The sequence below is a fragment of the Somniosus microcephalus genome, chromosome 10 (assembly GCF_052327205.1).
Source record: "Somniosus microcephalus isolate GS21.2 chromosome 10, FLI_Smic_1.0, whole genome shotgun sequence".
Lineage (NCBI taxonomy): Eukaryota > Metazoa > Chordata > Chondrichthyes > Squaliformes > Somniosidae > Somniosus > Somniosus microcephalus.
The window spans coordinates 166,190,881-166,479,238 of record NC_140996.1 but is presented as its reverse complement, the minus strand read 5'-3'; the positions used below and the strand labels follow the sequence as shown (position 1 = coordinate 166,479,238).

General features: G+C 46.3%; 3 protein-coding genes and 1 non-coding gene across 5 annotated transcripts in view; 2 read left to right on the top strand and 2 right to left on the bottom strand.

Moving 5' to 3' along the window:
* Positions 1-21,220: 21,220 nt before the first annotated feature.
* poglut3 (protein O-glucosyltransferase 3) lies at positions 21,221-52,049 on the top strand. The gene is made up of 8 exons (XM_085999102.1): positions 21,221-21,493; positions 22,019-22,216; positions 29,347-29,627; positions 29,733-29,943; positions 38,568-38,764; positions 44,545-44,739; positions 46,324-46,428; positions 50,122-52,049. Exons 1-8 carry the CDS (start codon positions 21,286-21,288, stop codon positions 50,245-50,247), a joined length of 1,521 nt encoding a protein of 506 aa, XP_085855228.1. The 5' UTR covers positions 21,221-21,285; the 3' UTR covers positions 50,248-52,049.
* A 12,772-nt stretch (positions 52,050-64,821) lies between these two features.
* Positions 64,822-219,754, top strand: c10h11orf65 (chromosome 10 C11orf65 homolog). Its single transcript, XM_085999101.1, has 11 exons — positions 64,822-64,971; positions 77,055-77,114; positions 77,712-77,860; positions 123,199-123,388; positions 134,591-134,683; positions 142,130-142,183; positions 158,651-158,863; positions 160,785-160,918; positions 188,118-188,288; positions 198,646-198,701; positions 218,745-219,754. The coding sequence occupies exons 3-11, from the start codon at positions 77,826-77,828 to the stop codon at positions 218,846-218,848; spliced, it is 1,050 nt and encodes a 349-aa protein (XP_085855227.1). The 5' UTR covers positions 64,822-64,971; positions 77,055-77,114; positions 77,712-77,825; the 3' UTR covers positions 218,849-219,754.
* Positions 219,755-238,124: 18,370 nt separating this feature from the next.
* Positions 238,125-238,196, bottom strand: trnac-gca (transfer RNA cysteine (anticodon GCA)). Its single transcript has one exon. It is a non-coding gene; the product is annotated as a tRNA-Cys (tRNA).
* Positions 238,197-257,876: 19,680 nt separating this feature from the next.
* atm (ATM serine/threonine kinase) overlaps positions 257,877-288,358 on the bottom strand; it is a 206,445-nt gene continuing 175,963 nt past the window's right edge. For both annotated transcript variants that reach the window (XM_085999094.1, XM_085999096.1), the window contains exons 56-63: positions 288,205-288,321; positions 286,179-286,328; positions 285,321-285,486; positions 284,024-284,110; positions 278,573-278,687; positions 274,783-274,846; positions 272,647-272,795; positions 257,877-259,245 (exon numbers count right to left, since the gene is read on the bottom strand). In XM_085999094.1, the coding sequence (XP_085855220.1) occupies positions 259,065-259,245; positions 272,647-272,795; positions 274,783-274,846; positions 278,573-278,687; positions 284,024-284,110; positions 285,321-285,486; positions 286,179-286,328; positions 288,205-288,321 (1,029 nt within the window). In that variant the 3' untranslated portion in view covers positions 257,877-259,064. The remainder of the gene's footprint in view (positions 259,246-272,646; positions 272,796-274,782; positions 274,847-278,572; positions 278,688-284,023; positions 284,111-285,320; positions 285,487-286,178; positions 286,329-288,204; positions 288,322-288,358) is intronic.

Here is a 288,358-nt window from a genome sequence, read left to right as displayed (position 1 = left end):
TAGCCTTAAGAAATATATTCAACTCCTTCTTGAATATATTTAATGAATTGGCCTCCACTGCCTTCTGTGGTAGAGAATTCCACAGGTTCACCACTCTCTGGGTAAAGAAATTCCTCCACATCTCTGTCCTAAATGGCTTACCCCTTATCCTTAGACTGTGACCCCTGGTTCTGGACTCCCTGGCCATCGGGAACATCCTTCCTGCATCCAGTCTGTCTAGTCCTGTTAGAATTTTATAAGTTTCAATGAGATCCCCTCTCATTCTTCTAAACTCCAGCGAGTATAAGCCCAATCGACCCAATCTCTCCTCATACGTCATTCCTGCCATCCCAGGTATCAGTCTGGTGAATCTTCGCTGCACTCCCTCCATGGCAAGAACATCCTTCCTCAGATAAGGCGACCAAAACTGCACACAATACTCAAGGTGTGGTCTCACCAAGGCCCTGTACAACTGCAGCAAGACAGCCTTGTTCTTGCACTCGAACCCTCTCACTACGAAGGCCAGCATACCATTTGCCTTCTTAACCGCCTGCTGCACCTGCATGCTTACCTTCAGCGACTGGTGCACAAGGATGCCCAGGTCTCGTTGCACTTCCCCTTCTCCCAATCTATTGCCGTTCAGATAATAATCTGCCTTCCTGTTTTTGCCACCAAAGTGGATAACCTCGCATTTATCCATATTATACTGCATCTGCCATGCTTCTGCCCCATCACCCAACCTGTCCAAATCATACTGGAGTTTCTTGGCATCCTCCTCACAGCACACATGCCCACCCAGCTTTGTGTCGTCTGCAAACTTGGAGATATTACATCTAGTTCCCTCGTCTAGATCATTTATATATATTGTGAATAGCTGGGGTCCTAGGACCGATCCCTGCGGTACCCCACTAGTCACTGCCTGCCACTCAGAAAAAGAGCCATTTATTCCAACTCTTTGCTTCCTGTCTGCCAACCAGTTCTTTATCCAAGTCAGTACCTTGCCCCCAATCCCATGTGCCTTAACTTTACACGCTAATCTCTTATGCGGGACCTTATCGAAAGCCTTCTGAAAATCTAAATACACCACATCCACTGGTTCTTCCTTATCTATTCTACCAGTTACATCCTCAAAAAATTCCAGTAGATTAGTCAAGCACGATTTACCTTTTGGAAATCCATGTTGGCTTTGTCCGATCTTGTCACTGTTTTCCAAGTGCTCTGCTATTACATCTTTTATAATGGACTCTAGCATTTTCCCCACTACCGATGTCAGGCTTACCGGTCTATAATGCCCCGTTTTCTCTCTACCACCTTTTTTGAATAGTGGGGTAACATTAGCTACCCTCCAATCCATGGGAACTGTTCCAGAGTCTATTGAGTTTTGGAAGATGACCAGCAATGCATCTACTATTTCTAGGGCCACTTCCTTAAGTACCCTGGGATGTAGATTATCAGGCCTTGGGGATTTATCGGTCTTCAATCCCATCAATTTCCCTAGCATCATTACCCTACAAATACTGATTTCTTTCAGTTCCTCCCTCTCATTAGACCCTATGTTCCCCGACATCTCTGGGAGGTTATTTGTGTCCTCCTTTGTGAAGACAGAACCAAAGTATGTATTTAATTGGTCTGCCATTTCTTTGTTCCCCATTATAAATTCCCCTGATTCTGACTGCAAGGGACCTACACTTGACTTCACCAATCTTTTTCTCTTCACATATCTATAAAAGCTTTTACAGTCAGTTTTTATGTCCCCTGAAAGCTTACTCTCATATTCTATTTTCCCCCTCTTAATTAATCCCTTAGTCCTCCTTTGCTGAATCTTAAACTGCTCCCAATCCTCAGGTTTACTGCTTTTTCTGGCCAATTTATATGTCTTTTCCTTGGATCTTATGCTATCCCTAATTTTCCTTGTTAGCCACGGTTGAGTCACTTTTTTTGTTTTATTTTTATGCCAAACAGGGATGAACAAATTCTGTAGTTCATCCATGCGATCTTTGAATGTTTGCCATTGCCTATCCACCGTCAACCCATTGGGTAACATTCCCCAATCAATCCTACCCAACTCACGCCTCATACCATCATAGTTTCCTTTATTTAAATTCAGGACCCTAGTCTCTGAGTCAACTACTTCACTCTCCATCTTAATGAAGAATTCTATCATATTATGATCGCTCTGAGCCATGGGGCCTCACACAAGATTGTTAATTAATCCTTTCTCATTACATAATACCCAGTCTAAGATGGCCTGAACTCTAGTTGGTTCCTCGACATATTGGTCCAGGAAACCATCTCGTATACACTCCAGGAATTCCTCCTGCACAGTATTGTTACTAATTTGGTTAGCCCAATCTATATGTAGATTAAAGTCACCCATGATAGCTGCTGTGCCCTTATTGCACGCGTCTCTAATTTCCCATTTAATGCCATCCCCAACCTCCGCATTACTGTTTGGAGGTCTGTATACTACTCCCACTAATGTTTTCTGCCCCTTGGTATTTCTCAGTTCTACCCATACAGATTCCACATCATCAGAGCGAATATCCTTCCTTTCAATTGTGTTAATCCCCTCTTTATCCAGCAATGCTACCCCACCTCCTTTTCCTTTTTGCCTATCTTTCCTGAATATTGAATACCCCTGGATGTTGAGTTCCCAGCCTTGGTCACCCTGGAGCCATGTTTCCGTAATCCCAATCATATCATATCCGTTTACCTCTATTTGCGCAGCTAATTCATCCACCTTATTACGAATGCTCCTCGCATTAAGACACAAGGCCTTCAGGCTTTTTTTTTAACACTCTTACACCTTTTAGAATTATTATTTACTGTGGCCATGTTTGAGTTAAACCCTTGATTTCTCTGACTGCCACCTTTGTTTTTCTCCTTCCTGTCTTTTGCTTCTATCCTTGTTTCCCTTTCCTCTGTCTCCCTGCTCAGGTTCCCAACCCCCTGCCATTTTAGTTTAAACCCTCCCCCAGAGCACTAGCAAACACTCCCCCTAGGACATCGGTCCCGGTCCTGCCCAGGTGCAAACCGTCCGGTTTGTACTTGTCCCACCTTCCCCAGAACCGGTTCCAATGTCCCAGGAATGTGAATCCCTCCCTTGCACCATTCCTCTAGCCACGTATTCATCTGAAATAGCGTTCTATTTCTACTCTGACTAGCACATGGCACTGGTAGAAATCCTGAAATTACTACCTTTGAGGTCCTATTTTTAAATTTACCCCCCAACTCCCTATATTCAGCTTTTAGGACCTCATCCCATTTTTTACCTATATCATTGGTACCTATATGCATCACGACAACTGGCTGTTCACCCTCCCCTTCCAAAATGTTCTGCAGCCGTTCTGAGACATCTTTGACCCTTGCACCAGGGAGGCAACATACCATCCTGGAGTCACGTTTGCGGCCGCAGAAACACCTATCTATTCCCCTTACAATAGAATCCCCTATTACTATATCTCTCCCACTCCTTTTCCTCCCGTCCTGTGCAGCAGAACCACCCATGGTGCCAGGAAGTTCACTGCTGCTGCCTTCCTCTGATAAGCCATCCTCCCCAACAATATCCAAAGTGGTATATCTGTTTGAGAGGGGGATGGTCACAGGGGACCCCTGCACTACTTGCCTGCGCCTACTACTCTGCCTGGTGGTCACCCATTTTCTTCCTGCCTGTGCAACCTTTATCTGTGGTGTGACCAACTCCCTAAACGTGTTATCCACGACGTCCTCAGCATCGCGAATGCTCCAGTATGTATCCACTCGCAGCTCCAGTGCCGCAATGCGGTCTGTTAGTAGCTGCAGCTGGATACACTTCCCAAACACATGGTCGTCAGGGACACAGGAAGTGTCCCCGATTTCCCACATAGCGCAGAAAGAGCATACCACGGGGCCGAGCTCTCCTGCCATGATTTACCCTTTAATTAATTCAAATTACATTAAATCAAATCAATCCCACCAATTACACTACAATTAAATGATATACTTAAGGGCCCTGGTTTACCAGCAGTCCCCGCTACACCACAGACACCCTATAAACTATAAACCACAAAATTTAAGTTTGGAAAAAAGGAGAAAGAAATACTCACCAACAAATCACTTACCTGTTTTCTGGTGACGTCACACTTCGATTACTTTTTACTTCTCTCTCTCCCTCCCTCTGAGCTCTGAGATTGGTAAACCTACCTGCGCCTCGTCTCTTTATATCATCGCTGCCGCCTCGCTCCACACAGGTCCGTCGCCGCCGCCACTGTGGGGCCTACCTGCGCCTCGCCGCCTCTTTATATTACCGCCGCCACCTCGCTCCACACAGGTCCACTGCCGCCCCCAAGAGACGTAAGTGTTTTTTATACTCCTTTAACCCAGGTCCTGCCGCTGGTCACCAAGAGATGTAAGCGTTTTTTTACACTCCTTTAACCCAGGTCCTGCCGCTGGTTGCCAAGAGATGTAAGCAGTTTTTGATCCTAGCCCAATTGCTAGACAGACGGTTCGAATCGCCCCCGCCTTATTAAAGTTCTATACCCGGGAATGATTATTCAGAGTGTAAATGAAATAAGTCACGGACAAGAATGCTTCAGTGAAAAATCAAACTTGTATTTATTTGGTCTAACATACACTGGCTAAAACATGCACTACTAAACGAAATCACTATCCCTGTGGAGAATAAAATCCAGATTACAATCAACATACATACAGTACAAAACTGGGGACTATAACAAGCAGTAATTCCCTTGTTGCTATGGTGGACTATAATTCCACCCCTATCAACGAATTACCCAGTTGCATAAACCCCTTCGTCTGGCTGAACCAAATGAAGCTCCCCCCTCGGAATAGCCCAAAAGCTTCACTTCTGAGGGACTATGCTTACCCCCACACGCGGTCAGTTTCGATCACTCTGCTCGTCGGCTTCTCTGGTACTTCTTGTTAGTTTGATCTTGTAGGAGCAGGGAGTGAGAGAGTGGTGGAAAAGAGTCTATCTTTATAGTAGTCCCTATCTTTTCCCACCAATCTTTAAAATCCATTTGCTTCTGAGCACTCCGGTGCTTAATTTGTGATGAGTCATCCTGGGACCCATGTGTATTGGATTAATGGCCCTAAGTCTGGGACATATCTTTCGGTCTTTGTGTTGGGAAAAAAAACTGGCTCTCTTCTGGCTGGCTGAGGCCAGTGGGTTAATTGTTCTGCTTCTCTTCTGAGGTGGAGGTGACAAACAGGACTGCCCTGGTAGACCCATCGTTTCAGCCTGTTCTTGCCCTACAGAACTTATCTCTTCCTATCTTGACTCTATCTTTTCTCCCCTTGTCCAGTCTCTTCCCACCTACATCCACGACTCTTCGGACGCCCTCCGCCACTTTAACAGTTTCCAGTTTCCTGGCCCCAACCGCTTCCTTTTCACCATGGACGTACAATCCCTCTACACCTCCATCCCCCACCCGGATGGCCTGAGGGCGCTCCGCTTCTTCCTTGAACAGAGGCCTGACCAGTCCCCATCCACCATGACCCTCCTCCGCCTGGCTGAACTTGTTCTCACATTGAACAACTTCTCCTTTAACTCCACTCATCTCCTCCAAATCAAAGGTGTTGCCATGGGTACCCGCATGGGTCCTCGCTATGCCTGCCTTTTCGTGGGCTATGTGGAACAATCTTTGTTCCAGTCCTACTCGGGTCCCCTCCCTCACCTCTTTTTCCGATACATTGATGACTGTATCGGTGCCGTTTCCTGCTCTCGCCCTGAACTTGACAATTTCATTCACTTTGCCTCCAATTTCCACCCTTCCCTCACCTTCACATGGTCCATCTCGGACTCTTCCCTTCCCTTCCTCGACTTCTCCGTCTCCATCTCTGGGGATAGGTTATCGACCAATATTTACTACAAGCCCACTGACTCCCACAGCTACCTGGACTACACTTCCTCCCACCCCGCTTCCTGTAAGGACTCTATTCCATTCTCCCAGTTTCTCCGCCTCCGCCGTATCTGCTCCGACGACGCCACCTTCCACACCAGTGCTTCAGACATGTCTTCCTTTTTCCGCAACCGAGGATTCCCCTCTACTGTGGTTGACACTGCCCTTGACCGTGTCAGTTCTATCTCCTGCACTTCTGCCCTCACCCCTGCCCCTCCCTCCCGGAACCACGATAGGGTTCCCCTTGTCCTCACCTTTCACCCCACCAGCCTCCACATTCAACGGATCATCCTCCGGCATTTCCGCTACCTCCAAAGTGATCCCACCACCAAACGTATCTTCCCCTCCCCTCCCCTTTCAGCATTCCGCAGGGACCGCTCCCTCCGAGACACCCTAGTCCACTCCTCTATCACCCCAAACAGCCCTTCCTCTTCGCCTGGCACCTTCCCGTGCAAGCGGAGGAGATGTAACACCTGCCCCTATACCTCCCCCCTTCCCACTGTCCAGGGCCCCAAACACCCCTTCTGTAGTGTATGTAACTGTTCTACCTTTAAGAGAACTATTGTATGTAACCGTCCACCTTTAAGAGAACTATTTTAGGTGTGGCACTACTTTATCCTGGCTGCTGTATACTGTAATACCGACGGTGACCACACCGGTATATAAGTGCTGTGGCAGAATTTATTGGGCAGATTCGCCCTGACCTTCGAATAGTAAAGTCCTGTTAAAGTTACTCTTGTAGTCTGTGTATTAATTCGCTATACAACCCACAGACTTTACAGTGGCGACGAGTTCGATCTTACCCTGCGGCAACAATACTTCTGAAGAAGTAAACGAGCGTCGAGAAGAGGCACCCGCCCTCGTCGTTTTGCTGACAGAAAACTCGAGTCTGCAGACGAAGAAAGGAGGAAGATTTCAAACACGAAGTCTTCCATCAGCAACAGGCACGGATTGTCCCTTCTGCCACGGTGGTGAGTGAGCCGATCAACACGAGAAGCAAGTCGGTCACGGTGACTGTGAGTAAAGGGAAAATAGAAACAAATAAACGGAGGATAAGGGCGGTGCACTCGACCACGGTCGAGGGGGAAAGGAGCCGGACAGAAGTCGGGCCCAGAGGCGCTGAGACTGGGGCAGCGTGGAGCAGAAGCCGCGGTACAAGCGGGCTGGGGAGCGTCGTGAGACGACTAGACCACGACGGCGAAAAAGGCCGGACAAATACCGCGACCACGAGGCGCTGAGACCGGGATCGTAAGGCGCGGGAAGATATAAACATAAATAAGCCACGGAGAACTCAGCCACAGCCGGGGAGGAAAGCACCGGACTGCGAGAAGCTGGGAGGCGCGATTGGGGTGAAAAAGGCCAGACAGTGACTGAGGCCACGAAGCGCTGCGACCGGATCGTAAGGCGCGGGAAGAGATAAAAATAAATAAACCACGGAGAACGCAGCCGCAGCCGGGGAGGAAGCACCGGACTGCGAGAGGCTGGGAGGAGCGATTGGGTGAAAAAGGTCGGACAGTGACCGAGGCCACGAAGCGCTGCGACCGGGATCGTAAGGCGCGGGAAGAGATCAAATAAATAAATCGCGGAGAACTCAGCCGCAGCCGGGGAGGGAAGCACCGGACTGCGAGAGGGCTGGGAGGCGCGATTGAGAGCCGCGCGAGCGGGAGAGACAGAGCCCGAGCGAGAGCCGCGCGAACGGGAGAGACAGAGCCCGAGAGAGAGCGAGCGAGAGCGGGAGAGACAGAGCCCGAGCGAGAGCCGCGCGAACGGGAGAGACAGAGCCCGCGAGAGAGCGAGCGAGAGCCGCGCAAGCGGGAGAGACAGAGCCCGAGGAAGACTGAGCGAGATCCAGCCCAGCGGCTGAAACTGTTCACCGTCAACGGGTTGTACCCAGCACCGGAGAGACAGAGCCCGAGCGAGGGAGACTGAGCGAGATCCAGCCAGCGGCTGAGACCGTTCGCCGTCAACGGGTTGTACCAGAGCCGGTTGCCCGGCCGAGAGAAGGGAACGCGCTGAAGCCGAAGAGCAGGCTGTGAACCCCGAAAGCCAGCGGCCGTCGCCCGAGGGAAAAGCTTACCCCTCCCGCCAGGGGAAGAAAAGCGGGAACCGCCATCTTGAAAGTGGGCGGGGAAAGATAAGCGCGGGAAACCGCGGGAAGCCGCCAGTAGGCGGAGAAAAAGACAGAAGCGGGAACCGCCATTTTGAAAGGGGCGGGGAAAGAAGATAAGCGCGGGGAAACCGCCATCTTGGAAAAAAAAAATTAAAATAAAAAAGAGTTAAAGAAATATTTCGTTGTTGTTTATCAGGGAGGTGAAGATGCCTAAGCGTGGTAACATCAACGATTTCGATTCCGAGGTAGAAGATTGGGCCACGTATGTAGAACGCATTGAGATATATTGTGAGGCCAATAAAATAGAGGATGATGATAAAGCTATAACCTTGCTAAACTCGATGGGGGCGAAGACATACGGGCTATTGAAGCATCTTCTAGCACCAGTTAAACCGGCGGATCAAACCTTCGATAATATTGTTGCTGTTCTGAAGGATCACTTGAACCCCACACCGCTGATGTTGGCGGAACGATTCAAATTTTATGCGAGAACGCAACGGAAAGAGGAAAGCAACGCGGAATACTTGGTCGAACTGCGTAGGCTAGCGAAATACTGCCAGTTTGGAGGAAATCTGACAGAGGCATTGCGAGACAAGTTCGTGTGCGGGTTGTCGAAGGAAGGAACGCAAAAGCGACTGCTCGAAGAGAACGACCTTACACTGGATAGGGCTGTCCTTATTGCAGCATCACACGAAGCCGCAGCAAAAGGAACTGCGGAAATGCAGCTGAAGGCAGCGGTCCTCAGTGTGGATCAAATTACTTCGGGTGCAACGAAATGTTATCGTTGTGGGAAGACAACACACGACCAGAACCAATGCTGGTTTAAAAACCAGGACTGTAGGAAATGTGGCAAACTCGGTCACATAGCCAAAGTATGCCGGTCAGGGAAGAAGACCAACAACCAAAAAAAAAAGCCATCACAGGAAAAGTACAACAAAGTACACAAGGTGGTTGAGAAGAGTTCCGATGAACAGAATTCGGATTCAGACCCAAGCGGCCAGGAACTGGGTAGTCTGAGAATTCATAATGTGAGTAAGGAAGCTGACCTACAAACTATCTGGGTCATGCTAAAAATAGCCGGAGTCCAAGTGAGAATGGAATTGGACACTGGATCAGCCCTATCAGTCATAAATCGAAGGGATTACAACCGGCTATTCTCACATATACCCTTGAGAGATACCAAGTTCGTATTGCAGACATACACGGGGCATAAAGTATACCCCATGGGAAAGATAAGAGTCAAGGTGAGAGACAGGGGCAAAGAACACCCCGGAATGGACTTATACGTACTACCTGAGGGAGGACCACCACTTCTAGGACGGGAGTGGATCAAGAAAATAGACATGGAATGGCACTACCTCAAAGCAATAACGAGTGAGGACTCAGGGCAGACAATCAGCTCAGACTCTGAAACGGATGACGATAAGACCAGCCCAAGCATGAAAGACAAGTCTAAAATGAACTTGCTGACTAAGGTTGGTAGAACGAATGTGGGCCTAAAGGCTTATGCTCCAGAGGAGAACAAAGTTTCAGAACAGAATTCCTCTGAACAACAACAACATAGCTTGACAGAGAATTCTGAGTCTGTTCAAGTTACAGACATATATATTACTGAGGAACATCGAGCTCGAACGCAAACTTATTTCAGATTACGACAGCAATTAGAACAATTGAATTGCCGTCTCGAGCAAGAGATGAAAGCAATGAAAAAGTTCTATGATACCGAATGGGAGAATCTGGAAAGACAACAGAAGCAGCTGGGGAAGAAAAGGGAGCAGGAGCACACAAACCGTCTGCACGAGGAGGCCAAACGAATCAAAGCTGATTCGGCTTCTGAAGGGGCGTGCTCCAATCCGGTGGAACAAGATGTGCCGCAACTGAAGGCGCTGGTTAGCAGGTTGCAGGCAGAAAAAGCTGAGTTGGTCGACATGACTTCCGAGCTCCTACTGAAGTTGGGTGCAGCATCACCGGACGATTCATTTGTGGAAATTCGAATGATGGGGGTTGCGGATGATGGCGAAGTAGAAGCAGCAAAGGAGCCCCAGGACAAGGTTCTAAACAGCCCTGCAGCTAATGGAAAAGGGATGAGGACAGAAGAGTTAACAGTCAGCCAACTCCTCCAGGGCAAGGTTATAAACAGCCCTGTAGTTAATGGAAAAGGGATGATGGCAGAAGAGTTAACAGTCAGCCAACTCATTCATATGCTGAGGGATAAAACTCTAAAATGGGAAAAACTTAAATACGAGCCTCAATCTTCAAAGGGAAGGGAGCTCTCAAAAGTCATTGGAAGAGCTGAGGTGGCAACCCAGACTGAGAAGTCTGCAGCAGAACAGCCCTTGGATGCCAAAAGTACACTGACGCATGGCAATGTAGAACAACAGAATACTGAAACAACTACTTCAGTAGAGGGATTGAATAGTCCGATCAATCAATCTCCGAATGAAGTTGAAGTATTGAAATCACAAATGAGGTCATTAGTAAAAGACTTGCAGGAAGCCCAGAAAAAGCGGGATTGAATCTGAACGCATGATGAAGTCTCTTCAGGACAGATGTCGGGATTTGGAACAAAAGTCGGCTAACGTCCAGCTGGGTAAGGAGGAAATAGAAGACCCTCTCGCGGGCCTAGCTCAGGACGACACCGAATATTACCATGATCTGTTGAGTGACACTGAATATTACGAGGACCTGGTCTGCCCAGCTTGTGCCGAGAACTCCCAAAGTGCCGAAATCAGGATGAATCACTTAAAGTCTAAGGAACATAGGGAGATGGTGGCGTTACAGCTGGCAGCTGACAATGGAGCCCCGAGAGTCTCCAAGAAGCTAAAAAGGAAAAGACGAAGCAGAAGATGATAACCATCTGAACCATTATTACCTCTACCCGATCACACACGTGGTCCCCCGAACGGAGCCAAATCAGTTGGAAAGTAGGAAAATTTCCCAAGGCAATCCAACTGTTTTTTGTTTGTTTTAAAAAGTCAGCAATGCTAGTTCAGAAGTGATGGAAGTAAAGCTGTTAAGTCTAGGGAAGGACTATGGGATGAGTCCCTCTAGCAAGGTGACCTGACTACACCACGGAGGCGTGGTCCGGACCGAGTCAAGAAGATCAGAGACTGAATCTGTGAACTGTTTCCCGCAGAGACTGAATCTGTGAACTGTTTCCGCAGAGACTACCTCGGTGAACTGTTGTAACATGAAGTTGGATATGTTATGATGTTATGTTAATGGGGAATAAGTATGTTGTAAGCTAAAAAGGGAGGATTGTAGTGTATGTAACTGTTCTACCTTTAAGAGAACTATTGTATGTAACCGTCCACCTTTAAGAGAACTATTTTAGGTGTGGCACTACTTTATCCTGGCTGCTGTATACTGTAATACCGACGGCGACCACACCGGTATATAAGTGCTGTGGCAGAATTTATTGGGCAGATTCGCCCTGACCTTCGAATAGTAAAGTCCTGTTAAAGTTACTCTTGTAGTCTGTGTATTAATTCGCTATACAACCCACAGACTTTACACCTTCCAGGTGAAACAGCGATTTACTTGTACTTCTCGCAATCTAGTATACTGTATTCGCTGCTCACGATGCGGTCTCCTCTACATTGGGGAGACCAAACGCAGATTGGGTGACCGCTTTGCGGAACACCTCCGTTCAGTCCGTAAGGGTGACCCCGAGCTTCCGGTCGCCTGTCATTTTAATTCACCGCTCCATTCCCACTCGGACCTCACCGTCCTTGGCCTCTTGTATTGTTCCACGGAAGCTCAACGTAAACTCGAGGAACAGCACCTCATCTTCCGATTAGGCAGTCTGCAGCCTTCCGGACTCAATATCGAGTTCAACAATTTCAGATCATAAGCTCGGCCCCCATTTCATTTTCTCTTGTAATTGTTCCACTCCTTTCCCCCCCCCCTTTCCTTTTGTTTCTCTCTCACACCTGGCAGCTATCTTTTGCCCTGCCAGTACACTTTACACCTAATCCCAGCCTACTACCATCTCGTCTAGCTTCTAATCTCTTTTACTTCTTTTGTTTCTTTTATTCTTTTGTCCGATCGCAGCCCTGCCTCCGATCTAGTTTCTTTTCTTTCCAGTTTTGAAGAAGGGTCCAACCCGAAACGTCAACTCAAATTTCTCTCCACGGATGTTGCCTGACCTGCTGAGTTTTTCCAGCATTTTCTGTTGTTATTTTGGAGGTGAGAAGTGCTTTGCATATTAGAGTGGTTTTTCTAATCAAGTTCAATGGCTCCCTTCCTTTTTCCAGGACTGTCGGACTAACCCATACATACTGGATGACTGACAGTCCTTTTGTCACAGCCAGCTGCCATGCGTTCTCTGGTGTTTTAACAAAACCAGTCTTTCACGTATCTGCACAGGGCGATCACATAACAGGGAAAATACCCTCAGAAAAAATCCCATATAGTCCACAAAAATATTCTTTTCTGGATGATACTGTGTATTGGTTGGTGTTTAGTTGTCTTTGTTTTTCTTTGAAGACTGTCATTATTGTTCTTTATTTTTTCTTATATTCCTATTGAACTACATCTACTTCAGATGTATATCATTCAAGGGATGTCACATAGTTACAAGGTTTCAGTGCCTGAACAAAAGTCTAAAGAGGGTATTGGAAACAGAAATACTAAGTGTAATATCACCTTGGGGACATTGTTCAAAGTATTGGTTTGTACTACAGAACAGCTTTTGACATTCAGGTGTGTGTATGAGAGAGAATGCAAGGAATAGGGAGGAAAGTTTGGCTGCTTTATAAGTGGAAAGTCTGGTTAGCTTAAATTATATGCAACTATTTTCCCTATCCTGAACAATTCATAATAGAATGACACTATTATTAATTTTGGGAGGGTATGGACAAATATTCAGGAGCGGACTCATCCTGCTTTAATCATATCTGTTATGGCAGTGGCATAGAGGCATTGATGGATGTGAAGAAATCCAATCAGATCAATCAATCTCCTGGCCGAAGAGGTCTGCATAGGGGCAAGCAAATACCCAAGGGAGAAAAATGGAAGTGAAGGTGGAAAGAAAACATATGAAACGTTCTTCATAAATTACTATTTGTTCTGAGCTCCCAAAGCATGATACCCACCAACATTCAGTCAAATAGCTGTTTTGCACTTGGCTAAAATAAGCTGGCAGAGCGATTCCGGAAAAAGTGTTAATAGTTGTAGAATGGGAGAGTTTGTGGTATTCTGTTTACAATATTTGTGGGATAAAAGAACACAGGGTAGAAATTGGTAATTGCCTCTTTTTGGGCTCATAAACATCATCGCCCTGTCAGCACGCACCCCAACCGGGAGGTTCAAGGCTACACCGAAATTGGTCCTCGGGCCATGTTTGCATAATTGGTGCGAGCTGCCAGAGTCTGTTGCACATCCTGGGCAACGAGCCAAAGGTAAGTAACCTGGGAGGGGTGGAACGGAAATGGGTGGGGGACTGATTGCATGTGCTGAGGGGTTAGGTTAGCAGTTCTCCTCCTCCCAGCTCCACAGGAATATATTTTTAAATTTAAAAAAATCTGACCTTTTAGTGGCGATTGCTGCTTAAGCTGCAGAGACTCCTTGAGAATCCCAAGCGCAGCAGGCTTGGCTCCTGCTCCGCTCAATCCAAACTAATTTCTGCAAGGGGCCTAAAACAGCCGCTAGGTCTCTCATTTACAAATGTAAGGGGCCTAAAGCCACCTGCGAAGACGCCTTTACTAATATGGCAGCACCCATAATCCAGGCGCAGATCGGGTGCAGGACGTTGTTCCCCAAATCGTCCTTTTTGCTCTGTTTTTGGCCTGGAAAACGGGCACCACTGTAAGCGGTTTTGATCCTAGCCCAATTGCTAGACGGATGGTTCGAATCACCCCCGCCTTACGAAAGTTCTATATCCGGGAATTATTATTCAAAGTGTAAATGGAATAAGTCACGGACAGGAATGCTTCGGTGAAAAATCGCATTATATTTATTTGGTCTAACATACACTGGCTAAAACGCACTACTAAACGAAATCACTGTCTCTGTGGAAAATAAGATCCAGGTTACAAACAACATACATACAGTACACAACTGGGGCCTATAACATGCAGTAATTCCCTTGTTGCTATGGTGGACTCTAACTCCACCCCTACCAACGAATTACCCAGTCGCATAAACCCCTTCGCCTGGCTAAACCAAATGAAGCTTCCACCCTCGGAATAGCCCAAAAACTTCACTTCTGAGAAAAACCCTGAGCCCTCACAACTCACCCAGCTCGCCTGGGATATCTGGTTACCAGCTTGGGACACTCGAGACAATGCTTACCACCACACACAGTCGGTCTTGATTGCTCCGCTCAGCTGTGGGAAGTCACTGCCCGGAGACCGTTCCCTGTGAGAGGTATGGGGTTCTCAGTCTCAGCGGCTTCTTCCTCTGGTACTTCTTCTTGTTAGGTCGATCTTGGTGGAGCGAGAGAGAGAGAGAGAGAGAATGGTGGAAAAGGATCTATCTTTACAGGAGTCTTGCTACCCCTATCTTTCCCGCCAATCTTTAAAATCCTTTTGTATCTCGGTGCTTAGTCAGTGATGGGTCATCATCAGACCCAGGAGTATTCCATGATTGGACTAACGGCCCTAAGTCTGGGACATATTTCGGTCTTTGTGTTGGGAAAAACTGGCTCCTCTTTGGCTGGCTAGGCTAGTGGGTTCATTGTTCTGCTTCTCTTCTGAGATGGAAGTGAGAAGTGCTTTTGCATATTAGAGTGGCTTTCTAATAGGTTCAAGTTCAACGGGTGCCTCAGGGTCCTCAGCCCCTTCATCAATGGCCCCCTTTCTTTTCCCAGGACTGTCGGGCGAACCCATACATTCTGGATGACTGACAGTTCTTTTGTCACAGTCAACTGCCATTCATTCTCTGGAGTTTTAACAAACCAGTTTTTCACATATTTGCACAGGGCGATCCCCTCACAGGGAAAATACCCTCAGAAAAAATCCCATAAAGTCCACAAAATATTCTCGACTGAGTCCATTCTTCAAACAGAGACTTTGCAATCTCTTCAACCACAAAGACCAGATTCTACCCCAATAACAATCAGTTTGCAAATGTTTTTATATCCCAGCATAATTTATAAGGTAGGACCGATCTATTCTCTCCTCAAATTTGTAACTACTGTGCATATTATTAGGAGAGTGATTGGAGGAACACCAAGTGTAATTGTGTTAAATCATAAAGTACATGATACGCTTATCAATTACTTCATAAAAGGTGATGAGTCGAAGAAGAGATGACGAGTCGAAAGAAGAGATGAATAAGGCTTTTATTAGCTAAGAAGAGACCATGCTTCTTCGTGAGTGACTGAACAAGTCTGAACGAAACCCACACAGTGGTGGGTGGAGTCAGCTGAGGCATGCCTCCATACACAGCGCCACCCAGAGGTGGCAATATACAATACAGTGGTTTACCACATTCACCCCTTGTTTAATGTGAAGTCCGGCGGGGTGAAGGGTACTACAAGTTAAGTCTATCAGGAGGCCTTGTCTGACGTCCTGATCGTCGTGGTGGCGGCGGTGGTGTTGCAGCATCCGACGTCGGGTCTGGTGTCTGGGTGGTTGGCGAAGATTCCTGGGGCTTTGGCATGCCGTCTGCAGGGGTTGGGTTGGGAGGGGTGGTGGGGGATAACAGTGGTAAGGGGGATAACGGTGGTAATTCAGGGGTACCCGAGGGTGCGAGATCTCGTATGGAGACCGTGTCCTCCCGCCCGTCTGGGTATGTCACCCAGGCATACTGGGGGTTGGCGTGTAGGAGGTGCACCCGCTCGACCAGGGGGTCCGTTTTATGCGTCCTCACGTGCCTCCGCAGTAGGACGGGCCCAGGAGAAGTCAACCATGCCGGTAGCGAGGTTCCCGATGTAGACTTCCGGGGGAAAACGAACATTTTCTCATGAGGGGTCGCATTAGTGGCAGTACAAAGCAGTGACCGAATGGAGTGGAGCGCTGCAGGGAGGACCTCCTGCCAGCGGGAGGTCGGAAGGCCCTTAGATTTTAGTGCTAAGAGGACTGCCTTCCAAACCGTCGCGTTCTCCCTTTCCACCTGGCCGTTCCCCCGGGGGTTGTAACTGGTGGTCCTGCTCGTGGCGATACCTCTTGTTAGCAGGTACTGCCGAAGTTCGTCGCTCATGAACGATGAGCCCCTGTCGCTATGTATATAGCTGGGGAACCCGAACAGAGCGAAGATGTCATTCAGACACTTGATGACCGTGGTACTGGTCATGTCTGGGCAAGGGATAGCAAAGGGGAAACGGGAGTACTCATCAACTATGTTGAGGAAGTACACATTGCGGTCAGCGGAGGGGAGGGGCCCTTTAAAATCGACGCTCAGGCGTTCGAAGGGGCGGGTGGCCTTGATCAGGCTTGCTCTGTCCGGCCTATAGAAGTGCGGTTTGCACTCGGCGCAGATTTGGCAGCTCTTGGTCATGGTCCTGACCTCCTCGATGGAGTAGGGCAGGTTACGGGATTTGATAAAATGGAAAAACCTGGTGACCCCCGGGTGGCAGAGGTCATTGTGGAGGGACTGCAGCCTATCACTCTGCGCGTTGGTGCATGTACCACGTGATAGGGCATCTGGGGGCTCATTGAGTTTCCCTGGCCGATACAAGATATCATAATTGTAGGTGGAGAGTTCGATTCTCCACCTCAAGATCTTGTCGTTCTTGATTTTACCCCTCTGCTTATTATTAAACATAAAAGCTACTGAACGCTGGTCAGTGAGCAGGGTAAATCGTTTCCCGGCCAGGTAATGCCTCCAGTGACGCACCGCTTCTACAATAGCCTGGGCCTCCTTTTCGACGGAGGAGTGTCTCGTCTCGGGGCCCTGGAGGGTCCTTGAGAAAAAGGCCACGGGTCTGCCCGCCTGGTTAAGGGTCGCGGCTAGGGCGAAGTCGGAGGCATCGCTCTCCACTTGGAAGGGGATGGACTCATCCACCGCGTGCATTGCGGCCTTCGCGATATCGTTCTTGATAAGAGTGAAGGCTGCACACGCCTCTGGTGTCAGGGGGAAGGAGGTGGCTTTGATGAGGGGCCTGGCTTTGTCTGCATAGAGGGGCACCCACTGGGCGTAGTAGGAGAAAAACCCCAGGCATCTCTTCAGTGCTTTTTGGCAGTGGGGAAGGGGTAGCTCCATTAGGGGGCGCATTCTGTCGGGGTCGGGCCCGATGACTCCGTTCTCCACCACGCAGCCGAGGATGGCCAGGCGCTTGGTGTGAAACATACATTTTTCCTTATTGTACGTTAGGTTCAGCCGTTGGGCCGTACGGAGGAAATTTGCTAGATTAACGTCGTGGTCCTGCTGGTCGTGGCCGCAGATGGTGACGTTATCCAAATAGGGGAAGGTTGCCCGCAGCGCGTTCTGGTCAACCATTCGGTCCATCTCCCTTTGGAAGACCGAAACCCCGTTGGTGACGCCGAAGGGGACCCTAAGGAAGTGGTAGAGGCGGCCGTTTGCCTCGAAGGCAGTATACTGGCGGTCCTCATGGCGGATGGGCAGCTGGTGGTACGCTGACTTAAGGTCGATGGTGGAGAATACTTTGTATTGCGCAATCTGATTGACCATATCAGATATGCGAGGGAGGGGGTACGCGTCCAGCTGGGTGTACCGGTTTATGGTTTGGCTGTAGTCGATTACCATGCGGCGTTTTGCAGTGGTTTTAACGACTACAACCTGGGCTCGCCAGGGGCTAGTGCTACCTTCGATAATGCCCTCCTTCAAGAGCCGCTCCACCTCAGAGCTGATAAAAGCTCTGTCCCCGGCACTGTACCGCCTGCTTTTGGTAGCGATGGGTTTACAGTCGCGGGTGAGGTTAGCGAACAGGGGAGGGGGGGGGACTTTTAATGTGGAAAGGCTGCAGGTGGTTTGCAGCGGGCGATTTAAAAGTTGTTGGTTGCAGACTGTGAGTGGGGGGAGGGGTCCACCGTATGCTAGTGTGACACTCTTAAGGTGGCACTGAAAATCCAACCCTAGCAGGACGGCAGCGCAAAGACGGGGCAGGACTAGCAGTTTAAATTTTTGATATTCAGTGCCCCCTACTGACAGGGTCACCACACAGTAGCCGCTGATGTCCATTGACTGGGACTTGGACGCCATAGAAATGCGATGGTGCGTTGGCAGAATCGTGAGGGAGTGGCTACGTACCGTGTCGGGGTGGACGAAACTCTCTGTGCTCCCGCTGTCGATCAGGCAACTGGTGGCGCGGCCGTTTACCGCGATATCCATCATGGAGCTGGATAGATGGTGAGGGTGGCCTTGATCCAGCGTCACGGAGACCAGTATGTGGCTTAGTGAGTCACTATAGTCATCCGCCGAGACGGTGGTCGGTTCCGGTGACGAAATGGCGGTTGAGTGCGTTGGATACGATGGCGGCGGATGCCATGCGGCCGGGGGTACACAAAATGGCGGATAAGATGGCTGCTCCCACGGCCCGCACGCTGCGCTGCTGGCTGGCTTCCCCTTGCAGGCGTTAGCGTAATGGCCTTTCTTCCCGCAGCCCGAGCAGGTAGCTGTCTTAGCTGGGCAGTGCGCTCTGGGATGTTTTAACTGGCCACAGAAATAGCATTTTTGGGCCTGGTTACTGGGCATCGAAGCAGTTCTTACCGGAGGCTGCTGTCTCGGTTGGGTCGCTGCAGCGGTTGGTGCCGGGGGCGGCGGTCCCGTGTCCCACGGTTTCGATTGCCATGTCTCGGCGCCGTTACGGGGGTATGCCTCGAGGTTTCGGTGGGCCTCCTCTAACGAGAGCGCAAGGGCAATGGCCGTCTTCAGGTCGGGTTCCTTGCTTTCTAGCAGTCTCTGCCGGGTGTGGTCTGACTGGAGGCCCCTGACGAAGGCATCACAGGCGAGTCCCTGCGCATGCTCCACAGCCGTTACCGCTTTACAATCGCAGTCTCTGCAGAGTGCCAGTAGCGCCCGTACAAATGCCCCTACCGATTCTCCCGGTTGCTGCCTGCGGGATCCCAAGAGGTGTCGGGCGTAAATTGTGTTCACTGGGCGCGTATATTGCCCTTTTAGTAGCTCGAGGGCCGCCACGTACGTATTAGAGTCCCGGATTAGCATATATACTTGATGGCTCACCTGGGCGGTCAAAATTTTCAGTTTGTGATCCTCCTCTGTAACCTGTGAGATTGCGAGGAAGGATTCAAAGCAGCTCAGCCAGTGTTCAAACTTGGCTGATGCACCCACATCTTGAGGGTCGAGGTCCAGGCGTGGTGGTCTGAGGGCTCTCAGCAATGTCTGCTGTATCCGTTGCTGTTGTTGCTCCTCAGGTGTCGCCATTTAACTTTTAGCTAATAAAATTGATACGCTTATCAATTACTTCATTGATACGCTTATCAATTACTTCATAAAAGGTGATGAGTCGAAGAAGAGATGATGAGTCGAAAGAAGAGATGAATAAGGCTTTTATTAGCTAAGAAGAGACCATGCTTCTTCGTGAGTGACTGAACAAGTCTGAACGAAACCCACACAGTGGTGGGTGGAGTCAGCTGAGGCATGCCTCCATACACAGCGCCACCCAGAGGTGGCAATATACAATACAGTGGTTTACCACATTCATAAAAGGTGATGAGTCGAAGAAGAGATGACGAGTCGAAAGAAGAGATGAATAAGGCTTTTATTAGCTAAGAAGAGACCATGCTTCTTCGTGAGTGACTGAACAAGTCTGAACGAAACCCACACAGTGGTGGGTGGAGTCAGCTGAGGCATGCCTCCATACACAGCGCCACCCAGAGGTGGCAATATACAATACAGTGGTTTACCACAGTACATTTACTGTATATTTTATGTATTGAATTGTATATTATATATGTACTGTATTACCAAGTCTGAGAATAAACTCCTGTCTTTAGATTACAACTTGGGGAAATTTACAGACTGAAAAAAAAATGCCTGTTAACTTCCTCTTCCGTTAGCCTGAAGACTTAACCAGAAAATCATTTTTGATTTCTAATGGAAGTGTGGTAAATGCCCTGCTCCTCGATTTAATACTATCAGTAGCTTTTTTTGTGGTATCTGTTGCAATTGACTTGAAGTAAATTTCTAAACAGCAAGTGTTAATTCTGAACAGGGTAGATCATTTTTTTCTCATTCAGTACAGTTTTGGAGCAGGTTATCCTGAGCTATCTCAGTAAGTTAGACTCCCTGAAAACTCTCCAATGCAGTGACAACACCCAATTAAAGTGACAGATTATTAGCTTTAGAATCACACTAACAGATATCTTATAAATTAATGTGTAAACTATACTCTATACTTCTTTACTATGGAATCGCTGACCTACATTGGCTCCCAGTACAGCAATGCTCGATCTTAAAATTCTCATCCTTGTTTACAAATCCCTCCATGGCCTCGCCCCTATCTCTATAACCTCCTCTAGCCCTACAACCTTCTGAGATCTCTGCACTCCTCCAATTCTGGCCTCTTGCGTATACCCGAATTCCACCATTGGCAGCCGTGCCTTCAGCTACCTGGGCTGTAAGCACTGGAATTCCCTCTGTAAGCCGCCTCTCCTCATATCTCTCCTCCTGTAAGACGCTCCTTAAAACATAACTCTTTGACTAAGTTTTTGGTCACCTGCCCTAATATGTCCTTACCTGTCTCGGTGTAAAATTTTGTTTGATTCTTTTAGTTAAAGGATGATTAAATCGTCAAACGGGAACACATAAACCATAAGTGCCCCATTTTTAGAGGGGCACAAACATAAGTTTCAAATTATGACAAAACTAACTTAAATAAAAACTTATAAAATTATAATTTTGTTCTCTTTATCCACAAAACACTCCAGTCCCTCTGGTGCCCAACAGTCGCAGAAAGTCTCAAGCGTACCGATCGACACCGTGTGCTCCATTCTCCAGGGCGCGGACATAGCAGCAGAACACTCTCCATGCCAGACCCCCAACGGAACAGGGTAGGGCTCCCGCGTGGGGACCCTCCAATGGGTCCCCCGCCTCTGCCAGACGGCAGGATGGAACACCCGGTCATGCCCAGATGGGACACTATAAATTCTGTTTGATAACGCTCCTATGAAGCGCCTTGGGACGTTTTTACTATGTTAAAGGTGCTATATAAATGCAAGTTGCTGGTGTTCGGTTCGGCTCCACCGGGGATCCGTTCCAGGTTTTGCTTTCATTCGGACGCGAGGACCTGGTTTCCCCGCAGCCATTGGGGTTTCCGCACTCCAATCATACGCGGCCAACGATCTTGAACAGCCCCGGGTGGGATTGAAGTTTTGGGCGGGGTGCTGTGGGCTGTAAATGCATTCGCTGTAAATTGAAGCACATAGAAAAATGCATCGGGCGCGGCTGCGTTTGTTCTGGGTGCTTTCAGTGTGGTTGGTTTTTATGGCTTCTGTTTGTAAAACAGGAGAAGAGGAAGTAAGTGCAGGAAAAAGTTTGGTGTGGGGGCCAGGTCTGAGGGCTGATGTTGTGCTGCCGGTTCGATATTTCTATATCCAGGCAGTTACCTCCACAGGAGAAAATGTTACATATTCTCCCGGTATGTAGATTGTTCCTTGTTATTGTTTGGGCATTTTGAACCATTTTGTTCACTTCCAGTTAACAACACGGTCATTAGTTTTGGATCTGCTGCTATGATGAACTTTTGTAACTTTATTGGTTGTAGCATTTCTATGCAGCCAGGTGCAGGTTAAGTTCATTAAAGTCCAGCACTACCGTCGTAATTGTTGAGCATTTCTGTCCGCATTGTTTTGCGTCTGCCCTATTGTACAAAAATAGAATAGATTCCCCACATCAAATTATAACGGAACCATGAGTATTAACAGACATCTGGGAGTGATTTAAAGATTGTAATCAAATTTCTGAGCTCACGTGTTTGTGTAAATTAAAAACCACTCTGGATGTGGATTTTCTGCTGAGACTTTCCTCTGGAGCAAACAGCCCCTCTTATAAAATGACAGGATTATAACTGTGTTCTTTGGATACTTTTTTTAAACATGTACATTTATATTGTATAGTAGGAGAAATGGAAAACTGAAGTCACTCATTTGCCCTTTTAATTCAGGAAGTAATACATTCCATGTGGCAATCAAAGTGCTATCCTCCAGAGAACATGTTCGCCGTTATGTACCTGCACCCTTGGATCGAAATGATGGAACGTTTCTTATGAGGTATCGAATGTATGGAACTGCCATTGAGGGGCTAAAGATTGAAGTATTTCATCAAGGTCAACATGTAGGCCAGTCTCCATATATTTTAAAAGGTAAATTCTGATAAGCCCTTGGATATAGGAGTTGTGGGAAATCAGTAGAGTGAGAAAATATCTTGGTGAGTAGAGGTTGACCTGAACTGGAGCTCGGCACTGAAATATAGTTGACTTGAAGCTACTTTGAGTATGATGATTGTTTTCAGTCCATGTAATATGGTAGGATAGTGGAACCACTGTAGAGTGGATTGCATGATGAGAGGGGGAGGGTACTGGAAACCACAGATGAGTTATTGAGCTTCAGAAGTAGTTGGAGACACTCTGCATAATAAAGGAGTTGTAGGGGTCCTGGAATGCACATTCTTGAGGTGGCTCTGGAGCAAGAGGCAGCTCCACAGAAATTATGGGTTTAACCTTAACTTAACCAGCATTAATGTCCTCTCAAGCTAAACTGACTGGGAGGAAGGGCTAAGAATAAGTATAGTGAAGGGTAAAACATTCCAAAGTAATAAGTTCATAGTGGGATATGGAAAGACTCTCAGAGGGCAGAAAAGAGAGGTTAAGGAAAGATACAATGAAGGAGAGAATAAACAACAACAAAAATGCATTGTTAGTGTTTATATACAAATGTGTAAAGCATTAGAAATAGTCATGGAGCTAGAGGCACTATTTAGAATGGAGGGGCATGACATTGCTTTGCAGAAATCTGCCTTCATCCAGGGTGAGATTTGGAACCAAATATTTTTGGCTATAAAATTTCATGGAATGAATAAGGATAAAAGGGAGGAGAAATGACTGTGTTACTTAAAAATGGGAATACAGCCAAAGAAAGGAATGTTTTTTTTTAATTGATGGTGCTCAGAAGGAGTCTGTCTGGGTAGAATTAATAAACAATAAAGGATGTGTTATCACATTGCAAGTTCATTATAGACTTCCAAATAGTGGGGGAGAAATGTATGATGAGAATTATAGGCAATTCTGAAAGGTTTACAGTAGTAATAATTAAAGTAATGGAAGATTTTAGCTATCCTAATGTAGATTGGGCTAAGGTAAATGATTGTGGTGAAAGTGGGGAGGGATTTTTAGACTGCATTCTGAAGTGTTTCTGTAATAATCAGTATATTTGTGTCCAAGGGAGGGATATAATGCTAGAGGTGGTCTTGGCAAGTAAGTAACCTGAAGGCAGGAGAACACTTGGGTAATAATAATATATAACATCTAACTTTTTCACATTTAAAATAGAGAAAGTTACTGAAACTTGAGTGGATGAATTACAGAAAATTATAGTTTGTATGTAGGGGACCTGAGGGAAGCTAGAGAAGAAACAGTAAAGACTCTGGCCATAATTTTCAAAAATTCTGTGGAAAGTAAAATTTTGCCAGTAGAGCAGGGAGTGCTCCTGGTGTCCTGGCCAATATTTATTCCTCAATCAGCATCAATAAAAAACGATTATCTGGTCATTTATCTTATTGGTCTTTGTAGGGCCTTGTATGCAAATTGGCTGCCATGCTTACCCACATTGCAACATTGACTACACTTCAAAAATATTGCATTGGTTGTGAAGCGCTTTGGGACATTTGAGGTCATGACAGGTGCTATACAAATGCTTTTCTTTTACTTACTCTTCTTCCCTTCCTTTCTTTTAGTTCTTTCCTTTATTTTCTTTCCTTTCCCTTCCTTCCTTCCATCCTTCCTTTTCCCTTCCTTTCCTGTCCTTCTCATTCCATTTTTTCCTTCCTTCCTTTCCTGTTCCTTAGTCAAACAGGTGGGTTTTAAGGAGAGGAAAGGGAGGTGGAGAAGCAGAGAAGAAATTCCAGAGCATGGGCCTCCAGGTGGCTGAAGGTATGGTCGTCAATGGTGGGGTGAAGGAAGAAAAGGATGCACAATGGGCCAGAGTCACAGGAAAAAGAGCTCTGGGGGTGGATGTTGCGCTGAAGGAGTTTTCAGAGATAGGGAGGGGTGAGACCATGAGGGGACTTAAACACAAGGATGAGAATTTTAAATTGGAGGCATTGGGAGAACCATTGGGAGAACCAGTGTAAGTCAGCAAGGGCAGCAATGATGGGCGAGTGGGACTTGGTATAGGATACAGGCAGCAGAGTTTGGATGAGCTTGTTTATGGAGTGTGGAGGGTGGGAGATCTTCCAGGAGAGCTTTGGAATCGTTGAGTTTGGAGGTGGCAAAGGCATGGATGAGATACAGTAGCAGATGGGCTGAGGTAGAGGTGGAGGCGGGTGATAGAGGTCTTTGTGGTGGAAAGGAGCTAGAGAGGATATGGGTTTGGAAGCTCAGCGCAGGGTTGAATAGGATGTTGAGGTTGAGGATGTCCTATTCAACCTGATGCATTAGCTTGTGAGGGGGATGAAATCTGTGGTATGGGTATGAATTTGTGGTGGTGGCTGAAGATGATGGCTTCGGTCTTCCCAAAGTTTAACCAGAGGAAACTGTGGCTCAATACTAGACGTAAGAACATAAGAGCAGGAATAGGCCACTTGGCCCCTCGAGCCTGCTCCGCCATTCAATAAGATCATGGCTGATCTTGGGCTCAAAGCCACTTCCCTGCCCGCTCCCCATAACCCTTCACTCCCTTATCTTGAAAAAATCTATCTCCATCTTAAATGTATTTAATGACGCAGCCTTCACAGCTCTCTGCGGCAGAGAATTCCACAGGTTTACGATCCTCAGAGAAGAAATTCCTCCTCATCTCAGTTCTAAAAGGGCGACCCTTTATTCTGAAACTATGCCCCTGAGTTCTAGATTTCCCCACGAGGGGAAACATCCTGTCTGCATCTACCTTGTCGAGCCCCCTCAGTATCTTTTATGTTTCAATAAGATCACCTCTCATTCTTCTAAATTCCAATTCTTCTAAATTCCAATGAGTATAGGCCCATAAGTAGTCTGACTGAATAGAGGCAGTGGAGAAGTAGAATTGGATGTTGTCAGTACACATGTCGAAGCTGACCCCTTGTCTTTGGGTGATGTCGCCGAGGTGCAGCATGTAGATGAGTGGGCCAATGATAAGATCTGTGGGTGTTTGTGGGGGTGGGGTGGGGGGGGCGGTGGGAAGAGAATACTTTGGCTATGATCAGATAAGTAAGTGTAGAACCAAGTGAGGGCAGTCCCGCTGAGCTGAGCAATGGAGGCGATACGTTGGAGAAGGATGATGTGGTTGACCGTATCAAAGGCTGCAGTGTGGTCGAGGAGAGAAAATACTCTATATAGTCACCTGGTCTGGATGGGATGCATCCTAGGTTACTGAAGGAAGTAAGGGTGGAGGTTCTGGCCACAATCTTCAAATTCTTCTTGGATATCGGGGTGGTGCCAAAGGTCTGGAGGATTGCAATTGTTACACCCCTGTTTAAAAAAGGGGAGTGGGATAAACCCGGCAACTACAGGCCAGTCAGCCTAACGTCAGTGGTATGGAACCTTTTAAAGACAATAATCCTGGACAAAATTAATTGGGATTTGGAAAAGTATGGGCTGATGAATGAAAATCAGCAACGATTTGTTAAGGGCAAATTGTGTTTGACTATCTTGATCGAGTTCTTTGAAGTAAAGGAGGGGATTGATGAGGGTAGTGTGGTTGATGTGTATATGGACTTTCAAAAGGCGTTTAACAAAGTACCACATAATAGACTTGTTAGCAAAATTAAAGTCGATGGGATTAATGGGACAGTGGCAGCATGGAAACAAAATTGGCTAAGGGACAGAAGGCAGAGTAGTGGTGAACAGTTGTTTTTCAGACTGGAGGGAGGTATACAGTGGTGTTCCCCAGGAGTCTGTGTTAGGACCACTGCTCTTTTTGATGTATGTTAATGACCTAGTCTTGGGTATACAAAGTCAAAGTTTGCAGATAACATGAAACTCGGAAATGTAGTAAACAGTGAGGATAGCAACAGACTTCAGGAGGACATATTGACTAGTGAACATAGAAGATGGGAGCGGGAGTAGGCCATTTAATGAGATCACGGCTGATCATTCAAATTCAGGACCCAGTCCCTGCTTTCTCCCCATATCCCTTGATCCCTTTAGCTTTAAGAAATATATTTAACTCCTTCTTGAATATATTTAATGAATTGGCCTCCACTGCCTTCTGTGGTAGAGAATTCCACAGGTTCACCACTCTCTGGGTGAAGAAATTCCTCCTCATCTCTGTCCTAAATGGCTTACCCCTTACCCTTAGACTGTGACCCCTGGTTCTAGACTCCCCGGCCATCGGGAACATCCTTCCTGCATCTAGTCTGTCTAGTCCTGTTAGAATTTTATAAGTTTCAATGTGATCCCCTCTCATTTTTCTAAACTCCAGCGAATATAAGCCCAATCTCTCCTTGTATGTCATTCCTGCCATCCCAGGTATCAGTCTGGTGAATCTTCGCTGCACTCCCTCTATGGCAAGAACATCCTTCCTCAGATAAGGCGACCAAAACTGCACACAATACTCAAGGTGTGGTCTCACCAAGGCCCTGTACAACTGCAGCAAGACATCCTTTCTCCTGTACTCGAATCCTCTCGCTATGAAGGCCAACATACCATTTGCCTTCTTAACCGCCTGCATGCTTACCTTCAGCGACTGGTGCACAATGACACCCAGGTCTCACTGCACTTCCCCTTCTCCCAATCTATTGCCGTTCAGATAATCTGCCTTCCTGTTTTTGCCACCGAAGTGGATAACCTCGCATTTATCCACATTATACTGCATCTGCCATGCATCTTCCCAATCACCCAACCTGTCCAAATCATACTGGAGTTTCTCTGCATCCTCCTCGCAGCACACACGCCCACCCAGCTTTGTCGTCTGCAAACTTGGAGATATTACATCTAGTTCCCTCGTCTAGATCATTAATATATATTGTGAATAGCTGGGGTCCTAGCACCAATCCCTGCGGTACCCCACTGGTCACTGCCTGCCACTCTGAAAAGGACCTGTTTATTCCAACTCTTTGCATCCTGTCTGCCAACCAGTTCTCTCTCCAAGTCAGTACCTTGCCCCCAATCCCATGTGCCTTAACTTTACACGCTAATCTCTTATGTGGGACCTTATCGAAAGCCTTCTGAAAGTCCAAATACACCACATCCACTGGTTCTCCCTTATCTATTCTACCAGTTACATCCTCAAAAAATTTCAGTAGATTAGTCAAGCGCGATTTACCTTTTTGTTAATCCATGTTGACTTTGTCCGATCCTGTCACTGTTTTCCAAGTGTTCTGCTATTGCATGAAATGGGCAGACACATGGCAAATGATATTTAACACAAATGTGTGAAGTGATGCGTTTTGGTTGGAAGAATGAGAATACTAAATTGTACAATTTTAAAGAGGGTGCAGGAAAAGAGATCTCTGGGTGTATGTACACAAATCTTTGAAGGTGGCAGGACAAGTTGAGATGGCTGTTTTATATATTTTTTTAAATCCTTGGCTTTATTAAGAGTAGTAGAATACAAAAGCAAGGAAGTTATGTTAAATCTTTATGAAACACTGGTTAGGTGTATTGTGTTCAATTCTGGGCACCAAACTTCAGGAAGGATGTCAAGACCTTGGAGAGGGTACAATAGAGATTTACTAGAATGGTATCAGGAATCAGGGACTTCAGTTATGTAGAGAAGCTGGGGCTGTTCTTGGAGTGGAGAAAGTTAAGAGATTTGATGGAGATGTTCAAAATCATGAAAGGTTTTGATAGAGTAAATAAGAAACTGTTTCCAGTGGCAGAAGGGTCAGTAATCAGAGGACACATTTAGTGATTGGCAAAAAAACCAGAAGTTGACATGAAGAAACTTTTTTTTAACGCAGCGAGTTGTCGTGATCTGGAATGCACTGCTTGACAGGGTGGTGGAGACAGATTCAATAGTAACATTCAAAAGGGAATTGGATAAATACTTGAAGGGAAAAAATTTACAGGGCTATGGGGAAAGAGCAGGGGAGTGGGACTATTTGGATAGCTCTACCAAAGAGGAGGCACAGACTATTCTATGGTTTCATTCGTGACTTTGATTAGGACCACTTCAGTGCTGTGGTTGGGGGGTGGAATCATAATGGAGAGATTCAAACATGGAGTTGTGGGAAAGATGGTCATGGATTTGGGAGGTGACAACGCCATCAAAGACTTTGGAGATAGGGCGGCAGTTTGCAAGGACCGAGTCAGGGTGGGATTTTTGAGGGGGGAATGACGGTGGTTTTGAAAGTGACTGGTTACCTATTCTCAGGTACTTTCACAGTCAGCTAGCATTCATCCAATTGTTGTTTGTGGGATCTTACGGTGTGCAAAATAATGCTACATTTGCCTACATAATGACTATGCTTCAAAGCAATTAATTGTATGTGAATTGAGTTGAGTTGTTTCTGAGGCACAAAGTTCCATATTAATAGAAGGTTTTTCTTCTGTTCCTGTTGCCTATTGAGCATCTCCCCAGAATACTCCCTCCCAAACAGGAACTGGTTACCTGCAGATTTTATTAGCTGATTGTTCTTTGCAGCCAAGTCTTTATTTACTCTATCCCAAGGATGCTGGTGTCTGGAGTTGAACATTTCAGATGCTGGCAGGGACTTCACGGGCTGAATGTCCTGTTTGTATGCTGTAACCATCTATGATACCTTGTCTTGCAGTACTGCCTCTGGGGGCTCGGAACAGGTGGTTTTACTCCCAGTCTCCAGGGACAAAGTGCCAGTGGCAAGAAATGTAAATGGATGGATGTTGAAACTACCGTGTTATAGCTTTTAGCCTGCTTTACTTTGCTTTTAACATTGCTGGTCTTCTCATTCCTTTCCCCAAATTCAGGGAAGTTCTGTGCCCAGAAATGTAAAGTTGCAGAGATGACTAGGTAATCTTCAGTGCTCTTTTAGTGCCGTGTTCCAGTATTGCTGTAGCTGGAACAGTCCTCTCGCCAACTAGCCTGGGGCAAGTTACTTTCCAGCTGTGGTAAGCTGAAAAACATTTGCAAATTGACAAGTTGCATTATCATTGATTGTTCTGACATAAAAAATACACACGTGTAAGAGTATTCTTTTCATAAAATGTAGTGAACAAGGTACCTTGCAAATCTATGAAAATAGTTTGTTTGAAATCTGCCACAGCATGACTTAATTTTGTGGTGGCTCTTTTTTTAAAAATCAAATTATTTTTGAGTTAATTGTTTGAGGCAATGTGTAATTGCATGTTACGGTAATATGTTGTGTTCCTGCTTCTGTCATCAGGACCAGTTTATCATGAATACTGTTACTGCCCAGAAGAGGAGCCCCAGACATGGAAAGATACTGTATCTTGTCCTGCAAAAGAGGAACAGATTTCTAGCGACTTCACTAATTTTTCCAGTATAGATCTCACACTCCTGCTAGAACAAGTACCAAACCGATTTGGTGATCGAGGAATTGTTCACTACACCATATTAAATAACCAGATTTATCGACGAACCATGGGGCGGTACACTGACTTCAAAATGTTTTCAGATGAAATGCTGCTTTCTTTAGCAAGAAAAGTATGTGTTAATAAAATTACAACCTGAAGAAAATGTTTTCTTTTGTATTTTATTCTGTTACAAAATGGGTCATTGTTCAGTTTGTTTTTTATTTACATTCTTTAGGTTCGTTTGCCCAATGTTGAATTCTATATAAATGTTGGAGATTGGCCACTGGAAACTCGTCAAATGAAGGATAACCCCTTGCCTATCATTTCTTGGTGTGGCTCTGAGGATACTGCAGATATTATCCTTCCAACATATGACATAACACGCTCTACATTAGAAACACTGCGTGGTGTAACAAATGACCTTCTTTCCATTCAAGGACAGACTGGTAGGTTGTTTGCTTATATTTCTGTTCACTGGTATACTTTTACATTAAGTTTCATGAGTGCAATAGAGCTGACCTCTACTGTTGCAGCAGTTTTTTATTTGAAAGTAAGTTACCCATACAGGAGATCATCCCCTTTGCCGAGCATTTATTTGTATGTAGCCTTCTCATTCTCCCATTCCCCTTTTCTTCATTTTTTTTGCACTTGTAAATTGGTCAGTTGTGCAGAGGCTGGAGACTTTCCATTATGCCAAATACAATTGAGGATTAATCAGAGAAATGTGGTCACCATCCTAGTTAGCTCCATCCCCTCTTCCTTGTACCTTAGCCTCAATTTCAGCAGAATTTACCACCCCATCGCCAACCTCTCAAACATGTTGTCACATCCCAAATCTGTGCCCAACTTTTCTGTAACTCCATGCTTGAACCTCTGCAATTGGGTTTCTGTCCCTGCCACGGCACTAAAATGGTCCTAATCAAAGTCACAAATTATATCCTATATGACTGTGACCATGGTGCACTATCCCTCCTCATCCTTCTCTACCTCGCTGCAGCCTTTCATGCAGTTGGCCGCAGCATCCTACTCCAACGCCTCCCTGTTGCTTAGCTGAGTGAGACTTCCTTCACCTAGTTCCACTCTTGCCTATCCGATCGCAGCCAGACAATCTCCTGCAATGTCTTCTCTTCGTGCCCCCACACTTACCTCGAGTCCTCCAAAGGACCCATCCTTGACCCCCCCCTCCTATTTCTCATCTATAAGCTGCCCCTCGGTGACATTATCCAAAGACATGACGTTGGGTTCCACATGAATGCTGATGACACCCTAACACCACCGCTCTAGACTGCTGCACTCTGTTGTTAGACTGCTTGTCCAAGATCTAGTCTTGGATGGGCTGCAGTTTCTTCCAGTTAAACATTAGGAAGACTGAAACCATTGTCTTTGGCCCCCACCACAAACTTTGTTCCCTGGTCACCGAATCCATTCCCTCACCTTGGCCACTGTCTTGGGCTGAACCAGACTCATTGCAACCTTGGCATCCTATTTGACACTGAGCTGAGCATCCAACCACATCCTCCATCACAAATATAGCCTACATCCACCTCCGCAGCATCACCCATCTCTGCAGCTGCCTCAGTTTATCTGCTGCTGAACCCTCATCCATGCTTTTGTTACCTGCAGATTCTACTATTCCAATGCTCTCCTGGCCGACCTCTCATCTTCCACCCTCCATAAACTTGAACTCATCCAAAACTCTGCCCGTATCCTAACCCACACCGGGTCCCGCTCACCCATCATCCCTGTGCTAGCTAGCCTACATTGGCTCCCGGTCCACCAATACCTTGATTTTAAAATTGTCATCCTCATGTTCAAATCCCTCCATGGTCTCCCCTCATCTCTTCCTATCTCTGCAACCATCTCCACCCCTACAATCCTTCAAGAACTTTGCCTTCCTCCAATTCAGGCCTGATGTGTACCCCTCACTCCCTTTGCCCCAACATTCGTGATTGCCTTCAGCCATTTAGGCCCTAAACTCTGGAATCCCTTCTCTAAACTTCTCTCCTTTTTAAGACCCTTCTTAATACTATCTCTTTGACCAAGCTTTTAGTCATTGACCTAATAGCTGCTCCTTTGCTTGGTGCCTATTAAAATCTAATTATGCTCCTGTGAAATGTCTGTTTTTCCCATGTTAGAGGTGCTATATAAATGCAAGTTGGTGTTGACTTTTGTCAAAAACAGTACTCCTTGTGTGCTTTTTGAATAAGGAATATAATCACTGGGTGCTGCTGTTCTCATTATCACTACAGTTCTTTGCATTATTTACTCATTACTATTAAAATTGGTAACCCACTGATCTGATTCTTGGTGCTTTTATACAAACTTTCAAATTCCAGGGTGTTCGAGTGAATTGTTGTATTGTCACTGTGTCATGCCTACCTTTTCCCCCCACCCTCAATGTCTTTGATCTTGATGCTATCGAGGAGAAGCACACAGTAGAGGTGGAGGGAGGTACATTTGGGAGTTCGGTTGTCCAAAGGTCACTTTTGCACACTTAGCTGTTTGTTAGAGCATTCTGGGATAGGCCAACTAGGTGTGAGTCACATAAGCCACATAAGTATCTGTGGTAAACCACTGTTATTGTTTTCATTGTTGTTCACTACTGTTATCGTTATTGCACATTGTTACCTCTTGCTACTCACTGTGTACCAATGCATGCCTCAGCTGGCTCCGCCTACATGACCTGGTATAAAGGTGGCTGCCCGGCAACCCACTTCCTTCTTGGAACCAGTCGTCCACGAGAGGCATGCTCTGTTCTTTAGTTAATAAAAACCTTTTCATTACTTTCCTAATTCATCGCCTTTTATGGAGTAATTGATAAGCGTATCAATTTTATTAATTAAAATGTCTGGAACTGAGCAGCAACAACAGCAGGCGTTGCTGCGAGCCCTCAGACCAGCATGCCTGGATCTCGACCCCCAAGCGGCGGGTTCATCTACCAATTTCGAACACTGGCTGAGCTGCTTTGAATCCTTCCTAGAAGCCTCCGCCGTGACATTGGAGGAGAACAAATTAAAAGTCCTGACAGCCCAGGTGAGCCCTCAAGTATATACACTCATCCGGGACGCTACTACGTACACGGCGGCTCTCGACCTACTAAAAGGGCAATACACGCGCCCAGTGAATACGATTTACGCCAGACACCTCCTGGGATCCCGCAGGCAGCAACCGGGGGAATCGGTAGAGGCATTTTTACGGGCGTTACAGATGCTCTGCAGGGACTGCGACTATAAGGCGGTAACAGCTGCAGCGCACGTGGAGGGACTTACCTGTGATGCCTTCGTTAAGGGCCTCCAGTCCGACTACTCCCAGCAGAGACTGCTCGAAAGCAAGGAGCTCGACCTGAAGACGGCCGTAGCCCTCGCGCTCTCACTAGATGCGGCCCACCGAAACCTCGAAGCATACGCACGTAACGGGGCCGCGCCATGGTCATCGCGACCTTGGGACATGGGACCGCCGCCCCCGGTACCAACTACTGCAGCGATGTCCCGAAAGCAACCGGGACCGCTGCCCCGGTACCAACTACTGCAACGATGTCCCGTAACCAGGCCCAAAAATGCTATTTCTGTGGCCCATTAAAACACCCCAAAGCGTGCTGCCCGGCGAAGACCGCTACCTGCTCTGGCTGCGGGAAGAAAGGCCATTACGCCAACGCCAGCAGCGCCGCGTGTGAACCGTGGGGGCAGCCATCTTCTCCGCCATTTTGTGCACCTCCGGCCGCGTGGGGATCGGAATCATGGCCGCCGCCATTTTGCCCGCCGCACTAAACCGCCAATTTGTCTCCGGACTCGACCACCGTCTCGTCGGACGACCATATCAGCTCACTCGGCCACACACTGGCCTCCGTTACGCTGGATCAAGCCCTCCCTCATCATCTGTCCAGGTCCATGATGGACATTACGGTAAACGGCCGCGCCACTACTTGCCTGTTTGACAGCGGGAGCACGGAGAGTTTTATTCACCCTGACACGGTGCGTAGCCACTCCCTCACGGTCCTGCCAACGCGCCATCGGATTTCTATGGCGTCCAAGTCCCATTCAACGGACGTCGGCGGCTATTGTGTGGTGACCCTTTCGGTTAGGGGCACTGAATATAAAAATTTTAAACTCCTTGTCCTGCCCCGTCTTTGCGCTGCCATTCTGCTAGGGTTGGATTTTCAGTGCCACCTCAAAAGTGTCACATTGGCATACGGTGGACCCCTTCCCCCACTCTCAGTCTGCAACCAACAGCTTTTAAATCGCCCGCCGTGCACCACTTGCAGCCTTTCCACACTCAAAGTCCCCGTCTCTTTTCCCCCCCCCCCCCCCTTGTTCGCTAACCTCACCCGCGACTGTAAACCCATCGCTACCAAGAGCAGGCGGTACAGCGCCGGGGACAGAGCTTTTATTAGCGCTGAGGTGGAGCGACTCCTGAAGGAGGGCATTATCGAAGGGAGCACCAGCCCATGGCGAGCCCAGGTTGTAGTCGTTAAGACCGCCGATAAACGCCGCCTGGTCATCGACTACAGCCAAACCATAAACCGGTACACCCAGCTGGACGCATACCCCCTTCCCCGCATATCTGATATGGTCAACCAGATCGCGCAATACAGGGTATTCTCCACCATTGACCTTAAGTCAGCATACCACCAACTCCCTATCCGCCATGAGGACCACCAGTATACTGCCTTCGAGGCAAACGGCCACCTCTACCACTTCCTTAGGGTCCCCTTCGGCGTCACCAACGGGGTTTCGGTCTTCCAAAGGGAGATGGACCGGATGGTTGACCAGAACGCGCTGCAGGCCACCTTTCCCTATCTGGATAACGTCACCATCTGCGGCCACGACCAGCAGGACCATGACGTTAATCTAGCGAAATTCCTCCGTACGGCCCAGCGGCTGAATCTAACATACAATAAAGAGAAATGTATGTTTCACACCACGCGCCTTGCCATCTTCGGCTGCGTAGTGGAGAACGGAGTCATCGGGCCCGACCCCGACAGAATGCGCCCCCTTATGGAGCTCCCCCTCCCCCACTGCCTAAAAGCACTGAAGAGATGCCTGGGGTTTTTCTCTTACTATGCTCAGTGGGTGCCCAACTATGCGGACAAAGCCAGACCCCTCATCAAGTCCACCTCCTTCCCCCTGACATCAGAGGCGGGTGCTGCCTTCACTCTTATCAAGAGTGATATTGCGAAGGCCACAATGCACGCAGTGGATGAGTCCATCCCTTTCCAAGTGGAGAGTGATGCATCCGACTTCGCCCTAGCTGCAACCCTTAACCAGGCGGTTAACCCTTAACCCTCCAGGGCCCCGAGATTCGACACTCCTCTGTCGAAAAGGAGGCCCAGGTTATTGTGGAAGCGGTGCGACACTGGAGGCATTACCTGGCCGGAAAACGATTTACCCTTCTCACTGACCAGCGTTCAGTTGCTTTTATGTTCAATAATAAGCAGAGGGGCAAAATCAAGAATGACAAGATCTTGAGGTGGAGAATTGAACTTTCCACCTACAATTACGATATCTTGTACCGGCCCGGGAAACTCAATGAGCCCCCAGATGCTCTATCACGAGGTACATGCGCCAACGCGCAAGTTGATAGACTGCGGACCCTCCACAATGACCTCTGCCACCCCGGGGTCACCAGATTCTGCCACTTCATTAAGTCCCGCAACCTGCCCATCTCCATCGAGGAGGTCAGAACTATGACCAGGAACTACCAAATCTGTGCCGAATGCAAACCGCATTTTTATAGGCCAGACAGAGCAAGCCTGATCAAGGCCACTCGCCCCTTCGAGCACTTGAGCATCGACTTTAAGGGGCCCCTCCCTTCTTCTGACCGCAACGTGTACTTCCGCAACATTGTCGATGAGTACTCCCGTTTCCTGTTTGCCATCCCTTGCCCAGACATGACCAGTACCACGGTCATCAAATGTCTGAATGACCTCTTCGCCTTGTTCGGGTTCCCCAGCTATATACATAGCGACCGGGGCTCATCTTTCATGAGCGACGAACTTCGTCAGTACCTGCTCGCGAGAGGTATTGCTACGAGCAGTACCACCAGCTACAACCCCCGGGGGAACGGCCAGGTGGAAAGAGAGAACGCGACGGTTTGGAAGGCCGTCCTCTTAGCCTTAAAATCTAAGGGCCTTCCGACCTCTCGCTGGCAGGAGGCCCTCCCTGCGGCGCTCCACTCCATCCGGTCACTACTTTGTACTGCCACTAATGCCACCCCTCATGAGCAAATGTTCGTTTTCCCCAGGAAGTCCACATCGGGAACCTCGCTACCGACATGGCTGACTTCTCCTGGGCCCATCCTACTGCGGAGGCACGTGAGGACCCATAAAACGGACCCTCTGGTCGAGAGGGTGAACCTCCTACACGCCAACCCCCAGTATGACTACGTGGCATACCCAGACGGGCGGGAGGACACGGTCTCCATACGAGACCTCGCACCCTCGGGCGCCCCTGAATCACCACCATTATTATCCACCACTTTTCTCCCAACCCAACCCCTGTAGACGGCATGCCGGAGCCCCAGGACCCTTCGTCGACCACTCAGACACCAGACTCGACGTTGGATACTGCAGCACCGCCGCCGCTGCTACGACGATCAGTACGGCATACAAGGCCTCCTGATAGACTTACCTACACGAACTTTTAGTACACTTCACCCCGCCGGACTCAATTTTAAACAAGGGGTGAATGTGGTAAACCACTGTTATTGTTTTCATTGTGCAATAACGATAACAGTAGTGAACAACATTGTTACCTCTTGCTACTCACTGTGTACCAATGCATGCCTCAGCTGGCTCCGCCTGCATGACCTGGTATAAAGGTGGCTGCCCGGCAACCCACTTCCTTCTTGGAACCAGTCGTCCACGAGAGGCATGCTCTGTTCTTTAGTTAATAAAAACCTTTTCATTACTTTCCTAATTCATCGCCTTTTATGGAGTAATTGATAAGCGTATCAGTATCATGTTCATTGTTCCTTCTAGATTGTTACATAAATTGTACCAAAAAAACTACACTTTGGCAGAATACTACTGCTAGAATAGTTCCTTGTTTGAACATCCTGTGCTGAGCAATTGTACGGTTGCAGGCATAAAAAGAGCCATTATATTTGTTCCTCCTCCCCTAACTATAAGCTATGTAAATTATAGCGAAGGGCATTATAATTACATTTCAGTTTGCTTGCTATTAATGGTTATTTGTAATCTAGCCATGATTTCCATAGTGAAGTTACCACCATGGAAATCCTGGCCAGCTAATTACAGAAGATATGTGGTCATTCTTTGTGTCTGCTCCAGAAGCTAATTGAACATTCCTGAATTAAGTAAAGAAAAAACTCTCTAAACTAGTTATTAATTCATATTTTTAATTTGTGATCCTGAATATTAAGTTTCTTTTAGATTTAAATGTATTTTAAATAAGTATATTTTGGCCTGGATTTTTGCAGTCAGCGGCAAACAAACGGCGCTTGCCAGTCATTAAACTTGCACTTGCCCACAGAATTTCCCTGGGCTTTTACACTCTGATTTGCAGTTATCAGACAGTCAAAGCAGCACGGTGCCCTCTACGGGGGATCTGGGACCTTTCTCCTTAACCAGTCAGATTGAAGAATCCTCACTGACAAACGCGGAGTCTAAACTAGGAAGTGTTAGTTAGAATATTTAATTCAATGTAAAATCATTTACAGAGAGCAAAATAAAGAGGGGTAAAGAAAGATGAGAGAGATGAGAGACAAAGTGTAAAAATGTTTGTTTTAATTTTTAAAAATCTCCAAAAATAACTAAAATCTGAAGGAATGAGACTCCACACTTTTAAAAGTAAATTTTCAGTGCCAGAGAGGTTGTTTGGCAGTAATTAATACTTACCTGCTGTTTAAAAATTCAATTACACTTGAATGGACAAACCCTAACTCTGGTGTGTTTAGTGGGTAAGTACTGCAACAACACACCCTTCATGTGTTTGAATGCCAAGTTTCTCGGCGCGATACTGTTAGAGCAAAGCTTTTGGAGGAGCAGGGCAACTCGGACGGCATCTTCCTGATTTAACTGGGCATGTGCGGACAGTGGAAGTTGCTGTCCAATTTGCTCCTTAATAACGGTAAGCATAATTAGCCTCACCGTTATTTCTACTGCAAAATCCAGGCCATAGTTTAAATTTAGGTGGAACAATTTCAACAATCCTTGATCCTAATGGATGTATAAGCCATGAAATTGCAGCCAAACCGTTTTTCAGCTGCCAGCTATATAATTTGTCAGTTAATTGTAGGTTGGTTATTAAGCTGCCTAATATAAGCATAAAACAAGATTTCCTGACCTTTTAATGTACAGGAAACTTTCTGGTATCCGGCATGGACGGGACCGACATGGTGCCGGTTCAGCCACAATTCCAGATAACCGAACGCTATAGTGAAAGATACGGACCTTAGAGCTCCGTATGAAGCAACAAACCCTGTTGCGCTGCAGAACAACGTCCACAAGTTGCAAGCGTCTCTGTAGCTTAGCAACAGCTGCAGCCAAACCCTTGCTTTCCTCAATTTGTTGCTGTGCAAGTAATAAAAGTTAGCTGAAACCGACTCCTGAATTTTGCCGGTTAACCGACATTTCCGGTTATTTAGGGGCCGGTTAATCGAAAGTTTCCTGTAATTCTAAGTGTACTTCGTATATTAAGATCTGTTCAGCTTCCTGAAAAGGCTTTGCGCTTTACGTAAATTGTGTAGATTTTATTCTTAACACCTTTTTAGACTTGGCTAATCTCATTTTCAAGCAATGCATTTCAATAAAAATGTGTTCATAAAAATACAACAGTTCCTCAGCTCTACCTTTTTAGAATTCTTTCTGAAAACTCCTCTACCTCTCTAGCTTTCCCCCACCAATCTTAAAAACTTTCTCAAAATGCATCTCTTCAAGCTTTTGGTCACCCCCCTGCTAATCCTTGCATTATGGAAATTATTTTATTGTAACATTTATTAGGATGTAGCTGACACTTTTATTACACATCCCGAGTTACCCTCCGAAGGCACCAAGTCACTAACAGTGTAATTCTAATAACTCAAATTGTTTTTTTTTCTTACAAAATACAAGGTCCTGCCTGGTGCAATAAAACGGAGCAGGCTTTTTGGAGAGGAAGGGACAGCCGAGAGGAGCGGCTAAAACTAGTGAGGATCTCCAGGAACAATCCTGAGCTGTTGGATGCTGGAATAACTGCCTATTTTTTCTTTCGTGAAGAAGAGAAAGTTCTTGGAAAAGCTCAACTGATCAGTTTCTTTGACTTCTTTAAGGTATGATTTGGTGGACAAATAATACAATTTTTTTTTAATTTTAATTTGCAAATTTAGTTGGAAAATGCAATGTTAGAATGCAAAATTGGAGTATCCACATACTATTCCATAGTGGTGGACACTGGTTCAATTTCCCTCATTCTGGCGAATTCCTGATCTCACTCGCATTGGTGTAGAGGGGTGTGGGGTGGAGGGATGGTCATTCATTGGCTTGTAGGCCTATTGGCACAGACCTGGTCACAGATGGTGGATGGACAAGGTGCTTAAAGAAAAATGTTAAACACTATGGCCTAGAAATTCAGTTGGGCGCGCCAGCCGTTAGCGCCTTAGGAGGAGTAGATCTCGAGCGCTAGGCGCTTAGCGCCCTGGCGCAGCGCGATCTGCGCCTCGCCCCAACTTCAGTACACATTTAGCGCCGGCGCAAAGTCTTAGCGCGCGCAGATCATGACGTCATTTACTAGTGCAACGCCCTTTGTGCGCCCCAAACCGGAACTTCACTCGCACCGGCCCATTGTGCGCCGGGCGGCCCTAACGACTGAAGTGGAACGGTACACAGCCGAGCCGGGCCGCGGGGAGCGCTAATTAAAGGGCACTTACCCTGCACTATAAAGGGCCGCCATTTTGCAGCATTCACTCTTGTGCAACGGTTTTTTGGACAGAGACCAAGGAGGAGAGCTTACTGGTTTGGACCAACACTAGGACAGGTATTTTTGGCTCAGGCCAGAGCTTAGCAATTATCTTTGCCTTCATTGAGAGCTCAGTGTTTGCCAGCATATAATGGGGGCTGCATTGGGTGGCAACGCTGACTTTCAGCCTTATGCCAGAAGGGCTTACAGACGCCGTGAGAGAGTGGCAGCCCTGGCTAGACGCAGAGGGGGCAGCAGGCGTCGCCAACTGAGGCCTTACCCACCCAGGGTATACCGCCAGCAGACCTCCTATCTGACCATGTCTGCCGCGATGTGTGTTAGGAGGCTGCGATTCAGAAGGGAGGTGGTTGCAGACATCTGCTGGCTGCTTCAGAGAGATCTGCAGCCACAGCTGATGCGCAGGACGTCTGTCGGTGGCAGTGAAGGTGACGGTGGCTCTCAACTTCTATGCCACCGGCTCCTTCCAATCCGCTACTGGGGACATCACTAACATCTCCCAGTTCGCCGTGCATTGCTGCATCCGCCAGGTGACCGAAGCCCTTTTCAGAAGGAGACATCAATTCATCTCCTTCCCCATGACCCTGGACAAGCAGCAGCAGCGTGCAGTGGGATTTGCAAGAATAGCGGGCTTCCCCATGGTGCAGGGCGCCATTGACTGCACGCATGTGGCTTTGCGGGCACCTCTTGAGCATGCCGAGGATTACCGCAACCGGAAGGGCTACCATTCCCTCAATGTACAGCTGGTGTGTGACCACAGGCAGCGCATCCTAGCTGTCAATGCCCGCTTTCCAGGCAGCAGCCACGATGTCTTTATCCTGCGACAGACAACTGTGGCTGACATGTTCCAGCTACAGCCTCCCCCAAGAGGATGGCTTATCGGGGACAAAGGCTATCCTTTGTGTACCTGGCTCATGACCCCGCTCCGCGCGCCCATGACCCCTGCTGAAGAGGCATACAACGAGAGCCATCAAGCGACTAGGAACATCATAGAACAAACAATCGGCGTCCTCAAGCAACGGTTCCGCTGTCTCGATCGCTCCGGGGGAGCCCTCCAGTATTCGCAGGATCGAGTCTCCCAATTCGTCGTCGTTTGCTGCATGCTGCACAACCTGGCTATCCGCAGGACTCCGGCACTGCCACCTCACGTTGGACCACCACCTCGAGGAGGAGCATGAGGAGGACGAGGAGTACCAGCCCAGGAGGGAGGCACAAGGTCCAAGGGCCGCCCGTCGGCGGCTTATTGAACGTCACTTCTAGGCCCCCTGTCAGGGAATGGCTTGTGCCAATGAAAGAACGTGATTGCAGCCGCTCCGCAAGCCCTCAGCCGGTTAAGGCAACAAACACCTCAAAGATCAAACATGGACAATGTTAATAAATAAAATGCTTTATTGTTCAAACTCAGGTCCCTTCCCACATGAAAACCAAAAACAGACGAAACCCCCCAAAAAACACTCAAACACATTACTCGCTCCCACAACCTGGAGAGGATTAACAAAATAGTGCAACTAAAATGTCCGTCATTCTCGGCCTTCGTAAAAAACAAACATCACATCATCGGCCTTCAAAAAACAAACATCCAATTCTCGGCCTCAAAAAAAACAAAACAAAAACAACAAAAAAACAAACAAACACAACTGGCCACACATTCGACTATTTGTCCCGCTAGGGCGATGCCTTGGCCATCTTTGTGTGGCCCCTGCCCGCCCTGCTGCTCCTCAAAGTAAGGCCATTGGCTGCTGCAAGGCTGGGGGCAGGCTCCTGAGGGGCACATGTCGTGACGGCAGATGCCCTTGGGGGTCGGCCTAGTCGAGGTCTGGCCGTCGAGTGGGCGGCTGTTGAATGCTGCAGCTGTGGCTGGCCAGCATCAGTCGCTGCAGCAGCTCCACTGGGGGAGTGGCAGTGGCGGCTGGAGGAATGGGGGCAAGCTGGCGGATGGCAGGCGCTCGCTGGTCGCCTGAGACACTGGCACTCGCCCGGGCCAGCACTGCAGCATGCGCACCAATCTGCTGAGAGACAGACCGCTGTGCTGCAGCGCGCCGGGTGCCCTGGCGATGCCTGGCTGACACAGCGAGTGTGGCAGCAGTGAGTGCCCGTGTTGACCTGTTCACTGACCGCATCAGAGCAGCCAGTGACTGGACGGCACCACTGATCACCTGGCCAGTCGCTGCCAGAGCTGCCCTGAATTCCGCCCGACTCGCTGCCTGATCTGCCCGGAATTCCGCCCGACTGGTGGCCTCTGAGGGCCCGAACTCGGTTACACTCCGAGAGAGGGACTCGATGGCCTCAGGCAACCGTGCCACTGCCGCCATGAGCTCCGTGTGCCGGCGCTCCGAGTCCGCGGACAAGTCCTCGAGGCGTTCCATCTCCTCAGCGAAGACCATCTCCGGACTGGAGGCCGGACTCTCCCTCTGGGGAGAAGGCCGCCGAGCTGGCTGACCCTTCCTGCGTTGCTGGACGCCGCTGGGCCCAGCAATTGGACTCCCCTCCGACGCATCCCCCCCTCTGGGGAGAAGGCCGCCGAGCTACCACCCCCCTCCCGCTCTCCTGTAGACGCGGAACGGCGCCTTCTTGCCATTGTCCGGGTACAAAACATGGCGCCTCTTCTCCACAGCACCAACCAGCACACTCAGATCACGCTCTGAGAAGCGCTGCGCACGTTCACGGGCCTTCTGCATGGCTTCAGGCGCTATTTGGGTCCAGCAGCAGTGTTCAGGCCTAGCTGGAGGGCTCCACTATCCAGGGCGTGGCAGCAGACACAGTCTTCCCCCTTAAGAGTTGGCCGGCGCCAGGGTGCCTGCTGTCAATCACGAGATGGCCGCACCTGCGCTGCGCCCGGCCTCGGCGCTATCGATCAGCACCTCCGGCTTAGCGCCCAAAGAGAGGCGTCCAGCACCAGTTTTAGCGCTCGAGTGAACTCTTAGGGCGAAGCTAATGAATATCGGAGAAGTGGCCTCGATTTGGCGGCGGGCGCAAACTTTAGCGGCCGCCCCACTTTACCGCCCCAAAAGTGGCTACAATGAATTTCTAGGCCTATATCTACTTTTGCAAATTGGTAGCCTAGCAATAAATGTTACTTTGAAGCTGTCAGGTGGATCATCTGAGGTTACAGTGTCTAGTCTTGCAGGGTTTTGAGTGGATATACTGTGCTGCTGAAGTATTCCATAGGGAGGGGGCCAGGCAAGAGAATTATGTTGCCTTGTATCTGCTATGTATATAATCTCTTCCCCCACCCCCCCCCCCCCCTGCCTCTCCACCACAAACAAATGTTGTATTTACTTTTCTACCTGAAAAAGACATTTAGAGTAAAGAGGCATTGGTAGCCTGCCAAAAGAACCAGAATCCACTGGATCCTAAATTCTTTAGCACCTGAAACCGGGCACAATTCCAGTGGCACACAGCGACTGTGCGCCAGAACAGAGGGGCCGAAGATCATTCAACATTTATCCTTGGGCCTTATCATAATTCAGTAAAGCTGCAGGGACCTAACCAATTTTGGCCGGCGCTGAGGCCCACAGGTAGGTCGGGGTGGATGAGGGCGGGCCAGTAGCTGTCCACAATTGTTTTGTGGAATCTGGAGGAGTGCTCCTTCTGACCACAAAAAGGGCATTTCAGGAAGTTTTGAAGCTGTTTGGATTTTTTTTTTTGAGCAACCTGCAGTGGTCCTTTTTAGGGGTCACTAGTTAGGCAGCGCAGGACCCGGAAATACTGGTCGGCAACTAATCTAAAAGATTTTGGGTATCTGGGTTAAAAATGGGCACAGGAGCCTCCATTTCAATATTGAGGCCCGCCTAAAAAAGACCCCAACCAGTATAGCATTGGCCTGAACGCTCATGCAGTTCATTCGCGAGTCTCTGGCTGCTAAATTGGTTATCATTGCGTCCATTTCACGCCTGGAAAACGGGTGCAACACTGTTGAAGTAGACCCTATTCTTATAAGAACCTAAAATAGGAGCAGGTGTACGCCATTCGGCCCCTCGAGCCTGCTCCACCATTCAAGAAGATCATGGCTAATCTGATCTTGGCCTCAACTCCACTTTCCTGCCTGTTCCCCATAACCCTTGACTCTCCTGTAGCTCAAATATCTGTCTATCTCCGCCTTGAATATATTCACTGACCCAGCTTCCACAGCTCTCTGGGGTAGAGAATTCCAAAGATTCACGACCCTCGGAGGAAAAAATCCTCCTCCTCCTCCTCCTCCGTCTTAAATGGGCGACCCCTTATCCTGAAACTGTGCCCCCTAGTTCTCGATTCCCCCACGAAGGGAAACATCCCCTCAGCATCTACCCTGCCGAGCCCCCTCAGAATCTTTTATGTTTCAATAAGATCACCTTTCATTCTTCTAAACTCCAGTGAGTGTTGGTCCAACCTGCTCAACCTTTCCTTATAAGACAACCCCTTCAACTCCGGAATCAACCTAGTGAATCTTGGCTGAACACCCGCCAATGCAAGTATATCCCTCCTTAAATAAGGTAACCAAAACTGTACACAGTGCTCCAGGTATGGTCTCACCAACACCCTGTACAGTTGTAGCAAGACTTCCCTACTTTTATACTCCTTCCCCCTTGCAATAAAGGCCAACATTCCATTTGCCTTCCTAATTACTTGCTGTACCTGCATGCTAACGTTTTGTGTTTCATGTACGAGGACACCCAGATCCTTCTGTACTGCAGCATTCTGTAGTCTCTCTATTTAAATAATATTTTGCTCTACCATATTTTAAACGTGAAGCACAATCTACCTTTGGGGTAAAGACAAACTCAGTAGCAACACCTACAGTTTGTATCTCTTGTATGTGTTAATTTGTTTCTGTAAATGGAGTTCAATCAATAATTAATTCATTTTCTTGCAAGTTCTGTAATAACAAATGGATTGTCACCAGTTTGTGAATCTAAACTTAAAGCTTCAACAATGAATAAACTTTAAATCAAAATGTTACATCAGACCAACTACTTTTTCATTATACTAAGTGACCTATAATTATTGAAATTGAGTTTCTAGTATTCCTTCAGAAATCCTCGTAGTTATTACTATTCAAAAAATTATTGTATTTTCAGAAGGAATTTTGTGGATGACAAGGTAGTGTGATTCATGTTTTTTTTATATTCATTGATGTGCTTCTGAATATTTTTCCAGTATAAATACCAAGTGAACGTGGATGGTACTGTGGCAGCTTATAGGTTCCCGTACCTTATGTTGGGTGACAGCCTTGTATTGAAGCAGGATTCTAAATACTATGAGCACTTCTACAGATCTCTGAAACCATGGAAACACTATATTCCATTTAAGAGAGATATGAGTGACCTTATTGAGAGGATTAAATGGGTTAAGGTAAGTAAGCGAGCTGCAATGTTAAATTTGAATGTATAGAATTTTCCCAAAGGCTCAATAGATAAATATGATGTCACTGAACCATACAAACCAGGAAGGCTTTGCTCAAATTCTGATTTATACTGAGTTAGTCTGTCTCTGTGTGGCAGTATGAGTGCTACAATAAACTTCAGCCTCATAGGCTGGGTAGAAAATAAATTGGCCACGACTTCTGTTCTGATTTCTACCCAGTGACCACTGCTGTAAATGCAAATGTGCATATATTGAGTACAACAAAATCCACTTTTGCTGTCATGTAGTTAGTTCATTGATACTCGCTTGGGTACCCCTAGAACCATACCACAGCCTGCATTGTCAACTTCAGGAAAGGAGAGGCTTGGGGAGAAAATGGAAGGGGAATCGAGACCAGTTGAAGTAACCCACTGCTGACTTGGATGTGATTGGCTAATTTAATCATAGTCGGGATCAAGCTTCAGTCTTCTGGTCATTTAAGACTCCATGCTATTTACCCACTGAGCCATGGGGAGGGGCTCCTGTCATTAATCTGAAGTTCACTTTACACCCTCACACTAATTATCACCACTTGCTGTTTAATTTCAGCATAACTGTGGAAAAAGGGAGGAAAAAAGGAACAAAAGTTAAATACTTTTATTGATGTGACCTAATGTAGTATGCAACAACACAAAACATATAAATATCAATCTGACAGTACATCTCCGAACTAGATATAACTAACATAACTGTGTGAAATATATTTTTAAAGCAAATTTACTCAAACTGTTAGCACTTACCTTTTGATGACTGTGTTTCAGGATTTGTTTTTGAATTCACTTATCAGGGAAAAGTGCCCAGATTTTATTTTATTAACTTTAGACCATTCGAAATACATTTCAAAAAAAATTCTTCATAGTGAACTTGTCCCTTTTTAAAGGCAAATTAATTAAATTTAACAAACTCACTGTTTTAGTATAAATCGTGTAATAACTGCTTAAATGCCTGTTAATACAATTGATCACTTCGATGCAGTGTTTCCTCTAGGCGTACATAGTTTTATTTATACCAGAAGCTGCAAGTTATCTACCCATAGGGCATTTGTTATGACAGCTATATCATTCTGTCCTTTTGGCTACACTTTAACTTATTACCTGATTAGGTTTACTTGCGAATTTTATACATCAAATTAACAGTAATCGGAGTGTACCACAAGAGAGTGAAGCAGATTGTCATTGAGGCAATTTCGTTTTCTATTGTGATGTACCTTGGCACATGTGATATATTAGTATGTAAAAGAAAATTTAACATTGCTAGTGGGATAGTTGAACATTTTCTTGTATACCTTTTAACACAAGAAATAAATTCTGAATGCAGTATAGTAGAAAAGTATATGGAATGCTTGTAACACAAAATATGAATACACAATAGGTTAAAAACCGTAGTCTTGGGTGGGGAGGGATCTAATCCCAGTCCAATGTATTCATCAAAGGGTGGTCCTTGTTTTATATTTGTAATAATACACTGCCTGATAGGAATGGAATGCTGTGTACATCTTGCTAAAATCTTTTTCATTTACATGGTCTTTTTTAGGATAATGATGCTGAAGCTCGGAAAATTGCCAGATCAGGACAAGCTCTTGCTAGAGAGCTCCTGCAGCCTTCAAGTCTTTACTGTTACTATTACATAGTCTTACAGGTTTGAGACTTAATTAGATCCCTTTATTAGATTGCATATTCCTGCAAGGCAGTTTTGAATGATCTAGGATGTGGTACTTTGATTCAACTGGATCAGTCGATGGTAACATTAACGGAGGAAACATTAGGGATAACTACTCATCTTGGATGAATCCTTGGTAATTTCTTTAAAAAGTCATTTTCATGTTTTTTAATAATTACAAACTTGGGGTTCCTAGATGGAACCTTGTACATCCATAATTTTGTTAGTAAAATAGTCGTGTGGATTTGTTGGGGGGAAAAATCAACAAAGGGAAAATCACTGGAATATGTCTGCTTCTCAGTGTTGTGTCTGTGATGTTTCTTGATTGCAAATTACAATTTGTTCCCTTCTCGGTCTCTGCACAAGAATTGAAGACCTAAGGGTCGTCTTTGAATTATAGTTATTGCTATGTCTTCATAATTTCCTAACTTTCTCATTTGGGTGTGTAGTGGTGAGGGGAGGATATCATCTTTGGAACTTGTGTGAAACTGCCCCACTACGGCATATCTTAATGTTGGATGGGCCCGGAAGCCAACACATGTCACTCTGCAGAGAAAGGGATGAAGATGTACTAACATGACCCACACTTGGATCATTTATACTCCGAGTGTCCAGGTGAAGCTTCTATCAAAGCCAAATAGTTTCCAAATTGGAAAATAGTCTATTATGTCAAATGTTTTTTTTGCCATAAAGGGGTATTGTTGCCAAAGGATGGTCAAATGCCTTGTATACTAGGACATTATTGAAGTACATTGTTGTACCAAATATGCCCTTGATGAAACTTGCATGTAAATAAAATAAAGATCATTCTCCTGGCTTGCACTTTCACAAAAGTGTGAATTGATGGAGGTAGGTTTGGTTGAAACATAGAAAAATAGGAGCAGGAGTAGGCCGTTTGAGCTTGCTCTGCCATTCAATATGATCATGGCTGATCCTCTATCTCAATACCATATTCCTGCTCTCTCCCCATACCCCTTGATGCCTTTTGTGTCTAGAAATCTATCTATCTCCTTCTTAAATATATTCAGTGACTTGGCCTCCACTGCCTTCTGTGGTAGAGAATTCCACAGGTTCACCACCCTTTGTGAAGAAATTTCTTCTCCTCCTCTCAGTCCTAAATATCCTACCCTGTATCCTGAGACTGTGACCCCTTGTTCTAGACCCCCCCCCCCCCCCCCAGCCAGGGGAAACATCCTCCCTGCATCCAGTCTGTCTAGCCCTGTCAGAATTTTATACATTTCAATGAGATCCCCTCTTATTCTTCTAAACTCTAGTGAGTACAAGCCTAGTCGACCCAATCTCTCCTAATACGATAGTCCTGCCTTCCCAGGAATCAGTCTGGTGAACCTTTGCTGCACTCCCTCTATGGCAAGTATATCCTTTCTTAGGTAAGGAGACCAAAACTGCACACAGTACTCCAGGTGTGGTCTCACTCAGGCCCTGTATAACTAGTAAAACATCCTTGCCCCAGTACTCAAATCCTCTTGCAATAAAGGCCAACATACCATTTGCCTTCCTAACTGCTTCTGCGCCTGCGTGTTTGTTTTCAGTGACTGGTGTACAAGGACACCCAGGTCCCTCTGTACATCAACATTTCCCAATCTATCACCATTTAAATAATACTCTGCCTTTCTGTTTTTCCTACTGAAGTGGATAACCCTTTCATAAATCCATGTTGACTTTGTCTAATCCCATTGATATTTTCTGAGTGTTCTGTTATCACATCCTTTATAACAGACTCTAGCATTTTCCCTACTACTGATGTTCGGCTAACCGGTCTGTAGGATATGGTGTGAATCGGCATTCCTTCTGACCAAAGATTTTTGTATTATGATCTCTGACAGAAGAGGATGAGATGTTTACATGCCATAAAAAGCCCTCAAGTTATCCATTCCTTCTACAGGAGTAGGGATATTTTTGGCTTTCAATTTGCTCCTGTTAATTCAGAGGTAATTTGGGGAGTGAACAATTTTGGAAGTGGGTTCTTCTGATTTTCCTTTTCTCTGTTCTCACTGATTGATGAGACAAAAAGGATGGACAAAACTGCTATCGTGCATAGACGTAAAAAGAAAAAGGAAAGACTTGTATTTATATAGCACCTTTCATGACCCAAAGTGCTTTACAGCCAACAAAGTACCTTTTTGAAGTGTAGTTACTGTTGTAATGTAGGAAAGCGGCAGCCAATTTGGGCACAGCAAGGTCCCACAAACATTAATGGGATAATGACCAAATAATCAGTTTGTGATGTTGATTGAGGGATAAATATTGGCCAGGTTAACTCCCCTGCTCTTTGAAATAGTGCCCTGGGATCATTTACATCCACCTGAGAGCAGACAAGGCCTCTGTTTAACATCTCATCTGAAAGTACAGCACTCTCAGTACTGCACTGGAGTGTCAGCCAAGTTTTTTGTGCTCAAGTTTCTGGAGTGGGTCCTTCTGAGTCAGAGGTGAGAGAGCTACCAACTGAACCACGGCTGACACAGTAAAGCAAAGGTCATTATACAAATTATTATAATGATACAGAAGTTATATTTGGTTTATATCTGAGTTTATGATCCAATCTTCCAAAGTCAATGGACAAAAAAAACAAAGACTGGAAATCTGAAACAAAAATAGACAATGCTGGTAACACTCAGCAGGTCAGGCAGCATCTATGTAGAGAACTGATATGCTAATGCTTCAGGTATGGATCCTTCATCAGAACTGGACGTTATTACAGAAACAGCACCAGCCTGCTGAATGTTTCCAGCATTTTCTATTTTGTTCCAATGTCGATGATGTTATTTATATTACAAAAGCTGAAGTGCTTTGGGTCTTGTTTTTTGAGGTCTATGAATCCTGTTCTAATGTTTCACATTTAGCAGAAAACAAAATGTTGTTCCTCCAGTAGTTATGAAATGGGCTATAAAGTTGCAAAGAAAAAGTCATTGTTAAATTACTAATGAAAAATGCATTTTTTATTTGCATGAACTGAAATTTTGGATCCTTAAGGTGTAACTAACGTTTCTGTGGTTCTTCGAGCTAATGGGAAGAGAGAGGGCAATGCACGTCCTCTAACTAGTATGATATGACACGGAATCAGTTATTTTCAATTGATCCTAGTAAGGTTGTTAACAAATGATTTCTAACACCCTCTTAATGATTCAAGTTTTTATTTTATGTTAGCATTAAGTAGAGAGTGGTTCCTTACCTTTGTCACTAAATACCCTTTTTAATGTGATTCTTTGTTCTTTACAGACTGCTAAACATTTAAACGCTTGTTTGAAAAAGTTGACTGATGTCATCGTCATCGATTCTGTTGTGCTACTCCCCAATGGTTTATCTGATGTACTGCAAAAACTGGATACAGTACATCAGATTGATCAAAGTCACAACACTATCCCTGCCCATCAAAAACTGCCATGTTATCAACAAAGGGATCAGAACTTACAATTTCCATCAAGTTTAGGGATTTTAACAGGATGTTATTTTTCAATTGTAATAAATCCCTCCATTTAGAGTAACACAACTTTGATCCTGATTTGGGACCCCTAAAATTATTTGCACTGTCTTGTCGCTGCCTGCCATGCTTCATTAGAAAGTAACTTCTTGATAGTACAATATTATAATTGCAACTGTTAAACTGGTAGCAACTCTTTTAATTCAAACTATTTTTCCTTTTTACTGTTTTAGGAGTATGCCAAACGGCAGACTACTAAGCCTGAAATTCGTGAGGGAATGGAGCATGTACTTCAGCCAACTGATCATGAATCTATCTGTAACTGCAAGAGAATGGCTAATATAAAGGAGGAACTTTAACTGTAATCAATATCATTGCTTCTGTTAATTTTGTATGCATTACTTGAAAAATCCCTCTTTCTTTCGGAGACCATTTCTGGAAAGGGCCTGGAGTAATGTACATTTAAACGTGAACTAAAATGTCACTTTCAGTAGCCATTATTCACCACACATTTTTTCTCTTAAACCCAATGCTGCTTTTGTGTATAATATGTTAATTCTACCCTTGTGGCTTCAAATTGACTAAATGAAATGTGAAATTAGAAGTTGAACTTGTAACAGGAGTAATGTGCTGAAGTTTGTAACTTAGAATTAGTTTGTAGTTACTTGAAAATAGTTCAAGCTGTAATTTGCAATTCAAAACACATTAAATGCACTTCATCTAGTTTTCAGTAAGCACGATGCACAGTGTTACATGTAGTCTGTCAGGGCCCGTCTGACTTGATCCTACAATCAGAATTAGTGTTTTTTATAATGGGGAAGTTTTCAAAACCAATTTAGTTCAGCACAGGCTCGCTGCATATATAGATATACTGGTTTCTTTAAGACTTGTTTTGTAAAATATAATTCTAATATACTTTCACCAGCTATGGTTTATATATTAAATAGTCGTACCAGTTGTGCTGAAACTTGCAAGAAATACCAAACTGTGTGTTTGTAAAGTAAGGTAAAGAGATTCGTAGTGTAAAAAGCTGCTTTGGGTATATAGCATGAGTTATGATCCAAAAGTTGCAGGTTCCAGTATTGGTTATATTTTCATCTCTGTTGCAATGTGGTTCGTTTTGTTTTTCAAGTGGAGAGATTCAATGCCAAACTGTTCACCTTTAGGGGAGGAAATAATTATGAATGATTTGTAAATCAGTTCAGACCAAAGTCTTATACTAGAAATTGGCAATCACATTGACTGCAGAAAATCTGACTTGACTATAAATGATTTGTGACAAACTGGTTCTGTCTTTATATAAGAGCTGTTGCTGGGATTAGTCTTGGGTCTGGATTCATTCAGAGACTGTGAAATCTGAACCCTCTGCTGCATCTAACTAGTTCTATTCACCACTTCTAGTCCTAACTATTTTTCTGATCTCCTTATCATGTACCCAAAATGTGGAGCGATAAATTATACATTGCTTCGATCTTTTATGGGCACACCATCTAATTTGTTCATGTACTCTATGTAAAAGAACAGTATAATTACAATTGGCAAACTGGCCACGAGCTAGCAACAAAATAGGGCAGCTCCATTCAGTCAAGTCCTGAATTAAGGTATTGAGTCTTTGAACTATCTACTAAGTCCTGTCCCTCACTGCAGAAATTCTGAATTCTGGTCATTAATGGGAAAGTAGATCACCTAATTCCTTGAAGCTGAACTGCATGCTTGTGCAATGCTCGAGACTGCACACGTCCCAGGCATAGTTCAATGCAGTTCCCTTTTCGCTGTCTACTTGCATTAGTGAGGACAAAACATTGTCAAGTATTGGAAGCTATAGTCTACAACTGGTCTGCATTGTTGACTATAATGTAGAAAATCAAAGATGAGCTTTACAAAACATGTACATTGCCTTAGGAAATCTTTACACTTATTTGATTAACAGTTAACACATTTAGTAATAAAGTTAGAAGTCTTTAAAGAGTATTTTGATTCATTCCACCAGTGTCAGTATGAACTTTCTGCCTTCAGAAACATATACTTATTTCCCTGCAAATTACTATTTATTACATTTTTTTTATACACTGCTTTTTTTGTAGTTGTGGTTTGTGCACTAATGTTTTATTAATGATGCTTGTAGAGTAAGTAATCTATAAATAAATTGTATTTTCATTAAGTGCGATAATTATTTATTTATCTTTTTGAGGCGATATTTTTCCTCAGTGTCCCAAGAAGTGCACAAACTGCAAAAGCCATGGGCAGGCAAATGGGAACACTGCAGTCAGGACTGCTTTAATGCAACTTGCATTTATATACTACCTTTTAACATAGCTAAACATACCAAGGCACTTCACAAAAGGAAATCGGCAGGCATCCGACACTGAGCAGGAATTAAGAGTTGGGGGAAGTGACTGAGGGCATGATCGAAGATATAGGTTTTGAGGAACATAAGAACATAACATAAGAAATAGGAGCAGGCCTTTCGGCCCCTCGGACCTGCTCCACCATTCAATAAGATCATGGCTGAATCTGATCTTGGGCTCAACACCACTATTTTGCCTGTTCCCCATAACCCTTGACGCCCTCTAGTTCAAAAATCTGTCAATCTCAGCCTTGAATATATTCAATGATTCCGTCTCCACAGCTCTTTGGGTAGAGAATTCCAAAGATTCACGACCCTCAGAAGAAATTCGTCCTCATCTCCGTCTTCAATGGGCGACCCCTTATTCTGAAACTATGCTCCCTAGTTCTAGATTCCCCAATGAGGGAAACATCCTCAGCATCTACTCTGTCAAGCCCCCTCAGAATCTTACGTTTCAATAAGATCACCTCTCGTTCTTCTAAACTCCAATGAGTATAGGCTCAACCTTTCCTCATAAGATAACCCCTTCATCTCAGGAATCAACTTAGTGAACCTTCTCTGAATTGCCTCCAATGCAAGTATATCCCTCCTTAAATAAGGAGACCAAAACTGTACGCAGTACTCTGGGTATGGTCTCACCAATGCCCTGTACTGTTGTAGCAAGACTTCCTTACTTCTATACTCCATCCCCCTTGCAATAAAGGCCAACATTCCATTTGCCTTCCTAATTACTTGCTGTACCTGCATGCTAACTTTTTGTGTTTCATGTACGAGGACGCCCAGATCCATACCGCATCATTCTGTAGTCTCCACTTAAATATTTTGCTTTTCTATTCTTACCAAAGTGGATAACCTCACACTTTCCCACATACTCCATCTGCCAAATTTTTGCCTGCTCACTTAACCTATCTATATCCCTTTGCAGACTCTGTCCTCACAACTTGCTTTCCCACCTATCTTTGTATCAGCAAATTTGGCTACAGTACACTCGGTCCCTTCATCCAAGTCATTAATATAGATTGTAAATAGTTAAGGCCCCAGCACTGATCCCTGTGGCACCCCACTAGTTAGTTTGCCAACCTGAAAATGACCCATTTATCCAGGCTCTCTGTTTTCTGTTAGCCAATCCTCTATCCAGTCTAATATATTACCCCAACACCATGAGCTCTTGTGCAGTAACCTTTTATGTGGCACATTATCGAATGCCTTTTGGAAATCCAAATAAACTACATCTACTGGTTCCGCTTTATCCACCCTGCTTGTTACATCCTCAAAGAACTCTAATAAATTTGTCAAACACTATTTCCCTTTCATACAAACAGAATCAACATGGTTTTATGATTTTCTAAATGTCCTGCTACTACGTCCTTAATAATGAATTCCAGCATTTTCCCAATGACAGATGTTAGGCTAACTGGCCGAAAGTTTCTCGCTTTCTGTCTCCCTCATTTCTTGAATAGGAGTGTTACATTTCCAGAATCTAGGGAATTTTGGAAGATTACAACCAATGCATCCACTATCTCTGTAGTCACTTCTTTTAAGACCCTAGGATGCAGGCCATCAGGTCCAGGAGACTTGGCAGCCTTTAGTCTCATTAGTTTGCCTAGTACTTTTTCTCTAAGTGATAGTGGTTGTTTTAAGTTCCTCCCTTTTGCCCCTTGATGTTCCACTATTATTGGGATGCTTTTAGTGTCTTCTACCGTGAAGACAGATACAAAATATTTGTTCAAAGTCTCTACCATTTCCTTGTTTTCCATTTATTAATACCCCAGTCTCATCCTCTAATGGACCAATGTTTACTTTAGCTACTCTCTTCCTTTTTATATACTTGTAGAAGCTCTTACTGTCTTTTTATATTTCTTGCTAGTTTACTCTCAATCTATTTTCTCCTTTATTTTTTTAGTCATCCTTTGCAAGTTTCTAAAAATTTCTCAATCTTCTGGCCTACCACTAATCTTTGCAACATTGTATGCCTTTTCTTTCAATTTGATACCCTCCTTAACTTCCTTAGTTAGCCACCGCTGGTTCATCTTTCTCGTAGTGTTTCTTTCTCACTGGAATATATCTTTGTTGAGAGTTATGAAATATCTCCTTAAAAGTCTGCCACTGCTTATCTACCATCTTGCCATTTAATCTATTTTCCCAGTCCACTTTAGCCAACTCTGTCTTCATACCTTGTAATTGCTTTTAATTAAGTTTAAGACACTAGTTTCAGACCCAAGTTGCTCACCCTCAAACTAAATGAAATTCTATCGTGTTATGATCACTCTTCTAGTAAAGGATCCTTTACTATGAGATCATTAATTAATCCTGTCTCATTACACATTACCAGATCTAAAATAGCCTGTTCCCTGGTTGGTTCCCCAAAGTATTGTTCTAAGAAACTGTCCTGAATACACTCTATGAACTCGTCCTCAAGGCTACCTTTGCCAATTTGATTTGTCCAATCTATATGAAGAATAAAATCGCCCACAATTATTGCAGTACCTTTCTTACAAGCCCCCATTATTTATTGATTTATATTCTGTCCTACAGTGTAGCTACTGTTAGGGGCCTATAGACTACTCCCACCAGTGACGACTTTCCCTTATTATTTCTTATCTCCACCCAAACTGATTCTACATCTTGATCTTCTGAGCCAACATAATTTCTCACTACTGTACTGATCTCATCCTTTATTAACAGAGCTACACCACCTCCTTTTCCTTTCTGCCTATCCTTCCAAAATGTCAAATAACCCTGAATATTCAGTTCCCAGCCTTGGTCACCTTGCAACCACATCTCTGTAATGGCTATCAGATCATACCCATTTATTTCTATTTGTGCCGTCAACCTTGTTACGAATGCTGCGTGCATTCAGATAAAGAGCCTTTAATTTTGTCTTTTTACCATTTTTCCCTACACCAACCCTATTTGCTGGTGCACTCTTATGTTTGTACGTTCTGTCCCTTCCTGTCACACTCTGGTTATCATTACCCCTATCGCTACCCTGCACTATTGCCTTGTCCTTTCTAACTTTCTAAGTTTCCCCTCACCGGAACCCTCCCCTCTTTTTCCACCCCCCCCCCCCCCCCCCCACTATTTAGTTTAAAGCCCTATCTACAGCCCTAGTTATTCGATTCGCCAGGACAATGGTCCCAGCACGGTTCAAGTGATGCCCGTCCCAACGGAACAGCTCTCTTTCCCCAGTACTGGTGCCAGTTCCCCATCAATCAAAACCCATTTTTCCCACACCAATCTTTGAGTTATGCATTCAACTCTCTGATCTTATTGACTCTATGCCAATTTGCTCATGGCTCAGGTAATAATCCAGAGATTATTACCTTTGTGGTTTTGCTTTTTAATTTAGCCCCTAGCTGCTCATACACCCTCAGCAGAACCTCTTTGCCCTACCTATGTCGTTGGTACCTACGTGGACCACACTGGATCCTTCCCCTCCCACTCCAAGTTCCTCTCCAGCCCCGAGGAGATGTCCTTAACCCCAGCTGCAGAGAACAGTACCTATCCCCCTAACTATACTGTCCCCTACCACTACGACTTTCCTTTTTACTCATCCAACTTGAATGGCCCCCTGTACCACAGTGCTGTGGTCAGTTTGCTCATTCTCCCTGCAGTCCCTGCTCTCGTCCACACAGGCTGCAAGAACCTCATACCTGTTGGACAAATGCAAGAGCTGAGACTCCTCCAATGCTACCTTCTGGCACTCCATACCTGCCTTGCTCGTATTCACACCCTCCTGTCCCTGACCGTGGACCAATTCTGAAGTATTTAACCTAAGGGTTGTGACTGCCTCCCGGAACAAAGTGTCCAGGTAACTTTCTCCCTCCCTGACATATCACAGTGTCCGAAGCTCAGATTCCAGCTCATCAACACTCAGCCGAAGTTCGTCGAGCTGCAGACACTTACTGCAGATGTGGCTGCTGTGGATCACACTGGGGTCCACAAGCTCCCACATGCTACAACTGCAACACATCACCTGCCCTGCTGTCTCTATTGTATTTTATTTAACTAATTAGATTTTCAAGTTTTGAGATACTCAATTGTCTATTAGTAGTTTTTAATCTAGGTAATAACCTTGTTTAAATTATTACATTTAGTTATATGCTTTAGGTCTTTACTGTAACTTAGCCCACAGTCCTAATTTAACACTAGTTTATATTTTTTATGTAGCAAGCAGCACCTCTTACCCTCACCTCACAAAATTCCCTCACTCACCAAATTCCCAAGTTTAGTAATCTGTAGAAGTAGTATTCCATAGAACTTGGACTCCGTGCGTTAGCAAAAGCCTCGTTTTGGCAGGCAGAGGAGAGATGTTGCAAAGTGAAGGTGTTTTGCAAGAGAATTCCAGAGTGCAGGGTTATGGTATCTGAAGCCAGGCAGGGGTATGGATTGGGTTTAAGGAGCAGTTCATCTGGTGAGTGACAAATGGGATGACTTTGATCTTGCTAATGTTAAAGCTGGAGAAAGTTATTTTTTTACTTGTGATTAAATGTCTAACAATCAGTAAAACAGCACAGTAACAGTCATGGAGTTGAGAGTAATGGCGGACAGGTAGAGCTGCATATCATCAGTCTACATATGGAAGCTACCATTGTGTTCATAAATAAAGTTACTGAGGGGCAGCACACAGATGAATAGGAGTGGGTCATGGATGCAGACTTGGCGCACGAGGTGATCTTATGCCGGAGGAGAAGCCATAGAAGATGATTTTCTGGCAATGTGGGGACAGGCAGAAGTAAAACCCATGATAGGATAGACCATAGAGGCAACATACTGAAAAGCAAGGAGGGATAACAACATAATGTCACTAACAGTGACTTTAGACCAGGGCAGTTTCAGTGCTATAATCAGCAGAAATCAAGCATAAAAGGATTGAATGGGGCATGGTCGGAGAGGTGTAAGAGACAGAGTATATGATGGTACTTAAGTTTTCTGATCTTATAAATTCCTATGTTATTTCTGTCCTCATTTTCTTTCTAATTGTTAAATAAAAATCACTCATGACAATTTTTTCAAGTTTACTATATTACTAGCAAATTTGTGGAGATACTTGAGGTGAATTGGAGGATATGCTGTTTTTTTAACAATAGGGATGCTATATTAAAGTGTTACAGGATGTAAGCATCACTTACAGGATGCAACTTACAGGAAGTAAATGTTATATGAATATTACATGTATTCTACAAGATGATCTTGTAGGAATTTCAAACACCATGCAGGAATTGTATGGTTAGGATTAAAGCTTTTAGCATGAATCTAGTGTGGCAGGCACAAATGCCTGAATGGCTGCCTTTTGTAGTGTAATTTCTGATAGCAATTTTTTTTTAACTTAATCGTGAGATATTGGCACTGCTGGTGAGGTTGGCATTTATTGCCTGTTCCTAGATGCCCTGCGAAGGTGGTACTGGGCTGCTGCCTTGAACTGCTGCAGTCAGTGTGGTGAAGTTGCTCCCACAATGCTGTTATTCTTTGAAGCAGTTTGATGCAAATGTGTGGCTTGCTAGGTCACACCATAGGACAGTTAAGAGTCAGACATGTTGGTGTGGGACTGGAGTCACATATAGGCCAGGCAAGGACGGCATGTTACCTTCCCTAAAGATCATTAATAAATCCGTTTTTTTTTAATGACAATCTGACTACATCATGGTCACTTTTACTAATACCAGCTGTTCATTTCCAGATGTTTTAAAACGTAGTTCAAATTCTCAAACTGCCATGATGGAATATGAACTCTCATTCTCTAGATTAATAGTCCAGTAATATATCTGCTTAAGTAACTGATAGTATTTATATGGATATATATTCAGCTAGATCAGAAATCAAAATATTTACTGAGATATTTAAAATGAGATTCCTAGACAATATTAACAACATTTGAAAGGCCTTGCAATTACCATTGGTCTATACCTATCCTCACAACCCTCAGTCCTATTCATTGCCAGATCCTCATTCAGTTCTTTTTAAAATATGCTAATTGAAATTACACTTACTGATTTTCCACATAGCCACTGTATGTGAAAAAATCCTTCTCGCTTAACATTTCTTGAAGCCTGTGAATTTATATTTGTTTGTGCTCATGGTCCAAATAAAATAATCTATATGTCTAAATTATCCATTTCTCAACTCTAAAATCCTGATCACATTTCTACTTTCTATGGTGAAAATTAAATCAGTTCTATAAGTCTCTTTTCCTAACTTAGCCCAGAAACCATCCTTATCACTTTTCTTTGAACTCTCTTTCATCAATGAAATGCCAGAAGTAGTTCACTCTGTCAGAGCAAACTTGTGCTGTGGAAGAAGCTATAATAGTATCATAGAGTTTTACAGCACAATGCAGGCCATTCAGCCCATTGCATTTCTGGCTCTCTGAAAGAGCTTCCCACTTATTGCCATTCCCCTGCCCTTTTTCCAACCCTTTCAAATGTTTTCTTTTTCAAATATTTATCCATTTCCCTTTTTAAAACAGTTATGAATTCTGCTTACACTGTTGTTTTTAGTAGGGCATTCCATGTCCCTCTTGTAGTGTTACAGATTTTTGTGATATAGTTTCCTGATTTTCATTCTAGTTTTTGGTTCAACTGTACACTCTAAACATCAGTGTTTTTAGATACAAACGTGACTAACATATTGGGCCAAATTTTACTGTAGCAGGGCATGTAACAGCGTCTGCCCTTAGTTAGTCTTGTCCTTGCACGTTTAGGTTTTTTTAAGGTTTTTGTGTGCCAAGTTGCTGCAAGTGCGAGCTGATAATGCTACAGAGAAGGAAACAGGACATCTGGGACCTGAGTGAACACAAACTGTCTATCTCTTTAACCAATCAGATAGAAGGATTGTGAAATCAACAGTTCAAGGACTGAGAAGGAAGCGTAGAGTAAAGTAGAGTGGGTGAATCCAATGTCAAATCAGGTACAAAAGAGAACTAGAGAGGGAAAGAAAGATTGGGTTGAGAGAGAGAAAAGAGATTAAGGAACCCTTAAAGTTTTTAAAAAATTATAATTTTGCATTAAACATCTCCAGCAATTAATGCCTGAAGGAATGAGGCTCAACACTTGTAATAGTTAATTTTCAGTGCCAGAGAGGTTGATTGGCAGTAATTAACATCACGTTGTTAAAAGAGTACTTGGACTTGAAATGATAAAGCTTAACTTTTTGTGGCGAGTTTAGTTCGTATCTACTGCACAAATACAGCAACATCATGGCATTCAATGCATTTCAATGGTGAGGCCGACAGCGAGATGCCATTTTTGTGAAGCTAACGGCAGAGCAGCACAACTTGGACAGCATCTTTTGGATTTCTCATTTAACCACGCTTCTGTCCCTTGCCTGAATTTGCTCATAAATAACAGTGAGCACCATTAACCTCACCTGTTATTTTGAGATCAAAATCTGGCACATTGTTTATCTGTTTATAAACCTTGGGAATGTTTGTTTTGCAATGTCAGATGGCAATACCATTTTAAAAACTACAGATCAAAACTGATTAGGCATGTTTTAGAGAATACAGACTGATTTATGTTAGCTACTGCCATTTCCCAGTGAGATAACAGCCTCAGTATATAGTTGCTACATTGCTTAAATTAAGAAAATCACGATGTGGTAGACTCTTACTTCTCCTAATCCCATAAAAAGCTGATGCAGCTAAAATGATTATATTTCTTTATCAGGCCTGCCAAGTGTTCCTCCTTCGGAACATGAGTAGACCATTCAGTTCACTGAACTTGCTTTACCGCTTGTGATGAAATATATGCCTTCATCAGCCCCTGTGTTTTACCTGCTTTGTATTGTGTGTACCGCCCCCTTTTTCCTATTGTGTGTATTGGCTACGCCCCTGTCTTTTGTCATATAAAGGTCTCAAGAGCTGTATGAGTCATTCTATCAGACGAACCCGATGTGGAAAGACCTGCAATGTTCTTAGTGATTAAAAGCCTTCAGTTGAATCCTTTAAACTCCTTGTCTTTGAGTTATTGATGGCACATCAATTTTAATCACTAAAACACCAAGATGGATCGACTCCTGAAACCAGAGCGCTTGGATCTGGACCCCCATGCCTCAGACACAGCCACACAGTTCGGACACTGGTTCCAATGCTTCGAATTTTTCATCGCAAACTCATCCACCGCCATAGCAGCCGCAACCGCCACCGGAGACGTGAAACTGGGAATCCTGCGAAACTGGGTGAGCCATCGGGTCTCCCCTCTCATCCAAGATGCCACCAGCTACGGGGATGCCTGCACCATTCTGAAGGCCCACTACGTGCGGCCAACAAACGAGGTGTACGCCAGGCATCTTCTGACTACTCGCACGCAGCGGCATGGTGAGTCACTAGAGGACTTCATGCTAAGCCTAAAAGTACTGGGCAGAGACTGTAACTGTAAGGCCGTGTCTGCCATCGTGTACACGGAGGAGCTGATCCGAGACTCCTTTATTGCGGGCCTCAGTTCAAATTACATTCGGCAGAAACTGTTTGAAAAGGAGGGACTGGACTTAAAACAGGCTATGGGCATAGCGCGATCGCTGGATATGGCCCAGAGGAACTCTGAATCCTGTTCCTCAGGCCACGCGGCCCACTCCGCCTCATGCGCGCCGTGGGGGCCGCCATCTTGGAAGCCATCTTCACCTCCCAGGTCTCAGGCCAGCCCAGCACCATCGGAGCCCCAGCCCCCACCCAGGAGCCCCACTACTGCCGCGATGCATCGGGGCCCGAAATGCTACTTCTGCGGCCAGGACAAACACTCCAGGCATCTGTGCCCAGCGAAGGGCACCACCTGTTTTAAATGTGGGAAGAAAGGACATTTCAGCAAAGTCTGCAGAGGGAACCCCGCCTCCAACTCCACCACCGCCGCGTGCGTGCCGTGGGGGCGGCCATCTTGGACGCCATCTTGTCCACCCTCATGGAGTCCACCATCTTGCCCCGACTACACGGACCTCCAGGACCCACTGGTGGCCTCGATCACAGTGGATCAATCCAGGCCGCATCCGTTGTCTAAATCGATGATGGACATAGAGGTAAACAGGAACAAGGTTAAATGCTTGATTGACTGCGGGAGCACCGAAAGCTTTATTCATCCTAGCCTGGTAAAATGACTTTCACTAACGATAGTCCCCACACAGGGCAAAATCGCCATGGCTGATAAGACTCATACCTCAAAAATTACAGGTTTCTGCGCGGTTATGTTGTCGGTAAAAGGCACTGATTACAGAGATTTTAAACTATTGATAATGCCAGATCTCTGTGTGAGCGTGATCTTGGGTCTGGACTTCCAGTGCCACCACCAAAGTATCACGCTTACCTACGGTGGGTCCCAGCCGCCCCTCACAGTGTGCGGTCTGGCTACCCTGAAGGTCAAGCCGCCCTCTCTGTTCGCCAACCTTGCAACCAACTGTCGACCCATAGTGACCAAGAGTAGGCGGTACAGCTGGGAGGATAGACGGTTCATTGCGTCGGAAGTAGAAAGACTCAAGCGGGAGGGTATCATCGAATGCAGTACCAGCCCGTGGCGCGCCCAGGTAGTAGTAGTTAAGGGTAGTGAAAAGAAGCGGATGGTGATAGATTATAGCCAGACGGTTAATCTATACACTCAGCTAGACGCCTACCCTCTGCCCCGCATAGCGGATATGGTTAACCAAATTGCGCAATACCGGGTGTTTTCCACCATCGACCTAAAATCGGCATACCACCAGCTCCCCATTAGGCCGGAGGACCGTCCATACACCGCCTTCGAGGCGAACGGACGCCTCTACCACTTCCTCAGAGTCCCCTTTGGGGTAATGAATGGGGTCTCGGTCTTCCAGCGGGAGATGGACCGCATGGTCGATGAGAACCAGTTAACAGCCACCTACCCATACCTAGACAACGTCACCATCTGCGGCCACGACCAGCAAGACCACGACTCGAACCTCGCGAGATTTCTGAAAACCGCCCTCAGACTCAATCTCACCTACAACGAGGATAAGTGTGTCTTTAGCACCACGCGCCTCTGTATCCTGGGCTGCGTGGTGGAAAACGGGGAAATCGGTCCGGACCCCGACCGATTGCGCCCCCTACGGGAGCTACCCCTACCAAACACTCCCAAGGCCCTTAAAAGGTGCCTGGGGTTCTTCTCCTATTACGCCCAATGGGTCCCCAATTATTCCGACATGGCCCGTCCCCTCCTGAAATCAACGTCCTTCCCGCTCACGGCCGAGGCCCACGCCACCTTCAACAGCATTAAACAAGACATTGAGAAGGCCGCGCTGCAGGCAGTGGACGAAAACATCCCTTTCCAGGTCGAAAGCGATGCGTCCAACTTCGCTTTAGCAGCCACCCTCAACCAGGATGAGCGGCCCATAGCCTTTTTCTCAAGAACCCTCCAAGGGCCCGAGATCAGGCACTCCTCGGTAGAGAAGGAGGCCCAGGCCATAGTGGAGGCAGTGCGGCACTGGAGGCACTACCTAGCCGGCAAACGCTTCACCCTGCTTACCGACCAGCGGTCGGTAGCCTTCATGTTTAACAGCAAACAGAGGGGGAAGATCAAGAACGACAAAATTCTCAGGTGGCGGATCGAACTCTCCACGTTTGAGTACGACATAATATATAGGCCCTCAACGAATCCCCCGACGCCCTATCACGAGGGATGTGTGCCAGCATCCAGGGGGACAGGCTACAGGGCCTCCACAATGGCCTCTGCCACCCGGGGGTCACCCGGCTATTTCACTTTATAAAATCCCGTAACCTCCCCTATTCCATCGAGGCGGTCCGGTCGATGACCAGGGACTGCCGCACCTGTGCGGAATGCAAGCCCCGTTTTTTCAGGCCCGACCGAGCCCACCTGATCAAAGCTACACGGCCATTCGAGCGCCTGAGCTTAGATTTCAAGGGACCACTCCCCTCCACCGACCGCAATGTGTACTTTCTCAACATTGTGGACGAGTACTCCCGCTTCCCATTCGCCTACCCCTGCCAGACATGACCAGTGCCACGGTCATCAAGTGCCTCGGCAACCTGTTTTGCACGTTCGGCATGCCTAACTACATCCACACTGACAGGGGGGCGTCGTTCATGAGCAACGAACTGCGCCAATACCTGCTGTCGAAGGGGATAGCCACGAGTCGGACCACTAGTTATAACCCCCGGGGTGATGGGCAAGTGGAGAGGGAGAATGCGACAGTGTGGAAGGCGGTCACCTTAGCACTAAGGTCTAAAGGCCTCCCCACCTCCCGCTGGCACGAGGTCCTCCCAGACGTACTCCACTCGATAAGGTCACTACTGTGTACTGCTACTAACGCCACTCCTCACGAGAAGATGTTTGTTTTTTCCCGCAAATCAACCTCCGGAGTGTCCCTACCCTCGTGGCTCTCCACCCCAGGGACAGTCCTATTACGGATGCATGTGAGGGGCCACAAAACGGATCCCCTCATGGAGGCAGTACACCTACTCCACGCAAACCCACAGTACGCGTACGTCAAGCATGCCGACGGGCGTGAGGACACCGTGTCCATAAAGGACCTCGCCTCGGCAGGAAGCGACGACGACCCATCACCACCACCCCCAGAAGAACCTCCACCATCCCCAGGCTCACCACCCCCAGAAGTACCTGCAACACCCCCAACACATGGGTATGCCCAGGAGGGCACCACGGACTCCCGGTCGGAACCCGAGGTACTGTTGCGACGTTCAGGAAGGACTATCACACCCCCGGACAGACTAAATCTGTAGAAGGGGTGAATGTGATGAAATATATGCCTTCATCAGCCCCTGTGTTTTACCTGCTTTGTATTGTGTGTACCGCCCCCTTTTTCCTATTGTGTGTATTGGCTACGCCCCTGTCTTTTGTCATATAAAGGTCTCAAGAGCTGTATGAGTCATTCTATCAGACGAACCCGATGTGGAAAGACCTGCAATGTTCTTAGTGATTAAAAGCCTTCAGTTGAATCCTTTAAACTCCTTGTCTTTGAGTTATTGATGGCACATCACCGCTATGATTGCCATAGCAGTTCTATCTCTTTCATTCAAATTTCCTGCCAGTTCTTAATATCCCTTAAAAGCACCACCCACTTGTCTGTATTCTTAAATGATGTGTATCGCTTAATTAAAATCCCTAATATAAAAATGTCACTTTTATATTCCCAGCACAAACTGCGATCACATATCGCAAAACTGCACAATCCCAAGAGGTTTCCTGCTATTAAGTCTGCGTTGGCAGTGCGGAAACGGAATTTTTACCCATGTATTTTAGACAAGGTTGAAATCTGTGCCACCTTGTGCACTTTAGGTTTCAACATTTGCCCCAAGTTAATAACTCTGGTGCATCAGGTTACTAATCTTGTAGTAAATTCATTGCTCGATTTAATATGTTAAATAGTAAAGTATAACACAAAGTGACATTTGCTGAGTTTTTCCAGCATTTTCTGTTGTTATTTCCAAGAAAAATCTGTTCGATTTGACATTTGCTTATTGTGGGTGAGTGCAGTTCATCCAATGCGACAGCAGACTGAGAAGGAACAATGATACCTGCGCACCACGTGGTACCTGAGCTCGCGCTGCCAACTCCCCGCAACGCTCGAAGACAAGGTTCGAGCAGTGACATCATTTCCGTTGTAACCATAGCGACGCGACGCTCGAGCTGAAAGAGGAAAAGAAGCCCCACCGTCACCTCGAACAGCTGATTATCCACAATGATGACAATTGCTTTAGGGCACTCTTTCCCATGTTCAAAGCTGGGAATGTGCTAAAGTCCTTCACGTCCATTTAATACAGGTACCGCATTGGATATGCCTTAATTGTAGATTGCATTCTCAACAGGGAGTATTTGCTGTAGACATTTTTTGTTGTAGTTAACTCTGTTTCTCTCTCCACAGATACTGCCTGACCTGCTGAGTATTTCCAGCATTTTCTGTTTTTATTTCAGATTTCCAGCACCCGCAGTATTTTGCTTTTGTACCAGAAAAAGGAAGTTGGAAATAACAACAGAAAACGCTGGAAAAACTCAGCAGGCCAGGCAACATCCGTGGAGAGAGATATAGAGTCAACGTTTCAGGTCGAAACCCTTTGTCAAGACTGAAAAAGCTCAGGAAATGAAACAGATTAAAAGGCCAGTTTGGGAGCTGGGAGAGAACAAAAGAGAAGTGAAGAGACATTAAGAGGTATTCAAAATGAGACGAGATGGTGATAGGACTAGTGGAGACAAAAGACGGCTCTAGATTAGGTGTGAAATGCGCTGGCAGAATGGGAGACAGAAAGGAAGTTGGGTGGTCAGCAGTTTGGTGGGAATAAGGTCGAGGGAGCAGGAGTGGGTCTCATGGACAAGATGAGCGCGGAGAGGTTATGAGGGGAGATCGGAGAGAAACTGGAGACAGATGTGAGTTCAGGGCTAGGGCAGGGGGGAACCTTAGAGGAAGTTTGGCCCGGTGGGCTAGGGGAAGGAAGGGATGTGGCAGAGACAGCTGAAAGGATGTTCTCAATCTTAGAGACAAAGAAAAATGGGTGTAGTATGTCAAGTTACATTATAAGTTGAAGTGGTTCTTTAGCAGTCTTGAGGGGTAAATTCATTTGCAACCATTTACAGGCACGAAGCAGGCGGCGGGCTGGAAGAGGCAGGCCCGAGGACCATCATAAATTGGTCCTCAGGCCGGCAAGCTGTGGGTGCCACAATGCAGCTCACTGGTTGCCACCTGATGCGTTTCGGCCGACTCAGATGTTATCCGTGGTACTTGGGTAAGTTCTTGGGTGGGGCGGGGAGGGGAGGTGATTGGCAGGGGGGCCCACAGTATTAATGTGGAGGCAAGAGCAGCACTTCTGGCTTCACAGTGAGGAAAGAATAAAGAACTTACCTGACAGTTTCTTCGGCAGCCTTGGGCTAAAAAACTAATCAGAGCTTGCACAGCGCAGATCAGCTGCTCACATGGAGATTGACTGCAGGCCGCTGCACTGCTAAATTCATCATTGTTGTGCCCATTTTACCTGCCAGAAGTGCTCTGAAAAAGGCAGTAGACCAACTCTGTTCTCAGGCTACCACACCTAAAGTATTAGCATCTTAATAACAAGGTATAAAATGACAGAACCCATTCCGCTCAACCAGCTAAACAAGTCACAAAAGATTCTGGAAGTTATTTATAAGAATTAGGGCACAGCTGGTTTGTGAGCACCAATTTTGCAAGACCAGTGGGGATGGCAAGAAGTGCCATGCAAAAAATGACGTGAAAGAGCTAGTAAAGGAATGGGAGTAAGGACTTCGAAAATGGGAATTTGGTGAGAGTGGGAATTCAGTGGTGAGTAGGTGATAGGCTGTGGGTAAATTGTACAAAAATTTTGCTTTTTATTAAACTGAAATGTAACCTTGGATTACTTCCCTAGCCATGCACTAGAATAGAAAAGGAGAGGGAGATTAGGGAAATCAACGCATGGCTAAAAGTGTGGTGTCAGGAAGAGGATTTCACTTTGTTAAGCATTGACATCGGTTCAGAGACCAATGGGGGCTATTCTGGAAGGATGTGCTACATCATTTACTAATCTCTTGTTAAAATGGTTAAATAGGGAATTCAGGAGGTAATTAAACTAAAAAGGAGGATGGCTGGGAAAATAAAATCAGGATCAGCTAATAGTCAGGGGAGAAATAGATCATATACATGCATAAAACAATTTAGCAAGAGGGATATGGAGTTAAGGAATAAAATTCCATATACTTGTCATAAATGGGGAAAAGACTGAAGTAAAGGTTGGAAACTGGGGGTGGGGGGGAGAAACGGGATAACTAGAAGCAATTATTTTACAGGAAGATCTAGACTATACCATTTACAGAAGCCTAGTTGCAAACTGGACAAGAATGGAAAGTAAACATATTGGGATATAATTATGTGAAGGGATAGAAAAGATAAAAAATGAAGCAGAGCGGCAATACTGGTAAAAGTGAGAATACATGCTGTAGAAAGAGTTCACAAAGACAAGAAAGGGGTGCACAAAGAATCAATATGGTTGGAGCTCAAAGATTTTAAAAAGGGGCCTGTTACATTCATAGGGGTGTATTTAAGACCTCCAAATTGTGGGAGCGAGTAGGAATAATAAAATTGTTTTTCTGGGAGAGTTCAATTATTCATGTTGATTGGAATGAGAGGGAGTAAAAGGAGACAAGGAAATGGAATTCCTAAAATGTGTACAGAACTCCTTCCTCAAGTAGTATGTTGGTAGGCCTACAGGGGCACTGTTCGATCTGGTTATGAGTAATGAAATAGATCAGGTAGATAAGATGAATGTAGGTGAGCACCTTGGGAGTAGTGACTACAGATTGACAACATTTAAGGTCCAAATAGAAAGGAAAAAATTCAGTATAAAAAGTAGCACACCCGATTGGATTAGGGCAGATTTTAAAAAGATAAGGAGCAAGCTAGCTGAGGTGGCAGGAGAAATTGGCACACAGAAATGTAAAGCAACAATGGGATGATTTTTTAAAATAAGAGATTGCAAAAATACAGATTAAGTGTATTCCGTTAAAAGAGAAGAAAACTACTATAGTTTTAGGACACCATGGATAAATAGAGGTTAAAAACCTATTGACATTGAAGAAGAGGGCCTATGAGCCTCAAAGATCTTTGACACAAAATGTGCCATCAATTCACCCCAGCACATGGACCTGCAGGCCAGATTTTCTGATGCATTCTGACCCCAGTGAGCCTCCGTGTCAGGAGGGGAGCTTCATAAAATTTATCCTGTGATGTCAATTTATCAAACATGATTTCTTTTGTGGAAGAAATATTTCCACAACCCTTATCGAAATTTAACAATATTATCTACTGGGGCAAGGCAAGCTTTTACATATTTTAGCAATAAGGCACACCCTTATTATTGTTACGTAATATTATCAAGCAAATTCACACCCAGTCGCATTAGAAAAAAGTTAACTCTATATCAACATTGTAGAGGTACCCGGCCTATTGCGAGTGTGGATTGGAAAATTGTAAGCAGCGTAACTGTGATTTCCAATCCATGTTCGCGGTGACCCAGATATCTCGCCATGGACAAGGACTTGTAAAATCTACATTCACGTGAACTTTTTCACAGGAATTTTCACTTGGATAACTTTGTCAGAATGGCAAAAAGGTGGTTGAACTGCTACATGGCACAGACTAGTCTATGTCAGCAGCTTGGATTGGGTCATGCCATGCCATGTGTCATGTCAAGTTTTGCAATAGATAGGACAAGGAAGGAGGTTCTGCTGAGGGAGTTTGAGCAGCTAGGGGCCAAATTAGGGTAATAATCTCTGGATTACTACCTGAGCCACGTGCAAATTTGGCTAGGGTAAATAAAACTAGAGAGTTAAATGCGTGGCTCAAAGCCTGGTGTGGGAGAAATGGGTTTTGCTTCCTGGGAAACTGGCATCAGTACTGGGACAGGAGAGAGCTGTTCCGTTGGGACGGACTTCACTTGGCCAGTGCTGGGACTAGAGTCCTGGCGAATTGAATAACTAGGGCTGTAGAGAAGGCTTTAAACTAATTAGTGGGGGGGAGGTTTTAAGAGAGCGAAAAATAAAAATGACAGCGGAGAAGGCAATAGAGCAAGGTAGCAGTGGGGGAATTAAAAACCAGAGCGTGTCAGGAAGGGACAGAATGTATAATGATAAAGGTAAAGTAGTAAAAGGGGTAAAAGCAGGAATAAATTGTCAGAAAACATATTTGAAAGTTCTTTATCTGAATGCACGCAGCATTCGTAACAAAATTGACGAGTTGACGGTACAAATAACTACACATGGGTATGATCTGGTGGCCATTACGGAAACATGGCTGCAGGATAATCATGACTGGGAACTAAACATACAAGGGTATTTGACAATTAGGAAGGACAGACAGGAAGGAAAGGGAGGTGGGGTTGCTATGTTAATCAAGGATGGAATCAGTGCAATAGTCAGAAATGATATTGTGTCAAAGGATCAGGATAATGAAATAGATTGGGTGGAGATAAGGAATAAGAAGGGGAAAAAGTCACTAGTGGGCGTAGTCTATAGGCCTCCTAACAGTTGCAACTCTGTTGGTCGGAGTATAAATCAGGAAATAGTTGGGGCTTGTAATAAGGGAACAGCTATAATCATGGGGGATTTTAACTTTCATATTGACTGGACTAATCAAATTGGGCATGGCAGCCTTGAGGAAGAGTTCATAGAGTGTATTAGGGACGGGTTCCTTGAGCAGTATGTAACTGAACCAACCAGGGGGCAGGCAGTCTTAGATCTGGTCCTGTGTAATGAAACAGGATTAATAAAAAATGTCCTAGTAAAGGATCCCCTTGGAATGAGTGACCATAATATGGTTGAATTCCAAATTCAGTTTGAGGGTGAGAGAGTTGGATCTCAAACCAGCATACTGAGCTTAAATAAAGGAGACTATGAAGGTATGAGAGTAGAATTGACTAAAGTGCACTGGGAAAACAGATTAAAGTGTAAGATGGTACAAGAGCACTGGTCTACATTCAAGGAGATATTTCACATCTTTCAAGATAAATATATTCCACTGAGGAAAAAGGGGAGTAAAAGAAAAGACAGCCATCCATGGCTTAGTAAAGTAATAAAGGATAGTATCCGACTGAAAACAAGGGCATATAAAGTAGCCAAATCTAGTGGGAGGATAGAAGATTGGGAAGCATTTAAAAGCCAGCAAACAATAACTAAAAGATTAATTAAGAAAGGGAAGATAGATTATGAAAGTAAACTAGCAAAAAATATAAAAACAGATAGCAAGAGTTTCTACAGCTATATAAAAAGAAAAAGGGTGGCTAAAGTGAACGTTGGTCCCTTAGAGGATGGGACCGGGAAACTAGTGGTGGGGAACATGGAGATGGCAAAGACGCTGAACAAATATTTTGTATCAGTCTTTACAGTAGAGGACACTAAAAATATCCCAACACTGGACAAACAGGGGGCAATGGGGGGGGGGGGGGGGAGGAGCTAAAGACGATTAAAATCACTAAGGAGATGGTACTCAGTAAAATAATGGGACTTAAGGCGGATAAATCCCCCAGACCTGATGGCCTACATCCTAGGGTCTTGAGAGAAGTGGCGGTAGGGATTGTGGATGCATTGGTGATTATTTTCCAGAACTCCCTGGACTCAGGAAAGGTCCCGGCAGATTGGAAAACTGCTAATGTAACACCCTTATTTAAGAAGGGAAGTAGACAAAAAGCTGGAAACTATAGACCAGTTAGCCTAACATCTGCGGTTGGCAAAATGTTGGAGACCATTATTAAGGAAACAGTAACAGAGCATTTGGATAAACATAATTTAATAGGACAGAGTCAGCATGGTTTTATGAAGGGGAAGTCATGTTTGACAAATTTGCTCGAATTCTTTGAGGATGTAACATACAGGGTGGATAACGGGGAACCAGTGGATGTAGTGTATTTGGACTTCCAAAAGACATTTGACAAGGTTCCACACAAAAGATTACTGATCAAGATAAGAAATCACGGGATTGGGGGTAATATACTGGCATGGGTGGAAGATTGGCTATCCAACAGAAAACAAAGAGCTGGGATAAATGGTTCATTCTCAGGCTGGCAATCAGTAACTAGTGGTGTTCCGCAGGGGTCAGTGCTGGGACCCCAACTCTTTACTGTTGTATCCGTGTGTTAATGGAGACACGGAATGCAGGAGTTGGTTTAACAGGTGTTTACTGAACAAAGTCTGGAGGTGAACTAAAAGATACAAGACGCTATACAGGCTAATATACCCGAGTGGTCACTACCGGTATTACAGTACACAGGGGCTCTTAAAGGTACATACACTACAATTCCTCCCCTTTTAGATAATTAGTACATAACATTTTAAGTAATCATTAATTAACATGTTTACAAGAACAATAATCTACACATTTGCTGCAGTTAATCAATTATAAGTCAGTCTCTCTGGAGGCTCCCTGACTCGGTCCGGATAACGCCTCGGTGGTGCAGTAGTTTTCGGTGGTGTAGTAGGTTCTTTTGGCAAGGTCGATTCGGCTTGAATGCCAGTGTCGGGTTCATCTGGTTCCAGTATCACCGGATCGGAGGTAGATACTATGGGTATCTCTGCTTCATCATTAGGCGTATAGAGTTGTGGTGTAGGTTGTCCCTTTTCGGATGATTCTATGATCTGGTCAGCATGGCGCCTTATTATGCTTTCACCAATGTCCACGGTATACATCAGCGGTCCTAGTCGTGTGCAAATAGTTCCAGGCTGCCATTTCTCGGTACGGTAGTCCCGGGCCAAAACTTGTTGACCTATCTGGAAGGTTCTAGTTGGCCTTTCATTCATGCCTTGAAATTGCCGGTTCTCTACGTCCCTTCTGATGTTTGGCTTGATCAAATCCAGCCGGCATCTTAGTCTTCTATTGAAAAACATCATGGCGGGAGTTTGGTTTGTAACCACATGTGTTGCATTCCTGTACGCAAACAAGAAGTTATCTACCTTATGTTGTAGATTTATGTCTTCATTACCCATGGCCTTTATGGCCTTCTTGAAGGTCTGGACAAACCTTTCAGCTAATCCATTGGTGGCGGGATGGTATGGGGCGGACATGTAGTGCTTAACCCCATTGTTTTTTAAGAACTTCCTGAATTCTTCGGACACAAATTGCGGTCCATTATCAGAACAGATCTGTTCAGGCAGCCCATTCCTGGCAAATATGGTCCTTAATACTGTGATGGTTTTTTCCGTGGTGGTGGAGGACATCTTTATTACCTCCGGCCACTTGGAGAGTGCATCAACCGCGATTAAGAACATTGAGTCCATAAATGGACCAGCAAAGTCGATATGTACCCTTTGCCAGGGAGATGAGGGCCACTCCCATGGATGTAGAGGGGCTTGTGGTGGGGCGTTTTGGACCTTCTGGCATCCTAGACAGCTAGTGATCATTTCTTCGATGTCTCCATCGATACCTGCCACCACACAAACGCTCTGGCTAGGTTCTTCATTTTCCCTCCACCCAGATGCCCCTCGTGAAGCTCCTTTAGCACTTTATCCTGGAGTTTGGGTGGAATCACCACTCTGGATCCACACATCAAGGTTCCTCGGCACACTGACAGCTGTTCTCTTCTTTGCGAGAATGCTGGCAACAGTGGTTCGCCATGTGCTGGCCATCCCTTCACCGTTAAATCGTAGACTCGTGAGAGAGTCGGATCATTTCTCGTTTCCTTTTCAATGGTAGAATTTGTTACTGGTAGACATTCCACTATGGTTGAGTGGAACATCTCCACTGGGTCCACTGTAGGTGCCTCTTCTACCATTGGCAATGGTAGGCGCGATAAACCGTCAGCATTCCCATGCTGTTTTGATCCTTTGTATTCTCTGTCATATTGGTGTGCCCCTAGGAAAAGGGACCACCTCTGTAGCCTTTGCGCTGTCATAATGGGAACGCCCTTTTTAGGGTTGAATATGGATACGAGGGGTTGATGGTCAGTCAACAAGGTAAATTTTTGTCCGTGTAGGTAATGGTTGACTTTCTTCACTCCCCACACCAGGCTGAGTGCTTCCCTGTCGATCTGGGCATAGTTACGCTCAGCTGAGTTCAATGAGCGTGACGCAAAAGCTATCGGCCGCTCCGAGCCATCAGGGAATCTATGCGATAATACCGCTCCTACGCCGTAAGGGGATGCATGGCACACCAGTCTGATTGGCAGTGATGGGTTGTAATGAGCCTATACTTTCTTGGACGTGATCAAGCCTTTGCATTTATGGAAGGCACGTTTACAGTCTTCGCTCCATTTCCAAATTACTCCCGTTTGTAGCAGCGCGTTAAGAGGGTGCAGAACAGTTGACAAGTTTGGTAAAAATTTATGATAGTAATTTATCAATCCCAGGAACGACCTTAATTGTGAGACATTTTCAGGTGCTGGGGCTTTTATGACCGCTTCAATTTTTTCAGGTGACTTATGCAACCCTTCTTCGTTAATTGTATGGCCACAATATGATATTTGTTTCTGGAAAAATTCGCACTTGGGGCGATTTGCTCGTAGGCCCCGTTCTCTCAGCCTAGTGAGCACCTGCTCCAAATTGGCAAGGTGCTCGTTGTCGTTTTCTCCTGTTACAAGGATGTCGTCTAGGTAGCATTGAGTCCCCGGAATCCCTTGCAGGACTTGCTCCATAGCTCTTTGCCAGATAGCTGGAGCTGATGCTACTCCGAAAACCAGTCGATTGTACTGGTACAGGCCTTTGTGTGTGTTTATCGTGAGATACTTTTTAGAGGCCTCCTCAACCTCCATCTGTAGATATGCCTGTGCCAAGTCAATTTTGGTGAAACGTTTCCCTCCGGATAGTGAGGCGAAAATATCTTCTATCCTTGGAAGAGGATACTGTATCGTGTGAAGGACCGGGTTTACAGTCACCTTGAAGTCCCCACAGATGCGAATTTTTCTCTGTTCTTCAGATTTATCATTATTCAACGTTTTCTTCATGATCGGGACGATGGGTGTTGCCCACTCGCTCCAATCTACCTTGGATAACACGCCTGCTTTTTCCAAATTCTCCAGCTCTGCCTCGACTGCTGGATGAATTGCGTATGGCACCGGCCTTGCCTTAAAAAACTTGGGAATTGCCGCATCTTCCACTTTTATTGAGGTGGTGACGCCTTTCAAGGTTCCTAGTTCCTGTTGAAACACTTCTTTGGCGTTAGCCAAGATGTCTTTTAATCGTTCAGGTATGACGTCATCATCATTTTTTTTTTTACTGGTCACCGTCAGTGCCTGAATGGAGTGCCAGTCTAAACGTATCTTCCTGATCCATTCACGTCCCAACAACGGTGGACCACCATCTTGCAGAACGTATAAATACAACTTCTGTATTTCCTTGCCGTTGTATACAACAGGCACCCTTATTTTCCCTCTGGGGTATACTTTCTGTCCCGTATATGTCTTCAAGATAATGGATGTGTCTTTCAAAGGTATATGCGGAAACAGCCGCTCGTAATCCCGTCGACTTATGATGGTCAGAGCTGATCCTGTATCTAGCTCCATTTTAACTGGGGACCCCGCTATCGTGAGGGTAACCCAAATGGTCTGGTAATCTTCTTTGGCAATTACATTATGTAATTTGAGACAGCTTAGTCTCTTGTTTCCGGAGTCGCTATCGCTCTTCTGGTCTTCAGAGCTACTGTCCGTCATCATTTGTACCTTTCTGTACTTTTCCTTATTGATTTTTTTTCTGTCAGTGGATTTTTTGTTTCCAGATCGGCATACACGTGCAATGTGTCCCATCTTTCCGCATTGCCTGCATGCTTTGTCCTTGAACCAGCAGTCCCTCTGGTCATGGGTGGATCTGCCGCAGCGATAACATCTCTCGAAACCCCGTGTCATTTCATGGGTGCCAAAGTCCTGTGGCTTTTGCTGTATCTCTGCAGCTCCTCTTGCTGCTGCTTCGTATGATACAGCCACACTGAAAGCCTTGTCCAGTGTCAAATCTTTCTCAGAAAGTAGCCTTTTCTGTGTTCCTTCACTTAGGAGACCGCAGACGAATTTGTCTCGTAGAGAATCTGCCAGTCCTGCCCCGAATTGGCAGTGCTTTGACAGCTTTCTTAATTCGGCGAGGTAATCAGCGTTACTTTCATTCTTGTGCTGATTCCTCCTGAAGAATTTGAATCGTTCCGCTATCAGCAGCGGTGTTGGGTTTAAGTGCTCCTGTAGGGTATCAACAATCTCCTTAAAATTCTTGTCCATCGGTTTGGCTGGAGTGATTAAGTTTCATAACAGCCCGTATGTCCTTGCGCCCATCAGATTTAGAAGTACCGATGCCTTTTTATCATCCTCTACTTCATTCGCTGTGCAATATACCTCCACTCTTTCCACATATGTGGTCCAATCCTCTATATCACTATTGAAAGCAGTTAATATTGCCAGTCTTAGGCATCCTGAAAATCAAAAATGGCGCCTCCCGCGCTTTCCTTTCTTCCCTGCCGAGAAAAAATGGCGCCTCCCGCGCTTTCCCACCGCTGCCGCTGCTGACAACGCTGTTCTCCGTGGTTTTTTTTTTACACAGATATTTTTAATAGTTGGAGACTCGTTCCCGCCGGACTCTCTGGGACTTTTCCCTCCCTCTGCTTGGTCCGAACGCCGACCTGCTTTGCAGTGCCGGCCGTCTCCCGAGTGCTCCACCCTCCGTCTCTGTTTGCCTCCGCCTTCCGACTCGCTGCTCGGCCCCGCTGCAGAGCCACCCGATCGAGCCCCAGCCCGCCGCCCAGGAAGGATTAGTGCAGTACCTGCCACCAGCCCGGCTAGCTGGTGAAACCACAGTTTTTTTTTCTTTTTTTTCTTCGACCTTCGTCTGAGGAATCGATCTCCTTGAGGTGCTGCCGAATTGCAGGTAAGTCCATTTCCAATTCGTCGCCACTGTTGTATCCGTGTGTTAATGGAGACACGGAATGCAGGAGTTGGTTTAACAGGTGTTTACTGAACAAAGTCTGGAGGTGAACTAAAAGATACAAGACGCTATACAGGCTTATATACCCGAGTGGTCACTACCGGTATTACAGTACACAGGGGCTCTTAAAGGTACATACACTACATTTACAATCTATATTAACGATTTGGAGGAAGGGACCGAGTGCAACATATCCAAGTTTGCCGACGATACAAAGATGGGAGGGAAAGCAATGAGTGAGGAGGACATAAAAAACCTGCAAAAGGACATAGACAGGCTAAGTGAGTGGGCAGAGATTTGGCAGATGCAATATAATGTTGGAAAGTGTGAGGTTATGCACTTTGGCAGAAAAAATCAAAGAGCAATTTATTATCTAAATGGAGAGAAACTGCAAAGTGCTACAGCACAAAGGGATCTGGGGGTCCTGGTGCATGAAACACAAAAAGTTAGTATGCAGGTGCAGCAGGTGATCAGGAAGGCCAATGGAATCTTGGCTTTTATTGCAAGGGGGATGGAGTATAAAAACAGGGAAGTCTTGCTGCAGTTATACAGGGTATTGGTGAGGCCACACCTGGAATACTGCATGCAGTTTTGGTTTCCATATTTAAGAAAAGATATACTTGCTCTCGAGGCGGTTCAGAGAAGGTTCACTCGGTTGATTCCGGAGATGAGGGGGTTGACGTATGAGGAAAGGTTGAGTAGGTTGGGACTCTACTCATTGGAGTTCAGAAGAATGAGAGGCGATCTTATCGAAACATATAAGATTGTGAGGGGGCTTGATTGGGTGGATGCGGGGAGGATGTTTCCACTGATGGGTGAGACTAGAACTAGGGGGCATAGTCTAAGAATAAGGGGCTGCCCTTTCAAAACTGAGATGAGGAGAAACTTCTTCACTCAGAGGGCAGTAAATCTATGGAATTTGCTACCCCAGAGAGCTGTGGAAGCTGCAACATTAAATAAATTTAAAATGGAGATAGACAGTTTCCTAGCAGATAAGGGAATTAGGGGTTACGGGGAGAGGGCAGGGAAGTGGACGTGAGTCTAGATTCGGATCAGCCATGATCCTATTGAATGGCGGAGCAGGCCCGAGGGGCCGTATGGCCTACTCCTGCTCCTACTTCTTATGTTCTTATGTCCTTCGTAATCTAACGCTTCTTCAAGGCACTACCTGAGTAGGCGGAGTATTTGAGGTCACCAACCCTATCCAAACTGGAAGAGGTAGTCCTGTTCAATCTGGCACTTGAGGCCTCTGTGACAGTAGTGCATCTATGCAGGAAGCACACATTGTCCTTTGGGCCTCTGTCTTGGGGGCCTCTGCAGCAGATGTTCCTGGAACTGCCACACTCTCTATAGTGCATTATAATGCAGTTATATGGTCCTCTAATGTGCTGTGCATGCTGCTGCCTGCTGCACCGTGTCTAATGCTACCCCCCCAATGCTTGATGTTCTGCAAACTTTACTGTTTTCCATGCAGGGCCTGTAAGCTGCAGATCCCCAGACTTGTCAGCAAGAGGTGATGTCACTTGACCCTCTGGTGAGCAACATCTTCCTCATCATGTGCTACCATCAGGTGCTTCTGTTTAATTGAGCAATGTGTCTCACCCAGTGCAGTCGTGTTTTATTAAAAAAAAGCCAGAGTTATGTCATAGATATGTTTAATGTGTATTTATGATAATACTAAATTACATTTGGATACAATCATTGACATGCTGTGTAATATATTTTAAAGAATTAACATATTTACATTTCTATTTCTCTATCACATCTTTGGGTGCACTGTCTGAGAGTTAGTAAAAATGTGTTTTGTCTCCGATATGACTGTTGCTGTATATTCTTTAAAGGTGGAAATCTCTAATACCTAAATCCACATTTATTCAACTAAGATATTTTCCATATATATCATGTATATTATATGAAGCTTACCAAACAGATCAGCAGCAGTTATATTTGGTCAAAACGTCCTTTGAAAATGTGGTAAAAACAACAAAAATTGATTAGGATTTGTATAAAATGTAATGATAATTATCAGCAGAAACAAACAAATGGAATTAAAAGCTCTTGAATAAATGTGTTGTCTTTAATTCCAAATAATGATAGACATTTTGCTACTATTGTATTTTTTAAATTGTAGGTGTGAGATACTGCAGTTCTTTAACCATACAGTGCATTCGTCAGACATCCAATATGGTAGCAGTTTTGGCGAATTAAATGATGTAATGACACCATCCTTGACAGTGAACAAGAAATGACTGAAGAAATAGCACAAACAAGCAAAGGCTGGTAAGAGACAGATTTGAAATTTTAGACATCTTGTTAGAATTTAACATTATACTGGCTCTGTTACATTTATGAATCTTTTATAACCCAGAAAAGGTTGTTGGGACCGCCTGGATTTTGAATATCTGACCTCTCATTAAAAAAAATTGTAAGTGCAATATAAACTGAACCAATCACACAACCTTGGGGAATGGGCCCATGTCTGGCAGATATATTTTAATAGAGATAAATGTAGTGCCATGCACTTGTGTAGGAGCAACTCCAAGCATGTGTACACCATTGTAGGATTGTATGCTCAGGGCTGCTGAATGGGAGAAGAATGCAGGGGTTATAATGCACGAGTCATTAAAGGTTCAGGATTAGTGAAGCTATTGTGAAAACAAATAGGGCATAAAAATGTATTGCCAGGGAAATTAAATATAAATGGAGAAATACTATCCTTTCTTTGTAGAAGGTCAGGCCACATCTAGAATACCATGTCCAGTTTTGGTCCCGCCACATGGAGGGGGAGATAGACGTCCTGGAATAGGTTCAGTGAAGGACAACCAGATTGATGCCTAGTTTAAGGACCCTCAGTTACTAGGACAGACTAAGAGACCTGTTTCTTTTTTACTTTGGAAAAGTGTAGACTTTGAGAAGATATGATTGAGGTCTTTAATATAATGAAATAATTAGATTCGGTCCAAGGATAGGCTTTTTGAGCTAGATAGGTTAGAGAGGGCCAGGGCCCACAAGTATAAATTACAAAGACATTAAGCTAGCTTTGAGACTTGGAGGCATTTCTGTTTCCAGAGCGTTACTGACCTCTGGAATAAGTTGCCAGCATATGCAGTGAGTGCGGATTCGCTGTAAACATCTCAAAGGGAACAGGACAAGTTCCTGAAAGTGACAAACTTATCTGTGTATGGAAGGTAGGTGAGTCATTGGGGATTGTGTCATTCAGTCACCATGGTCTCCTGGAGATAGCTTTTAGAGGTTGGAGAGGAATTTTTCAGAGTTTTCTCTAAATTGCCCTTACATTTTTTCCTTTGGTTGTTTGCCTCTCCCAGGAAGTTACATGGCTATGTGTGCAAGGGGGAGGGGCGGAATCCGGGTGATGATGTTCAGAGGTTACACTATACCAGGGTGGGACAGGCTTAATAAACCAGCTGGTCTTATCCTGTCCTTATTCATATGTTTCATATATATTTAAGGATGGAATTGTACCTCAGCACAAGCCACTACCTTTAGAAGAGGAAACATGATGGGTAATATATATTATCACAGTGACTGCTGCCAACGACCAGAAGCTGCGCAGAATAATATGTGGTGGTTTAAGTATGAATGTATAATAATGTAGTCATATTGCATGCCTATATCTATGGAGGTTTGGGTTGCTTTAATAATGTATAATAATAGCACGGGTTGGTTTAAGTATTAATGTATAATATTTTCGCAGGGGGAGGATTGCGGAGATTTATTTATACGGAGCACAAACTCCGTGTGAAGGGAAAGAAGAAAATTAATAGAAATTGGCGTTTACTGTGTTTTGCTGACGCAGATTTTCTTTTCCTGCTGCGGCTCTGTTCGGCAGTAGCGATCTCCTTTCACCACCCGCTCCCCTCCTTTCTCTCTGGAAGGGTTTTCTTTGTAACGGCGACAATATTTTCTTTCCAGTTAGCGAACAACCAAAAAAAACACACAAACTGCGCATGTGCAACTACTTCAACTTCGTGGCAGCAGTCGCTGCTTATTATAGTAAATGTAATTATGACATCATTACATTTCAACCAATGCTATCAGCCACGGTGACTCATACAGTTGTACAGGGGCAGTGATTTTTTGCAAACCACTGACCTTTTAAACAAGACTTTATTAGAAATTCTTTCTCATCTGACACTATTCGATCCTTTTGAAAGTGTGCATGCTGGAGATGTCAGGATATGATTTCCACAGCCAGGTAGCAAACTTTATGGAAGTACTTGAGCCCTGACTCAGTTATTTTTATCTCCTCTTTTGGGCAATGATGTAAAACATTTTGAAAAAGTTGGTTATAATGGGGCCTGAAATACATAATTGCTGTAATAAGTTGTATTTCTCATTTCCACAACATAGTTTGCTATTAATCTATAAATTACGATAAGGGAGAACATCTTCTCAATAATTTTCTCCTTGCCCATGCAGGAATCATACCCTGCATAACCCAAGACATTAGTTACTTTGTTGGGTCGTTTGTGGATAAATTTAGAGAGCAGAATGTCTGGCTTCTAAATTTCAGAAATGCAGTCCTGAAAATTTATCGCAGATGGAAAACATCTATTAATTACGCCATATAAAAGTTTGCTTTAGTAAATGCCTAATTTTTCCAGTGTCTTATCTATGTTTACAAGTACCACTAAGTAAAGGATAAAATCTGTTTCTACAGGAATAAGCAGCAAAAAATTACACTGCGCATGCTTGCTGCATGCCATTTTGGGGCTTTTTAGATCACGTAGTGCTTGAAAAACAGGCACTAGGTGGCCTAATTTAACCCCCGTTCTGTGGAATGCACTAGTGAGTGGATTTCTCTCTCACATGGCAGCTGTTGATGATTCTGCCATTGCCATTTACACCTCATCTAGACTCATCTTTTGTTTCTTGTCCCAGTACCATTTCTTTTTGCCTTTCACCTTTTGTCTTTTAATCTCTCCTGCCTTTCATCCTATCACAGACCTTCCCTTTTGTTCTCCCCCCCCCCCTCCCTTTCCCTGCCCCTACACTTGCTTAAAAATCTGTTACATCTCTACCTTCTTCCAGTTCTGACAAAGGGTCTCAGACCTGAAACGTTAACTCTGGTTTTTCTCGCTCCATGGATGCTGCCTGACCCACTCAGATTTACACAGTTTTCGGTCTTTACTTGCTATGGAACAAAGTAATGCTTATTTCTCTGTTAGAGCTACACCTGCTTTACAACTCCGAAACAAAAGAAAACAAAAAATTCCTGTCTGGTACACACCCAGTTACCACCACACCCAGTTACAGTAGATAATTACTTTGCTCAGGGAACATTAGTAAGGCTTTAATTCCAGCTGCCAAGACTAGTTTTTCTTGTTTCAGAAGGCTTTTTGGCACTTAACTTGATCTAGGCAAATGATGTATTTTCTTATTCGTCAACATAGACATCTAAAAACAATGGCCTAGAAATTCAGTAGTGTGCGCCAGCTGTTAGCACCTTAGGAGGAGTAGATCTCGAGCGCTAGGCGCTTAGCGGCCGGGCGCAGCACGATCTGCGCCTCGCCCCAACTTCAGTAGACATTTAGCGCCGGCGCAAAGTCTTTGCGCGCGCCCTGCTGCGCGCGCAGATTATGACGTCATTTCCTCGTGCAACGCCCTTTGTGCGCCCCAAACCGGAACTTCAGTCGCGCCGGCCCATTGTGCGCCGGGCGGCCCTAACGACTGTGGAGTGGAACGGTACACAGCCAAAGCGGGCCGCGGGGAGCGCAAATTAAAGGGCACTTACCCTGCACTATAAAGGGCTGCCATTTTGCAGCAATCACTCCTGTGCAACGGATTTTTTGAAAAAAACCAAGGAAGGGAGCTTACTGCTTTGGGCCAACACTAGGACAGGTATTTTTGGCTTCAGGCCAGAGCTTGGCAATTCGCCTTCACTGATATCTCATTGTTTGCCAGCATATTATGGGGGCTGCATGGGGTGCCAATGCTGAGTTTCAGGATTATGTCGGAAGGGCTCGCAGACGCTGGGTTAGAGGGGCAGCCCTGGCTAGACGCAGAGGGGACAACAGGCGTCGGCAACGTGGGCCTTACCCACTCAGGCAATACCGCCAGCAGGTCTCGTATCTCAACATGACTGGCGCGCGATGTGTTAGGAGGCTGCGATTCAGAAGGGAGGTGGTTGCAGAGATCTGCCATCTGCTTCACAGAGATCTGCGTCCACAGCTGAGTTGCAGGACGTCTCTGTCGGTGGAAGTGAAGGTGACGGTGGCTCTGAACTTCTATGCCACCGGCTCCTTCCAATCAGCTGCTGGGGACATTGCTAACATATCCCAGTTCGCCATCCATTGCTGCATCCACCAGGTCACCAATGCCCTTTTCAGAAGGAGACGCCAATTCATCTCCTTCCCCATGACCCTGGAGAGGCAGCAGCAGCGTGCAGTGGGATTTGCAAGAATCGCGGACTTCCCCATGGTGCAGGGCGCCATTGACTGCATGCATGTGGCTTTGCGGGCACCTGTGGACCATCCCGAGGATTACCGCAACCGGAAGGGCTACCATTCCCTCAACGTACAGCTGGTGTGTGACCACAGGCAGCGCATCCTAGCTGTCAATGCCCGCTTTCCAGGCAGCAGCCACGATGCCTTTATCCTGCGACAGACTACTGTGGCTGATATCTTCCAGGCACAGCCTCACCCAAGAGGATGGCTTATCGGGGACAAAGGCTATCCTTTGTGTACCTGGCTCATGACCCTGCTCCGCGCGCCCAGGACCCCTGCTGAAGAGGCATACAACGAGAGCCATCAAGCGACTAGGAACATCATAGAACAAACAATTGGCGTCCTCAAGCAACGGTTCCGCTGCCTGGATCGTTCCGGCGGATCGCTGCAGTATTCGCCGGAGCAAGTCTCCCAGTTCGTGGTCGTTTGCTGCATGCTGCACAACCTGGCTATCCGCAGGACTCAGGCACTGCCACCTCACGCTGGAGCACCACCTCAGGAGGAGGAGCAGGAGGAGCATGAGGAGGAGGAGGAGGAGGAGGAGTACCAGGCCAGGAGGGAGGCACAAGGTCCAAGGGCCGCCCGTCGGCGGCTTATTGAACGTCACTTCTAGGCCCCCTGTCAGAGCATGGCTTGTGCCAATGAAAGAACATGAATGCAGCCGCTCCGCAAGCCCTCAGCCGCTTAAGGCAACAAACACTTCAAAGATCAAACATGGACAATATGAATAAATAAAATGCTTTATTGAACAAACTCAGGGCCCTTCCCACATGAAACCCCAAAACAGACAAGACCCCCCAAAAAACAGTCACACACATGACTCACTCCCACAACCTGGGGAGGAATAACAAAACATTTGAACAAAAATGGCCTTCATCCTCGGCCTTAACAGAACAACCATCCCCAGAAACAAAACAACCATCCCCAGAAACAAGACAACCATCCCCAGAAACAAGACAACCATCCCAATATAAACAAATATTTGTCCACACCCTCTACTTTGTGGCCCGCGAGGGCGATTCCTTGTCCAGCCTTTGGCGGCCCCTGGCCGCCCTGCTGCTCCTCCTCAAACCGTGGCCAGTGGCTGCAGCAAGGCTGGGGGAAGGCTCCTGAGGGGCACATGTCGTCACGGCAGATGCCCTTGGGGGTCGGCCTAGACGAGGTCTGGGCCTCGAGGGGCCGGCTGGTGAATGCTGCAGCTGTGGCTGGCCAGCATCAGTCGGACCAGCATCTCGTGGCAGCTCCACTGGGGGAGTGACAGTGGCGGCTGGAGGAATGGGGGCAAGCTGGTCAAGTGACACACTGGCACTCGCCCGGGCCCGCACTGCAGCATGCGCTGCCATGTGCTGAACGACAGACCGCTGTGCTGCTACAGCGCGGCGGGTGTCCTGGCGATGCCTGGCTGACGCAGCGAGTGTGGCAGCAGTGAGTGCCCGTGCTGCCCTGGTCTGTGACCGCATCAGACCAGCCAGTGACTGCACGGCACCACTGATCAGCTGCCCACTCGCTGCCTGTGCTGCCACGAATTCGGCACGACTCGCGTCCTGTGCTGCCCCGAATAGCTCCAAACTCCTGGCCTGTGAGGCCCCGAACTCGGCCACACTATGAGCCAGGGACTCGATGGCCTCAGGCATCCATGCCACAACCTCCATGAGCTCGGTGTGCCGGCGCTCCGAGTCCACGGACATTTGATCGAGGAGGCGCAGCTCCTCGGAGTTGACCGTCGGCGGACTGGAGGCCGGATTCTCCCTCTGGGGAGAAGACCGCCGAGCTGGCCGACCCTTCCCGCGTTGCTGGATGCCACTGGGCCCAGCAACTACACCCCTCTGGGAAGAAGGCCGCTGAGCAACCGCACACCCCCTGCGTTGCTGCACGCCACTGGTCCCAGGAGCGACACTCCCCTCCGACACTTCCCCCATGCTCTCCTCCAGGGAAGACGTGTCCCCTACATTGGCATCCCCTGGCGCGGGTGAGGGTTCCCCTGATGGGCCGCCTTCCTCTTCCTCTTCCTCCTCCTCTTCCGAGAGGCTGTCAGTGGCAGCTTCAGGGACCTCCTCCTCACCATCTGAAAGCAGGAAGGGACAAGAGTAGCTTTAGATTGAGGAGAGGGCGTCAGCGAGGGCGGCATGAGTGGTGGCATTCAGCGCATTGGTCGGACAGTGGCAAAGGATGTAGATCTGATGCGCAAGCGGGACGAGAGAGGTCCAAAAGGTGATGTCCTTACCATTGGTGCCCAGAACAGGGTCGGCATCTCCACTGGCAACGGGGCCAATCACCCGGGCTCCCATGAGGCGACCCACGCGCTCTTCCAGGTCAGTGAGCTGCTGGATCTGGGGACCGCCTCCCCCGGTCTCAGCCCGGCTCTTCTGATTGTGGGCCAGCTTGGCCTGCAAGAGAAAGGACGGCCTCTAAGTACAGTGTGTAGCCCTCATCTGGTGTGCACTGCCTCCCATGGTCGAATAGCTTGGCCAGTGTGGAGCCCTGATCTGGTGTGCACTGCCTCCCATGGTTGAATAGCTTGGCCAGTGTGTCAAGTGCAGAATGTGCAATTGATGTTCATGCCAGTCCCATAGCTGCTGGATGAGGGCTGGCCATTAGGGCTTTCAGGTCCCTTTGCCCATAATGTGAGGTGCACATGCAAGGATGAGGAGGACACTGGAAAGGCTACTCACCCTGACAATCCTCGTGAGGTCATTGAACTTTTTTCTGCATTGGATACAGTTCCTGGGGACCTCGCTGTTGGTTGTTACCCTGATGGCGACCTCCCTCCAGGCTTTCCTGTAGACGCTGGTCGCAGGCTTCTTCCCACTGTCCGGGAACAGGTGTTTGCGTCTCCTCTCCAAAGCCCTAACCAGCACCCTCAAATCATGGCCAGTGAAGCGCTGCGCTCGTTCACGGGCCTTCTGCATCTTTCCCGGCGCTATTTCTGTTCAGCAGCAGTGTTTAGGCCTAGCTGGAGGGCTGCAATGTCCAGGGCGTGGCAGCAGACGAACTCGACCCTTCCCCCTTTAAGAGCTGGCCGGCGCCAGGGTGTCTACTGTCAATCAAGAAATGACCGCACCTGCGCTGCGCCCGGCCTCGGCAGTTTAGCTCAGCACCGCCGGCTTTGCGCCTAAAGATAGTTGTGGAACGCCAGTTTTAGCGCTCGAGCAAACTCTTAGGGCGAAGCTACTGAATATCGGCGAAGTGGCCTCGACTTTGCGCCGGGCGCAAACTTTAGCGGCCGCCCGACTTTTCCGCCCCAAAAGTGGCTATACTGAATTTCTAGGCCAATGTCTCTGTTTTATATCTCCTTTAGATTTCCAGTGCCACATACCATTCAGTGGCCATTCACGGTACCACAGAGTGGTAGGATGCAGTTTACATACAAAATTCCCCCACTTGTTGATCTCAGTCAAGCTACTGTGGTCAGTGAAGGCCAGGTGTAAGTAGAGTTAGAAAATGGAGCATCTCCTAATGGCCACTTCTCAGGATATCAACAAATGCATGCCCTCCAATGCCTGTCAGGGGCTGGCTGCTCATGCAGCAGCACAAGTGCAGCCTGCAGCAGGTCCATCTCAGGACTTGGCTGCTGTGAGATGAGGGCTGTGTCAGCACCAGGAGGCTCATATTGCAATGCAGCTGCCAGCCAGCTCATGCACACCTGCTACTGAGGTAGCACCTAAGAGAATCACAAAACTAAAAGAAGCACCATGGCACCAAAAACATATGAGTTCATATTAAAATGATGGTTGCACTAAAGTTGTTAACTAGTAGACATTGTTCTTAGAAAGATTTGGATGTTGCCTTCATGTGATGACACGAATGGGAACTTTGTAAGTTGTTGCACGCAGAGAAAGATCTGTCGATGATGATATATTTATGGAGGAATGCATAGGTCAGATATTGTAGTCAAGAGAAGGTGACCTGTTCAAGATTACCACTAATGTCTTGCAAACGGCAATAGATTGTCTTTCGTGTCCTCTTTAGGCTGCTGCTGCTCCTTTTGCTGATTCCCCTTGCGGCTTCAAGGCCTGATTCCTCGGGAGCCATTATGGTGCAGCTTATTTGTAAGGCAGGAGTTGTGCATCATGCAGTACATGACTAAGACCCTTCTGACCCTAGCGGGACTACATTTCTCAATGTTCGCAGATCAGGTGAGCCACCCAGAAATGTGCCTTTCTGGGTCAAAGCTTGCACTGCCTTAAAATGAAGGGGTTGCAACAAATTCTGGGAAGTGAGTATTTACTACATGATTCTGTGATGATGGTCGGAAAGAAGCTGCATATTGAGAGGGTGGAATCTTTTCCTGTTGATGTAATTCAGTGCAGTACTGAGGGCATACTGCATTGTCAGAGATGTCAAAAATGGCTTAGGAAAAACAGCCTGATTCACAGATCAGATGTTGGTAGTCATGCTACAACAAGTCCTGCAACAAAAATATCTTATTTGGAGGAGGGTCCACTGTGCAATAAACAGGAGCCGGTAATCTTCTCAGAGCTGCCCCTGCTCTGCCGCTATAACTTTGCCAAAAGTATGGCGGAAACTCAGATTACGCATGTAAACGGGGTTTTTGCCAGAATCTTGGTGAAATTACGACCATGCAGCAGTTCTGTAGAAATTCCCAGCCAGTGCCATTTTTGACCAGGCCTCCAGTACAGGTCAGGCATTCCACGTGCAATATGGGGTTTACCCTAATTTAAATAAAATGGGGCCTTAATGAGCCTTGTGCACAGTCCATGTACTGTAGGGTAACCATATTTTCAAAACTAAATCCAGAGACACACAGGCAATGTTCCCCCGTAATTTTTTGGGGGGAGTGTGGCCCCTTTAATGGGCTGCATGGCCCATTCAAAGTTCCGCACATGTGCAAAATTTAAATTTTCTAAAAGCTGGTCCCGGGCTGTGTGGGACTGGCAGACAGCTGTGCGGCTGCACAATTTAGATACAATGAATCATGAATCTTGCGTGTGTTCTGGCAATAGTGCTGTACCATCTACTTGTCCCCGAATACCCTAAATTTTAATTTCTCAATTTTAAATCTGTTCCCAACAGACTGAGATTTTCCATGAAACACCCTCTGTCTCAGAAGGTTTCAGATTGACAAACCACTTCCTGGTGGGACAATTTAGAACTTGCCTTCATTTATTCAATAAAAAACCACGATGCACCATACAGGTAAAAACTGGTAAAGTAAATCAAATCCACTCACCCACCAGCTCTCGCCACTCCTTTGGCTTCTCCCGCGCGTTTGAAGGTCCCACCCTCCAGCCAGTCACTTTTGGATGAAATACTGATCAGAGGACTCAATCCCCTACAGAGCTATAGATAGAGCCTTTTCTCAGCTGCATTGCATTGTGGGAAGACAGGGTCACCATTGACACCTCCATTCAATCCGCTCCAGGAATTCGTTCCTGAACTCAAACCGGCTGAGAATGAAACAAGTTTCTGTGCATTAGCATTGAAAAAAACAAAGGGCTAGAAGTTCATCAGTTGAGCGCCACTCCGTAGCACGATAAAATGGTGATAAAATGACAGCCACCGCTCTTTCGCCAGTTGGTGGCGGGTGTAGTGTATGTACCTTTAAGAGAGAACTACTTTTACAGCTCCTGTATACTGTAGTACCGGCAGTGACCACACCTGTATATAAGCCTTGAGCATGCCTCTGTACTGTTAGTCTTTAGACTACCCTCCTCCAGTTAACACCTGTTGATTGTTAATTTACAGCCTCCGTCTAGTTATTGGAAAACATCATACTTTAAGAATCACGGATTCAACAGTGGCGACGAGGTCGATTTGAATCTACCTGCAACTCTGCATTTCCTTTGAAGGATTCGCTCCGGGAGGACGGTGGAAGAAAGTCGAGGCCAGAAGCACGGGCGTCGACCACGAGCAACCGCCCAGTCATCCGGCAGAGAGTGAACATCGCAGGGGAGGCTGTTGAGAGCTGGGCTTGGTTCTCCAGCCACGACGATCCAGCAACAGACTGGCAACAGGTACAGCGCAGACCCTTCCCGGACAGCGGCGGCTGGAGCCGACCGACGGCACAGAAAAGGCCGAGCAGCGTTGACGGGATAAGAGAGAGGGTGAAGCGCACAGGGCGCAGCCGGGGGTTGAAAATCGAGCGGCGTCGACGGAAAACAAAAAGAGAGAGAAGGTAAAGCAGCAGCCGGGTTCAGGACCGAGCAGCGGCAACGAGAGAGGCGCACAGGAGAACGCGCAGAGCACAGCCAGGGCTCAAGGGCTGAACAGCGTCCACGGGGGGAAAGAAAGGAAGCGTGGGAGATGCCATTGAGCCACGGAGAAGAAGGGAGAGCGCGGGAGATGCCATTTTAGAAGCCGCAGCGGAGAAGAAGGGTGAGCGCGGGAAGAAAGGAAAGCGCGGGAGACGCCATTTTAGACAGTTTAATCACATCCAGGGATGCCGAAGAGTGGCAGTATCACTGCGTTTGACAATGAAGTCGAAGATTGGGCGACATATGTGGAACGCATTGAGGTGCACTGCAAGGCGGATGAAGTGCCAGATGCTAGGAAAGCACTGGTTTTGTTGAATTCCATGGGTGCAAAAACTTATGGCTTACTGCGAAACCTAATAACCCCAGAAAAGCCAGTGGATAAGAATTTTGAAAGCATAGTGGAAATCCTACAGGACCACTTAAACCCCACACCGCTGCTGATAGCAGAAAGATTTAAGTTCCACAAAAGGAACCAGCATAAAGACGAAAGTAATGCTGAGTACTTAACGGAACTGCGCAAGCTATCGAAATATTTTATTCGTCGATAATTGAACGATTGCCAGTAACTAACGCGGATATAGAGAAGGAGACCCGCAATGATCCGACACTGTCTCAGGTATATGATTTGACGGTGAAGGGATGGCCAACACATGGCGACTCACTGTTGCCAGCATTCTCATCCAGAAGAGAACAGCTGTCAGTATGCCAGGGGACCTTGATGTGTGGATCCCGAGTGGTAATTCCACCTAAGTTAAGGGAGAGAGTGCTCAATGAGCTTCACGAAGGCCATCTGGGAGGGGTGAAAATGAAAAGCCTTGCTAGGGCTTATGTGTGGTGGCCGGGGATCGATCAACAAATCGAGGACCTAACAAAGAGCTGCTCAGGATGCCAGAAGGTCCAAAATGCACCACCACATGCCCCTCTACACCCATGGGAGTGGCCCTCCTCTCCATGGCAACGGGTGCATATTGATTTTGCTGGTCCATTCATGGACTCAATGTTCTTAATAGCAGTGGATGCGCACTCAAAATGGCCTGAGGTGCTCAAAATGTCCTCAACCACTACAGAGAAAACGATTGCAGTCCTACGGACCATATTTGCCAGGAACAGCTTGCCAGAGCAGATTTGCTCTGATAACGGACCACAGTTTGTGTCCGAAGAGTTTCGGAAATTTATGAGAAGGAATGGGGTAAGGCATTACACATCCGCCCCGTATCATCCAGCCACAAATGGATTGGCTGAGAGGTTCGTACAAACCTTTAAAAAGGCGATAAGGGCCATGTGCGATGATGAAATTCCACTACAGCATAAGCTGGACAATTTCCTGTTAGCCTACAGAAATGCGACACATGCAGTTACCAACCAGACCCCGGCCATGATGTTCTTTAACCGAAGGTTGAGATCTCGTCTGGATTTGCTCAGACCAAATGTGCGAAGAAATGTTGAGGATAAGCAATTCCAGCACATCAATGAAAAGCCGACAAGGAGCTTCAATGTAGGACAACCAGTCTTGGCCCGCGACTACCGAACAGAGAAATGGCAACCCGGAACGGTATGCACACGGCAGGGGCCATTAATGTACACAGTGGATGTCGGGGAGAACATTGTGAGACGCCACGTAGACCAGATCCTAGCGTCACAGGAACGAGTCAACCTCATGTCTCGCGTACCTGGGGATGAACCTGACATACCGGTAGCATCTACCTCAGAAACAGTAGCAGCGGAACCTGATGAACTAACCGACGAAAGGGGGCCAGAATCGCCTCCGCACCAAGAACAAGAACCTCAGGAAAGGCGCTATCCAGAAAGGATCAGGAAGCCGCCCCAAAGATTGAACCTATAAATGGACTATTTCAGTTTAATGTGCATGTTAAAGTGTTAACTGTTATTTGAATGTTATGGGTACTGTTAATCTAAAAGGGGAGGAATTGTAGTGTATGTACCTTTAAGAGGAAACTACTTTTACAGCTCCTGTATACTGTAGTACCGGCAGTGACCACACCTGTATATAAGCCTTGAGCATGCCTCTGTACTGTTAGTCTTTAGACTACCCTCCTCCAGATACACTTCTGCTTAATATCATTTTAAAGTGGATACTTTATGGAACTCGCTACCACATGGAAATGTAAGACCTTATTGATCTCTCAGAGTTCTTGGACAAGACACCAATAGGCAGCAGCCAGTATGTTTGAGCAATAGATCAAGATTTATTAAGCTTACAGCATAATATACTTAACAACAGGCGATAGTTTAACGAGTAGCTCGCAGCCCTTGGTCTCTGGAGCCTCTCCGACACAGGTTACGTCATCTTCAGTCTGTTCCTTTGTTCTCGCAGTAGGTCTGTGTGAAGTTGTTTTTCGCGTATCAAGGGTTTAACCCATTTCTTATCAAAAGTTCGTTTGGCCAGTGTCCATATATGGTCTTTAACAAAATCACCTTTTTTAATTGGTTCTAATAGTCAAAATACCATTGTCACTCAGACTAAGGGTAGCATCCTGACTCCCCCTGGCTCAGTATTTTCCAACAACTCTACCCTGTTTCATCATTATGTTGTTTATAGTTCTTCACCTCATTGGAATTCATCTTCTCTCTTTCATTTCTAGCTTTCCTGGTACAAGCAGTGTTAAGTGAACTCGAATTAAGCTTAGCATTATAATATGTTATTTAACAATTTAACCATCACTTGCAGCTTTGGCTGTTTTTTATCAGAGCTTAGTCAAAACTGCTTCTGTCCTTGCGACTGCATTTTGAACAAGCCTCGATATTTCCATACCCACAGGGAATTATGGATAAGATTAGTTGGTCAATGGCTGCACTTAAATTTAAACATATATGATTCTCATCTACTAAAGACCTATAAATACCAGTCTTTCGTACAGAATGGTTGAGACGAATAGCACAGATGCATTTAAAGGGAAGCTAGATAAGTACATGAGGGAGAAAGAAATACAAGGATATGTTGATAGAATGAGATGAAGTAAATAGAGTGGGAGGAGGCTCATGTGGAGCATAAATACCAGCTGAGTGGCTTGTTTCTATGCTGTAACTTCTATAGAATTCTATGTAAAGTCTGTCTATAGAATGTCTTAAACAACCTTAAGAAGTTTGGGTAAAAAATAAATATGTACAAACAGCTTCTTGGCTTTACAAGCAAGCTATATATTTCATTTGTGATAAAGTTAAATGTACTTGCCTGCACACATCACCACAACAACAACAGCTTGCATTTATATAAGTGCTTTTAACGTAGTAAAACATCCCAGGGTGCTTCACAGGAGCATTATCAAACAAAATTTGACGCTGAGCCACATAGGAGATATTAGAGCAGATGTAGCTTTTAAGGAGTGTCTTCAAGGAGGATAGAGAGGTGCAGAGGTATAGGGAGGGAATCGCAGAGCTTAGGACCATGGTAGCTGAAAGCATGGCTGCCAATGGTGAAGCAGTTAAAATTGGGGATGCTCAAGAGGCCAGAATTGGAGGAGTGCAGATATCTTGGAGGGTTTTAGGGCTAGAGGAGATTAGAGATGGGGAGGGGTGAGGCCATGGAGGGCTTTGAAAACAAGGATGAGAATTTTGAAATTGAGGCGTTGCTTAACCAGGAAACAATGTAGGTCAGCGAGCACAGGGGTGATGGGTGAACAGGACTTGATGCGCGTTAGGATATGGGCAGGGTAGAACGTGGGAGGCCAGCCAGGAGTGCATTGGAATAGTCAAATGTAGCGATAACAAAGGCATGGATGAGGGTTTCAGCAGCAGATGAGCTAAGACAGGGCAGAGTTGGGCGATGTTATGGAGGTGGAAATAGGCAGTCTTAGTGGTGGCGCAGATATGTGGTCGGAAGCAGATCTTGGGGTCAAATATGACACCAATGGGCCCTTCGGAGGATGCCAAGAGAGGCACAGAGGGAAACTGTAGGATTATCTAAGAGGGAGTCAAGCCTGGGACGGCAGTAGGCGAGTAGAAAGGTCGAGGATTGCTGAAGGGTTGGTGTAGGGATTTGGGAGGGCAGAGTACCCGAGAGGGGAAAAATGAAAGGAGGCATGATGACAGGAGAGAGGGATCTAGGAGGAGTAAAGAGAAAAGAAGTAAAAAAGGGGGAGAAAAAAAGTGGAATTAGAAATGATGGGCTTGGGTCTGGAACGGCAGTCAAAATGCGCACACGAATAGACATGGAAAACTCAAGTTACATAGGCTTGGTTGCATAGCAATTATTAGGATACATATATCCTGGTAGTAAATGGGGAATAGAGAGGAGACAATAGGAGAGAGTCCAGAGTTAAAGTCAGAAGTCCCGTGGTGGGATAAGGTTGGCATAGGTAGGGCGGAGTCAACATGGAGCATCGACAAACTGTTGTCCAAGTTCGGAGACAGGTGTGGTAGGCGAGTGAAGTCCAGAAGCTATTTGAAGGGTAGTGTATCGGAGGATGCACTGATGGAGGCATTTCCGTGGGAATGAAGATCCAAGAGGTTTGCAGAATCAGTTGCGAGGCAGGAAAAGAAATGGTAGCGAAGTTGGAGGGCACCATAAGATCCAGAAACCTTGGAGAAATCACAATAGAAACATACGTTGGAACTGCACTTTCACCTGCTACTGTGACCCCACTCTGACCCAGTAGCTTTATTTTAATATTTTTTGTGGTAGGCTCCCAGGACTACTAATGCCCTCTGTTGAAAGTTCTCCTCTGGTAAGAGAGAAATTTAGCACTACTGCAATAATTAAGTGGCTGCAGCAACTTACAGGGCAAGCCAGTGATTATCTGGGTGCAAGAAATTTGAGTACTGTGAAGAAAGGAAGGGTGTCTGAGGATGCTGCATTAGGCACAGAGCCTCTGAATTTTCTGACTCCTCCATTGATTGAAATAAGGCAAAGCAGACACGCAGGCAATCTTTGACACAGAGGGAAGGAAGCCTACCAAAGGGATGCTACAGACCTATGAAAGGAGATGGCCTGTAGGGATAATTACAGTCCTAGCCCTTTTGGGCTACCCCAGATCAGGCGTATTCCCCAGACGTTCACCTTCAACTTAAGTTAGAGATAGCCAAATTCCTAAATGGGTCTAAAGGTTCAGGCTATCTCTCCCTAAAGGAACGGAACAACTGAAGATGTTACCGTCCTCCAGATAGCACTTTTAATAAGTTGAACTAGACTGTAACCTTCCGGATATTATAAGGGTCCGGAATACCCCCCAGAATTCTGCAACTCCTTACAAAAGAGTGTACAGAATTTGTGGGTTCGTGAGTTTATACAGAATTACGCTTTGAGACAATTCTAAAAATATATAGTTTTATTTGAGAGCCAACATTCAGTTAACATCTGTTGAATCAGTCGCAACATTAACAATTCAAAATACAATTAGCTTACATTTCTTATTTCTCAGAGATCCTTATTCTCAAATCTTTACTTCGTTACATTTCTTATTTCTTACTTATTTCTAAATCCAGAACATCCACCAAAAATCAATACCTTGATTTACCCGAGACTCAAAGTTAAAGACTTACAGAGATGCCTCTGGAAAGTTGAGAAATGCCCTGCCCATTCAGCATGTTCTGACATTCTGTTAAAAAAGGTCTTTTGGCTTTGGTTTCTTCTTTGATGTTCTCTGCTGATGTCAGCTAATTGTCTTTATTGATACCTCTTTCGAATGCTTTCTATGTTACTATCAATTCAACTATTGCATGCATAATTATTTCTCTACCTTTAGGTGTTCCAAAAACCATCATAAAAACAATGATAGCTATGGTTTTTGTTTGATGTCATTCTTATAAAATGCTTTCCATTCAATTCTTAATATTGGCTTTACTGGTTTTAACAGACACTGAGTCTCCATGGTGTCCACGTTTAACACAAAAACAATGTAATTGCTTGGTGCCTCTATTGAAGTTATATCTTCAAAGCCTTCTTGTTGGTATGGTTTTTACTATATCTAAATTAAAGACACTTTAACCAGGGTGGTTCATGCATTTCTAACTATCTCAATTGGTTGCATATTTAATCTTATGGTTCCTGTTTTCCAAGTTTAACATAAAACTATTTGACCAGCAGATGTTTCTTTTCTTGATGTCATCTTTCAAAGGCACATGCCTCTTTTAATGTTTGTATTTCTGTTTCAACGTGTTAGTTTGTAACACCTTAAACTGGGCATTCTCATTGTGTTCGTTGCAAACTGTAGACCTTTCAGAAGCACCAATGGTTTGCGTCAATCTTTCATTGTTTTAGTACATTTAACTAATTCCCATTTCAAAGCTTGTTTACAACTTTGTTATCAACTGATCTTTTCTCAGAAGCCTGTATTCTGTTTACAGCCTGTCTGTTGAGACTTGTGTCTTTTAAACCCAGTATGTCTTTTATTAATAATATTAGAAATCTGTTCATGGTATCGTGTATTTCTCGGAATCATGGCTATTCCTTCACAGGCCTTAGCTATGAGTGCCATCTCCAATAATCCCCACACAGTTTTTCAGTACCATCAGAAGTTCAATAGTCTCAACAGGTTAGTCAAGAGAAGGCAGTTATACCTTTTACACCTTGTTCCATTGCAATGTTAGAAGCATATTTTTCAATTCCATCCACCTTGTCCTCCCTGTGTTGAATGCCTCTACTACTTACCTGAAATGTCCACAAGGTACCACAAGATCCTTCACACCCTCTTCCCTCCCCTGCAAATGTTGCTTCATTCACACCTGAACCAAAGTCCTACTAATGGCATTCTCTGTGACCGTGATGTGTTATCCCTCCTCATCCTCCTCAACCTCTCTGCAGCCTTTGACACAGTTGATCAAAACATTCCCTTCTAATGCTTCTCCTCCATTTTCCAACTTGGTGAGACTGCCCTGGCTTGGCTCCACTCTTATTTATCTGATTGTAGCCACAACATCTCCAGCAATGGCTTCTCTTCCCACCCCCACACTGTCACATCAGCAGACCACAGGCTCCATCCTTGCCCCTCTCTTCTTCATCTACAGGATAGCCCTTGGTGACGGGATCTATAGATAAGGGGTAAGCTTCCACATGTATACTGATGACACGCAGCTTTACTTCTCCACCACAGCACTAAGCAGTGGAATAGCGCCAAGGTGAATCTGGCACCTCAGCTTCAGAGCTGCTAGCACCTCTTCATGCATGCTGCATTCATTCTCTTCCTATCAAGCACAAACCCAGTGGCATCCACGCAGAAGGAAGTAGTTATAAATCCTGAGTGGGGTGCATAGGTGATGCACTGCTAATGAGTGGGCAGGAGGAACTGGGGCTGGAAATTGAGGAGGCATGTTTTGCTGGCCAGAGAGTCGGGAGATGTCAGCCCTTAGCTGGCCCAAATCTCAGGAGCCCAAGATTTAAAAGAGAGATGTTTGCAAAGCATCAAACACATGTTACTGTACTGGGCACAGTGTTCCAGAATGTGCTACAGATGGTGGCACCATGATGGATGTGTTTACAGCCATGCAGTAAACACTGGAGCACACGACAGCTCCAGAACAATCTACAGCAAATGTCCCCCCCTCCTCCCCCCCCCCCAACAGAGGAACTAAGGACAATCGTAACTTCTGGCATTTGTGCAGCAACTGCTGCTACAGACAGCTGGATCATGAGGCTACACAGATACAGTAGTGGTTAGGTACAGTAGTGTTAGTCACTCCTGTAATCAGGCTGAGCATCTTCCATTTAGGAGTGTCCATACGGCCCAGTTACTAACTATGCAATAGTGTAAGCCAGTGCTGTAACATTAGTACGATAGCAAAATACTGCAGATGTTGGAAATCCGAAATAACAACAGAAAATGCTGGAAAAACTCAGCAGGTCAGGCAACATCCGTGGAGAGAAATTTGAGTTGACGTTTCGGGTTGAACCCTTCTTCAAAACTGGAAAGAAAAGAAACTAGATCGGAGGCAGGGCTGCGATCGGACAAAAGAATAAAAGAAACAAAAGAAGTAAAAGAGATTAGAAGCTAGACGAGATGGTAATAGGCTGGGATTAGGTGTAAAGTGTACTGGCAGGGCAAAAGATAGCTGCCAGGTGTGAGAGAGAAACAAAAGGAAAGGGGGGGGGGGGGGAAAGGAGTGGAACAATTACAAGAGAAAATGAAATGGGGGCCGAGCTTATGATCTGAAATTGTTGAACTCGATATTGAGTCCGGAAGGCTGCAGACTGCCTAATCGGAAGATGAGGTGCTGTTCCTCGAGTTTACGTTGAGCTTCCGTGGAACAATACAAGAGGCCAAGGACGGTGAGGTCCGAGTGGGAATGGAGCGGTGAATTAAAATGACAGGCGACCGGAAGCTCGGGGTCACCCTTACGGACTGAACAGAGGTGTTCCGCAAAGCGGCCACCCAATCTGCGTTTGGTCTCCCCAATGTAGAGGAGACCGCATCGTGAGCAGCGAATACAGTATACTAGATTGCGAGAAGTACAAATAAATCGCTGTTTCACCTGGAAGGGGTGTTTGGGGCCCTGGACAGTGGGAAGGGGGGAGGTATAGGGGCAGGTGTTACATCTCCTCCGCTTGCACGGGAAGGTGCCAGGCGAAGAGGAAGGGCTGTTTGGGGTGATAGAGGAGTGGACTAGGGTGTCTCGGAGGGAGCGGTCCCTGCGGAATGCTGAAAGGGGAGGGGAGGGGAAGACATTAGTACTGTAACATTAGTACTGCCTTGAGATCTGAACTGGACACAGTCTAAGGATAAAGGGTAGGCCATTTAAGACAGAAATGAGGAGGAATTTCTTCACCCAGAGAGTGGTGAACCTGTGGAACTCTCTACCACAGAAGGCGGTGGAGGCCAGTTCATTAAATATATTCAAGAAGGAGTTGGATATATTTCTTAAGGCTGAAGGGATCAATGGGTATGGGGAGAAAGCAGGGACCGGGTACTGAATTTGGATGATCAGCCATGATCGCATTGAATGGCGGAGCAGGCTCGAGGGGCCGAATGGCCTACTCCTGTTCCTATCTTCTATGTTTCTATGTTTCATTGATTTCTCGCATGGTTCAGTTTCTTCAAAAGAACACTGAGCAAATCCTTGGTAAGACAAGGTGAGATATCATTAATCTGCTTTGTTTCACAGAGAGTGAGCATATGGAGCAGATTCACTTAGTTCAAAGAGTATATCTTGTATTTATGTAATTATACAAAATAACAAACACACTACATTTCACCACATTAGTGGGTCATCTAGCTTAACTTAAGCAAAATAACACCTAACTATCGTCTTGCATTCTCCTTCTGAATCTGTCCGAAGCTTGCCCTCCCAGCTCTTTGTTTAAAACCTAACTGACTGCCTCTGTCTCTGTCAATGTTTTCTATCACCTTGTGTCCACAGAATGGATCAGAGACTTCCCAACACAACCAGTGGGAGGTATTTATTGATTGCTGAGTCAGGCTAGCAAATTGCTTGTTATTTATACTCTCTCTACATTCTTCTTCTTCTTCTTCTTAGGCAGTTCCTCGGAACTGAGGATGACTTGCTTCCACACTAAAAATGTGTTCTCAGGTGACTGATGAGTCCAATGCATGTAAGATTCGCGAAATTTTCATAAATAATCACACAGGAAATTAGGGTTAATAAAACAGCTTTATTGACCAAAAGAAGCTTGTACAGAGAAACCTTTGATAAAAGGGCATACAAAATGGCCGCCAGCCCTCGTGACCAGCTTCTGGGACCATTTGAATTTCTGTTACTGCAAGCCAGACAGGCTTGTGGATTGAGGACAATAAAGCCCGCGAAAACCAGTTTCGGGAAACCGAAACTCATGGAACTGAGTATACATATGGATTAGATTATAAGTACAGGACAGATTTGGGTAGCAGGATGAGACCCATCAAGAAATGGGCGGACAATTGAATGAACACTTTAACCCATTTACTGTACAAAGAGAAGCCGTTTAACAGCCATCAAGGGCAATCTCCAGACCGATTAATATACAAGCCGAGTTACGGTGACAAAGCAAAGACATTATCGGCCCAGGAAGGCCAGTTAAGCTATCACCGACTCCCGTTATGAAGACAAAACAACCCTGCAGAGAGTTCTGCCCGCCAAAATTATTACAAAGACCGGACTATGATTTGGCGGGAGATAAGAATGTTCCAAAAGGGTATAACTGTGGATTGAAAAAGTCCATCAGGGCTTCACTTCTTGAACGCTTCAGAAACGCTTCGGGACAGACTCTTCGGTTAGACAGCACTTCGGTTGCGGAACGTGTTCGGTGTTCGGGCAGGCAAGGCCCAGCCACGACGGGAAGACGACGAGGGTGGCCCGGGTACTTTTGTCGGGAGATCATCGACGACCCAGGCCGAAGAAGAAGACACCCTGTACTCCAGCTCTGCTTCAAATCAGAAGGACAATCATGACTGTATAAAGAAAGCTTTTTGGGACCAGCGTCCCGCCCCGGGGAAGACCATCGGGAGATTGACGACCCAGGCCGGAGAAGGAGACACTCAGGGCCCGGCACTCCAGTGTCTCAACATCACATCGGTAATGGATTCACCCATGTGCATCCAGTTCTTAAAATCACGTCGGTAACGGATTCATCCGTGGCGAGCGTTCACCAAGGCTGTACCGGCTGCCTACATCGCAGGAGAACCAAGAGGAAAACAAGCTGCGCCAGAACTTTCCAAACCCACGTGACGACGGAAAGCTGTGTCAAAAGGCTGCAAACCCCCTTTTCGCAATTCTTAAGGTGGTGAGCATGATCCCGAGTTCCTCAAATCGAAACTTAGTTAGGTCTAGGGGAGGGGGTTAAGGGTAGTTGTAATGTGTTACCCCTTTTACGATGTGCCGTGTGTTCCCCATTTCCGTAGAATTAAGTTTATAGATGTGTGCATGCTTGTAGTTGCTTTAATCTGTGCATATGACATGTATTTTATAATGCTGCAAACTGTTCAATAAAGGCATCCATTTCGTGCTATTCGACCTGGTCTATTGAGTTTTTTTTCTGCACTACAGCTCCCTGCATCTAAGTCCAAGGTCAAGAACCGTAGGGGCGAGTGGGTCGAACCACTCACGGGTAATTATTGCAAGAAGCCTGGCAGGAGACCAGAGCAAGCAAGAGAAACCCCCTACATGCAGGAACTACAGTCTCTGTCACAGGTGGGGCAGACGGTGGTTGAAGGGGCGGGTGGGTGGGGTGCTTGGGTTGACGTGCGCTCCTTCCGCTGTTTGGGCTTGGCTTCCGCTTGCTCCCAGCGAAGAGACTCGAGGTGTTCGGTGCCTTCCCGGATGCTTCTCCTCCACTTTGTGCGGTCTTGGGCCAGGGATTCCCAGGTGTCGGTGGGGATGTTGCACTTTTTCAAGGAGGCTTTGAGGGTGTCCTTGAAGCATTTCCTCTGCCCACTTGGGGCTCTCTTGCCGTGTCAGAGCTCCGAGTAGAGCGCGTGTTTTGGGAGTCTCGTATCGGGCATGCGGAGCTGATCGAGCGTGGTCAAAGCTTCGATGCTGGGGATGTTGGCCCGAGCAAGAACACTGATGTTGGTGCACCTATCCTGTCAATGGATTTGCAGGACCTTGCGGAGGCAGCGTTGGTGGTACCTCTCCAGCGCTTTGAGGTGTCTGCTGTACATGGTCCATGTTTCTGAAGCATACTGCTCTGTAGACCATGAGCTTGGTGCTGGGTTTGAGGTCCTGGTCTTCAAACACTCTCTTCCTCAGGTGACTGAAGGCTGCACTGGCACACTGAAGGCGGTGTTGGACTTCGTCATCGATGTCTGCCCTTGTTGACAGTAGTTTCCTGAGGTATGGAAAGTGGCTCACGTTGTCCAAGGCCTCGTCATGGATTTTGATAATCGGGGAGCAGTGTGACGGGGGCAGGTTGGTAGAGGACCTTTGTCTTACGACGTCTGCATACTGTAATTCGATGACAGAGGATGGGATGACCTTGGATCTGGACTGGAGGTGACGGAGGTTGAACAGTTTCCCGTTTGTTCTGTAGATTAGCTCCACTCCAGCGGGGAGCTTACTGAGGGTGAGATGGAGCATTGCAGCCAGGAAGATCGAGAAGAGCATTGGTGCGATGACACAGCCTTGCTTGACCCCGGTCCGTACGTGAATTGGGTCTGTGGTGGATCCGTTGGTCAGGATCACGGCTTGCATGTCGTCGTGAAGCAGGCGGAGGATGCTGACAAACTTTTGAGGGCAGCCGAATTTGAGGAGGACACTCCATAATCCCTCATGGTTAATGGTGTTGAAGGCCTTTGTGAAGTCAAAGAAGGCCATGTACAAAGGTTGGTGCTGTTCCCTGCATTTCTCTTGTACTTGACTCGCGGTGAAGATCATGTCCACTGTGCCCTTAGTGGGCGGAATCCGCATTGCGACTCTGGGAGGAGCTCTTCAGTCACTGAGAGAAGGCGATTGAGGAGGATTCTTGCGATGACTTTCCCTGTGGCAGACAGCAGGGAGACTCCTCTGTAGTTACCGCAATCGGACTAGTCACCTTTCTTGAAGATGGTCACGATTACGGCATCTCTGAGATCCCTTGGCATGCTCTCCTCCTTCCAAATAAGAGAAATTAGTTCATGTATTCGCACCAATAGTGCTTCTCTGCCATGCTTTAGCGCCTCGGCGGGGAGTCCATCTGCTCCTGAGGCCTTGTTGTTCTTCAGTTGTCGGATGGCCTTTTCAACCTCATGCCTGGCTGGGGTTGTGCTGAGGTGGTGGTGGGTAACATGCTGCGGGATGGAGTTGAGGATACTCGCGTCAAAGACAGAGTCTTGGTTAAGGAGATCTTCGAAGTGCTCCTTCCAGCGGGCACTGACTGCCTGTCTGTCCTTGATGAGTACCTCTCCGTTCTTGGCCCACAGTGGGGTAGGACCTTGGGTGCTTGGGCCATAGGTGGTCTTGACTGCGCTAAAGAATCCACGCATGTCGTGGTTGTCGGCTAGCTGCTGGATCTCCTGCGCTTTCTCTACCCACCATCTCTTCTTTAGGCCGTGAGTTTTTTGTTGGACCTCGGCCTTCAGGCATCTGTAGAGCTGCTTTCTTGCTCTCGAATTCAGTTGCTGTTTCCAGATCAGGAATGCGTTGCGCTTGCGGCTTATTAGTTCCTGGATCTCCTGGTCATTCTCATCGAACCAGTCTTGGTGTTTCCTGGTCGAGTGACCGAGCGGCTCTTTACAGGTGCTGATTATTGAGGCCTTGAGTGCAGACCAGGCACTGTGGGCACTCTGTGTCTCTGCATCACTGGGAGTCATCAGGTTGGTTGTGAGGCACAGGTTGAATAGGGCTTTCTTAGCAGGGTCTTTGAGTGCTCCAGCGTTGATTTTCATGTAACATTGCTTCTGTTGCCGCCACTGTTTTGGGGCTACATTGATGGAGATGACAGAGCGGATTAGGCGGTGGTCTGTCCAGCAGTCGTCAGCTCCTGTCATGGCATGGGTGATGCAGACGTCCTTGTGGTCCCTCGCTCGGACGATGACGTAGTCCAGCAGATGCCAGTGCTTGGAGCGAGGGTGTTGCCATGAAGCCTTGTACTTGTCTCTCTGACGGAACAAGGTGTTGGTTATGACAAGGCCATTTTCTAAGCATTTCGTCAGGAGGAGGGTACCATTGGAGTTGGCTTTCCCTACCCCCTCTCTGCCAATCAGACCTCCCCAGAGGTCTGTATCCTTTCCAACTCTGGCGTTGAAGTCGCCAAGGAGGATCAGCTTGTTGCCCGTTGGGACTCGAGACAGGGATTGTTCAAGGCTGGAGTAGAATTCCTCTTTGGTCTTGTCTGTGGCTTCCAATGTTGGGGCGTACGCACTGATGACCGTAGCGCACTGGTTCCAGGCTAGGGTGAGCCGTAGAGTCATGAGGCGTTCGTTTATTCCACAAGGGGAGTCTCCGAGACGTTCAACTAGCTCATTTTTTATGGTGAAACCTACATGGAGGCGGCGTTCTTCTTCAGGTTTGCCTTTCCAGAAGAAGGTGTAACCACCGCCTTGCTCCTTGAGCTGGCCTTCCCCTGCCCACCGGGTTTTGCTTAGGGCGGTGATGTCTATGTCGAAACATCTGAGCTCCCGGATAACAATAGCAGTATGGCGTTCCGGTCTGTCACTGTTGGGGTTGTCCATGAGGGTCCCGACGTTCCAGGTCCCGAACTTTATTTAAAAGGGTAGAAGATGCCTGTGCGTGAATTCTTTTAATGTGGGGTGGCCGTTGCACACCAGCTACCACACGGGCTTGACAGAGCAAGGTCTTGGTCCAATGGCAAGGGGATCCAAGATGATTGGAGACCAGGCTCTGCTACAACGGCCTAGCACACACACATGGACACACTCACTTACCTAAATCGAGAGAGCTTTAGGCACAGGTTGACAAAGCAAGGCTCAGGAATCCCCAATTAACCAACCAAAACCACATAATTTACCAATACATAGCACTTGTAAGCTTCCCATTGCATATTGTGGTAAACCACTGTTTGTATTCCACTGTGTACATGCCTGGACATGCCTCGGCTGACTCCTCCCACAAGTCCTAGTATAAAGGTGACTGCTCCCCAGCCCTTTGTATTTCTGGACCGGTCGACCACTCGAGGCAGACCTTCATTCTTTTGTTAATAAAAGCCTTTAGTTACTCTCTTAACTCTCAGTCTTTTATGAGTAATTGATAGCGCATCAATTTTATTAACAAAATTTTTATAATGGAGAAGATCCTCACACCAGCATGCCTGGACTTAGATCATCGGGAGGCGGACTCATCCACCAAGTTTACTCACTGGCTTAAGTGTTTCGAAAAATTCCTGACCGCCTCCGCAGCAATCAAATCGGACGAGGACAAACTGGATGTCCTGACCTCCAAAGTGAACCACCGAGTGTACTCGGTCATCCAAGACACGACCTCGTACGCGGACGCTATCAAGCTCCTCAAGGACCAGTACACGCGCCCAGTGAACGAAGTGTACGCCAGGCACCTTCTGGGGAGTCGTAAACAACAACCTGGGGAATCGACCGTGGAATACCTTCAGGCACTGTCTGTGCTTGGCCGGGCCTGTGGTTGTAAGGATGTAAAGGCCGCCGTGTACACAGAGGAACTTATCCGGGACGCTTTTGTAGCGGGCCACAGATCCAATTACACCCGACAGCGACTGTTGGAGCAGAGTGACCTCGACCTCAACAAGGCCTCTGAACTCGCACTATCATTGGATGCAGCCTACCGGGGCATGGATGCCTACTCCTCTGCACCGTGGATGCCGCGGGGAATGACAGCCTGGGACACGGTAGGACCGCCTCATAGCGCCGTGCCACCCCAGCCACACCCCAGCAACGGCCCAACTACCACAGCAGTGTCCCAAGGCCAGACAGCAGTGCCCCAAGGCCAGAAATGCTACTTCTGTGGCCAGGCAAAACACCCCAGAGCGCGCTGCCCGGCGAAAAACGCGATCTGCTCGGGCTGCGGGAAGAAGGGACACTACGCTAGCGTCTGCAGGGCCAAAGCCACCCCGAACCCCAGCAGCGCCACGTGTGGGCCATGCGGGCCGCCATCTTGGGCCTCCCCAGCCATGTGCGAACCACCGGTACAGCAGCCATTTTGGACGCCTCCAGCCACATGGGGATCATGGACGCCGCCATCTTGGACGACAGCTGGAACGCAGCAGGCCCCCAACACCGCCTCATCTGATACCCGCAGCGACACACCGACCCCTACGCTGGCATCCGTTACACTGGACCAAGCGAGACCGCACCAGCTGGCCAGTTCCACAATGGACATTAAGGTAAATGGTCACGATACAATCTGCCTTTTTGACTCGGAGCACGGAGAGCTTCATCCACCCCGACACGGTGCGGCGTTGCTCTCTCCCAGTCCTGCCTGCGCACCAGCGGATTTCTATGGCCTCCGAGTCCCAGTCGGCGGACATCGGCGGCTACTGCGTAGTGACACTCGTAGTAGACGGGACCGTGTACGATCATTTTAAACTTCTGGTCCTGCCCGACCTCTGCGCTGCCGTCCTGCTGGGGTTAGATTTTCAGTGCCACCTTAAAAGTGTTACGATGGCGTACGGTGGACCCCTACCCCCACTCACAGTCCGCAGCCAGCAGCTCCCAAATTGCCCGCCGCGCACCAGGTGCAACCTCTCCACACTCAGAGTCACCCCCCCCCCACTGTTTGCTAACCTCACCCCCGACTGTAAGCCCATCGCCACAAAGAGCAGGCGATACAGTGCCGGGGACAGGGTTTTCATTAAAACCGAAGTGGAGCGGCTCCTGAAGGAAGGGATTATTGAGGGCAGCACCAGCCCCTGGCGAGCCCAGGTTGTGGTCGTTAAGACCGGCGAGAAGCAGCGCCTGGTCATCGACTACAGCCAGACAATAAATCGCTACACCCTGCTGGATGCCTACCCACTCCCCCGCATAGCTGATATGGTCAACCAGATCGCGCAGTACCGCGTCTTCTCGACCATTGACCTGAAATCAGCGTACCACCAGCTCCCTATCCGCCCTGAGGACCGCCAGTATACTGCCTTTGAGGCAAACGGCCGCCTCTACCACTTCCTTAGGGTTCCCTTTGGCGTCACCAACGGGGTCTCCATCTTCCAAAGGGAGATGGACCGGATGGTAGATCAAAATGCGTTGCAGGCCACTTTCCCATATCTGGACAATGTGACCATCTGCGGCCGTGACTTGCAGGACCATGACGCAAACCTCTCAAAATTCCTCCGCACCGCCCAACTCCTGAACCTGACATATAACAAGGAGAAGTGCATATTCCGCACAAACCGCCTCGCCATCCTTGGCTGTGTTGTGGAACGCGGAGTCATCGGCCCCGACCGGATGCGTCCCCTTATGGAACTCCCACTGCCCCACTGCCTCAAGGCCCTGAAGAGGTGCCTAGGGTTTTTCTCCTATTATGCCCAGTGGGTCCCCTACTATGCGGACAAGGCCCATCCGCTGATCAAGTCCACCTCTTTTCCCTTGACGGCAGAGGCCCGCTTAGCCTTCCACCGTATCAAGGAAGACATTGCCAAAGCCACCATGCACGCAGTGGACGAATCCATCCCCTTCCAGGTGGAAAGCGACGCATCCGACTTTGCCCTGGCCGCTACCCTCAATCAGGCGGGGAGACCCGTGGCCTTCTTTTCACGAACCCTCCAAGGCCCGGAGACCAGACACTCCGCTGTTGAGAAGGAGGCCCAGGCGATTGTGGAGGCTGTGCGTCATTGGAGGCACTACCTGGCCGGAAAACGATTTACCCTGCTCACTGACCAACGTTCAGTTGCTTTCATGTTTAACAACAAGCAGAGGGGCAAAATCAAAAATGACAAGATCTTGAGGTGGAGAATCGAACTTTCCACCTACAATTACGAGACCTTGTACCGGCCCGGGAAGCTCAATGAACCCCCGGATGCGCTATCGCGTGGCACCTGCGCCAGCGCGCAGATCGATAGACTGCGGGCCCTCCACAATGACCTCTGCCACCCGGGGGTCACCAGGTTCTTCCACTTCATCAAGGCCCGCAACCTGCCTTACTCTATTGAGGAGGTCAGGACCATGACCAGGAACTGCCCAAGTCTGCGCTGAGTGCAAACCGCACTTTTATAGACCAGACAGGGCCCACCTGATAAAAGCCACTCGCCCCTTCGAGCGCCTGAGCGTTGATTTTAAAGGGCCTCTCCCCTCCTCCGACCGCAATGTGTACTTCCTCAATATTATTGATGAGTACTCCCATTTCCCGTTCGCCATCCCCTGCCCGGACATGACCAGTGCCACGGTCATTAAATGTCTGAACGACCTCTTCACCCTGTTCGGTTTCCCCAGCTATATCCATAGCGACCGGGGCTCATCGTTTATGAGCGACGAACTCCGTCAGTACCTGCTAACTAGGGGTATTGCCACAAGCAGGACCACCAGTTACAACCCCCGGGGGAACGGACAGGTGGAAAGAGAAAATGCGACAGTTTGGAAGGCCGCCCTGCTAGCCTTAAAGTCTAAGGGCCTTCCAACCTCCCGCTGGCAGGATGTGCTCCCCGATGCGCTCCACTCTATTCGGTCACTGCTCTGCACTGCCACTAACGCCACCCCTCATGAGAAAATGTTTGTCTTCCCAAGGAAGTCCACATCGGGGACATCGCTACCGCCATGGCTGACGTCCCCAGGGCCGGTCCTACTGAGAAGGCACGTGAGGACCCATAAAACGGACCCCCTGGTCGAGAGGGTCGACCTCCTCCACGCCAACCCCCAGTATGCTTACATTGCATACCCGGACGGGCGGGAGGACACAGTCTCCATAAGAGACCTTGCACCCTCGGGGGCCGCAGTAACCCACTACTCACTACCACCCCCCCCCACGATCCGATATCCAGCCCCAGCAGACGGCAGGCCTGGGCCCCGCGACCCGCTCGACATCTACGAGGATGACACGCCTGTGCCACAGCCTACGCAGGACTCGACGCCGGAAGCTCCACTACCCCTGCCGTCGCCACGCCGATCACAGCGGCAGACAAGACCTCCGGAGAGACTCCAATACACTAACTTTTAATATACTTCACCCCGCCGGACTCAATTTTAAACAAGGGGTGAATGTGGTAAACCACTGTTTGTATTCCACTGTGTACATGCCTGGACATGCCTCGGCTGACTCCTCCCACAAGTCCTAGTATAAAGGTGACTGCTCCCCAGCCCTTTGTATTTCTGGACCGGTCGACCACTCGAGGCAGACCTTCATTCTTTTGTTAATAAAAGCCTTTAGTTACTCTCTTAACTCTCAGTCTTTTATGAGTAATTGATAGCGCATCACATATACAACTAGGTCCAACCTATCCACTAGATTTTCAGGATTCTCTGAAGCTAAGTGAAAAAAATCCCATCTCCCAGTGACAGCTTTATCCCTCCAGGTTGCATTATTGAGGCAAGCTGGTTGATCAACAGTCCCTTTGATAGCACATTGGATTTCAAATCCATTGCCAGGTGTGTCATCTTGGAGCCACCTTGATGTCACAGAGACCTCACTTACCCCCCCTTTCCAAAGAGGATAGCCACTAGTTGGTCATTAGACAACTGATTGTTGTGATTTTGAGCTCTCACTGGGTGTACATCAGATACCAGGAGCTCCTGATGATTGTCATGGTGAGCAGCTTAACTTTCTGTAAAATGTGCTGCCATCCTTCTGACCCCACTATAGCTACACCATAGCCCATCAAGCAGCGATTTGATCAGTTGAAGGTGCAGAGTATAAGCAGCAGCTTGCTTCTTTGCAACCCAATAAGAATGAAAGAACTTGCATTTATATAGCCCCTTTCATGTCCTTAGGATGCCCGAAAGCACTTCACATCTAATGAATTATTTTGATGTGTAGTTACTGATGTTATGTAGGAAAATACAGCAGAGAACTCCATACTCCAGTGACATGCAATTTTTTAATCCACCTCAATAGGCAGTTTAACATCTCATCTGAAAGATGGCACCTTTAATAATGCAGCATTCCCTCAATATTGTACTGAAGTGTCAGCCTAAATTATGGGCTCAAGTATCTGGAGTGTGGCTTGAATCCATAACCTTCTGACTCAGAAGCAGAGTGCTACCACTGAGTCAAGTTGACATATAATTGGAGGCACTAAGCCCTTCTCATACATGACATCCAGATAGTGTGTTTGAACAACTGTCATCCCAACTCAGAGTTCAATCAAATGATGGGCATCTGCCTTTAGCATCGTGAAAGAACCTACAGAAGGCAGCTTACTCACATACGAAGCTTACTCATGGCCAAGTTCTTATTTGAGGAACTTTAACAAAGAGGCATGTCCGCTGGCTGACTCTCCCTCCAGGGTACTCAAACCAGACCTGCTGCAGCCAAAACTATCTGTCGAACCACTTTGAGAGCCACTCATCAGCGAGATTCCTTGATAATTATCAGACTCACTAGAATTCTCCCTTCTTGCGGATAGAAATCAAAATTGCACTCTGGCATATCAAGTATATGTACTTCAAACAAAGCCCTAATCACCGACTTCAGAAAGGTCGCCCACGTGGTTCTCAGCACTATTCTCCAAGACCTTTGCTAGTTCCACTCTTCTTACCTGTAACAGTTTAAAATAATTCAGCATGAGTAACATTCATCACTGCTGCCCTACATTTAATGAGGTGATGCAATGGGGTTCATACAACACAGACACCTGCCTTTTCAATCTCCCTGCAGATGGTTTTTTTGAAGAGAACCAAATTTATCAGCAATTTTTACTAAAGCACCATTGATCATGATCTATCCTTGGCCCCCTTCTATTTCTCATCTACATGCTGCTCCTCGGTGACATCATCCGAAAACACATCAGGTTCCACATGTACGCTGACAACACTCAGTTCTAGCTCACCACCACCTCTCTTGACTATCTCACCACCACATTGCTTGACCCCTCCACTGTCTAATTTGTCACACTGCTTTTCTGACATCCAGTATTGGATGAGCAGAAATTTCCTCCAACGAAATATTGGGAAGACTGGAGCCATTGTCTTTGGTCCCCGCCATAAACTCCGTTCCCTGACCACAGTTTCAATCCCTCTCCCTGGCAGAACCTGACCATTTGCAACTTTAATGTTGTGTTTGACCCCGAGCTTAGCTTCCGACCACATATCTGCACCATCACCAAGACTGCCTTCTTCCACCTCCAAAACATCGCCTGACTCTGACCCTGCCTCAGCTCATCTGCTGCTGAAACCCTCATCCATGCCTTTGTTATCCCTTGATTTGACTATTTCAATGCACTCATGGCTGGCCTCCCACATTCTACCCTCTGTAAACTTGAAATCATCCAAAACTCTGCTGCACGTTGTAATAATAATAAATAACTTCCGGAGGAAGTTATGTGCACATCACTTCCTGTGAACTGTGAACTGTGAACTCTGTGCATACATCACTTCCTGTGCATACGTCACTTCCTGTGTTTAGACTAGTATAAATACTGAACTGCTCAGTATGATAGAAGGGCTTCTCCTGGAGGCATGGTGAAGACCGCTCTTGTATATAGTTTAATTATAAGTTGCTTAAAGCTTACTTTAAAGTTCCTTGATGTGTGAGACTTTTTATTACATCAATTTAAGCAACTTAGTATTTACACTCACAAATACTAAACCTTCGGACAAACTCGGAGTTAAGGATCCAGGGAACCACCCATCATGGAAAACATCCTTAAACCTACTCGTCTGGACTTCGACCCAAACGCACCAGCAGCTGGCAGGGTATGGAAGCATTGGTACTGTACTTTTGAGAATTTTCTTGATGAATGTAAAGCGAATGCTTCTACTAAACTGAGGATACTTATCAACTATGTGACCCCAACAGTGTTTGAATATGTTGATGAATGGGATAATTATGATGAGGTGATCCGGGCACTTAAAAAACTATATGCCAAGACCGCAAATGAGGTCTATGCTAGACATCTACTGGCCACAGCCCGACAAGGGCCAGGGGAATCGATTAACGAATTCCTTCAAGAACTTCGCAGGCTCAGCGTAGATTGTAACTTTCAGGCAGCCTCGGCTGAGCTGTACCGCGAAGAAATGATTCGTGATGCTTTCATCTGCGGGATTGCCTCTCCATTTATACGCCAGCATCTGCTAGAAAGTAAAACACTTGAGCTACAAAAGGCTTTTGACCTGGCTTGTTCTCTGGATTTGGCAAAGAAAAATGCAGACCTCTATCAGCTGCCCAGATCTCGATCTGCTGCTGTAACTGCAACAGACGATTCAAGTGGCCTCAGGTGAACCCTATCATGGAGGAATCTAATCCTGATGATAATTCTGATGAAGAAGAGGAGGATGACCCCACTTTAGCAGCCTCTTGGCAATCTAGGAAGGAATGCTTCTTTTGTGGAGATTCTTTTCACCCTAGGAAATTCTGCCCTGCTTGCAATGCGATCTGCAGTCATTGCGATAAAAAGGGACACTTTGCAAAAGTTTGCCAATCAAGAGCCTCTACGAGGGCCTATCCAGCTAAGGCCTACCGAACTGCCCCAATTAGGGCCTATGAAGATGCTCTGGCTAGGACCTATCAAGCTTCCTCTCGAGCTCTCTCCCGAAGAAGCACATCTAGAGTTTCAGCCACTCTCTGTGCAACCACACCAATTACAGCTGCTTGCCCACAGAACCTGTTTCATGCAGCTACAAAAGTTTCAATTAATGGGCATACCTTAGATGCCTTAATTGACTCAGGAAGTACTGATAGTTTCATTAGAGAACAGATTGTTGCAAAATTGAAACTACATATCTTCCCATCGGACCAGGCAATTGCGATGGCTCAGTCATCACTTAATACCAGAATCTCCGGCTTTTGTATTATTGATATGACACTTAATGGTCGCATGTATCCCTCCACCCAACTTTCGGTGCTCAAGGACTTATGTAATGACCTCATCTTAGGGCTGGATTTTCAAAAACAGCATAAGAAACTCACCATTGAGTTCGGCGGATCCAAACCTGGACTTACTATTTCTAATATACTGTCTCAATTACCGTTTTGTGCATTATCAGCAGCTTCACTTGATGAACCCTCATTATTTGCCAGTATTCCTCCTCGATGCAAACCAATAATAACGAAATCGCGGCGCTTTAGTCAGGAAGACCAATCTTTTATTGAGGCTGAAATCTCTCGACTTTTAGCAGAGGATATCATCGAACCATGTTCGTCGCCCTGGCGGGCTCAAATCGTCATCGTCAAGAACCCTCTAAAACCTCACAAACAACGATTATGCATTGATTATTCGCAAACCATCAATCAATATACTGACTTGGACGCCTACCCATTGCCATGCATTGATGATATGGTTAATAAACTGGCCGAATACAAAGTGTTCTCAACTTACGATTTGAAAAGTGCCCATCATCAGGTACCCTTGAAGGTCTCAGATAAGCAGTACACGACCTTTGAGGCTAATGGACGGCTATACCAATTTCGTCGCCTCCCATTCAGGGTTACTAATGGAGTGGCTGTCTTCCAACGGGCAATGGATGGCCTGGTTAAGCAGGAAAACTTAAGGGACACTTTTCCCTATCTTGATAACATTACTATTGCAGGTCACGATCAACAGGAACACGACGCCAACCTCCAAAAATTTCGGGATGCTCTCCATCACCGTAACTTAACTTTGAATGAATCTAAATCTGTTGAGTCACAACCGACCATCAACATCCTTGGCTACTGCGTAGGCAACGGTATCATTAAGCCAGACCCAGAAAGACTTCGCCCGCTCCAAGAACTCCCGTCACCTAAGACTCTGGCTTCTTTACGTCGGGCTCTCGGTCTGTTTGCATACAACGCTAAATGGATTCCTCATTTTTCAGACAAAATCCAACCCTTGCTGCATGCTAGATCATTTCCATTGGAAACAGCGGCTGTTGCAGTCTTTAACCTTCTCAAAACAGTTGGAGAAAGCGGCTCTTCACTCCATCGATGAGAATCTCCCTTTCATAGTCGAATGTGATGCCTCGGAGGTGGCGATCTCAGCTACTCTAAATCAGGAAGGTCGTCCTGTAGCATTTATGTCCAGGAACTTACAAGGTGCCGAGCTACATTATCCTCCGGTTGAGAAGGAAGCCACAGCCATCATAGAGGCGGTACAGAAGTGGAACCATTTCCTAGCTCGCCAGCACTTTACATTAATCACGGACCAGCGATCAGTCGCCTTCATGCTTGATAATCGAAAACGAACCAAAATTAAGAATAATAAAATACAGCTTTGGAGGATGGAACTGGCCTCTTTTGGTTACACCATTCACTATCGACCTGGCAAGGAGAATGTGGCCCCGGATACCCTCACACGAGCATTCTGCTCCACTATGTCGTCCTCTACTCTCATAGATGTCCATAATGGATTGTGTCATCCTGGCATTATGCGCATGCTACATTTCGTATGATCACGGAATCTCCCTTTTTCTACTGGAGATGTAAAGAAAATGTGCTCAGAATGCCGGCTTTGTGCAGAATTAAAACCTCAGTTCTTCCGCCCCTCAGATGGTATGCTCATACACGCAACCCAACCGATGCAACGACTTAGCATCGATTTTAAGGGCCCAGTGCCCTCTTCTACTCGGAACACATATTTGCTCACCATGATCGACGAATATTCACGTTTTCCGTTTGCCTTCCCCTGCTCCAATATGCTGGCGTCCACAGTAATCTGCTGCCTTGAGCAAGTATTTTCTCTCTGTGGCATGGTGGCTTACATTCACTCGGATTGGGGTCCATCCTTTATGTCAAGGGAACTCAAGGACTACCTCTCAGAACAGGGAATTGCTACAAGCAAAACGACGCCATATCATCCCATCGGAAATGGGCAGGTAGAGAGGTATAACGGTATCATCTGGAATTCCGTACATCTTGCTTTAAGATCTCGGGGCCTACCAAACCAGCAATGGGAAGCAGTGCTTCCGGATGCATTGCACTCTATACGGTCCCTTCTTTCTACAGCCACAAATACTACACCTCATGAGCGGTTCTTTGGATTCCATCGTCGCTCATCTTATGGGACATCCCTCCCGTCATGGCTAACTACACCTGGACCTGTACTACTCCGAAGATACGTTCGGACGTCTAAAAATGACCCTCTCGTAGACGAGGTCGAACTAACCGATGCCAACCCCACCTATTCATACATACGATATCCCGATGGCCGAGAATCTACCGTATCATTACGGGATCTGGCTCCCTGCCCACCAGGACCTAGTGGGACATCGAGTGATGGTATTTTACCAGGAGCCTCTTGGAACCTACCGGGTACCCCTCTCCAGGATCCTGATCTGACACCAACTAGCTTGGTGCCGGTAGAACCCCGTACTCAAAGTTGCGACCCTCCCAGTACTGCGCACCAAAGTACTGATCTGCCACAGACCAGCTCTGCACCTCCCTCTGAACAGAGACAGACCGACTCTGCACCTATTGGGACTCGTACACGAAGCCATGATCTCCCCGACCCTTCACAGGGTAATCCAGGCCACACAGACTCTGACCAATGGCCAACAGCATGTAAGCGGACCAGTGACCCTCTACGACGGGAACCCAAACGGGTGCGACTCTTCCTCGTTCGGCGGCTGCGGAATAAAAGGAAGACCACAGCCTTCTAATCTCGCAGGAGGGAAGAATGTAATAATAATAAATAACTTCCGGAGGAAGTTATGTGCACATCACTTCCTGTGAACTGTGAACTGTGAACTCTGTGCATACATCACTTCCTGTGCATACATCACTTCCTGTGTTTGGACTAGTATAAATACTGAACTGCTCAGTATGATAGAAGGGCTTCTCCTGGAGGCATGGTGAAGACCGCTCTTGTATATAGTTTAATTATAAGTTGCTTAAAGCTTACTTTAAAGTTCCTTGATGTGTGAGACTTTTTATTACATCACACGTATCTTAATTCGCACCAAATCCCATTCATCCATCACCCCTGTGCTTGCTGACCTACATTGGCTCCTGGTCCGCAACACCTCAGTTTTAAAATTCTCATCCTTGTTTTGAAATCCCTCCATGGCCTCGACCCCTCCCTATCTCCCTAACCTCCTCCAGCCCTAAAAGCCTTCGAGATCTCTGCGCTCCTCCAATTTTGGCATCTCGCGTATTCCCAATTTTAATCACTCCACCAATGGCAGTCCTGCTTTCAGCTGCCTTGCCCCTAAGCTGTGGAATTCCCTCCCTAAACTTCTCCGCCTCTCTACCTCTCTCTCCTCAAGATGATTCTTAAAACCTACCATTTTGATCAAGCTTTTGGTGATCTGTCCTGATATCTCCTTCTGTGGCTCGGTATCGAATTTCTATTGATAACCTTCTTAAGCGCCTTGGGACGTTTTGCTACGTTAAAAGTGCTATATAAATGCGAGTTGTTGTTGTTATTGGTAGCTGATTTAACGAACAGAAAAACAATTTAGAATTTTTTTTTGTTTAAATTGCATGTCATTATGGATGAATGATTCCACTGATCCTGCTTCACCTCCTTAATGGCCCTCCTGGCTTCACAGCATTTGACATCACAATCCATCTTTGTAACAGCTCTTACAAAAGCAAAATACTGTGGATACTGGAAATCTGAAATAAAAAGAGAAAATGCTGGAAATACTCAGCAGGTCAGGCAGCACCTGTGGAGAGAGAAACAGAGTTAACGTTTCACGTCGATGACCTTTCGTCAGAACTGGAAAAAGTTAGAGATGTAACAGATTTTAAGTAAGTGCAGGTGCTGGGAAAGGGCCATCTCAACCACAATAGAGGGGAATCCTCAGTTGGAGAAAAAGGAAGACATATCCGAAGCACTAGTATGGAAGGATATGTGGAACATTCTTTGTTCCAGTCCTACTCAGGTCCCCTGCCTCACCTCTTTTTCTGGTACATTGATGACTGTATTGGTGCTGTTTTATGCTCTTGCCCTGAACTAGAAAATTTCATTCACTTTGCTTCCAATTTCCACCCTTCCCTCCCCTTCACATGGTCCATCTCCGATTCTTCCCTTCCCTCCCTTGACTTCTCTGACTCCATTTCTGGGGATAGGCTATCGACAAACATCCACTGTAAGCCCACTGACTCCCACAGCTACCTGGACTACACTTCCTCCCACCCCGCTTCCTGTAAGGACTCTATTCCATTCTCCCAGTTTTTCCATCTCTGTTGCATCTGTTCTGAAGATGCCACCCTCTATACTAATGCTTCTGATATCTCTTCCTTTTTCATCAATCGAGGATACCTCTCCACCGTGGTTGACATGGCCCTCGACCATGTCCGTTCCATTTCCTGCACTTCTGCTCTCACCCCTTCCCCTCCCTCCCAGAACCACGATAGTGTTGCCCTTGTCCTCACCTTTCACCCCACCAGCCTCCACATTCAATGGATCATCCTCTGCCATTCCCACCACCAAACACATCTTCCCCTCCCCTTTCAGCATTCCGAAGGGACCGCTCCCTCCACGACACCCTGTCCACTCCTCAATCACCACCAACACCCCCTCCCCTTCACACGGCACCTTCCCGTGCAAGCACAGGAGATGCAAAACCTGCCATTTTACCTCCTCCCTTCCCACTGTCCAGGGCCTCAAACACTCCTTCCAGGTGAAACAGCAAATTACTTGTACTTCTTGCAATTTAGTATACTGTATTCGCTGCTCACGATGCGGTCTCCTCTACATAGACCAAACGTAGATTGGGTGACCGCTCTGCAGAACACCTCTGTCCTCCGTTCAATCTGTAAGCGTGACCCCGAGCTTCCGGTTGCCTGTCACTTTAATTCTCCGCTCCACTCCCACTCTGACCTCTCTGTCCTCGGCCTCTTGCACTGTTCCAACGAAGCTCAATGTTAGCTCGACGAACAGCACCTCATCTTTTGATATGGCACTTTACAGCCTTCTGGACTCACCATCGAGTTCAACAATTTCAGACCATAACCTCTGCCCCAATTTTTTTCATATGGCAGCTGTTGATGATTCTACCATTCCCATTTACACCTCTTCTAGACTCATCTTTTGTTTACATAGGATATATGGCACAGAAAAAGGCCATTCGGCCCAACCAATTCAAACTGGCGTTTATGTTCCACACAAGCCTCCTCCCATCTTTCCGCATCTAAACCTATCAGCATAACCCTCTTTCCCTTTTCCCTCATATGCTTGTCTAGCCTCCCCTTAAATGCATCTATACTTTTCACTTCATCCACTCCCTGTGGTAGCGAGATCACTTTGGGTAAAGAAGTTTCTTCTGAATTCCCTAATGGATTTCTTGGTGACTATCTTATATTGATGGCCTCTCGTTATGCTCTTCCCCACAAGTGAAAACATTCTCTCTCTATCCACTCTATCAAAATTTTTCATAATTTTAAAGACCTCTATTAGGTCACCCCTCACTCAGAGGGTAGTAAATCTATGGAATTTGCTACCCCAGAGAGCTGTGGAAGCTGCAACATTAAATAAATTTAAACCCGAGATAGACAGTTTCCTAGCAGACAAGGGAATTAGGGGTTACGGGGAGAGGGCAGGGAAGTGGACGTGAATCTAGATTCGGATCAGCCATGATCCTATTGAATGGCGGAGCAGGCCCAAGGGGCCGTATGACCTACTCCTGCTCCTACTTCTTGTGTTCTTTTTTCAAGAGAAAAGAGACCCAGCCTGTTCATGCTTTCTTGTTATGTATACCCTCGCTTTTCTGGTATCATCCTTGTAAATCTTCTCTGCACCCTCTCCAGTGCCTCTATATCCTTTTTAAAATATGGTGACCAGAACTGTATGTAGTACTCTAAGTGTGGTCTAACCAAGGTTCGATACAGGTTTCCCTACTTTTCAATTCTATCCCTCTAGAAATAAACCCTAGTGCTTGGTTTACTTTTTTTATGGCCTTGCTAACCTGTGTCGCAACTTTTAGTGATTTGTGTATTTGTACTCCTAGATCTCTTTGTTCCTTTACTCCACCTAGACTCGCACCCTCCAAGTGATAAGTAACCTCTCTATTCTTCCTACCAAAATGTAATACCTCACATTTATCTGTGTTGAACTTCATTTGCCAATTACAGGAAACTTTCTGATATCCGGCACTGATGGGACCGAGCTGGTGCCTGTTGTGTATGTGCCTTTAAGAGAAGAACTGATTCTATACTGCAGTACCGGCAGTGACCACCCCTGTATATAAAGCCATAGCAGGCTTCTGTATTTTGGTCTTGAATTACTCCCTGTTCAGTAAATACCTGTTTTATTGTTCTCCTGTAGTCCGTGTATTATTTATACTCGGACATTACACTGGCAGGTTCGAACTCACCTGCAGTACTGCATCACCTCACGGGGATCTTTTCCCTGAAGAGAAGCTTCTTGGAGGTCGAAGTCAGAACGGCGGGCGTCGACCGCGGGCAACCGGCCAGGGATCCATCGGAGAGTTGCAGGGGAGGCTGTGGAGAGCTGGGCCTGGCTCCCCAGTTGAGGTGTTCCAGTAAGTCGTGCTGGTAGCAGGTAGTGCGCTGACCCTTCCGGACTGCGGCGGGCTCGGGCTCGATCGAGCGGCTCTGCAAAGGGGCCGTGCAGCGTCGTCGGGAGGAAGAGAGAGAGAGAGAGGGTGGAGCGCACAGGGCGCGGTCGGTGCTCAAGAACAGGGCAGCGTGGAGAGGATAGAACGCGGGGAAGGAAAAGTGAGACGCGCCGAAGCCGCGGGTCGCCGCCATTACCCTGTAGAACGCTAGGAGCAGCGTGGCAGCAAGGGGAAGAAGAAAAAGCACGGGAGGTGCCATTTTATTCCATTGGGGAAGAAGGAAAAGCGTGGGAGGCGCCATTTTAATTCATTGATGAAGAAGAAAAAGCACGGGAGGTGCCATTTTAAATCACCCAAGATGCCGAAAAGTGGCAGTATCACTGCTTTCGACAACGAGGTAGAAGACTGGACCATGTATGTGTAAAGAATTGAAGTGTACTGCGAGGTGAATGAGGTGGCCGATGGAAAGAAGGCATCGGTATTATTAAATTTGATGGGCGCGAGAACGTACGGCCTATTGCGGAATTTAATTACCCCAGCTAAACCAATGGAGAAAAGTTTTGAGGAAATTGTTAATATCTTACAGGAACACCTAAACCCTACACCGCTGCTGATAGCAGAAAGATTCAAGTTCCATAAAAGAAACCAGCACAAAGATGAGAGCAATGCTGACTATCTTACGGAACTACGCAAGTTATCGAAGCACTGCCAGTTCGGAGCAGGACTGGCAGACACCTTACGGGATAAGTTTGTCTGCGGGCTCCAGAGTGAAGGAACCCAGAAACGACTACTTTCGGAAAAGGACCTGACGCTAGAACAGGCTTTCAGTGTGGCAGTATCCTACGAAGCAGCAGCACGGGGAGCTGCGGAAATACAACAGAAACCACAAGAATACAGCGTTAACGAAATGGCGTATGGAGCAGAAAAGTGCTATCGCAGCGGCAGAACAACCCATGATCAGAAGGACTGCTGGTTTAAGGACAAAGTATGCAGGCAATGCGGGAAAATGGGACATATAGCAAGAGTCTGCAGGCCGGGAAAGAAAACCAACACTACAAGAACTACTATGGAAAAGTACAAGAAAGTAAAAAAAATGACAGACAGTAGTTCGGAAGATCAGGAGAGTGATAATGACTCTGGGAGCAGGAGACTAAGTTGTCTAAAGTTACACAACATGATCGCAAAGGAGGATCACCGAACCATTTGGGTCACCCTCATGATAGCAGGGTCCCCAGTAAAGATGGAATTGGACACAGGATCAGCCCTAACTGTCATGAATCGATGAGACTATGAGCGGCTATTCTCACACATATCCTCAAAACCATTGTATTGAAGACATACACGGGGCAAAAAGTCTACCCCAGATGAAAAATAAGGGTGCCAGTTGAATACAATGGCAAGGAAACACAGAAACTGTATCTATATATACTACCAGATGGAGGAACACCATTATTGGGACATGAATGGATCCGAAAAATACAATTGGATTGGCATTCCATTCAGGCGCTAACTGTGACTGATAAAAAGGATGATGACGTCACACCTGGACGACTGTCAAAAATTCTAACTGACGCAAAAGAGGTGTTCCAACAAGGACTTGGGACTCTAAAAGGAGTAACAGCAACGATAAAAATCGAAGATAACACAAACCTAAAAATTTTTAAGGCCAGACCGGTACCTTACGCGATCCGCCCAGCCGTTGAAGCAGAGCTGGAGAGTCTGGAGCATTCGGGTGTGCTGTCCAAGGTGGACTGGAGCGAGTGGGCCACACCCATCATTCCTGTAATGAAGAAATCATTGAGCAGCACACCTGGGGAACCGAAGAAGGTTCGCATCTGTGGGGACTTCAAGGTAACTGTGAACCCAGTCCTGCACACAGTACAATATCCACTTCCATGGATAGAAGATATTTTCGCCTCACTATCTGGAGGGAAACACTTTACAAAGATTGATCTGGCCCAAGCGTATCTACAAATGGAGGTGGAAGAAGCGTCTAGGAAATACCTCACGATAAACACTCACAAAGGCCTTTACCAGTACAATCGACTGGTATTCGGGGTAGCATCAGCCCCGGCTATTTGGCAGAGGGCGATGGAACAAGTCCTGCAAGGGATCCCGAGGACCCAGTGTTATTTGGACGACATCCTGGTTACGGGCGAAAATGACAGTGAACACCTTGCCAACCTGGAGCAGGTGCTCACGAGATTACAGGAATATGGGCCACGAGCCAACCGCCCCAAATGCGAGTTCTTCAGGAGACAAATCTCGTATTGTGGCCACATGATTGATGAGGAAGGGTTGCATAAGTCGCCGGACAAGATTGAGGCTGTAGTCAAGGCTCCAGCACCGGAAAATGTGTCGCAACTGAGGTCGTTCCTCGGGTTGGTGAACTACTACCATAAGTTCTTGCCGAATTTATCTACAATTCTGCACCCACTGAACGCCCTACTGCAAACTGGAGTAACGTGGAAATGGAGTGATGAGTGTAAGCGTGCCTTTCAGAAATGTAAATGCTTAATCACTTCAAAAGAAGTATTGGCCCACTACAATCCAACACTACCGATACGGTTAGCATGTGATGCATCTCCCTACGGCATCGGAGCGGTGCTGTCACACAAATTCCCTGACGGTTCAGAGAGGCCAATAGCCTTTGCGTCACGCTCGTTAACCTCAGCCGAGCGTACCTACGCCCAGATTGACAGGGAGGCCCTCAGCCTGGTGTGGGGGGTGAAGAAGTTCAATCACTATCTGCACGGGCAGAAATTCACCCTACTGACTGATCATCAGCCCCTGGTCTCCATTTTCAACCCAAAGAAGGGCGTTCCGGTGATGACGGCGCAACGGCTGCAAAGATGGTCACTTTTTTTAGGGGCACATCAGTACGACATAGAGTACAAGGGTACGAAACAGCATGGAAATGCTGATGGGCTGTCGCGCCTACCGTTGCCTACGGTAGAGGAAGCACCTGCAGTGGACCCTGTTGAGATATTCCATGCGACCATAGTCGAATGTCTACCTGTTACAAACTCAAGTATAGAGAAGGAAACCCAAAATGACCCAACACTCTCTCGGGTCTATGATTTGACGGTGAAGGGATGACCAGCACATGGCGACTCACTGTTGCCAGCATTCTCGCCAAGGAGAGAACAGCTGTCAGTGTGCCGGGGGACCTTGATGTGTGGATCCCGAGTGGTAATTCCACCCAAGTTGAGAGATAGAGTGCTCAATGAGCTTCACAAGGGTCATCTGGGAGGAGTAAAAATGAAGAGCCTAGCCAGGGTGTTTGTGTGGTGGCCGGGAATCGATAAAGAAATCGAGGATATGACCAAGAGATGCACAGGATGCCAGAAGGTCCAAAACGCTCCACCACAGGCCCCGCTACATCCATGGGAGTGGCCCTCATCTCCATGGCAACGGGTACACATTGATTTTGCTGGTCCATTTATGGACTCAATGTTCCTAATCGCTGTGGACGCCCATTCGAAATGGCCAGAGGTCATCAAAATGTCCTCCACCACCACGGAGAAAACTATTGCAGTCCTACGGACCATCTTCGCCAGGAATGGCTTGCCAGAACAGATTTGCTCCGACAATGGGCCACAGTTTGTGTCAGAGGATTTCCGGAGGTTTCTGAGGAATAATGGGGTGAAGCATTACACATCTGCCCCATATCATCCAGCCACAAATGGATTGGCTGAGAGGTTTGTTCAGACCTTTAAAAAGGCCATAAAGGCAATGCAGAATGATGACATACCACTACAACACAAGGTGAATAATTTCTTGTTTGCTTACCAGAATGCGACATATGCAGTCACCAACCAAGCTCCAGCCATAATGTTCTTCAACCGAAGGCTAAGATGTCGCCTGGATTTGCTCAAACCAAACATAAGACGAGATGTTGAGGATAAGCAATTCCAGCACATAAATGAGAAGCCAACCAGGAGCTTCAAGATAGGGCAACCAGTCTTGGCCCGCGACAACCGAACAGAAAAATGGCAGCCAGGAACGATATGCACACAGCAGGGACCACTAATGTACACAGTGGACGTTGGAGAGAGCATCGTGAGACGCCATGCTGACCAGATTCTAGAGTCACAGGAACAAGCCAAACCCATACCACGAGCAGGTGCACCTGGTAATCAACCCGAAGTACAGATTGCATCTACCTCAGAAGCAGTGGTGTTGGAAGCTGACGAACCAACCAATGACAATGAGCCAGAATCAACTCCACCGCAAGAACAGGATACTCGAGAAAGGCGCTATCCAGTCAGGATCAGGAAGCCTCCTCAGAGACTGAACTTATAAATGATTATTTCAGTTGATGTATATAGTACAAAGAAAATTGTAATTGTAATTAGTTATTATTTAGTTGTTAAATGAATGTTATGTACTGTTTATCTAAAAGGGGAGGAATTGTTGTGTATGTGCCTTTAAGAGAAGAACTGATTCTATACTGCAGTATCGGCAGTGACCACCCCTGTATATAAAGCCATAGCAGGCTTCTGTATTTCAGTCTTGAATTACTCCCTGTTCAGTAAATACCTGTTTTATTGTTCTCCTGTAGTCCGTGTATTATTTATACTCGGACATTACAGTGCCGTACCATCAAAAGTGCTGGACATACCAGCGTTAATGTTGAAACATACGGAACTGAAAAGCTCCGTGTGAATCAACAAACCCTAACAGCTTCAAAACAATCGGCTGCAGCTGCAAGCATCTCTAGCTGAAGCTGTTGCTATAGCTACAGACCTTGCAGTGCCTGACTGGGAAAAAAAAAGCAACGAGAACTAAAAAAACTTATAGAAAACGGCTCCTGATTTTTGCCATTAGATCGAGTATTCCAGACATATAACCTCCGGATAAACCAAAGTTTCCTGTATATGCCCATTCTGCAAGTTTATTAATGTCCTCCTGTAACTTGTTGCAGTCCTCCTCAGTATTGACTATTGCCCCCCAATTTGGTGTCATCCGCAAATTTAGAAATTGTGTTTTTGATTCCTATGTCTAAATCGTTAATGTAAATTGTGAACAGCAGTGGCCCCAGCACTGATCTTTGTGGAACACCACTACCCACCTTCTGCCACTGTGAATAGCTACCCTTTATTCCCACTCTCTGCTTTCTATCCTGAAGCCAGCCAGCAATCCATTCTGCTACTTGTCCCCGGACTCCGCATTCTCTGACCTTGTTCATCAGTTTATTATGGGGTACCTTATCGAAGGCCTTTTGAAAATCCAGATAAATTACATCTACTGCATTACCATTGTCTATTCTCTCTGTTACCTCTTCAAAAAATTCAATAAGGTTGGTCAAGCAAGACTTTCCTTTTGAAATCCATGTTGACTATTCATTATTATATTTTTGGTTTCTTTACTTGTCCTATTACCATCTCCTTTTGCTTTTTACTATCATCCTTTTGTCATTTAATCTCTCCTGCCTTCCATCCTATCACAGACCTTCCCTCTTGTTCTTTCCTCCCCTCCCCCCTTTCCCTGCCCCTGCACTTGCTTAAAATCTGTTACATCTCTAACTTTTTCCAGTTCTGATGAAGGTCATCGACCTGAAACGTTAACTCTATTTCTCTCTCCACGGATACTGTCTGACCTGCTGAGTATTTCCAGCATTTTCTCTTTTATTTGTAACAGCTCTTGATTGCTCTGAAGAGGCTTGAAATACAATTTAAAAGGCCTTTTTTTCCCCTTAACACCTCTAATTCCCTTTGCAGTTACCATAACAGGGTGCATGTTGGACAGATGGGAACTGTCAAAGGTACAGTTGTTATGTTCAAATCTGAGAACTGACCTAATGAACATAAAGGCATAGAAAGGTTTTGCCACTATACTCTTTTTTTTACACCTACTGATATCTGCATTCATAAACCCTGACCAGGACAGCTGGAAAACAACCACAAATTTCACCTTTTTGAAGCTGATTCTGCTTCCTTATATAATTAAAAGGAAAGTGCATCATGCAGAGTTTGGTAAAGTGTTTCAAATTTGCTCTGTGGAAATTGAACTAAAATTACTCAGTCATGAATTAACTTGTTAAATTTTATAACTTTTTTAAGCATTGATGCAGACGTGCCAGATGCCAGCAATGAGGAAGAGCAGAGCCCCGCAGACAGGAGCCCTGCCAGTGAGGTCATTGCAGGCAAGATATTTATATATGAGATCCCTGTAGCTGAGAAGCAGCAAGAAACTTTGACCGAGTTAGAAAATTCAGCAAGAATAATACAAAGAGCATGGAGAAGACATATTGTAAGTTTAACTATATACTAAATTGGCAAACTGCAATGCATGGTTTGGACTTGCAGTAAACACAGGATTGCTAAGCAGTTTTAATCTATGCTTCCATGTGCACCGCCGCCAGGTTTTACTAATCAATACTGTGCCATGTTTTTCTACAACAGTGACTAAATTTCAAAAGTAGATGTAAACGGATATGATATAATTGGGATTGGAGACATGGCTCCATGGTGACCAAGACTGGGAATTTAACATCCAGGGGTATTCAATATTCAGGAAAGACAGGCAAAAAGGAAAAGGAGGTGGGGTAGCATTGCTGGTTAAAGAGGAGATTAACACAATAGTAAGGAAGGATATTAGCTCTGGTGATGCGGAATCTGTATGGGCAGAGCTGAGAAATACCATGGGGCAGAAAACATTAGTGGGAGTTATATACAGACCCCCAAACAGTAATGCTGAGGTTGGGGATGACACTAAATGGGGAAATTAGAGATGCATGCAATAAGGGCACAGCAGTTATCATGGGTGACTTTAATCTACATATAGATTGGGCTAACCAAATTAGTAACAATACTGTGGAGAAGGAATTCCTAGAGTGTATACGGGATGGTTTCCTGGACCAATATGTCGAGGAACCAACTAGAGATCAGGCCATCTTGGACTGGGTATTATGTAATGAGAAAGGATTAATTAACAATTTTGTTGTGCGAGGCCCCTTGGAGAGGAGCGATCATAATATGATAGAATTCTTCATTAAAATGGAGAGTGAAATAGTTGACTCAGAGACTAGGGTCCTGAATTTAAATAAAGGAAACTGCGATGGTATGAGGCACAAGTTGGCTAGGATGGATTGGGGAACATTACTTAAAGGGTTGACGGTGGATAGGCAATGGCAAACATTTAAAGATCGCATGGATGAACTGCATAATTTGTTCATCCCTGTTTGGCATAAAAATAAAACAAAAAAGGTGACTCAACCATGGCTAACAAGGGAAATTAGGGACAGCATAAGATCCAAGGAGAGGACATATAATTTGGCCAGAAAAAGCAGCAAACTTGAGGATTGGGAGCAGTTTAGGATTCAGCAAAGGAGGACAAAGAGATTAATTAAGAGGGGGGAAATAGATTATGAGAGTAAGCTTTCAGGGAACATAAAAACTGACTGTAAAAGCTTCTATAGATATAGAAACATAGAAGATGGGAGCAGGGGTAGGCCATTCGGCCCCTCAAGCCTGCTCCGCCATTCAATGCGATCATGGCTGATCATCCAAATTCAGTACTCTGTCCCTGCTTTCTCCCCATACCCCTTGATCCCTTTAGCCTTAAGAAATATATCCAACTCCTTCTTGAATATATTTAAGGAATTGGCCTCTACTGCCTTCTGTGGTAGAGAATTCCACAGGTTCACCACTCTCTGGGTGAAGAAATTCCTCCTCATTTCTGTCCTAAATGGCTTAACCCTTATCCTTAGACTGTGACCCCTGGTTCTGGACTCCCCGACCATCGGGAACATCCTTCTTGCATCTAGCCTGTCCAGTCTTGTCAGAATTTTATAAGTTTCAATAAGATCCCCTCTCATTCTTCTAAACTCCAGCGAGTATAATCCCAGTCGACCCAATCTCCCCTCATACGTCATTCCTGCTATCCCAGGTATCAGCCTGGTGAATCTTCACTGAACTCCTTCCATGGCAAGAACATCCTTCCTCAGATAAGGCGACCAAAACTGCACACAATACTCAAGATGTGGTCTCACCAAGGCCCTGTACAACTGCAGCAAGACATCCTTGTTCCTGTACTCAAACCCTCTCACTACGAAGGCCAACATACCATTTGCCTTCTTAACCGCCTGCTGCACCTGCACGCTTACCTTCAGCAACTGGTGCACAAGGATGCCCAGGTCTCGTTGCACTTCCCCTCCTCCCAATCTATTGCCATTCAGATAATAATCTGCCTTCCTGTTTTTGACACCAAAGTGGATAACCTCACATTTATCCACGTTATATTGCATCTGCCATGCTTCTGCCCAATCACCCAACCTGTCCAAATCATACTGGAGTTTCTCGGCATCCTCTTCACAGCACATACGCCCACCCAGCTTTGTGTCATCTGCAAACTTGGAGATATTACATCTAGTTCCCTTGTCTAGATCATTAATATATATTGTAATTTGCTGGGGTCCAAAGACCGATCCCTGCGGTACCCCACTAGTCACTGCCTGCCACTCGGAAAAAGACCTGTTTATTCCAACTCTTTGCTTTCTGTCTGCCAACCAGTTCTCTATCCAAGTCAATACCTTGCCCCCAATCCCATGTGCCTTAACTTTACACACTAATCTCTCATGCGGGATCTTATCGAATGCCTTCTGATAGTCCAAATACACCACATCCACTGGTTCTCCCTTATCTATTTTACCAGTTATATCTTCAAAAGAATGTAACTGGTAGGGAGAACCAGTGGATGTGGTGTATTTGGACTTTCAGAAGGCTTTCAATAAGGTCCCGCATAAGAGATTAGCGTGCAAAGTTAAAGCACATAGGATTGGGGGTAAGGTACTGTCTTGGATAGAGAACTGGTTGGCAGACAGGAAGCAAAGAGTTGGAATAAACGGGTCTTTTTCCGAATGGCAGGCAGTGACTAGTGGGGTACCGCAGGGATCTGTGCTAGGACCCCAGCTGTTCACAATACATATTAATGATCTAGACGAGGGAACTAGATGTAATTTCTCCAAGTTTGCAGACGACACAAAGCTGGGTGGGCGTGTGTGCTGTGAGGAGGATGCAGAGAAATTCCAGTATGATTTGGACAGGTTGGGTGATTGGGCAGATGCATGGCAAATGCAGTATAATGTGGATAAATGCGAGGTTATCCACTTCAATGGCAAAAACAGGAACGGCAATAGATTGGGAAAAGGGGAAGTGCAACGAGACCTGGGTGTCCTTGTGCACCAGTCGCTGAAGGTAAGCATGCAGGTGCAGCAGGCGGTTAAGAAGGCAAATGGTATGTTGGCCTTCATAGCGAGAGGATTCGAGTACAGCAGCAAGGATGTCTTGCTGCAGTTGTACAGGGCCTTGGTTAGACCACTCCTTGAGTATTGTGTGCAGTTTTGGTCGCCTTATCTGAGGAAGGATGTTCTTGCCATGGAGGGAGTACAGCGGAGATTCACCAGACTGATACCTGGGATGGCAGGAATGATGTATGAAGAGAGATTGGGTCGATTAGGCTTATATTCACTAGAGTTTAGAAGAATGAGAGGGGATCTCATTGAAACTTATAAAATTCTAACAGGACTAGACAGACTAGATGCAGGAAGGCCGTTCCTAGATGGCGGGGGTGTCCAGAACCAGGGGTCACAGTCTAAGGATAAGGGGTAAGCCATTTAGGACAGAGATGAGGAGGAATTTCTTCACCCAGAGAGTGGTGAACCTGTGGAATTCTCTACCACAGAAGACAGTTGAGGCCAATTCATTAAATATATTCAAGAAGGAGTTGGATATATTTCTTAAGGCTAAAGGGATCAAGGGGCATGGGGAGAAGGCAGGGACAGGGTACTGAGTTTGGATGATCAGCCATGATCGCATTGAATGGCGGAGCAGGCTCGAGGGGCCGAATGGCCTACTCCTGCTCCTATCTTCTATGTTTCTATGTACTTCAAAGTGTGAAGCACTTTGGGACATCTTGAGGATGTGAAAGGTGCTATATAAATTCAGCTTCTTTCTTTACTGTATTTCCCAAATATAATAAAATTGAAAGATTTTTATGGTGAATTCTAAATATGAAAATACATTTATTAAATATATATGTATATTTTACAAAAAAATTCCCTTTATTATATTTGCAGTTTTAGAGAATGTTGTAGTTTTGTGTCTGGAATATTGAATACCTCAAGGTTTGAAAAAGCTGAAAACTGTCGGGAAAGCTGTGTTAAGATCAGTAACAGAATCACGTGCCTCTGAGTATACAGCTGAATAATTTGGTTCCTCCCTATTATGTGGTTTGATGGTAAAACTGCTTTAAAAACAGGTTAGACTAATGTTTACAAACACAACATTTGGCTGATGTGAGATCCGCCAACATGTTCTATCCCCACAAAATATGCGAGAGAATAAAGGAAGTATGGGAGTAATGATATTACAGTGGTGTGGTTAGATGTTCTGGAAGAGTTATTTTGGCTTTCAAGCCATTTTCACAAACTTACAACCTGTTCCTTAAGTAAACAATTAGTCATATCTCCTCAAACTGATGGCAGAAAATTGTTCTTTTTGGCATGTGATTTTTAAATGCATGAGTGGATCTCTCATATCAGGGGCATTGTACCATTAAATGATTTAAGATGGTGTGTGAAGGAAATTTCCAATGGCTAACTGGAACAGTTACTTGTACAGTGGCATTGCACTTAGCAGAAATCTAATGCCAAAGCTAGTTTTAAACAGAGCCAATGGGCTGAGTGCTTGACGACTGTACGGTTATGGTACCCAACTGGAAACCTACTTCAGTGTTAAGCAGGCTGAGAGATGCAGTATGTGGGCACTTTAAAATAGGCTGCTGATTAAAATTGGGTTTGGCTCTAGGGACATTTTCCAACTCTACATGAATTCTACCAAAATCCGAACTAATTCTTGCACTGTTGCACTGTGGAAATGGGAAAAGCTATTTATTATCAAACCGAGAATATTGTGAGAGCTGGACTACAGCAGTTACTGAAGATGCTGATCACCACGTTTTGAGTGTCACACGGTAGAAAGATGTGTACACACTTTTTTAATTGCTGCTAAGATTTTAATAATAACACCTGAAAGAATCTCGTGTAGTCATACCAGTTCTTCAAATGGATATGATATGCAAAATCTATTGAGTTTACTGAAATTAGATAAACGCTGTTTAATTATTTCACCCATACCTTACTTTCAACAGGTTTGTTTTGGTGTTTCCTGCCCTCCCCCAATTGCACAAGAAGATTTATGATGATAATAAAGTGTTATATTGGTATTAAGTCTGTTCTAAGATGCAAATATTACACAAAATACGTGATTTACTGGGGTTGATTTTGACTCCCTTCGCCTGGGTTAACAGGCTCAAAATGGGGTTCGTGGCCTCACCGCCTCGCTAACACCATCATGCAGCTGGCATCATTTTAAAAGGGGCCTATGTCTGGGTGTCCAATCCACCACTGATTCAGGCGCGAGGCCCTTCTTAATATGGAAATCGGGGTTCTATGATGTAAATTTTACCCCAATTGCCATTTTAGGTATGGAGTTTATGCACGAACGATGGAGGCGAAGAGGCCTGCCATAGGTAAGTGTTAAATTATTTTTGTGAGCCACGGAGGAGCAGGAGTGCACCACTGGGGCCCACAAAAATAATCTGGGGCCGCTGCCATTCCAGGACCCCCACGACCCCTCCCTCCCACAACATACCTTCCTGTCGGCAGCTCCGGCCCGGTTTCTTTTGCCAAAGCTGGCAAGCCATGTCGGGACGCCTGTTTGGTGCCCCACAGCTCGCCTGGCAAATGTAAATGAGGGCCTCAAAATCACAGGGGCCACTGTCTCCCAATTGGGCAGCCAACTAGTGTATTCCACCATTCGGCTGCCCAAAAGTCAAAATAAACCCCACTGTATTTTATAATTGAGAATTTTTAATAAAAAAGTTAAATTATCGAAAGAGAGATGGAGTGAGCCCTGCAAAAATAAGTAAGGAGCTCTTCTCCATGCTGTTTGGGCAGTAAAGTTTTTATTTAATTACTTCAATGCACCAGTATTCAGGCATTTGACACCTAAATAAAATGTTATTGTGGTGTAAGTAAAGGAGCATTCAACTGTAGAAGGGTTTCGACCCGAAACGTTGACCCTATTTCTCTCTCCACGGATGTTGCCTGGCCTGCTGAGTTTTTCCAGCATTTTCTGTTGTTATTTCGGATTTCCAGCATCCGTAGTATTTTGCTATCGTAGGAGCATTCAACTGTCTTTAACACCCCTTCTGATTCCAGATTTGAGAATCTTCAGTGGGTGGCAGTTAATGCTGATGCACTCCAAGAGCTACAGACCAATACTGCTCCTGTGGGCACACATCGGAAAATGGCATGTCAGGTGTAGGAAGTTCCAAAAATGGGTTGGCAAACAAACCAACTAACCAAGGATAGGCATGATAGACGTGGCAAGCTCTTTCTGAAAGTACAAGGTACAGTGCCGCACTTGGGGAGCTATGCTGACAATCACTGACATCTAGTGTTGATTCACAGGTGTTTACAAGTCCAGTTAAAAATGCTTTTGGAATTTTTATTGCCTACTATCTCGATTCTACTGCTCCCTTTGTTAAAATATATTAGTGTGGTATTTGGAGGGGAGGAGTTTCTTACCAACTCTCTCCCCTTCTCCTCTGAAGGCATTAACCATTCACTGGGGTACAGTTGCACAAGTACCAACTGTCCTCATGAGCTTTCCCAAATGGCCATTATTCATATATCAGTCTTGTCAATAAACATTCGCAGAAGTTTTGACTGGTGGGGGGAGGCATCCTGGTGTGCCCAATCCTGTCTTCACCGGCACCTTGAAACTATGCCCCCTGGTTATTGACCCCTCTACTAAGGGAAAAAGTTCCTTTCTATCTACCCTACCTATGCCCCTCATAATCTTGTACACCTCAATCAGGTCCCCCCTCAGCCTTCTCTGCTCTAAGGAAAACAACCCCAGCCTGTCCAGTCTCTCTTCATAGCTGAAGCGCTCCAGCCCAGGTAACATCCTGGTGAATCTCCTCTGCACACTCTCCAATGCAATCACATCCCTCTTATAGTGTGGCGACCAGAACTGCACACAGTATTCCAGCTGTGGCCTAACTAGCGTTTTGTACGGCTCCATCATAACCTCCCTGCTCTTGCCTTCATTAGCCGAGGCATAGAATATAAGTATCCCATATGCCTTTTTAACCACCTTATCTACCTGCCCTGCTGCCCTCAGGGATCTATGTACATGCACACCAAGGTCCCTCTGATCTTCTGTCCTTCCTAGGGTCCTACCATTCATTGTGTATTCCCTTGCCTTGTTAGTCCTCCCAAAATGCATCAGCTCACACTTTTCAGGGTTAAATTCCATTTGCCACTGTTCTGCCCATCTAACCATCCCACCTATATCGTCCTGTAGCCTGAGGCTTCCATCTTCACTATTTACCACTCCACCAATTTTCATGTCATCTGCAAACTTATTGATACCTCCTACATTCATATGTAAATCATTAATCTACACTACAAACAGCAAAGGACCCAGCACCGATCCCTACGGTACACCACTGGACACAGGCTTCCAGTCACAAAAACAACCTTCGACCATCACCCTCTGCCTCCTGCCACTAAGCCAATTTTGGATCCAATGTGCCAAATTGCCCTGGATCCCATGGGCTCTTACCTTCTTGACCAGTCTCCCATGTGGGACTTGGTCAAAAGCCTTACTGAAGTCCATGTAAACTACATCAACTGCACTACCCCCATCCACACACCTAGTCACCCCCTCGAAAGATCTCTCCCTGACAAAGCCATGCTGACTATCCCTGATTAATCCCTGCCTCTCCAAGTGCAGACTAATTCTGTCCCTCAGAATTTTTTCCAATAATTTCCCTACCACTGATGTTAGGCTCACTGGCCTGTAATTCCCTGGTTTATCCCTACTACCCTTCTTGAACAATGGTACTACGTTAGCTGTTTTCCAGTCCTCTGGCACCTCCCCTGTGGCCAGAGAGGTTCTGAAAATTTGTGCCAGAGCCCCTGCAATTTCTTCCCTGCCTCACACAGCAGCCTGGGATACATCCCGTCAGGGTCTGGGGGTTTATCCACTTTTAAGCCTGCTAAAACTGCGAGTACCTCCTCCCTCTCAATACTAATTTGTTCAAGTATATCACAATCCCCCTGCCTGATTTCTATGCCTACATCGTTCTTCTCCATAGTGAACACAGATGCAAAATATTCATTTAAAACCTCACCTATATCTTCCGGCTCTATACACAGATTGCCACTTTGGTCCCTAATGGGCCCTACTCTTTCCCTGGTTATCCTCTTGCCCTTACTATACTTATAAAACACCTTGGGATTTTCCTTTATTTTGCCCACCAGTGTTTTTTCATGCCTCCTCTTCGCTCTCCTAATTTCTTTTTTAAGTACCCCCCTGCACTTTCTATACTCCTCTAGGGCTTCCACTGTTTTTAGTCCTTTGTATCTGCCAAAAGCCTCCCTTTTTTCCCTAATCCATTCTTGTATATCCCTTGACATCCAAGGTTCCCTGGGTTTGTTGGTCCCACCCTTGACCTTTACGGGAACATGTTGGCATTGTACTCTCTCTATTTCCTTTCTGAAAGACTCCCAGTACTCTGATGTGGATTTTCCTACAAGTAGCTGATCCCAGTCCACTTTGGCCAGATCCTGCCTTATCATATTAAAATCGTCCTTCCCCCAATTTAGAACCTTTATTTCTGGTCCATCTTTGTCCTTTTCTATGACTACCTTAAATCTCACCGAATTATGGTCACTGTCACCAAAATGCTCTCCTACTGACACTTCTACCACTTGCCCGGCTACATTCCCTAGAATTAGGTCCAGTACCGCCCCCTCTCTTGTAGGACTTTCTACATGCTGGCTCAAAAAGCTCTCCTGGATGAACTTTAAGAATTCCGCACCCACTAAGCCTTTCACACTCTGACTATCCCAGTTAATATTGGGGAAGTTGAAATCCCCTACTATTATTACCCTATTATCTCTACACTTCTCTGAGATTTGCCTACACATCTGTTCCTCTATCCCTCCTGACTGTTTGGGGGCCTATAGTACACTCCCAGCAAAGTGCTTGCCCCCTTTTTGTTTTTAAGTTCTACCCATATGGCCTCATTAAAGGAACCTGCTAAGATATCATCCCTCCTTACAGCAGTAATTGACTCCTTGATTAATATTGCGACACCCCCTCCTCTTTTACACCCCCCTCTGTCTCGCCTGAACATTCTATATCCCGGAATATTGAGCTGCCAGTCCTGCCCCTCTCTCAACCATGTCTCTGTGATAGCAACAATATCATACTCCCATGTGTTCATCAACACCTTCAATTCATCTGCCTTACTCGCAAGACTCAGTGCATTAAAATAAATGCCATCCAGCCTTGCCATACTCCCTTGTGCCGTTACATATTTGCTCTGCCTTCCAGGCTGACTTGTTTTTTCCTCTATATTTGGCTGTGCATAACCCCTACTATAGCTCCACTCCCTATCCCATCCCCCTGCCAAGTTAGTTTAAACCTCCTCCCCCCCCTCCCCCCCAACAGTACTAGCAAACCTCCCCGCAAGGATGTTGGTCCTGTTCCAGTTCAGGTGCAACTCGTCCAACTTGTACAGGTCCCACCTTCCTCAGAAGCAGACCCAGTGATCCAGGAAACTAAAGCCCTCCCTCCTGCACCAACTCTTTTTCACCCAGAGGGTGGTTGGAATCTGGAACTCACTGCCTGAAAGGGTGGTAGAGGCAGGAACCCTCACAACATTCAAGAAGCATTTAGATGAGCACTTGAAACGGCATAGCATACAAGGCTACAGACCAAGTGCTGGAAAGTGGGATTAGAATAGACAGGGCTTGATGGCTGGTGCGGACACGATGGGCCGACGGGCCTCTTTCTGTGCTGTATAACTCTATGGGCTAAAAATTGAGTAGTGTCCAATTGGGGCGCTAACTTCGCCGGGGCGCTAAACCCGGAAAAATTAGCATCCCCGCGCCGGAAATTGAGTGGTTGCGCCTCAAGAGGGAAGCGGGGCGCTACTGGAAGCGCCCCGCATCCCTCTTGGGGCGCTGTGAGTCAATATTGCGGCGTTATGTGCTGCAGCGCCACATGCTGCGGCACATCGTGCCGCGGTATTGCAGGCCTTCCTCCCCTTCTTAAAGGGGAGGGGCCTTATGCAGCGCGACCTGGGGCCCAGCTGGGCCCCCAGGGATCGGGAGTGCAGGCAAAAGAGCCCGGCACTCAAGAGAAGTGCTGGGCTCTTGGAGCGCGGCCAGCACTCCGCGGGGGGGGGCGTTTCAGGAGGTCTGGGACGGGAGCGCAGGCAGGTGCTGGCAGGCGGCCAGCAACAAAAATGGCCACCCGCACCTCGCCTTTAAATTGCACCTCCCCGGCCGCAGGTACGCCCCCCTGACCCCGTCGGACATAGTGTCCGGCAGTAAGTCAGGGGGCGCTCCCGAAGATCGTGGCCGTGGCGCTGCGCGCACCAATGACGTCATCGCCAGTGGCACAGCGCCGCAGGGCGCTACCGGTTAGCGCCACCACTAACCTCCCACTGAATTTTGCGGGAGGCGTGGGCAGTGCTGCGCCTGGGCGCTAGTTGGTTTGTGTCCCGTTAGCGCCCTCTTAAGGCGCTAACGGGAGGCGCAACCAACTGAGTTTTTCCCCCTATGACTCTATCCAAATGTACATTCTTTTAGCAAGGATCGTTGGATACGGATCAGGAGCGGGAACCCTGGATGATTTTCCTCTCGCTACCCAGGTGGGCTGAGGCAATTGTAGCACTATACCACCACCCCATTGAGGTCAGCTAACTCAGTACATACCGAAGATCAAACCTGGGACCTTCCTGATCTGTATAGTTAGTTACTCATTGAATAAACTTGCTGCATCATTTAGGATGCTTTAAATAGATTGGGTTTGATCCAGGGTTTCTGTGGATTTTCTACCAAAGTTACAGTGGACACTCAGGAGAACCCCCGTGGAAATTCAACCCCATTTTTAAACATTTCAACTTGTTAAAATTCATCAATTGCACATGTACCTCAATTATGAAATGCAATTCAAATATGTGACATTTGTGCTCCCCCCACCTCAGCCATAGTAAATATACCTGTCGGCACTCTTTGTTGAGGTTCACACATGAGGAAAGGCCACCTGGCTGTGGTGAAGGATGTTTTTCCAGTGTCCATGGAACCACATCCCAACAAAAGTTAGCACCTTCGAGAGAGCAGAATGCTGAAAAATAAAATCTTACTTCTGCTCCAGTGCTTGTGAGTTATGGTTCATTCACGTTCCTGAAGGAACGGCTATTAGTCACTGTCACTACTCTACGTGCATATTGGGCTAATAAGTAAGTTTCACATTTTTTGATGTTCAAATTAAATTAACTGACATGTTCTGTTTTGGTCCAGTTGAGGAATTTGCATTATTTTTGCCATTATTGATGTAACTGCAAACCTTGTTTTGCTGTTTGCAGAATATGCAGTTGTTTAAGCATTACAAGAATATGCTTAATTTCAGAGGGAAAGGAAACCCTAGGTTTATGATGAAATGTATCAACCCAATCGAGGTAAGAACAATGATGTATGCTTAAAACCCTCAGATTTTGTTACTAAGATCGTTTGAGATTCAGCACAATAAATAAAATGGGGAATGTACATATAACAGATGGATATATATATCTTACTTTAGCAAGAAATCGTTAGCAAAATAAAATCTTTTTCACTTTCCTAATATTTCACACCAAGACTAATCTGCAAACTAAGATAAAAAAAAGACCTTTCCTGTTTCACCAAGTTTCTTGCTTTTTCTAAAGTTTGCACATCACTGTTATTGATGTTAGTGGATTTCACTATACAAAGAGGCACCAAGTGAAGATTTAGAGCTTTAAGCCAGACAGGCAAGATTGTTCCATGAAAATCCCACAACGTACCTAACCCATATTTAATATTATATCTTATGCATATAATATGATCAGGTAGGACAATTTAGAAATGCTTCTGATAAAGATCACACCTCTGGGGAGGTGTGATCGGCAGAGAGGGGGTAGGGAAAGCCAACTCCAATGGTACCCTCCTCCTGTCGAAATGCTTAGAACATGGCCTCGTCATAACCAACACCTTGTTCCATCAGAGAGACAAGTACAAGGCTTCATGGCAGCACCCTCGTTCCAAGCACTGGCATCTGCTGGACTACGTCATCGTCCGAGTGAGGGACCGCAAGGACGTCCGCATCACCCGCGCCATGACAGGAGCTGACGACTGCTGGACAGACCACCGCATAATCCACTCTGTCATCTCCACCAATGCAGCCCCAAAACAGCGGCGGCAACAGAAACAATGCCGCAGGAAAATTAACGCTGGAGCACTCAAAGACCCCGCTAAGAAAGCCCTATTCAGCCTGCCCCTCACAAACAACCTGACGACTCCCAGTGTTGCAGAGACACAGAGTGTCCACAGCGTCTGGTCTGCACTCAAGGCCTCCATAATCAGCACCTGTGAAGAGATGCTTGGTCACTCAACTAGGAAACACCAAGACTGGTTCAACGAGAATGACCAGGAGATCCAGGAGCTAATAAGCCGCAAGCGCAAGGCATTTCTGATCTGGAAACAGCAACAGAACTCGAGAGCAAGAAAGCAGCTCTACAGAAGCCTGAAGGCCATGGTCCAACAAAAAACTCGCGACCTAAAAAACAGATGGTGGGTGGAGAAAGCGCAGGAGACCCAGCAGCTAGCCGACAACCACGATGTGCATGGATTCTTTAGCGCAGTCAAGACCATCTATGCCCCAAGCACCCAAGGCCCTTCCCCACTGCGGGCCAAGAACGGAGAGGTACTCGTCAAGGACAGGGAAGCAGTCCGTGCCCACTGGAAGGAGCACTTCGAAGATCTCCTTAACCACTACTCTGTCTTCGACACGAGTGTCCTCAACTCCATCACACAGCATGCTACCCGCCACCATCTCAGCACAACCCCAGCCCGGCATGAGGTTGAAAAGGCCATCCGACAACTGAAGAACAACAAGGCCTCAGGAGCAGATGGAATCCCCGTCGAGGCACTAAAGCATGGCGGAGAAGCACTACTGGCGCGAATTCATGAACTCATTTCTCTTACCTGGAAGGAGGAGAGCATGCCAGGGGATCTCAGAGATGCCGTAATTGTGACCATCTTCAAGAAAGGTGACAAGTCCGATTGCGGTAATTACAGAGGAGTTTCCCTGCTATCTGCCACAGGAAAAGTAATCGCAAGAATCCTCCTCAATCGCCTTCTCCCAGTGGCCGAAGAGCTCCTCCCAGAGTCACAATGCGGATTCCGCCCATTAAGGGGCACAATGGACATGATCTTCACCGCACGTCAATTACAAGAGAAATGCAGGGAACAGCACCAACCGCTGTACATGGCCTTCTTTGATCTCACAAAGGCCTTCGACACTGTCAACCATGAGGGATTATGGAGTGTCCTCCTCAAATTCAGCTGCCCTCAAAAGTTTGTCACCATCCTCCGCCTGCTTCACGACGACATGCAAGCCGTGATCCTGACCAACGGTTCCACCACAGACCCAATTCACGTATGAACCGGGGTCAAGCAAGGCTGTGTCATCGCACCAACGCTCTTCTCAATCTTCCTTGCTGCAATGCTCCATCTCACCCTCAATAAGCTCCCCACTGGAATGGAGCTAATTTACAGAACAAACAGGAAACTGTTCAACCTCCGTCGCCTCCAGTCCAGATCCAAGGTCGTCCCATCCTCTGTCGTCGAATTACAGTATGCAGACAATGCTTGCGTCTGCGCTCACTCAGAGTTCGAACTCCAAACCATCGTAAATACCTTCACCGAAGCATACGAGAGCATGGGCCTTACACTAAACATCCGTAAGACAAAGGTCCTCTACCAACCTGCCCCTGCCACACAGTGCTGCCCCCCGATTATCAAAATCCACGACAAGGCCTTGGACAACATGGACCACTTTCCATACCTCGGGAGCCTACTGTCAACAAGGACAGACGTCGACGACGAAGTCCAACACTGCCTTCAGTGTGCCAGTGCAGCCTTCGGTCGCCTGAGGAAATAAGTGTTTGAAGACCAGGACCTCAAACCCGGCACTAAGCTCATGGTCTACAGGGCAGCAGTGATACCTGCCCTGCTGTATGCCTCAGAGACATGGACCATGTACAGCAGGCACCTCAAAGCACTAGAGAGGTACCTCCAACCCTGCATCCGCAAGATCCTGCAAATCCATTGGCAGGATAGGTGCACCAACATCAGTGTTCTTGCTCAGGCCAACATCCCCAGCATCGAAGCTCTGACCATGCTCAATCAGCTCCGATGGACGGGTCACATTGTCCGCATGCCCGATACGAGACTCCCAAAACAAGTGTTCTACTCGGAGCTCCGGCACGGCAAGAGAGCCCCAGGTGGGCAGAGGAAACGCTTCAAGGACACCCTCAAAGCCTCCTTGGAAAAGTGTAACATCCCCACCGACACCTGGGAATCCCTGGCCCAAGACCGCACAAAGTGGAGGAGAAGCATCCGGGAAGGTGCCGAACACCTCGAGTCTCTTCGCCGGGAGCAAGCGGAAGTCAAGCGCAGGCAGCGCAAGGAGCGCACGTCAACCCAAGCACCCCACCCACCCGCCCCTTCAACCACCGTCTGCCCCACCTGTGACAGAGACTGTAGGTCCCGCATTGGACTCATCAGTCACCTGCGAACTCATTTTTAATGTGGAAGCAAGTCATCCTCGGTTCCGAGGGACTGCCTAAGAAGAAGAAGAACTTCTGATAAAGATTTGCAGAAATTGAGCCAAGAATGATCTTCAGTGGAACTCTACTTAACCAATAAAGCCCATAATGAGGTCTGACTATGAGCACGTCAACTACACATGATAAATATTCAGTCCCTAGATCTCTAAATTTTATACTGTGCTTTTTATTGGGCTTTATTTCTGTTCTATTTACTTTTACATTTTTCTGTAAGTAAAAATAATCTAAAATTGGTTGCAGCAAGGGTCCTGCTGTAGAGTGTTGATTTGAGTCTGAATCCTAATTTTGACTGTTGCTTGAATTGCCTGCTCTCATTAGGTCAGGACTTCCATCAGTTCTCAGCAGGACCATTCCACGGTAATTTAGAGCTACATCTAGAACATAAGAACATTAGAAATAGGAGCAGGAGTAGGCCTTTCGGCCCTTCGAGCCTGCTCCGCCATGCAATAAGATCATGGCTGATGTTCTACCTCATCTCCACTTCCCTGCACTATTCCCATTTTCCATGATTCCCTTAATGTTCAAAAATCTATTGATCTCTGTCTTGAATATACTCAACGGCTGAGCCTCCACAGCCCACTGGGGCAGAGAATTCCAAAGATTCACCACCCTCTGAGTGAAGACATTTCTCCTCATCTCAGTTCTAAATGGCCGACCCCTAATTCTGAGTCTGTGACCCCTGGTTCTAGACTCCCCAGCCAGGGGAAACATCCTCCCTGTATCTACCCTGTCAAGCCCTGTAAGAATTTTGTATGTTTCAATGAGATCACCTCTCATTCTTCTAAACTCTAGAGAATATAGACCTAGTCTACTGAATCTCTCCTCGTAGGACAATCCCCCCCATCCCAGGAACCAGTCTGGTGAACCTTCATTGCACTCTCTCTATGGCAAGTACTCAACTTTCCAACTCAACTCAACTCAACATCCTTTCTTAGGTAAGGAGAGTAAAACTGTACACAATACTCCAGGTGTGGTCTCGCCAGGGCCCTATATAATTGCAGTCAGACGTCTTTACTTTTATACTCAAATCCTCTTGTAATAAAGACCAACATACCATTTGCTTTTATAATTGCTTGCTGTATCTGCATGTTAACTTTCAGTGATTTGTGTACAAGGCATCTCTCACCATTTAAAAAATACTCTGCTTTTCTATTTTTCCTACCAAAGTGGATAACTTCACATTTCTCCACATTATATTCCATTTGCCATGTTCTTGCCCACTCACTTAGCCTGTCTACATCCCCTTGAAGCCTCCTTGCATTCTCCTCACAACTTACATTCCCACCCAGCTTTGTATCATCAGCAAACTTGGATATATTACATTTGGTCCCCACATCCAAATCATTGATGTAGATTGTGAATAGCTGAGGCCCAAGCACTGATCCTTGCGGTACACCACTAGTTACAGCCTGCCAACCCAAAAATGACCCTTTTATTCCTACTCTCTGTTTTCTGTCCATTAACCAATCCTCAATCCATGCTAGTATATTACCCCCAATCCCATGATACAAAATATTTAAGCATTAATTTCAGTAAAACATTTCCGTTATTAAAATGGCTACTATTTGGTAGCAATAAAAAGCACAAAAATTATGATTTACTGCCCCTTGTAGATATAAACAAAAACATAAACTGCTGGAAGCACTCAGCAAGTCAAGCAGCATCTATAAAGAAAGGAAAAATGTTAATGTTTCAGGCATAACCCTTCGTCAGAATGGAAAGATATTGGGCTAGAACTTACAATAGCCGGTGAATGAACAGCATCCGCCGTTCGTTTGACTTACCCTTACCCCTTTAATTTTTATGACCTTTTGCACTGGAAGTTGCTGTAAGTTAGAGATCCAAAGGGCGCGGTGCCCTCTATATTGCTATTTGGGACCTGTGCGAACAGGGAAAACGACTGTGTGTCTCCTTAACCAATCAGATTGAAGTATTATTAATGAACATCACAGAGTCTGAACCACGAAATGCAAGTTAGAATAGTGAATTCAGTGTCAAGTCAGGTCCAGAAAGCGAAATAAAGGGTTGGAAAGAAATATTGGATTAAGAGAAAGAGAAAAAAGAGACAGAAAGAAAAAGTTTTTAAAAATTAATTGAAGGAATAAGACACCACACTTGTAAAAGTTAATTTTCAGTGCCAGAGAAGGTGTTTGGCAGTAATTAAGACTTATCATGCTGTTAAAAAGGATACTTAGACTGAAATGGACAAGCCCTAACTTTCTGTTGCGAATTTAGTCCGTATCTACAATGCAAATAACAGAAACTTCATGCCATTCAATGGCCCAGTAATTCCTCTCCCAACACGTGAGTACGGACGGGGTACTCACGCGTGTGCCCGGAGGAATTGCCGGTTTTCAGCATGCACAGCGCATGCGGGGAAAACCAGCATTTCCTCTCCTCTGACCCAAGGGGTTAAGAGGCTGATCCTGCGCGCACGACTTGGATTTCCTTTATTTTTAGAGAGTTGCGCATGTGTAAAGGCCTTCGGTTTTTACGCATTGAAAAACCACACGTAAGTACTTAGTTTTACAGGTAAGTGGTCTATTAATACAATTTATAAAAAATTTTTCCACAGGTTTATTATTTTTAAAGAATTTACAGTAAGGTAAGTTTAGTTTTAGCCCCGATTTTTTAATATAATTTTTTTCAAATTTTAAAATTATTGTTTAAAATAGTTTTTTACAGTTATTTATGGTTCATTTAAGTAGTGCAATGTTTTTTTTAAATTTTCTTTCAAGTTTAAGTAGTGTTTTGGGGCCAGGAGTTTTCATGAGTTTGACAGCTCTTACTGTCAAACTCATGAATGAACTTTTGCAACCTCCCATTGGTTGCCCTGTGCTCACGTGATCCCAGCCGGCTCATCGCACTATAGTACGCCGCTGGGTCACGCACGCACAGCGCGGCAGGACCTCAAGCGGGCCAGTGAGAGGAAATGCAATGCGGGCCATGATTCAAATGTCAGCGCGCCGGGTAAGTGCACATCGGGGGCTTGCACGCGCGGCAAGCTCCCGATCCTAATTTCAGGGCCAATATATTTGGAAGAGGAGCCAGATAGTGAGATGCAGTTTTCGTGCAGTTTACGGAGGAGCAGCACATCTTGGACAGCAAGTTTCAGATATTCACGTTTAATTGTGCATCTGCCATCGTCTGAAGTTGCTGTCCAATTTGCACATAAATAACGGTGAGCGTCATTAGCCTTGCCGTTATTTTTGCAGTAAATTCTGGCCCATTACAGATGAACAGCTTATAAGAAGGAACAGAGCAAGGGAAAGGGGGGCGGGGGGAAAAGACCACATATGTCTGTAATATCTTCCAGGGCTATGCCTGAAATGTTAACATTCTTCCTTTCTTTACAGATGTTGCCTGACTTGCTGAGCTTTTCCAGCATTTTCTGTTTGTTTACAATTTCCAGCACCTGCATTATTTTGTTTTTGTTTTACTCTTGTTCATCTCGGGTAGCACCACCTAGCTCAAGTCACTTGCAGTATCATTTTGGAATTTCAGTTCTAATATTGATATATATTAATATTATTAGTATTCTAATATTATTGTCTTTCTTGGGTTTAAGCATTCCTTCCTTTCAAGGTGAAGACTATAACATATTAATGGTAGGTTAAGAGAGGGTGGGACAAATGATAAGACATTATCCTACTCACAAATACCGACAGAAGGTTTTCTACTAAGTTTACATTTAGTGTCCTCTGCCTCTCTCCTTTTTGGGTATTTAGGGTTCCTGTGTATTTTATACATAAATAAAATATGGTCACAATTTGCATTTGCTGCACTGTATTTTGATGAGTTGACTGACAACAGATGTCATTTGAAACTAAAACGCAGGAAAAGGGTTCAAATTAGCCCTAACTGAACAGCTGAAAATTTCCACCTGGTAGCTGTAAGGATCCTATTTGAAATGGGTTTGGGCAATCTCAATCTAGTGTCTGATGCCATGGGCCCACAGCACAAAACTACCCAAATTTGGCTCTAATTGACACAAAATTGCCTGGCTGCTGGTGCAGTGGGGGGGGGGGGGTACTCTTCTGTGGTTAGGACAGAGTAGAGGGAACTTTACTTTGCATTTATAGTAAGAAAAAAAATATGGGAACAATTTTTGCATATTGACAATTTTTTTTTTCTTGAGTCTGCCATAGTACTGACTTGTGAATCTGCTTCACAGTTAAATTTAAAACAACATACAAATGAGAATTCTAGAAAGTTAACATGGTGGAATCTAAATCCATTGCTGCTATATATTCACAGGCAGAATTACTGGACAGTGCTGCTGGAGTTCACGTCCGATTCAGACTGGGAGGAGTAAGTGATATTTGTTTGCTTTTGCAGTGATAAAAATTAATACCACTTTTGGCCATGCTCGCTTAGTGTTGTTGCATATTGGGTGTTGTGCATGTTTGTTTATGAAATTTGTTCATAAAGAAATGGCTAACATGAAGCTATATTAACATGTGAAGCTGAAAATTTACATTGGCCACATACCTAGCACTTATGCTGAGATCTTGCCTTTTTTTTTATTTGTTCATGGGATGTGGGCGTCTCTGGCAAGGCCAGCATTTATTGCCCATCCCTAATTGCCTTTGAGAAGGTGGTGGTGAGCCGACATCTTGAACTGCTGCAGTCCGTGTGGTGAAGGGCTGTTAGGGAGGGAGTTCCAAGATTTTGACCCAGCAACGATGAAGGGATGGTGATATACTTCCAAGTTTGGATGGTGTGTGACTTGGAGGGGAACTTGGAGGTGGTGGTGTTCCCATGTGCCTGCTGCCCTTGTCCTTCTAGGTGGAAGAGGGCACAGGTTTGGGAGGTGCTGTTGGAGAAACCTTGGCGAGTTGCTGCAGTGCATCTTGTAGATGGTACACACTGCAGCCACGGTACGCCGGCGGTGGAGTGAGTGAATGTTTAAGGTGGTGGATGGGGTGCCAAACAAGCAGGCTGCTTTGTCCTGGATGGTGTCGAGCTTCTTCAATGTTGTTGGAGCTGCACTCATCCAGGCAAGTGGAGAGTATTCCATCACACTCCTGATTTGTGCCTTGTAGATGGTGGAAAGTCTTTGGGGAGTCAGGAGGTGAGACACTCGCCACAGAATACCTAGCCTCTGACCTGCTCTTGTTGGCATGGTATTTAGATTGGTGAGGACGAAGTCAAGTAGGTTTTTCCCCTCGTGTTGGTTCTCTCGCCACCTGGGGCGGTGGTTAGACTCTCGCTTGTTAGAGATAGTCATTGCCTGGCACTTGTGTGGCACGAATGTTACCTGCCACTTATCAGCCCAAGCCTGAACATCGTCCAGGTCTTGTTGCATGCGGGCATCGACTGCTTCATTAACTGAGGAGTTGTGAATGGCGCTGAACACTGTACAGTCATCAGCGAACATCCCCATTTCTGACCTTATTTTGGAGGAAAGGTCATTGATGAAGCAGCTGAAGATGGTTGGGCCTAGGACACTGCCCTGAGGAACTCCTGCAGCGATGTCCTGGGGCTGTGATGATTGACCTCCAAACACCACAACCATCTTCCTTTGTGCTCAGTATGACTCCAGCCAGTGGACAGTTTTCCCCCTGATTCCCATTGACTTCAGTTTTACTCGGGCTCCTTGATGCCACACTCGGTCAAATGCTGCCTTGATGTCGAGGGCAGTCACTCTCACCTCACCTCTGGAATTCAGCTCCTTTGTCCATGTTTGGATCAAGGCTGTAATGAGGTCGGGAGCCGAGTGGTCTTGGCGGAACCCAACCTGGGCATCAGTGAGCAGGTTATTGATGAGTAAGTGCCGCTTGATAGCACTGTCGATGACACCTTCCATCACTTTGCTGATGATTGAGAGTAGACTGATGGGGTGGTAATTGGCCGGATTGGATTTGTCCTGCTTTTTGTGGACAGGACGTACCTGGGCAGTTTTTCACATTGTTGGATAGATGCCAGTGTTGTAGCTATACTGGAACAGCTTGGCTAGAGACACGGCTAGTTTGGGAGCACAAGTCTTCAGCACGATAGCCGGGATGTTGCTGTATCCAGTACGCTCAGCCGTTTCTTGATATCACGTGGAATAAATCGAATTGGCTGAAGACTGGCTTCTGTGATGGTGGGGACCTCGGGAGTAGGCCGATATGGATCATCCACTTGGCACTTCTGGCTGAAAATGGTTGCAAACACTTCTGCCTTGTCTTTTACACTCACGTGCTGGGCTCCATCATCATTGAGGATGGGGATATTCATGGAGCTTCCTCCTCCCGTTAGTTGTTTAATGGTCCACCACCATTCACGACTGGATGTGGCAGGACTGCAGAGCTTTGATCTGATCTGTTGATTGTGGGATCTCTTAGCCCTGTTTATAGCATGCTGCTTCCGCTTTTTAGCATGCATGTAGTCCTGTGTTGCAGCTTTCCCAGGTTGGCACCTCATTTTTAGGTACGCCTGGTGCTGCTCCTGGCATGCTCTTCTACACTCCTTATTGAACCAGGATTGGCCCCCTGGCTTGATGGTAATGGTAGAGTGAGGGCTATGCCGGGACATGAGGTTACAGATTGTGGTGGAATACAATTCTGCTGCTGCTGATGGCCCACAGCGCCTCATGGATGCCCAGTTTTGAGATGTTAGATCTGTTCTGAATCTATCCCATTTAGTACGGTGTTAGTGCCACACAACACGATGGAGGATGTCCTCAGTGTGAAGATGGGACTTCGTCTCCACAATGAATGTGCGGTGGTCACTACTACCAATACTGTCATGGACAGATTCATCTGCAACAGGTAGATTGGTGAGGACGAGGTCAAGTAGGTTTTTCCCCCGTGTTGGTTCTCTCACCACCTGTCGCAGGCCCAGACTGGCAGCTGTGTCCTACCGGACTCAGCCAGCTCGGTCAGTAGTAGTGCTACCAAGCCACTCTTGGTGATGGACATTGGAGTCCCCCAACCTGAGTACATTTTGTGCCCTTGCTACTCTCAGTGCTTCTTCCAAGTGCTGTTCAACATGGAGGTGTACTGATTCATCAGCTGAGGGAGGGCGGTAGGTGGTAATTGCTGTGTCCGTCAGTAGTAAGACACAGACTGCAGGAGAACGGTACAACAGGTGTTTACTCAACGTGGCTCACTCTGGAACTGAACTGTACAGATTACTACTCAGTGCTATATACAGGTGTGGTCACTGCCGGTACTACAGTATACATGAGCTGTAAAAAGTAGTTCCCCCCTTAAAGGTATATACATTACAATTCCTCCCCTTTTAGATTAACAGTACCATAACACTCATTTAACAATTAAATATCAAACTAATTACAATTAACACTTTTAACATGCAACGTTAGCTGAAAATAGTCCATTTATATATTCAGTCTTTGGGGAGGCTTCCTGATCCTTTCTGGATAGCGCCTTTCCCGAGTGTCTCGCTCTTGGTGCGGAGGCGATTCTGGCCCCCTGTCGTCGGTTGGGTCATCAGCTTCCGATGCTACTCTTTCTGGGGTAGATGCGACCTGTACATTGGGTTCCTCACCAGGTACGTATGGGCGAGGCATGGGGTTGACTTGTTCCTGTGACTCTAGGACCTGGTCAGCATGGCGTCTCACGATGTTCTCCCCAACGTCCACTGTGTACATTAGTGGGCCCTGCCGTGTGCATATCGTTCCTGGCTGCCATTTTTCTGTTCGGTAGTCGCGGGCCAAGACTGGTTGCCCTACATTGGAAGCTCCTTGTTGGCTCCTCATGGATGTGCTGGAATTGCTTACTCTCAACATCTCTTCGTACATTTGGTCTGAGCAAATCCAGGCGAGATCTTAACCTTCGGTTAAAGAACATCATGGCCGGGGCCTGGTTGGTGACTGCATGTGTCGCATTCCGGTAGGCGAACAGGAAATTGTCCACCTTATGCTGCAGCGGAATGTTGTCATTGTACATAGCCTTTATTGCCTTCTTAAAGGTTTGTACGAACCTCTCAGCCAATCCATTTGTGGCTGGATGATACGGGGCGGATGTGTAATGCCTTACCCCATTTTTCTTCATAAACCTCCGGAATTCTTCGGACACAAACTGTGGTCCGTTATCGGAGCAAATCTGTTCTGGCAAGCCGTTCCTGGCAAAAATGGTCCATAGGACTGCAATAGTTTTCTCCGTGGTGGTGGAGGACATTTTGATGACCTCAGGCCATTTTGAGTGCGCATCCACAGCTATTAAAAACATTGAGTCCATGAATGGACCAGCAAAATCAATATGCACCCATTGCCATGGAGATGAGGGCCACTCCCATGGGTGTAGAGGGGCATGTGGTGGTGCATTTTGGACTTTCTTGCATCCTGAGCAGCTCTTGGTCAGGTCCTCAATTTGTTTATTGATTCCCGGCCACCACACATAAGCCCTGGCAAGGCTTTTCATTTTTACCCCTCCCAGATGACCCTCATGAAACTCATTGAGCACTCTCTCCCTTAACTTGGGTGGAATTACCACTCGGGATCCACACATCAAGGTCCCCCGGCACACTGACAGCTGTTCTCTTCTTGTCGAGAATGCTGGCAACAGTGAGTCGCCATGTGCTGGCCATCCCTTCACCGTCAAATCATATACCCGAGACAGTGTCGGGTCATTTCGGGTCTCCTTTTCTATACGAGCGTTAGTTACCGGTAGGTATTCAACTATAGTCGAATGAAATATTTCGACAGGATCCACTGCTGGTGCTTCCTCCGCAGTAGGCAGTGGCAGGCGTGATAGCCCATCTGTTCTGGACCGATGGACATTATGTGACATTCTGGACATTTTTACATGCAATAGCACCCTCTGGTGGCGGTTATTGTGTTAACAGTTTGTATGCTGGAAAGGTCATCTGATCTTTCTTCCTGTGTGAGGTCATTTGACCTTTGTTCCTTTCTTCCTGTGTGAGGTCATTTGACCTTCCTACCTTTCTTCCTGTTGACCCCAGGAAGCAGTTTTGCCAGGAAGAACCTGACTTGAGTAATGGAGAATTTGCTATGAGAGGTTCCATTACAATCCAGTGTAATCTGACTTCATATGTTAGGCCAAGCGCAATATCTTTTCACAAATTTGTTCAAGTAAAAGCTTCAAAACAGCAACCGCTTCAGGAAGAATTATTTTGAATGAGTGTTTAACTTGCTGGATAGCTAGATAGGAGCACGTCTAGCGCGGCCAGTACAGTGAAAAGATAGCAATACGGCTAGCAGTGAAAAGATATCAGTGAAAAGATATCAGTGAAAAGATAGCAATACGGCTAGCTGTGAAGAGCGGAGCAGGAGGAACCCAGAGTAAGCCTTAACCTCGTAGAGCACATCTACCTCACATCAACATGTCAGAAGATAATAACGAAAATGCTTTGAAGCAAGTAGAAGACCTTAAACAGGCAAAAGAAACTGTAGAACGTGACAATCGGTCTATAAGCACCGGTTACTACAGATCGCAAGTTGGTTCACGGTCATCGGGTGGTTCTAGAGTAAGCATAGCCATCGCCAAAGCACGGGCTAAGCTAGTAGCAGCTCAAGCCAGAGCTGCGCATACGGACAGTGAAATAGAAATAAAAGTAAGTCAGGCCCGTCTCCAAGCTGAACCCCAAGCAGAACAGGCCCGGCTCCAAGCAGAACAGGCCCGACACCAATTGGAACGCCAGGCTGAACAGGCCCATCTCCAAGCCACATTAGAGGCTCTGCAGCAACAAAAAGAGATGGATGCTGCATTAGCCGAGACACAAGTATTCGAGGCAATTTTGGAGGGAGCTGATCCCAAGACAGCTTACAAACCTTTAATTCCCGTTCCGTGGCAGAGTCCACGACAGCGCACCATAGATTACGTGAGCGACCATGCCAACATACAGTTTACAGGAGGAAGGGATGGAAGCCCGCACATCTCTACAGACGCAAGCACTTCGTATAACATGCCACAAGTTGCCAACCAAGGTCAAAGCAGACGGCGTGCGTCAAGCCGCAGAGTCTCCCCCAGCAGAACGGAAGACACGGTGCAAAGGAATAGGACGCCGAATAGAGAAAGTGAGAGGCAAATCCCCTCTCGGTTCCTTGAGACCCCCAACAGAGCCCCCAGCCAAGGCAACCCTGGCCAAGGTCCCAGCACCTACGACCTCGCCAAATACCTTGCACGCACCCAGCTGGTGACTTCGGGGTTAATCAAGTTTGATGACAGGCCAAAGAATTATCAGGCTTGGAAGTCCTGCTTCCACGATGCCACATCGGGCTTAGACCTGTCGGCAGGAGAAGAGCGCGGCCTCCTTATCAAAGAAGCCAAAGCCAGGAACGACCCCAGCTTCAACTTCTTCTCCTCCCACCCAGCACTTGCCAGAAGAGACAAGTTCGACAGACATGGAAAGACACCAATATCTGTCCACAGAATGCAAGTGTCCTCAACTGAGCACACAAAGATTCAGAAGAAACCTGAGGATATGAGCAAACAATGCCCTATCCACAACAAGCCCCATCCTTTAAAGAACTGCAGAGGCTTCAGGGAGATGTCCCTGGAAGATCGGAAACAATATCTTAAAGAGAACTCTGTATGTTTCAGGTGCTGCTCGTCCACGAGCCATCTCGCCAAGAACTGCAAGGTGGATGCAAAATGCACAGAATGTGAAAGTGATCGGCACATTTCAGCACTATACCCAGGCCCAGCTCCTTGGAAGTCAGAGACGCCTCCTCCCGCTTCAGAGCACGGCGGGGAGAGAGAGGGAGCTGCTGGTTCGGAGATTACATCCAGGTGCACCGAGGTGTGTGGAGAAGGAGTGAGCGCAAGAGCATGCTCCAAGATATGCCTCGTTAATGTGTACCCCGTAGGATGTCGCACACTGGAGAACAAGCCATCTCAGGTGAGCACACTCAAGACTTCCATCTTGGAGAATGGTCGTCCAAGCTACCTTACCCCATGCAGTAGTCAGATCCGCGTGGTGTTTGACTCCAGTGCACCATATCAGGGAGTCTCTCTCAATGACGTACTCCTCACAGGGCCCGATCTTAACAACAGCCTCTTGGGAGTGCTCATGAGATTCAGGAAAGAGCCCGTCGCCATCACTGCCGATATCCAGCATATGTTTCATTGCTTCGTGGTGAGAGAAGACCACAGAGGCTTCCTCCGCTTCCTGTGGTATCGGGACAATGACCCCAACAGAGACATTGTGGACTACAGAATGCGTATCCATGTCTTTGGGAATAGCCCATCCCCTGCTGTCGCCATATACGGACTAAGGAGGGCTGCCAAGGAAGAAGACGACGACTTTGGCAGTGATGTGAGAGGGTTCATCGAACGAGAGTTCTACGTCGACGACGCACTGAAGTCATTCCCGACCGAAGCAGAGGCCATCAGTACCCTCGGACGAGCCCAGGAACTACTTGCACTATCCAACCTCAGGCTGCATAAGATAGCCTCTAACAGACCAGCAGTGATGGAGGCATTCCCTCCTGAAGATCGTGCTATGGACGTCAAGGACCTAGACCTCTTCACTGATGACCTCCCCCTACAGCGTAGCCTAGGGGTGTCGTGGAACATAGCAACAGACACGTTCACGTTCCAAGTCCTAGACGCCAAGAAACCCTTCACACGTAGAGGAGTGCTCTCTACAGTCAACAGCCTATACGACCCTCTCGGCTTCTTAGCCCCTGTCACCATACAAGGCAGGCTGCTCCTCAGGGAACTCTCCACACGCGCTGAAGAGTGGGATTCACCTCTCCCTGAAGAGATGGAAGCAGAGTGGGACAGATGGAGAGACTCACTCCAAGACTTACAGGAGATCCGAATACCTCGCTGCTATTCGTCTTTCTCTCCCTTAAATGCCCAATTCAAAGAGCTTTGTGTCTTTGCAGACGCATCCGCTAAGGCCATTGCAAGTGTGGCTTATCTGAAGGTCACCACTCGAGAAGGACAAAGCAAAACCGGCTTCGTATTTGATAGAGGCAAGTTGGCACCCCAGCCAGACCTCACCATGCCCGGATTGGAACTGTGCGTAGCAGAACGCAACCTACCCCCTCACAGCATTCTACGGAAGCTGCATCCTATCATCAACACCAACGGACCGTCTCCGAGGTGGTTCTTCTTTTGTCGCCAGAGGACTCCAGTGACAAGTAGAGTTCGGACTATGTGGAGTCGTTAATGACCCCAGACGGGGAGTGTTCTGGACCGATGGACATTATGTGACATTCTGGACATTTTTACATGCAATAGCACCCTCTGGTGGCGGTTATTGTGTTAACAGTTTGTATGCTGGAAAGGTCATCTGATCTTTCTTCCTGTGTGAGGTCATTTGACCTTTGTTCCTTTCTTCCTGTGTGAGGTCATTTGACCTTCCTACCTTTCTTCCTGTTGACCCCAGGAAGCAGTTTTGCCAGGAAGAACCTGACTTGAGTAATGGAGAATTTGCTATGAGAGGTTCCATTACAATCCAGTGTAATCTGACTTCATATGTTAGGCCAAGCGCAATATCTTTTCACAAATTTGTTCAAGTAAAAGCTTCAAAACAGCAACCGCTTCAGGAAGAATTATTTTGAATGAGTGTTTAACTTGCTGGATAGCTAGATAGGAGCACGTCTAGCGCGGCCAGTACACCATCAGCATTTCCATGCTGTTTTGTGCCCTTATATTCAATCTCATAGTGGTGCGCCCCTAGAAAGAGTGACCATCTTTGTAGTCGTTGCGCAGTCATCACCGGAACGCCCTTCTTCGGATTAAAAATGGAGACAAGAGGCTGGTGGTCAGTCAGCAAGGTGAATTTCTGCCCGTGCAGATAGTGATTGAAATTTTTCACTCCCCACACTAGGCTGAGGGCCTCCCTGTCAATCTGGGCATAGTTACGCTCGGCTGAGGTTAGTGATCGTGACGCAAAGGCTATTGGCCTCTCTGAGCCGTCCGAGAATTTGTGCGACAGCACCGCTCCAATGCCGTAGGGTGACGCATCACACGCCAACCGAATTGGTAGTGCTGGGTTGAAATGGGCCAATACCTCTTTCGATGTGATTAGTGTTTTGCTCTTCTGGAAAGCTCGTTTACATTCGTCACTCCACTTCCATGGCACTCCAGTTTGCAGTAGGGTGTTCAGTGGGTGTAGTATTGTAGACAAATTTGGCAAGAACTTATGGTAGTAGTTTACCAGCCCGAGGAACGACCTCAGTTGTGACACGTTTTCCGGTGCTGGAGCCTTGACTACTGCCTCAATCTTTTCTGGGGACTCATGTAACCCCTCTTTATCGATAACGTGGCCACAATACGAGATCTGTTTTTTAAAAAACTCGCATTTGGGGCGGTTAGCTCGGAGCCCATATTCCTTCAATCTAGTGAGCACCTGCTCCAGGTTGGCGAGGTGATCACTGTCATTTTTGCCCGTGACCAGGATGTCGTCCAAATAACACTGGGTCCCTGGGATCCCTTGCAGGACTTGTTCCATTGCCCTTTGCCAAATAGCCGGAGCTGATGCTACCCCGAATACCAGCCGGTTGTATTGGTAGAGACCTTTATGGGTGTTGATTGTGAGGTATTTTTTTGATGCTTCTTCTACCTCCATTTGCAGATACGCCTGGGCCAGATCAATCTTAGTGAAGCGTTTCCCTCCAGATCGCGAGGCGAAAATATCTTCAATCCGCGGAAGTGGATATTGCACGGTGTGAAGGACTGGGTTCACTGTTACCTTAAAGTCCCCACAGATGCGAACCTTCCTTGGTTCCCCAGGCGTGCTGCTCAATGACTTTTTCATCACAGGGACAATGGGTGTAGCCCACTCGCTCCAGTCTACCTTGGACAGTACTCCTGAACGTTCCAAACTCTCCAGCTCTGCTTCAACGGCTGGGCGGATCGCATAAGGTACCGGTCTGGCCTTAAAAAATTTTGGGCTTGCGGTTTCTTCGATTTTAATTGTTGCTGTCATGCCTTTTAGTGTTCCGAGTCCTTGCTGGAACACTTCTTGCGCGTCGGTTAGGATCTTTGACAGTCGCCCAGGTGTGACGTCGTCATCCTTTTTGGCAGCCACAGTCAGTGCTTGTATGGAATGCCAATCCAGCTGTATTTTCCAGATCCATTCACGTCCCAGTAATGGTGGTCCTCCACCTTGCAATACATACAGGTCTAGTTTTGGTGTTTCCTTACCGTTATATATAACGGTCACCCTTATTTTTCCTTTGGGGTAGACTTTTTGCCCCGTGTACGTCTTCAAAATAATTTTTGTGTCTCTCAAGGGTATGTGTGAGAATAGCCACTCGTAGTCCCGTCAGTTTATGACTGTTAGGGCTGATCCTGTGTCCAATTCCATTTTTACCTGGACTCCTGCTATCTTGAGAGTGACCCAAATGGTCCGGTGATCCTCCGGTTTGATCACATTATGTAGTTTCAGACAACTCAGCTCCCTGCTTTCGGAGTCGTTATCACTCTTTTGTTCATCTGAACTATTCTCTGTCACCTTATGTACCACCTTGTACTTTTCTTTTGGAGATTTCTTATTGCTGGTTTTCTTTCCTGACCTGCAGACTCGTGCTATGTGTCCTACTTTTCCACACTGTCTGCACACTTTGTCGTTGAACCAGCAATCATTGTGGTTGTGTGTTGTTCTGCCGCAGCGATAGCACTTCCCTGTTCTGTATGACATTTCGTTTGTGCCATATTCTTGCGGTCTCTGTTGTATCTCTGCAGCGCCCCATGCTGCTGCTTCATATGATACCGCAATGCTGAAAGCCTTGTCCAGCGTAAGGTCCTTTTCAGATAAAAGCCGTTTCTGGGTTCCTTCACTTTGAAGCCCACACACAAACTTGTCCCTTAAGGTATCTGCCAGTCCCGTTCCAAACTGGCAGTGTTTCGATAGTTTGTGCAGTTCTGTTAAATATTCAGCATTGCTTTCATCCTTATGCTGGTTCCGTTTGTGAAACTTGAATCTTTCTGCTATCAGCAGCGGTGTGGGGTTTAAATGTTCCTGTAGTATCGTCACTATGTCTCCAAAACTCTCTTCCACTGGCTTCGCTGGGGTTACTAGATTTCGTAATAAGCCATACGTCTTTGCACCCATTAAATTTAACAATACCGGCGCTTTCTTGTCATCTGACACCTCATTTGCCTTGCAGTATACCTCTATTCGTTCGACATATGTAGTCCAATCTTCGACTTCATTGTCAAATGCGGTGATACTGCCACTCTTCGGCATTTTGGGTGTGGTTTAAAATGGCTTAAAATGGCATTTCCCGCGCTTTCCTTCCTCCCCCGCTGCTGCCAACGCCGCTCTCGGCGGTCCTCGTGGCAATGGTGGCGCCCTGTAGCTTTCACGCGCTTCTCCTGCGCTGCTGCCAACGCCACTCTCGGCGGTCCTCGTGGCAATGGCGGCGCCTCGCGGGTTTCTGCGCGTCCCTCTCCTCGACGCTGCTCGGCCCCTGAACACCTGCTGCGCCCTGTGCGCACTGCCCTCTCTCTCTCTCTCTCCCGTCGACGCTGCTCAGCCCTTTGCTGTGCCGCTCGGTCGGGCTCTAGCCCGCCGCTGTCCGGGAAGGGTCTGCGCACTACCTGTTGCCAGCCCGTTTCGCTGGACCACCGCGACTGGAAAGCCAAGCCTGGCTCTCAACAGCCTCCCCTGCAATTCTCGAGTCACTGCTGGATGACTGGGCGGTTGCCCGTGGTCGACGCCCGTGCCTCTGGCCTTGACCTCCAATCTACTGGTCTCCAGGAACGAATCCCTGGGAGGTGATACAGAGTTGCAGGTAGGATCGAATTTGCCTCGTCGCCAATGTTGTGTCCGTCAGTAGTAAGACACAGACTGCAGGAGAACGGTACAACAGGTGTTTACTCAACGTGGCTCACTCTGGAACTGAACTGTACAGATTACTACTCAGTGCTATATACAGGTGTGGTCACTGCCGGTACTACAGTATACATGAGCTGTAAAAAGTAGTTCCCCCCTTAAAGGTATATACATTACAGTAATGAGCAGGAGGTTTTCTAGCCCATGCTTGACCTGAAGCCATGCGACTTCATAGGGTCCGGAGTCAATGCTGAGGACTCCCAGGGCCACTCCTTCCCAACTGTATACCACTGTGCCGCCACCCCTGGTGAGTGTCCTGTCGCTGGGACAGGACATACCCAGGGATGGTGATGGAGGAGTCTGGGACATTGGCTGAAAGGTATGATTCTGTGAGTATGACTATGTCAGGCTGTTGCTTGACTAGTCTGTGGGACAGCTCTCCCAATTTTGGCACAAGTGACCAGATGTTGGTGAGGAGGACTTTGCAGGGTCGACTGGGCTGTGTGTGCTGCTGTCATGTTCGTAGCCGGTGCCGAGGCCGATGCCGGGTTTATTCTTATTATTGTGTTTCGTAGCGGTTTGTTAAAACTGAATGGCTTGCTAGGCCATTTCAGAGGGCAGTTAAGAATCAACCACATTGCTGTGGGTCTGGAGTCACATATAGTGCCAGTGCCCTCCAGCACTGATGCTGCTGGAGAACGACGGGGTCAAGAGGACGGTACTTAAACTGTATTAGTGGCACATCTCAAGCACCTACCATACCCCAAAGGCTGGAAACTCCAGTGTGTCTTTCCTATTCTGGGGGGATACCTAGTCCCGCCCCCCACCTCACCAGAATAACCATTGCCGAATCTTTGTGGTCCCAGCCTGCATCTTCACCCTGGTAGAGACCACTTCTACCCATCAAGAAGTCAATAAGCCTCCTCTATCTCACTCAGTGCATCAGCCTCCAAATGTACGCTGGGTCCCCTATAAGGGGAATGATATGGGAACTCCTGCCGTGCCAGTGACATTGTTTGGGGTGGGTGGAGGCTCCGCCCCAAACAAGGCCACAGGAAGCCTCCAGGGCAGGTCCAGGGCCCGGCATGCCTGAGTCCCGGCGGAGTTTGTGGTAGTTCTGGCAGACTACCACGAGTTATGGTGGGAATCCACTGGAGCGGTCACGTAATTTCGACCCCTAGATTTATCTGTATAGTTAGATAATTTCACAGAAGCAAGAGAAAACCACGTCCTAAACAGATTTAATCTTAGTGAGAACTATAATGACGTTTTTTAAAATTTGAATAATCTTTAAAACTTATTGGATGCAAGTAATTGTATCAGAGGTTCACCAAAATCTCACCTACAGTAACAGTTTTTGAAATACTTTTAATCGTCATGAAACAGTGAATAAGGCGCAATACATTGTTATTTCTGACTAACTATATGGGAAAATTTCCAATGTGTGCTACGTACAATGGAATTATAAACCCATACTTTTTATGATTATGTCACACATAGCACAAAAAGAAAATATTTCTCCTTTATTTCCATATAAGCATTTAAAAAGTAATAAATGTGTTAATTTGACATAAGATACAATGCAGTTAGCTGTGTATGTTCATGGCTGTCCTCGTGGTTGCTTCATACAACTTCAATGTGGACATTTAAAAGAAATTAACACTTTTTTTCAATTTAACTGAATTGTTTAGCTAACTGAATTAAGTGGGTTCACTATTACATTATCTCATTGGTAATCCTGTTTACCAATGTTAGCAGCAATCTCTGAGTCAGCCAGTCAGTGGTTCAAGTCCCACTCCAGGATTTGCAGTACCTTGTCTAGGCTGATACTTGAGTACTGTACTAAGGGACTACTGCATTGTCAGAGTTGCTGCCTTTTGGGTGAGATGTTAACCCAAGGCTCTGTCTCCCTGTTCAGGTGGACATAAAAGATCTGGCATTTTTTTTTAAAAACCAGGGAATTCTTCCAGTATCTTATTTGACATTCTTCACTAATCTAACACCATCAAAAAACAGATTATTCAGTCATTCATCTCATTCCTGTTTGTGAGACCCTGCTGTGTACAAATTGGCCGCAACATTTGCTTACAAAATAACTACACTTCAAAAGTAATTGACTGTGAAGGGCTTTTGGATGTCCTATGCTTGTGGAAAGCACAAAATAAATGCAAGTTCTTTCTTTCCCTTCTGGGATTTGTTTATACCTCTGTACTACTTTTGGGATGCTCCGGCTTAACACAGCAATTCTGCCAAACTTAGATAAGGCCAAATAGGATGGATGGCTTATTTGGAGGATGGGGAAGAGAATGAAAGCAGGGATGCAAAGCAGGTTGGACTGCCCTTGTCCGTCATCACCCACAAAGGCATATCTATAGACAACAACATATCTAACTTGGAAGGTTGGTGGAAAACTGCCTTTGAAGACTGCACTTTACTAGAGTTATGCCATCTCCTGGATTCTAACTTCCACCCAACTTCCATCACAGGGATGGTACAGTCAGTGGCTGTTAAGCCCTGAAATTTTATACCTCATTCCAAACTGCCATATAAACTTCAAATACATCGTTCAATCTGTAATTAATAGCTGTATCAAGAAGGTGACTGATGTGTTGTACATTGAGGCAAACAATTTCATCACTTTCCCTATGGCCACATGGCAGCAAGTGAGGGGGCTGTGCAATATTTTCACATGGCAGGATTCCCCAAAGTCCAGAGTATCAGTGATGGCATCTATATGGCCCTAAAGGCCCCATACACACAATTCCATTACCTTCATGAACTGCAAGGATTCCCACTTCTTCAATGTGCAGGTAATTTGTGACCATCAAAATATGATCATGCAAGTGAATTCCTGCTTCCCAGGCATTTCAAGGCAATCCATTGTGCTAGGATTATTCGAAGACAATGAGACATCACAAATGTATTTTACGAGACTAGGACTATCCTCTTCATTCTTACCTTATGACAACATTAAGACGGCCAAAAACAGCAGTTGAATGTAGATACAATGAGGCTCATCCAGCCACAAAGATCATTATCAAACACTTAAGATGCCTGAACAGATCAAGGGCATCTTGCAATATAGCTTGTAGGGTCTCCAAGATATCATTATGGTCTGCTGCATGTCCACAACATTGCCATTGAAAGAAGCATGGAGCAGGTGGTGGAGGAGGAAACACCCACCCGCAGTCAAGGGGAAACCAAGACAAATATGAGGATTCAGAAAAGATCTCCACTGTACCACCTTTGTAAGCAGCAAGAGCCATATGTAGGCTCTCATTTACAAGACTTTCCCCAGTCTTCATTGGCCAATCCATGAATAATCTCCATTGGTGCACAATGCAGTGGTCAAATGCACCATTGGCAATATCATCATCTGTGCTAACCCAGCACCTGTGGCTCTAATCCCTTTCATTTGCTATTACCTCATTCTACATCATCACAAGAAACTCTCTTGTCGCAATGAATTAAAGTGCAAACAAATGTAATAACCTCTAAGTGATTCCTAGTGTTTTTTGCCCGGATCACACATCCATGGCATAACTAAGACCGCCTATTTCCACCTCCGTAACATTGCCTGTCTCTGCCTCTGCCTCAGCTCATCCACTGCTGAAACCCTCATCCATGCCTTTGTCACCTCTAGACTTGACTATTCCAATGCACTCCTGGCTGGTCTCCCACATTTTACCCTACATAAACTTGAGGTCATCCAAAACTCGGCTGCCCGTTCCGAGTTCCGTTCGCCCATCACCCCTGTGCTCGCTGACCTACATTATTTCCCGGTTAAGCAACGCCTCGATTTCAAAATTCTCATCCTTGTCAAATCCCTCCAGGGCCTCGCCCTTCCCTAGCTCCGTAATCTTCTTCAGCCCCACAACCCCCCGAGATATCTGTGCTCCTCAAATTCTGCCCTCTTGGGCATCCCTGATTATAATCGCTCAACCATCGGTGGCCGTGCCTTCAGCTGCCTAGGCCCTAAGCTCTGTAACTCCCTCCCTAAACCTCACTGCCTCTCTTTCCTCCTTTAAGATGCTCCTTAAAACATACCTCTTTGATCAAGCTTTTGGTCATCTTCCCTAATTTCTCCTTATGTGGCTCTGTGTCAATTTTTTGTCTTATAACATTCCTGTGACGTGCCTTGGGACGTTTTACTACATTAAAGGTGCTATATAAATGCAAGTTGTTGTTGTACTTCCTCTTGGGGTGTTGTACCCTATATTTTCTGATTAGGTCAATATGAAATGGATTTAGGCAACCTTGCAAAAAATGAAAAATACGCCCAAATTACACTAAATCACACTCAGGAAGATCAATAATGATAGCTGCTGTTATTGCAGTAAGAGATGCTTTTCTGATATTATGGTTCAGACATGTCAGGGGCCAAGCGCATTTAGCTCCTGCTATATCTGTCCTGAGTGTGCTTAATATTGACATTTGATGACAGAGGTGGAAAGTATGCCATTCTTGAGCAAATTCACTCGACAATATGAGGGTAATTTTCCCACCGGGCGACTTCAGTGGAGAACTTGATCCGCCCAAAGCGCATATCGAAAGTTCCGGTGTTTGCTTTTGCGATTTTCCATCCATTTGCATTAATAGGCCCTTGCTTGAGTTTCCAATATAGGCTGCCTCTGGGTGAGGTTCCCACCAGTGGCGCAAAGGCAGAAAATGATCCCTTATAAATGCAAGAAAATAACCTGTTATTTGACCAGGTAGATTTCACCTTTTGTTTACATCATTTACATGACACAGCTCAGTTTCTGGTACAAATGTTTTTTGTTTTGAAAATATCTGTCTTGGAACTGAATACAACTTAAGTTTTGTTGCTAACGCACACATACAGACTTCCATTAAACGGTTCAGACAATGGTAGATGCAGCATTTAAACTACAGCGCTGACACTAGTGACATTCTCAACTTCGGCAAATGTGTGCCTGCACTGTTATCTGTTGTTGCAGTTGCTTTTCTACAAAATAAAAGCTACAACATTCCTAGTACCACTGTTTGTAAATAGAGGCTCACATATTTTGCTGATTTGATTCAAACTGACTTGATTATTCCTGGTCTGGTTTATAGGAAACATTTCCTCCAAAAATCTACTACAAAATATTCACTCACCGACCGATCGTGGATATGTGTGCGAACAGTCCCAAAGATTATACTAATCCTGCTGTCAAACAAAAAGTACCCAAACGAGTTCATAGCCATAACCCTGTAAAAATTCCGGATGATCGCAGTGGATGGTACAAACGACAGGAGAATAATGAGTGGAGAAGTCTTTCAGATAAGGTAGTCACAATTTTCCCATTGCTAAAGCAAATGATCTGAATATATGTTACCTACTTGGAGACTTCAGTTTACAGGGCTATTTAACTGACAATTGGGATGTATGCTAGAATTGCTTGGGCTGACATGTTCTTACGGACGAACATTAGGCAAAAACAAGACCTGGATTGTTAAATTAGTTCAGGGATCTTCTTTTGTTGTTGTCTTGCAGTTAGTGTTCTAAGTGGACAGAAGCAGAGGGCAGGTCAGTACAGGAGCTTGGATAGGGAGTTGGATCTAAGATGGGTGTTGACAGTAGGGTGTATGTGAGGTTCATCCTGAGGGGAGATGGTGATAGCTGAATGTATATAACTTCCATCCTGCGGCAGGCTGGTGAAGCTGAGTGTATGTGAAGGTTCATTCTGAAGTGAGGTAGTGACAACATGTGTGACGTCTATCTTGAGATTGTATGGTGACATATGAGCTGTGTAAGTCCCAGACGGATGCAGGTGGTGTCAGATGAGTGTATGTAAGGTTAATCCTGTGGTAGGATATTTACAGCTGAGTGTATTTAAGATCCAACCACTACTCTTTTGTGTGTTTGTTGTTCGAAGCATTCAGAAATAGTTCCAGTCAAAATTCAAGATTGTATATCACTGATGCTATCGCTTGACAAGCCAGAGTCGCGTTATGAAGGCTTTTTTACCTGTTTAATAAATAAAAAGGCAAATAATGCTACTTTGTTCATACACACTCTCATTTTGGTCTTTGCTTTGCCCTTTTTTTTACCAAGGCAAACCTGTGTGATCTGTATTAGGTCCCCCCCCCCCCATAAGCTAAATATACATTGAGTTTTCACAGGAAAATCTGTCCACCAGACCCTTTAAAACAAACTCGAAAACTAGGAAACAATGAGACGTCGGTATAATTCTTTTAAATCATATTACACAACCTACTACATACAGTGACCATGATATTACTGCTCCAGACAGATACTCGGGGGGGGGGGGGGGGCGCCATCAGAAAAAGTTGTACGCGTGTAGTTCTAATCTGTTTATGCTGGATGAAGCTAGAAGTTCACATCCCTGTGTGGAGCCTCAGAAAATGCACTTTATAAAATGTGCGATTGAGGCGGGGTTCATCACTCTGCACGTACTCAGTTCCCTCTCTTGACGAATGTGAGCTTTCAGAACCGAGATGGAGCCCAGTTTTAAAAAACAAAATAATATTGGACAAATCAAAACCAGAGTCAAATTACTGACCCTAAGGGAAATTCTGAATTTTAAAACATTATAAATATTTTGTCAGACAGACTCTTGTTGGGTTTCTTCTCCAGCTTGTTTTGCACCTCAGATTAAATTGCTGTGATTTTGGCTAAATCACACGTGGAGTAAATTTAAATAGCTTCATGAATACCTTCCTCTGCTCCCCACTGCCCACCCCCCCCCCCCCCCCCTCACCACCATTTCCAGTAATTGAGGGATCTAGACCAAGGGGACGTAGATATATAAGATTAACTGTAATAGATTTAGGACATAGAGTAACCAAAACTTTTTTTATTCAGAGGGTTGTGAGGTGGTGCAATGCACTACCAGAGTTAGTGATTGAAGAAGAGACCATGTCAACATTTAACAATAGATTAGATAGGTGGTTGAAGGAAAGGGGAAATAAAAGGATATAGGAACAGGATGGGTATGAATGAATGAATGGTTGGACCGAACAGCCTGTTTTCATATTGTAATTTCTATGTAATTCTCTGTAATAGTTCATGATGCATGTGTTATCTCCTCCTTGTGACTCAATAGAAGAAAATCCTACCCAAGTAGTTTAAGTTAATATTATCTACTTTTTGGTAAATCTTTTGCTTTATTAATTCATACATATGGGCATGAGAGTTTTATTTGTTAATTATACATCCATTAACCTTCTTTTGTGTTTTGTTCAGTACCTTGGAACCACTACAGATTATATGCAGTTTGAGTCTAACAGAAAGACAACATTTCATCATTCCATATTCCAGAGAAGACAAGAAGTCATGAGAAAGCAAAAACAAAGAAAAATTGAATGGATGAAAAAGATGTGAGTTTAAACAAAAGTATATACAATCATATCAAGATTGGGTGAGGTGCACTGGTAGCAACAGATACTCTCCGCTAGAGAGAAAGAAAAACAATTAAACTTGGGCTTTGTGCCTGCTACCCAAGCAAAGTTTCAGCAATCTTCAGCAACTCATTAAGGAATGGAGGAAAAACAGTTAGAACTCACCTGCACCACTTTTTTTTTCATGTCTCTCAATTTTCTTCTCTCTCCACCGCTCCAGAAGGTGGTTGATTCCTTGCAAGGGTGGCAGTTGCTCGCTGACTCTTGCCCAAATAATCATTATTCATGTGAGCCTTGACAGTGAGTACTATTTGACTTTGAGGGACATCCCACCTAAGTATGTTTCTGCCATCATTTGGTATAAACCAGGAATTGGTCCCTTTACTCAGTGAACTATTGCAGGACAGACCAGGGTTCGATGCCTTTACCCAGTGAACCTGCTGAGGGAGCCTCAATAAAAAAAGGACAACTTCTGTTGAATTTGTGAGCCTTGTTTTGTGGAGTAATTTAGTGTTTGGTGAGATAATGTTGATTCAGTGAAGTTTTGTACCTGTGGGCCAGCAGTCAGTTAATTAGATATTGTGACATTTTATTGTAATATTAAAATACCAAGTGTACCAAGTATAACAATTTTTGATCCATCTGATTTATAGCACTTGGAGTAAGGGGGAAGGTCCTCTGATTATGATCAGGATGTCTCTCCTAATCTTTGCTGTGCTTATGTAACCTGAATTAATTCTGTGTCCATTCACGTGCACATTTTGGCTGCTGCTCTGGACCCGAACCCATTAGAACTATTTCTTTTTTCTCCTTCTTGACCCCTCTTGGACCCTTGTCGCCTGTCTCCTCCTCTTGTCACCCAATTATGCCATCTTTAATTTCTCCCACTCTTGGGTACATTGCCCCACTAATCCGTATATGAACCCATCACTACTCCTTTGCCTTCCTACTCTCCTGTCACAGTTCCAGGCTTGAATCCCCTTGGATAAGCCGCCAGCTACCCTCTCTCTCGTTGACCTTCCCACCAAGTCAACCACCACTGGGGGCTAACCTTGACTACCTCCTTCCTAACTGCTCACCCCACCCACCACTGCTGGCTTGAATTATGCCAGTGTGTTAATAATGACTACTCCTGTCCACATTTCCCTCTAGCATATCCATGCACTCACAAACAATGTTCTTGCCATCCAGAACCTTATAGTTGATGATTACATTGACATCCTGGCTTTGACTGAAACTTGACTCACGGGTAGCAACACCTTTCCCCTTACTGAAGCCACCCCTGTGAAATTTTCCACCACCTGCCCAACAAGTTTCTGAACATAGTGTCGACTCCCAAATCCGTGCCTGTCTTTCCCATAACTCCATGTTTGAATCTTTCCGACCAGGTTTTCATTCCTGCCACAGTATGAAAACAGCCCTAACCAAATGGCATCCTCTGTGATCGTGACTGTGACCATGGTACATTATCCCTCCATCATCCTCCTCAATTTCTCTGCAGCCTTTGACACAATTGACCGCACCTTTCCTCCATTGATATAGGACATAGACAGACTGGTGAAATGGGTAGACACATAGCAGATGAAATTTAACGCAGAGAAGTGTGAAGTGATACATTTTGGAAGGAAGAATGAGGAAAAACATAGAAACATAGAAGATAGGAGCAGGAGTAGGCCATTCGGCCCCTCGAGCCTGCTCCGCCATTCAATGAGATCATGGCTGATCGTCCAAATTCAGTACCCTGTTCCTGCCTTCTTTCCATATCCCTTGATCCCCCTAGCCTTAAGAAATATATCCAACTCCTTCTTGAATATATTTAATGAATTGGCCTCTACTGCCTTCTTTGGTAGAGAATTCCACAGGTTCACCACTCTCTGGGTGAAGAAATTCCACCTCATCTCTGTCCTAAATGGCTTACCCCTTATCCTTAGACTGTGACCCCTGGTTCTGGACTCCCCAACCATCAGGAACATCCTTCCAGCATCTAGTCTGTCTAGTCCTGTTAGAATTTTATAAGTTTCGATGAGATCCCCTCTCATTCTTCTAAACTCCAGCGAGTACAAGCCCAATCGACCCAATCTCTCCTCATACGTCATTCCTGCCATCCCAGGTATCAGCCTGGTGAATCTTCGCTGCACTCCTTCCATGGCAAGAACATCCTTCCTCAGATAAGGTGACCAAAACTGCACACAGTACTCCAGATGTGGTCTCACCAAGGCCCTGTACAACTGCAGCAAGACATCCTTGTTCCTGTACTCAAACCCTCTCGCTACGAAGGCCAACATACCATTTGCCTTCTGAACCGACTGCTGCACCTGCATGCTTACTTTCAGCGACTGGTGCACAAGGACGCCCAGGTCTCGTTGCACTTCCCCTTCTCCCGATCTATTGCCATTCAGATAATAATCTGCCTTCCTGTTTTTGACACCAAAGTGGATAACCTCACATTTTTCCACGTTATATTGCATCTGCCATGCTTCTGCCCAATCACCCAACCTGTCCAAATCATACTGGAGTTTCTCGGTATCCTCATCACAGCACACACGCCCACCCAGCTTTGTGTCGTCTGCAAACTTGGAGATATTACATCTAGTTCCCTCATCCAGATCATTAATATATATTGTGAATAGCTGGGGTCCAAGGACCGATCCCTGCGGTACCCCACTAGTCACTGCCTGCCACTCGGAAAAAGAGCCGTTTATTCCAACTCTTTGCTTTCTGTCTGCCAACCAGTTCTCTATCCAAGTCAATACCTTGCCCCCAATCCCATGTGCCTTAATTTTACACGCTAATCTCTTATGCGGGACCTTATCGAAAGCCTTTTGAAAATCCAAATACACCACATCCACTGGTTCTCCCTTATCTATTTTACCAGTTACATCCTCAAAAAATTCCAGTAGATTAGTTAAGCACGATTTACCTTTTGTAAATCCATGTTGACTTTGTCCGATCCGGTCACTTTTTTCCAAGTGTTCTGCTATTACATCCTTTATAATGGACTCTAGCATTTTCCCCACTACCGATGTCAGGCTTACCGGTCTGTAATTCCCCGTTTTCTCTCTATCACCCTTTTTGAACAGTGGGGTGACATTAGCTACCCGCCAATCCATGGGTACTGTTCCAGAGTCCATCGAATTTTGGAAGATGACCCGCAATGCATCTATTATTTCTAGGGCCACTTCCTTAAGTACCTTAGGATGTAGATTATCAGGCCCTGGGGATTTATCAGCCCTCAATCCCATCAATTTCCCTAACACCATTTCCCTATAAATACTGATTTCTATCAGTTCCTCCCTGTCATTAGACCCTATGGCCTAGAAATTCAGTATAGCCACGTTTGGGGCACTACAGCCGGGTGGCCGCTAAGGTTTGCGCCCGGCGCAACTTCGCGCCACCTTCGCCGATATTCAGTGGCATCGCCCCAAGAGGTTGCTGCTGCGCTAAAACAGGCGATGCACGACTATCATTAGGCGCTAAGCCGGCGGCCCGGGGCGATACCCCCGAGGGCGGGCGCAGCGCAGGTGCGGCGAGTTGCTGATTGACGGCAGACACTCTGGCGCCGGTGAGCTCTTAAAGGGGGAGGGTGGATTTGTTTGCCTGCCACGCCCTGCACACTGCAGCCCTGAAGCAAGGCCTGACCACTGCTGCTTGATCTGTGCAACGCCCAGGACTATGGAGAAGGCCAGGGAGAGAGCGCAGCACTTCAGCGACGGTGACCTGAGGGTGCTGGTTGGCGCAGTGGAGCGCAGGCGCCATGTTCTGTTCCCTGAAGGTGGCAGGAGGCCGCTGCCCAGTGCCTATCGGAAAGCCTGGCGGGAGGTGTCAAACAGGGTGACCTCCAACAGCGTGGTTGCCAGGACTCCTGTGCAATGCCGGAAAAAGTTCAACGACCTCACTCGGGTTGTCAGGGTGAGTACCCTTTCCAGTGTCCTCCTCATCCCTGCATGTGCACCTCAGTTTATGGGCAAAGGGACCTGAAAGTCCTAATGCCCAGCCCTCATCCAGCAGCTATGGGACTGTCATGAAAATCACTTGCACATTCAGCACTTTACACACTGTACAAGCTATTCGACCATGGGAGGCAGTGCAGAGAAGATCAGGGCTTCACACTGTCAGGGCTAGTCCACCATGGGAGGCAGTGCAGACAAGATCAGGGCTCCACACTGTCAGGGCTAGTCCACCATGGGAGGCAGTGCAGACAAGATCAGGGCTTCACACTGTCAGGGCTAGTCCACCATGGGAGGCAGTGCAGACAAGATCAGGGCTTCACACTGTACTTAGAGGCCGTCCTTTCTCTTGCAGGCCAAGGTGGCGCACAACCGGAGGCAGCAGCGTGAGACCGGGGGAGGCCGTCCTGACCTCAAAGAGCTCTCCGACCTGGACCAGCGTGTGGAGCGCATTATGTCAGGCCGGCTGATTGGCCCCGTCGCCAGTGGCGATGCCGACCCTGTTCTGGGCCCCACTTGCGCCTCAGAACAGCATCCTTTGCCACTGTCCGACCAATGCAGTGCATAGCAGCACTCATGCCTCCCTCGCTGCCGCCCTGTCCTCACTCTAAAGCAACTCTTGTGCCTCCCTGCTTTCAGATGCTGAATCGCCAGGTGAGGAGGCGGGCCCTCAACCTGGCACTGTGAGTGAATCAGAGGGCGAGGAGGAGGAAGAGGAAGCCGGACCATCAGTGCCACCCTCAGCCGAGGCAGCCCATGGCGATGACGGGGACACGTCTTCCCTGGAGGGGAGCCGGGGGGAAGGGTCGGAGGAGAGTGAAGGTCCGGGGCCCAGCGGCCTGCAGCAACGCGGGGGGGGTGGGGAAGCTCGGCGGACTTCTCCCCGGAGGGTGAGTGCAGCCTCCAGTCCTGCGACGGTGAGCGCAGAGGAGGTGCGGCTCCTAGAGGAAATGGCTGCCCAGGCTGAGCGTAGGCACACTGAGCTCATGGCTGCAGTGGCAAGGATGCCTGACTCCATAGAGTCACTGTCAAGGAGTGTGCAGGAATTCAGGGCAGCACAGGCGGCTTCTAGCCAAGTGCTCAGTCGTGCCGTCCATTCACTGGCTGGTGTCATGCGGACACAGACCAGGGCCACACGGGCACTAACTGCTGCCACCCTCGCTGGATCGGCCAGGCATCGCCAGGGCACTCGCCGCGCCGCAGCAGCCCAGCAGTCTGTGCTTCAGCAGATTGCTGCACATGCTGCAGTGCTGGCCCGTGCGAGTGCCACTGTCTCAGGCGACCAGGGAGTACCTGTGATCTGTCAGGTTGGCAGCATTCCTGCAGCCGACACTGCCACTCCTCCATTGCAGCTGCCACCAGCTGCTGGACAGACTGCTGCCGCACAAGCAGAGTTGGAGCAGTCAGCAGCCGGCCCCTCCAGGGCCAGAGCTGGTCCAGGCCAACCCCCAAGGGCATCTGCCGTCTCGCGATCTGATCCTCAGCAGCCTTCCCCCAGCCTTGCTGCAGCCACTGGGGTCCCATTGAGGAGGAGCTGCAGGGCGGGCAGGGGCCAGTCACGGATGCGAAAGGCATCACCCTCGCAGGGCAAAAAGTAGAAGGTGTGCCCAAATGTTTTGTTTCACATGTAAAGGCCGAGACTGGTCGATTTGCGTTTTTTGAAAGGCCGAGACTGGTCGATTTGTGTTTTTGAAAGGCCGAGACTGGTCGATTTGTGTTTTTTGAAAGGCCGAGACTGGTCGATTTGTGTTTTTTGAAAGGCCGAGACTGGTCGATTTGTGTTTTTTAGGGGGGCTTCTCTCCATTAGTTTGTTATGTGGGAAGGGCAGAGGTATCAAAGTAATAAATGTTCTTAAATCGCACTGTCCATGCTTTCTTTTGGAAGTCCTGGTTGCCCTGCTCGGCTGAGGGCTTGTGGAGTGGCTACATTCATCTTGTGCCAGCCATTCCCTGAGAGGGGGCCTAGAACCGACGTTCAATAAGCCGCCGACGGGCGGCCCTTGCACTTTCTGCCTCCCTCCTGTGCTGGTCCTCCTCCTCCTCCTCTGGTGGTCCTCCAATGTCTGGTGGCAGTGGTTGAGTCCTGCGGATAGCCAGGTTGTGCAGCATGCAGCACACGACCACGAAATGGGAGACTCGCTCAGGCGAATACTGTAGGGCTCCTCCGGAATGATCCAGACAGCGGAACCGTTGCTTCAGGACGCCGATTGTTTGCTCAATGATGTTCCTGGTTGTTGATGGCTGTCATTGTATCCCTCTTCAGCAGGGGTGCTGGGCGCACGGAGCGGGGTCATCAGCCAGGTGCACAAAGGATAGCCTTTGTCCCCGAGAAGCCATCCTCGTGGGCGAGGCTGGGCCTGGAACATGTCTGCCACAGAAGTCTGGCACAGGATGAAGGCATCGTGGCTGCTGCCTGGAAAGTGGGCATTGACAGCTAGGATGAGCTGCCTGTGGTCACACACCAACTGCACGTTGAGCGAATGGTAGCCCTTCCGGTTGCGGTAATCCTCGGCATTCTCTAGAGGTGCCCGCAAAGCCACATGCGTGCAGTCAATGGCGCCCTGCACCATGGGGAAGCCCGCTAATGCTGCAAAGCCCATTGCACGCTGTTGCTGCTTGACAAGGGCCATGGAGAAGGAGATGAACTGACGTCTCCTTCTGAAAAGGGCATTGGTCACCTGGCGGATGCAGCAATGTACGGCAAACTGGGAGATGTTGGAAATGTCCCCAGTAGCGGATTGGAAGGAGCCAGTGGCATAGAAGTGGAGAGACACCGTCACCTTCACTGCCACCGACAGAGACGTCCTGCTCCTCAGATGTGGCTGCAGATCTCCGCGAAGCAGGTGGCAGATCTCAGTGACCACCGCCCTTCGGAATCGCAGCCTCCGAACACACTGCTCGTCAGACATGTTCAGATATGAGAACTGCTGGCGGTATACCCTGGGTGGGTAAGGCCTCCTTTGCCGATGCCTGTTGCCCCCTCTCCATCTGGCCATGACTGCCACTCTCTCACGGCGTCTCTGAGCCCTTTGAATGCAATGGAGAAGGCCAACGTTTGCACCCATTGCAGCCCCCATTATATGTTTCCAATCAATGATTTGGCTCTGAAGTTAAAGACAAGTGCAAAGCTGTGGCCTGAAGCCACAAGTACCTGTGCGAGTGTTGAGCCAAACCAGAAAGCTCTCTACCTTTGTCTCTCTGCAAAAATCCGTCTCTCACAAAGAAAGAGTTTTGCAAAATGGCTGCCTTTTCTACTGCAGGAGGAGTGCCCTTTAATTTGCGCCCCCCGCGCCCCGCAGCGACTGGGAACCGTTCCCCTCTACCAGTCGCTAGGGGCGCCAGGCGCACAATCGGCCGGCGCCACTGGATTTCCGGTTTGGGGCGCACAAAGGGCGTTGCACGATGAAATGACGTCAGGATCTGCACGCGCAGCTGAGTGCGCGCAAAGGCTTTGCGCCGTCGCTAAATCTTTACTGAAGTTGGGGAGAGGAGCAGATCGCGCTGCGCCCGGCCACTAGCCGCCTAGCGCCCCACATCTCCCCCTCCTAAGGCACTACCGGCTGGCGCAAACAACTGAATTTCTAGGCCTATGTTCCCCGACATCTTTGGGAGGTTATTTGTGTCCTCCTTTGTGAAGACAGAACCAAAGTATGTATTTATTTGGTCTGCTATTTCTTTGTTCCCCATTATAAATTCCCCTGATTCTGACTGCAAGGGACCTACGCTTGACTTCACCAATCTTTTTCTCTTCACATATCTATAAAAGCTTTTATAGTCAGTTTTTATGTTCCCTGCAAGCTTACTCTCATACTCTATTTTCCCCCTTTTAATTAATCCCTTTGTCCTCCTTTGTTGATTCCTAAACTGCTCCCAATCCTCAGGTTTACTGCTTTTTCTGACTAATTTATATGTCCTCTCCTTGGATCTTATGCTATCCCTAATTTCCCTTGTTAGCCATGGTTGAGTCACCTTTTTTGTTTTATTTTTATGCCAAATTGGGATGAACAAATTTTGTAGTTCATCCATGCGATCTTTGAATGTTTGCCATTGCCTATCCACCGTCAACCCTTTGAGTGTCATTCCCCAATCAATCCTACCCAACTCGCGCCTCATACCATCGTAGTCTCCTTTATTTAAATTCAGGACCCTAGTCTCCGAGCCAACTATTTCACTCTCCATCTTAATGAAGAATTCTATCATATTATGATCGCTCTGACCCAAGGGACCTCACACAACAAGATTGCTAATTAATCCTTTCTCATTACATAATACCCAGTCTAAGATGGCCTGATCTCTAGTTGGTTCCTCGACATATTGGTTCAGGAAACCATCCCGTATACACTCCAGGAATTCCTCCTCCACAGTATTGTTACTAATTTGGTTAGCCCAATCTATATGTAGCTTAAAGTCACCCATGATAACTGCTGTGCCCTTATTGCACGCTTCTCTAATTTCCCGTTTGATGCCATCCCCGACCTCCGCATTACTGTTTGGAGGTCTATATACCAGTCCCACTAACGTTTTCTGCCCCTTGGTATTTTTCAGTTCTACTATACAGATTCCACATCATCAGAGCTAATATCCTTCCTTTCAATTATGTTAATCCCCTCTTTAACCAGCAATGCTACCCCACCTCCTTTTCCTTTTTGCCTATCTTTCCTGAATATTGAATATCCCGGGATATTGAGTTCCCAGCCTTGGCCACCCTGGAGCCATGTTTCCGTAATCCCAATCATATCATATTCGTTTACCTCTATTTGCGCAGCTAATTCATCCACCTTATTACGAATGCTCCTTGCATTAAGACACAAAGCCTTCAGGCTTGTTTTTTTAACGCTCTTAGATCTTTTAGAATTATTATTTACTGTGGCCATGTTTGATTTAAACCCTTGATTTCCCTGCCTGTCACTTTTGTTTTTCTGCTTCCTGTCTTTTGCTTTTATCCTTGTTTCCCTTTCCTCTGTCTCTCCGCTCAGGTTCCCAACCCCCTGCCATTTTAGTTTAAACCCTCCTCCAGAGCATTAGCAAACACTCCCCCTAGGACATCGGTCCCGGCCCTGCCCAGGTGCAAACCTTCCGTTTTGTACTGGTCCCACCTCCCCCAGAACCGGTTCCAATGTCCCAGAAATTTGAATCCCTCCCCCTTGCACCATTCCTCTAGCCACGTATTCATCTGAAATAGCTTTCTATTTCTACTCTGACTAGCACGTGGCACTGGTAGCAATCCTGAGATTACTACCTTTGAGGTCCTATTTTTTAATTTACCTTCTAACTCCCTATATTCAGCTTTTAGGACCTCATCCCGGTTTTGACCTATATCGTTGGTACCTATATGCACCACGACAACTGGCTGTTCACCCTCCCCTTTCAAAATGTTCTGCAGCCGCTCTGAGACATCCTTGACCCTTGCACCAGGGAGGCAACACACCATCCTGGAGTCTCGTTTGCGGCCGCAGAAACGCCTATCTATTCCCCTTACAATAGATCCCCTATCACTATAGCTGTCCCAGTCTTTTTCCTCCCATCCTGTGCAGCAGAACCACCCCTGGTGCCAGGAAGTTGGCTGCTGCTACCTTCCCCTGGTAAGCCATCCCCCCCATCAGTATCCAAAGCGGTATATATGTTTGAGAGGGGGATGGCCACAGGGGACCCCTGCACTACCTACCTGCGCCTACTACTCTGCCTGTTGGTCACCCGTTCCCTCTCTGCCTGTGCCAACTTTACCTGCGGTGTGACCAACTGATCAAATGTGCTATTCACGACGTCCTCAACATCGCGAATGGTCCAGTATGTATCCAATCGCTGCTCCAGCACCGTAATGCGGTCTGCCAGTAGCTGCAGCTGGACACACTTCCTGCACACATGGTTGTCAGGGACACAGGAAGTGTCCCTGTGTTCCCACATAGTGCAGGTGGAGCATACCACGGCACCGGGCTGTCCTGCCATGACTTACCCTTTAATTAATTGCAATTAAATTAAACAAATGAATCCCACCAATTTCACTACAGTTAAATGATATATTTAAGGGCCCTGGTTTACAAACTGTCCCCACTACACCACAGAGACCTTAAAAACTATAAACCACAGAGTTAAAGTTTTAAAAAAGAGAGAAATACTCCCAACCAATCACTTACCTGCTTTGTGGTGACGTCACACCTCGATTACTTTTTACTTCTCTCCCTCTGAGATTGGAGATTAGTAGGCCTACCCGCGCCTCGGGCTTACCTTTTATAGGTCGCTGCCGCTCAGATTCCCGCCACTGCCGCTCTGAGGAGAGGCTATATAAACTAAATGGTACAATTCGAAAGGGGATGCAGGAACAGAGAGTTCTGGGGGTTCACGTACACAAATCTTTGAAGGTGGTAGGACAAGTTGATAAGATTGTTAAAAAAATATATACAGGATCTTTCGCTTTATTAATAGAGGCATAGGGCTCGAATTTCACAGGGCCATGGAGGCGTGTGGGGTGTAAAATTGCAAAAAGTGGTGGGCGGGCCATTTTCAAGAAATCGTGTTTACTGCTCCGGTCTCCATCCCGCCTCCAAGAGGCGGGATAGGCCCTTAAGGCCCTTAACAAGCACTAAATTGCCTCTATTATCCCATTTTGAAAGGCCTTTGTGATTTTAACATGTGAAGCATGCCTGCTCTGAAACAGACGGTGAAACCTGGTGGGAGCACAATTGGATTGCTGACTATTAGCTGCAGCTCCACCATTAAATAGGATATTTGATCAGCCATCATTTGCAGGTGGCAGGACTTTGTTGTCTCAGGTCTGGGGGAACTTTTAGAAGGCATAACTACAGCTGTGGAAGTTTGGAGCCTGACACCCATCTCCAGTGTGACCTCCTGGGAAACCCCTCTCGCCACCTTGACTGAGCACTTCCTCAACTGAGGCATATACCAGAAGCATGGGAGCCATTTATTTCCTTCCCTTCTGGACACCAGATGAGAACGAAGACCAGTCGCGGCACCAGCAGAACCAGGAACAGCAGCAGCACCAACATCAGCAGCAACAACAGGAGCGCCAGGGTCTCCAGAATCGTCATGGTTTGCTGTCCAGTTCACAACATGGCACAGCGTCGTGGCTTGCAGATTCCTGAGGACCAAGTGGCTCCTCACATATCCTCCTCAGATGAGGAGGAGGTGGAGGAGGAGGTGGAGAATGAAAACGAACATCTTGCAGAGGCCCATCAACCAGCAGCAGCAGTACACGATAACATTGCTGCCCAGAATGCAAGGAACGCACTCATTTTGGCCAGATTTGCTTAGCCTAGCCAATCAAGCACTTTTGCCTTGCAGCTTCTTACCAGGGCTTCGACAGTGGCCAAGAACCAGCGGATTCCTAACAATTTGACCACCATACTGACAATTGCAAGTAATCCTAAGCCCTCAATGTGGAAGTCCCATTAGCGAAATGACACACGCCACAACTGCAGCAGTAGCCATCAGATTTTTTTATTTACAGTAACCATCTGATGGCTTTTTAACATTAAACATCAAATTTCACCCAAGTGACTACCCTTGTGACTATTTGTGCAGTATCTTTCTCTTACATGTGCTCCTACGTGGTGCTTCCCCTGTGGCTTCAGCAGATGTGGAGGCCCCTTGCTCAGTTTCTTGCTGCTCCAGTCTTGACAACTTTGGCGGGCGCCCTCTGGGGTTGCGAACCTGTGAAGGCTCGCCAACAGTCTGCTGCTCCTGCGGCTGTGCAGGGGTTGAGATGCCGATCTCAGTTGGATGTGGACTCTGGTGGGGCTCTGACCGAGGGCTCTGCAGTGGCATGGAAGTGTGAGCGCTTGGAGAGGAGCCCCCACTTCCTTGATGTCTGCCACCAATTTCCCTCTCATGGGTCAGGTCCCCCTCGGCGCTTGCAAGTGGCTTGAGAGCACCTTGCTGCACATCAGGGGGGCCATGGGGACCTGTATCTGCACTGGCAGTCCTACTCAGAAGGACTTCCATGAAGGTCTGGTTTCTCTGTTCAATAGATGACCATCGCTCCTCCAAAGATGTCATTCTATTCAGAACACTCACCATGATTTCTGCACTCTGGCGACTTATCACCTCCATGGAGGTTGCCATCCTTTCCATGGTGATGCGTTCAGGCGCCAATGACTCCACAAAGGCTCTGCTCATGTTCACAATGGACTCCTCCATTCGCTCCACACTCACAGCGACCCTGGAGACAAAACCTTCCAGAGACTCCTGCATCTGTTCCTGGAGTTCCAGCACCGCTGATCTTATGGATGAACCCAGAGGCAGAGGGTCGACATGCAGCTGAGCCGAGCTGGGAGAGTCCTGCGCCCTCCGACGAGGATTCTCCACTGCTGTCCCTGTCTGCACAATCTGCTGATGCTCACTTGTGAGCTGTGATACACCAGGTGACAACACTGCACTATCTTGCAAAGGTACCACCGAGGTGTGAGTGTCTGCGCTGGTGCTGGGTGCGCTGAATTCTGCTGACGCTGCGCCCTCAGAGGTTGCAGCTTCCTCTGAGGAGTCTGGATGCTCAGGCTCTTCCGCCTGGCTAGTGGGGACGGGTGCTTGCGATGGTCATGGGGGAGTAAAGGAAAGAGTCAGAGATGTGATGCCAAGGTTACATGCACATTGCATATTGCAGATGATCATAAGTTCATCTGTTAGAGCTTCAGAATCATTATCAGCGACTCATGCAATGTCAATGAGAGAGATGGAAAACTATTCTGTCACCAGCTTGCTGTGATGCACCCGTCTGTCCGTCCCCCACTTGCGCATTGTCCTCCACACCCACGATCTCCAGGACCGCATCCTCCCAGGGAGTGAGCTGGGCTACTGAGGGTGGCCCTCCTCCTGTCCTCGCTCTTTCCCTTTTATTGTGAGCTCTCTTTTCCTGCAATGAGAGAGACAAGTGGAGTTTGAGTGAGAATGAAGGAGTGAGTGTAGAGAATCCATAGCATAGATGCTTAGAAGGAAACAAAGATGGAGTGAGGTGGCAAGACCAAGGGCCTTCCCTGTGTGTTGTAAGTTGTTTTCATAGCATCACAGTGATAGGGAGTGTGAGGGCTGCATAGTCGAATAGGTGAATGTGACCATAGAGAGCGAGGGAATGGGTAAAGGTACATGGATGTCAGTGTCAAGTGGGATGTGGAGGAAGAGATTGCTAAAGCTGAGTGCTGGTGAGGAGAGGCAATGGGGATCAGATTGAGGGTGGTGGGAAAGTCATACTCACTTTTCCAGTGCGCAGAAGGTCATGAAACCTCTTCCTGCACTGAAGCCAGGTTCTGCGGGTTATCGACAGAGTTGACCTCCTGGGCCACCTGGATCCACACAGCCTTGGTCTGCTGGGGAGGCTTCTTCCTCCCTGAAGAAGGGAAGAGCACCTCTTTATTGGCTCTTGCTCCCTCCACTAAAGCTTGCAGGGCAACATCATCAAGCCTGGGAGCAGACCTAGGTCTCTCACTGGTCATTCTGCCTCCAGGTCCCTCTAACATGAAAGGCCAAAAGGTTGGCAGTCTGCAGAAGAAGCAAGGCTTGTTGCAGACCTTAAATGCAGCAACAATGATGACGTCATCGGAGGCGAGTTTCAGACTGAAAAAACTAATTGGGTCATGGGTTCCCACACGCTGGAACTCAATTGCCCATTTAAGTTCAAATCGCATCATTCTCCCACATCAATTTAGAATCGGGTGGCTAACACGAAAAGCAGATTACACGACCCCAGCCTGCCCCAGTGACAAAATCCAGCTCATAGAGTACAAGAGCAAGTAAGTTATGCTAAACCTTTATAAAACACTGGTTAGGCCTCGGCTGGAGTATTGTGTTCAATTCTGTGTACCACATTTTAGAAAGGATGTCAAGGCCTTAGATAAGGATGCAGAAGAGATTTACTGGAATGGTACCAGGGATGAGAGACTTCAGTTATGTTGAGAGAGTAGAGAAGCTGAGATTGTTTTCCTTAGAGAAGAGAAGGTTAAGGGGAGATTTAATAGAGTTGTTCACTATTATGAAGGGTTTTGATAGAGTAGATAGGAAGAAACTGTTTCCACTGGCAGAAGGGTCAATAACCAGAGAATCCAGATTGAAGATAATTGGCAAAAGAACCAGAATGAACAGATGGCTATTTGAGAGACCAGGGCTATCTTTCATAGTCATGGCTGATCACCCCTTATTAGAAACCCCCAAAAAGCAGCAGAGCACAGATACAATGAGTCCCACACTGCCACTTGAGTTTTTGTGGAGCACACTATGGGGATGCTGAAGCAATAATTCAATTGTGTGGTCCACTTGGGCAGGGTGCTGCTCTACAGCCCACCCAAAATCATCACTGGCAGCTGCATACTGCACAATTTTGCCATTTAAAGAGGAGTGAGCAGGATGTGGAGCAGGCTCATGGAGCTGCAGGACCACAGGAAGAGAACAAGGAATGGAAGCAGAATGACATGGATGGAGATAATGTGCAGGCAGGTGTAAACTCTGACTGAGAATTAATTCCAGTAATGCATCTCTTCTACTACTCACCAGCTTTGTTTTTCCAAACAATTCCCACATAGTGTCACCTCAAGAACATGCCACACATGCCGACTCCACTGAAGCTGACCTATGTTAGCCAGTATACTGAGAACATTCCCGTCTCCTCTTCACAGAAGTACCATAGTAGCTTTTAAATCCTACTGAACATGTAGATAAAGCCTTGGTTTAATGTATCATCCAAAAGGCACCACTGTAGGAACTGGGGTTCCTAGCCGAAGAATTGAGATCGACTCAGAAAATCAAAAACAATAAAATTTAATGAACAAACGAAGCTGTACAGGAAACTGTAGGATACAACGCAAATAGGTCTGGTCTGCTTGAAAGCCTCTCTGGAAACTGCTAGAAGGTTCCGAGCTCAACTGCTAGCAAGTTCCGAGCTCAACTGCTAGCAGGTTCTGAGCTCAACTGCTAGAAGGTTCCGAGCTCTACTGCTAGAAGGTTCTGAGCTCTGACGTCATGACGTTCTTCCCGCCGTTGAGAGATCACGTGACGGACGGCATGACGTCATCACGCAGAGTACAGGAAAGAAGCCCTAGTACAGTTAACAGATACATTAAAGGTGCAGCCCCCAGCTGTACTACATTGCTGTAAAAGGAATTATATACAATTGTCCGTAATCTTCTGGTGGTTCCGCCACATGCGCCCCCCCAGAATTGCTTTTAACAGAGAAGGTAAGGCGAGAAGGGGGTCTGACGAGTCTGTCCGACCGACTGCGATACCCCGGCAGCTGGAACGGAGCGCTAGAAGACGAACTGGCCGTTGGCTGTGGTTGGGATGACGCCGCAGGTGGAGGAGAAGAAGAGGCCGGCTGTGGTCGACCCGGTGAGGTGGGCACTGGCGACTCGGTGGATGACTGTGGCTGTACTGGACCTGTAGTCGACGGTGGACGACCACAACGAGGCGGCTGAGCGGTGATGACTGGTTCGCTCAGATCCAGATGCGCCGGTTTCAACCGGTCGATGGAGATGTGATCAGGCTTACCGCCGACGTCGACTGTGAAGGACTTGTCACCTGATGAGATGACGCAGAACGGACCTGTGTAAGGCGGTTTAAGTGGGTTTTTGCGAGCATCCTGCCGAATGAACACGTATTCTGCGCTCTTAAGATCCACCGGGACATGGGAGTGCTGCAGGTCATGATGAGACGTAGGCACTGGGATGAAATTCCTAGCCGCTTCCTGGTGGCTGACGAGCTGCTGAGCTGGGGACCAGGGTTCCGTGTGAGGAGGAAGAAAATCGCCAGGCACTCTGAGTGGTTGGCCGTAAACCAGCTTTGCTGAAGAAGAATGCAGGTCATCCTTAGGCGCCGTGCAAAGACCTAGCAGCACCCAAGGGAGCCTGTCCACCCAACTAGGCCCATGGAGACTAGCACGCAGTGCGGCTTTAAGAGACCTGTGGAATCTTTCACACAGACCGTTCGCCTGTGGATGGTAGGCGGTGGTACGATGAAGCTTGGTGCCCAAACCATGAGCTACGGCATTCCAAAGCTCAGAGGTAAATTGAGGCCCCTGGTCGGAGGAGATGTCAGCTGGTACCCCGAACCAAGCTACCCACGACGAGATGAAGGCTCTGGAGACGTCTGCCGCTGTGGTGGCAACCAAAGGAATTGCCTCTGGCCACCTGGTGGTGCGGTCTACCACGGTGAGGAGGTGAGTGTACCCGCGAGAGGAAGGGAGAGGACCAACCAGGTCCACGTGCACATGGTCAAATCGACGCTCCGGAACCGGAAAAGTGGCGACTGGGGCCTTAACATGGCGTTGTATCTTGGACTTCTGGCAACTCACGCAGGTATTGGTCCAGTCACGGACGTCGAGATGCATGCCCTTCCAGACGAATTTCTTTGTCATGAGTCGTTGTGACGCTCTCATGCCAGGGTGTGACAACCCGTGGATAGTGTCGAAAATTCTCCTGCGCCATTCGACTGGAACGATTGGACGTGGGACGCCCATTGAGATGTCACACAGGAGTGTGGTCCCTGCGGCCTGGAAATTGACATCAGCCACTTGTAAGCTGGAAGGTGCGGTCCGGTATGCCTGCACTTCAGGGTCTGCCTTCTGTTCTTTTGCCAAACCAACATAGTCGACTCCCAGGTGTACTGCGTGGAGCTGGGCGCGGGAGAGACAATCCGCCACCAGGTTGTCTTTGCCCGAGACATGTTGTATGTCGGTTGTAAATTCAGATATGTACGTAAGATGACGTTGTTGCTGTGCCGACCATGGTTCTGCTGTCTTGGCCATCGCAAAAGTAAGTGGCTTGTGGTCTACAAAAGCCATGAATGGGCGTCCTTCCAGTAGGAAGCGAAAATGGCGGATGGCCAGAAACAATGCCAACAACTCCCTATCATAGAAACATAGAAACATAGAAGATAGGAGCAGGAGTAGGCCATTCAGCCCTTCGAGCCTGCTCCGCCATTCAATGAGATCATGGCTGATCATCCAAATTCAGTACCCTGTCCCTGCCTTCTCCCCATATCCCTTGATCCCTTTAGCCTTAAGAAATATATCCAACTCTTTCTTGAATATATGTAATGAACTGGCCTCCACCGCCCTCTGTGGCAGAGAATTCCACAGATTCACCACTCTCTGGGTGAAGAAATTCCTCCTCATTTCAGTTCTAAATGGCTTACCCCTTATCCTTAAACTATGACCCCTGATTCTGGACTCCCCGGCCATCAGAAACATCCTTCCTGTATCTCGTCTGTCCAGGCCTGACAGAATTTTATAGGTTTCGATGAGATCCCCTCTCAATCGTCTAAACTCCAGTGAGTATAAGCCCAATCGACACAATCTCTCCTCATACGTCATTCCTGCCATCCCAGGTATCAGCCTGGTGAATCTTCGCTGCACTCCTTCCATGGCAAGAACATCCTTCCTCAGGTAAGGCAACCAAAACTGCACACAATACTCCACATGTGGTCTCACCAAGACCCTCTACAACTGCAGCAAGACATCCTTGTTCCTGTACTCAAACCCTCTTGCTACGAAGGCCAACATACCATTTGCCTTCTTAACCGCCTGCTGCACCTGCATGCTTACCTTCAGCGACAGGTGCACAAGAACACCCAGGTCTCTTTGCACTTCCCCTTCTCCCAATCTATTGCCATTCAAATAATAATCTGCCTTCCTGTTTTTGCCACCAAAGTGGATAACCTCACATTTATCCACATTATAGTGCATTTGCCATGTTTCTGCCCAATCACCCAACCTGTCCAAATCGTACTGGAATTTCATGACATCCTCCTCACAGCATATCCTCCCACCCAGCTTTGTGTCATCTGCAAATTTGGAGATTGTAATGAAATCTGTTTGTCTTGCCTGTATTCGTTTTGCACTCATGTATATTACCCTCCCCCACACGGTGTATAGTTTCACTTCGTCTTTCCTGACTAACCTGGAAGGTTCCAGGTCTTGGCTCTTGGCTCCGCCCCTGACTTCTCTTACTTAAAGATCCCAGGATCTGTATGACTCATTCCTGCGAGCTAGTCGGTGTGTTGAGATGTTAGCTCTGATCTTAGTGATTAAAAGCCAACTTGTTAAAGTCTATAACTTCTAGTTTTGTGGTTATTGAAGGCACATCATTTTTAATCACTAACGAATACTAGGATGGATCGACTCCTAAAACCAGAGCGTCTGGACTTGGATCCACATTCTGCTGAAGCATCAAATCAATTTGGACACTGGCTCAAATGCTTCGAACTCTTCGCGAGGGCCTCATCCGCTAGCGAGGTAGATAAACTGAGTCTACTGACTACTCGCGTTAATCATCGGACTTATTCGTTCATCCGGGACGCCACCTCTTACACGGAGGCCATCACTATCCTGAAGGCCCAATACCAGAGGCCAGTAAACGAAGTGTATGCCAGACATCTGCTGGCTACACGCAGGCAGCGACCTGAGGAATCAATGGACGATTTCTTACAGGGCCTAAAGGACTTGGTCCGGGACTGTAACTGCAAGGCCGTGACGGCCAACGTGTACTCTGACAAATTGGTCCGCGATTCCTTCATCACGGGCCTCAAATCGAATTATATCCGGCAGAGACTGCTGGAGAAGGAGGTCCTGGACTTTAAAAAGGCAGTGGCCACTGCGCAATCGCTGGACGTGGCCCAGAAAAACTCTGACTCTCATTCTTCCGGCCATGCGGCCCTCACCACCTCGTGTGCGCCGAGTGGGCCGCCATCTTGGAATCAGCCATCTTCCCCATCCAGGTCTCAGACCAGCTCTACACCGCCGGAGTCCCCACACAGAAGTTCACCCAGGAGTCCTACTACAGCGGCAATGTCTCGAGGCCCGAAATGTTACTTCTGCGGCCAGGCCAAGCACCCCAGACAACGATGCCCAGCGAAGGACGCTACATGCTTCAAATGTAAGAAAAAGGGACATTTTAGCAAAGTCTGCAGGGGGAATCCGATTTCCAACTCCGTCACCGCCTCGTGCAGGCCGCCATCTTGGGATCCGCCATCTTTTCCCGACTCAACGGCCGCCCAGGGCCCAACAGTGGCTTCGATCACAGTGGATCAATCCAGGCCACACCCATTGACAAAATCCATGATGGACATACAGGTAAACGGGAATTTAACGAAATGTTTAATTGACTGTGGGAGTACCGAGAGTTTTATCCACCCTAGCCTGGTACGGCGGCACTCATTAACGGTAACCCCTACACGGAGCAGAATTGCTATGGCTGCTAAGCCCCACACTTCGGACATTTTGGGCTACTGTGTGGTAACACTGACTGTAAAAGGCACGGACTACAAGGATTTTAAACTCCTCGTGATGCCAGAACTCTGTGTTAATGTAATCTTGGGCCCGGACTTCCAGTGCCACCACGAAAGTGTCACGCTAGCATATGGCGGGTCCCAGCTGCCACTCACAGTCTGTGGCCTATCAACCTTAAAAATCAGCCCGCCCTCTTTATTCGCTAATCTCGCTCCGAACTGTAGGCCCATAGCGACCAAAAGTAGACGGTACAGTCTGGAAGACAGACACTTTATCAAGGTGGAAGTGGACAGACTCCTGCGGGAAGGCATTATTGAATGCAGTACCAGTCCGTGGCGTGCCCAAGTAGTCATAGTTAAAAATAGCGAAAAGAAATGGATGGTAATTGACTACAGCCAGACTGTTAATATTTATACCCAGCTGGACGCCTACCCTTTACCCCGCATATCAGAAATGGTCAACCAGATTGCGCAATACCGAGTCTTCTCGACTATCGACCTCAAATCCGCGTATCACCAGCTCCCCATTAGAACGGAGGACCGCCCATACACCGCCTTTGAGGCGAACGGACGCCTCTACCATTTTCTCAGAGTGCCCTTCGGGGTAACAAATGGGATCTCGGTCTTCCAACGTGAGATGGACCACATGGTTGACGAGAATAAACTACAAGCTACCTACCCCTATCTGGACAATGTCATTATCTGCGGGCACAACCAGCAAGACCACGATCTAAATCTTGCGAGATTTTAAAAAACTGCCCGAAAGCTGAATCTAACCTATAACGAAGACAAATCTGTCTTCAACACAACCCGTCTCTGTATCCTCGGCTGTGTGGTGGAAGATGGGGTAATTGGACCGGACCCTGACCGATTACGCCCCCTAAAGGAACTGCCCCTGCCACACAATCCCAAAGCTTTAAAAAGGTGCCTGGGATTTTTTTCGTATTATGCCCAATGGGTGCCCAATTACTCTGATAAGGCCCGACCCCTCATTAAATCGACGTCCTTCCCACTATCAGCTGAAGCTCGGGAGGTTTTCACCAGTATCAAACAGGACATTGAAAGGGCTGCACTGTGTGCAGTGGACGAAAGCATTCCCTTTCAAGTTGAAAGCGATGCGTCAGACTTTGCCTTAGCTGCGACCCTCAATCAGGCTGGGAGACCTGTGGCCTTCTTCTCCCGAACCCTTCAGGGACCTGAAATCAGGCACTCTTCTGTCGAGAAGGAGGCGCAGGCTATAGTGGAGGCAGTGCGGCACTGGAGACACTACCTAGCCGGCAAACGTTTCACCCTGCTCACCGACCAGCGGTCGGTGGCTTTCATGTTTAATAACAAACAAAGGGGGAAAATCAAGAATGACAATATACTCAGGTGGAGGATCGAACTATCCACGTTTGACTATGATATTATGTACAGGCCGGGAGCCCTTAATGAACCCCCAGACGCCCTATCGCAGGGAACGTGTGCCAGCATTCATACGGACAAATTACAGGGTCTCCACAACGACCTCTGTCACCCAGGGGTCACCCGACTATACCATTTTATAAAGTCCCGCAATCTGCCCCACTCCATCGAGGAGGTCAGGGCAATGACCAGAGCCTGCCGCATCTGTGCGGAATGCAAGCCTCGTTTCTACAGGCCTGACCGTGCACACCTTATCAAAGCCACACGGCCATTCGAGCGCCTAAGTCTGGACTTCAAGGGACCCCTTCCCTCTGCCGACCGTAACGTATACTTCCTCAATATCATCGATGAATATTCCCGCTTCCCCTTCGCCATTCCCTGCCCAGACATGACCAGTGCCACGGTCATCAAGTGTCTCTGTAATCTATTCTGCATGTTTGGCATGCCGAACTACATACACAGCGATAGGGGGACGTCATTTATGAGTGACGAACTGCGCCAGTTCTTGCTCTCAAAGGGGATAGCCACTAGCAGAACCACTAGCTACCACCCCTGGGGTAATGGGCAAGTGGAAAGGGAGAATGCTACTGTTTGGAAGGCTGTCACATTAGCCTTAAAGTCAAAAGGCCTTCCGACCTCCCACTGGCAGGAAGTCCTCCCAGACGTGCTCCACTCCATAAGGTCTCTGTTATGTACAGCCACTAACGCTACCCCTCACGAAAAGATGTTCGTTTTCCCCCGGAAATCCACCTCGGGCATATCTCTACCCGCGTGGCTGACGTCTCCGGGGACAGTACTATTGCGGAAGCACATGAGAGGCCATAAAACGGACCCCCTTGTGGAAAAGGTACAGCTCCTCCATGCAAACCCTCAGTACGCCTATATCGAATACTCTGACGGGCAAGAGGACACTGTTTCCATAAAAGACCTCGCTCCCTCGGGGAGCAGAGAGAACGATGAGAGACTACCCGAGGAAGACCTACACCAAAAAGAGACAGGACGCCCAGAGGTATCAATACCCAACTTTAACCGGGAGGACACTGCAGATAACCTGGAAGACACTGCGGAGGCCCGGACAGTGGAGGAACCAGAATCCACTCCCCTAGAGGCACCCCAACCAGCTTTGCACCGATCACTGGGAGCCGCAAAACCTCCTGACAGACTCACTTATACCAACTTTTAAGAAACATCACCCCGATGGACTAAATCTAAAGAAGGGGTGAATGTAATGAAATCTGTTTGTCTTGCCTGTATTCGTTTTGCACTCATGTATATTACCCTCCCCGACACGGTGTATAGTTTCACTTCCTCTTTCCTGACTAACCTGGAAGGTTCCAGGTCTTGGCTCTTGGCTCCGCCCCTGACTTTTCTTACTTAAAGATCCCAGGATCTGTATGACTCATTCCTGCGAGCCAGTCGGTGTGTTGAGATGTTAGCTCTGATCTTAGTGATTAAAAGCCAACTTGTTAAAGTCTATAACTTCTAGTTTTGTGGTTATTGAAGGCACATCAGAGATATTACATCCAATTCCCTCGTCCAGATCATTAATATATATTGTGAACAGCTGGGGCCCTAGGACCGATCCTTGCGGTACCCCACTAGTCACTGCCTGCCACTTGGAAAATGACCCATTTATTCCAACCCTTTGCTTTCTGTCCGCCAACCAGTTCTCTATCCAAGTCAATACCTTGCCCCCAATCCCATGTGCCTTAATTTTGCATGCTAATCTCTTATGTGGGACCTTATCGAAAGCCTTCTGAAAGTCCAAATATACCACATCCACTGGTTCTCCCTTATCTATTTTACCAGTTACATCCTCAAAAAATTCCAGTAGATTAGTCAAGCATGATTTACCTTTTGTAAATCCATGTTGACTTTGTCCGATCCTGTCACTGCTTTCCAAGTGCTCTGCTATTACATCTTTTATAATGGACTCTAGCATTTTCCCCACTACCGATGTCAGGCTTCCCCGCTTTTTCTCTACCACCTTTTTTGAATAGTGGGGTAACATTAGCTACCCTCCAATCCATGGGTACTGTTCCAGAGTCTATCGAGTTCTGGAAGATGACCAGCAATGCATCTACTATTTCTAGGGCCACTTCCTTAAGTACCCTGGGATGTAGATTATCAGGCCCTGGGGATTTATTGGCCTTCAGTCCCATCAATTTTCCTAACACCATTTCCCTACAAATACTGATTTCTTTCAGTTCCACCCTTTCATCAGACCTTATGTTCCCCGGCATCTCTGGGAGGTTATTTGTGTCCTCCTTTGTGAAGACAGAACCAAAATATGTATTTAGTTGGTCTGCCATTTCTTTGTCCCCCATTATAAATTCCCCTGATTCTGACTGCAAGGGACCTACGTTTGACTTCACCAATCTTTTTCTCTTCACATATCTATAAAAGCTTTTACAGTCAGTTTTTATGTTCCCTGCAAGCTTACTCTCATATTCTATTTTCCCTTTCTTAATTAATCCCTTTGTCCTCCTTTGTTGAATCCTAAACTGCTCCCAATCCTCAGGATTATTGCTTTTTCTGGCCAATTTATATGTACTCTCTTTGGATCTTATGCTATCCCTAATTTCCCTTGTTTGCCACGGTTGAGTCACCTTTTTTGTTTTATTTTTATGCCAAACTGGGATGAACAAATTCTGTAGCTCATCCATTCGGTCTTTGAATGTTTGCCAATGCCTGTCCACCGTCAACCCTTTGACTGCCATTCCCCAATCAATCCTACCCAACTCGCTCCTCAGACCATCGTAGTTTCCTTCAAAAGTACTATACTTGCGTTCATTCTTCCGCAATTGGCGGCTGAAGAAAGCCAGTGGTTGCCATGTGCCGTTGACCCACTGCTCCTGTACTGCCCCGATGGCATAATCAGATGCGTCGGTGGTAAGGGCAATGGTTGCGCCCGGAAGGGGATGTGCCAACATGGTCGCAGCAGCCAAAGCGTTCTTAGTGTCGAGGAAAGCCTGGTCCATCTGGGGTGTCCAATCGATCGGGTCTTTGCCCGATTTACCTCTGAGGGCCTCGTACAAAGGTTGCATCAACAATGCCGCCTTGGGGACGAACCAATGATAAAAATTGACCATTCCCAGAAATTCCTGGAGGGCCCTGACGGTCTGAGGAAGAGGGAGCGAGGTGACTGCTTCCACCTTCGTGGCCAGCGGGATGGCGCCTTCTGAGGTGATTCTGTGTCCCAGGAAATCAATGCTGTGCAACCCAAACTGGCACTTGGCCGGGCTGATAATAAGGCCATGTTGGCTGAGATGAGAAAAAAGAGTACGCAAGTGCGTAATGTGTTCTTTCGTGCTGTTACTGGCAATAAGGATGTCGTTTAGGTAGACGAAGATGAACGGCAGATCGCGCAATTCGGAATCCATGAGACGTTGGAAGGCTTGTGCTGCATTCTTCAGCCCAAACGGCATATGAAGGAACTCAAAGAGCCTGAAAGGTGTGATGACGGCAGTTTTGGGGACGTCCTGAGGATGCACGGGCACTTGATGATAGCCTCGGACGAGGTCTACTTTGGAAAAGATGGAATTCCCTGCCAGATGGGCCGAAAAATCCTGAATGTGACGAATTGGGTACTGATCCGGCGTGGTAGCCTCATTCAGGCGCCTGTAGTCGCCGCATGGTCGCCATCCGCCGCCCGGCTTAGGAACAATGTGTAATGGCGAGGACCAAGGACTATTCGAACATCGAATAATACCCAGGCATTCCATTGTATGGAACTCCACCTTGGCGGCCGCGAGTTTACCGGGTTCCAGCCTTCGAGCTCTCGCATAAACGGGGGATGCTGTCATGGTAATGTGGTGCGCCACACCGTGCCTCGCGACTGAAGAAGAAAATGTGGGCCTGGTGAGCTCAGGGAACTCACTGAGAAGACGAGAGAACTCATTTGGAGATGGGACTGCACAGGCAACTGACCAAGACATCGCGGTGCTTCGGTGGCAGGGGACCGAGTGAAAAGTGGAGGCACTGATTAGCCGGCAGTGTCGGACGTCGACGAGAAACCCGTTTGCGCAGAAGAAATCTGCCCCCAAGATGGCCTGTGAGACTTTCGCCGTGATGAACTCCCAAACAAAACGTTGGCCGCCAAAACTCAACTGGACCCTACGCTTTCCGAATGTGCGAATGGCCGCACCATTGGTTGCCTCGAGGGGGGGACCTTGACTGCCGGATTGAAGATCTAGCTTCAACGCTGGTAGGATACTGCACTGGGAGCCAGTATTACAGAGAAAATGTCGCCCTGACAGGGAGTCTGTAATGTATAGGAGTTTCCCTGCTGACCCGACGGCCATCGCAACTCCGGCGCGTCTCTGAGGCCTTATTGATCTCCTCAGAAACCGCTGGTTTGAGGTAGGTTTTTTTTTTGGTGAGAAACTGCAGGGCGGACGGCAATTTCTGGCCTTCGCGTCGAAACGAGCGTGGTATGCAAACCAGCTGCAGGAGAAGGAGTCGGATTCGCTCTTGTGGGGGATGGGCACCTCGTGGCTGCACAAGATTGTTGTGAGACGGTGAATATTTTATCCGCTTCCGCAGCGAGTTCAGCACAATCCGTGATCGCGGAATTGGCCAAGGCCGTCTGTACTGGCTCTGGTAGTTGACAGAGAAGCAGCTCGCGGAACAGAAAACATTGCGATTCTGAGCCCAAAAGCGTGAGCATTTGGCTCATGAGCTCTGAGGGTTTTGAGTCCCTGAGGCCGGGCATGGAGATAAGTCTGCGAGCACGCTCCGACTTGGACAGACCGAAAATCTGCAGTAAACGTGCTTTTAAAGCTTCGTACTTGCCATCGTTCGGTGGACTCTCGAGGAGGCTGACGACCCGCAAGGCTGTGGCGCTGTTGAGGGCAGAGACCACGTAATAATAACGGGTCGAATCCGCTGCTACTCCCCGGATTGCTAATAGGGCTTCCGCCTGGAAAAACCACGCGGCCGGTTGTTGCTCCCAAAATTGCGGCAGTTTGAGGGTGACGGCGTTCGTGTCCATTATGTAACTTCAACGAAAATTGTTTGAAGAAATCGGGGTCACCAATGTAGGAACTGGGGTTCCTAGCCGAAGAATTGAGATCGACTCAGAAAATCAAAAACAATAAAATTTATTGAACAAACGAAGCTGTACAGGAAACTGTTGGATACAATGCAAATAGGTCTGGTCTGCTTGAAAGCCTCTCTGGAAACTGCTAGCAGGTTCCGAGCTCAACTGCTGGCAGGTTCCGAGCTCTACTGCTAGAAGGTTCTGAGCTCTGATGTCATGACGTTCTTCCCGCCGTTGAGAGATCACGTGACGGACGGCATGATGTCATCACGTGGAGTACAGGAAAGAAGCCCTAGTACAGTTAACAGATACATTAAAGGTGCAGCCCCCAGCTGTACTACATTGCTGTAAAAGGAATTATATACAATTGTCCGTAATCCTCTGGTGGTTCCGCCACACCACCTTCGATATTACATCAATTTCTCAGATCCTACTGGAGTGTCAGAATAGATTAATTCTATTCTTGGAGCAGGGCATGAACCCATAATCTTCTGACTCAGAAGCAAGTGCCCCCTACCATTGAGCCAAGTTGGCACTTCAGTCAATGAAAGACACTGAAGAGCATGGATGAACAGAGAGACCTAGGAATTCAAATATGTCATTCCTTGAAAGTGTGAGTGCAAGTAGATAAAGTCATAAAATAGGCCAAAAGCATTTTGGGGTATTGAGTGTAAGAGCAAAGTGGTAATCATAAATTGTTGGGCCACAGTTAGAGCACTGTCTACAGTTTTGATTTCTCCATTATAGAAAGGACATTAAAACCAAAAGGAGCATGCTGCATAGATTCACCAGGATGTTACCAGAGATGAGAAACTATAGCTCCAATTTTAACTTTGGGTGCAAGTTCGGCATGGGGTGGCAGGGCAAGCATCATGCATGCCAGGGCCCACTGTTCTGAGGCCCGGGCCATTTTAACACCCTGGCCTCATTTTCACCTCCCAGGTGAGTCTCTCGCACATGGTATGGTCCCCTGGCAGTTAGGTAGGTGCATCTGGAGACGATCGCAGTCGGAGAGGGGGGAGGTTCCCTTGTGAGGTCTGGTGGAGCACTCCTGCTCCTGGTCAACAAGGAAATTGTAAAAAAAAATGTAAATCTTACCGTCTCAGCCTCCTTCTTGGTCCTGCTCTTGCCTGGCGACCCTGGCAGTGGTCGTGGGTCACGTGACTGTAGTTAGACATGCCAGTTAAATTGGCAGCGGGCGTGAGTGCAGTACCAACACTGAGGGGAGTACATTGCCTTTATTTAAACCCCCCCCCCCCACCGTAAGCCCCGTATTCATCAGGTCACCGCTGTAAGCCCCGATTCCATTGCTCCATATGACCTAGTCACCGGTACCTTGCCAGCATTCAGGTTGCTTGAGGCTAAAGAAATGGGAGCAGCATAAACTCCAACAGGTGATACCATCCAGTTGGCCTTCCTTCTTTTACACAAGGCAGAAGGACCATTCACGATTTGGATCTGTACATTACTGAGGAATATTTCCAACCCCATGTAGATTTTGCAGTCACAATACAAACAGCAGCAGAGCTCTGTTTTTCATGTTAATTTATTTCATGTCTTCCAGGTACCATGAGGGCATGCTGCAGGCCCAGACACTGGATCCAAGTACAGCTGTCCTAGTGCAGAGAGCAACAGAAGGAGTAATCAACAGTGTAGAGCAGTATGGCCCTAATGCCGTCCTAGACTGGGAGGTGGATGAACTACTTGAATGGACCAATACACTGAATTTTGAAAAGTAAATCAACCTTATTTCATTTCAGATACATCAATTATAGTTATAGTTCTTGGGACAAGAGTTAAGCCAACAAAGTACATGGAAGATACATCTTTATAATATGTGTAAGACTCTTAATTATAAATCTGCTTTAGAACGGCAAAAAATTCTATTATTGCATCCAGATGTGAATCATATACATATTATTCTATAGAAATAACGTTGTAATAACCTTTGAATGCAATGAAAGGACACACCAGATTTTTTTTCTCAATCTCAAGATATGGGCATCACTGGAAAGGCCGGCATTTATCGCCCATCCTGAGTTGCTCTTGAGAAGGTGGTGATGGGCCTTCTTTGTAAACTGCCATAGTCCATATGGTGAAGGTACTCCCACAATGCTGTTAGGTAGGGAGTTCCAGGATTTTGACTCAGTGTCGATGACGGAACGGCGATACATGTCCAAGTCAGGATGGTGTGTGACTTGGTGGGGAATGTGGGAACAGGAGTAGGCTACTCAACCCCTTGAGCATGTACTGTCATTTAATTAGATCATGTTGATCTGTAACTCAACTCTATTTACCTGCTTTTCATCCATTATCCTTTGATACCCTTGCCTAATAAGAACATAAGCAATAGGAACAGGTGTAGGCCATACAGCCCCTCGAGCCTGCTTCGTCATTCAATAAGATCATGGGTGATCTTCTACCTCAACTCCACTTTCCTGCCCTATCCCCATATGCTTTGATGTCCAAAAATCTATTGATCTCAGTCTTGAATATATTCAATCACGGAGCCTCCACAGCCCTTTAGGATAGAGAATTCAAAAGATTCACAACCCTCTGAGTGAAGAAATTTCTCCTTATCTAAAAATCTGTCAATCACAGTCCTTAAAATTTCAATTGACCCAGCATCCACATCCTTTTGGGGGAGAGAATTCCTCATTTCCACTACCCTTTGTGTGAAAAGTGCTTCCTGATTTCACTCCTGAAAAGCCTAGCTCTAATTTTAAGATTATGCCCCTTGTTCTTGATTCCCCCGCCAGAGGAAACAGCTTCTCTGTATCCAAATCATTTTAAACACCTCAATTAGATCACCCCTCAACCTTCTAAACTCAAGGGAATACAACCCAAGTTTATGCAACCTGTCCTCATAATTTAACCCTTTAAGCCCTGACATCATTTTAGTAAATCTGCGCTGTACCCATCTCTAACTCCAATATATCCTTCCTCAGATGCGGTGCCCAGAACTGAACGCAATACTCCAAATGGGGTCTGACCAAGGCTCTGTAGAACTGAAGCATAACTTCCTACCTTTTGTATTCCAATCCTCTAGAGATAAAGAGGGAAGTGATGGTGTTCCCATGCACACCCTGCCCTTGTCCTTCTAGGTGATGGAGGTTGTGGGTTTGGAAGGTGCTGTTGAATATGCCTTGGCGACTTGCTGCAGTACATCCTGTACATAGTACACACTGCAGCTGCAGTATGCTGGTGGTGGAGGGACTGGATGTTTAAGCTGGTGGATGGGGTGCCAATCAAGTAGACTGCATTGTCCTGAATGGTGTTGACCTTCTTAAGTGTTGTTGCAGCTGCACACAATTGGCGAGTATGCCATCACACTTCTGACTTGTGCCTTGTAGGTGGTGGAAAGGCTTTGGGGATTCAGGAGGCTAGGCACTCAATGCAGAATACCAGCCTCTGACCTGCCCTAGCAGCCATAGCATTTATGTGACTGGTCTAGTTGAGTTTCTGGTAAATGGTGACCCCTAATTTGTTGATGGTGGGGCTTTCAGCGATGGTAATGCCACTCTCTGCTGTTGGACATGGTCATTGTCTGAGTCTTGTGTGACGTGAATGTTACATGCCACTTATCAGCCCAAGTCTGGAGGTTGTTCAGGTCTTGCTACATGCTTCAGACACAACTATCCAAATGCCACAAAGTACCTCAAGCTGTCTACCTGCTGCTTGTACCTAATATTTAATATATCCCACCTGCACTTGTTTCCTGCTTGGGCCTTAACCACCTGCCAAAAAGCAACATCAATCATGGATATTATCATCTGAACACATCTCCCTATTCTTCTGTTCATATTTATCCATGAGTGCTATGATTCTTTAAGTACCATAGAGTCATAGAGTTATACAGCACAGAAAGAGGCCCTTCGGCCCATCGCGTCCGCGCCGGCCATCAGGCCCTGTCTAATCTAATCCCGTTTTCCAGCATTTGGTCCGTAGCCTTGTATGCTATGGCATTTCAAGTGCTCATCCAAATGCTTCTTGAATGTTGTGAGGGTTCCTGCCTCTACCACCCTTTCAGGCAGTGAGTTCCAGATTCCAACCACCCTCTGGGTGAAAAAGTTCTTCCTCAAATCCCCTCTAAACCTCCTGCCCCTTAGCTTGAATCTATGCCCCCTTGTTATTGACCCCTCTACTAAGGGAAAAAGTTCCTTTCTATCTACCCTATCTATGCCCCTCATAATTTTGTACACCTCAATCAGGTCCCCCCTCAGCCTTCTCTGCTCCAAGGAAAACAACCCCAGCCTGTCCAGTCTCTCTTCATAGCTGAAGCGCTCCAGCCCAGGTAACATCCTGGTGAATCTACTCTGCACCCTCTCCAAAGCAATCACATCCTTCCTATAGTGTGGCGACCAGAACTGCACACAGTATTCTAGCTGTGGCCTAACCAACGTTTTGTACAGCTCCATCATAACCTCCCTGCTCGTATATTCTATGCCTCGGCTAATAAAGGCAAGTATCCCATATGCCTTTTTAACCACCTTATCCACCTGTCCTGCTGCCTTCAGGGATCTATGTACATGCACACCAAGGTCCCTCTGATCCTCTGTCTTTCCTAGGGTCTTACCATTCATTGTGTATTCCCTTGCCTTGTTAGTCCCTCACCTGGCACTTTTCAGGGTTAAATTCCATTTGCCACTGTTCCGCCCATCTGACCAACCCATCTATATTGTCCTGCAGACTGAGGCTACCCTCCTTGCTATTTACCACCCCACCAATTTTCGTGTCATCTGCGAACTTACTGATCATACCTTTTACATTCACATCCAAATCATTAATGTACACCACAAACAGCAAGGACCCAGCACTGATCCCTGCGGTACCCCACTGGACCAAGGCTTCCAGTCACAAAAACAACCTTCGACCATCACCCTCTGCCTTCTGCCACTAAGCCAGTTTTGGATCCAATGTGCCAAGGCACCCTGGATCCCATGGGCTCTTACCTTCTTGACCAGTCTCCTATGCGGGACTTTATCGAAAGCCTTACTGAAATTCATGTATACCACATCCACTGCACTACCCTCATCCACACACCTAGTCACCCCCTCGAAAAATTCAATCAACTTAGTCAGACATGATCTTCCCTTGACAAAGCCATGCTGACTATCCCTGATTAATCCTTGCCTCTCCAAGTGGAGACTAATTCTGTCCCTCAGAATTTTTTCCAATAATTTCCCTACCACTGATGTTAGGCTCACTGGCCTGTAATTCCCTGGTTTATCCCTACTACCCTTCTTGAATAATGGTACTACGTTAGCTGTTCTCCAGTCCTCTGGCACATCCCCTGTGGCCAGAGAGGTTCTGAAAATTTGTGTCAGAGCCCCTGCAATCTCCTCCTTTGCGTCACACAGCAGCCTGGGATACATCTCGTCCGGGCCTGGGGATTTATCCACTTTTAAGCCTGCTAAAACCGCTAGTACCTCCTCCCTCTCGATGCTAATATGTTCAAGTATATCACAGTCCCCCTGCCCGATTTCTATGTCTACATCGTCCGTCTCCATAGTGAACACAGATGCAAAAAATTCATTTAAAACCCCACCTACATCTTCTGGCTCCACACACACATTGCCACTTTGGTTCCTAATGGGCCCTACTCTTTCCCAAGTTATCCTCTTACCCTTAATATACTTATAAAACACCTTAGGATTTTCCTTTATTTTGCTTGCCAGTGTTATTTCATGGCCCCTCCTCGCTCTCCTAATTTCTTTTTTAAGTATCCCCCTGCACTTTTTATACTCCTCTAGGGCTTCCTCTGTCTTTAGTCCTTTGTATCTGCCAAAAGCCCCCCTTTTCTTCCTAATCCATTCTCGTATATCCCTTGACATCCAAGGTTCCCTGGGCTTGTTGGTCCCACCCTTGACCTTTACGGGAACATGTTGGCATTGTACTCTCTCAATTTCCTTTCTGAAAGACTCCCATTGCTCCGATGTGGATTTTCCTACAAGTAGCTGATCCCAGTCCACTTTGGCCAGATCCTGCCTTATCATATTAAAATCGGCCTTCCCCCAATTTAGAACCTTTATTTCCGGTCCATCTCTGTCCTTTTCCATGACTACCTTAAATCTCACCGAATTATGGTCACTGTCACCAAAGTGCTCACCTACTAACACTTCTACCACTTGCTCAGCCACATTCCCTAGAATTAGGTCCAGTACCGCCCCCTCTCTTGTAGGACTTTCTACATGCTGGCTCAAAAAGCTCTCCTGGATGCACTTTAAGAATTCTGCACCCTCTAAGCCTTTCACACTCTGACTATCTCAGTTAATATTGGGGAAGTTGAAATCCCCCACTATTATTACCCTATTATTTGCACATTTCTCTGGGATTTGCCTACATATCTGTTCCTCTATCTCCCGCTGACTGTTTGGGGGCCTATAGTACACTCCCAGCAAAGTGCTTGCCCCCTTTTTGTTTTTAAGTTCTACCCATATGGCCTCATTAGAGGAACCTGTTAATATATCATCCCTCCTTACAGCAGTAATTGACTCCTTAATTAATGTTGCGACACCCCCTCCTCTTTTATCCCCCCCCTTCTGTCTCGCCTGAAGATTCTATACCCCGGAATATTGAGCTGCCAGTCTTGCCCCTCCCTCAACCATGTCTCCGTGATAGCAACAATATCATACACCCATGTGTTCATCAACACCTTCAGTTCATCCAACTTATTCGCAAGACTCCTTGCATTAAAATAAATGCCATCCAGCCTTGCCCTACTCCCTTGTGCCGTTACATATTTGCTCTGCCTTCCAAGTTGACTTGTTTTTTCCTCTATATTTGGCTGTACATCACCCCCTATTATAGCTCCACTCTGTATCCCATCCCCCTGCCAAGTTAGTTTAAACCCCCCCCAACAGTGCTAGCAAACCTCCCCGCAAGGATATTTGTCCCATTCTGGTTCAGGTGCAACCCGTCTGACTTGTACAAGTCCCACCTTCCCCAGAAGCAGACCCAGTGATCCAGGAAACTAAAGCCCTCCCTCCTGCACCAACTCTTTAACCACGCATAAATAATCCCAATATGAAAACTTTGAAAATGACAATGATAATTTTTCTAAAAAAAAAGAAAATTGACCTGAAAGAATGATACATATTAATGAAACCATGCATAATCTAGCAACCATTTACAGCGTCATTAAAAGCTACTCAAAATACTTGATAAATAAGTTAGGTTTAAACAAAACTGGTTTAAATTTCCCTGTTGGCCCAATGGGTAAATGCACTGCCTGGTGTGGTACTAAGCCGTATAGACCAGAAGATTGCATGTTTGATTCCCAGTCCGTGCTGAGTTAGCTGATGTCAGCCAGGCAGCAGTAGGGCTGCTACAATTGGCCTCAGCACTCTGGGTTAGGGAGGGAAAAGGTCAGTCATGATTCCCACTCCTAATCACTGACCAGTGACTGCTGCTGGAAAGTGTACATGTGAAGTTTGGGTGAGGTCAGTATCGGGTTCTGCTGTGATACTTTCTTTGGTCAATTAACCTAGGTTCACGAGAAGAATTGACCACTTGGTGAGGTACTGGAGGGATGCTAGTGCCTTTTTTTTAATTAATTCGTGGGATGTGGGCGTTGCTGGCAAGGCCAGCATTTATTGCCCATCCCTAATTGTCCTTGAGAAGGTGGTGCCTTGAACCGCTGCAATCCGTGTGGTGAAGGTACTCTCACAGTGCTGTTAGGCAGGGAGTTCCAGGATTTTGACCCAGCGACGATGAAGTAACGGCGATATACTTCCAAGTCAGGATGGTGTGTGACTTGGAGGGGAACTTGGAGGTGGTGGTGTTCCCATGCGCTTGCTGCCCTTGTCCTTCTAGGTGGTAAGGTCGCATGTTTGGGAGGTGCTGCTGAAGAAGCCTTGGCGAGTTGCTGCAGTGCATCTTGTAGATGGTACACACTGCAGCCACGGTACGACGATGGTGGAGGGAGTGAATGTTTAAGGTGATGAATGGGGTGCCAATCAAGCGGGCTGCTTTGTCTTGGATGGTGTCGAGCTTCTTGAGTGTTGTTGGAGCTGCACTCATCTAGGCAAGTGGAGAGTGTTCTATCACACACCTGACTTGTGCTTTGTAGATGGTGGAAAGGCTTTGGGGAGTCAGGAGGGGAGACACTCACCACAGAATACCAAGCCTCTGACCTGCTCTTGTGGTCACAGTATTTATGTGGCTGGTCCAGTTATGTTTCTGGTCAATGGTGACCCCAGGGATATTGAGGTTGGGGGATTCGGCAATGGTAATGCCATTGAATGTCAAGGGGTGGTGGTTAGACTCTTGCTTGTTGGAGATAGTCATTGCCTGGCACTTGTGTGGTGCAAATGTTACCTGCCACTTATCAGCCCAAGTCTGAATGTCGTCCAGGTCTTGCTGCATGTGGGCATGGACTGCTTCATTTTCTGAGGAGTTGCGAATGCCACTGAACACTGTGCAGTTATCAGCAAACATCCCCACTCCTGACCTTATGATGGAGGGAAGGTCATTGATGAAGCAGCTGAAGATGGTTGGAACTAGGACACTGCCTTGAGGAACTCCTGCTGCGATGTCCTGGGGCTGTGATGATTGACCTCCAACCACCACAACCATCTTCCTTTGTGCAAGGTATGACTCCAACCAGTGGAGAGTTTTCCCCCTGATTCCCATTAACTTCAGTTTTACTAGGACTCCTTGATGTCAAGGGCAGTCACTCTCACCTCACCTCTTGAATTCAACTCTTTTGTCCATGTTTGGACCAAGGCTGTAATGAGGTCTGGAGCCAAGTGGTCCTGGCGGAACCCAAACTGGGCATCAGTGAGTAGGTTATTGGTGAGTAAGTGCTGCTTGATAGCACTGTCGACGACACCTTCCATCACTTTGCTGATGATTGAGAGTTGACTGATGAGCCGGTAATTGGCCGGATTGGATTTGTCCTGCTTTTTGTGAACAGCACATACATGGGCAGTTTTCCACATTGTCGGATAGATGCCAATGCTATAGCTGTACTGGAACAGCTTAGCTAGAGGCACGTCTACTTCTGGAGCACAAGTCTTCAGCACGACAGCCGGGATGTTGTTAGGGCCCATAGCCTTTGCTGTATCCAGTGTGCTCAGCCGTTTCTTGATATCATGTGGAGTGAATCAAATTGGCTGAAGACTGGCTTCTGTGGTGGTGGGGACCTCAGGAGGAGGTCGATATGGATCATCCACTCGGCACTTCTAGCTGAAGATGGTTGCAAATGCTTCAGCTTTGTCTTTTGCACTCACGTGCTGGGCTCCACCATCATTGAGGATGAGGATATTCATGGAGCCTCCTCCTCCCGTTAGTTGTTTAATAGTCCACCACCATTCACGACTGGATGTGGCAGGACTGCAGAGCTTTCATCTGATCCGTTGATTGTGGGATCACCTAGCTCTGTCTATAGCATGCTGCTTCCGCTTTTTAGCATGCATGTAGTCCTGTGTTGCAGCTTCCCCAGGTTGGCATTGCATTTTTAGGTATGCCTGGTGCTGCTCCTGGCATGCTCTTCTACATTCCTTATTGAACCAGGTTTGGTCCCCTGGCATGATGGCATTGGTAGAGTGAGGGATATGCTGGGCCATGTGGTTACAGATTGTGGTGGAACACAATTCTGCTGCTGCTGTTGGCCCACAGCGCCTCAAGGATGTCCCGTTTTGAGCTGCTTGATCTGTTCTGAATCTATCCCATTTAGCACGGTGGTAGTGCCACACAACACGATGGAGGGTGTCCTCAGTGTGAAAACGGGACTTGGTCTCCACAGTGAACTGCGGAGGTCACTGTTACCAATGCTGTCATGGGCAGATGCATCTGCGACAGGTAGATTGGTGAGGACGAGGTCAAGTAGGTTTTTCCCTCGTGTTTGATCTCTCACCACCTGTCGCAGGCCCAGACTGGCAGTTATGTCCTTCCGGACTCGGCCAGCTTGGTCTGTAGTGGTGCTACCGAGGCACTCTTGGTGATGGACATTGAAGTGCCCCACCCAGAGTACATTCTGTGCCTTTGCTACTCTCAATGCTTCTTCCAAGTGGTGTTCAATATGGAGGAGTACTGAATCATCAGCTGAGGGAGGGCGTAGGTGGTATTCAGCAGGAGGTTTCCTTGTCCATGCTTGACCTGAAACCATGTGACTTCATGCGGTCCGGAGTCAATGTTGAGGACTCCCAGGGCCACTCCTTCCCAACTGTATACCACTGTGCCACTACCCCTGGTGGGTCTGTCCTGCTGGTGGGACAGGACATACCCAGGGATGGTGATGGAGGAGTTTGAGACATTGGCTGAAAGGTATGATTCTGTGAGTATGACTATGTCAGGCTGTTGCTTGACTAGTCTGTGGGACAGGTCTCCCCATTTTGACATAAGTCGGCAGATGTTGGTGAGGAGGACGTTGCAGGGTCGACTGGGCTAGGTGTGCCATTGTCGTGTCTGTAGCCGGTGCTGAGGTCGATGCCAGGTGGTCCCACAGTTTTGAGACTTGAGAAGGGATGGGACTATGGAGAGGGAGACCTTGTCAGATATTATGTTAAATAACAACAGAAAATGCTGGAAAAACTCAGCAGGCCAGGCAACATCCGTGGAGCGAGAAATAGAGTCAACGTTTCGGGTCGAAACCCTTCTACAGAACTGAGAGAAAAGGCAGGAAATGAAAGTTTGGGGGCTGGGAAATGGGGGAGGGGATGAAAGAAGAGACATTAAGAGATATTCAAGGTGAGACGAGAGTAGTAGGACAGGTAAAGAAACAGACAATTACTCTAGATGAAGTGTGAAATGCGCTGGCAGAGTGAAAGACAGCTGCCATGTGGGACAGAGAGAAAAAAAGACAGCTGCCATGTGGAAGCTCGGTCGCCTGTCATTTCAATTCACCGCTCCATTCCCACTCAGACCTCACCGTCTGTGGCCTCTTGCACTGTTCCACGGAAGCTCACCGTAAACTCGAGGAACAGCACCTCATCTTCCAATTAGGCACTTTACAGCCTTCCGGACTCAATATCGAGTTCAACAACTTCAGATCATAACCTCGGCCCCTATTATATTTTTATATTTTTTATCCACACTTTTGATTTGTGACTTTTCCTTTTTTTTCCTCTCTCTCCCACATGGCAGCTGTCTTTCACTCTGCCAGCGCATTTCACACTTCATCTAGAGTAATTGTCTGTTTCTTTACCTGTCCTATTACTATCTCGTCTCACCTTGAATATCTCTTAATGTCTCTTCTTTCATCCCCTCCCCCATTTCCCAGCCCCCAAACTGCCTTTTGTTTCATTTCCTGCCTTTTCTCTCAGTTCTGTAGCAGGGTTTCGACCCGAAACGTTGACTCTATTTCTCTCTCCACGGATGTTGCCTGGCCTGCTGAGTTTTTCCAGCATTTTCTGTTGTTATTTCGGATTTCCAGCATCCGCAGTATTTTGCTATCATCAGATATTATATTTGTTGCTTAGAAAAATAAGAGTTAAGCTGACCATAGTAGTATTGATAAGACAATGGCGAGAGAGAGATATTGGAGGGTAGAGGTGAGAGAGGGATCACCTGTCAGATGACAAGTTGTTTCTTGCATCCTGTTCAGGAGTGTGAGAGATTATAGAAGAAACTCCCCACACATGGGAGCAATATTCAAGGCTTAGATGGACTGAGCACTACTAGAGTCTACATTTTACCACATATAAAGTATGTGGTGTATAAAATTATGAGGGGTCTAGATAAAGTGGATAGAAAGGACCTATTTCCCTTAGCAGAGGGGTCAAAAGCTAGGGGGCACAGATTTAAAGTAATTGGTGGAAGGTTTAGAGGGGATTTGAGGGGAAAGTTCTTCACCCAGAGGGTTGTGGGGGTCTGGAACTCACTGCCTGAAAGGGTGGTAGAGGCAGGAACCCTAACTACATTTAAAAAGTACTTGGATGTGCACTTGGGATGCTCTAACCTGCAGGGCTACGGACCAAGAGCTGGGAAGTGGGATTAGGCTGGATAGCTCTTTGTTGGCTGGCATGGACACGATGGGCCGAAATGGCCTCCTTCCGTGCTGTAACTTTCTATGATTCTATGATATAACACTAATAAAGTATTGGAGAAAATCATCAAAGAAAAATGATTCCTGCTGAACTGTTTTTCAGATATTTAAATGACTGGATGGAAATTGCAAGTAGCAACTCTTCTGCAAATTTTCAAGGTACCTCTATATTAAGATCACTTCTTCCTTTATGTAGGAGCAATAATACTCCAGATATTAATTTTACATAAATATATAAAACATCAAAATAGAACACCAATTGAAAATTGTAAACAAGAGACCATTAAAAAATTAGTGTAAAGAGACAGTTTTTAAATGATTATTTAACCTTTGGGATTTTATGTAATTGGGGAAGTTCAATGGCATTTATTCAGTACTTTATTATAGTGAATTGTGTGACTATATAAAGGGTACCATATGAAAGCCAATAGGATATGATTTATATCTCATGAGTGGGTTGACCTGAGAACTCATGAGTGATAAATTTACAAGTGAACTTTAGTTATTCTTCAAATTTTCTTGCAGTTTATTGTTATGTGCTGTGGGTTAAGAATGTTTTTTAAATAAAATTTTCAAAGAAAAATAGTTACAGCAATTATAACAAAATATGAGGAGGTCACTGGTTGGCAGTCAGGTGTAGGAATTCTGGCTGAGGTCAACTGTAGCACCAGAAGTGTTACCCTGGCTGAGATCAGTTAACTCGGCAGAGACCATGGGGGTGATTTTATCAATGGGGACATGATCGAGGCGGGACTGCTGCTTGTCTGGTTTTAGTCCTGCCTCCATCGACGTCTGACCAACCCACGCTATTTTCCCTTGATTGACCTTGTTAAGCCCAGTCAATTAAGGGAAAGCCGGTGACAGAGGACATCAGCGTATGACGTTTCATCTGTCAAGATTTTTTGACAGTTGAATTGTCATCGTTTGACAGCTCTGTGAAGTTGTCAAACACTGATGATCTGTCTTCTAAGTTGAGTCCTTGTACTGAAGACTCACTTAGAAAGCTTTCCTGAGCAGAAAGCAGAAGGCCGCTGCATTTAAGAATGCAGCGGCCGTTCTGCTTTCTCTGCCGGTGAGATGAGGCAGCGATGAAGCCTGGAGGAAGAAGCAAAGGTAAGTAATCTTATTAAAACACTCTACACTCACCTCACACACTTACCTCTCCACACTTGCACTCATCTCTCACCTGCACACCAGACATTTCGGCCCCGCAGACCCACAGCTCGCCTCGGCGAGGTTCGGAGCCGTCGGGAAGCCCACACTTTAGGTCTCAAAATAGGGATTAGCCAAAAAACTGCCTGTTAACTATCTGTTAACCGGCAGTTAATTGGTACTAATCTCCTTCCCGCCTCGAGGAGACGGGACCCGGTGCGGGTCTGGTACTTGCCTCCTGGGAAGATGGCACAGAGGCAGGTTGGGGGCGGGATGGGTACCCGCTCCCAGATTCTGCCATTTCCTGGCAGTCCCACCTCCATACCCGCCTCCCTAGGGCTGGCAAAATCGCCCCTCATAAATTGAACCCAGGATGTTCCTTGTCTTCAATGCTCAGTAACATACCGTGTGATGAATTTACCCACTAAGTTAATTATTTGCACTTTCATTACAGACTGTTCTAGTTAATTCTGGCCTTCTCAATATAATGTTAGTGTGTTACTCAAGGTTATGTATGTCAGACTGTGTAAAGCTTATTGTAGTCCTCCAAAAGATACCAGCGGAGGTGACATATAGGGATAATTGTAGTCTAAACCTTGCCATGTAGACATAGGGCAGGAATTTCCTCAGATCTACACCCGCTCCATCACTGCATTTCTGGAAAAGTTAAGGCAGCAGAGTGGTAGCGTCTCTGAGGAAATATGGTTCTTCCTTTTTCAAACTTCTTAAGTATCACTCTATTGTACATGGGATAACTGATAGAACAATTCAATTGGCAGATAATTGTGACAGCCCTGTTATGTTCATTAATAACTAGACGTTTTCATTATGAACAGCTAGCGTCTAGCTAGTCACTTTATTCATGCCCTGTGGACTTCTACAGTATCCATCTTGACTACTGCCTTGTGGGTAGCCTAGTGCATCGTGGGTAGTCCCACTCTATATATATATACAGCTAGACATACAGCAACATACAGCTCCACCTAGTGTACCATTCTAGAATGACATGTTACTGATCATTACATCCCCCTTACTTTGAGGTTAAACAAAATCAATATCAATCAACTTTCAAGAAAAACGATAAATATGATATCAGTAACACTTTTGTTAGTGCTCTATAAACATAAACATTTTCACAACAGTCAACACATTTTCAAAGCTTTACTTTATACTCAAAGATTAAGTCTATCAGGCTTTTTTTACTTCACGTGCGGATCTTCTCAGCACAGGTAAGTCTGATGTGTTTTCCTGAGAGCCTGTTTGCGTTAGATTGTTCTGGTGGTGATTGACAAGATTCAGTTGCGGCATTGTCATCGATTTGCTTTTGGATAGTTTCTTGTGTTTTCAGGAGGGAACGGCGGTTCCTCCTGAGAATCTGTCCTTCCTCAGTTCTAACAGTGTATGACCTTGGTCCTACTTCCTCAAGAACTGTAGCTTTCCTGTTCCATGCATCTGGATCCTCAATCCTGACAACATCATCCCTTGTCAATGGTTTCAGAGTTTTGGATGACTTGTCATAGTATGATTTCTGTTTCAGCTTTAACAGTTGAAGTCTCTGTCTCAGTTCCTTACTCTGCTTTTCTTTTGCACAGCAGGGTAGCGTGGTACGCAACTTGCGACCCATTAGGAGTTCAGCAGGTGAAGAACCAGAGTCTAAAGGTGAGGCTCGGTAGCTCAGCAGGGCGAGATAAGGATCAGACTTGCTTTCTGTCGCTTTCTTCAGCAGCTGTTTGAGAACTTGAACGCCTTTTTCTGCCTTACCATTCGATTGAGCATACAAAGGACTGGATGTGATGTGCTGAAAGTCATACTGTGCTGCAAACTGTTGCCACTCCTTACAGTTGAAGCACGGACCATTGTCGCTAACGGCAATCCTGGGAATCCCATGTCTGGCGAAGATGGATTTAACATACATTATGACACTGCTTGCTGTGGTGCTTGAGAGCAGCGCCATCTCAGGATAGTTAGAATAGTAGTCAATCACTATTAGATATTCTTTACCATTCAAATGAAAAAGGTCCATACCAACCTTTTGCCATGGTGCTGTTGGTAAGTCAGCTACTATCATTGGTTCCTTTGTTTGTTTGTTTGTTTTGGTGTTTCTGACACGTCTCACATTCACCTATCATGTTCTCAATGTCCTTATTTATGCCAGGCCAATAAACAGTGTCTCTTGCTCTCCTTTTGCATTTTTCAATTCCGAGGTGTCCCTCATGAATCCTTTTGAGCATGTCTTGACGTAAAGCCTGTGGAATGACTATTCTGTTCTGTTTTAGTAATAGTCCACTTGCGACACTCAATTCTGACCTGATGTGAAAGTACTTTGGACAGGAACCTTTTGGCCAACCATGATGAATGTTCTCTATTACTGTTTGTAACGCTGTATCTTTTACTGTTTCTTCTGCTATTTGCTTTGATTTTGTGTCTGACATGGGCAGCGCAGCAGTGACCATACTCACATGAACATCCACGTCTTCTTCAGTAGAGCTCACATGACTCATTGTGGGTGCTCGGGATAGTGCATCTGCTAACACTATGTGTTTGCCTGGTGTGTAGATCAGTTCAAAGTCATATCTTTGCAGCTTCATCATGAGTTGTATCCTTGGAGACATCTCATTCAGATTTTTTTTTATGATGGCAACCAGTGGGCTGTGGTCTGTCTCAACTGTGAAGGTGGGAAGTCCATATATGTAGCCATGGAACTTTTCTAGTCCAACTACCAAGCCTAGACATTCCTTTTCAATCTGGGCGTATCGACACTCAGAATCAGTCATAGACCTGGAGGCATAGGCAACAGGCTTCCAATCTTCACCCTCTGCTTGTAGCAAGACCGTGCCTAGGCCATCTTTTGATGCATCCATTGACACTTTGATTCTCTTTGTTGGGTCAAAGAAGGTGAGTACAGGTGTGGTTGTCAGCACTGTTTTGATGTTCATCCACTCTTGTTCATGTCTTTCTGTCCATGCGAACTCATTTGTTTTACGTAGCAGGTCTCGCAGACAGGCTGTCTTGGCTGACAAACTTCATTGGAAAGTTCATTCCTAACTTATCATCCCCATGATGTGTAGCACTCCTTTTTTGTCAGTGGGTCGGGGCATTTTGAGTATGGCGTTTACTTTTTCCATATCTGGCTCTATTCCTTTACCAGATAGATTATCTCCTAGGAAAGTGACTTCCTGGATGCCAAACTGACACTTGGCTTTGTTGAGCTTCAGTCCATTCCGGCGTATGCTCTGTAGCACTTTAGTCAGTCTCTCATTGTGTCCTTTCAGTGTGGAACCCCAGATGATGATGTCATCAACATAGACCCAAACTCCTTCCAGACCTTCAATTATGTGTTCCATCGCTCTATGAAAGATTTCAGATGCATTCTGAGGAAACAATACCTGCCAAATGGTGTGTTGAAGGTACAGTATTTGGTGCTCTCTTCATCCAGTTTTAGTTGCCAAAATCCTTGTGAGGCATCGAGCTTTGTGAAGTATCTGGCACCTGACATTTCACTGGTGATTTCTTCTCGCTTGGGAATCTGGTAGTGTTCACGTTTTATGTTTGCATTTAAGTCCTTTGGATCCATGCATCTTCTTAGATCATTGTTCTTTTTCTTTACACATACCATGGAGTTGACCCAGTCTGTTGGCTCTTCGACTTTCCTGATGACTCCTAGTGTGGTCATTCTGTCCAGTTCTTTCTTGAGCCGGTCACGCAGGGGTGCTGGAACTCTCCGTGGAGCATGTACCACTGGCTGAGCATCCTCCTTCTTTAGCTGGATCTTGTAAGTGAATGGTAGAACTCCAAATCCTTTGAACACATCCTGGAAATTACTCACTACAGAATCCACCGAGTCATCTGGTCTGCTTATGGCACAGTTTATACGGTAGACTCTCTTGACCAGTTCTAAGTCCTCACAAGCTTTTTCACCTAGTAGTGAATCAAGTCCTTCACCCACAACAGAAAACATGAGATGATGCACTTTGTCTTTGACTGTCACTTTAAGTCTGCATACACCTAAGCTATCTATTTTCTGTCCATTATAGTTCTTCAGTAGTACTGACTTTTTCTGTATTTTGGGCTTTTCTTTCATGTTTTTAATGTCACTCATACTGATTAAGTTTGCTTTTGCCCCAATGTCTAGTTTCAATGTAACTAATGCTCCATTTACCTGCAGTGGGATCATCCATTTGTCCTCTTTTACTGCATTAACTTTATGTTCAGCATTGTCCATTCCTGAGGGCTGCACATTTTCTGTATCCTTTTTGATATTGTCACATGACACCATTCCTACAGAAAATGTCTCACTTAAATCAGTGTCCTCAATCACATTGACTTGTTGCCCTTTCTTTGTTTTTACTTTTGAAAAGCATTGTTTGGCAAAGTGATTCTTTCCATGACATTTTGTGCACATTTTCCCAAACACAGGGCATTGTCGTGACTGGTGTTTGTAACCACAGCGTGTACAATTAAAAATTCCTTCCTCCGATTGCTTTTCATTTCTGTTCTGCCCATGTTTCTTTCCTTTGTAGGACACAGCACCAACAGCAGCACTATCACTTACTACAATCGCATTATTATTATTTTCACTGAAAGTCTTCGCGTGCTTTTGAGCTAGCTCACTGGCTTGGCGTATTTTCACAGCATTTTCCAATGTTAGTTTGGTTTCTCTCAACAGACGTTCCCTGACCTTTTTATCATGAATACCAAACACAATCTGGTCACGAATCATGGATAATTTCAGATCAGAGAAATTACATGTCTGTGCTTTCAGTTTTAGATCGGTCACAAAGCTATCAAAAGTCTCATTTTGCTGCTGTGTCCATGAACGGAACACATACCTCTCATAGGTTTCGTTCTTTTTGGGAGAACAATGTGTATCAAATTTCTTTAGCACATCGTCCAATTTTTTTCTGTCCTGCTCTGGATCAAATACAAACGTATTAAATACCTCTATCACCTGCGGGCCTGCAACCATGAGCAGCAACGCTATTTTCCTTGCGTCTGGCATCGTACCGAACCCGATGGCAGCAATGTAGAGTTCGAATTGTTGTTTGAAAGTCCGCCAATTGCAGTCAACATTCCCCGTGAGTTTCAAACCCTCCGGTGGCTTCAAATTCTCCATGTCGCGTTTCACAATTTTCAGCAGATTTTACCAATCCTGGTACCATGTTATGTTCATTAATAACTAGACGTTTTCATTATGAACAGCTAGCTTCTAGCTAGTCACTTTATTCATGCCATGTGGACTTCTACAGTATCCATCTTGACTACTGCCTTGTGGGTAGCCTAGTGCATTGGGGGTAGTCCCACTCATATATATATATATATATACAGCTAGACATACAGCTCCACCTAGTGTACCATTCTGGAATAACATGTTACTGATCATTACAAGCCCCTTTGGAATCAATGAGCAAAGCAATGAGGTAAACAAGATGCAATTTATGACAATTACATATTAATACCTCCTTGATACCTGCAAGAGTCATATTTCAGATATTTAAATGACTGGATGGAAATTGCAAGTAGCAACTCTTCTGCAAATTTTCAAGGTACCTCTATATTAAGATCACTTCTTCCTTTATGTAGGAGCAATAATACTCCAGATATTAATTTTACATAAATATATAAAACATCAAAATAGAACACCAATTGAAAATTGTAAACAAGAGACCATTAAAAAATTAGTGTAAAGAGACAGTTTTTAAATGATTATTTAACCTTTGGGATTTTATGTAATTGGGGAAGTTCAATGGCATTTATTCAGTACTTTATTATAGTGAATTGTGTGACTATATAAAGGGTACCATATGAAAGCCAATAGGATATGATTTATATCTCATGAGTGGGTTGACCTGAGAACTCATGAGTGATAAATTTACAAGTGAACTTTAGTTATTCTTCAAATTTTCTTGCAGTTTATTGTTATGTGCTGTGGGTTAAGAATGTTTTTTAAATAAAATTTTCAAAGAAAAATAGTTACAGCAATTATAACAAAATATGAGGAGGTCACTGGTTGGCAGTCAGGTGTAGGAATTCTGGCTGAGGTCAACTGTAGCACCAGAAGTGTTACCCTGGCTGAGATCAGTTAACTCGGCAGAGACCATGGGGGTGATTTTATCAATGGGGACATGATCGAGGCGGGACTGCTGCTTGTCTGGTTTTAGTCCTGCCTCCATCGACGTCTGACCAACCCACGCTATTTTCCCTTGATTGACCTTGTTAAGCCCAGTCAATTAAGGGAAAGCCGGTGACAGAGGACATCAGCGTATGACGTTTCATCTGTCAAGATTTTTTGACAGTTGAATTGTCATCGTTTGACAGCTCTGTGAAGTTGTCAAACACTGATGATCTGTCTTCTAAGTTGAGTCCTTGTACTGAAGACTCACTTAGAAAGCTTTCCTGAGCAGAAAGCAGAAGGCCGCTGCATTTAAGAATGCAGCGGCCGTTCTGCTTTCTCTGCCGGTGAGATGAGGCAGCGATGAAGCCTGGAGGAAGAAGCAAAGGTAAGTAATCTTATTAAAACACTCTACACTCACCTCACACACTTACCTCTCCACACTTGCACTCATCTCTCACCTGCACACCAGACATTTCGGCCCCGCAGACCCACAGCTCGCCTCGGCGAGGTTCGGAGCCGTCGGGAAGCCCACACTTTAGGTCTCAAAATAGGGATTAGCCAAAAAACTGCCTGTTAACTATCTGTTAACCGGCAGTTAATTGGTACTAATCTCCTTCCCGCCTCGAGGAGACGGGACCCGGTGCGGGTCTGGTACTTGCCTCCTGGGAAGATGGCACAGAGGCAGGTTGGGGGCGGGATGGGTACCCGCTCCCAGATTCTGCCATTTCCTGGCAGTCCCACCTCCATACCCGCCTCCCTAGGGCTGGCAAAATCGCCCCTCATAAATTGAACCCAGGATGTTCCTTGTCTTCAATGCTCAGTAACATACCGTGTGATGAATTTACCCACTAAGTTAATTATTTGCACTTTCATTACAGACTGTTCTAGTTAATTCTGGCCTTCTCAATATAATGTTAGTGTGTTACTCAAGGTTATGTATGTCAGACTGTGTAAAGCTTATTGTAGTCCTCCAAAAGATACCAGCGGAGGTGACATATAGGGATAATTGTAGTCTAAACCTTGCCATGTAGACATAGGGCAGGAATTTCCTCAGATCTACACCCGCTCCATCACTGCATTTCTGGAAAAGTTAAGGCAGCAGAGTGGTAGCGTCTCTGAGGAAATATGGTTCTTCCTTTTTCAAACTTCTTAAGTATCACTCTATTGTACATGGGATAACTGATAGAACAATTCAATTGGCAGATAATTGTGACAGCCCTGTTATGTTCATTAATAACTAGACGTTTTCATTATGAACAGCTAGCGTCTAGCTAGTCACTTTATTCATGCCCTGTGGACTTCTACAGTATCCATCTTGACTACTGCCTTGTGGGTAGCCTAGTGCATCGTGGGTAGTCCCACTCTATATATATATACAGCTAGACATACAGCAACATACAGCTCCACCTAGTGTACCATTCTAGAATGACATGTTACTGATCATTACATCCCCCTTACTTTGAGGTTAAACAAAATCAATATCAATCAACTTTCAAGAAAAACGATAAATATGATATCAGTAACACTTTTGTTAGTGCTCTATAAACATAAACATTTTCACAACAGTCAACACATTTTCAAAGCTTTACTTTATACTCAAAGATTAAGTCTATCAGGCTTTTTTTACTTCACGTGCGGATCTTCTCAGCACAGGTAAGTCTGATGTGTTTTCCTGAGAGCCTGTTTGCGTTAGATTGTTCTGGTGGTGATTGACAAGATTCAGTTGCGGCATTGTCATCGATTTGCTTTTGGATAGTTTCTTGTGTTTTCAGGAGGGAACGGCGGTTCCTCCTGAGAATCTGTCCTTCCTCAGTTCTAACAGTGTATGACCTTGGTCCTACTTCCTCAAGAACTGTAGCTTTCCTGTTCCATGCATCTGGATCCTCAATCCTGACAACATCATCTCTTGTCAATGGTTTCAGAGTTTTGGATGACTTGTCATAGTATGATTTCTGTTTCAGCTTTAACAGTTGAAGTCTCTGTCTCAGTTCCTTACTCTGCTTTTCTTTTGCACAGCAGGGTAGCGTGGTACGCAACTTGCGACCCATTAGGAGTTCAGCAGGTGAAGAACCAGAGTCTAAAGGTGAGGCTCGGTAGCTCAGCAGGGCGAGATAAGGATCAGACTTGCTTTCTGTCGCTTTCTTCAGCAGCTGTTTGAGAACTTGAACGCCTTTTTCTGCCTTACCATTCGATTGAGCATACAAAGGACTGGATGTGATGTGCTGAAAGTCATACTGTGCTGCAAACTGTTGCCACTCCTTACAGTTGAAGCACGGACCATTGTCGCTAACGGCAATCCTGGGAATCCCATGTCTGGCGAAGATGGATTTAACATACATTATGACACTGCTTGCTGTGGTGCTTGAGAGCAGCGCCATCTCAGGATAGTTAGAATAGTAGTCAATCACTATTAGATATTCTTTACCATTCAAATGAAAAAGGTCCATACCAACCTTTTGCCATGGTGCTGTTGGTAAGTCAGCTACTATCATTGGTTCCTTTGTTTGTTTGTTTGTTTTGGTGTTTCTGACACGTCTCACATTCACCTATCATGTTCTCAATGTCCTTATTTATGCCAGGCCAATAAACAGTGTCTCTTGCTCTCCTTTTGCATTTTTCAATTCCGAGGTGTCCCTCATGAATCCTTTTGAGCATGTCTTGACGTAAAGCCTGTGGAATGACTATTCTGTTCTGTTTTAGTAATAGTCCACTTGCGACACTCAATTCTGACCTGATGTGAAAGTACTTTGGACAGGAACCTTTTGGCCAACCATGATGAATGTTCTCTATTACTGTTTGTAACGCTGTATCTTTTACTGTTTCTTCTGCTATTTGCTTTGATTTTGTGTCTGACATGGGCAGCGCAGCAGTGACCATACTCACATGAACATCCACGTCTTCTTCAGTAGAGCTCACATGACTCATTGTGGGTGCTCGGGATAGTGCATCTGCTAACACTATGTGTTTGCCTGGTGTGTAGATCAGTTCAAAGTCATATCTTTGCAGCTTCATCATGAGTTGTATCCTTGGAGACATCTCATTCAGATTTTTTTTTATGATGGCAACCAGTGGGCTGTGGTCTGTCTCAACTGTGAAGGTGGGAAGTCCATATATGTAGCCATGGAACTTTTCTAGTCCAACTACCAAGCCTAGACATTCCTTTTCAATCTGGGCGTATCGACACTCAGAATCAGTCATAGACCTGGAGGCATAGGCAACAGGCTTCCAATCTTCACCCTCTGCTTGTAGCAAGACCGTGCCTAGGCCATCTTTTGATGCATCCATTGACACTTTGATTCTCTTTGTTGGGTCAAAGAAGGTGAGTACAGGTGTGGTTGTCAGCACTGTTTTGATGTTCATCCACTCTTGTTCATGTCTTTCTGTCCATGCGAACTCATTTGTTTTACGTAGCAGGTCTCGCAGACAGGCTGTCTTGGCTGACAAACTTCATTGGAAAGTTCATTCCTAACTTATCATCCCCATGATGTGTAGCACTCCTTTTTTGTCAGTGGGTCGGGGCATTTTGAGTATGGCGTTTACTTTTTCCATATCTGGCTCTATTCCTTTACCAGATAGATTATCTCCTAGGAAAGTGACTTCCTGGATGCCAAACTGACACTTGGCTTTGTTGAGCTTCAGTCCATTCCGGCGTATGCTCTGTAGCACTTTAGTCAGTCTCTCATTGTGTCCTTTCAGTGTGGAACCCCAGATGATGATGTCATCAACATAGACCCAAACTCCTTCCAGACCTTCAATTATGTGTTCCATCGCTCTATGAAAGATTTCAGATGCATTCTGAGGAAACAATACCTGCCAAATGGTGTGTTGAAGGTACAGTATTTGGTGCTCTCTTCATCCAGTTTTAGTTGCCAAAATCCTTGTGAGGCATCGAGCTTTGTGAAGTATCTGGCACCTGACATTTCACTGGTGATTTCTTCTCGCTTGGGAATCTGGTAGTGTTCACGTTTTATGTTTGCATTTAAGTCCTTTGGATCCATGCATCTTCTTAGATCATTGTTCTTTTTCTTTACACATACCATGGAGTTGACCCAGTCTGTTGGCTCTTCGACTTTCCTGATGACTCCTAGTGTGGTCATTCTGTCCAGTTCTTTCTTGAGCCGGTCACGCAGGGGTGCTGGAACTCTCCGTGGAGCATGTACCACTGGCTGAGCATCCTCCTTCTTTAGCTGGATCTTGTAAGTGAATGGTAGAACTCCAAATCCTTTGAACACATCCTGGAAATTACTCACTACAGAATCCACCGAGTCATCTGGTCTGCTTATGGCACAGTTTATACGGTAGACTCTCTTGACCAGTTCTAAGTCCTCACAAGCTTTTTCACCTAGTAGTGAATCAAGTCCTTCACCCACAACAGAAAACATGAGATGATGCACTTTGTCTTTGACTGTCACTTTAAGTCTGCATACACCTAAGCTATCTATTTTCTGTCCATTATAGTTCTTCAGTAGTACTGACTTTTTCTGTATTTTGGGCTTTTCTTTCATGTTTTTAATGTCACTCATACTGATTAAGTTTGCTTTTGCCCCAATGTCTAGTTTCAATGTAACTAATGCTCCATTTACCTGCAGTGGGATCATCCATTTGTCCTCTTTTACTGCATTAACTTTATGTTCAGCATTGTCCATTCCTGAGGGCTGCACATTTTCTGTATCCTTTTTGATATTGTCACATGACACCATTCCTACAGAAAATGTCTCACTTAAATCAGTGTCCTCAATCACATTGACTTGTTGCCCTTTCTTTGTTTTTACTTTTGAAAAGCATTGTTTGGCAAAGTGATTCTTTCCATGACATTTTGTGCACATTTTCCCAAACACAGGGCATTGTCGTGACTGGTGTTTGTAACCACAGCGTGTACAATTAAAAATTCCTTCCTCCGATTGCTTTTCATTTCTGTTCTGCCCATGTTTCTTTCCTTTGTAGGACACAGCACCAACAGCAGCACTATCACTTACTACAATCGCATTATTATTATTTTCACTGAAAGTCTTCGCGTGCTTTTGAGCTAGCTCACTGGCTTGGCGTATTTTCACAGCATTTTCCAATGTTAGTTTGGTTTCTCTCAACAGACGTTCCCTGACCTTTTTATCATGAATACCAAACACAATCTGGTCACGAATCATGGATAATTTCAGATCAGAGAAATTACATGTCTGTGCTTTCAGTTTTAGATCGGTCACAAAGCTATCAAAAGTCTCATTTTGCTGCTGTGTCCATGAACGGAACACATACCTCTCATAGGTTTCGTTCTTTTTGGGAGAACAATGTGTATCAAATTTCTTTAGCACATCGTCCAATTTTTTTCTGTCCTGCTCTGGATCAAATACAAACGTATTAAATACCTCTATCACCTGCGGGCCTGCAACCATGAGCAGCAACGCTATTTTCCTTGCGTCTGGCATCGTACCGAACCCGATGGCAGCAATGTAGAGTTCGAATTGTTGTTTGAAAGTCCGCCAATTGCAGTCAACATTCCCCGTGAGTTTCAAACCCTCCGGTGGCTTCAAATTCTCCATGTCGCGTTTCACAATTTTCAGCAGATTTTACCAATCCTGGTACCATGTTATGTTCATTAATAACTAGACGTTTTCATTATGAACAGCTAGCTTCTAGCTAGTCACTTTATTCATGCCATGTGGACTTCTACAGTATCCATCTTGACTACTGCCTTGTGGGTAGCCTAGTGCATTGGGGGTAGTCCCACTCATATATATATATATATATACAGCTAGACATACAGCTCCACCTAGTGTACCATTCTGGAATAACATGTTACTGATCATTACAAGCCCCTTTGGAATCAATGAGCAAAGCAATGAGGTAAACAAGATGCAATTTATGACAATTACATATTAATACCTCCTTGATACCTGCAAGAGTCATATTTCAGATATTTAAATGACTGGATGGAAATTGCAAGTAGCAACTCTTCTGCAAATTTTCAAGGTACCTCTATATTAAGATCACTTCTTCCTTTATGTAGGAGCAATAATACTCCAGATATTAATTTTACATAAATATATAAAACATCAAAATAGAACACCAATTGAAAATTGTAAACAAGAGACCATTAAAAAATTAGTGTAAAGAGACAGTTTTTAAATGATTATTTAACCTTTGGGATTTTATGTAATTGGGGAAGTTCAATGGCATTTATTCAGTACTTTATTATAGTGAATTGTGTGACTATATAAAGGGTACCATATGAAAGCCAATAGGATATGATTTATATCTCATGAGTGGGTTGACCTGAGAACTCATGAGTGATAAATTTACAAGTGAACTTTAGTTATTCTTCAAATTTTCTTGCAGTTTATTGTTATGTGCTGTGGGTTAAGAATGTTTTTTAAATAAAATTTTCAAAGAAAAATAGTTACAGCAATTATAACAAAATATGAGGAGGTCACTGGTTGGCAGTCAGGTGTAGGAATTCTGGCTGAGGTCAACTGTAGCACCAGAAGTGTTACCCTGGCTGAGATCAGTTAACTCGGCAGAGACCATGGGGGTGATTTTATCAATGGGGACATGATCGAGGCGGGACTGCTGCTTGTCTGGTTTTAGTCCTGCCTCCATCGACGTCTGACCAACCCACGCTATTTTCCCTTGATTGACCTTGTTAAGCCCAGTCAATTAAGGGAAAGCCGGTGACAGAGGACATCAGCGTATGACGTTTCATCTGTCAAGATTTTTTGACAGTTGAATTGTCATCGTTTGACAGCTCTGTGAAGTTGTCAAACACTGATGATCTGTCTTCTAAGTTGAGTCCTTGTACTGAAGACTCACTTAGAAAGCTTTCCTGAGCAGAAAGCAGAAGGCCGCTGCATTTAAGAATGCAGCGGCCGTTCTGCTTTCTCTGCCGGTGAGATGAGGCAGCGATGAAGCCTGGAGGAAGAAGCAAAGGTAAGTAATCTTATTAAAACACTCTACACTCACCTCACACACTTACCTCTCCACACTTGCACTCATCTCTCACCTGCACACCAGACATTTCGGCCCCGCAGACCCACAGCTCGCCTCGGCGAGGTTCGGAGCCGTCGGGAAGCCCACACTTTAGGTCTCAAAATAGGGATTAGCCAAAAAACTGCCTGTTAACTATCTGTTAACCGGCAGTTAATTGGTACTAATCTCCTTCCCGCCTCGAGGAGACGGGACCCGGTGCGGGTCTGGTACTTGCCTCCTGGGAAGATGGCACAGAGGCAGGTTGGGGGCGGGATGGGTACCCGCTCCCAGATTCTGCCATTTCCTGGCAGTCCCACCTCCATACCCGCCTCCCTAGGGCTGGCAAAATCGCCCCTCATAAATTGAACCCAGGATGTTCCTTGTCTTCAATGCTCAGTAACATACCGTGTGATGAATTTACCCACTAAGTTAATTATTTGCACTTTCATTACAGACTGTTCTAGTTAATTCTGGCCTTCTCAATATAATGTTAGTGTGTTACTCAAGGTTATGTATGTCAGACTGTGTAAAGCTTATTGTAGTCCTCCAAAAGATACCAGCGGAGGTGACATATAGGGATAATTGTAGTCTAAACCTTGCCATGTAGACATAGGGCAGGAATTTCCTCAGATCTACACCCGCTCCATCACTGCATTTCTGGAAAAGTTAAGGCAGCAGAGTGGTAGCGTCTCTGAGGAAATATGGTTCTTCCTTTTTCAAACTTCTTAAGTATCACTCTATTGTACATGGGATAACTGATAGAACAATTCAATTGGCAGATAATTGTGACAGCCCTGTTATGTTCATTAATAACTAGACGTTTTCATTATGAACAGCTAGCGTCTAGCTAGTCACTTTATTCATGCCCTGTGGACTTCTACAGTATCCATCTTGACTACTGCCTTGTGGGTAGCCTAGTGCATCGTGGGTAGTCCCACTCTATATATATATACAGCTAGACATACAGCAACATACAGCTCCACCTAGTGTACCATTCTAGAATGACATGTTACTGATCATTACATCCCCCTTACTTTGAGGTTAAACAAAATCAATATCAATCAACTTTCAAGAAAAACGATAAATATGATATCAGTAACACTTTTGTTAGTGCTCTATAAACATAAACATTTTCACAACAGTCAACACATTTTCAAAGCTTTACTTTATACTCAAAGATTAAGTCTATCAGGCTTTTTTTACTTCACGTGCGGATCTTCTCAGCACAGGTAAGTCTGATGTGTTTTCCTGAGAGCCTGTTTGCGTTAGATTGTTCTGGTGGTGATTGACAAGATTCAGTTGCGGCATTGTCATCGATTTGCTTTTGGATAGTTTCTTGTGTTTTCAGGAGGGAACGGCGGTTCCTCCTGAGAATCTGTCCTTCCTCAGTTCTAACAGTGTATGACCTTGGTCCTACTTCCTCAAGAACTGTAGCTTTCCTGTTCCATGCATCTGGATCCTCAATCCTGACAACATCATCCCTTGTCAATGGTTTCAGAGTTTTGGATGACTTGTCATAGTATGATTTCTGTTTCAGCTTTAACAGTTGAAGTCTCTGTCTCAGTTCCTTACTCTGCTTTTCTTTTGCACAGCAGGGTAGCGTGGTACGCAACTTGCGACCCATTAGGAGTTCAGCAGGTGAAGAACCAGAGTCTAAAGGTGAGGCTCGGTAGCTCAGCAGGGCGAGATAAGGATCAGACTTGCTTTCTGTCGCTTTCTTCAGCAGCTGTTTGAGAACTTGAACGCCTTTTTCTGCCTTACCATTCGATTGAGCATACAAAGGACTGGATGTGATGTGCTGAAAGTCATACTGTGCTGCAAACTGTTGCCACTCCTTACAGTTGAAGCACGGACCATTGTCGCTAACGGCAATCCTGGGAATCCCATGTCTGGCGAAGATGGATTTAACATACATTATGACACTGCTTGCTGTGGTGCTTGAGAGCAGCGCCATCTCAGGATAGTTAGAATAGTAGTCAATCACTATTAGATATTCTTTACCATTCAAATGAAAAAGGTCCATACCAACCTTTTGCCATGGTGCTGTTGGTAAGTCAGCTACTATCATTGGTTCCTTTGTTTGTTTGTTTGTTTTGGTGTTTCTGACACGTCTCACATTCACCTATCATGTTCTCAATGTCCTTATTTATGCCAGGCCAATAAACAGTGTCTCTTGCTCTCCTTTTGCATTTTTCAATTCCGAGGTGTCCCTCATGAATCCTTTTGAGCATGTCTTGACGTAAAGCCTGTGGAATGACTATTCTGTTCTGTTTTAGTAATAGTCCACTTGCGACACTCAATTCTGACCTGATGTGAAAGTACTTTGGACAGGAACCTTTTGGCCAACCATGATGAATGTTCTCTATTACTGTTTGTAACGCTGTATCTTTTACTGTTTCTTCTGCTATTTGCTTTGATTTTGTGTCTGACATGGGCAGCGCAGCAGTGACCATACTCACATGAACATCCACGTCTTCTTCAGTAGAGCTCACATGACTCATTGTGGGTGCTCGGGATAGTGCATCTGCTAACACTATGTGTTTGCCTGGTGTGTAGATCAGTTCAAAGTCATATCTTTGCAGCTTCATCATGAGTTGTATCCTTGGAGACATCTCATTCAGATTTTTTTTTATGATGGCAACCAGTGGGCTGTGGTCTGTCTCAACTGTGAAGGTGGGAAGTCCATATATGTAGCCATGGAACTTTTCTAGTCCAACTACCAAGCCTAGACATTCCTTTTCAATCTGGGCGTATCGACACTCAGAATCAGTCATAGACCTGGAGGCATAGGCAACAGGCTTCCAATCTTCACCCTCTGCTTGTAGCAAGACCGTGCCTAGGCCATCTTTTGATGCATCCATTGACACTTTGATTCTCTTTGTTGGGTCAAAGAAGGTGAGTACAGGTGTGGTTGTCAGCACTGTTTTGATGTTCATCCACTCTTGTTCATGTCTTTCTGTCCATGCGAACTCATTTGTTTTACGTAGCAGGTCTCGCAGACAGGCTGTCTTGGCTGACAAACTTCATTGGAAAGTTCATTCCTAACTTATCATCCCCATGATGTGTAGCACTCCTTTTTTGTCAGTGGGTCGGGGCATTTTGAGTATGGCGTTTACTTTTTCCATATCTGGCTCTATTCCTTTACCAGATAGATTATCTCCTAGGAAAGTGACTTCCTGGATGCCAAACTGACACTTGGCTTTGTTGAGCTTCAGTCCATTCCGGCGTATGCTCTGTAGCACTTTAGTCAGTCTCTCATTGTGTCCTTTCAGTGTGGAACCCCAGATGATGATGTCATCAACATAGACCCAAACTCCTTCCAGACCTTCAATTATGTGTTCCATCGCTCTATGAAAGATTTCAGATGCATTCTGAGGAAACAATACCTGCCAAATGGTGTGTTGAAGGTACAGTATTTGGTGCTCTCTTCATCCAGTTTTAGTTGCCAAAATCCTTGTGAGGCATCGAGCTTTGTGAAGTATCTGGCACCTGACATTTCACTGGTGATTTCTTCTCGCTTGGGAATCTGGTAGTGTTCACGTTTTATGTTTGCATTTAAGTCCTTTGGATCCATGCATCTTCTTAGATCATTGTTCTTTTTCTTTACACATACCATGGAGTTGACCCAGTCTGTTGGCTCTTCGACTTTCCTGATGACTCCTAGTGTGGTCATTCTGTCCAGTTCTTTCTTGAGCCGGTCACGCAGGGGTGCTGGAACTCTCCGTGGAGCATGTACCACTGGCTGAGCATCCTCCTTCTTTAGCTGGATCTTGTAAGTGAATGGTAGAACTCCAAATCCTTTGAACACATCCTGGAAATTACTCACTACAGAATCCACCGAGTCATCTGGTCTGCTTATGGCACAGTTTATACGGTAGACTCTCTTGACCAGTTCTAAGTCCTCACAAGCTTTTTCACCTAGTAGTGAATCAAGTCCTTCACCCACAACAGAAAACATGAGATGATGCACTTTGTCTTTGACTGTCACTTTAAGTCTGCATACACCTAAGCTATCTATTTTCTGTCCATTATAGTTCTTCAGTAGTACTGACTTTTTCTGTATTTTGGGCTTTTCTTTCATGTTTTTAATGTCACTCATACTGATTAAGTTTGCTTTTGCCCCAATGTCTAGTTTCAATGTAACTAATGCTCCATTTACCTGCAGTGGGATCATCCATTTGTCCTCTTTTACTGCATTAACTTTATGTTCAGCATTGTCCATTCCTGAGGGCTGCACATTTTCTGTATCCTTTTTGATATTGTCACATGACACCATTCCTACAGAAAATGTCTCACTTAAATCAGTGTCCTCAATCACATTGACTTGTTGCCCTTTCTTTGTTTTTACTTTTGAAAAGCATTGTTTGGCAAAGTGATTCTTTCCATGACATTTTGTGCACATTTTCCCAAACACAGGGCATTGTCGTGACTGGTGTTTGTAACCACAGCGTGTACAATTAAAAATTCCTTCCTCCGATTGCTTTTCATTTCTGTTCTGCCCATGTTTCTTTCCTTTGTAGGACACAGCACCAACAGCAGCACTATCACTTACTACAATCGCATTATTATTATTTTCACTGAAAGTCTTCGCGTGCTTTTGAGCTAGCTCACTGGCTTGGCGTATTTTCACAGCATTTTCCAATGTTAGTTTGGTTTCTCTCAACAGACGTTCCCTGACCTTTTTATCATGAATACCAAACACAATCTGGTCACGAATCATGGATAATTTCAGATCAGAGAAATTACATGTCTGTGCTTTCAGTTTTAGATCGGTCACAAAGCTATCAAAAGTCTCATTTTGCTGCTGTGTCCATGAACGGAACACATACCTCTCATAGGTTTCGTTCTTTTTGGGAGAACAATGTGTATCAAATTTCTTTAGCACATCGTCCAATTTTTTTCTGTCCTGCTCTGGATCAAATACAAACGTATTAAATACCTCTATCACCTGCGGGCCTGCAACCATGAGCAGCAACGCTATTTTCCTTGCGTCTGGCATCGTACCGAACCCGATGGCAGCAATGTAGAGTTCGAATTGTTGTTTGAAAGTCCGCCAATTGCAGTCAACATTCCCCGTGAGTTTCAAACCCTCCGGTGGCTTCAAATTCTCCATGTCGCGTTTCACAATTTTCAGCAGATTTTACCAATCCTGGTACCATGTTATGTTCATTAATAACTAGACGTTTTCATTATGAACAGCTAGCTTCTAGCTAGTCACTTTATTCATGCCATGTGGACTTCTACAGTATCCATCTTGACTACTGCCTTGTGGGTAGCCTAGTGCATTGGGGGTAGTCCCACTCATATATATATATATATATACAGCTAGACATACAGCTCCACCTAGTGTACCATTCTGGAATAACATGTTACTGATCATTACAAGCCCCTTTGGAATCAATGAGCAAAGCAATGAGGTAAACAAGATGCAATTTATGACAATTACATATTAATACCTCCTTGATACCTGCAAGAGTCATATTGTCGGTTTCCTGAATTGATATGTATTAGGCAGACATGAGTGAACTTGTTTATAAATCAAAGGTACCATGATGAAAAACCAAAATAGACAAAGAATGAAAGGCTATGGACAAAATCTTGCATTTTGTCACAATAACATATAGTAGTGTGCCAGAAAAAGTAAATGTAACAAGGAGTTTAAGGCATTCATTTTATAGTAGGTCGCACTCACTTCCATAAACTGTTTTTGGTTTGTAGCTTTATCAGGAATGTTGATTTGAATTATTGCCTATAACTCATTAATTACCAAATCTGCTTAAAAGCTTCAAAATGTATTTAGTATAGCACAGTATAACCCAAGAAAGTATTTCCCCAAGTGTGTTCAGCAAATTTGCCGTGGCCAAACTGAAGCGGTAATTGTAACCCTCAGAAGTTGATGTGCTCAAATAAAGACATTTCAAGACAAATCTTCATGAATCAAGTCGTACATTAAATTCTGTTTCTCAATTTATCCATAGGCACAAGATGCTATCCTGCGGAGAATGATCATTACAAACTAATAAGACTATGTGTAATGAAAACCTATGCAGCTATGCAGCGCACTGCTCAGTATACCATTTAGCCAAGAATAAATAAATTGAAAAATCACCAAAAACTGTTATAAGTACAAATCCACCATCAAATAAAGAAAAGAGCTAAAAGGTTAGGTATTTTCTTGGTTGAAAATTTATATACAGTGTAACACTAAAGAATTACAAGTGATCCTTTATTGAGTGGTCTCATGTATAATTTGTCATCTACAGTGTTTAGCATATTGTTTTTGACAAAAGTTCTGGCTGCAAAGAAAATTCAGTGATACTGACTTCCTTCCTTTTTTCAACATATGTATTATGCTGAAAACTTAATCAGCTATAACTTTATAGATATTCTTGTGGATTATGTCATGGAACGTGTATTTGAAAATAATGAACTATAATGTAAATGTTATCATTGATTTTTGCCTACACTGGCTTGCCAGAATTTTGCTACTGTATTTGCACAATAAACTCCAAATATACATGCCACTGAAATTGGAATGTAGGTAAAACCAATACATTTTATAAAGCATTCTGTTCACCTTGAGTTTGTGGGTGGATTCAAGAAATATTTTGTTCTAACTCTATTACCACACAATTGTGATCATGCAGGTACTCTCAGCATTGTAATAATTATGGTTGTTACATTGATTGATGTGCTAAGTTTAAAGCCTTGATTTTAAATCAAATGGGGGGAGTGAGGTAGCGGGAAGTACCCCAATGATGTCACAAGCTTGAGGCCTTGGCGATTTTAACTCCCAGGCCTCATTTCCATCTGATTGACAGGCTGCCAAAAATTGAGCAGCCTGCCCCCACATGATGGGCGCAATTTCCAGCGGGCCTCCCGAGGCCTGTTTAAAGCAGGGAAGCACCTCTGCTTTATGCTTATTTCTGGTTTAGTTTGAGACCTTCAATGAAACACTTCACACACCTTAGTTCCCCCTGAGGTCAGGCTTTATTTTTAATACGTAGATTCCACAGTAATACAACTCATATACTAAATGAGTACAAAATATTCATTATATAAGGGATTCTACAAAGAATTACTTATTGTAATATTTGTATATTATAGTTGTATTGGAACGTTTTTCACCAAACTGTGTCCGCAAACTGAATGAATTAATAGTTACCAAATTTGGGAGGCACTAGAATTCTCTAGGGCAATTAGGGATGGGCACTAAATGCAGGCCTAGCCAGCGACGCCCACATCCCATCAATGAATTTTAAAAAATTGTTTTTAATGTTCCAACTTGACTGTAGCTATCAGCTTTCAGTTTTCTTATCCTGTGGGTTGCAGACTCTCAACTAGGCTACTAACTGTCCCTCTATTTAAGACCTGAAAAGTGTGACTCTTGTTACATTTGTCAGTTCATTGTGCTGAAGGTCAGTTACAAACCAAAACTAAAAAGGATGAAGTTAATGAACTAACAAATGCCCGCCATCAAACTGCAAGGAATATCACTTCCTTATCACCCAACTACACTCCTCCCACAGATGTAGCCTTGTCATATTGTTTTTGCAATGAACGGTTCCTTTACTATATTTCCTCCCCACAATTAGGTGTTGTACATCAGGAATTAATTGAAACTATAAACTGCTTAAATTGATAGTTAAAGCATATGCTTTTACCCATTACCTAGACAGCAGAATGATGTTTACATAAGAACAAAAAAAATAGGAGCAGGAGTAGGCCATTTGGCCCTTTGAGCCTGCTCCGCCATTCAATAAGATCATGGCTGATCTTCTACCTCATCTCCACTTTCCTACACTATCCCCATATCCCTTGATCCCCTTAATATTCAAAAATCTATCGATTTCTGCCTTGAAAATACTCAACGACTGAGTCTCCACAGCCCTCTGGGGTAGAGAATTCCAAAGATTCACCACCCTCTGAGTGAAGAAATTTCTCCTCATCTCAGTCCTAAATGGCCGACCCCTAATTCTGAGTCTGTGACCCCTGGTTCTAGACTCCCCAGCCAGGGGAAACATCCTCCCTACATCTACCCTGTCAAGCCCTGTAAGAATTTTGTATGTTTCAATGAGATCACCTCTCATTCTTCTAAACTCTAGAGAATATAGGCCTAGTCTACTCAATCTCTCCTCATAGGACAATTCCCCCATCCCAGGAACCAGTCTGGTGCACCTTCGTTGCACTCCCTCTATGGCACGTATATCCTTCCTTAGGTAAGGAGAGCAAAACTATACACAATACTCCAGGTATGGTCTCACCAGGGCCTGATATAATTGCAGTAAGGCGTCTTTACTCTTATACTCAAATCCTCTTGTAATAAAGGCCAACATACCATTTGCTTTCCTAATTGTTTGCTGTACCTGCATGTTAACTTTCAGTGATTCGTGTACAAGGACAGTCAAACGCTGACAATTCATCTGCCAAAATTTTTTCGACAGATGAAATGCAGGGCAGGCTTAACAAGGTCAATCAAGGAAAAATAGCGTGGGTTGGTCAGACATCGCTGGGGGCGGGACTGAAACCCGGAAACCAGAAGTCCCGCCTCCAGCACGTCCCCATTGACAAAATCCAGCCCAAAGTATTTGTTTAATTTCTCTGCCATTTCCTTATTCCCCATTATAATTTCTCCTGTCTCAGCCTGTAAAGGACCCACATTTACTTTTGCTAATCTTTTCCTTTTTACATACCAAAGAAGCTTTTAGTCTGTTTTTATGTCTCTTGCTAGTTTACTCTCATATTCTATTTTCCCTTTCTTTATAAATTTCTTGGTCCTCCTTTGCTGAATTCTAAAATCCTCCCAATCCTCAGGCTTACTACTCTTTTTGGCAACATTATAAACCTCTTCCTTTGATCTAATAATATCTTTAACTTCTCTTGTTAGCCACAGTTGGACCACTTTTCCTGTAGGGTTTTTGTGCCTTAAAGGAATGTATATTTGTTGTAAATGATGTATTAATTCTTTAAATGCTAGCCATTGCTTGTCTACGATCATACCTTTTAATGTAATTTCCCAATCTACCTTAGCCAACTCGACCCTCATACCTACATAGTTTGCTTTTCTTAGATTTAAGACCCTAGTTTCGGATATAACAATCACTTTCAAACTCGATAGAAAATTCTATCATATTATGGTCACTCTTCCCCAAAGGCCCCTTTACTACAAGATTATTAATTAACCCTTTCTCATTGCACAATACTAGATCTAAAATAGCCTGTTCTCTAGTTGATTCCTCAACATACTGATCTCGAAAACTATCTTGCATACATTCCATGAATTCATCCTCCACACTATTACTGCAAATTTGGTTTGCCTAGTCGATATGTAGATTAAAGTCCCCCATGATTACTGTATTACCCTTGTTACATGCGCCTCTAATTTCCTGATTTGTACTCTGCCCTACATTACAACTACTACTTGGGGGCCTGTAAACAACTCCCACCAATGTTTTCTGCCCCTTGCTGTTTCTTAGCTCCACCCAAACTGATTCTACTTCTTGATTTTTGGAGCTAAGATCCTTTCTCTCTACTGTCTTTATCCCATCTTTTATTATCAGGGCTACCCCTCCTCCTTTTCCATTTTGCCTAACTCTTCTAAAAGTTAAGTATCCTGGAATATTTAGTTCCCAACCTTGGCCACTTTGTCACCACATCTCCGTTATGGCTATTAGATCAAATCTGTTTATTTCTATCTGCGCTATTCATCTATTTTGTTGCAAATGCTTTGCGCATTTTTTTCTATTTTTCCTTGATGTCACCTTAGCCACTGATGCCCTATTACCTTTGTTACTCTTTCTGTCCCTTCCTGACCCACTCTGCTTATTTTTACTGAAAACTCTACTCTGCTTTAGAGCCTTGACATTTCTCTTGCTGCTTTTAAATTTACTCTTTTCTGAATCCTCCCTCCAGCCCTTCATTAGTTTAAAGCCCTGTCTACTGCCCTAGTTATTTGGTTTGCCAGGACACTGGTCACAGCCCGGTTTATGTGGAGCTCCCTCTTTCCCCAGTATTGGTGCCAGTGCCCCATGAACTGAAACCCCTTCCTCCCACACCAATCTTTGAGTCATGCATTTAAATCTCTAATCTGTTTGTCCCTATGCCAATTTGCGCGTGATTCAGGTAACAATCCAGAGATTATTACCTTTGAGGTTCTGCTTATGGAGGGAGTCACAGCACGCAGGGAGGTTCTCTTCCCTTCTGATGGGCAGAAGAGACCTTCCCAGGACACCAACACAGCCTGGTTACACATTGCACAGGAGGGCACAAGCAAGGATGTGGTCAGGAGGACCTGGGTGCAGTGCTGCAAACATTTCAATGATCTTAGTAGATCATAAAACGTTAGTACAAAACCACACGCAACCTCATCCTGCTGTGTCTCTCATCACATCCCCATCAGTCTGCCTTCTCTACCCTATTCCTTCACATCCTTACTCCATCATTATTGAGGATGGGGATATTCATGGAGCATCCTCCTCTTAATTGTTTAATTGTCCACCACCATTCACGACTGGATGTGGCAGGACTGCAGAGCTTTGATCTGATCCATTGATTGTGGAATAGTTTAGCTCTGTCTATAGCATGCTGTTCCGCTGTTTAGCATGCATATAGTCCTGTGTTACAGCTTCCCCAGGTTGGCACCTCAATTTTAGGTACGCCTGGTGCTGCTCCTAGCATGCTCTTCTACACTCCTCATTGAACCAGCGTTGGTCCCCTTGCTTGATGGTAATGGTAGAGTGAGGGTTATGCCGGTCCATGAGGTTACAGATTGTGGTGGAATACAATTCTGCTGCTGTTGATGACCCACAGCGCCTCATGGATGCCCAGTTTTGAGCTGCTAGATCTGTTCTGAATCTGTCCCATTTACTCAGTGGTAGTGCCACACCACATGATGGAGGGTGTCCTCAGTGTGAAGATGGGATTTACTCTCCACAAGGACTGTACGGTGGTCACTGCTACCAATGCTGTCATGGACAGATGCATCTGCGACAGGTAGGTTGGTGAGGACGAGGTCAAGTAGGTTTTTCACTTGTGTTGGTTCTCTCACCACCTGCCGCAGTCCTGGTCTGGCAGCTAAGTCCTTCAGGACGCGGCCAGCTTGGTCAGTAGTAGTGCTACCGAGCCACTCTAGGTGATGGACATTGAAGTCCCCCACCCAGAGTACGTTCTGTGCCTTTACCTCAGTGCTTCTTCCAAGTGGTGTTCAACATGGAGGAGTACTGATACATCAGCTGAGGGAGGGTGGTAGATGGTAATCAGTAGGAGATTTCCTTGCCTATGCTTTAATGCTGTCCTAAGAAGTTTGGTCCTGAGCAACACTTTTCAGGTTCCTAGAGTGGCAAATGTGCCCAGAGGGAGGAGGGCCAACAGACCTCTGCACAGGAGACCTTACCCTCCCAGGCTATTCTGGAAGCAATTCTCCTACATTCATTTGTCTGAGGAGTAGTGTTTCAGAAGACTGCACTTCAGCAAGGAGGTGGTCACTGAGCTCTGCCACCTTCTACAACCAGATCTGCAGCCTCAGCTCAGGACCAGGACGTCTCTGTCAGTGGCAGTGAAGGTGATGGTGGCTCTGAATTTCTATGCCAGCGGCTCCTTCCAGGCTTCAACTGAGGACATAGAGAATATCTCCCAGTTCGCTGTCCATTGCTGCATCTGGGAGGTCACAAATGCTCTGTAACAAAAGGAGAAGGGAGTACATCTCTTTCCCCATGACCCGGGACAAACAGCGTGAACGCGCATGTGGCTTTGCTAGGATAGCGGGCTTCCCCATGGTTCAGCGCGCCATTGACTACACGCATGTGGTATTGTGGGCACCTCATGAAAATGCAGAGTGTTAGATCCGTGTATCTTGATGTTGTGTCCTTCAATAATTAGACAACAAGACTGCAGGGAACGATTCAACAGGTGTTTACTGAATGAGGGTTACTCTAGAACTAACTGTACAGATCACTACTCAGGGTTTATATACAGGTGTGGTCACTGCCGGTACTACAGTATACAGTAGCTGTAAAAAGTAGTTCTCCCCTTAAAGGTACATACATTACAATTCCTCCCCTTTTAGATTAACAGTACCATAACACTCATTTAACAATTAAATATCAAACTAATTACAATTAACACTTTTAACATGCAACATTAACTGAAAATAGTCTATTTATAAATTCAGTCTTTGGGGAGGCTTCCTGATTCTTTCTGGATAACGCCTTTCCCGAGTGTCTCGCTCTTGGTGCGGAGGCGATTCTAACACCCTGTCGTCAGTTGATTCATCAGCTTCCAATGCTATTGTTTCTGAGGTAGATGCGACCTGTACGTCGGGTTCCTCACCAGGTACGTATGGCCGAGACATGGGGTTGACTCATTCCTGTGACTCTCGGCTCTGGTCAGCATGGCGTCTCACAATGTTCTCCCCAACATCCACTGTGTACATTAGTGGCCCCTGCCGTGTGCATATCGTTCCTGGTTGCCATTTCTCTGTTCGGTAGTCGTAGGCCAAGACTGGTTGCCCTACATTGAAGCTCCTTGTCAGCTTCTCATTGATGTGCTGGAATTGCTTACTCTCATCATCTCTTCATACATTTGGTCTGAGCAAATCCAGACGAGATCTCAACCTTCGGTTAAAGAACATCATGGCCGGGGCCTGGTTGGTGACTGCATGTGTCGTATTTCTGTAGGATAACAGGAAATTGTCCACCTTGTGCTGCAGCGGAATGTTGTCATTGTACATAGCCTTTATTGCCGCCTTAAAGGTTTGTACGAACCTCTCAGCCAATCCATTTGTGGCTGGATGATACGAGGCGGATGTGTAATGCCTTACCTCATTCCTTTTCATAAATCTTCGAAACTCTCCGGACACAAACTGTGGTCCGTTATCAGAGCAAATGTGCTCTGGCAAGCCGTTCCTGGCAAAAATGGTCCGTAGGACTGCAATAGTTTTCTCCGTGGTGGTGGAGGACATTTTGATCACCTCAGGCCATTTCGAGTGCGCATCCACGGCTATTAAAAACATTGAGTCCATGAATGGACCAGCAAAATCAATATGCACCCGTTGCCATGGAGATGAGGGCCACTCCCATGGGTGTAGAGGGGCATGTGGTGGTGCATTTTGGACCTTCTGGCATCCTGAGCAGCTCTTTGTCAGGTCCTCGATTTGCTGATCGATCCCTGGCCACCACACATAAGCCCTAGCAAGGCTTTTCATTTTCAACCCTCCCAGATGACCTTCGTGAAGCTCATTGAGCACTCTCTCCCTTAACTTGGGTGGAATTACCACTCGGGATCCACACATCAAGGTCCCCTGGCATACTGACAGCTGTTCTCTTCTGGATGAGAATGCTGGCAACAGTGAGTCGCCATGTGCTGGCCATCCCTTCACCGTCAAATCATATACCCGAGACAGTGTCGGGTCATTTCGGGTCTCCTTCTCTATACCAGCGTTAGTTACTGGCGAGCATTCAATTGTAGTCGAATGAAATATTTCGACAGGATCCACTGCTGGTGCTTCCTCCGCAGTAGGCAGTGGCAGGCGTGATAGCCCATCAGCATTTCCATGATGTTTCGTGCCCTTATACTCGATTTCATATTGTTGTGCCCCTAGAAAAGGGGACCATCTTTGTAGCTGTTGCGCAGTCATCACTGGAACGCCCTTCTTTGGATTAAAGATGGAGACAAGTGGTTGGTGGTCAGTCAGCAAGGTGAACTTCTGCCCGTGCAGATAGTGATTGAACTTTTTCACTCCCCACACTAGGCTGAGGGCCTCCCTGTCAATCTGGGCGTAGTTACGCTCAGCTGAGGTTAGTGACCGAGACGCAAAGGCTACTGGCCTCGCCGAGCCGTCCGGGAATTTGTGTGACAGCACCGCTCCAATGCCATAGGGTGATGCATCACACGCCAACCAAATTGGTAGTGCTGGGTTGAAATGAGCCAACACCTCTTTTGATGTGATCAATGCTTTGCTCTTCTGGAAAGCTCGTTTACATTCATCACTCCACTTCCATGGTACCCCCGTTTGCAGTAGGGTGTTCAGTGGGTGTAGTACGGTAGACAAATTCGGCAAGAACTTATGGTAGTAGTTCACCAGCCCGAGGAACGACCTCAGTTGTGACACATTTTCCGGTGCTGGAGCCTTGACTACTGCCTCAATCTTTTCAGGGGACTTATGTAACCCCTCTTTATCAATAACGTGGCAACAATACGAGATCTGCTTCTGGACAAACTCGCATTTGTGGCGATTAGCTCGGAGCCCATATTCCTTCAATCTAGTGAGCACCTGCTCCAGGTTGGTGAGGTGATCACTGTCATTTTCGCCCGTGACCAGGATGTTGTCCAAATAACACTGGGTCCCTGGAATCCCTTGCAGGACTTGTTCCATTGCCCTTTGCCAAATAGCCGGAGCTGATGCTACCCCGAACACCAGCCGGTTGTATTGGTAGAGACCTTTATGAGTGTTGATCGTGAGGTACTGTTTCGAGGCTTCTTCTACCTCCATTTGCAGGTACGCCTGGGCCAGATCAATCTTAGTGAAGCATTTCCCTCCAGATAGCGAGGCGAAAATATCTTCAATCCACGGAAGCGGATATTGTACAGTGTGAAGGACTGGGTTCACTGTCACCTTAAAGTCCCCACAGATGCGAACCTTCTTTGGTTCCTCAGGCGTATTACTCAACGACCTCTTCATTACAGGAACGATGGGTGTAGCCCACTCGCTCCAGTCCACTTTGGACAGTACTCCTGAACGATCCAAACCTTCCAGCTCTGCTTCGACGGCTGGGCGGATCACATAAGGTACCGGTCTGGCCTTAAAAAACTTTGGGCTTGCATTTTCCTCTATTTTCATCGTCGCTGTTATGCCTTTTAGTGTTCCGAGTCCCTGCTGAAACACTTCTTGTGCGTCAGTTAGCATTTTTGACAGTCGTCCAGGTGTGACGTCGTCATCCTTTTTGGCATCTACAGTCAGTGCTTGTATGGAATGCCAATCTAGCTGTATCTTCCGGATCCATTCACACCCTAGTAGTGGTGGTCCTCCATCTGGCAATGCATATAGGTCCATTTTTGGTGTTTCCTTGCCGTTATATATAACGTTCACCCTTATTTTTCCTTTGGGGTAGACTTTTTGCCCCGTGTACGTCTTCAAGACAATCTTTGTATCTCTCAAGGGTATATGTGAGAATAGCCGCTTGTAGTCCCTTCGGTTTATGACTGTTAGGGCTGATCCTGTGTCCAATTCCATTTTCACTTGGACTCCTGCTATCTTGAGCATGACCCAGATAGTTTGGTGATCCTCCGTTTTGATCACATTATGTAGTTTCAGACAACCCAGCTCCTTGCTTCCGGAGTCTGTATCACTTTTCTGTTCATCTGAACTACTCTCCGTCACCTTATGTACCTTCTTGTACTTCTGTGGAGATTTCTTGCTGCTGGTTTTCTTTCCCGACCTGCAGACTCTTGCTATGTGTCCTACTTTTCCACACTGTCTGCACACTTTGTCCTTGAACCAGCAATCATTGTGCTCGTGTGTTGTTCTGCCGCAGCGATAGCACTTCACTGTTCCGTATGACATTTCATTTGTGCCATATTCTTGCGGTCTCCGTTGTATCTCTGCCGCGCCCCGTGCTGCTGCTTCGTGTGATACTGCAATGCTGAAAGCCTTGTCCAGCGTAAGATCCTTTTCTGATAGAAGCCGTTTCTGGGTTCCTTCACTTTGAAGCCCACACACAAACATGTCCCTTAAAGTATCTGCTAGTCCCGTTCCAAACTGGCAGTGTTTCGATAGCTTGCACAGTTCCGTTAAATACTCAGCATTACTTTCATCTTTATGCTGGTTCCTTTTGTGAAACTTAAATCTTTCTGCTATCAGCAGCGGTGTGGGGTTTAAGTGGTCCTGTAGGATTGACACTATGTTTTCAAAATCCTTTTCTACTGGCTTCTCTGGGGTTACTAGGTTTCGTAGTAAGCCATATGTTTTTGCACCCATTGAATTCAACAATACCAGCGCTCTTTCTTGTCATCTGGCACTTCACTCGCCTTGCAGTATATTTCTATGCGTTCGACATATGTCGTCCAATCTTCGACGTCATTGTCGAATGCTGTGATACTGCCACTCTTCGGCATTTTTGGGTGTGGTTAGACTGGCTTAAAATGGCGTCTCCCGCGCTTTCCTTTCTTCCCCGCTGCAGCTTAAAATGGCGTCTCCCGCGCTGCTGCCAACGCCGCTCTCGGCGGTCCTCGTGGTAAATGGCGACGCCCTGTGGGTTTCGTGCGCTGCTCCTGCGCTGCTGCCAATGCCGCTCTCTGCGGTCCTCGTGGCAACGGCAGCGCCTCGCGTTTTCCTGCGCGCCTCTCTCCCCCATTGACGCTGCTCGGCCCTTGAACACCGGCTGCGCTCTGCGCGTTTTCCTGCACGCCTCTCTCCCCCATTGATGCTGCTCGGCCCTTGAACACCGGCTGCGCTCTGCTCTCTCTCTCTCCCCCGTCGACGCTGCTCGGCCTTTATCTTTGCCGATCGGTTGGGCTCTAGCCCGTCGCTGTCCGGGAAGGGTCTGCGCAGTACCTGTTGCCAGCCCGTGCCACTGGACCACCGTGACTGGAAAGCCAAGCCTGGCTCTCGACAGCCTCCCCTGCGATGCTCAAATCTCCGCTGGATGACTGGGCGGTTGCCCATGGTCGACGCCCGTGCTTCTGGACTCGGCCTTCTTCCACTGTTCTCCAGGAGCGAATCCCTGGGAGGTGATGCAGAGTTGCAGGTAGGTTCGAATCTGCTCGTCGCCAATGTTAGATCCATGTATCTTGATGTTGTGTCCTTCAATAATTGGACAACAAGACTGCAGGGAACGATTCAACAGGTGTTTACTGAATGAGGATTACTCTAGAACTAATTGTACAGATCACTACTCAGGGTTTATATACAGGTGTGGTCACTGCCGGTACTACAGTATACAGGAGCTGTAAAAAGTAGTTCTCCCCTTAAAGGTACATACATTACACAGAGGTGTTCCGAAACCGCAAGGGCTTCCACTCTCTGAATGTCCAGTTGGTCTGTGACCACAGACAGCGCATCCTCGCCATTAATGCCCGCTATCCTGGCAGCAGCCACGATGCTTTCATCCTGCGTCAGACTGGTGTCCCAGACCTCTTCCAACCACCACGTCAACCTCGTGGCTGGCTCCTCGGGGACAAGAGTTATCCACTCTGCACCTGGCTGATGACACCCCTCCATAACCCCAACACTCCTGCTGAGCTCCAATACAATGAGAGCCATAGTGCCACTAGGAACCTCATTGAGCAGATGATCGGCGTCTTGAAGCAATGGTTCCAGTGTCTTGACCACTCTGGAGGAGCTCTGTAGTACTCTCCTGAGCGAGTCTCGCTTTTCATTGTGTGTGCTGCATACTTCACAATCTCACAATTATGAGGACCCAGCCATTGCCACCAGGAATTGGTACACCACCTCAGCAGGAGGAAGAGGGAGAGGAGGAAGAGGGAGAGGAGGAGGAGGAGGAAGAGGGAGAGGAGGAAGAGGGAGAGGAGGAGGAGGAGGAGGAAGAGGGAGAAGAGGAGGAGGAAGAGGGAGAGGAGGAGGAGGAAGAGGGAGAAGAGGAGGAGGGAGGAGGAGGAGGGGGGAGAGGAGGAGGAGGAGGAGGAGGAGGAGGAGGAGGAGGAGGAGGAGGAGGAGGAGGGAGAGCAGGAGGAGGAGGAGGAGGAACAACAACAACATGGGAGAGAGGCACACAATGTTGCCACTGTGAGGGCTATCCGTGAACGCCTATTAAGACACCACTTCTAACGAATGACAGAGAAGATGGCTTCTGGGATGAAGAAACACATCATCGCAAGCATCCCGCAGCTTCTGTTGCTGGTAAAGCTCCAATGAGTCAAATCAGCAAAGATGTAAAGTTCCAATAATTTTTTTAAATTTATATTACAAACTTTGTCTTATTTATTTAGGGCAAACAATTAGAAACAAACACAACAATTCATCAACTAACAAAACTTGTTCTTACCACATCAAGATAAGCATCAAAACAATAAACAAATATATTAAGATGAACATCAAACTTTCCCACAAGCGTGCCCCCCCATTTATTACATCATTTTTACTTTTCGGCCTTTGAGGGTGATCTCCATCCCCTGCGCACTTCCCCCTTCCCACCCTACAGCTCCTCTGTAATGTGGCCCCAGTGGCTGCAGCAAGGCTAGAGGAAGGCTGCTGAATGCTGGATCCAGAGACTGCAGATGGCCTTGAAGGACGCCCTCGACCAGCTCTGGGCCTGGAGGGCCCAGCTGCAGACTGCACCAACTCTGCCTGAGCAGCAGCAGTCTGGGCTGGCTGTGTTACAGGCTGCGGCAAGTGCAATGGCGGAGTGGCAGTGTTGGGAGCAGGAATGATGTCATCCTGAGAGAGAACAGCACCTTCCTGCTTGACCGACACACTGCCACTCCCCCGGGGCAGTACCTCAGCATCTGGAGCAATCTGCTCGAGCACAGATTGCTGGCCTGCTGCGGTACTGTGAGATCCCCGGTGGACTGTGAGCAACCCAGCGAGGATGGCAGCAGTCAACGCTTGCGTCGCATCAATCTGAGACTGCATGAGAGCAGTCTGAGACTGGATGGCACCAGCCAATGACGCGATTGCAGCACTAAGCCATCGGCTGCAATGGATCCTGCCACCTCACCCATTACACGCGGCTCTGGTTCCCCACGGTTTCCCTGCAATTCAACCATCCTCTGCAACGAGGCAAGGATGGGTCCAAGGGTTTGTGCACAGATGACAGCTGTGCTGGCGGCGGACTCCTCCACACTCCTAGCCAGTGCATCCATGCTGTCGGGCACCCTTGTCATTGCACCCATGAGCTCAGTGTGCATGCTCATCGCCTGCGTATTCATGGCCGCGATGTCGAGGTCCTCAGACGAGTCCTGTGCAGCAGAACTCGTGCGTGCACTCACCCTCCGGGGAGATGGCCCCTGAGCTTCCCTTCCCCCATGGCGTTGCTGCAGCCCGCTGGGTCCCGGAGCTTCACCCACATCAGACTCTAACCCCCTGCTCCCCTCCAGGGAACGCGTGGCCCCAGTGTCGGAAGTGTCACCCTCGGGAGATGCAGGCGGTGAGGCTCCGGCTTCCTCTTCCTCCTCCTCTGGTGCGTCGCTGCCACTGGCAGGCTGAGGGACCAGCTGGTCAGCTGGTGGTTCACTATCTGAAAGCAGGAAGGTACAAGAGTGGCTTTAGCGTGAGGGCAGGGGGCAGGAATGGAGCAAGGACTGGAGACAGTTAGTTAGATTAAAAGTGTAAAAGGCTGGTGTTGTGAGGGGCAAGTGGTATGAGAGAGGAGAGAAAGCTGATGAACTTACTGTTGCTGTCCCCAAGTGAGTCGACCTCCCCACCGGCCATGGCACCTACGACCTGGCTCGCAATGAGTCTGTGGACTCTCTCCTCCAATTCTGTGAGGGGGTGTAGCTCCGCCTGTCCTCCCGTCTGCTGGGTCTCTTGCCGGTTATGTGAAAGCTTGGCCTGCAAGAAAAAGGACAGCGTGGGAGTGAGTGTGCAGCCATGTGTTTGGCAGATGTGCCTACCATAGTTGAATAGCCGTTAATGCCTGCAAGGTGTGGGATGTGCATGTGAGTTTTATGAGATGGCAATAGTTGTTGGATGAGAGTTGGGCATTTGGGTATTTACACCGTCTGGACAAAGAGTGAAGTTGAGATGGAGGGATATAGAGGTATTGAAAAGCAGGTACTCACCCTGACCACCCAAGTGAGGTCGTTGAACTTTTTACGACACTGTGTATGTATCCTCAGCACCAGGCTCTACGATAACACATGCTGGGTCACCTCCCTCCACACTCTTGTAAACTCGCGAGGCAATGGCCTCCTGCCACTCTCTGGAAAGAGCATTGCCCATTGTCATTCAACTGCGCCAACCAGAGCCACCCATGCCTGGTTGCTAAAGTGCCAAGCTCTCTCCCTGGGCCTCTGAGTATCCATCACAATCAATCTCAATTATGTTTGCAGGCCGAGGTTCAATGCTACAATGAGTAGGGTGTGGCTGTGCAGCAAGATGGACCCTCCCCTTTAAGAACTGGACGGTGCCAGTCTGTCTGAGTTCCAGGGTAATTGACATCGCCCGAGCTTCAGCAACGTTCCGAGGTAGTGCCTCGCTCCCTGACGTTAGCGCCCTAAGAGAGGTGTGTAGCGTTTGATTTAGCGCTCAAATCACCTCCAGGGGCGATGGAGACGAATTTCATGGTCGGCGGCGATAATTAGCTAAACTTTGCGCCCGGCTGATATTAGCGCCTCAAAATGGACGATACCCAATTTTTACCCCCAAGTTTTTCCTTTCCTCTAGGTTCTTCACAAGATGATGAGGGCAGAGCAAGTGGCACCTGTGCTACCTGCGGCACAACCTGTGCCAAGCTTGGATCCTAGCAGACTAGAGAATGTAGGTAGTGAGTTTAAGGAAGGAGAACCAATGGGGAGGAGCTAGTGGAAGAGGAAAGTAAAAAACAGACCAGGCTGAGAGCCCATGGCACTTTCCTACTGTATGGGAAAGGGTCTGGATCTGCCTTCTGACGGGAGTTAATTCAGGACCAGAAGGCCATCCTTTGAGCCTGTTACAAACAGCCTGGCAGAGAATATGCGGCAGTACCTTTCTGACATCATTGCAGTCATGTGTGATGGATTTACTGAAATGCAGAGTTCCATGGACTTAGTGGCATTTTCCTTTCAAGGCTGCCTGCATGGGATTCCTAAAACTTAGAGGGAACAAGCGCAAATCTTACAAAAAAACTGTCAAAGCCGCAATTGAGACCTTGGATACCCGTTTACTTGTTGGATTTGTCAGTTGGGAACAGCTAATGATGATGGGCTTACTCATCATGGGGACATCATAGTGACAGCTCGCATGCAGATCTCTGGTCTTCCACCTGGGGCATGGCAGGAAAAAGAGCCTCATTCAAGTACTGAAATTCATCGTGCGACTTTCTAAAAATAAATGAGGCTTCCGTTTGCCTGCAGCGATGCCTCATTTGGCAAATGCACCCTTGCAAAATGCAGTGTGCCCTAAGGACACAACGTCGCAAGTCTAATTCCGTGACCTGTGCTGACCAGCTACTGATCTGCTCAACCACACCCTCACCACTATCTTTGATGCCCTAGTCCGTACTAAAACAATTACCCTCTCTCACCCTGGCCGTTCCCCCTGGTACGGCTCTCATCTTCGCTCCCTTAAGTCCAAGGGATGCAGACTCGAACAGATATGGCAGAGAACTGGTTTAGCCATTCACCGCCAGATCTGGCTGGACACATAAAGTACTATCGGGCCCTGCTCTCGTCTGCTAAAATTGCTCACTATTCCAGAATCATTCTGGAATGCAAAGATAAACCCCAGCTCCTATTCTCTTCTGCTAACCGTCTTCTTAAACCCCTCTCCCCTGTCTCCTCCACCCTCACCTCTGATAACAAATGTGAGGAGCTCATGGACTTCTTTGTCTCTAAGATTGAGACCATCCTTTCAGCTGCCTCTGCCACTTCCCTTCCTTCCCCTAGCCCACTGGGCCAAACTTCCTCTAAGGTTCCCCCCTGCCCTAGCCCTGAACTCACATCTTTCTCCAGTTTCTCTCCAATCTCCCCTCATGACCTCTCTGCGCTCATCTTGTCTATGAGACCCTATTCCCACCAAACTGCTGACCACCCAACTTCCTTTTCTGGCTCCCATGTTAGCTGATATTGTTAACGGTTCTCTCTCCTCAGGTACTGTCCCCCTCTCCCTCAAATCTGCCGTCATCACCCCTCTCCTCAAAAAAACAAAACTTGATCCCGCCGTCCTTGCAAACTACCGCCCCATCTCCAACATCCCTTTCCTTTCCAAAGTCCTTGAACGTGTTGTTGCCTCCCAAATCCATGCACATCTTTCCCGCAATTCCATGTTTGAATCCCTGCAATCAGGTTTCCACCCTTGCCACAGTACCGAAACGGCACTCAGCAAAGTCACAAATGACATCCTTTGTGACTGTGACAAAGATAAGCTATCCCTCCTCGTCCTTCTTGACTTGTCTACAGCCTTTGACACGGTTGACCACTCCATCCTTCTCCAATGACTATCCACCGTCGTCCAGCAGGGTGGGACTGCAATCGCCTGGTTCCATTTTTATCTATCTAATCGTAACCAGAGAATCACCTGCAAAGGCTTCTCTTCCCGCTCCCGCATCGTTACTTCTGGTGTCCTCAAAGGATCTATCCTTGACCCCCTCCTATTTCTCATCTATATGTTGCTCCTTGGCGACATCATCCGAAAACACAGCATCAGTTTCCACATGTACACTGACGACACTCAGCTTTACCTCACTACTTCTTCTCTCGACTCTTCCATGGTGTCTAAATTGTCAGACTGCTTGTCCGACATACAGTTCTGGATGAGCAATAATTTTCTCCAATTAAATATTGGGAAAACCAAAGCCATTGTTTTTGGTCCCCGCCACAAACTCCGTTCCCTAGCCACTGACTCCATCCCTCTCCCTAACATCTGTCTGAGGTTGAACCACACTATTCGCAACCTTGGTGTCATATTTGACCCTGAAATGAGCTTCCGACCACATATCCGCAGCATAACAAAGACCGCCTATTTCTACCTCCGTAACATCGCCTGTCTCCACCCTTGCCTCAGCTCATCCGCTGCTGAAACCCTCATCCATGCCTTTGTTGCCTCTAGACTTGACTATTCCAACGCACTCCTGGCTGGTTTCCCACATTCCACCTGTAGGGTTCTCAAAATTCCCACATTCCCCAAAAGTTATGGATAAAGGGACCCTGTATGGACAAGTTATTAAAAAGGGTACCCAAAATGGCTTCTGAGACCTCGTGACCAAGGCTTGCAGGATTTTTAAAAAAAGCAAGGCCCTGCAGAAGGCAGGCCCATTCAAATCCTGAAACAAAACCTAACATGCATGGATTTGTGAAAGACTTTGTCCTTTTCTAAAGCCAGACAGCTAGGTAAACACAGAATATGCATTCCTCACCTTGGAATAGATCAAGTCAGGATGGCCCTAATCTTGAGGCCATCAACTTCTCGCATAAATAATCGGTAACAGCTCACAGGTAGCTGCCAAGCCAGGAAAGACGATTAAATTTCATACATAACAAACAGCCAGGATATCGAAGCCATTAAACAAGGAGACAACCGCCCCAGAAGTCGTTAAAGTAAATGACTGTAATCATTTTAGATGAGCCCGCCAAAAGTTAGACAAAGAACTGACCTGATTTGGCGCGCAGATAAGGGGTGAAGAACTGGGTATAATTGTAGGCCCACCGGTAGCTCTCGCTCTCTTGCCTCTTGTCTCTCGCTCGCTCCCGACACCGAGGACGCCCATTACAACACCGGAGGCCAAACGGGGAGAAGAACAGAACCGAATTCGAGCGCGCACAGGACACACAGGCCGCAAACGGGCAGACGAGACGAGACGAGACGAACGGTAAAACCGATAGGCAGAGAAGGGCAGCAAGAAGAAGCATTGGGGGACAAACGGCCTAGTTATAAGCTGGCATTTGATGCATGGACAGTAAAGTCAATTCAAGAATAAGCTGGCGTTTCAAGCTTGGGTAGTGAAATCAAATTAACGGTAAAAAACCGCCAACCGAGCCCCAACCGCAGCAAAACTGTCGGCAACCAAACCGGCACCAGAAGAACATTCCCGTAAGGTGAAGTACCCCACAAAAGACTCTTATCTAATGAAGAAAAGGAGGGGTACTTCGCGCAGACAACTCCATCGCTGCGCCCTGTGACCACGTGACGACGGCAGGCACGAAAGGCAACAAGAGCGAACCCCAAAACCACCCGGCGTAATCAACAGGTTTCGAACCGTAAAAGAAACACCATTTGGTGAGCATGAATTCCTGGCCCCTCGTAGCTTAATCTAGTTAGGTATTGGGGGTGGGATAAGGATAAGGGGATTTTTAATGTGTTTGTTCCCTCGATGTGCCGTGTGTTCCCCATTCCCAAATAAGTGTAATTTTATATGCCTGTAATCATTTCAGTAATTCTCAGTAAGATTGTGTTTTATTGTGCCTTTTAATAAAAATTGCGGTTTTCTTGCACCAAACCACTTGTCTACTCGATTTTCTGTATCGCCGCCTGTACCTAAGTCTGGTGTCTAGAACCCAGGGGTGTGGGAGCGATTCGAACTGCTCAGAGACAGTCAGGGGCAGAGCTGACTGGGCACACGCCACCCCCTACACACCCTACATAAACTTGAGGTCATCCAAAACTCGGCTGCACATGTCCTAAATCGCACCAAGTCCCGTTCGCCCATCACCCCTGTGCTCACTGACCTACATTGGATCTTGGCTAAGCAGCACCTCGATTTCAAAATTCTCATCCTTGTTTTCAAATCCCTCCATGGCCTTGCCCCTTCCTATCTCTGTAATCTCCTTCAGCCCTACAAGCGCCCCCCACCCCACCCGCCGAGATATCTGTGCTCCTCTAATTCTGCCCTCTTGAGGATCCCTGATTATAATCGCTCAACCTTTGGTGGCCGTGCATTCTGTTGCCTAGGCCCTAAGCTCTGGAATTCCCTGCCTAAACCTCTCCGTCTCACTACCTCTCTTTCCTCCTTTAAGACGCTCCTTAAAACCTACCTCTGACCAAGCTTTTGGTCACCTGCCCTAATTTATCCTTATGTGGATCGGTGTCAAATTTTTTGTCTTAAAATACACCTATGCAGCGCCTTGGGACGTTTTACTATGTTAAAGGCGCTATATAAATATATAAGTTGTTGTTGTTGACTGAGCCTGGTAAAATGCGGGCTTATTGTTTTTGTGCTTTGGTGAAGAGGGAAATGCTTCGAAGGGAGGTGTGACTTTTGATGACACCAGAGCAGCAGGGCAGATCGGGGAATTTCCCTACAAACGGCAGGATTGGTCCCTCATTTAAAACGGTTCCGATTCCAGGGGATTACATTGATGCAGTGTGAGCAACTGCAGACTAGATGTGTCAAAAATTCCATTTGCTCTATCAGCATTAGAGGTTTTTTTGTCTGCCTACGAATGTTATTCTTTTTGGGGACCGTGTTATGATATTTGTGTTGCATGGGAAAATAAGCACCATTAGAAACATCAACCTATATATAAACATATTCAAGCAAAAAATGTGTATCAGATTCTTATTTACCGAATTTAATTTGTATATTTTGAGTTTTTTGTTTCGGATGTGCATAAATGGAAAAATGTTTATGCACTTTGGATGTACAATGTGTAACATAACTGGATCTTATTTTAGTATTATACACTCTAATTTCTTTAGTCTTAGAGGCACAATATGTTAAATAACGTTTTACAAACCAGCAAAAAAATGGAGTTACGAAGTTAAAAAAAAGAGGGGGCACCCGGATTTGAACCGGGGACCTCTTGATCTGCAGTCAAATGCTCTACCACTGAGCTATACCCCCATTCACACTTCCTGGCTTGTAAATCCGTATACTTCAACAAAGAAGTGCGCGAATTGGTCGATTACGGCATAAGGGGCTGCCTAACTTGTAACATCCAACGCTCCCAAAAATCACTGTAATTGCTACAAAGGTGATTCCGAATTTAATTACTGTGCGTTCTACAGGCCCATTGTGACGCACCTTCCTCGAAGGTTGACACAGCGAGAATAGAATGCTGCCCCCTGTAGGTTCCATTCAACCCAGCGGCTCGCCCGCCGGCACTTGTCCGCTTTATGAATGCGGTACACCGGTTGTGATCTAGTTTTATCGGCGGCTCCTCGTTGTGTGCTCTGACTACGTGTCACTTAGTAGCATTCCTCACCACTCCAGTAGGATTTTCTTTGTGTTCTGTACCACAGCTAGAATAATTTGTAAAATAAATTAATTCGGTTTTATCTTTAACATTACAACATGTGAAGAGATTTTGCGCTTTTAAAGTTGATCTGAATTTGCTGGCGGAGTTAGGATGTGAATATCTACAGTGCAAACACAGGCTGCATTGTTCGTCACTGCGTTTTCCCAGCTCCTTTGGGAACACACAAGTATTTTGCTCACGTTTTGTCTGGACCTTGTTCACCTTGTTGCGAAAGGGCAAACATTTAGTTTAATCTAAAACTGGTTTTCAACTTTACTTCATATTAGTTAAAAGATAAATAACTTAATAAGAAAAACTGTAAATGTTGGTAATCAAAAGGCTGGAAACGGAAAGCAGATCGACCAGCAGCTGAAAGAGAAAGTTAGGTAAAGGTTTCAGGAGACTTATTGATCAGGACTCGTGCTGAACGTTAACCTTTCGATCTAGTACGAGATCAAAGGACATTTTCCATCCCAGCTCCAGATGGCCTATCAATTCCCCCATTGGGCAGGAGTCGCACATGGGAGGTCGCAATTCCCACTTCAGGATTCTAAGATATAATGAAAACCTTCTAATAACTCTATAGGCCCTGTAGATTTAGTTGAGGACCTTTACTGCTGCTACGGATACTGGGATAGCATAGCATCACAAGAGAATTGTGGATGAGGGAGGCGATTCGGCCCATCTTAATTCATCCTCTCAGAAGCAACAATAACTTGCCCTTATATCGGCCTTTAACATAGAAGAAACGTCCCAAGGCACTTAATAGAGATAAGGAAAAAATGTACACCGAGCCAAAGAAGGACATATTGGCCCGGATTTTGCAGTGGTAATGACGGTGAAACTGTCAGCGTTCATCGTCATTACCCCTCTGAAACTGACAGCAATTTCTGAAGTCAGTGCAGGCGCAGATAAACGCGGAAATCCAGACGTTGCTGTCGTGATTTTATGCTGCTCTACAGGTGGTGCTGTGGAACTCCCCGGAGCCGGCAATCAATTCAAATCACAATGAAATGTAGTTCCTGATGAAAACTTCCCCTATTACGCTGGAATATCACTGTTAAAAAAAAACCTAAAAAGTTAAGCCTTGTTGAAAGAGGTGTAACTGGGTGTCACCGAGCGGCTGCAGAACATTCTGAGGTGGGAGGGTGAACAGCCAGAGGTTGTGGTCCATATTGGTACCAACGACACAGGTAGAAAGAGGGATGAGGTCCTGCAGGCAGATTTCAGGGAGCTAGGAAAGAGATTAAAAAGCAGGACCTCAAAGATAGTAATCTCCAGATTACTCCCGGTGCCACGCGCTAATGAGTATAGAAATAGGAGGATAGCACAGCTGAATGCTTGGCTGGAGAGATGGTGCAGGAGGGAGGGCTTTAGATTCCTGGGGCATTGGGACCGGTTCTGGGGGAGATGGGACCTGTACAAGCCGGACGGGTTGCACCTCTACAGGGCCGTAACCAATATCCTCATGGGGAGGTTTGCTAGTGCTGTTGGGGAGAGTTTAAACTAATTTGGCAGGGAGATGGGCACCAGGATGTAACATTAGAAAGGGGAAATAAAGTATTCAAAGGATTGGGAGATGCAGAGAGCACTAAAGTAAGAAATAGTAAGGTATGGGGGGGGTCAAACTAAGAGAGAATACAGGATGGTCTAAGATGGGTTTACAGTGTATGTATGTGCACGTACGAAACATAGTAAACAAGGTAAGTGAGCTGCAGGCACAAATAGCCACATGGGAATATGATGTGGTAATAACTGAGACCTGGCTCAAAAAATGACAGGATTGGGTATTAAATATTCGTGGTTATAAAGCATTCAGGAAAGATAGTGAAGGAAAGATAGGAGGTGGTGTGGCAGTATTGATCAAGGAGAATGTTACAGTACTGGAGAGGGAGGATGTCCTGGAGGGGTCAAGGACAGAATCTATCTGGTTAGAGTTAAATAATAGAGGTGCCATTACACTACTAGGTGTATTCTATAGACCATCAACTAGTGGGAAAGATATAGAGGAGCAAATTTGCAGAGAGGTGCAAGAACTATAGAGTAGTAATAATGGGGGACTTCAACTATCCTAATATAGACTGGAATCGTAATAGTGTAAAGGGTTGAAGGGGGAGAATTTCTGAAGTGTGTTCAGGAGAACTTTCTTGATCAGTATTTTTCTGGCCTGATGAGGGAGGAGGCATTGCTGTATCTGGTTCTGGGGAATGAGGTAAGTTAATGGAGCAGGTGTCAGTAGGTTAACATTTAGGGAACAGTGATCATAATGTTTAGATTAGCTATGGAAAAGGACAGGGAGCAATCTACAGTAAAAATGTTTAACTGGGGGACGATTAATTTCAGTGGGATGAGAACGGATCTGGCCCGGGTAAACTGGAATCAAAGATTGGCAGGCAAAACTGTAATGGAACAATAGGCTACCTTTAAAGAGGAAATAGTTCAGGTACAGTTGAGGTACATTCCCACTAGGGGGAAAGGCAGGGCAACTAAAGTCAGGGCTCCCTGGATGACGAAAGAGATAGAGAATATGATGAAGCAGAAAAAGAGTGTGTATGACAGATGTCAGGTTGTAAATACATCTGAGAATCAGACTATATATAGGAAGGTCAGAGGAGAAGTGAAAAAGAAAATAAGAGGGGCAAAGAGAGGGTATGAGAATAGAATGGCAGCCAACATAAAAGGTAATCCAAAAGTCTTCTACAGGCATATAAATAGTAAAAGGGTAGTAAGAGGAGGGATGGGGCTGATTAGGGACCAAAAAGGAGACCTATGCATGGAGGCAGAGGGTATGGCTGAGGTACTAAATGAGTACTTTGCATCTGTCTTCACCAAGGAAGAGGATGCTGCCACAGACATAGTAAAGGAGGAGGTAGTGGAGATACTTGATAGGATAAAAATTGATAAAGAGAAGGTATTAGAAAGGCTAGCTTTACTTAAAGTAGATAAATCACCAGGAGCAGATGGGATGCTTCCTCGGATGCTGAGGGAATTGAGGGAGGAAATCGTGGAGGTACTGGCAATAATATTCCAATCCTCCTTAGATACGGGGTGGTGCCAGAGGACTGGAGAATTGCAAATGTTACACCATTGTTCAAAAAAGGGTGTAAAGATAAACCCAGCAACTACAGGCCAGTCAGTTTGACCTTGGTAATGGGGAAGCTTTTAAAACAGTAATCAGGGACAAAATTATCACTTGGACAAGTGTGGATTAATTAAGGAAAACCAGCACGGATTTGTTAAGGCAAATCGTGTTTAACTAACTTGATGGAGTTTTTTGATGAGGTAACAGAGAGGGTTGATGAGGACAATGTGGTTGGGGTGGTTTACATGGATTTCCAAGGCTTGCCAGCAAAGTTGAAACCCATGGAATAAAAGGGACAGTGGCAGCATGGATACGGAATTGGCTAAGTGACAGGAAACAGAGAGTAGTGGTGAACGGTTATTTTTCAGACTGGAGGAAGGTATACAGTGGTGTTTCCCAGGGGTCGGTACTGGGAGCACCAATTTTCTTGATATATATAAATGACTTGGATGTGGGTGTACAGAGCACAATTTCAAAATGTGCAGATGACACAAAACTTGGAAGTAAAGTGAACAGTGAGGAGGAGAGTGATAGACTTCAGGAAGACATAGACAGGCTGGTGAAAAGGGTGGACTCGTGGCAGATGAAATTTAATGCAGAAAAGTGTGAAGTGATACATTTTGGTAGAAAGAATGAGGAGAGGACATATAAACTAAATGGTACAATCCTGAAGGGGGTGCACGAACAGAGAGACCTGGGGGTATGTGTGCATAAATCGTTGAAGGTGGCAGGGCAGGTTGAGAAAGCAGTTAAAAAGGCTTATGGGATCCTGGGCTAAATAGAGGTATAGAGTACAAAAGTGTGGAAATTATGGTGAGCCTGTATACAACACTGGTTCGGCCCCAACTGGAGTATGTGTCCAATTCTGGGCACCAATCTTTAGGAAGGATGTGAAGACCTTAGAGAGGGTGCAGAAAAGTTTTATGAGAATGATTCCAGGAATGGGGGACTTTAATTATGTTGAGAGACTGGAGAAGCTGGGGTTGTTCTTCTTGGAGCAGAGAAGATTGAGAGGAGGTTTGATAGAGGTGTTCAAGATCATGAGAGGTCTGGACAGAGTAGAGAAGCTCGACACCATCCAGGACAAAACAGCCCGCTTGATTGGCACCTCATTCATCACCTTAAACATTCACTCCCTCCACCACCGGCGTACCGTGGCTGCAGTGTGTACCATCTACAAGATGCACTGCAGCAACTTGCCAAGGCTCCTTCGGCAGCACCTCCCAAACCCGCGACCTCTTCCACCTTGAAGGACAAGGGCAGCAGGCGCATGGGAACACCACCACCTCCAAGTTCCCCTCCAAGTCACACACCATCCTGACTTAGAAGTATATCGCCGATCCTTCATCGTCGCTGGGTCAAAATCCTGGAACTCTCTCCCTAACAGCACTGTGGGAGTACCTTCACCACATGGACTGCAGCGGTTCAAGAAGGCAGCTCACTGCCACCTTCTCAAGGGCAATTAGGGATGGGCAATAAATGCTGGCCTTGCCAGCAACGCCCACATCCCATAAACAAATAAAAAAAGAGAGAAACTGTTCCCATTGGCAGAAGGGTCGAGAACCAGAGGACACAGATTTAAGGTGATTGGCAAAAGAACCAAAGGCGACATAAGAAAAAACTTTTTTATGCAGCAAGTGGTTAAGATCTGGAATGTACTGCCTGAAAGGGTGGTGGGGGCAGATTCAATCACGGCTTTCAAAAGGGAGTTGGATAAGTATTGCAGGGGTTGCAGGACTAGGAGGTTATAGGGATAGGGAGAGAGGAAGCCATGAAGGGATTTAAACATAAAGATCAGATATTAAAATCTGAGGCTTTGGGGACCAGGAGGCAATGTCAATCAGCAAGAACATTGGTGACAGGCAAGTGAGACTTGGTACGGAATAGGATGGGGCAGCAAGAGTATTGATGAGCTGGTTTATGGGGAATGGGAGGCTGGCTAGGAGAGTATTTGAGTAGTTGAGTCTGGACATTACAAAGGCATGAATGAGTGTTTCATCGGCAGATGAGCTGAGATAGGGGCGGAGATGGGCAATGGCACAGAGGTGGAAGTAGACACTCTTTGTGATGGAGAGGTTATGGAGTCAGAAGCTCAGCTCATGGTTGAATAGGACATCGAGTTGCAAACAGTTTGGTTCAGCCTGAGACAGTGGCTGAGGGAGGAGAGGGAAACTGTAGCAAAAGTAGAGAGGGCGGAGGTGCAAACATGAAGGCTTCAGTCTTCCCAATGTTTATCTGGAGGAAATGTTGTCTCATCCAAGACTGCATGGTGGACAAGCACCTTACAGTACCCCCATTACAGCATTCAATTGGCTCAAATGAATCCATGGTTTTTGTCTCCACTACTGTTATCAGGGATTGTTTCAGGTGATGACCACTCCAGGTTTGAAGAATTTCCTGCTTTCAGTCCTAAATCTGCCTTTTCCTAGTTTGAACCTGTATCTCTTTGTCCTATTTTATTTTAAAGTAATATTTGGGATTTACCTTTTCCATGCACTTAACTATCTTCTTCACCTCAATAAGATTGCCTTTTGGATACATCCTTTCAAGATTGAATCACTGAAGTTTCACCAGTATTTCCATATAACTCACACCATCAACACTAGGGATCAGCCTTGTGGCTCTGCACTACCTCCAGTGCTTGAATATCTTCCTTGTATTTAGGCAGCCAGAACTAGATATAGCACTCAAGGTGATGTCTGACCACACCTTGTTAATAAAGCACAGCCAACTATACTTTATTTGTGGTATCTGACAGTGTCAGGCTAGGTGTCATACCCTACTGCAGGTAACAGTGTAACTGATTCTTCCCGAAGTTTCCAGATTCTACAAATCCGTATCAGATCCTCTGACTGTAACTGGGTAAAGCCCTCAAAATTACATCTGTGCTACCAGTAATTCCCTAACTTAAAGGAGCTGAGCTGGGAGGACCTAAATAACAGCTCTCCAGGAAAGAATGGCACTGCAAAAGCATAGTAAAATTAAGATCTAAATATTTAATCCAGGACCTGGACAGCACTGCAGGTTAAATACTATCCCTTCCCTGTGGTACTTGGTTTTGAATTTTAGATGATCTTTTTCTTCTTGCTGTGAGGATCCTATGAGATTCAGTTTGGGTGATCTAAACTCAGCCACAGCATAAACTAATGATTTGATATCAAATATCAACTTTACTTACGAGTCACAGTGCTGGCTAGTGTGGGAAATGGAAATGTCACTCAGATGTAATGTGGAGTGCTCTTCTGCAGCTGGGGTTGAGGCACATTGTTGGATTAGAGTGAAGAGAGCTTCACTCCAAATTTACCTGAGCTGGGTGTCTGATATAGGTAAACTGCTCCAGTCCAGCACCAACATTGTTTACCTTGGTGAACACAAAAATTCATTAAAGGATTTGAAAAGAAAAACAAATCATCAGAGTACATGGAGGCTTTGTTGTACTGCCAATTAAGTGTTTAGGGTTGCATTGTAAATAAAATTAGCAAAAATAAATAATGGCCAAAAAGATTGATAGTCACAAGTCATAGAGAATTTCTGATGTGCCCCTTAAATTACTAATTGAAACATGATTCCCGTATATGAAATAATCATTTTCCAGCAAGTCTTGTGGAAAATGACTTGCAGAAATATGAAGGCCTCATACTATCTCATTATCTAACACAAATGGGTGAATTTACTCAGGCCTCTCCAGCTCCACTGCTGTAACTTTGGTGAAAGATCGGCGGAAGCGGTTTACACATGGAAACTGGGTTTCCGCCAAAGTTACAGTGGTGGAGTGGGAGAAGCCCAAGGAAATTCACCCCTAAAGTTGCACCTGAACATGTCAACCAAAGCAACAATGCATCATCTGCAGAGACCATTTGTATTAAACGCATGTCTGAATGTTATTAGTACTGAGTATTCAAATAAGGAAACCAGGAATATTCATCGCAGAATTAGGGCTTGATTTTAACTCAGCCGTCAGGCGGGCTTTGAGGCATGTGGGGGGGTTAAAATCGCAAAACCTGGGGGTCGGGACCCCCCCCGCCTGGTTCCCGACACCTAGCCATTTTAACCCAGGTGTGTCTGATGGTCCCGAACCTGTTGCAGGCGGGACTGATCTTTAGGGCCCTTAAACAGCACTCATTGGCCTTTATAATCCCATTTTAACAGGCCCTTGCCTGTTTAACCCTTTTCCCACATAAAACACGCCTGGTGGGGATCACGCCTGTGAAACCTGGTGTGAGCACTATTGGCTTGCTGACTATCAGCTGCAGGTCAACCATTAAAGAGGAGATTTGATCAATCATCATTTGCAGGTGGCAGGACTTTGTTGTTTCAGGCCTGGGGCAACTTTTACCAGGCTTAACCACACCTGTGGAAGGTTGGAGCCTCACACACTTCTCCATAAAGGAGACTATGAAGGTATGAGAGCAGAGTTGACTAAAGTGGACTGGGAAAATAGATTAAGGTGTAAGACGGTACAGGAGCAGTGGTGTACATTCAAGGAGATATTTCACAACTTTCAAGAAAAATATATTCCACTGAGGAAAAAGGGGCGTAAAAGAAAAGACAGCCATCCATGGCTAAGTAAAGTAATAAAGGATAGTATCCAACTGAAAACAAGGGCATATAAAGTAGCCAAATCTAGTGGGAGGATAGAAGATTGGGAAGCATTTAAAAGCCAGCAAAGAATAACTAAAAGATTAATTAAGAAAGGGAAGATAGATTATGAAAGTAAACTAGCAAAAAATATAAAAACAGATAGCAAGAGTTTCTACAGTTATATAAAAAGAAAAAGGGTGGCTAAAGTGAATGTTGGTCCCTTAGAGGACGAGACCGGGAAATTAGTAGTGGGGAACATGGAGATGGCAAATACACTGAACAAATATTTTGTATCAGTCTTTACAGTAGAGGACACTAAAAATATCCCAACACTGGACAAACAGGGGCCTATAGGGGGGGAGGAGCTAAACACGATTAAAATGACTAAGGAGATGGTACTCGGTAAGATAATGGGACTTAAGGCAGATAAATCCCCTGGACCTGATGGCTTACATCCTAGGGTCTTGAGAGAAGTAGCGGTAGGGATTGCGGATGCATTGGTGGTAATTTTCCAAAACTCCCTGGATTCAGGAAAGGTCCCAGCAGATTGGAAAACTGCTAATGTAACACCCTTATTTAAAAAGGGAGGTAGACAAAAGGCTGGAAACTATAGACCAGTTAGCCTGACATCTGTGGTTGGTAAAATGTTGGAGTCCATTATTAAGGAAGCAGTAACAGGACATTTGGATAAGCATAATTTAATCGGACAGAGTCAGCATGGTTTTATGAAGGGGAAATTATGCTTGACAAATTTGCTTGAATTCTTTGAGGATGTAACAAACAGGGTGGATAAAGGGGAACCAGTGGATGTGGTGTATTTGGACTTCCAAAAGGCATTTGACAAGGTGCCACACAAAAGATTACTGCACAAGATAAAAAATCATGGGATTGGGGGTAATATACTGGCATGGGTGGAAGATTGGCTATCTAACAGAAAACAGAGAGTGGGGATAAATGGTTCATTCTCGGGTTGGCAATCAGTAACCAGTGGTGTTCCGCAGGGGTCCGTGCTGGGACCCCAACACTTTACAATCTATATTAACGATTTGGAGGATGGGACCGAGTGCAACATATCCAAGTTTGCCGACGATACAAAGATGGGAGGGAAAGCAGTGAGTGAGGAGGACATAAAAAACCTGCAAAAGGACATAGACAGGCTAAGTGAGTGGGCAGAAATTTGGCAGATGGAATATAATGTTGGAAAGTGTGAGGTTATGCACTTTGGCAGAAAAAATCAAAGAGCAAGTTATTATCTAAATGGAAAGAAACTGCAAAGTGCTACAGTACAAAGGGATCTGGGGGTCCTGGTGCATGAAACACAGAAGGTTAGTATGCAGGTACAGCAGGTGATCAGGAAGGCCAATGGAATCTTGGCTTTTATTGCAAGGGGGATGGAGTATAAAAGCAGGGAAGTCTTGCTTCAGTTATACAGGGTACTGGTGAGGCCACACCTGGAATACTGCGTACAGTTTTGGTTTCCATATTTAAGAAAAGATATACTTGCTCTCGAGGCAGTTCAGAGAAGGTTCACTCGGTTGATTCCGGAGATGAGGGGGTTGACTTATGAGGAAAGGTTGGGTAGGTTGGGCCTCTACTCATTGGAATTCAGAAGAATGAGAGGCGATCTTATCGAAACATATAAGATTGTGAGGGGGCTTGATCGGGTGGATGTGGTGAGGATGTTTCCACTGATGGGTGAGACTAGAACTAGGGGGCATAATCTTAGAATAAGGGGCTGCCATTTCAAAACTGAGATGAGGAGAAACTTTTTCACTCAGAGGGTAGTAAATCTATGGAATTTGCTACCTCAGAGAGCTGTGGAAGCTGCGACATTAAATAAATTTAAAACGGAGATAGACAGTTTCCTAGCTGATAAGGGAATTAAGGGTTATGGGGAGCAGGCAGGGAAGTGGACGTGAGTCTAGGTTCGGATCAGCCATGATCCTATTGAATGGCGGAGCAGGCCCGAGGGGCCGTATGGCCTACTCCTGCGCCTACTTCTTATGTTCTTATGTTCCAGTGTGACCTCCTGCGAAACCCCTCTCGCCAGCCTCACTCAGCGCTTCCTCAACTGAGGCATCTACCAGAATCATGGGAGGCCTTTTTTTCCTTCCCTTCTTGGCATTAGAGGACCTCCAGCCCCATTCACGAAATGACACACGCCACAACTGCAGAAGTTGCCATCAGAATTTTTATGCAAAACAAACAACTGATGGCATTTTTACAGAATACACAACATTTCACCCAAGTGACTACCCTTGTGACTATTTGTGCTTTATTTTCCTCTTACGCGTGCTCCTACGTAGTGGTTCCCCTGTGGCTTCAGCAGATGTGGAGGCCCCTTGCTCACTTTCCTGCTGCTCCTGTCTCGACACCTTTGGCGGGCGTCCTCTGGGGTGGCGAGCCTGTGAGGGCTCGTCAGCAGTCTACTGCTCCTGCGGCTGTGCAGGGGTTGAGACGTCTATCTCACTTGGGTGTGGACTCCAGCGGGGCTCTGACCGAGGGCTCTGCAGTGGCATGGAAGTGTGAGCGCTTGGAGAGGAGCCCTCACTTCCTTGAGGTCTGCCACCAACCTCCCTCTCATGGGTCAGCTCCCCTTCCGCGCCTGCAAGTGGCTGGAGAGCACCTTGCTGCACATCAGGGGGGCCATGGGGACCCGTATCTGCAATGGCAGTCCTACTCAGAAGGACTTCCATGAAGGTCTGGTTTCTCTGTTCAATAGATGCCCATCGCTCCTCAAGAGATGTCATTCTATTCTGAACACTCACCATGTTTTCCATACCCTGGCGACTAACCTCCTCCATGGCCGTAGCCCTCCTCTCCTCTACCGTAGCCAGCCTTACCATGGAGGCAGCAATCATTTCCACGTAGGTAGCCATCCTTTCCGTGTTGATGCGTTCATGCACCAATGACTCCACAAAGTTTGCTCATGTTCACTATGGACTCCTCCATTCGCTCCACACTCGCAGCAACCCTAGAGACAAAACCTGCCAGAGACTCCTGCATCTGTGCCTGGAGTTCCATCACCTCTGATCTTACGGATGGACCCAGAGGCAGAAGGTCGACATGCAGCTGAGCCGAGCTGGCAGAGTCCTGCGCCCTCCGATGAGGACTCTCCACTGCTGTCCCTGTCTCCACAATCTGCTGATGCTCACTTGTGAGCTGTGATACATCAGGTGACAACTCTACTCTATGTCCCGAAGGTCCCACCAAGGTGTGAGTGCCTGTGCTGGTGCTGGGTGCGCTTATTTCTGCTGACGCTACGCCCTCAGAGGTTGCAGATTCCTCTGAGGAGTGTGGAAGCTCAGGCTCTTCCTCCTGGACAGTGGGGACAGGGGCTCTCGATGGTCCTGTGGGGGAGTAAAGGAAAGAGTTAGAGATGTGAGGTCAAGGTTACATGCACATTGCATATTGCAGATGATTGTAAGTCCATATGATGTAGCTTCAGAATCATTATCAGCGACTCATGCAATGCCAATGAGAGAGATGGTAAACTGTTCTGTCACCAGCTTGCGGGGATGCACCTGTCTCTCCTTCCCCAACTTCCGCATCTACATCAGCCCCGACAATCTCCAGGACGCCTTCCTCCCAGGGGGTGAGCTGGGCTAATGAGTGCGGCCCTCCTCCTGTCCTGGCTCACTCTCACCTGTTGTGAGCTCTCTTTTCCTGCAATGAGGGAGACAAGTGGAGGTTGAGTGAGAATGAAGGAGTGTGTGCAGAGATTGCATAGCATAGATACTTAGAAGGAGACAAAGATGGAGTGAGGTTGCAAGACCAAGGGCCTTCCCTGTGTGTTGTCAGTTGTGTTCAAAGCATCAGAGTGATAGTGAGTGTGAGGGCTGCATGGTGGAATAGTTATGTGAATGTGAGCATAGAGAGAGAGGGAATGGGTAAGGGTGCATGGATGTGAGTGTCAAGTGGGATGTGGAGGAAGAGATTGCTAAAGCTGAGTGCTGGTCAGGAAAGGCAATGGGGATCAGATTGAGGGTGATGGAACCTTCATACAGTACTTACTTTTCCAGTGCGATGAAGGTCATGGAATCTTTTTCTGCAATGCATCCAGGTGCGCCGTGTGAACCCCAAGGAGTTGACTTCACCAGCCACCTGTAGCCACACAGCCTTGGTCTGACTGGAAGGCCTCTTCCTCTCTGAAGAAGGGAACAGGACCTCCCTGTGGGCCCTAGCACCATCCAGCAATGCCTGGAGTGAAGCCTCATCAAATTTGGGGGCAGCTCTTGCCCTCCTGCTGGCCGTTGCTCCTGCAGGCTCCTGTGCCATCTCAGTGGTGAAGTTTGGAAGCCTGCAGAAGAAGCAAGGCTTCCTGTGGGCCCTAAAAGCAGCAGCAATGATGACGTCCTATTCTGCGACTTTCTGACTGGAAATACTCAATTGCCAAGGCTTCCCACACGTTGGAAATCAATTGACCAATTGAGTGAAAATTGCATCAATCTCACAGACCCATTTAGATTCGTGTGGGAAACACCAAATTTGGGGAAACCGACAATTCCCCACATCTGAGTTAAAATCGAGCCCTTAGTGTCTGCACAATCTCTAAACACAAAGTGTTACTCATTTTATCTATAAAAAATGGAAAATATTGGTGGATTTGAATTACAAACGTATTTTTTCACAAGTTCTTTTAATTTTAGAACTGTCAATTTCTAAATTGCTGTTTTGTTTATTCTCTCCAATATAAACAAGTTATTACTGCTCCCCACACTCTTCACTACTGAGCAAGAGGCACACAAGTTATGCCCAGGCTGTAGTCTCCCTAGGAACGATCATTATGAGGCTCACAAAGAATGTGAGTTGACTTGTTATCCCATTATCCCGTCACCCCTTCCTCTGGGAAAAAACGTACTCAGGTGGAGGTCCAGAAATTGCCACGAGCTGAGAGAACAAATGAGCACTGCAATTTTAAATGAGTATAAAAGGTAATTCTTACGATTTTGTTAGCCAAAGCAGCTTTTCAAAACAGGATGACCAGAAACTTTAACTCTGTTCCTCTCTCCACAGATGCTGCCTGACCTGCTGATTGTTTCTAGCATTTTCTGTTTTCATTTCAGATTTCCATCATCTATAGTATCTTGCTTCAGTTTTTAAAATCTTTTTTATGTCTATTCCAATCCTTTCCCCATATCCCTTATGTAATGTATGTACCTTTAAGGGAGAGAACTACTTTTTACAGCTCCTGTATACTGTAGTACCGGCAGTGGCCACACCTGTATATAAACCCTGAGAAGTGATCTGTACAGTTAGTTCTAGAGTAACCCTCATTCAGTAAACACCTGTTGAATCGTTCCCTGCAGTCTGATTATTGAAGGACACAACATTAAGATATCTAACATTGGCGATGAGCAGATTCAAACCTACCTGCAACTCTGCATCACCTCCCAGGGATTCGCTCCTGGAGAACAGAGGAAGGAGGTCGAGTCCAGAAGCACGGGCGTCGACCACGGGCAACTGCCCAGTCATCCAGCGGAGATTTGAGCATCACAGGGGAGGCTGTCGAGAGCCAGGCTTGGCTTTCCAGTCACGGTGGTCCAGCGAATCGGGCTGGCAACAGGTACTGCGCAGACCCTTCCCGGACAGCGGCGGCTAGAGCTGACCGAGCGGCACAGAAAAAGGCTGAGCAGCGTCAACGGGGGAGAGAGAGAGAGGGCAGAGCGCACAGGGCGCAGCCGGTGTTCAGGACCGAGCGGCGTCAACGGGGGAGAGAGGCGAGAGAGAGCAGAGCGCAGCCGGTTTTCAAGGACCGAGGAGCGTCAATGGGGGAGAGAGGCGCGCAGGAAAACTCGCAGAGCGCAGCCGGTGTTCAAGGGCCGAGCAGCGTCAACGGGGGAGAGAGGTGCGCAGGAAAACGCGAGGCGCTGCCATTGCCATGAGGACCGCAGAGAGCTGCGTTGGCAGCAGTGCAGGAGCAGCGCACGAAACCCACAGGGCGTCGCTATTTGCCACGAGGACCGCAGAGAGCGGCGTTGGCAGCAGCGCGGGAGACGCCATTTTAAGCCGCAGCGGGAAAGAAAGGAAAGCGCGGGAGATGCCATTTTAAGCCGCAGCGGGGAAGAAAGGAAAGCATGGGAGACGCCATTTTAAGCCAGTCTAACCACACCCAAAAATGCCGAAGAGTGGCAGTATCACAGCATTCGACAATGAAGTCGAAGATTGGACGACATATGTCGAACGCATAGAAGTATACTGCAAGGCGAATGAAGTGCCAGATGACAAGAAAGCGCTGGTATTGTTGAATTCAATGGGTGCAAAAACGTATGGCTTACTACGAAACCTAGTAACCCCAGAGTAGCCAGTAGAAAAGGATTTTGAAAACATAGTGTCAATCCTACAGGACCACTTAAACCCCACACCGCTGCTGATAGCAGAAAGATTTAAGTTTCACAAAAGGAACCAGCATAAAGATGAAAGTAATGCTGAGTATTTAACGGAACTGCGCAAGCTATCGAAACACTGCCAGTTTGGAACGGGACTAGCAGATACTTTAAGGGACAAGTTTGTGTGTGGGCTTCAAAGTGAAGGAACCCAGAAATGGCTTCTATCAGAAAAGGATCTTACACTGGACAAGGCTTTCAGCATTGCAGTATCACACGGAGCAGCAAGACCGCAAGAATATGGCACAAATGAAATGTCATACGGAACAGTGAAGTGCTATCGCTGCGGCAGAACAACACACGACCATAATGATTGCTGGTTCAAGGACAAAGTGTGCAGACAGTGTGGAAAAGTAGGACACATAGCAAGAGTCTGCAGGTCGGGAAAGAAAACCAGCAGCAAGAAATCTCCACAGGAGAAGTACAAGAAGGTACATAAGGTGATGGAGAGTAGTTCAGACGAACAGAAAAGTGATACAGACTCCGGAAGCAAGGAGCTGGGTTGTCTGAAACTACATAATGTGATCAAAACGGAGGATCACCAAACTATCTGGGTCACGCTCAAGATAGCAGGAGTCCAGGTGAAAATGGAATTGGACACAAGATCAGCCCTAACAGTCATAAACCGAAGGGACGACAAGCGACTATTCTCACATATACCCTTGAGAGATACAAAGATTGTCTTGAAGACGTACACGGGGCAAAAGGTCTACCCCAAAGGAAAAATAAGGGTGAACGTTATATATAACGGCAAGGAAACACCAAAAATGGACCTATATGTATTGCCTGATGGAGGACCACCACTACTAGGACGTGAATGGATCCGGAAGATACAGCTAGATTGGCATTCCACTGACTGTAGATGCCAAAAAGGATGACGACGTCACACCTGGACGACTGTCAAAAATGCTAACTGACGCACAAGAAGTGTTCCAGCAGGGACTCGGAACACTAAAAGACATAACAGCGATGATCAAAATAGAGGAAAATGCAAGCCCAAAGTTTTTTAAGGCCAGACCTTATGCGATCCACCCAGCCGTCGAAGCAGAGCTGGAAGGATTGGAATGTTCAGGAGTACTGTCCAAAGTGGACTGGAGCGAGTGGGCTACACCCATTGTTCCTGTAATGAAGAGGCCGTTGAGTAATACGCCTGGGGAACCAAAGAAGGTTTGCATCTGTGGGGACTTTAAGGTGACAGTGAACCCAATCCTTCACACTGTACAATATCCGCTTCCGCAGATTGAAGATATTTTCGCCTCACAATCTGGAGGGAAACGCTTCACCAAGATTGATCTGGCCCAGGCGTACCTGCAAATGGAGGTAGAAGAAGCCTCGAAACAGTACCTCACGATCAACACTCATAAAGGTCTCTACCAATACAACCGGCTGGTGTTCGGGGTAGCATCAGCTCCGGCTATTTGGCAAAGGGCAATGGAACAAGTCCTGCAAGGGATTCCAGGGACCCAGTGTTATTTGGACGACATCCTGGTCACGGGCAAAAATGACTGATCACCTCGCCAACCTGGAGCAGGTGCTCACTAGATTGAAGGAATATGGGCTCCGAGCTAATCACCACAAATGCGAGTTTTTCCAGAAGCAGATCTCGTATTGTGGCCATGTTATTGATAGAGGGGTTACATAAGTCCCCTGAAAAGATTGAGGCAGTAGTCAAGGCTCCAGCACCGGAAAATGTGTCACAACTGAGGTTGTTCCTCGGGCTGGTGAACTACTACCATAAGTTCTTGCCGAATTTGTCTACAGTACTACACCCACTGAACACCCTACTGCAAACGGGGGTACCATGGAAGTGGAGTGATGAATGTAAATGAGCTTTCCAGAAGAGCAAAGCATTGATCACATCAAAAGAGGTGTTGGCTCATTTCAACCCAGCACTACCAATTCGGTTGGCATGTGATGCATCACCCTATGGCATTGGAGCGGTGCTGTCGCACAAATTCCCGGACGGCTCGGAGAGGCCAGTAGCCTTTGCGTCTCGGTCACTAACCTCAGCGAGCGTAACTACGCCCAGATTGACAGGGAGGCCCTCAGCCTAGTGTGGGGAGTGAAAAAGTTCAATCACTATCTGCACGGGCAGAAGTTCACCTTGCTGACTGACCACCAACCACTTGTCTCCATCTTTAATCCAAAGAAGGGCGTTCCGGTGATGACTGCGCAACGGCTACAAAGATGGTCCCTTTTTCTAGGGGCGCACCAATATGAAATCGAGTATAAGGGCACGAAACAGCATGGAAACGCTAATGGGCTATCACGCCTGCCACTGCCTACTGCGGAGGAAGCACCAGCAGTGGATCCTGTCGAAATATTTCATTCGACTATAATTGAATGCTTGCCAGTAACTAACGCTGGTATAGAGACGGAGACCTGAAATGACCCGACACTGTCTCGGGTATATGATTTGACGGTGAAGGGATGGCCAGCACATGGCGACTCACTGTTGCCAGCATTCTCATCCAGAAGAGAACAGCTGTCAGTATGCCAGGGGACCTTGATGTGTGGATCCCGAGTGGTAATTCCACCCAAGTTAAGGGAGAGAGTGCTCAATGAGCTTCACGAAGGTCATCTGGGAGGGGTGAAAATGAAAAGCCTTGCTAGGGCTTATGTGTGGTGGCCGGGGATCAATCAGCAAATCAAGGACCTGACAAAGAGCTGCTCAGGATGCCAGAAGGTCCAAAATGCACCACCACATGCCCCTCTACACCCATGGGAGTGGCCCTCATCTCCATGGCAACGGGTGCATATTGATTTTGCTGGTCCATTCATGGACTCAATGTTTTTAATAGCCGTGGATGCGCACTCGAAATGGCCTGAGGTGGTCAAAATGTCCTCCACCACCACGGAGTAAACTATTGCAGTCCTATGGACCATTTTTGCCAGGAACGGCTTGCCAGAGCAGATTTGCTCTGATAACGGACCACAGTTTGTGTCCAAAGAGTTTCGAAGATTTATGAAAAGGAATGGAGTAAGGCATTACACATCCACCCCGTATCATCCAGCCACAAATGGATTGGCTGAGAGGTTCGTACAAACCTTTAAAAAAGCAGTAAAGGCCATGTGCGATGACGACATTCCACTGCAGCATAATGTGGACAATTTCCTGTTAGCCTACAGAAATGCGACACATGCAGTCACCAACCAGGCCCCGGCCATGATGTTCTTTAACCGAAGGTTGAGATCTCGTCTGGATTTGCTCAGACCAAATGTACGAAGAGATGTTGAGAGTAAGCAATTCCAGCACATCAATGAGAAGCCGACAAGGAGCTTCAATGTAGGGCAACCAGTCTTGGCCCGCGACTACCGAACAGAGAAATGGCAACCAGGAATGATATGCACACGGCAGGGGCCACTAATGTACACAGTGGATGTTGGGGAGAACATTGTGAGATGCCATGCTGACCAGATCCTAGAGTCACAGGAGCGAGTCAACCCCATGTCTCGGCCATACGTACCTGGTGAGGAACCCGACGTACAGGTCGCATCTACCTCAGAAACAATAGCATTGGAAGCTGATGAATCAACTGACGACTTGGTGCTAGAATCGCCTCCGCACCAAGAGCGAGTCACTCGGAAAGGCGTTATCCAGAAAGAATCAGGAAGCCTCCCCAGAGACTGAATATATGAATGGACTATTTTCATATAACATTGTATATTAAAAATGTTAATTGTTAAATGAGTATTATGGTACTGTTAATCTAAAAGGGGAGGAATTGTAATGTATGTAATTTATATATACCTTAAGGGAGAGAACTACTTTTTACAGCTCCTGTATACTGTAGTACCGGCAGTGACCACACCTGTATATAAACCCTGAGTAGTGATCTGTACAATTAGTTCTAGAGTAACCCTCATTCAGTAAACACCTGTTGAATCGTTCCCTGCAGTCTGATTATTGAAGGACACAACATTAAGATATCTAACACCTTACTTCCTAAAGAAGCATATATTTCCCTTTTAAACACCTCAACTGATTCTGAATCTACAGATCAGTCACACTTATCAAGGAGAAAACACAGAATTAAAAGTATCTTTTTTTTAAAATTCGTTCTGGGATGTGGGCGTTGCTGGCAAAGCCAGCATTTATTGCCCATCCCTACTTGCCTTTGAGAATGTGGTGGTGAGCCGCCTTCTTGAACTGCTGCAGTACTTCTTTTTCTAGCAGTTTGGTACAACTGAGTGGTTTGCTAGGCCATGTCAGAGGGCAGTTAAGAGTCAACCATATCACTGTGGGTCTGGAGTCACATATAGGCCAGACCGGGTAAGGACAGCAGATTTCCTTCCCTAAAGGACATTAGTGAAGCAGATGGGCTGTTGCAACAATCCGGTACTTTCATGGCCACCATTACTGATACTAGCTTTTTATTCCAGATTTATCAATTAACTGAATTTAAATATCCCAGCTGCTGTGGTGGGATTTGAACTCCTAGTCCCTGGATCACGAGTCCAGGCCTCTTATTTACTAGTCCAGTAACCTAACCACTATGCTACCATTCCTGGAGACTTAATGTTTTGGTTTCATTTTATATAAATTCAAATGAAATAAATACGAATTTTTTTTTAAATTTTGATTTCTTCTGCTGGTCCCCGTGCAATAGGCAAAGTGAATCCTGGAGGAGGAAAATCACTGTACAGGGAGGCCGCAGCAGTTTGGAGCTGCAGCAGTCATTTTCTTCTACCTGTCACCATATGAAATTGCCTCCAACATAAAGCTGGACTGCTTCATGAGCCAACAGAAACAGAGATGTCATATTTATTCAATTTCCAATAAAACATATAAAAGAATTAGAAGGCAGAGTTGTTTGGGAAGCAAGCATGGGTATAACTGTCAGACTTAAATGACCTTACAGTTTGAAAAATGAGCTCCTACGTGTGGAATCTGATTTTATAAATGTTGTTCTCACAGATGACAAATTACTCTGCAGTGAAGATGAATGGTTTCGTACAGTGAAAAATGAAACCGAATGCCATATTATTTTTTCAAGGTCAGCTGAGAATGTACTGGTTGAATAAAACCATTATCAATTAAACATACAGCTAGCAGTTCAAAAAATTGTGAATGCTTTTAACCAACACTGAAAACACGAGGAATGATGTAAGTCATGTCAGAGTGTGTTACAATTCAAGCATTTTGAGTACCTGCAGCTTGTATTCCTTTATTTTGGAGGGCAAGTTGAAGAAAGTGTAAGTGTAAATGTGTAAGGGGAAAAAATAACAGAATCGTATTTTAGAAATGTCATTGCAATGTTTTTATTTCAGTTTTGTTTGTTTAAAAATATGTACTGGGGGCATGTTCCCTTTTCAGGTAAAATGGCTGCTGATCCTAAAGGCTAAAACGCACACGGTGTAGAATAGGTAAACAGAGTACTTTTTCCAAGAATGAATAAGGTGCCTCATAATGCATAATGGAAAATTCAGACCGGAAGTTCACATTACAAATTTACAGTTAAAATTATACTGGCAATTTACAACTTGGAGGAAATGCAGAAAAAATTAAATCTGTAATCTACACCAGATTCAAGTTCCATTTAGTATCAAACTGCATCATGGACTGAAACTCATTCTTAAACATTTCATTTAGTCAAAATTTGTGAACTGTGCAAAATGAATATCTTGCTATTTGAATAGTAAAATATAGACTAAATACAAATAACTGTAGCAGACATTAATTGTGCTGAAACATTTCACTTGTTTCAGACAAGTGTCTAATTTCCAAAAATAAAGATTTAGGTCATTTGTATATATATGAGGCGTCTCTAGAAATGTAAACATTTCAGAATTATTGCTGGGTAGCTTCCGTGTTACATCGTTGAGACTGAAAGCAAGTTAGGAGATGACAGAGTATTTCACTGACCCCACACTCTCAATGGGGAACTATGCTCAGTTCAGAGATACGGGTACAGACCTGATTCTGTGATCCACACTCCCTTGGGTGTGGCTCTCTGTTGAAAGCATGGAATTTAGCCTAATATTTGTAGCAGTAGTAGTTTTTAAAAGAAGGCTACTTTTTTTTGGTTTGAAAACTATTATAGCAACCAAGGCATGAAATTGACAATTAGCTTGACACTATTCTAATAACCTAAGCGAGAGGATTCTTGCACCTTTTTACCCTTAAATGAATGTTAAAGCATAATCCCTGCCTTGGGTATTGGAGGGCAATACTACGTTGCTCTAGTGGCAGCTCATGTCACTATTATTAAACCTTTATCCATTAGAAATTAATTAACAATGGATAAACTATTTTGCAGTACATGACAGGTATTTCAACTTGAGGTACAGGATTCTGATACAAAGCTATGACAAACATATACACATGGATACTGTACAGCCAATAAATTTGTACAGTAGAACAAAAAAAATGTAAATTCTATAGGACAACTTGTGTTTTTTTCCCCTTTTCTCTTTTTTTTTGATCATACCCAAGGCTGCCAGCCTGGGAAGAGTCGACTGAGGTTCTTTGGGTCTCTGGCTTGCTGTATGAGTAGATTCACCTGTCCACCCACACTGAGGACGGCACCCTCCTCAACTCCCTTCAGCTTCTCTTGTAGTCTCAGAAGTACACGTTCTGCCACTTTATTGATGCTCTTGATATCACTGTTGAAAAAAAATAGCAGATCAACACAGATCAATAGCAGATTAACTATAAATGCAAGATACAACAACTTACATTTATATAGGGTCTTTATCATAGAAAAAAGCCCCAAGGCGCTTTACAGAAGCTTAATCAAACAAAAATCGATACCGAGCCAAAGAAGGGAAGTGTGCAGTGGTGTCCCCCAGGGAACGGTATAAGGACCACTGCTCTTTTTAATATATATTAATGACCTGGACTTGGGTATACAGGGTATAATTTCAAAGTTTGCAGATGACATGAAACTCAGAAATGTAGTAAATAGTGAGGAGGACAGTAACAGACTTCAGGAGGACATAGACAGACTGGTGAAATGAGCAGACACAAGGCAGATGAAGTTTAATGGAGAGAAGTGTGAAGTGATTAATTTTGGTAGGAAGAATGAGGAGAGGCAATGTAAACTAAATGGTACAATTTTAAAGGGGGTGCAGGAATGGAGAGACCTGGGGGCTGTACATACACAAGTCATTGAAGGCGGCAGGATAAGTTGAGAAGGCTGTTAAAAAGGCATACAGGATCCTAGAGGCATAGGCCTAGGAATTCAGTATCGCCACGTTTGGGGCGCTACAGTCGAGCGTGCGCTAAATTTAGTGCCACCTTCAGCAAAATTGAGTTGCTTCGCCCCAAGAGGTTCTTGCTGCGCTAAAGCAGGCGCTGCACGACTATCCTAAGGCGCTAAGCCGGAGAGGCGAGGCACTACCACCGAGGGCGGGCGCAGCGCAGGTGCGGCCAGTTAGCGATTGCAGGCAGACACGCTGGCGCCGGTCACCTCTTAAAGGGGGAGGGTCGATTTGGCTTGCAGCCACGCCCTGCACATTGGAGCCCTGATTCTCGGCCTGGACAGACCTGCTGCGACATCGTTACGCCTATGACCATGGAGAGGGCCAGGGAGCAAGCGCAGCGCTTCAGTGAGGGGGCCCTGAAGGTTCTGGTTGGCGCAGTGGAGCGCAGGCGACCTATCCTCTTTCCGGACAGTGGCAGGAGGCCGCTGCCCAACGAATATCGAAAAGCTTGGAGGGAGGTGGCACACAGAGTGACCTCCAGCAGCATGGTACCTAGGACCCCAACACAATGCAGGAAGAAGTTCAACGACCTCACTCGGGTTGTCAGGGTGAGTACCCTTTCCAGTATCTTCTTCATCCCTGCATGTGCACCTCATTTTATGGCCAAAGGGTCCTGAAAGCCCCAATGCCCAGCCCTCATCCAACACCTATGGGCTTCTCATGAAAATCACATGCCCATTCACCACTTTACACATGGTAAGGGCTATTCGACCATGGGAGGCAGTGCAGCCAAGATCAGAGCTTGACACTGTAAGGGCTATTCGACCATGGGAGGCAGTGCAGCCAAGATCAGGGCTTCATACTGTACTCAGAGCCCGTCCTTTCTCTTGCAGGGCAAGCTGGCCCACAATAGGAGGCAGCAGTAACGGACCGGGGCAGGCCGTTCTGAACTTAAAGACCTCAGCGATCTGGAGCAGCGAGTGGAACGGATTATGGCAGGCCGGCTGATTGGCCCCGTCGCCACTGGAGATGCCAACCCCGTTCTGGACAGCAATGGTAAGGTCATCACCTTTTTGACCTCTCTCTTTTCACTTGTGCCTCATACCAGCATCCTTTGCCACTATCGAACCAATGCAGTGCATTGCAGCACTCATGCCTCCCTCGCTGCCGCCCTGTCCTCACGCTAAAGCAACTCTTGTACCTCCCTGCTTTCAGATGCTGATTCGCCAGGTGAGGAGGCGGGCCCTCAAGCTGTCACTGTGAGTGAATCGGAAGGCGAGGAGGAGGAAGAGGAAGCCGGAACATCAGTGCCACCCTCAACCGAGGCAGCCCATGGCCATAATGGGGACACGTCTTCCCTGGAGGGGAGCAGGGGGGAAGGGTCTGAGGAGGGTGAAGCTCTGGGGCCCAGCGGGCTGCAGCAACGTTGGGTGGGGGGGGCGGGGTTGGGAAGCTCGGCAGCCTTCTCCCCGGAGGGAGAGTGTGGCCTCCAGTCCTGCTACAGTGAGCGCAGAGGAGGTGTGGCTCCTTGCTGAAATGGGCGCCCAGGTGGAGCGCAGGCACACTGAGCTCATGGCTGCAGTGGCAAGGATGCCTGACTCCATAGAGTCACTGGCAAGGAGAGTACAGGAATTCGGGGCAGCACAGGCAAGGAGTCTGCAGGACTTCGGTGCAGCACAGGCGGCTTCCAACCAAGTGCTTAGTCGTGCCATGCAGTCACTGGCTGGTCTGATGCAGACATAGATCAGGGCCACCCTCGCTGGATCGGGCAGGATTCGCCGGGGCCCTCGCCGCGCCGTAGCAGGCCAGCAGTCTGTGGTTCAGCAGATTGCTGCGCATGGTTCAGTGCTGCCCCGTGCGAGTGCCAGTGTCTCGTCTGACCAGGGAGTGCCTGTGCTCTGTCAGGTTGGCAGCATTCCTGCTGCCAACACTGTCACTCCTCCACTGCAGCTGCCACCACCCGTAGGACAGACTGCTGCCGCCCAAGCAGAGTTGGAGCAGTCAGCAGCCGGGCCCTCCAGGCCCAGAGCTGGTCCAGGCCATCCCCCAAGGGCCCTCAGCAGCCTTCCTCCAGCCTTGCTGCAGCCACTGGGGTCCCATTGCGGAGGAGCTGCAGGGTGGGAAGGGGCCAATCTCGCAAGCGAGGCAGATCACCCTCGCCGGCCAAAAAGTAGGAGGTGTGGCAAAATGCTGTTTTTTTTTTTTGTGAAGGCCAAGGATCATGGTCATTTTTGTTTAACTCTTTTGTTCAATGTCTCCAGGTTGTGAGAGCCAGTTATGTGTCTGACTGTTTTTTGGGGGGTTTCTCTGTATTTGTTTGTCATGTGGGAAGGGCACAGAGTTTGTTAAATAAATAATTGTCTTTATTGAGATTGTGCATGTTTGCACTTTGAACTATTTGTTGCCTTGACCGGCTCAGGGTTTGCGGAGTGGGTCCATTCATGTTCTTTCAATGGCACAAGCCATTCCCCGAGAGGGGGCCTAGAACCTGAGGATAGCCAGGTTGTGCAGCATACTACAACGAAATGGGAGACTCGCTCAGGCGAGTACTGAAGGGCTCCCCCGGAATGGTCCAGACAGCGGAACAGTTGCTTTAGCACGCCGATTGTGTGCTCAATGATGTTCCTGGTCGCTTGCTGGCTGTCATTGTATCGCTCTTCAGCAGGGGTGCTGGGCACACGGAGCAGGGTCATCAGCCAGGTGCACAAAGGATAGCCCTTGTCCCCAAGAAGCCAGCCTCCTGGGTGAGTCGGGGCTTCAAAAAGGTCTGCCACAGAAGTCTGGCGCAGGATGAAGGCGTCATGGCTGCTGCCTGGAAAGCGGGCATTGACAGCTAGTATCAGCTGCCTGTGGTCACACACCAACTGCACGTTCAACGAATGGAACCCCTTCCGGTTGCGGTAATCCTTGGCATTCTCTTGCGGCGCCCACAAAGCTACATGCGTGCAGTCAATGGCGCCCTGGACCATGGGGAAGCCCGCTATTCTTGCAAATCCCATTGCGCGCTCCTGCTGCTTGTCCAGGGTCATGGGGTAGGAAATGTACTGACGTCTCCTTTTGAAGAGGGCATTCGTGACTTGGCGGATGCAGCAAAGCACCGCAAACTGGGAGACATTGGCAATGTTCCCAGTAGCGGATTGGAAGGAGCCGGTGGCATAGAAGTTGAGAGCCACTGTCACCTTCACTGCCACCGACAGAGACGTCCTGCTCCTCAGCTGAGGCTGCAGATCGCTCTGAAGCAGGTGGCAGATCTCAGTGACCACCTCCCTTCTGAATCGAAGCCTCCGAATGCACTGCTCCTCAGACATGTTGAGGTAGGAGAACTGTTGGCGGTATACCCTGGGAGGGTAAGGCCTCCTGTGCCGATGCCTGTTGGCCCTCCTCCGTCTGGCCATGATTGGCACTCTCTCTCGGCGTCTCCGAGCCCTCTCAATGCAATGGAGAAATCCAACGTTTCCACCCATTGCAGCCCCCATTATATGTGGCCACTCAAGGCTATGGCACTGAGAAATCAATCCAACTGCAAAACTCTGGGCTGAAGCCAGAAGTACCTGTGCGAGCGCTGAGTCAAAGCAGAAAGCTCTCTCCCTTTGTCTCTCTGCAAATCTCTCTCTCTCTCACACAGGAGTGGTCCAAAATGGCTACCACTAAGAAGGCAGGAAGAGCCCCCTTTAAATAGCGCCCCCCCAGCCCCACAGCAACTGGGAACCGTTCCACTCAACCAGTCGCTGGGAGCGCCAGGCGGAAAGGGGGGCGCCACTGAAGTTCCGGTTCAGGGCGCACCAAGGGCGTTGCACCATGAAATGACGTCAGGATCTGCGCGCGCAGCTGAGCGGGCGTTGCGGTTTTGCTGCGCCGCTAAATGTCCACTCAAGTTCGCGAGAGGCGCAGATCGCGCCGCACCCGGGTGCTAGCCGCTTCGCGCCCCACTTATCGCCCTCTTAAGGCGCTAGCAACTAAATTTCTAGGCCATAGAGTACAAAAGCAAGGAAGTTATGCTAAACCTTTATAAAACACTGGTTAGACAAAGCTGGAGTATTGTGGCCAATTCTGGGCACCACACTTTCGAAGGATGTCAAGGCCTTGGAGAGGGTGCAGGGAAGATTTACTAGAATTGTACCAGTGATGAAAGACTTCAGTTATATGGAGAGACTAGAGAAACTGGGGTTGTTCTCCTTAGAGCAGAGCAGGTGAAGGGGAGATTTGATAGAGGTTTTCAAAATCTTGAAGGGTTTTAATAAGAGTAAATAGGGAGAAACTGTTTCTGGTGGCAGGAGGGTCGGTAACTACAGGAAACTTTCGTTTAACCGGAGGTTAAATGTCCGGAAAGCTCTATCTACTGGCAAAATTCAGGGGCCGTTTCCTTTAAGTTTTTTTTACTTCTCGTTGCTTTTTTTTTTCCAGTCAGGCTCTGCAAGCGTCTGGCTGAAGCTGTTGCTTAGCTACAGAGACGCTTTTAAGCTGCGCGGACTGTTTTGAAGCTGTACAGGGTTTGTTGATTCATACGGAGCTGAAAAGCTGCATATGTTTCAACATTAGCGCTGGTTTGTACGGCAGTTTTGATGGTACGGCACCAGCTCGGTCCCGTCAGTGCCGGATATCAGAAAGTTTCCTGTAGAAGACAACAGATTTAAGATGATTGGCAAAAGAACCAGAGGCGACATGAGGAAAAACATTTTTACGCTGTGAGTTGTTATGATCTGGAATGAGCTACCTGAAAAGGGTGGTGAAGCTGATTCAGTAATAATATTATAAAGGGAATTGGATAAATACCCGAGAAGGAAAATTTTGTTGAGCTATGGGGAAAGAGCAGGGAATGGGACTAATTGGATAACTCTTTCAAAGAGCCGGCACAGGCACGATGGGCCAAATGGCCTCCTCCTGTGCTGTATCATTCTATGAAATGACTACGAGGGGTCACTAAAAGCTTGGTCAAATATGTGGGTTTTAAGGAGGGTCTTCGAGGAGGGGAGTGAGGCAGAGAGATGTAGGATGGGAATTCCAGAGTTTGGGGTCTAGATGGCTGATGACAAGGCTGCCTATGGCGGGGTGAAAGGAGCAGGGAGACAAGTGGCCAGAGTTGGAGGAACACAGACTTCTTGAAGGGTTGTAGGGCTGGAGAAGGTTACAGTGAGAGGCAGGGGATCCTGTGAAGGGATTTAAACACGAGGATGAGAATTTTAAATTTGAGGCACTGGTGGACCGGGAGCCATGTAGGTCAGCGAGCACAGGGTTGATGGGTGACAGTAAGGAGAGCATTAGGATAGTTGAAATAACAACAGAAAATGCTGGAAACACTCAGCAGGCCAGGCAGCATCCGTGGAGAGAGAAACAGAGTTAACGTTTCAGGTCTGGGACCCTTCATCAGAACTGGAAAAAGCTGGAGATATAACAAATATTAAGCAGGTGCAGAGACAGGGTGAGGGAGGTAGGGGAGGAAGGAATTGAAGGAATATACTGTGCTGAGGTAAGAGGCAGGAAAGATAAAATGTTGCAAATGGGGATGGCAAAATCATAGAGCATGAAAATTGGGAGCTGGGGTTATAGTTTAAAATTGTTGAACTCAATGTTGAGTCCAGAAGGCTGTAAAGTGCCTAATCGAAAGATGAGGTGCTGTTCCTCGAGCTTACGTTGAGCTTCATTGGAACAGTGTAAGAGGCCGAGGACAGAGAGATCAGAGTGGGAGTGAAGCGGAGAATTAAAGTGACAGGCGGCCGGAAGCTCGGGGTCCCCCTTACGGACTGAACGGAGGTGTTCTGCAAAGCGGTCGCCCAATCTGCGTTTGATCTCCCCAATGTAGAGGAGACCGCATCGTGAGCAGTGAATACAGTATATTAAATTGAAAGAAGAACAAGTAAATCGCTGTTTCACCTGGAAGGGGTGTTTGGGGCCCTGGACAGTGGGAAGGGAGGAGGTAAAAGGGCAGGTGTTGCATCTCCTGCGCTTGCACGGGAAGGTGCCAGGTGAAGGGAAAGAGGTGTTGGGGTGATCGAGGAGTGGACCAAGGTGTCGTGGAGGGAGCGGTCCCTTCGGAATGCTGAAAGGGGAGGTGAGGGGAAGATGCGTTTGGTGGTGGGATCACATTGGAGGTGGCGGAACTGGCAGAGGATGATCTGTTGAATGTGGAGGCTGGTGGGGTGAAAGGTGAGGACGGGGGAACCCTATCGTGGTTCTGGGAGGGAGGGGCAGGGGTGAGAGCAGAAGTGCGGGAAATGGAACGGACACGATCAAGGGCCGTGTCAGCCACAGTAGAGGGGAATCCTCGGTTGAGGAAAAAGGAAGACACGTTGGAAGCACTGGTATGGAAGGTGGCATCGTCAGAACAGACGCGGCGGAGATGGAGAAACTGGGAGAATAGAATAGAGTCCTTACAGGAAGCAGGGTGGGAGGAGGTGTAGTCCAGGTAGCTGTGGGAGTCAGTGGGCTTGTAGTGGATGTTTGTCGATAGCCGATCGCCAGAAATGGAGACAGAGAAGTCAAGGGAGGGAAGAGAAGAGTCGAAGATGGACCATGTGAAGGTGAGGGAAGGGTGGAAATTGGAAGTAAAGTGAATGAACTTTTCTAGTTCAGGGCGAGAGCAGAAAACGGCACCGATACAGTCATCAATGTACCGGAAGAAGAGGTAAGGAAGGGGACCTGAGTAGGACTGGAACAAAGAATGTTCCACATATCCCATGAAAAGGCGGGCATAGCTAGGGCCCATGCGGGTTCCCATAGCAACACCTTTAATTTGGAGGAAGTGAATGGAGTCAGAGGAGAAGTTGTTCAATGTGAGAACAAGTTCAGACAGGCGGAGGAGGGTGGTGGTGGATGGAGACTGGTTGGGCCTCTGTTCAAGGGAGAAGCGGAGCGCCCTCAGGCCATCCTGGTGGGGGATGGAGGTGTAGAGGGATTGGACGTTCACAGTGAAAAGGAGACGGTTGGGACCTGGAAACTGTTAAAGTGGTGGAGGGCGTCGGAAGAGTCGCGAATGTAGGTGGGAAGAGACTGGACAAGTGGAGAAAAAAGAGAGTCAAGATAGGAAGAGATAAGTTCCGTGGGGCAAGAACAGGCTGAAACGATGGGTCTACCAGGGCAGTCCTATTTGTGGATCTTGGGAAGGAGGTAGAAGCGGTCTGTGCAGGGTTGGGGGACTATGAGGTTGACGGCCATGGAGGGAAGATCTCCAGAGGGGATAGTTATAATAGTTGAGTCTGGAGGTGACAAGATACATGTGGAAAAGTATTGAGAACCTAAGCACAACTTTGAGTTATATCTGGCATTTTCACTGATCAATTCAGATAATTCAACATCACTGTTTTGTCCTTTATTTTGAGCTAAAAACATATTTCAAACAGGTAAAGTCATTCATTGGACTCTGAATGCGTCTGACTTATATGTTTAGCTGGAGTTCAGTATTTTCAGTTGCATGGTAATGTAAATATTGTAAAGAAGCCTTTTTATTACTTATTTGCCCTTCTTTAAAATTGGGCAATCAAGAAAGTTGATTATAGTAAGTGGTGAACGTGGCACTAGTTTGAATCATAGAATCTTATAGCACAGGAGGCCGCCATTTGGCCCGTCATGCCTGTGCTGGCTCTTTGAAAGACCAGTTGTATTTAGCTCAACATCCGTGCTTTTTGTCCATAACCCTTTAAGTTCCTCATCCTCAAGTACCTGTCCAACCTCCCCTTTTAAAATTATTTATGGAATCAGCTTCCACCACCTTTTCAGGTAGAGCGTTCCAGATCCCAACAACATTCTGAGTGAAAATATTCCCCCTCATCTCCCCTCTAGGTCTTTTTAAAAGATCTATGACCTCTAGTTATTGACCCACTCACCAGAGGGAATATTTTTTCCCCTATTTACTCTATCAAAACCTCTCATCATCTTGTAAACTTCTATTAGGTCACCTGTTAACCTTCTCAGTTCCAAGGAGAACAGTCTTAACTTTTCCAACCTCTCCTCATAACTGAAGTCCTTCATCCCCGGTAACATCCTGGTAAACGTCCTCTGTACCCTTTCCAAGGCCTTTACTGAGGGAGAAGATTTCTGATAAATATGGAATCTGACAAAATGATTTCTTGGTAAAGTAACTAGGATTCACATTAACATAGAAACATAGAGATAGGAACAGGAGTAGGCCATTCGGCCCTTCGAGCCTGCTCCGCCATTCAATGAGATCATGGCTGATCTTCGTCTGAGATCTTAGCTGATCTTACCAGTTCAGTACCCCGTCCCCGCCTTTTCTCCGTAACCCTTAATCCCCTTAGCCTTCAGAAATATATCCAATTCTCTCTTGAAAATATTTATTGAATTAGCCTTCACAGCCCTCTGTGGCAGGGAATTCCACAGGCTCACCACTCTTTGAGTGAAGAAATTCTTCCTCATCTCTGTTTTAAATGATTTGCCCGCTATTTTTAGACTGTGGCCCCTGGTTCTGTGCTCCCCTGCCATTGGAAACATTCTCTCTGAATTCAGCCTGTCCAGGCCTGCCATAATTTTATATGTTTCGATGAGATCCCCTCTCAATCTTCTAAACTCCAGTGAGTACAAGCCCAAACTATTCAATCTCTCCTCGTAGGTCATTCCCGCCATTCCAGGTATCAGCCTGGTGAATCGCCGCTGCACTCTTTCCATGGCAAGAACATCCTTCCGCAGATGGGGCGACCAAAACTGTACACAATACTCCAGATGCGGTCTCACCAGCACCTTGTACAGCTGTAGTAAGGTATCCCTATTCCTATACTCGAACCCCCTTGATATGAAGGCCAACATACCATTTGCCTTCTTAATCGCCTGTTGCACCTGCATGCTCTCCTTCAGTGACTGGTGCACAAGAACACCCAGGTCCCTCTGCACTTCCCCATCTCCCAATCTATTGCCATTTAGATAATAATCTACCCTCCTGTTTTTACCCCCAAAGTGGATAACCTCGCATTTATCCACATTATAGTGCATCTGCCACGTATCCGCCCATTCCCCCAACCTGTCCAAATCGCACTGTAGCCTCCTGACATCCTCATCAGAGCCCACCCCTCCTCCTAGTTTAGTGTCGTCAGCGAATTTGGAAATATTGCATCCAATTCCCTGATCCAGATCATTTATATATATTGTGAACAGCTGGGGTCCCAGGACAGATCCTTGCGGCACCCCGCTGGTCACTGCCTGCCACTCCGAAAACGAGCCGTTTATTCCAACTCTCTGTTTTCTATCCGCCAGCCAGTTCTCTATCCACGTTAATACTTTGCCCCCAATCCCATGAGCCTTAATTTTGCATGATAATCTTTTGTGTGGAACCTTATCGAAGGCTTTCTGGAAGTCAAGGTACACCACATCCACTGGCTCTCCCCCATCTATTTTACCAGTTACTTCCTCAAAAAATTCCAGCAGATTAGTCAAACACGATTTACCCTTTGTAAATCCATGTTGACTCTGTCCGATCCTTTCCCCATTTGTCAAGTGCTCCGCTATTTTATCCTTAATAATGGACTCTAGCACTCTGCCCACAACCGATGTAAGGCTTACTGGTCTATAATTCCCTGCTTTCTCTCTACCCCCCTTTTTAAATATTGGGGTAACATTAGCTACCCTCCAATCCACGGGTACTGTTCCCGAGTCAATGGAGTTCCGGAAGATGATCCTTAGAGCATCTGCTATCTCCAGGGCCACCTCCTTAAGTACCCTAGGATGTAGTTTATCAGGCCCCGGGGATTTGTCGGCCTTCAGTCCCCTCAACTTACCCAACACCATATCCCTAGAGATACTAATTTCTGTCAGCTCCTCCCTCTCATTAGTCCCTATGTTTGCCGATATTCCTGGGAGGTTATTTGTGTCCTCCTTTGTGAATACAGAACCAAAGTATGAGTTTAATTGGTCTGCCATTTCCTTATTCTCCATTATATATTCTCCCGAATCGGACTGCAAGGGACCGACTTGGGATTTTACCAGTCTTTTCCTCCTGATATACCGATAAAAGCTTTTGCTTTTATTAGGATTATATTATATATTATCTGACTACTTTTTACCTCCCCAGGTTTTCTGATGGTTGCACAAATGCAACAATGCTATGTGCCTGTATAAAATGTGCACTTGCAATCTGACATCCTGGTCTTGAGTTCTTAAAGGTGTATGTGTCCTGGTTTTGCAAGTACAGTTTAATAGTATTTTTTGCCCATTTTGGTTTGTTTTCCCTGCCTTTTTTTAAGGTGCATCTTCTTTTGCCATTTTGCAGTTTACTGCTGATTTTCCTTTTACTATTGTTTATGTATTTATTGAAGGGAGTTGCACTCAATGAAAATAGCTCCCTCTGGATAGATGCGCATTTCTTTGGGAAATCCTCTTGCCGTCAGGGAGCAAGATGAGAAGTTCTACAAATAGGAGTAAAGGCAGCCTGAACAGACCTGCCCTTACGCAAGGAAGTAGGTGTACAGATAACCCCACAGTTCCTGGGTACGTCTGAGGACATGGGTCTTCGCTGCACATGCTTAACAAAGGAATCAGTCTCTGCCCTTTTCTGTATCCTGCAGTCAGACCTCCAAACCTTGCCCATGACTGGATGGCTTTACCAGAGACACTGATAGTCACTATTGTCTTGAACTTCTATGTGACCAGCACCTTTCAAGCTTCCTCAGGTGACATCTGAGGCGAACAGCATAGATGCCTTTAAGGGAAAGCTAGATAAGTACATGAGGGAGAAAGAAATAGAAGAGTATGTAGATAGGGTTAGATGAAATAGGGTGGGAGTATAAACACCTGCATAGACTAGTTGGGCAGAATGGCCTGTTTCCGTGCTGTACATTCTATGTAATGGTGAAGAAAACAGGACCAAGGATGGATCCCTGGCTAAACCAGAGGTGAATTCCACCTTTATTCTATTGTTTGTATATAATCAGTTGCCATGTCAAAATAAAGTCTCATTATGTATTACAGTAGGTCCAAACGCAACAAAGACTTTGAGTGAGCTACAATAATGTGAAGTTTTCTGAGCTGAATACAATCATTGTGCAAATAATCTTATCCATGTGGTTTTGCTCCTGGCCTCTGCTCAACACATTCCCAGATGACACCTCAACATTGGAAATATACTGGGGGGAATTTTCACCCCAAAAAACAGGTGCATTGGGGTCAGGTGGGAGGTTAAAGTGTTAAAAAACTGAATCCTGATTTGAACCCGCCCACTCTCGGTTTTAACGGAGGTGAGACGGGGAGTGAGCAGCCAACCCGCTCCCAGGAGGCGGGTCGTCCATTTAAATATTATAATGAGGCTGGCGTGCTTCAGATTTAACCACCATTACAAATTTATCTGTGGCTGGTCGGGTTTCGCAGGCCTCGGGAAACCCACCAACTAAAGTAAGGCGAGGACTGCTGGATCCAGGAGGTAAGCACCTTTACACGTACCTCCTGGATCCAGCATCCCTTCATCCACACCTCCGCCCCGAGGCCTCCGATCACCCCCCCACCCCAAACGAGGCCTCCGATCACCACCCCCTCACCCAGAGGCCTCCGATTTCCGCCCCCCCCCTCACCCTCAGCCCTGCCCCGAGCCCTCCGATCACCTCCCCCCCACCCCCCACACCACCCGAGGCCTCCAATCTCCTTCCCGGACACCCCGCTCCAGTCCCGATCCTCCTCCAGCCCAAATCCTCTCCCCCCACCCCCCCCAATGCTCCAGCCCTGATCCTCCTACCCCCAGCCCTCACGATGCTCCTTCGGCTGGCCCTGATGATTCCACTCCCCCATTGATACTCCTCCGGCTGGCCCCGATCCTCCCCCCGCCCCCCCAATCCTCCTCCGGCCGGCCCCGATCCTCCTCCGGCTGGCCCCGATCCTCTCTCCACCCTCTCCCCGATCCTCTCTCCAGCACCTCCCACCCCCGATTCTCTCTCCATTCCCCCCCTCCCCCACTGATACTCCTCCGGCTGGCCCCGATCCTCTCTCCATCCACCCCCCTCCCACCCCCGATCCTCCTCCGGCTGGCCCCGATCCTCTCTCCTTCCCCCCCCTCCCTCCCCCGATCCTCCTCCGGCTGGCCCTGATCCTCTCTCCTTCCCGCCCCCCTCTCCCCCCCCCCACCCCCGATCCTCCTCTGGTTGACCCCGATCCTCTCTCCCCACTTATGCTCCCCCCCCACCGATCCTCCTCTGGCTGGCCCCGATCCTCTCTCCTCCTCCTCACCCCCCCCCCGATCCTCCCCTGGTTGACCCCGATCCTTTTTCCCCACCGATGTTGCCCCCACCCCGATCCGCCTCCGGCCGGCCCCAATCATCTCTCCTTCCCCCCCCATCCCCACCGATACTCCTCCGGCCGGCCCCGATTCTCTCTCCTCCCCCCCTCCACCCTCAATCCTCTCTCCCCACCGATGTTCCCCCCACCCCGATCCGCCTCCGGTTGGCCCGATCCTCTCTTTCTCTCACCCCGCCCCCCGCCAATGGGTGCTCCTCCAGCCAGCCCATATGCTTTCTCTCCACCAATCCTCCTCCAGTCAGCCCCAATCTTCTCCCCTCCCCCCCCCGATCCACATCTGGCCCCCACCCAATCCCTCCTCTTTGCAGCCTAGTGCCGCACACCTACCCACCCACAGCCTGCCAGCCTCCCCATCTGGCTGGTTGCAGGTAGGAAACAGAGCTTTGAAATGCAAATCAGGTCCTGCCGTTAAATTCGGCAGGGCCTGCGGGAAACCCATTCTCCCGGGTTTCCCGACCGCTTTCTAGCAGCACCCCCCCAACCTCCAGATTAAAATTCTGCCACTGTGTGAGGAATCAGTGACACAAACCAGCAGCTCCTTAGTGCAGTGCATAACAATGTGTCAAGTCACATTGGCACCGCATGATCATTAATGTTGCCCCAGCATATATATCTTAAACTAATGTTGATTCTTACGTGGTCTTTCCATCACACACTGTGTCATCTCCAGCTATAGTGGAGTTCAGTGTGGAATGGAGGTCTGCATCTTCTTCAGGTCTCTGCTGTAGGTGAAGTGCTTTTAAAGGATTCATGGTCCAGTCAAAAAGAGGGTCATACAGCAGCACCTGGAAAGTGTGTGGAGAGGAGAGTTTAAGGGATGGGTCTGTATGACTAACAACAATAGCATGCCTTAATAAAGACTCACCCCACATTTTAAACTGATACACCTTAAAATGTTAATTTTTTATAGGCACATATGATCCCAAAACAGTAAACACTGCTAAGTGGCCAAAGTAGAACTTAATATTGTAATTATTTTTTTTTATTACATTTTTTTAAAGTATCAAATAACTTGCATTTATATAGTGAGTTTAACATGAAAAAACATTCCAAGATGCTTCATAAACAGAAGTAATTAAAAGTAATTAAAAGCCAGGATGAGATTAGGAGAAGTGAGCAAAGGTTAGGTCTGAGATGGTTTTTAAAAAGGTTTTTTAGAAGTGCAGCGATGGGGAGGTTTAGAGAGGGTTCCAGAAAGTAAGAGCAAGGTGGCTAAATTTTCAGTCACCAATGCTGGGGTGAAGAGGGAGGGGTTTGCAAGGGAGAATCAGAAGAACAAGAAGTTTGGGAGAAAATAGAGAGCTAGAGGAAATTGCTGAGATGGGGTGGGGTAAAGCCATGGAGGGATTTATAGATGAGGATAAGGATTTTGAATTGAATACGTTGGGAGACAGGGAGCCCATGTAAGGGAATGAGGACTGGGGTGCTGGGTAAGTGGGATTTAGTGCAGGACAGGATATGTGTGGCAGTTTTGGATAAATTGGAGTTTATAGATGGCGGAGGATGGGAGACCAGAGAAAAGATTGTTGGAGTAGTCAGGTTTGAAGGTGACGAAGGCAGTGGGACTGAGGTAGTGGCGGAGGTGGGCAATGTTGTGGAAGTGGAAGCGAGCAGTCTTGGTGATGAATAGGATGTGGGATGTAAAACTCAGCCCAAGATAAAACAGGAGACCAAAATGCAAATGATCTGCCCGAGAGTGTGGCTGGGATGTGGGATGGATTCAGTGGCAACGGAGTGGAGAATGTCATGGAGGCCATGTCTTCCCAAAGTTGAGCTGGAGAAAGTTGTGACTTGTCCAGAATTTTATGTCGGACAAGTTGTCTGAGAATACAGAGGCAGTCAAGGGGCCAAAAGAAGTGGTGGAGAGATAGAGCTGGGTATCATCAGTGTACATGTGAAAGCCGACCTAGGCTTGTGGATGATGTCGCTAAGGAGGAAACATGAAGATAAGGAAGAGGAGGTGGCCAATGCTAGATTTTTGGGGGATTCCAAATGTGATGATATAGGGGAGGGAAGAAAAACCGTGGCTGGAAGTATGCTGCACTTGGATAGATAGGAATGAAACCATGCAAGGACAATCCCATGGAGCTGGATGAGAGGAGAAGTGTTGAAGGATGATGTTACGATCAACCATAGTGAACAATGCAGAAAGGTCAAGGTGGAATAGTTCACCACAGTCAGTCACAGAAAATGTTGTTTGTGACTTTGGGATGGGTAGAAGCCAGACTGAAGGAATTCAAAACAGGAAATTTTGGGAGAGATGGCCATGGAGCTGGGAGTCAACAACATGCTCAACGACCTTAGAAAGGAAAGGGAAATTAGAGACTGGGTGGTAATTGGAGAGGATGGATGAGTGGAGAGCAGGTATTTTGAGGAAGGGAGCTAGACAGTGCCAGAGAAAAAGAGAACCACTGATGCCAGCATGGAGCCAGGAAGGAAAGTTGAGTGGGGAGGGAAGTGAGAGCAAGCTGTGGGTCTCATGGACGAGATGAGCTTGGAGAGGATGGGATGGTGGTAAGATGGAGGAGAAACTGCATAAAGATAGTTTTCCTGGCCTAAAGCGAATGGCAGGTTGAAGGCTGAAGGATGGGGAGAAAACTGCAGAAGCAACTGCACAAATGGGCTCAATCTTGGAGACAAACAAATCCATGAGCTCCTTGCATTTGGTGTTTGAGGTGAGGGTGAAAGTCAAAGTGTACCAACTACTTGTACATTCATTTAGCATCTGTTTAATGGGGCAATAAAAACAGAAGTTTAATAAAGAAAAGTTACCTCGACTATAGTTAGTAAGGCTTCTTGGGAACTTCTCATAACCTCCATTGTCTTTTCACAACACCTGAAGGAAAGAATGTCATAGAAAATGTTATCAGGGACAAGTTGGCCAGTGTCCTTTCACCTCTGGAATCTAAGTTTAATCCAAAGAGTGGAATGAATCGCCACTATTTGCTGGTTGCAAGTGTCTGACAGCGCAACGGTCTACAACAAAATACTCTCTAATTTAGCATTAATCGGCAATCTTACTCAGAGGTTCTATTAATTTTTAACGTAGAAAATTGAGAATTCACACGGGTACAGTGCTGGACAGAAAAGAGGGTACTTTATGCTGTTAAGGTCCAGGCTGTGCTATGATGGACTTGAAAATGCTCAACTAGTGATACAAAGTATTCTACCCCTCAACACCAACTTTTCTCACCTCAAGCCCAATGATCCACAAAGAATATATTCTTCTGTCCATTTTACATAATGAGTAAAGTACGCTTAAGCAATTGCATGAAATCAAAGCTGGTTTCTTTGTCTAAAGGGTTTTGTTTTATATCATAAATACTAATGCAATTTTCACATTCCTCAAGGACATGTTTTGCATCGTACTGCAAGGATCAGATAGAATAACTATTTAAATCAAAGAGTACTTGAGGCAGAACCTGTTGCATATTTTAAGGGAAGAGAAGATAAACATTGGAAGCAGAGGAAGATACACAGCTATGGGGAAGGAGGAGGGCAATAGAATTAGTTTTCAATTGCTCTAGCAAAGAGCTGGCACAAATATAATGGGCCAAATGGCCTCCTTCTGTGCTGTGAACCTCTATGGTTCTAGGAGTAACAAGCTGGAGACTACCTCAAAGTTTTTTAGGGAAGTACTATCTTCACAGGCTATATGAAAAGTACAGAACACAAGCTTTACTTTCAGTAACAACAAACAATATTCAAACAAATTACATTTAGCAGCTTATACCTAAATCTGTTGGAAGACATTATAAGAAACATGGAGAGAAGCAAAAAAAATCAACAGCTTTGGTAGGGTATGTGGGTAAGGCTATTGTAGTAAACAATATTCTATGTATTCCTAGTAATCAATTGCAGTAATGATAGCACAGCCATTAATCTTGTGTGATCTCCATTACAGAGCAAGGACAGCAGGAATCTGCATGAATCATTGGGGCTGGCACCAAAACTGACTCTCTTGCTCCCCCAGTGACTGTTTAGGTAAATACAACACGAAATGTGGCACTGGGCTACACAGGCCAGGAAAATCTCAGGTTTGATCCCCAGTATGTGCTGAGTCGGTTGACCTCAGCTGGAGCAGCATGGAGGAGCTATAACTGGGCTTAATGTCATTGGGCAGGGAGGGAGGAGGGCGGAAACCAGCTTCTGATTATTATCCAATAATTGGTGCTGGAAAGGAGCGTCCATGAGCCTGATCCTACTGTCCTACAATATCCAGAGACAGGGCTGTCTTCAGCTGTGATGCTCTTACTGTTGGATAGTCAACATTCACTATCGAGACCCGTACATGAAGAGTGAGTGGGCAGTTGGACAAACTGGCAGAGGGCTACTGGTCTTCATGGAACCATAGAGATGATTCCACATCCAGTTTTTGCAGTGGGTAGGGGTGTATGCAGGGAGCACATCATGAGAAATCATGGGTGTGTAGCCCTGTGATTTTCTGTCCATTAATGGCCTTTCTGGCTCAGTGCCAAAATGGGTTGCACATTTACGTACAAAGCCATTGGGGGAGCAAAGGGATGAGTTGTGGTGCGCTACTTGGCAGCACAAGATCATAGAATCACCCCTCCTATCCCAGGATGAATTGGTGCCTTTAGGAAATAGTGATTTAAAGAAAATTATTACCTTATTTAACTTATACTTAAAGATTTGTTCTTTCCAGGTCTCCTACATCGTGTGCCATCCTCAACTAAGAGGGTAAGCAGGCTAATGGCTGCTAGGAGTACGGAGGCTGGACCAGACTAACTCTCCCTCCCTGTGGGAAAGCACTCGGCCTCTGCTCAGCACCAGCTCATGACAGCACAATTGAGGCCAGCATCACTGTGGAATTATGGATTCCAAGCGATAATAACTTGCTGAACCATGAAGTGCGATTTCAAGGCTGCAATACAATGACGGGGCACGGCGGGTGTTGCAAAACTCAAATATTTTCTTGCAGTTTATAATTTAATCTTAATTCCTATTAGACATAGGGGCCATGAAATTTGATTAAGCCCGAAAACGGGCGGTGCCACCGCGGGTCAAGGTTAATGGCCACCTGCAAAAAGAGTGCAGACAGCACCGGTACTTTGGTGCGGCCTGCTGATTTAAATGAGCGCAGTGCAGAAGCTCCTGTGCAACACGCTCTTTTCGGCGGTAAAATCAGTAGGAGGCCAAAGGTCGGATCTAAAGGATCTGTGTGGCGTGCTCAGGAGATCGCAATTTCTTAAAGTGAACTGCTATGTTTCCGGGTATATTTCTTGGTTGACAGAGAGGGTATGCAAGATAAATGAAAGTGTAAAAATAGACTAATCTGTCATATTTTAAAGAATGCAACCAATATTTCCGATTCTACTCCCTGGAATACAAATAAAAGCAACCTATTCTTTTAATACGCAGACATAGTGAATAAGCTTTGTTATTATAGAGGTTTTTCACTGTAAGTCTTTTTAGGAGTATATCTCTCTAGAAAGTACCAGAATAAGTATTTTGAAAGGGCAATGGTGTACTGGAATTGGGAGATTTGTTTGCAATACTGGATGTCAGAGCTGGCAGAGGTGATCCATGATTCCTCCTTGAATACACCAAGATGTGAAAAGTTTACTGTATACCCTGAAGAGTAAATGCGGATGTACAAATTCCTTCAGAAACAGGGAAAAGTCGTTGGATCTCCTTTCATTGCAAAAGTAATAAGCACACATCTATTACTTCAGAGGAACAGGATGCATATTCAGTACAGACATTTGGAACTATAACAGTAAACATTTACAAAGCCCAAATATAATTTCATTTCCAGTTTACTGACACAACTGCAAGCGACAGTAATGGATCAGGCCTTTAGATGCAGCACAAGTCCCCCAGACTATTTGTAATGTACACATTATGCCTGTCATTGACCTGCTCCGATTGAGTGCTGACATCCAACATGTACAGAACGGGCATTCAAACTGCTGATGTGTTTCTGCAGCAATCACCATGAGCCACCTCACTGGACTGGACATACTCTGCAGAGTTATTGAAGACTTTGGCGGAGATTTATGGATCTCCGCCGCTTTCTCCCGGCTCTATGCGCTCTCAACGGCTGCATGCATGGGCGTGCTTTGGAAGGGTGGTAAGAGGAGTGGCAACGTGTAAAATCGCTGAACGTGCGTCAATTCGGCATTGCTCGCCGAATGACGTCATGCTCTTGGTTATTAAAATATTTGTGGCGAGCGCAGACAACGTGCTGCCGACCTGCCCGATATGGCGGTCGCCGCGTTCGGTGGTGGAAGCGAGGTGGTTGGCATTTTTTTTCAAAACCAGCCTTAACGGCCGGCGTTAAAGGTTCCAATTTCTAGGCCAAATAATCTATAAATTAAGTCACTTTAAAAGCTTCATCAATTTCAAGATAGAATACAGTCTATCTGCACACAATGTATCCTTTGGTCCATTTAACAAGTTTAATCCATCTGTCTGTTATTGATGAAGGTGAACTTATACAAATTTACGGTTAATCAGTTTTGATTTTTAAAATATTTACTTGCTGATTGAGACAAATATAGTAATTGTGACAGACACAAAAGTAGCTTCTAGTACTTACCTCCTGAAAACACCTTCCACACCAGTGATGCCCATTCCATCTACTATGTCCCTCGTTAGTCGGAACGGAACAGTCTCTGGAGTAGGAAGAATTTTTCCTTGCTCAAATGCAACCCCTATTACGAGAGAAATGTACAAGGCGGTCTGATGAATGAACTGCGCATTAACTGCAACCACATATAAAATCGTGTTCTGGTTTCGCTACTATCCCTCTAACTTTCTATAGTTACTGCTTCCAATGACAGAGTGCTCACGTAGCTGTGCATAGGGTCAGAATGGGTTACTTTTAAAATAAATAAATTACCATTTTTTTAATGGTAACATACAGCTGTTAAACAAATGGTTAATGATGTTTGTCAAGTTAGACTACATCCAATCTAAAATTATAGCATAAGCAGCATTGATAGGGTAGAAGATATTCCTACAGCACCGAATCTGAATGACATGGCTTAGAGAAACAGCCAATGTCATTTACAGGGAACCATTTTTTCTTCATATAGAGTAATCAGTATTCATTTTTGAAATTTATTATAGTTTAGCCCCAGTAGAGCTGGACATTACATCTCTTTCTCCATCTGGGAGAGCAGGGCAGTGTGGGCTGTCTACTGTCACAGCTGCTGCCTCTGATGGTTGGATAACATCACAAAGATAAGTACAGATAAGGGAAACCATCTAGCTCATCCTTCCACAGAAACCTACAATCTCCCATTATAGTATCTAACTGCTTCCTGAATGATTCCAGAGTTTTTTTCCTCCATTACTCTGCCCAGATTATTCCAGGTATTAATCACTTTGTGAAGAAATCCTTTCAGACATCAGTCCTGAAGTTGGCTTTTACACGTTTGTACCTATGTCCTCTTATTCTGCAGTTGCGGTGTAACTTGAAATAGTGTTCAGGATTAATCTACTCTGTATCTTCAGTCCTCTCATTTGCATCATTTCAAGGTTGAAGAGTCCACGTTTTTCTAACCTTTCCTCATAAGTCAGTCCTTTGGCACTAGGGGCTGGATTTTGCCAGCATTCAGAGGGCGGGTTTGGAGGCGGGTCCACTGTCAAAATAGCAATGATTGACAGCGGGTAGGAAACCCACTGTCAACCTGTCTCCATGCGAGTCTCCCAGGGCAGAACTGACCCGGCACCAAGCGGCGGGGAAGACAATTGAGATCATTAAATGGCTTGTTGAGAGCCAATTTAATGGTATTTTGCGGCTTCCTTCCAATTTTACATCCTCCTCCACGGGTTACCCGCTGCTCGGGGAATATGCCAGCTCATCCTGGCGTGAGTTGAGTCTGCTTTGATGTATCTGATAAGTTGAAAGCTGCAGAAGTGGTGTAAAAAATGCTATGTTGCAGATGGTCAGTTTCAGAGCGCAGAAACTGTTGGTTACTGCATTTGTAAGACATATAGAGATTTCTTTAGCTTGCAAGTGTTTAGATCCAACTGTATGCCCAGTGCCACCTTATTGGAACAACCACTCTCACTATTGACAGATCGCTTTTGTCATCTCACCTGCAGCTGCGATCTATTGCAGCAACATCGGTGCCCTAGAAACTATCTCACCTTGTTCCTCTGATTCCTTCCACACTCAGCCTCAACAACATCATCACCAGGCACACCAGCAGCACCATCACCAACCTTTTCCGCCATCACCTGATGCTGCACTGGACACAGGGCATCATCCCCTGACAACACTGCTGCCCGGGAGGCCAGCGATGGCATCACCATGGCCAGATTTACTTCACTTGACACTGTAAACCCTGGCTGCCACATGATGGACCAGGTTGACACCATCCCACACCAGCACCGTAAAGCATCCCTTTAATGTCCAAGCCATTCCATGCACACTATAGAGAGGGGGGGGGGGGGGGGGAGGGGGAAGTTATGTCTCAACAGTCACTGGAACTCAGTAAGACACTTCTCAAGGTGTGCACAAATCTGTCCAATAAGGGACACTGTTGAAAATATAGATTTCACTGTATGACAACACATTACCAGAAACTTCACATGGACATTGGCTAAACCTCTCAAGTGCCTACCCTTGTGTGTTGTTAGTTGGTATACTTGCAGTAGGATGAGGGCGAGTGTGAGGGGTGGCTAGTGAGATGGGGAAGTGATAATGTAGATAGAGAGGGATGGGTGGAGGTGCAAGGTAATTTGGCGTGAGTAAGGATGTGCAGGAGAAGGGTATGGAAGGCAAAGTGATGGGGATGTGTTGAGTGGCACAGCAGGGTGAGTATGAGTGTGGCTTTACAGTAATGTTTCGTGATCTACTGAGATCATTGAAAGGTTGGCACCACTGCAGCCAGGGACTCCTGACGACATCCCTGCTTTTGCCCTCCTGTGCAATGTGCAACCAGACTGCGTTGGTGTCCTGGGGAGGTCTCTTCCGCACTTGGAGGGAGTCATTGGAGAGCCTGGGTGCAACCGTCTACCTCTGTGCACTGCTTGTCAGTGTTTGCAGCACCTCAATGCTGTAAAACACTGACAGAACAACTGTCAAACTCAATGTGGTCGTGGTCCCTTTAAGAAAACCGGCTGATGACGCGCCATCAAATTATGTCATCAGACCCGTTTCCTGTTAATCGGCTGGGAAGCCCGCATGGCGGGCTTAACAAGGCCAATCATGGGAAAATCCCTTTGACAGAGCGGCTGCAGCCTGGAGCGGGACTGGAACCCGGCAACCAGCTCTCCCGCCACCATCCCGACACCGCTGAGAAAATCCAGCCCTAGAGATCAACCTTATGGCTCTTCTCTGGACCACTTTCGGCACTCGCATTTTTCCTTTATGCCTCAGTGACCACAACAAAATGCTGTGTTCAAGTTGCAGACTGACTAAAGCAGGATGGTCTCAGACATACTAGGGCCTATTTTCTGAGTACGAGCTCCAGTGGAAACCCTCACCTGTTGGATCCGCACATCAGAAAATTGCAGATGCACTACCTATGATTTCCCAATACATGCGAGCATGCAAAACCTTCTGGAAGCATATACTCTGAAAATTGGTCCGATACTTTTATCGATTTGGCAATATAGCTCAGCATTCCATTTGCTTTGTCAATCGCTGTCCTGTAATGATTGGACAAGGTCAGTGTTGAGCCCTTGATTTGCTTCAGCCTCTCCTTTAGCTTGTTTGACATCATTCATTAAATAAGTAAATCCCCAGTTTTCTCTTCCAATGTGCAAGATCTTACACTTATCTATTGTGAATTTTACATGCCATAGTTCTGGGTCCATTTATAAGGCTGCTTCAACAAAAGCAATTGCCCACTGAACCCCCAGTTTGGTTATCATCTGAGAATTTGATAACTTGCCTTGTGTTTCTGAATCTAGATTTTACGTTGATCAGAAACAGTAAAGGTACCAGCACCAATCCCTGGGGCATGCCACTTCAAATATTTTCCCAGCCCAATCATGCACCTAACTAGTTTCCACCGCTTCCTCTCTTTCAGCCTATTCCTTATGCATGCCTGAGGTTTACTTATGATGCCTACTGCTTTAAGGTTGTGCTGATGTCCTCTTTCATACAGGACTTTTAGCTCAGACTCTGGAAGCCTTGGTAGACTACATCGCAGGGCTTGACAACTTCCACTTGGCAATCACTTCCTCAAAAAGGTCAAAAAATAAGCTACTCTATTTAAAATATTTATCTTCTCGCCCTCTGATGCTCTTCTGTGGTTGGGCTATAGTGCAGTGTGAGAAGGTACTAGATGATGCAATGACTTACAAAATTATCCTTTTGCCTTTGGCACAAGAGTTCAAATCTAACTCAAACTGATGAGATGAAAATATCCCTTTCTGCTGACTGTAAGGGAGAAATGGGTTTGGGCAGTATAAACCAAGTTTCTGGGTGTGTACAAGCTTGTGATTTTGCACAAACCAGCAACCTCACTCAAGGACACCATAATAAAGCCTGGTGTGGGAAGTGCAAAATTTCACATTATTGCTCCAATAGGAATGCTCTTCTGAGGTTGGGGGTCAAGGCATAATGTTGAGCAGTGTATAGTGATTGCATGTTTAGTCATGTGTTTACCTACTTGTGAATGTTTAATGCTAACAGGGTGTTTTAATTCCTTGCAATCACATCCCTCATTTTGCCGAGCACAAGAACTTACCAAATTTAAAACAATCCTCTCTTAGTTCCCTCATCCAACGCCACAGACTTCTCAAGACCTGCTCCCAAGTCTGTATAAGAATAGAAAATGCTGTAAACACACGGGTCAGTCAGCATCTGTGCAGAGAATAGATGTTAACATTTCAGACACACTGCCCTTCATCAGAACACTTCAGTTGATGATTTGATGAAAGACGGTATATCTGAAAGGATGACTTGCCCTCTCTCTCCACAGATGCTGACTTACCTGTGTGTTTCAGCATTTGCAATTTTTTGCATTTTATTTCCAAGCCTTTACTATTCTATAATCATATAAGTGTCAGCTGTGGCTCAGTTGGTAGCAACCTCGCCACTGAGTCAGAAGGTTGTGAATTCAAGTTTCACTCCAGAGGCTTGAGCACAAAAATCTAGGCTGACACTGCAGTGCAGTCAGGGAGTGTTGCTGTCGGAGGTGCCGTCTTTCGGATGATACGTTAAACCGAGGTCCCATCTGCTCTCTCAGGTGGACGTAAAAGATCCCATGGCACTATTTCGAAGAAGATCAGGGGAGTTATCCCTGGTGTCCTGGCCAGTATTTATTTCCTCAAATCAACATAACAAAAACAGATTGTCTGGTCATTATCACATTGCTGTTTGTGGGACCTTGCTGTGCGCAATTTGGCTGCCGCTTTTCCTACATTACAAAAGTGACTGCACTTCTAAAAGTACTTCATTGGCTGTAAAGCGCTTTGGGATGTCCGGTGGTCATGAAAGACGCTATATAAATGCAAGTCTTTCTTTCTTTCATCCAGAAATGCGTGAAACCATTTTGGGTAATTTGCACACTAATTCTCCCTGTAGAGAAGGACTCTTATCAGCTGGCAAAGCTGAGATTAAGAACTTGGTACAGTGGGAATCATGGCACCCTGTGGTACACCAGCATACTGTGTCACCGAGATTCTGGGGGGAGGAGGTCTTTATTTTAGTGAGTAATCTTGAAGTAAAGTTTAAACAGTACAAATTGTGGAATAGTTTTAGCTGTGCTATATATTAATAGTACTGTCATGAATCTTATGATCCATGAAGAAAGACTCATGAAATAACACTGAATGGCCAGCTGGTGGCGCCGTCCAAGGAGTATAAATACTCGGGCGTGGGCCCAGCTTTCCCAGGACATTTTGTAAACAGGAACTAGTGAAAGATAACTAGACCTCCATGTTTTGAAACAAGTTGATTAAAGCCTTGCTTTATACTCGAACCAAGTGCGTAGTGAGTTTTATTACGTCAAGTACTAAGAAAGTAAAGTGTTAATTAAGCTTGCATTATTATTGGTGTGTATATAAACAATATAGTTATGCTCACCCAAGTCTATGTGCACAAGTTCAGCTGATTCCTCGTCAATGAGGATGTTTTGTACGTGCCTGTCACCAAGACCAACAATGTAACAAACTGCAGGTACAGAAAGAGTTCCAGTAAGATAACAGATTACTCAATTTAACTATAATTAGATGAAGATTTAATTGATGTAGAAATATTTTTCCAAGCATAACTAATTTAAAATCATTATTCAAAAGTATATTTATTTCTTTCCTCCAATTTTTTCTTCTTATGTCACTGATTCATGATGGAAATGATAAACAACCAATTTGTATTTATATAGTATAGTGGCTTTAATGTAAAATGTTTTCAGGGCACGTTAAAGCATATGAAAACTGATGCCAAGCCAAGAGAATAGGAAGGGTGTCCAAAAGCTTGGTCAACAAGATAGATTTTGATGGAGTTTTAAAGCAAGAGAGAGGGGTGGAGAGGATTTTGCTGGGGAATTCTAGAGATTAAGGCTGAGGCAGCTGAAGGCTCTGTTACCAATAAAAACAGAAAATGCTGGAAATATTCAGCAGGTCAGGCAGCATCGGTGTTCTGTTCTGATGAAGGGTCACAGACCTGAAACGTTAACTCTGTTTCTCTCTCCACAGATGCTGCCTGACCTGCTGAATATTTCCAGCATTTTCTGTTTTTATTTCCGATTCCAGCATCCGCAGTATTTTGCTATTATGCTCTGTTATCAATGGTGGGGTGAAGGGACAGGCAATGCACAAAAGGTTGAAGTCAGAGGAACAGAGTGTTTGGGGGGCGGGGGGGGAGGGTATAGGGCGAGAGGAGGTTATAGAGTTAGGGTGGGGCAAGGTCATAGAGGAATTTAAAGATAAAGACGAGGATTATAAATTTGAGGCATTGGGGATGGATTCCATAGGCACACCAGTTCTCTAGTTACCTTAACCTAGTGGCTATTCTTCATGTGTGAGCTTAGACAGGGCAGGTTTGCAGGTTTTTCAACCTCGACAGCCTCGCCAGGCCCTCTCCTTTCTTCTCTTTACTTGATGTCCACACATGCACATTCCCATCAGTAAGTTACAACCCAGTTGATTTTTCTCTCTGCTTAACCCAGGGGCATTGAGGCCAATTGCAGCACCCCTGACCAGCCTAGCTGAGAACAGGGATCTTCAAGGTCTGCCTGGCTCACGGTCTCCATTAGTCAGTATATTTATCAACTGGGCTATTGAGAAAGTCCTAGAGTTCATGGAATTGCATTTGTGTAACAATGAGGTAATCTGAAGAGCACTCTGACACATTACAATGCAGGGATTGAACAGTGACATACCTATTGAAGAAGTAGCTACGCTTCGAGTATATCCAAGCCGCTTTTCAAACCAAACAGCTGGATCCAAGAATTTTTCCATGCAGAAATATCGGAAGACAGGCCGGAAATTCTTACAGACATTCATGAAGATTTGATATTTACCTTCATAGCTAAGTTTCTGTGCATCCTGTAAAGGTAAGAGTTATTATGCTGCATTTGGTGTTGATGAATTGACAGATACTGTATATTGAAACCTCTTTATTCTCCCCACCATCTAACAAGAAGGCAGGCAGCCAACATTCCCATTCCTCCGCCAGTCTGTAACTGGCCAATAGAGTTATACAAAAGTACTGCGCTTTGACTCATCCTCCTTTTCTTCCTCCCTCCTGTGGGAAATGGTCTCATCTTCTTTTCACACTAATTAGCTTGTGGAATTTAAATTTCCCCTATCCCAGTTTCCTCTTCATGAGCTAGTTGATGGTCATACAGTAACCTTCACTTATGGTATTTTGGGCTAAAAAAAAATCACTTCATAGATGCTCTGGTGCTATTGTTGCTCTTGATGGGTCAGGCCAGTTTATCCTCATCTTCTCCTTCTCAAGATCTTGCTAATGTAGGGCGACAGACTATTCCAGAAATGGTGAAAATCACTCCCAACAATATCATTTATAAAAGTAAAACAATCAGCTCTGGTATTCAAATCTACAACCATCTTCAGTTTGATATTAAATGTGTAAACCAGTTTAAGTCTGACTTGTACCTGGATATAACATGATCAGTTCCATAAATGGCAAGACAATCTTATATCTGAAGGTCTTTATTTTTTTAAAAGTCAAATACAGAAGAGTTCCTAAGAATCATCAATGTGTTGTGACTCACCGACATACTTTTCCTGCAGTTTTGGCTGCTCCAGTCATTGGGTCGATACCTCTTATGGGCTCCTTCATTAGGATTAACTAAATATTCCCCAATGGGCACAGTTCCCGTACACCACTCGAGAATGCCACTTCTCTGAGAAAGGGGAATGACCTGTCCAAGAAAGAATGCAACACATCCAGGTATAAAAAAATTCAACATACTGCACATTGCCACAGGATTACTTGCTGGAGCATAATCAGTGCAGAATCAAAAAAACAATTACTTCAAATTCAATGGCCCAAGTGTTTTATTTTCAAATCCCTATACCTAAATGCATTAGAATGCTTATTAAGGGAAGCACTATTGAATTTAAAAATAATTTAATAATTGTTAGAATCATGCAGTTTCAATACATTTCCTCCCATTTTAGTTCTCCTTCTGGATGTCATAGGCTAGGTAGCTCCACCACTACCTTTACAACCACCACCATCAACTGCCAACAGCTCCATTTCTGTTGGACAGCCTGGTCCTTCCTTTCTCCACAAGATGGAACTCATTTGTTGGGTAAAACTGCTGATCAAGAACTTGCTCCAGGACAGATGTGAACTGGCCAGCGATTCCAATATTCTATCATGAGGCTGGCTTAAAAAAACTTCCACTGAAAAAATACTAAGTTGTACACATTTTACTTTGTAGAAATGATCATGGAGAAGAATAAAAAACTACAACATATAGGCCCACTTGTATCAGACTGATCAGGATAATGACAATCTCAACAACAACTTGCATTTATATAGTGCCTTTAATGTAGAACAATGTCCAAAGGTCCATTTTTCCTTATGCTTCAGTCAATGAAGGAGCTATTATGGGGATAGCCAAAAGTTTAGTCTCAGAAGTGGATTTTAGGAAGATTGATAAAGAGGATAGGGAGCTGAAGAGGTGGCGGGGTTTCGAGAAGGAATTGCAGTGTGGGACCTGGTTAGCTGAAGCCATGGCTGTCAATGGTGGGCCAAAGGGAGAGGGACTGCACAAGAGGCCGGAGTCAGAGGAGGGATTTGAACATAAGGAAAATTTTAAATTTGAAGCATTAGGGAATTGGAAGCCAATGTAGATCAGCAAGAACAGGGGTAAGGAATGAAAGGCAATGGGGAAGAGAAGCCATTGCTAGAGATGCTCTGGCTACAATCGGATAGTTAAGAGTGGAATCAAATAAGGACAGTCCCATCCAGCTGGACGACAGAGGAGAAGCGTTGGAGGAGGATGGTGTGGGCAACCGTGTCAAAGGCAGCAGAGTAGATAAGGAGGGATAATGCACCACGGCCAGAACCTTTTCAGTGCTGTGGAAGGGGCAGCAACCTGATTGGAAGGATTCAAACAGAGTTGTGGGAGAGAGGCACAGATCTGGGAGATAAGATGGTGAATAGTGGGGACAGAGGAATTAAGGGTGAATTTTTTTTGAGGAGGAGGGTGATGAGGGTGGTTTTGAAAGGGAGCGGGAGAGTGCATGAGTAAAGGGAACCATTTATAATATCAACTAGCATGGGGCCAGGAAGGGACGTTGGGTGGTCAACAATGTTCCCTTTAAGCTGCACGGCTGTGCAGCGCTCTGGGGTCTCGCATGCGGACTTTTGAATAGGCTGCGTGGCCCAAAAAAAATTCTGGGGAAAATTGGTGGTCAGCAATTTCATGGGAATGGGATTAAGGAAGCAGGAGGTAGGTCTGATGGACAAGGTGATCTTAGAGAGGGCATGGAGGGAGATGGAAGAGAAACTACAGAGAGATGAAATGTCAGGGGCAGGCTAGGAGGGGGGAGTGAAAAGTGGTTTGGCTTGGTGGGCAAGGGGAAGGAGGAAAAGCAGCAGAGGCAACAACAACTTGCATTGATAGGTAGAAAATGTCCCAAAGTTTTATAGAGAAATAACAAGAGGAAGAGGTGCTAAACCATGGGTGAGGTTTAGGAGAGGTGATTGAAGGCACATTCATCAGTATTTACCCCCCAGTGTCACCCAATGTGCCATCCATTCCAATGTGTGTTATTGTAGTTTACCTTGTATGTGCGGATAGTCAGCTTCCTCTTTCTGGTATCTGCATTCTTTTGCAAAAGTGTGTTACACATCTGAAAAACCTGTTGCATTACAGCATCCTGTCGCAGGTCATCCCGGCCCTGAAGAAAAAGGGGACAATTGTGTTAATAGCAGGCT

Bases quoted from the DNA above. Each gene is read 5' to 3' on its own strand.
- poglut3 (XM_085999102.1), top strand. From the start codon at position 21,286: ATGCATCGGGCGCGGCTGCGTTTGTTCTGGGTGCTTTCAGTGTGGTTG. The intron at 44,740-46,323 runs GTAAGTAAGCGA...GGTCTTTTTTAG, and splicing joins AGAGGATTAAATGGGTTAAG to GATAATGATGCTGAAGCTCG. The intron at 46,429-50,121 runs GTTTGAGACTTA...TTACTGTTTTAG, and splicing joins ACTATTACATAGTCTTACAG to GAGTATGCCAAACGGCAGAC.
- c10h11orf65 (XM_085999101.1), top strand. From the start codon at position 77,826: ATGACTGAAGAAATAGCACAAACAAGCAAAGGCTG. The intron at 123,389-134,590 runs GTAAGTTTAACT...TGCTGTTTGCAG, and splicing joins GAGCATGGAGAAGACATATT to AATATGCAGTTGTTTAAGCA. The intron at 142,184-158,650 runs GTAAGTGATATT...TCTGGTTTATAG, and splicing joins TCCGATTCAGACTGGGAGGA to GAAACATTTCCTCCAAAAAT.